This window comes from Lissotriton vulgaris, chromosome 8, assembly GCF_964263255.1.
Source record: "Lissotriton vulgaris chromosome 8, aLisVul1.2, whole genome shotgun sequence".
Lineage (NCBI taxonomy): Eukaryota > Metazoa > Chordata > Amphibia > Caudata > Salamandridae > Lissotriton > Lissotriton vulgaris.
Genome location: NC_141696.1, coordinates 1,412,336,343 through 1,412,592,227, shown reverse-complemented (window position 1 = coordinate 1,412,592,227; position 255,885 = coordinate 1,412,336,343). Strand labels below are relative to the sequence as shown.

Sequence of the window (255,885 nt, the reverse complement as noted above, 5' to 3'; positions counted from 1 at the left end):
AGGCACAAAACTTTAAAGTGGATCCGCTGCCTAACGGGTAACCAATGCAAGGCTCGCAAAGATGGACCGGCCGAGCAAAACCTAGGAAGACCTACGATCGCTCTGGCCGCAGCGTTCTGCACTCTTTGAAGTCGGGTTAACTCAGCCTGGTTTAATCCTATAAAAAGGGAGCTGGCATAGTCCAACCGCGCCAAAACCGTTGCTTGCACCACCAATTGACGAGTTGCGGCATCGAAGTATTTAAGGGCAGGGCGCAGATTGCGCAGGATGCCAAAGCAGCAAGCCGCCGTCCTTTTGGTGTGGCCAACGAAGTTGAGGGAAGGGTCCAGCCAAACACCAAGGTTTTTGATCTCCGCAACCGGAGTGGGGGTCGGCCCCAGCTCAGAGGGCCACCAAGTATCTCCCCATAGGTCCATCCGCTTCCCAAAGATCATCACCTCCGTTTTTTTGGCGTTTAGTTGGAGACAGTTGGACGTCATCCAACCAGCCACCGCCCTGAGTCCTTCTCTGAATCTTGGGGCATCCACCCCAGAGTCCCCGCTGATCGTGACCGCTAGCTGGGTGTCATCTGCGTACGACACCATGGTCATACCACAGAGCTTCACAACCTCAGCCAGCGGCCTCACGTAGATGTTAAACAACGTGGGGCTCAGTGAGGAACCCTGTGGGACCCCAAGAGACAGAGGATGACATTTGGACTGGTAGGGCGGGGATGCCACACAGAAGGAACGATCCCTGAGAAACGAACGGAACCACTGGTGTGCAGTGCCGATCACCCCTATCTCCTCAAGACGTTGCAGGAGAATGTCATGGGAGACCGTGTCAAAGGCGGCGCTTAGGTCTAACAAAACAAGCGCCGCCGTTTGACCTGCATCCAGAACTACCCGAAGGTGCTCGACCATAGATAACAGTGCTGTCTCCGTACTGTGGCCAGCCCGAAAACCATTCTGGGTGTCGTCCAGAATGTTGGCACGCGACAGATGACCAGTGAGGGCGGTGTTGACATGCGCCTCCGCGAGTTTGGCTGGCCACGGGAGAAGCGAAATCGGGCGGTAGTTCTCCGATTTTGTAGGGTCGAGAGATGGTTTTTTCAAAATGGGCATTACTACCGCATGCTTCCATTTCAGCATGGCTTCAGAAACTTACAGTACGAGCCTGTCCTCACACATACCATCTCTCTATTCTTAACATTTTGGGTCTCCAGTGATTCAGTGTAGGTATTAGCTTTGTTTTCCAGTTCTGCAGGATTTTAGATCTCGCCTTACGCTGAGATCTAAAAAGTGGGGCACTCCGCAGCTGGTCTCTGCCGGTTCCGAGCAGTATTGAAGAACTCTGACCAGTTGTGCTCTGTCTGTGAGGAAGGATAAGACCCAGGTGAGGGCCTTGTCGCGGTGCCGGCATCATGGAGTCTAGTGGTTAGAGTGCGGTGGGTGATGCGGTTGAATGCTGCAGAGAGGTCCAGGAGGATGAGGGCTGCAGTTTCACCCTGGTCGAGAGGGGGCAAATGTCATCGGTGGCAGCGAGGAGGGCAGTCTCGATGCTGTGATTGCTTCGGAAACCGGATTGAGAGATGTCCAGGATGTCGTTAGTTTCTATAAAGTCAGCTAGTTGGTGGTTGATGGCTTTTTCGGTGACTTTGGCTGGGAAGGGGAGCAGGCAGATGGGCCTGAAGTTCTTAAGGTCTGTCAGGTTCGCGGAGGGTTTCTTCAGGAGTGGGTTGATTTTGGCGGGTTTCCAGTCATCAGGCATGGAGGCGGTCTTGAGGGAGCAGTTGATGGTTCAGTGTAGCTCGGGTGCGATAGACTTTGTGGAAGATGCAGTGTGGTAGTCCGATGCTGCACCAGAGTGGATACTTTTCATGGTCTTGAGGGTGTCTTCCGTGGTGAGTGGGGTCCTACTGAGCAGGATCTGTCTGGGGGCGTCAGTTGAGGAGGTTGCTGATGCGGTGGAGAGGTCCTGGTTGTCGAAGTTGTCGTAGATCGTCTTGATATTGTGGTGAAAGAAGGTGCTGAGTCTGTTGCAAAGGTCTTGGGAGGGTAGGACGTCTGTGGTTTCGCTTTTGGGTTTGGCGAATTCCTTGATGATGATGAAGAGTTCTTTACTGTTGTGTGCATTGGTGTTGATTCTGCATTGGAGGGCCTTCTTCTTTTTTAGTTTCTCTTCATGTTTTTGGCTCCACTGGAGCATAACCCAAGAACGACTTCCAATTCAAGTGCAGTGTCTTTCCACTGCTCGTGCTTTATCAGAGGTACTTTTTCTTTTTTATGTGCAGCACTCCATAAGATTGCATGCGTTTGCTTGTCATCCATTCCCATATGCTCAGGGCCCACACAGTTCGCAATAACCGGTCCTGTCTGGCCATCCTCAGAATGAAAAGGACAAGAAGTGGAGGGTGGTCATTTGCATATTTGGTATCCAAGCTCTGGAACTGCCTCTCCAGACACCTAAGAGCAAACTGCAATCTCATGAGTTTTCGAAAGCAATTGAAGACTCATCAGTTCATCTAGTCACAACATCCCTCTTTGTTACTATGTCTGCTAGCACTGGGAAGCCCGTGTTTGGGTAGCCACGGGCTTTACAAAACAAGTTAACATAACATAGCGAAACATGCTGCTACCAGTCGTTGCTTGCCCCGTCCTCCTCCCACCTCCCTCATTGTTACTCAACCTGTCCCTCCCTCTTATGCTGTTGCTTGACCTGTCCCTCCCTATTGTGCTGTTGCTTGGCCTGACCCCCCCCTATTCCACCCCCATATTGTTGCTTGCCCAGTGCCCATGACCCCTTGTCCATGTTGTTGCTTCCTTCTTCTTGGCTCCACCCCCTGCCGCAAAAAAAAGTGTTATGTTGTTGCTAGCAGTGGCAGTGTTCTAACCATTAGCCATGCTGAACAGCAGTCACCCTGTTGTACAATGGGGCTGAAACACGCTGACAAAGCCGATGGCTGTTGCATAGGCAAGACCTATTGGCTTTGCCAATGTTTGTTTTTAACATTGTACGTATGGGGTGAAAAAACCACAGCTAAAAAAAAACGTCCTTGTTACAGGTATCACTCGACACCTGAGGGTGCTTTTCATCTATGAGTAAAAAGTAAATTACTATGAGTAAAAAGTACAGTTAGTAACTTGCGAGGGGCGATAGAAAAATGGAACAAAAATAGTAACCAATGATTAATGATGGAAAAAAATAATTGAAAGAAATGGAATGGTGAGCTTGTAAAAATATGAACTCCTATAGTGATAGTAATGCTAGAAATAGGAGCCACAAGGTAATAGCCTCGATTTAAAGGAAGTTTCCGAGTTGCCCAGTAGAAGACATTTTCTTCTCTAAATACCCCCTGGATCTTTATCAGGATTTCATCTTTCAAAAGTACTTTTGGGCACATTGATTCAATGGATATCTAAGAACAGGTCGGCCTTTAGAACTCTGGTGAAGAGAAACTGCCCTTCTTATACAGCAGGACCGAAGGGCTACTACTCTAAACATGGGCGCAACTAAGGGATTCACATGGCTTACCAGCGCCTCAAAAACAGCTGTTAGGTGGCACCGGTACCCAACACTGCTGCAAGGCCTTGAATATTTTTGTTGTCATCACGCTGTAAATTGCTGCTTTCTGTTCTTTCAGCCTTTGACAGATGGTTCTTAACCGGTCTATAGGTCTCATTATTCTATAGTATCGTACAGGAATAATTGGTCAGCGTGACTGTCCCCCACACACACACCCAACCTTCAACCAACTTCATGCAAACATTCTGAATATTAAAAGAAATTGCCATGGACCTACATCCTTTTTTTTTTTTACTGCAATTGTTGTATAGAGCAAACTTGGCCCAAAGAGCTATACATGAGCATCAGCTTAAATCACCGAAGGCCATATTATTTTGTTTAAGGACAGGGAGTAAGTGATTTCTCCAGAAGCACACGATGTTGGGCTGACAACAAGACCCAGATCTGGTTCCCCACTTCCAAAGTTGGCAGCTTTGGCTATTAGGCCACATCTACTCCCACATATTTTTTGTACCGAGTACAGCAGAACTTCTAGGAAGTGTTAGTGCGGTGCCAGCAAGTAGGTAGTTCCATTATGAGTATTTGTACTGTATCAATAAGTACTGTGCGCTTGCAAGAACGCAGGTACTATCCAAGTACATTTTGCAAACCGGCTAAGAGCTGCCGATTGTAGAAAAGTGCTCCTTTTTCACATGTTCATTCCCACTTTTTGCTCACTGGTACTAATGTTTTTGATTGGTAGATACTGGCTCCCTGCTAACCAGGCCCCTGAGTCAGTGCTCTTTACCCAAAAAACAAGACAAATGTTCAATTGTAACCCAATTGGCAAGGATTTTAGCACCCCTGCAAGTCCCAAGGAGATGGTATCACTGGTTCCCAAGGCTCAGTACTAAAGATGGCCCCCAAGGGCTGCAGCATGTATTATGCCACTATAAGGGGACCCACAGACACACTTCATGAAGAGTGCCGTTGCAGGAAGCGTGAAATGGTGCAAACCATTATGAAAACTCGACATGGCACACTCACTGTGTGCCATGCCCCTGTACACTGCATGTATTATATGTAGGTCACCCCTACAGCATACCTTAGAGCCCTAATGCAGGCTGCATTATATTACATGTGAGGGCACATCTGTGTTAGCATATGTTATCCTGTAATGCCTAGTTCCATTGGTAAGCACTGCAAGAGATCAGGAAGCCATCTTAAGGTATGTTCTGGGCACTTGTCATTACGAGTTACCCAGCTACACAATGGCTTCACTGAAAGTACTGATGTTTGATATCAAACATCATGTCTTAATAAATCTGTACTGATGCCAGTACTGAATTTATTATGACCTACACCTAAAGGGCAGCTTTGAGGTGCCCCGGGGCGCCGTACTAGTGACATAGTGTGCTGGCTGACTGATATCTTCCAGCCTGCCACCACACACACGTTTGTGACCCCCTTAGAGCCAACGGTTTCTGACGTCAGGAACAATACCTGTACGCCGGAAGTTGATCACATCTCCTCCAGCAGGATGGCTAGCAGATTAGCATCTCAAGGCCAGAGGCTTCAAAGTCTCTGCCGCCCCTGAAATGTAACAACAGCTTCCTCCCGACCTGGGGAACATCACCCCCTACACTGAGGCCCATTCTCAACTAGAGCTGAGGGGACATTAGGAAGTCAGAGGCCTGTCACACCTACAGGCGAGCCACACCTCCAAGGTAGGCCACCTGAAATGGAGAGTTGAAGAAGGGTTTCATCACCTTGGTTTTGGTGAAACTAGGAACTCTGGGTGAAGGTTATGCCCACTCCTCGCAGGAAGTGGTCAAACAGGAGATATAGACACCCCAGTGATAGGTAGCTCATTGCCCTACACTCCCCTAAAAGCCACTAAATTCAGTATTTAGGGCCCCCCCAACTTCAAAGCTTCAGATTCACCTACCTGGGAACAGAAGAAGGACAAGGAAGAAATGAAACCACAAGAACAGAGGACCTGCTCCGAAATTGAGGCCAAACCCTGCCTGGCTGCTGGTAACCTCGACAAACGATGAACATCCTCCCCATACCCATGGAGGTTTGTCCAGTGCTTCAACAATTACTTAGTATCCCCCTCGCGGTGGAGGAGCCATCCCCATAGACACTAACTGCACTTGTCTGGTACTTTGTTTTTCTGGCCATCGAGTCCACCAAAGGAACATCTCGCCAGGAGGAAGTCACTGTAGTTCCAAGAGGTCAACCCCATTTCTTCTGCAAGTTTTGAGACGCTAGACACTCCAGGAACCCTCCTGCACCACTACCCTGGTTATAGGAGGATTTGCCAAAACCAAGGCTTGTTGAGTGTCCAGTCCAAAAACCACTGCTGCCAAAACCGACCTGCCCACAAAGGACGTCAGGACCAATGATGCTCACAACGAGAGTGGGCCTGGGTCCAAAGTAACTTAAGGCCTAAAAGGCACACTCTACAACCACTTGCAAGTATATGTATGCAGTATATGTATTTCCTAACTCCAAAACTGTTATTTGAGCATTTTTCTATTTCTTTGTAAAATTCCTAACTCCAAAAGTACTTACCTGATTCCGATGATCTTGGTTTCTAAAATTATATAAAAATCTGTGTTACTTTTCTAAATTGTTCTCTGAGTTCTATTGGACTGTGTATGCACCATTTATTGACTCTGTGTGTGCAACAAATGCTTAACAGTCCCCTCTGATAAGCCTAAGCTGCTCGACCACTCTACCACAAATAGAGCACTTTGGATGATTAAAGTAGGTCATGTAAACCATTATGGTCATGTAGACGTTTTGCTGATGTTTCAGCAAGTACTTCAGATCTGCTAAATAGTACTGAGCGTTTAGAATGGATCTTCCTGCAGTGCCTGTCATGGGTCTATCAATTAGCATCAATGGACAGAAAAATGATCTAGGTCACACTACTGTTTACTGCAAGATGTAAATAAAATAAAAAAACAATCACAGCTAAAACAAATCTAGGACATATGCTTGGTTTGGTTGTTGAACAAGAACAATGACAGATAAAGAATGGTGGGGATGTGTAAATGCAAACTGATAGTTCTGTTGAAGGGGACTCATTTGCACTATTTATGTATAGATAACCACGGCAAGGACAATGGGCAGGACAGTTTGATAAAAGTTTGAGATTACTTCATATATACCATCCCAGAATGGCTTCCAACTAGAACATTCTAAGACCACATGATGCAATAAGCCTTCCTCCTCATTACAATGCCAATAAGGGATTTGTGTGTAAGTTTTTAATGAACTTTTGCAAGTCCAAAGTACTCATTCAGGAGAAATACATATACCTGGGCACCAATGTAGAACCCGAGAATTAAGTAACTGACAGCAAAATGTTTCTAGCACGATCTGAGACTGTAGACAATGAGCGTTTAACGACCTACTATTTCTATTCGGATAGGCCATATCTTCGAATTTGTGATAGCTTAAACATTTTTAGGCTAGGTGCCCACCTTTTGAGTAATTACCAATGTAATTTTAGGACAGTAGGCGATGGCTCTGGTAATGGAAATATTATATGTAAAGGAGATATAAACTGATGGATAGGAGAAAAACCTGAGGCGCATCCTAACTTCTGAGAAGTGGAGAGTGATTTGTTCTTTTGCCTATCTACAACTGTATGAACGCCTTTAGAAGCCAAGCTTATTCAGGATAACCGACATTTGTGAACACAAATGTAAGATCTATGCCACATCTGGGCAGTTTGAGATGAACTGCTTTGAAAAGATGGCGTCTTCCACAAGAAGAGGAGAAGTGTGGCTCACTGGTTAGAGGAGGCAGACCTGGAAGCAGAGGTCAGCCCGGGACCAGGGTTCAATTCCCGGCTCGTCTGGGTCTTGAGTCCTAAAATGTCCATGGACTCGACAATTCTCGCTCCGGTGCCTACTCGATTCACGGGTTCCGACTCTGGGCAATAGCTTGCTTAATCTCCACAACGGCCCCTCGCGGCGGGATGCCTGGCTTTCACCTTGTGGATACCCTGTGAGGGTTATCCCACAGGGGAATACCAGGACGGGTTCCCTAAGCAAGCGCTTAGAGACCGGTTGGTGATTTGCGCTATATAAATTCCTGTACATTTACAAGAAATAGAGGCCTTCTTGAAGCCAATGTGAAGGGACTGAATTTATCTGTGCATAGTGAGTAAAGCTGTACAATGTCCTGTCTAGTTGGCAGCCATTTTCGATGCATTGTGTGTTGGTTTCATTTTGCAGCCATTAAAATGCTTGTCAATTAAAGAAGGCATCATAATACAATTTGAATTCAGAAATTCTAAGATCATTTAGTCTTGGAGGCCTTAAACCACTCGGTGGTGGCACTTTCCATACTTTCCACCAAAAGCAAGCTTTCTTTGGTAAATGTAAGAAATTTGGTTATTGGCTGACGTGGGTATGAGTCCTGGTCAAGCAGCAACCACAATCCTCATAAGGGTGAGGTACAAGCCTACCCTAAATGATGTAATCCTTTAAAACATTCATAGAGGGCACGGTCACCATACTAATATCCTGGCGCAAAAACCTCTGGAGGGACTAAAAAGGAGAACCGCTGGCGCTTTAAAGGTACTAAAATGTGAGGGAGAGGCTTATTTAGGGAAGAGCCAAGTTTTCAGGGCTTTACTAAAGTGGGACCTCAGGAACGCAGATAGCTGATTTCAAAGCTGGGCTACTCTTTTTTTGTTTCAATTTGTTTATTGAGGTTTTACAGTTCAAATATTTCAACACATTCGTAACATATAGATTGACCTGTGTATTTGGGTGCGGAACAGTTATATGCCAACACACATTCGTTATCGCTAGTTCACATCGTTATAAACTCCTGACAATGGGGCCTACCTAGTGAAGGGTGGGCCCTCACACTATCATGTGTCTTCAGCGACAGCGTTATGAATTATCGGTGTGTTTGTTGACAATGGATCTATGTAGACCCATTGTCGCTGTCTGCTTGTTCCAGTATTTAATGTGTCCTTTCTTGACTGAGTGCGTTCCCAACAAACTCGCATCAGAGCCCTACCTGCTGATGCAGAACTTCGAACCTGTAACTTTTGGGATAAACTGTGGGTGGGGTGATAGAAAGACACCAGACTTTTGTACTGGTATGGTCAACGGCGAGGGTGATGGTACTGTTCCCTCGAAATGTCATTTTGTAATTATATATTTACCTTCATGGAAGGGGGGGTCGGGGTGTGAAGCTGTATTAGCTGGGTGTTTTACAGGGACTAGGGCGTTTGCAGGTGGGATATTATCGTTGGGGTGAACCTGAGCGTATCGCTCCAGTCGCGAAGAGTTTGCACTAGGATCCCGTGGGGAGTGTGGGTGAGGCCTGGGGTTGGAAGTTTGCCGGGGGTTTCCTCGGGGTGGTTTTATGTGTGAAGGCGTGCAATAATTGTGCCCACACTAAGGAGATGGGATGCTTGCGGTACCGTTTACTTCCTCGTCTCGTAATACCTTCTCCTCTGTCTTAGACTGTTTTTTCAAGGCTCCTATCCAGGCTGCTATTGGGGGGCCTGCCGGGGCCTGCCAGTGCATCAGTATTCCTCTTTTCGCCAAGAGGAAGGCGAGGGACATAAAGCGGCACTGTACTTTCTCAGTCTTCCGTTTATGGAATATCCCGAGAGCGCACGCTTCCCAAGTGGAAATGGTCGTGATATTGGTTACTGCCCTAAGTGTTCGGTGGATTTAGTCCCAATAATCTTGAATACAGGGGCAATCCCAGAACATGTGCTTGAAGTTCGCCTCAGGGGCTTTGCATCAGGGGCAGGCAAAACTCGCGTCAGGGTAGTATCTATAGAGCCTGTGGGGCGTGAGGTAGGCCCTATGAATAATGTTGAACTGTATGTTTCAAAAGCGAGCATTCCTGGAGACCTTTCCCATTCTTTGTTGTTAAGCACCCTTCCTATTTCCGTTTCCCATTTCTGACGCAACGGCATCAGTGAGGGTAGAATCCACCCTCGGATGGCTTTATAGAGCCATGTGACTAGGTGACGTCCTATCCCCATGTGTGAAATGGTGTGTATCACTGGGTGTGTCGGAGGCTCCCCTACAGTCGGGTCTCAGTATCGACGGCTACTATCAATTATTTTCCAATGCGTTAAGAATTGCCCTGGTGGGAGACCGTATTGTTCGATCAACTGAGAGTATGTTTTAAGTTGGCCGTCCTCGAACAGGGATTCCATATCCGTGACTGCGAGGTCTGTCCATACTTGGAGGGTGCCGGTGGTGTAATACGTGTCCTCCCTGGGAATCCCACCAGTGGGAGCCGGGGTGAGTATGGGGGCCTTCCTCTAGACATGCGATGAATTCGCATCATGCAGGAGCGGGCTATGGGAAACTGCAAGGGTTGGGTAGGCATAGGTTTGGTGCCCGGTAACATCATCCTATGGATTGCTGGCAGTGGCAGTCGGCCTTCTACGGTGGTGGTTTCCCCTGTGTGACGTTCCGCCGTCCAGTATGACAGCCACTGTAGCTGGGCTGCGAGGAAGTATGCCTCAAAGGAAGGGGCTCCCAGTCCCCCCCTGTCGGGGTTATGTATAGTGTACTGAGCGCTACCCTGTGTCGACCACCTCCCCAAATCAGTTCAGTCAGTAGGGTGTCCAGTTTCTTAAAGAATGTACGCGGCGGTATAACTGGGAGGTTGCCAAAGTTATACAGCATTCGGGGGACCATGATCATTTTGGCAACCGCCACTAGTCCTATGGGGGCTAAAGGCAGTGATTTCCAGAACCCCACGGCCGACCGTGATCCTGCCAATGTCCTACGGTGATTCCCTTCATACAGGTCATTAGGGGAGTTATATATTCTCACTCCCAGATATCTAAGCGCCTCTGCATTCCATGCAAGTGTTTGGGTTCCTACCTGTACTTCGAACGGGGCGATGTGAGAGCTCAGTGGATAAATAGTGGACTTTCCCCAATTAACTTTGAGACCGGAGGCCTCCGCAAAATCTTTTAGTGTCTGCCAGATGGGTGTCAGATCTCGAGTGGCGTCGCGGACATAAATTAACAGGTCGTCGGCATAAAGGGACACACAGTGCTTTGTGCCTGCCAATGGAATACCCCATGCCTCCCCCTCCCGCCTCAACCATATTGCCAGGGGCTCCACCGCCAAGGCAAACAGGAGAGGAGACAGAGGGCATCCCTGCCTTGTTCCCCTCTCGACTGCAAGCGCAGAAGACATATACTTGCCTATTCGAACTCTGGAGGTGAGGTTGGTGTAGAGAAGTTTGGAATATGCCATTAAAGTGGGACCTACGTTTACCTTGCCAAGGACCTCGAATAAATAGGGCCACAGAAACGTGTCGAAGGCCTTTTCTAGGTCTAGTATAAGACACGCTGAACTAGGGAACTGCATGCCTGCCCTATCCTGTAGATGGAATAACCTACGTAAGTTTTGTGAAAAGCTGGGCTACTCTAACCTTAAACGCTCGCCCACCTTGTCTTGTCTTCCTGAATTTAGAAATACAGACAAAATTAACTGTTGTGGAACGGAGGAATCTCCCTGGGGAGCATCTTTTTATTCTATTTTGCAGGGGCACTGGGAAATGACCCTGCAGAGCTTTAAAAACTATACATAATGATTTAAAAACTATTCTCTGGTGGAAGAAGGTCTGGGCGGGATGGTGCTCTTATAGGGGCTTAGATACGGAACCCACCTCACCACATGAAGCTCGGGAGCATGATACACTTGCAGCCTAGAGACTCTGATATGACAGGTTAATCTCTACCGCAACTTAGACAAACATTCTATTCCGCCTGTTTTCCTTTTCAAAGTGGCATGTATAATTGTATAATGACTTCTTTTTGCTGCTTAATGCTATGTTTACCTCATGTTTCTTTCCTTTTTTGTTTAAAAACAAAAAAAAAATTTTTTTAAATACAAACTATTCTCCTTTGCAGCGGTAGCCAATGAAGATCCTTCAGTGCATTGGAAGCCGACAATCTCCTGGGTCTTTTCAATGCCAATTTGGAAGTCGAGACTTGGACTCGGTTTCGTCTATTTAGAAAGAATTCTGGCGCTCCTAGCAGGAGGGCATTGCAATGATGGACGGAATGCTGAACAAATGGGTCCCTTGCTAGCTATGCCCCTGGATTCAAGCTAGTCTGTCTGAAGAGGGGTGATACACCGAAACCGGTCCCAGGATGCTTGTTTCTGGTCTAGGGAGGACCTGACCTTGGACAACACTGTTTCCATGGGGAGCAGGGTCAAGACTGATTTGCATATCACTGGGTCCAAACTGGGGTGGCATGGTGAGCAAATGAACAATGGATTTATTCCGGGAAACTACCTTTACAACGCAACTTTTACAACGCACTACCATTACAACAAAACTTTTACAACGCAACATCCATTACAACTCATGCATTTACAACGCAACCATTACAACGCATGACACTACAACGCACTCCACTACAATGCATGACATTACAACGCAGTCATTACAACGCATACCATTACAACGCAGTCATTACAACGCATACCATTACAACACATAGTACCCTTACACTATCCAACACTTACCCTACTGTTGCACCCCCTGGAGTTAGAATAGTAATTTTTACCCCTACACTATCCAACACTTACCCTACTGTTGCACCCCCTGGAGTTAGAATAGTAATTTTAACCCCTACACTATCCAACACTTACCCTACTGTTGCACCCCCTGGAGTTAGAATAGTAATTTTTACCCCTACACTATCCAATACTTACCATACATGCAATGTAATGTTATGCGTTGTAATGGTATGCGTTGTAAATGTAGTATGCATTGTAGTGGAATGCGTTGTAAAGGTAGTTTCAAAGAATTTATTGTCGTGGCATGCGTTGTAATGGTATGCGTTGTAATGGATGTTGGGGTGTAAAAAATGCGTTGTAAAGGTAGGCGTTGTAAAAGTATGCGTTGTAACGTCATACATCCATTTATTCCTGATCTCTTGACTGGGGGTGAGTCGTTGAAAAGTTTAATCACTTTGTCCATCATCTTGTTGTGTTTTAAACTTTCTAAAAGTAGCATTTTCAAAATTCTAATTTAAAATCTGACTTTCTTCATAAGTTAGGAATTTTTCATTACAATTCCAAAGTCACCAAATATGATCTGGTTACCTGTTCCTATTTGGAAATGACAGTGCCTTAAATTTAGTAGGTAACTCCAATACTATATTAATAGGGAGGTAGGCCGTGCAGTAATAAAAGACGAATTTAAACGTTTTTCCCTACCAGGACATGTAAAACTTAAAGGTACATGTCCAAAATTCTAAATACACTGCACCCTACTCTATGGGCTGTCCGGAGCCTACCCTATATGTATTGAAAAGAGAAGGATTGGGCCTGGCAAAACGTTTATTATACCAGGTCAAAATGGCAGTTTAAATCTGCACAAACAGGCTACAATTGCAAGCCTGAGACTTTTTTAAAGTGCTACTTAAGTGGGTGGCACAATCAGTGCTGAAGGCTCACTACTAGCATTTAATTTACAGGCCCCGGGCACAGGTAGTGTCACTGTACTAGAGACTTGCAAATAAATTAAATATGGCAATTGAGCATGAGACAGTTAAGAAGAAAACCACACCAAGGATGCCGGTAAAGTACTGCAAAGGCAGGGGGTCTGGAAGCAAGGTTGGCGATTGACATTTAGTAACAACTGCTGCAGCACGGCCTTGCTAGAAGAAAAATCCATCCTGATAGAGAGAACCCTCGCTGCAGATAGGATGTTTTTGCATGTATACTCCTTTAGAACCTTTGGCAACTGCTTCACAAAAATACTTGATTTTTATAGAACCCTACTGGGTACCTGAATCTTTTAGCATATGGGGCATGCAGAGATGACTCAATGGAAACAATCCGACTTCATCCACTGGCGAGGTTGCCAGAAACCATAGGAGAAGCTGTGAGTGATGGTTTGGGGCAGCAGGAAAATGGTGCAGCCGGGCCCAAGGGAGGGGCTATTTTCTCTGAAAATCCAGTGGCACTGATGTGGCAGCCAACCCAAGGCTGAATGACGTTGATGCCTGGAGGTATATATTTCTGGGGCACATCAGGTCAATACAGACATAGGCGGGTCCAGAGGACGGTTACTCGTGGCATGAAATTGCATCCTGCCCATTTGAGAAGGTTAGCGGGCAAGTTAACAATGGCTTGATGCAGTGCTAAGATCCTTTGTTAAACACAAATTTGAACACTCGCTTGGTAAAGAGTTGGGTAGGATAAAATCTATGTCAGGCCAGGAAGGGTTCCTCTACTGGGGAACTTATTTGGCAGAGAGCTCATAAAGGCTTCCATACATTTCACCTACAATTCATGAATCCGCTGGTAGCTGCCTAATTTCAATCATCATTTGATACAAATGATAATTTTTAGAATATCCTTTGTAACAGTAACATTCTCAAAGGTCTTTAGCAATGAACATCTGTTAATTATATTTTCTGTTTCTTTTATTTATTTAGTTGTTTTCTTGGAATGCCTAGCAGAAACTTTAAGGCACTTTACTTTGGACATTATTCGTCAAAAAGTATTTTGGTTATTACTACTACTTGTTATGCATATTTACTTTGAGTTCCATACGAATGAGTTTTAGTAAGAAAGTCATACAGTTTTCTTTGGTCTATGTTAAGTGTATTTTAATAGGGTTATCAATTCTGAATCCATTTAGTGGAGATTATTAAATGGAGTAGAACATTGTGCACACCCCAGCACACAAGATTCCAGAATCTTCACTAGGAGTGAACAAACAAAGGTTGCACCATCAAGGCAAGACTTTGAAAAGAAGCAAGTGTTTTGTGAGAACCAGTAATATTTTCCTACAGGCCTCTGTATTTACACTGAATATACCAGGAATTCATTTTGGCGAGGTCACTGGCTACAGAAAACGCTCACTATGACATTCCACAGCAAATTCAACCATCTTTACTTCAGATAAAACTCCAAAACTCTTTTTCAGTGTCCTCAATGGAACCGCTCCTCGTAACCAAAAAATGCATTGAGGTGATATTTTGGAGAGTTGTACGGTATAAGTATTTAATTTACTCATGCATTCATTCTTTGAATGATTTCTAATTGCTTTGAGGGAAATCTACCTCTCTGAACTATTCAGTTTAGATACCGACCATTTCATTGATGAGAGGGACAGGCAACTTTCAGCGATGTAAAGAAGAGGTCTCTAGGAATATCAGCTGCGGCTGGAGAAGCAATTCTGAAAACAGTTTGACCTTTCTACGACCTCTGACACTTCACAGTATTTGCTCCTCCTAGACAGCCTGGAGTCTGCTGCTGGGCCAGACAGGAATATGATATTCTCACTCCTCTAACGAGGGTTCGGAATTCTACATAGGGGTTTTAATGGGACTGATAGCTACTTAAATTGTGTGAGTCTTATCTAATTGACTACCAGACTTTCCTTCATATGCAGATGACACTCCGTGGAATCTTGGCATATCAATTAACCTCACCCTTTTAAAGTTGGTTGGACCAGTTTGATTAATCATAGCATGCTAACCGGGTCCCTGCAACTTAAATTTCCAAAACAGAAAAACTTCAGACATAAACCTTGTGGCTTTCTTACCATCTGTCAGGTGAAGGATTGGAACGAGTAGATAAAGCTTTTTTATTATTTCTTTTGATTTACATAATTGAAAAAGGGTGCAAAGCCGCTATATGAATGTTAGGCCATAAACACAATTCTGTAGGAGACCCCCGAAGAAGAGAGTTGGGTTATATACTACCATGACCTGCAAAGGGGACATAGGGTGAGTGCTCGCACAAGTTAATGAGGATAGTGCATCTGGTAGGGTGCCCTATGCTCTTCCCTGCGAAGGCTCCATCTTTAACAAGTCAATGATCGAAATCAGAGACAGGTGAAACATTTCATTAAATAAAATATCAAATTAAATGTAAATATAACAACTTCAGTGAACTAGTCATATTCACGTATATAACAATACAATGGTTATACATTTGTAAAACCTTGGGGAGAGAATGTGGCCAAACTGCTAGGGTGGTAGATCTCGAAGCTGAGAAACCGGTTTTGAGTTTCGGCAGGAATCCTCAACATTCTGTGATTCTGGGCAAATCACATAGGGCCAGATGCAGGCGGCCAAATACCGATCGCTAACGCTGAAATTCGCAGAATTTCAGCATTTGCAATCGGTATTTGGCTGAGAGCAATGTAGGTGAGTTTAAACCAACTAGCAAAATAATGAATCGCAAAATTTGCGATTCCTTATTTTGCTCTTGCATTTAAGGAATCGCAAATTGCGATCCCTTAAATGCAATGTAGGTAGCACAAAAGAAAGTGCACTTTAGGCTTAAGGAATCGCTAATTACCACCAACTTCAAGTTGGTGGTTAATAGACTGTGAAGTAGGCTGTACCATGTCCTTTAAGTGAGTGGCGCACCAGGCAGCCAATCCATTCAGCTCAACCTGGAAGTTAACAGCATCAAAACAAGCAGCGTGTGCGTCACAGCTTGTTCCCGCAGCAATACTCCATTAGCCATTTGCAGGCTATGATTTTGGAATGCTACAGACACAAGCCAATCCAAACTGGTGGGATGGGTCAGATCCCACAAAGTACATATAACAGATCACCTGACAGCTGCGCTGTCTAGACTCAACCTAAAAAGAATCAAAGCTATTGGAAAATATACCTCAGCTCAGACATGGTGTAGGCACAGAACCACATATATTTGTCCACTGGTAATGCAATACCCTCCCATAGAAAATAATGGCGGGAAGGACTTAAAATAGAATCTCATCGCAATTAATGTTAAAATACCTACATTTATTTAGATTTTATACCGTATATATGCATACATTTAATTTAATGTTGATCAAAATTATATATAAATAAAAAATAATTATATTACAATAAAATATTTTCATGTTTTTAATTTAAATAAATGCATCTTTTAGTTACAAAAATGTAATTAAGTCTATTTATACGTTTTTATAATTTTCAATACATAATAAATAAATGCAAATATTTTACTTTAGGTGGGACTTGTTAAGTGCATCTTTAAAAATTATTTTAAATGTAATATATTTACATTCATAAATATTAATTTAAAAATTAAGTTGATAATGTTACTACTAGTGACTTTTCACATGTATGGGGAGTTCTTTAACACCGGGGCATACATCTCCCTATGGTAAAGTATTAAAAAAATGTAAAAGGTTTATTAAACAAAAAACAAATGCTACAGCACTATTTGCTTACTTTTCAAATAAATATTTAATTAATTTAAAATAGTAAATTAAATTAAAATACAATGGATTGTTTTCGGAATATAATGCATATAGGATATACTTAATTTAATGTGAGAAACAGCATGGTTTTAAGTATACTTTTCTACTGAAAACCGACGTGCGCAGCACTACCAAGGTACTGCTTGTGAGGACCGTTGGCCGATGGCAGCAGCCAATGGGTTAAAGGTCTAGTAACAATGGCCCCGATTACTATGTTTGGCGGACACACCATATCGGTCTGTAACCGCCCGGCCATATTTGGCGGTCGGAAACATCCATTTCATTATGGAAACTTTTGCGACGGGTGGTAAAGGCCTACAACACAAGTTGCCATAGTGAAATGGATGTTTGTAAACATCCCTGCACTGTGTGCCACTCAGGCCCCATAGCAGAGGGCTAGGATGGAAGAGGGCCCTGCTCTGGGACCCCCAAAACCCTCTTCTGACAGCATTTTCATGTCGGAAAGGCCGACATGGAAATGCTGTCTGAAAATTGCATCATAATCCCGACGGCAGAGCAACGGTCATTAGGAGATTATGGTGTCTTTCCAACGCACCAACAGGCTCATTGAGCCCGCTGGAAGTGCTGGGGCGGTCCCTCCTCCCAATGCCTTTGCCCGCATCATAATGCAGTGCCAGATGTCGGTGGGTTCGACATCGTAATCAGCCCCAATATGTCTTGACAACTGCACTGTCAAGCTAGCCTTAACGAAGAAGTGAATGGGCACTTTGGAAAAAGACCACAATAGGGGCGGGCTAAGGTTCCACAATGTAAAAACCTGGTATAATATCAGCAAGCTGCTCACACAGCCACACCAGCTTCTGCATATCTGTAAAGCAAATTATTTCCCGATTCAGAAAGAAATGTATCATTAATAAAAGAAGTTAAAAAGCAAAGATTCAGAAAAGCAATAGATGCACCTTAAAGAACAGTGAGACACAATGGTCTAAGATGTAATAAATGCTTGCACAATGGGCTTGAAAAAATGGCACAGGGAATCTCCAAATGTACTGAAATGCAAAGAAAATTGTACAGTTTAATTGGTAAAATGGAAGGGAGTTCTAACTGACAGGGCTGAGACGTAAAAGCACAGGAACTTCGGTCACCACAAGCTGGCATAGGTATTACTGCAAGGCTGTGGTTAGTTGATCTTAGATTCTGAGTTAGTGTGCATCAAGATAGGAGACAAACCCTTTACTGCTGCAAATGGCTTTGGTTTTGTGCGACAGATAGCCAATTTGGAGATTATATGCTGATGTGGGAGTATGACTAGGTATACTGTGCAGAGTTTTGGCAGGGACATCGAGTAGTGCGAAGGAGTACTGGAGACCACTCACACGTAAACTATTAGAGCAGTCCAGTCTGCTGAGTACTAGTACCACTCCAGCCAGTGCTTTAATTTGAAAAGGAAAAGGTCTTTAGTTGACACACAGATAAATGGTACACATGAAAATATAGAAGAATAAGGAGAAACAACAAGCAAGGTAAAACATGCTTTTCAGAAGAAACAGGCGTTTACTCATTGACTTTGACAAATGTTGTCCTAAACAATTAGCCACTGTCTACAGACTTTGACATCAGGTTGTCATGAATCAATAAAGCACAGTTTATGTGCTTTGACAAAAGGTTTTCAAAATAAGACACCCCTACAGTCTCTGATAGGGTTTTTCACAAGGGATAATCCACTACCTACTGACTTTATCAAAGGCTTCCTCACAATCAGTCACCTACTGCCTTCTACAGGAGGTTTTATACGGCAAGCTAAACAAGTAAACTGTTTTCTTTCCAGAAAAGCTGCTCACGAGCAGGCAGAAAAAGGCTCTCATGAAGCAGAACTTAAAATCCACTATCTCTGCAACTGCTGGAAGAATAGACCTTTGTCTTGAATAATTAGCAGAAAGGGGGAGTGGAGTTGGGTGTGTCTCACGTCAGATGAAAAACAAAGGCACAAATGAGGAAGAGGCATTATCACAAGCCACTACACAAAACTGCAGACGCCCCTTTGAGAACAAAGAGAAGAAGTGAGCATGGACCATTCCTCCACTTCAAAAGAGTCCCCCCAACCTCCAGTCACCCGAGCTTGGCTCATTTCAAAGAGACCTAGGAATGTCTTAAAGTTTTCCTCCAAATTACATTTCTGTCTGGCCAGGCTCTCAACTTGTCTGCCATGCACATACCGAAGTCTCAAGATGGATTCAGGTATAAGTGCAGTAAAACACAACACACATACTTAATGCTCATCCTTCTCATAACAGCATAGTAAACGTGCTCTCCATAACCAGATAAAGAGAAGGAGCTGGCTGAGGAGACTAGGCTGTCCTTCACTAGGAGATGCCAGCAAGAATCTTTCCTGTGAAGGAGATGGGCAAACATATTTTGCTTCTATCCCTGCCTGTCTCTCTGTGCAGTGAGAGGACAGTAACAATCCTCAAGAGAGAGTGCACTTTGTGGACCTCATCTGAACTCATGCATGACTGTAATGTTCACTGAGATAAAATTTAAAAACCTGCAGAGACATATCATGACTTTCATAGCAGTCTAACACTGAGCAGGGGCACAGGCTCTCCAAGGCCACGAAGGAAGACGATTTTCGTCCAACACTAACTGAGAGGACTTGGTGGCTTTGTTTCATCTTCCTATCTCCAGTGTGTTGAAGAGATAATGTTGCTATGAACAAGGGTGGGCTACACACAGCCCACCCCAAGGCAACACACACAATCAGAGCCCAGAAGCAGGCATTTAAAAACAGTACGCCAAATAATTATGTATTACTTCTCTGTTTTCTTGCACTTCTACTGGAAGTTCACCATTTTGGAGTTCTGACTTCTCATCTGATGCCACCTAAAGAAAGAAAATCAAAATTACTTGAAATTTGCATGACTGTATTTTGGCATTGTTCGTAGTATAACCTGAAGAGTTTCTATTTTATTACATTACGCTCGCGAGAACACCAATGGACACTAGTGATTTGAAAAATACTGCAGTAATAAATAAAAACATCTTCTTCAAACGATGAGTGGTTGTACATCACATGCTTAGCTCTAATCCCTCATTTTAGTAACAAAGAAATGTGGATGTGCAAAGCTGACTACTGTTTCACCCCTCTCTATCACACAGTTCTCAATTTATAAGGGGAGCCCACAACTGAGAAAGCAACTCGGTACACTCTCTAGAAAATCTTTTTTTTTTTTTAAATTCATCAATGGATTGGGGCCACTTCCTTCATGTTGACTTGCTGGTTTATCAGTCTTCATATAGGTGGCACTTTAACAGCAGCAGTTAGAGGTCAGAGTGAAGTTTTTTTTTTATTAGACCTATTTCTTTGGTTATCGATTAACAGGGCTATTATATTTATTTAGAACGTTTTATATAGCGCGAACATGACCACCGAGGGTATCAGAGCGCTTTACAGATTGTGCAGTAGCACGAGTACATGGAAACACAAATAATCAGCATATCGACAGGTACATAGACTTAGAATGTCCAACATTCTCAAGAGCCTAGCTTCTAAGGCACAAAACAGCATTGAATGGTCCTGAGTCAAGTGGGGAAGGAAGACCTGGTTCTTCTCCCAGATCTGAACTCTCACTCCTTCCCCCTTCCCCCCTCTGAGATAAGGTCTTCAGCGCCGGGACACCTCCGTCGGAGGTAGCTGTGCGCTCTAAAAAACACTAAATAAAAAAAAAATAAAGACTGAGGCAGATATTTCTTCATCAAGAGCTCTTTAACTTCTGATTTGAAGAGGGCAGAGGAAGGGATCATTCTGACTTCGGGGGGAAGAGAGTTCCAGATCCTTGGCGTCATACCTGAAAATGTTTGATTATAGGTCTTTTTCTTTTCTTGAATTTTTGTGGTTTGAGTAATAGGGTGCTGGCACTTCTAGAGGCTCTTGAACCACATGAGAGCTCCAGCTTCTGGGCGAGGTACATCAGCGTCTTGAGGTGGATGGCTTTGTGTGTCATGCATGCAATTTTCAGCGGTATCCGAGCTTCATAGGGGAGCCATTTCAGAGCAGCAGGTCCGGGAGATGTGGTTGAATTTTTTTGTGCCCATAACGAGCCTGGCCGCAGCATTGAAGGTCATCCTAAGGGGAGCAGTTTTAACTCTGGTCAGGCCACACAAAGTAGCACTGCCATAGTCCAGCTTTGCGATCACCAATGGTTGCACTGCAACCGTTAGGTCATGAGCAGGGAGATGAGGTTTGAGCTTCCTAAGATGCTGAGTTGAAAGTTCGCTCCTTTGGTGAGGGAACTGATGTGTTTTTGCATGTTCAGACTCTTGTCTAGTATGATACCAAGCGAGGATGCCGAGTCCACGAGGTGAAGTCTGCAGTTAAGAGCCATAAGCTGATTCAACTATTGTTCAATGTTCTGTGATTGCTTATGGGGTGAGATAAGGAGGAATTCTGTTTTTAGAGCTTAAAGTTTCAGGTGGTTACGTGTCAAAAAGCGTTGTGTTTCCAGTAGGACAGAGTGGAGGGACTGAATGTCCTCAGGGGAGGCGATCTTCAGGTATAGTTGAGTATCATCCGCATATATGTGATAGTGAATGCTGGATGATTTCAGCATTTCTGTTAGAGGCTCCATGAACAGGTTAAAGAGTGTGGGAGAGAGTGCTGAACCTTGGGGAACCCCCCGCAAAACTGGTGCAGGATGGGACAGGGATTGCTGCACTTTGAAGCGTTGGGATCTATTCAGGAGGAATGAAGAGAACCAATTAAGCACAGACCCAGACAACCCCATCCTGTGTTCCAGGAAGTCAATTAGAGTATCATGTTTGACAGTGTCAAATGCTGACGAAATGTCAAGAAGGATCAGTAGACACGACTCATTGCGGTCCAACATTCTTAACGTGTCATCGACAATGTGCGTTAGGGCCGACTCTGTGCTATGGCCTGAGCGGAAACCCGATTGGCATTGGTCCAGGAGTTGGAAATGGTCAATATGCTTGCAGAGTTGGGCAAGCACACATTTCTCCGGGAGCTTTGCTATCGTTGGGGTGTTGGAGATTGGGCGGACGTTATGAAGGTCCGAGGGATCCTCAGTAGGTTTCTTTAAAATCAGAGTGACTTGACCCATTTTTAGGCAACCTGAAATAACACCTTGCCGCAGTGATGCATTGACTATTGTAGTCCACATTGTTAGGAGAGAGGATCTAAATTCCAGGAAAAGGTTCGATGGCAACGGGTCATTGTAGTAGAGTCGACAGCGTTTTGCGGATAGTGCATTCATCCAAGGTTTGGAAGAGATTTCAGGAAGAGTTGTTTTTGGGGAGGTGTGGTAGCGCCTGGACCATGCACTTCCTACCAGGTGGGCATAGGGGGGTTGGTGGGCTGATCGACAGGTGGTTACAGGCCAAACATAGTTCAGTTTCAATCTTACTGGTCTTAACTATGAAGAAATTTGCAAATTCTTCGCAATTGGGCAATGTCCCTTGTGCCAGTGATGCAGAGTTCAGATGACTATTGGCTTGGGATTGATGAGTTCGAACAGTACATTTAATTCTCCCATCTGTAGCCAGGTTTTGGGACACCTCTGTTCAAGAATGAGAATCATATATCGCCTCTCCACTGAGGTGTGTAAGCTCTCTTGCAGAATTAGGTCATCATGCCAGCTCCTCTAAGCAAATGGGGTTTGAGGTGATACTGGAGGAAGTTCCGTCCAGTCCTAGATTTGAAGACAGTTGGCAAGTTTGTGAAGCTCATGCCATTTAAGATGGAGAATCTTCAATGTAATCTCATTCCACATTCCAATGCTGACCGCTCATGAGCAGTTTATAACTTTTTGATCGGCAGACTATCATTACCAATTCAAACTACTTTCAGTTGGACTCTATTCTGCTCCAGTACCATGTTTAGTTTGGCAATTTCATGATACTGGATTTTTTCTAGAGGCTCATATTAATCTGCCTTTATTCATTACTGTATTGAGAACATTGCCTTCTCTTCATTGTCAGAAGAAGTTTCAAAATCACTCCATCAGTGTCTTCAAGTCAATGAAGATATAGTGATCTGAGTATTCTCTTAACAAAGTATGCTCCTCCACCTGAAGCACTGGTCTGTGAAGCCCTCTCAAATGGTCCTCAGACTTTTGAGACTTTCACTAAATGATTCAATAAGCTTCTCCAAAGGTGTCAGGCTACACTTCGGCAGTCTGGTTTTCATCAGCAAGGACCGCAGAAATGCAGTTACTTTTCAAGTCATTGGTCTGTAAATGAGTCAACCCAATCACTGAAATGGTCTTTTCAGTTTTTAGCAGGAACAGTCGGTCCTCACCAAGAACCAAACCTAAGCTGCAGGTCAAGAACAATGTACATCTTCAGGGGAAAATAACAACAAGTCTGTATAAAGAAGCACCTCTATAGGAGTTTGTCTTATATGTTTTGCATGCAAAATGCCCAAGTGGAAAGTTTTTGCTGGTTATATCCCAGCTCCACATGAGTTTTCTCGTGGGGAAATTGTTTATGTAAACCTTTCAGCAGTTTTGGATGCTACAGGTGGACGTGTTTGCCTGTCACACAAATGCTCTATTTCCATCCTATCGTTCACTCTAGTTATCCGTTTCTAAACCAAGATTTGGTGGTTGCCTTTTTTCATCAACTGTCCGTCGCCTTCAAGAATTGGTGTTTTCTATTTTCCTTAATTGGCCGAAGTTTTACACACAGATAAAACGTTTTTTCTTGTTCCATCCTCCAGTATTACCTACGTACCTGGAAATTGATCAAAGCTCTCTGGTGCTTGCAGACTTAGCACTCTGATACTTGTGTGTGATCACTTCGAAGATGCTGGAAGATTATGTGTCCAATCCCCACACAAAAGGCTGCATACCCCCCTGTAGAGTGTCTGGAGCCACAGTTGGGAGGGAGGATCTCTGTGCACTTTAAACCCCTCTTTGAAGTCACCTCCACTTTGGGAGCACAACTGGGTATAAGTACTGGGTCTTTGACCCCACTAAAACAGACACTACTGGATCTGTGAAGAACTCTGACAGGAGGAAGAACTGCTGTGGTGCTACAAGAAAAGCCATTCTGCTGGACTGTTGCTCTGGAAGAGCTACTTTTCTGATGTGCTGCCCTGCCCCTGCTGAGGAAGAACTGGTCCTTTGCTTGAACCAAGAGCATACTGGCTTGCCTACTGTTTTAAGACTCAGGGATATCAAAGTCTGACCCGCTGCTCCTGTGCCTGGTCCATTGGAAGTGGTTCCAGGTGCTTGCTCCAGTGAAACCGAAGCATCCTCTGCTGCATGAGCAGAACCGGCACATAACCATTGTTGAGGGAATAGAACCGGCGCATCGCACTCGGAACCATCGCATCGCCATCGGAACTGACGCTTTGGAATCACCACATCGCCACTCCATAGAGATGATCAACACATCCCCTCGACTGCGTGTAGAAACCGGGCAGATTGGTTTCAAAACCAACTCACCTCAGAACCGGCGCATCACCATTGCTGTGTGGAGAAAATCGACACAAAACCTCTACTGCGGGATTGACACCGATGCAGTGCTCGGCTGCACCCCACATCTCGTTGTTGAGACCAGGATCAAGGTATTTTTGTTCAGCGGGCGTTGCGAGGCTCCTGTATCCGGCTTGCGCTCCATCGCCGTCGCCCTGAACTCTTGACTTTGCCCCAGTCCAGGGCGACCAAATACCTCCATAGGCACTTACTGCTTATAAGCGCTATTTTTCACTTTTAATCTTTAACCTCTTCAATGCTGATGACGGAACCGCTCCGTCATCAGCCGCGGTGGCGCTGTGCTGATGACGGAGCGGTTCCGTCATGGCCCACCCGAAGCGCCTGCGCGGCGCGGATTCCGCGCCTGCGCTGGGCGTTCTATTGAGCGGGCGGGGCCATGACGGAACCGCTCCGTTATCAGCACAGCTCACCTGAGGCTGGTGACGGAGCGGTTCCGTCACCAGCGTGTGAGCGCCGTGCGGCCCCCCGCCCCCTTAGCGCTGCGGCGGTATAGCCGCCGCAGCGAAGGTGTTAAAACTTCATATCTTGACTTCTATTTATTGAATTGTTGTCATTTTGGACTTGCTTTATTTATAAAATCATAATCTCTTTTTATAAACGGGTGTGGAGTCTTTTTGTGGTGTTTTCACTGTGTTACTGTTTAAAGTGTTGCACACTTTTCACATTGCCTCTCAAGTTAAGCCTGCCAGCTCTGTGTCAAACTACTAGAGGGTGAACACAGGTTAATTTATGGTGTATATTTGACTAACCCTGACTAGGATTGTGTTTTCTGCTTGGATATGGTGCATATCTCTGCCAACCAGCAACCGAATTTCTAACATGTGATATATTAAATATCTAGTGCCACACTGCTGCACCTTAAATCTTTACTTCATGGAAGTGTGTTAACGAGCTCTGGTGGTGCCTTTGACTTTAGGCAAGCGTGTCTAAGAATTTGCATGCCACTGTGTAGGGAGGGATTGCATTGAATCTTAATTTAGCTTTCCCTGCTGCCTGAGTGCCCGCCTATACCCCACCCTAGCCACCCCTTATTCAGCCATGAAGCGTCACAGGCATGTGTGTGCAGTATAACTTACCTACTGCTACACTGTTCCACCACCATATTGACTTCAGGGACACACATTGAGGAACCGTAAAACTCTAACAAGTAATGTATAATGGTCTTAATTAAGACTTTCCGGCCACCTGATTACCTGGGAGACAATCAACCCACACTGACATCACCCACATCAACCCACACTCTCGCCCTTGTCCCGCCATAACAATTTACAAGCTAGAAGAAACTATAGTGTTGTTTGTAAACTGTACCCAATTCAACCTTTATTACCCTATGCACTAAAACACTCATGGACACTAGTGTTTTGAAAAATACTGCAACAGCAATACCAACCACATCCGTTCAAATGATGAGTGGTTGAGCTCTAATCATCCATTTAGTAATAAAGAAACGAGGATGTCCATCAACGGGGAGGGGCTACATCCGTACCCCTTCCTTCATGCTGACTTTGTTTGGCCTGTCTTCACATAGGTGGCGCTGTAACAGCAATAGTTAGTTTTATGCCAATCCTAGAATGGACTTGAAAGTCATAGGTCAGAGGAAAGTTATTTTGGAATAAGAGACATTTCCCTGGTTATTGATTAACAGGGCTATTCAACTGAATTCTCCCATCTGTCGTCAAGTTTTGGAACAGTTTACTGCTGAGCTGTAAATTCTGACTTCAGGGAAGCACATTGGGGAACTTTGCTGGTGGCTGTCATGGAAAGAAATGCTGACTGAAACATGCCCTCTTTGCCATCTGATGACCTCTTCAACAATAATTGCTCCATTGACCATCCTTTACGCCACCATATTGCTTTGCTGGCTAACGTAGATCATTAGCAACACGTCAGCGTCTTTTTGGCAGACACAAGAGATGAGTCAAAGGTTGCACATCTGAGCCTCTCGTATCTTGAGAGTACCTCAACATCACAACTGTTACCTAGGCACTAAAAGATGTCACAGGTCACAGGTGAGGCTCCTGACACTGAACGCCCTGATGACAAACTTCTCAGTGTTAAATGGGAACAATGTTGATGATGCTGCTTCTCTGGTGGACCTCTAGGAGTATAAGAGTGGGTCCTAACAATTTCCCTGGCACAATACTCACCTTCTTTGACTCTTCCGCTGGCTTGGACCCTGTGGCATAAGATGCTTTTCTTTTCCAAGAAGGCTAAGCCTAGATTAATGCATCTTTATTTGTGACCTCCCTACCCCCTCCATGGTTTGACTGGAGAACTGGCATCTGACCAACATCTTACTGCATGGGTGTTAACCTCTAAAGCATGGTGACTGGTTGGCAAACAGTGATTGACATATTGGGCTTGTCCCAAAGAGGTGCCAAATAAAAATCAAATGCACGGCAGATGCAGCTTGGTATTATGTCACTCACGTGTTAAATCATATAAAATGGGCCGACTGGCAGATCTGACATCATGAAGACAAAACAACAGTGTTCACATGTTAAAATCAACTGTTTTTAGGACGATCCTTGACTTTCAATAAGCCAACTGTGAAGTGCGCCTTGAAGCCTGCAAGGGCCAGTTGGATGATAAGTGAAAAATGGAAGTTATCTCAATTTACATGTTCAGATAGAAACAGGAATACCAAAGTGCTATTTTTACTTAGCATGTGGTGGGTGTTCATTTGCATAGCCTGTCGTATGTTTTAAAACTTCATTTTGTATCTCATGCTAGGAATAATGTCATTTCTGTGAGTCATTGCTTTGTTGAGAAAATCTACTTGAGTGGTGTGCTTAGATGTTTAGCACAAGTTTTTACAGAACTGATTGTTGTTAAATTCTGCCACCAGTAACTAGAGTTAACAACTTGGTTTTGCCCACGAAGACAATCCTGCAGTGGTTTTAATTAGGGTCCTGTCTAACCCATAACCTTGGGGAAAGATTTTAAGTTCTTTGAGAGAGGAAAATTGAGTTTTTGGTCTACGGTATGGGCTCACCCTCAGCAAGATGAGGATACATAAATACACGAGTTCACACTGCCAGGAACCAATCAATACTGTAGCTAGCAAATACATGTGAAAGTAAGAGATAGACAGATGGACCACACACAACGGCATTCCTCTGGAAAGCTAACCATGGAAAAGACATAGCTCACTCCTACCATACTAACCTTGGAGCTCGTGCGAGGCGCAAGACCCAAGAAAAAATTAATTTCATTTCCTTCCTTGGCATCAAAGAAAGAATCGAAGTCCTAAAGGAAAGAAGCAAAGATACATTCAATAAAGTGCTTATCGATTTTACTTATAGTGCACAGTTAATAGACATTTTTTCTTTTTACAGCTATGCATGGACATACTTACTGTATTAGTTCTGAAAATATGAGTTTGTTCTACATAACGAAAATAATTTTTCTATCTTCTATGTTTAGTAAAAGACTGGTGTGTTTCCAAAACAGATACTAGTCTGGAAATCGGAAAGCTAGTACAAAACATCTCTAGCCAAATATAGTTTATGCCAATAAAATTCCCAAAATGTTTTGTTGAGTTTGTACAGTGCTATACGATGACCCATTAGCTGCTAGCCATTCTGGGGCATGCATACAATCTTTAAAAGCTATTCATCCAAAACCACAAACGTTCAGTCCTGTGTGCACATTTTGCAGCATGTGAATCGATACTTCTAATAAACAATACAGGACACCGAAGGGTATTCCAACCACCATAGACCCTATCAGTCCCAAAGTCACAGCATGCCTTCCTAGTTTCGAAGGGGCTGCCCACAACTTTCGAATGTCTCACTTCCCCTTGAACCGAAACTCCTTTGGCTAAAATGTCAGCTTATTTATGATCAGCGAGACTCATCCCCTTTTCCCAGATTGCATTGATGCCAAAAATACCGCAGCCTCAGGAGCGGTTCATACCTTCCTTCAATTCGGCTGTCCATGGATTTAGTACTTCCATGGTGATGTTAGCAAATCTGAAATGATGTACAGTTGAATTGTTCCGAACCTTCTGAGCACCACATGCAAGTACTTTGCTGTGCAAACCATGATATTCATTAGGTCAATTGTAAGGCTATTTTAAAAAAGTGCTTCAGACATTTAAGAGTTGGCACGAGTTCTTATAGGTTGCTCAAAATAAGAATATGAAGCTGCATCAGAAGATTCCCCATCTTCGCAGCAACCTCTTCATCAATGTCTATTGCGTTTTTTCAAGGTAAGGTCACATATTAAATGTGCCTTCCTACAAAGCCCTATATTCCCGCTCTCTGAAAACCGACACTTATTCTTTCACTAAACATTTGGATGTGTCTTTGGCTAATCCATTGATCCACCAAGTAAATGAACTTTTCATAAATCGTTGCCCTACCCAACTGGAGTTAAAGAAGGCACACATAAGAAAACAAAAATGTATAGAGGGCGAATGACGGAAGGTAAGAAGGCCTGTAGGGTGGTAGTGCCAGTAGGTTGATGTGGAGGTCGCCTTCCCCTGGAGACAAGAGCCCCCTGATCTCCACCTCACCCAGGCGAACCCTCACCACCCAACCCCCTGAAAAAAGCAATGATGCGTCTGTCAACAGTCTGGGTGGGGAAAGGAGAGTGGTCAGCCACGAGACAAAGTGCAATTGGTCAACCAACACTGCAAATCTTGAACAGCCTCCGAAACATGAATGGTGTAAGAAACGTGCGCCCACTGGAATATCAGGTTCAATTGCGGGGCTCACAGTTGCCACTGGTGGTTGACAAGGAGTAAACACAAAATGAAGGGATCAAGAAGCCTCAAAGCTACTCACATCTTTTATCTACTATCAATCCTAAAGCGTAGCCTGAATGTCCAGGACTTGTTGCTGAGGGCAAAAAGTCACGAGCTTCACTGTGTCCAGATCACCTCAATGAATGGAAGCCTCTGTGAAGGAATCAGGTGGGACTTGAACTCATTTAAGATTAAACCCAACAATGTTGAAGTTCTACCATTGTCTTGAGGTGGCCCACGACTGACTGCAGCAAGCCTGCATTCAGTAGACAGTCCTCGACAACAGTAACTCCCGACCTCTGAAGATAGGCAGCAACTACCACCATCTATTTTGTGATAACCAAAAAGGTGCTGATGAGGCCACGGGGAGCAGGGGAAATATGCATCCTACAAGTCGAAGGATACAGTCTAGTTCCCTGGGTCCAAAGCAGGTAGGATCTGAGCCAATGTGAACATTTTGAATTTGTCCTTTGGGAAGAAAGCTTCCGGGGTCAAAGGTCCAAGACAGAACTGAGAACCCAGACGTTTTCGGAATGAAGAAATAGTGAGAATAACAACTCCGCCTTTCTCTTAGTCCGTACATTCTTTATAGTATCCCTAGCAGGATCAACATATGTTCTGCTGATATTTTTTCTGGTGTGAAAGGAATATTAGAGAGGAAAGAAAAGTTAGGGCTTAACCTACTTATACAATTTGTAAGACCCATCTGTCAGGCGTGATGGATTACCAATCCAGGAGGAAGCACTAGATCCTCCTCTCAACTGGTGGGTGTGGGTTGCTATGGGCTTTGTGGATGCTGTAATCACGAGAATGAGTACGGCACTGCACAGAACAAAACAAGAAATCTAGAAGACAGACTGTTTCTTAATCTTACAAAAACAATCCGAAGTCCCGATTTAGGGCGTCACAGGACTTCTGCCAAGCCAATGAGGATAGTCATCCTTTATGGAAGAGGAAACTTCACACACATAATAGTGTCATGTTTCATCATCAACATCGTCTCCCCACCCTGAAAGGTCAGTGCCACCAAGGCAGACTCAACCTCCTGGAAAAACTCTAAGGAAGGAGGGAGTTCTTAGATAAAAACTACTGGACAAGGCAGGATCCAGACAGACTAAAAATATATACCTCTGTATAACACATTGATTGGTGAGGGCCCCAGGTATATCTAAAACCAAAGACGAGCGGGTACACAGAGGACAATGACTCAGATCCATCTCTTATCTGTCAACATGTTTCTGCCTACCAGTTATAGCCTAACAGATCTGCTCAATCTTAACTTCTTATGGATGCTTTAACTATTCTCATTGGCTCTATTAGCCAAAAAGACACTTGTTGCTACGTGTGTACACCACCAATATACCAGGTGAATCCTACCTGAAACTGAAACCTATGCACCAGCCCCTGAACTAGTGCAGAAATTATTTAGCAGGGGTGAACATCCCAAACAGTTCCAAAGTAGAGTCTGCTTTCTTCCCAAAAAGGCGAGTTGCATTAAAGAACATGTCAATTAGTGAAGGCTGTACACCGCCGTAAAAACCGTGGATAATATACTTGCCTATGTGCTGTCCTGCATGCATTGCCTGAGCCAGAGAAACTCTAAGATACTTCAGGACAAGATTTTGCTAGCCATGTCTCAAATGGCGTGTGCATATCAGCCCAAACACACAGATGGCATTTACAGATCTTGGTGCTAAGCTGGCAGAAAAAAACTGGTTTGCCAAAGGTGTCTATCCTTTTGAATTCTCTCTCCAGTGAATTGGACAAGAGTTGATGATAACTGTGGTATCATCTAAGCATCATTGTGATGAATTGGCAGCTTTTTTTGTCAATAAAGTGCGTACCATCTATCTTTCCTTTCCTGATCCTAGTACCTTTCTGGCTGAGGCGAGGCCTAGTGGGAGACCCAGGGCCGCTCTGACTTTCATTCCGTCCCTCTCCGAGGCAGAATTTACTCGGCTAAGTGGCAAAATTAGGTCAGGCTCTCCCCTTGACCCCCTGCAGCCTTCACAATTTAAGGAATCCATCTCCATCTTCAGGGAACCCCTCCGCAAAATAATTAACTTCTCTTTATCATCTGGGACCGTTCCTGCCCCTTGGAAGCAAGCTTGGGTTTCTCCCATCCTAAAAATAACCAATCTGGACCCCAATAAACCATAGAGCTTCCGGCCCATATCCCTCCTCCCGTGGGTTGCTAAAATCACAGAAGCACATGTTAACAACGTGCTAACTCAGTTTGTGAATTCCCATAACATCCTGGATCCTTCTCAGAATGGGTTTCGTCCTGGCCATAGCACGGGCAGTGCCCTTCTGGCCACTACTGAACATCTTAGATCTCTTTTGGACAGGGGTCAAAGTCCGGCGCTGCTCTTGTTAGATCTCAGCGCCGCCTTCGATACGGTGTCCCATGAGATTCTACTCCATAGACTTGAGGAGATAGGGCTAGAAGGCTCAGTACTGGATTGGCTTCGTTCCTTCTTGGCCAACAGATCTTTCCGAGTCTCGGTTCCACCTTTCTCCTCTCAGACCCATACTGTTGACCAGGGGGTGCCTCAGGGCTCTGCCCTGAGTCCACTGCTCTTCAACCTATACGTCCAGCCACTGGCTGCAGTCGCCAAGCTGTGGGACCTCACCTTGGTCTCATATGCCGACGATACGCAGCTGGTGATCACCTTGGCGGACGCTTCCTTCCCCGCCGCCTCCAGATTTAAAGATGGTATGGCTGCTGTAGCAAGTTGGATGGCAACTAACTGTCTGCAGCTAAATACCGGAAAACGAAGGTTCTGCTAGTGGGCAAGGATGTTACTCTATGGAACGAGCAGTGGTGGCCGACAGCCCTAGGGTCGATACCATCCCCCAAGAACGTGGTAAAGAACCTTGGTGTCCTGATGGACTCCTCGCTTTCTTTTCAGGCCCACACCAAGCAGCTGGCCACCACGTTCTTTGGCACCTTGCGTGGCCTTAGACCCATCCTGAAATACTTTGATCCCCCGATAGGCCAACTCATTGTGCAGGCTACCATCCTCTCTCGCCTTGACTTTGCGAGCTCACTTCTTTTGGGGGCGAACAAGGCGGAACTGCATCGAATGCAGCGCATTCAAAATGCTGCCGCTAGAGCACTAGTCGGCCTGCCGCGCTTCTGTTCTGCGACCAGTATCATACGGAGGCTGCACTGGCTTCCGGTTGAAAGACGCATTCATTTTAAGACACTCTGTCTTTCTTTTAAAATCCTCAAACTCTCGAGTCCTGCCCTGCTGAGCAATTTGATCACCCACTATGTTCCTTCTCGTCCTCTCCGCTCGTCAGAGCAACACCTGGCGGTGGTGCCCAAAATTAGGCTGTCCAGGGCAGGCGGGCGTGCTTTTAGATAGCTCGCACCCAAGTTGTGGAATTCTCTTCCAGTACACATTCGCGCCATCGATTGTTTGGCTGCTTTTAGAAAAGCCATCAAGACCTTCCTGTTCCCTTCATCTTAATCTTCTCATGCCCCTTCTTCTTTTCAGTTGGTACTTATCTGTGTGCCTCGCGTGGTTAGCGCCGGGTCGCCTCTTCGCTGGGGCAGCTGCGCGCTCTACAAAACGGTTAATATAACATAACATAACAACTTTAGTGGTCAAAGCCTAAACAATAAGGCGGTCTGGAGTGGGGTGCATGGTGAGAAAATCTGGTTCATCAGGCATCAGTCTATGACATCTCGCCACCTGTCTGTTTATAAGAAACCACCAGTCTATCTATGACAACATCATTTAATGGGAGTAATTCCTCTGATGTTGCTGGCTTGGGCTTTAAGTTTTCTGTCAAAACATTTCTTATCCTAGGCAGCTGTAATTCTATTCCTGCAGCTGCCCTTTGAACCACCACTGCGAACCAAGCACTTTCTTCCATTAGTAGCCAAAGTGGCAAGTCAAGCTCTGTCTCAGGGGAGGTGTCAAACCCACTGGTGTTTTTTTTACATCAAGGTACATGGCATCATCAGTGTAATGGAGGAGGGGCAAGCCATATCTGCTCCATCATCAACATCCTGGGATGTACCCCGCTCTGGCACAGGGACAGAATCAGAGTCAAAAATAGAATGGAGCCTCTGCTAATAGCTGTGACACGGCAGAGGCACATGATTAGAGACTGAGTGTATGACAACAAGTTGTGCTTTTATATTCTCATAGTGCAACATCAGTGGAACACAAGCAGACCTCTCTTCGAAATCTAAAATGTGAGTCAGCACAAAGTCATCCATAGGTGCCAGTGGCCCCATCATTTACGATGGGGTGGCAGAAACCAATAATGGATCCTTAGCTGGAGCGGAATTCTATACAAGAGTCAGTACGGGCTTAGTAATTGGTACAGAGGGAGCAGACAAAACTAGGAGGGGCCCGCTGGTGATCCCATGGGGCCTGAAAACATGCTAGAGCGAGCCAGGAGCATATAAAAAATTTGCAGCATGCACTATCTGAAGGCCTCAATCTACTGCAGGGTTGATGGTCCTCCAGGAAACTTGGGGCACATCAGGATCAACTGAGTGATTGGCTCCTTGGCCAGTGACTTCAAGGGGTGCTTCTGACATCTTGACACCCTTGCTCTTTCTTGTTGTAGTCAAACTCACAGGATGGTGTTGGATCCCGCTGCACTTTTTTATGCTTGTTTTTGAACTTGGACTTTGACTTACCAAAAGGACTTCAAGCTGGAATTGGAGCAGTGGCAGGAACACCCGAGTGACATTTACTGAGACCTGGCCTACGACTTGGGGCGGGGTCTAGGTGAAGGCCACAATTTCATCTTGAGTTTGGAGTCTTCCATAGTGGAACTATGGATCTACATGAGAAGGAGAAACAGGAAGGAACTGATATCAGCGCCAGGGTTGCGGGGCGCTTATATGTTGCTCCTCAACATCACATCTGGGATTGCATTGAATCAGTGGAGTGCCACACAATACTACCGAGCAGCGAACAGGAGCACTGCTACGAAATATGTTCCAAAACAATCTGACTCCTGGGGATATTAGAAATCTGCAGAAAGAATTATTATTTATTTTATTTTTTACCAAAGGGGAGCAAAGAGTGCTTGTTCTACAACTACAGGGTTTTATATACAGAATTAATTATTTTTCATGGCTTTTTTTCCACAGACAACCAGACAGTGCAGTATTTCACTCACAGTTTTCAAAAATGTTTCCTTGTTTGAAAAATTCACCTTTTTCGAGCCAACAGTCTCAAAATAAGAATAAAATACAAAATAATGGTTTAAGGACAGGGCCACTGGAATTATGCAGCAAGGAAGAAACAAAATATGCGACTGGAATAACTAAATTATGCCGCAAAAAAGGCAAACTAATTAGCATAATGTGGCACATTTTGTAATATCATTAGTTCATTATTTTGTCAATTTTACACGTGTTAACACTGTGTAGATACAGGTTTCACCCAATAAGTACTAGTTGTACATCCAAATACAGCAATAAACAACTGAAAGATGACAAGTCAACCTTTGTAAAGGTTCCTCACTGCACAGCAAAATGTGTTGCCACATTTTTAGTAACTTCTGATAAGGTTTATCTAGGAACAATTTTTTTTTGTTACAATCTGAAAATTATGCAGATAAAGGATGGTGTGGCAAATGCGGTTAATCCACAATTATGTGAAAAATGCTGCTGCTGCAGAATCACATAAATCCAGAGGGCCTGACTGACGGCAACAAATAACATGGTACTATAGTACTATCTGAGTATTCTGGAAACATTTACAAAAAACTCACACTATAGCCTTGTGGTTTATGACATCACCAGATCCAGTGATATCACCATAGGACCCTTTTATGTGATTGTTACTGTTATGTATTTTCACTCACTCAATGTGCAGTGTGTATACGTATACAAATATATTATATTTATGTGTGTGTATGTATATATATATATATATATATATATATATATATATATATATATATATATATATATATATATATATATATATATATATATATATATATATGTATATATGTGCGTACCGCTGAAACGCGTCTGTACCATCTTTCTTTTGTGCCAGTAAATCCGATCGGGATTTAAACCCCCGCGAGTGCTGGTTAGTATTCTTTGGAGCTATATATATATATATATATATATCTATATATATATATATAGATATATATATATATATATATATATATTGAACGAAGACTCCTGACCGCCAAATGTAGCGGTTTCAACAGGCGTAGACCTCTACTCCAATGATGGGTGTTCTTACTCGATCTTAGCAAACACCAAAAAGCCACATCACAAGTTCCTGTGCCAGTAATCCATCTTTATTCCAGCAAAGTGAAAAGAGCGAGTGCCCTCCCTGACGCGTTTCGCTCCGCAGGCGGAGCTTGATCACATGACGCGTCAGGAGTAGGCAGTGCATTAAATTGAAATTAAAAGCCCTAGCGCCTAAAGAAACAGGACGCAAGGGTTGCAACAAAGCAAATGGGCCACCAATTCACAGTGAAAGCAATAGTGCAAAACAATGATGTTTTTGATAAGTGAACATAAAGACACAGTTAGAGCATAGTGCTCAAATGACATATAAGGATGGCGTCACATAATCAGGCTGACAAACACATTCAGGGAGTGAATTAACTGAAATAAATTGATTCTGTTGGTCTCATCTAGGTTTATATACATAAACCAAAATGTGGAACAAATCTTAAGTTTCAACATAGCTAAATGTAAATACAGCAAGTGCCCTGGAAATCTAATGCTAATGTATAGAAACATTCTAAAAACGATAAAACCAACAAGTTATGCTCCCTGGGCTGGTTGTCAACATCCCTATCACTAATGCATAATATGTCTGAGCGACCACTGTGCCCTCGGCCTGGTTGCCCCCACGCTCCCCGCCTGCTGCCTGCCTCGTACCTGCCTGCCTGCTGCCTGCTGCCGCCGATCCAGTCCGGAGCCCCAGCCGCCGCAGGGCCGCCCGCCTGGTTTTCCCGCCGGTTTTGCCGCGACCCCGCCCCCACGCCTGCCGATTGGACCACGCGCTCCCCGCCTCCCTGCTGACCCGCCCTCCCGGCTCCCTTCTTAAGGGGACCCCGACCCAGGATCAGTAGCAACCACTGTGCCCTCGGCCTGGTTGCCCCCACGCTCCCCGCCTGCTGCCTGCCTCGTACCTGCCTGCCTGCTGCCTGCTGACGCCGATCCAGTCCGGAGCCCCAGCCGCCGCAGGGCCGCCCGCCTGGTTTTTCGCGCCGGTTTTGCCGCGACCCCGCCCCCACGCCTGCCGATTGGACCACGCGCTCCCCGCCTCCCTGCTGACCCGCCCTCCCGGCTCCCTTCTTATGACGCCCCCTCAGCGACCGCGCAGCGGACGCGCGCAGCGGAAGCGCCGACTGAGGCCGAAGGTGCGCCAAAGGTAAGCCCGTCTGCGCCCGTCCGCGCCTGGACCGCGCCCAGTGCCAGGACCCCTGGCCCTGGCAGATCTCAGCCCACCCGCCGGACGTACGACGCCGCCACCCTCAACGCACTCAACGACGGACGAGTCCCGGGATGCTACCGTGCCACCCCGAGACGCTCCCACGGACCCTTCTGCTGCACCGCCTGCAAGTTCACCTGCATCCGGACCTGCCTCGCACCTGCACCCGCCAAGCCGACCAACAGCAGCAACAACCTCAAGTGCATCCTGCTCAACACCCGCTCCGACCACAGACACGCCATCGAACTCTGGAACCTCCTCGACACCACATCTCCAGACGTCGCCTTCCTCACGGAAACCTGGATGAACGCCTCCTCAGCGCCCGACATCGCCATCGCCATCCCAGAGGGCTACAAGATCACCCGGAGGGACCGCACCGCCAACCAGATAGGAGGAGGCATCGCCATCATCCACAGGGACACCATCCGCATCACGACCAGCACAGACGACAGCCTGACCACCGCCGAACACCTACACTTCCAGATCCACATCGACCCGAAGACCACCCTCAGAGGCACCCTGATCTACCGACCCCCGGGACCACGCACACGATTCAGCGAGGACATAGCCGACTTCGTCAGCCCACATGCCCTTGCCTCCGCTGACTACATCCTCCTGGGGGACATCAACTTCCACCTGGAGAACAACAACGACCGCAACACCACCACCCTGCTCGACAACCTCGCCAACCTCGGACTCAAACAGCTGGTGACCACCCCCACCCACCTCGCCGGACACACACTCGACGCTGTCTTCTCATCCAGCAAAGACATCGCCTTCAGCCACGCCACTGGACTCCACTGGACGGACCACAGCTGCGTCCACTTCACCTTCAGAAGAACGACGATCCACCACCACCAGCAGCAGGTTGCCCGCAGAAGCTGGAGCAAGATCACAGCCGACCAGCTCGCCGCTTCCCTGAGCCAGCACCCTCCCGCCAGCTTAGCGAACCCCAGCCAGGCCGCCGACAACCTCACGAAGTGGATCAGCAACTGCGCGGACGAACTCGCCCCACTGAGGACCCCGCCCAGCAGACCCGGCAGCAAGAAGGCCCCATGGTTCACCGACGAACTCAAGAGCTCCAAGAAGAACTGCTGAGCCCTCGAGAAAGCCTGGAGAAGGGAGCCAACACCGGACAACATAACCACCCTCAAGCTTGCCACCCGGAAGCACCACCAACTCTGATCCGTGCCACCAAGAAAACTGCATTCAAGGACCGGCTGGACAACAACGCACACAACAGCAAGGAACTCTTCAACATCGTGAAAGAGCTCTTCAACCCCAACGCCGGACACAACGACATCACCCCATCGCAAGAACTCTGCAACTCCCTCGCCTCCTACTTCCACAACAAGATCGCGGACATACACAACAGCTTCAACACCCAACCGACGAATGCCACGTCCGACACGACCGAACCAACGCCCCCCACCACCACCCTCCGCGCCTGGACCCCGATCAGCACCGAAGACACCGTCCGCATGATGAACTCCATCCACTCCGGATCCCCGACCGACCCCTGCCCTCACCACGTCTTCAACAAGGCCGACGCTGTCATCGCACCCCACCTGCGGGACATCATCAACACCTCCTTCACCACCGCCACCTTCCCTGAGAGCTGGAAGCACACCGAACTCAGCGCTCTACTCAAGAAACCAACAGCGGACCCCACCGAACTCAAGAATTACCGCCCCATCTCGCTGCTCCCGTTTCCGGCCAAAGTCATCGAGAAGACCGTCAACAGACAGCTTGCAGCCTTCCTCGAGACAAACGGATCCCTCGACCCCTCACAGTCTGGCTTCCGAGCCAACCACAGCACCGAGACCGCCTCATCGCTGCCACCGATGACATCCGAACCCAGATGGACAACGGAGACACAGCGGCCCTCATCCTCCTAGACCTCTCCGCGGCCTTCGACACCGTCTGCCACCGCACCCTAGTGCAGCGCCTCCACAACGTCGGAATCCAGGAGAAGGCACTGGAATGGATCGTCTCCTTCCTCGACGGAAGGACACAGAGAGTCCGCCTACCACTGTACAAGTCAGAGGCCACCGAAGTCATCTGCGGAGTACCCCAAGGATCCTCGCTGAGCCCAACCCTCTTCAACGTCTACATGAGCCCCCTCGCGGTCATCGCACGCCAACACAACCTGAACATCATCTCCTACGCAGACGATACCCAGCTGATCCTCTCCCTGACCAACGACCCCGCCGCCGCCAGAGCCAACCTTCACGAAGGAATGAAAGAGGTAGCCGAGTGGATGTCGACCAGCCGCCTGAAGCTGAACTCGGACAAGACGGAAATCCTCATCCTGGGATCCTCGCCCTCCGCTTGGGACGACTCCTAGTGGCCCCCCGCCCTGGGAACCGCACCCAAACCGACAGACCACGCACGCAACCTGGGCTTCATCCTGGACTCCTCCCTCTCCATGACCAGGCAAGTCAACGCCGTCTCCGCGTCGTGCTTCAACATCCTGCGCATGCTACGGAAGATCTTCCAGTGGATCCCCACCGAGACCAGGAAGACTGTCACCCAGGCACTCGTCACCAGCCGACTGGACTACGGCAACGCCCTCTACGCCGGAACCACCGCCAAGCTCCAGAAGAGACTCCAACGGATCCAGAACGCTTCAGCCAGACTCATCCTCGACGTCCCACGACACAGCAACATCTCCGGACACCTAAGAGACCTGCACTGGCTCCCGGTCAACAAGAGAATCACCTTCCGTCTCCTCACCCACGCACACAAAGCCCTTCACGATCAAGGCCCGAGCTACCTCAACAACCGCATCAACTTCTACGCTCCCAAACGACACCTCCGATCAGCCAGTCACGCCCTCGCCGCCGTCCCCCGCATCCGAAGAGCGACAACAGGAGGAAGGTCCTTCTCCTACCTGGCCGCCAAGACCTGGAACTCCCTCCCGACCGACCTGCGCCTGAGCCAAGACCACCTCGCATTCAGGAAGAAGCTCAAGACCTGGCTGTTCGGGTAGTAGCAGCACCCCCCCCCCTAGCGCCTTGAGACCCTCCGGGTAAGTAGAGCGCTCTATAAATGTTTATGATTGATTGAGTGTCAACAAAGTGCCACAGTGCTAAAGTGCAAATGCTTAAAAACTATTTCATGATCAAATGAAAAAATTATCAGGCTACAGAAAACTCAATTTGGAAACCTACAAGAGAGAACAAAACAGAAGCAATTTCACATTTTGATATTTCAAATTTGAGAGTAATAGTCAGCAACAGCAAATCACCAAGGAAACAAATCAAATAAGAAAGAAAACTACGTTCATACAGGCTAAGGCAAAATACACACAATTTATAGAAAGTGATGTAATTCATCAAACGCATTTAATCCTGCAGGGGACCGGGTATCAAGCAGCAATATGAAATATGCTTCCCTTTGGCGTAACAATTTTTCGCGGTCACCACCTCTGCCCGGATTGGCTACAGAACACAATAGGGTGTATGTGAGATCTTTTAATTTCTTATCATGCACCGCTTTAAAGTGGCGAGCCACTGGATAGTTCATATCAGAGTTGACTATGGCCCTGATGTGCTGCAAAATGCGCTGATTCGCTGGTAATTTGGTGCTTCCAATATAAGATAATGAACATGTGCAGGTTAGCTGGTACACTACAAAGTCACTGCGACATGTCAGATGTTCACGTATTGGAATCAACCTGTCATTGAAAGCCGAAGCATAATGTGTACCGTTGGCTGCAAAAGTGCAGGCACGACAGGAGGTGCACCTGAAAAAACCTGGTCTGTTAAGCCAATTGGTTTTGGGTGAAAGTTCAGGTTGGGTTCGATCCAGTGAATCTTTCATAGACGGAGCCCTCCTGAAAGTAATAGCTGGTGATTTAGGTAAAAATGGAGCCAGAATCACATCAGTTAATACAATTGGCCACTCCGACCTGATGATATTGCTGATCTTGGCTGTTTGGGAACAAAAGGTGGTGATAAAACGAACAGAGCCCTGTTCGTTGGATTCGGGGATCTCCTTGTTTCTAGAGATTAAGAGTTCCTCACGAGGGCGAGCAAGTACCTTGGCAAGAGCCTGGTCCAAAATGACTTTGCTATAGCCACGTTTTAGGAACCTTATCCTGGATTCCGTTAAGCATTTGTCTAAGACATCAGGACTACTGCAAATACGTTTGATCCGGATGAATTCACCCAGAGGGATGCTGTTGATAGTGTGTGGAGGATGAGCACTGCGGGCATGCAAGATCGAATTACCCGCAGTGCTCTTCCTGTGGAGTTTGGTGTGTATGGTGTCATGATCAATATAGACTTGGACATCCAAAAATTCTGCGGAATCAGATGTTATATTTGCAGTAAATTTTAAATTCCTGTCATTGACATTAATGTCATCAACAAATGAAGCAGCCTGTTCCTTGGTGCCCCGCCAGACGATAAAAATATCATCAATAAAGCGCCAATAATGCGCTAGATGGGGAAGCCAATGTGCATGGGTGACCCCCAGGACATGCCTCTCCCACCAGCCAACATGGAGACATGAGTAGCTGGGGGAGAAGCATGAACCCATGGCCACCCCGCGTTCCTGATGGTAAAAATCCTTTCCAAATTGGAAATAATTATTGGAGAGGCATAAACGTATCATTTCCAACAGCATGAGGTTGTGATCTCTCAATGCTGCCTCTCGTCCATCCAGGAAATATTTAACTGCTTCTAGGCCCTGGTGATGGTTGATGCTGGTGTAAAGTGCCTCAATATCCATCACCAGGAAACAAAAATCAGGACCCCAAGTGATTTCACTGACCTTAACCAAAAAATCTGTAGTGTCTTTCAAAAAGGAAGGAAGAGAAAACATATGTGATTGAAGAAAAAAATCCACATACTTAGAAATGTTTTCATTCATGCTGCCCTGAGCGGAGATGATGGGACGACCCGGGACAGGGGAAGTGCATTTGTGGATTTTGGGTAACAAATAAAAAAGTGGAGTGATGGGATGTGATACATTTAAGAACTTAAATTCATCCTTTGTTAATAAGCCAGTTCTATACCAGAGATTAATAGCTTTTCTAGTTGTTTCATGGCTTTTGAGCATCACAAATTTAGTGGATCTAGTGTAGCAGAGAGGATCACTAAGTTGTCGGGACGCCTCCGCGATATAGTCAGACTGGGCCCACAACACTGTATTTCCCCCTTTGTCCGCACTCTTCACTACAACCTGATTGTTACCCTGGATTTTTTTCACAAGTTTGTTGTATTGAACATTGTTAAAATCGACTTGTTGCCTCTTCTTCAGCACCGATCTATTGAGTGCCTTCAGTTCTGTGATAATCCTGTCACTGAAGACATCCAATGCATCTTTGGGTATCAAGGGCAGGAATGTGGATTTGCCTCGAAAGGTGGTCGGGGGAGAACAATTAACCTTAATGGTTTGACTCACTGTCAAATCAGTTTGCGAGTTGCCTTCATTAGCTAAAGACAACAGCGTTTGCAAACCCTGCAAATGTTTTACCTGCAGAGCTTCCTCATTTGATGTTTCTGCCTCACCTTCAACATGCGCAATTGGAATTTCTGGATGAATCAAGAAATATTTCTGCAATTTGATTTTTCTTATAAATTTAAAAACATCAATTCGCGCTTGAACATATGAGAAATCATTAGGTGGACAGTACGAAAGTCCTAAAGAGAGGAGTTGTTCTTCCGCCCTGGACAAAGTCGAATCTGTTAAATTGATCACAGTGTTGTCTTGTTCACTGGTTAATTGTTCCAATTCTTGCGAGTTCTGCCTCGCCTTCCACCTCTTTTTGGCACTCCGTTTCCTGCAGCGGCATTTTTGGCTACCACTTTGTCTGCTTGGGGAGGAATGTTCCGTGAGCGCAGAGAGTATCTCCGGTCCTCGCTGACAAAATTTAACTCGTCAGCTATAGAGAAATTAGTCAGATCAATGGGAGTTGCATCAGCGTTTGGCAAACTTTCCTCGGAACCACTGAAGGATGCCACTGATAGATTATCTTCATTCCTCACCACTGGACAGCTAGCGGCCCCTTGATCAATAGTTGTGGTTGTTTTTTGTTGGGCGGACATGGCTTTGCGTTTGTATGAGTCGTATTTACGTGAGAAAGTAAAAATACGACCTGTCGCATAATCCTCTTTGTCCCTTGCAAACTTGCTGATTTTCCTTTCTTGAATAGTTTGCTCCAACTTAGCAAGTCTTTGATCAATTTCTTTGCGGGTGTTCGCTATTAAATCAGTGTCATCAGTTGCTTCCAAAAGTTCATTGACCTTTGCTATTTCAACTAATAACGTTTCTCTATCAGAGTGGGCAAATTCAGTCAAAATTATTAGCATGTTTCTGGATGATTGAAGGCTATTCTCTGCCCATCTCTGCAGCATTTTGGGGTCCGGGTTTTCATAAGTGGGAACAATCATTACTCTCAAACCCCGGGGCACTCGATTAACCTCCAGATATATATATATATATATATATACACTGAAAAAACAAAAGTTACAAAGATTTCATTTGTACAAAACTAGCGAAATTCAGCAGCAATAGTTAGCCGCGATAACTATAACTTATGCCCCTGCAATGCACTGCTTATGACCTCACATATTACATCACTCATGACATGGTCAGTGGCATCACTCATGACATTACTGATGACATCTTCCTGTGAGTATTTTCTAAAGGTTTATGAGTATTAAACATATATACAAAGGTATTACAAAAGTTAAAATAGTATACTTTGTGTACTACTAATGAGTGATAATATTTGCAACATATAATATGTGAGTGGCAGTGTGATTGTGTGTGTGTGAGTAGCTGCGTGGGTGAGTGAGTGGTTGTGTGAGTGACTGTATTGGCGTTGACTGGGTGTGAATGGTTGCATGAGTGAGTGACTGGCTGTGTAAGTGGCTTTATGGGTGGGTGAGTGGCTGTTTGAGTGGGTGTTTAGTTAAGTGAGCTGGTGTATTGCAGAGAAACTGTGTAAATGGATGTATGGGTGAGTGGGCAGATGTGTGAGTGCTTGTATGGATGTGTGAATGGGTATATTAAGTGTTTGTGTGGGTGTGTGAGTGAGTGTGTGAGTGCTTGTATGGGCAAGTCAATGTCTATGTTGAGAGGCTGTATGGGTGAGTTAGTGGGTGTGTGAGTGACTGTGTAGTTAAATAAGTGGGTGTTTGAGTAGCTGTATGGTGAGTGTGTGACTATGACTGACTGTACAGGTAAGGGACTGGTTGTTTGAGTGGTCTTATGGGTGAATAAGAAATAGTTGTCCACTCACTTCAGGTGCGGTCTTGAAAGTTTCAGGTTGATACATCAGTGCGGGGTCCCAAAACTTGGTTGCCCATGAAATTTCCTAAAGGGACTTTAGACACAACTACAGCTCTAACCGCTGAAGGGAATTAAACTAAATTTGGAAGAAAACTAGATCTTGGTTTATTGATTGTGCTTATTGTGATTTTGCGTAAATCCATTCAGTAGTTTTGGAGTTATTAAAGAAAAAAGATTTATACATATCTAGGGACACGAATCCTCTGCGGATCTGATAGGTCTCATGGTGAGATTTGATTGGCGGCTAACACTTGAACCAGAAAGTGTTGGCAGCGATCTTGGGCCTTGGACTTGTTAGAGTCCCAAGAAAAAAGGCATAAAAAAAAATAAAGGGGCAGAGTAGAAATACCATGACCCCATAGGCCTTGTGGTTGGGTTCTACAGGAATCCTGCCGGGGGCCAAAAAGGTTTTTTTGTTCAATTTTGCTGCAAAATCACACAGGATCCGCAAATTCTCAGCAAAATTGATTTGTTAAAAAAAAAAAAGAAGCACTGTAAACTAGTACACACACTCATCATGCATGTGCTACACACCACTACTCTATCCCTGTACTGTACATTCACAAGCACATATATATCCAGCGCAAAGTCAACACTCCTGCGCTGCGCAGCACTTTACATCTAACTGATGCAAGGCAAGGGTGAGTTAAGCACTCACCACTTCTACCACTATGAGGTAGTAAGAAAACGACTTTAGGAGTTTTTCAATACTGGCACATGTTAAACTTAAACACACATCTTACTTTTAAACATAAACAATGCACTCTGCCCATGCCTTTTGGGGCCAACATTAACGGTAACTTATAAGTATTACAAAGGAACCTTTAGGCCTCTCACAGGGTTTATTTTGCTGGGTCTATATAGCAGTTTAAAACTGCACTACAGGTTGCAGTGCCAGGCCTTTGAATCGTTTTAAAATAGCTGCTTTAGTGGGTGGCATAATACGTGTTCCAGGACCACTAATTTCATTTATTTTACAGGTCATGACTACAGGTAGTACCATTTACTAGAGACTTACAAGTAAAGTAAATGTGCCAAATCGGTGTAAGCCAATTGTACCATTTTTAAGGGAGAACACACAAGCACTTTGTCACTGGTTTGCATAGGAAAAGTGCACAGAGTCCTAATGCCAGCAAAACAGCTTTAGCAACAGAAGGAAAAAGTCTAGGGCAAACCCTGCAAAAAGGGCCGGTTCAACAATACTTTTTTTTTAAAATATTTCTTTTTATTAGAAACAACAAACAAGGCAGCAACAAAGTACATGAAGTGCATAGACTGCGCAAAGGTGGAACATCATTATATCGACAATGGAATGATCAACACATTGACGGGGGAGGGGGGGAGGAGAAGAGGGAGCATCAAAGACCTTAAAACAATCCAGAAGTAATGCGTGATCTGGGGGAAAGCCGGAGGCCAAGGACAGGCATCACTGGCGGTACACATATGTCACCTCTATACCGGTTCCAAGGACCCCATACTTTGTGCCACTTCCGGGGACGACCCGAGCTAGGTATACAGTTTTTTCCCTGAACATGCACCAATCCATGTTTTCCATCCACACCTCAAGGGTAGGGGGCCTCTGGGATCCCCATAGCTGTGCAATATTACGTTTGGTGATCATAGCCCCTAGGGTCACCCATTGAGTTTGAGCCACGTTAGGGTCGGTAGGCTCCCAAACATTTAGCAAGCAGTGCCTGGCTTCTGGCAAGAGAGCCACACCCGTGACCTCCTGAATAACCTCGTGGACCTTCCTCCAATTAACGGCAACTTCCCTACACTCCCAGATGATGTGGAGAAACGTACCCAACTGTCCGCAACCCCGTTGGCACAGACCCTCTTCAGAAAAGCCCATGCGAACCAGACGGGGACCCGTGACATATATTCTGTGTAATATTTTGAGTTGAACTAATCTGAGTCGTGCCGGAATCGCGACCTCCTTGGTGGAGGAGATCGCTGACTGCCAGTCCTCATCATCAAGTTCAAGGCCGTCACGGGTCCACTGATCTCGCAATTTCGACAGTAGGTCTGCCCTATGTTTGATCAAATTTTTATACACCAGGGAGATGGTACTGTCCAGTATATGACCATCCAACACTCGGTCCTCCAGTGGGGTAGATTCCGGTATCTCCTCCCCAACCGCGAAGACCGAAGTCAGTGCATGATGAACCTGAGCATAACGGAAATACTCAAACCCACCCAATTCGAACTCAACCTGCAGGGCCGCAAATGACTTTACCTGTCCCTTGGCCCAGAGGTCTCCCACCTTGTTAATGCCGATAAGATCCCACTTGTCGAACCCCTTAGTGTTCCACAATTTACCAAACTTATCAGATCCGAAAAGCGGGGTCGCCAAGGTCAAGCGATCTTTCCAGCCTAACGCAGTAGTGGCATCCTGCCAGACCCATACGGCTGCCCTCGTCGGACCCGACAAAGACCTCACCACCGACTTAGAATATAGAGCCTATAATAGTTGCCCCCGGGAAGTACCCACCGATCCATGGCGAAACCAGGGTTTAACTCGGGGCCATACATACATTGGTTGATGGCCCCTAACTGCAATGCCCAATAGTACCTTTTGATGTCGGGAAGGGCAATAACCCCGTCGTACCACAGGAGTGTCAATTTGGCAATCGCAATACGAGGCCTGCCATCCCACAACAGTTTCCTCTGTAGACCCTCAACTTTCCGAAAGTAACTAGTAGGAACTATGTCAAGCGTGTTCTGAAGGGCATACAAAAAACAATGTAGAGACATCATCTTAAAAAGGGCCGCTCGCCCAAGCAACGAAAGCAGAAGCTTCCGCCAGCCCGCAACATCTCGCTTCAACCGATTCAAGGGAGGGAGAAGGTTTTGCTCATACCGAACCCGGGGGTCCATCGAAACATAAATACCAAGATATTTAAACCCCTCTTGCTCTATCTGAATGGGACAGTTACGCGGCAAAACAGGAGTATCACCACAGAGGACGTAAAGATAGGATTTAGCCCAGTTGATAATCAGGTCCGAGATTTTACCGAAGGAAGTCAAAACGTCCCACAAAACTATCAGAGACTTCCTAGGGGAAGTCAAGTAAAGCAGGATGTCGTCTGCATATAGGGAGATGCGATCTTCGTACTCCGGAGACCAGTAAATACCCCTCATGGAGGGCTCCCAACGGATCCACGCAGCGAGGGGCTCCAGGGCCAGTGCGAACAAAAGGGGGGAGAGCGGGCAACCCTGACTGGTACCCCGTCCGAGACAAAACGGAGCCGAAACACGACCGTTAACCACAATCTGAGCGAGGGGGTCCGCATAAAGAAGTCGAACCCAACCGATAAAATCCGATCCAAAACCGAATTTAGCCAGCACCGCCCATAAATACGGCCATTCCACAGTATCGAACGCCATAGTGGCGTCCAAAGATGCCAAAATGGCCGGCTCACGCAACGTCGGGGCCCTCGTGAGAACTCCATGCAGACGCCGAAGGTTCAATGCTGTGTTTCTATGCAGGATAAAACCAGACTGATCCGGATGGATTAGAGCACTAATGGTTTTGATCAATCTATTAGCCAGTAGCTTGGCAAGAATTTTAGGTTCTGCATTTAACAGAGAAATCAGTCTGTATGAGGCACACCTAATTCCTCGGTTTCCCTTCCTTGTGTATTACAACTATCGTCGCTAACCTTTGGTCGCGGGGGAGAAAACCACGGTCCCGGGACTCTAGAAACATGTCCCTTAAATATGGAGCAACCTTGTCAGGCCGGAGCTTGTACAATTCTATCGGCAGACCATTGGGACCCATCGCTTTACCGGAACGTAGGGAACGCATAGCTAACGCTACCTCATCGGCAGTAATTGTACCATCCATAAGTTCCCTGTCTTCCACAGAGAGACACGGAAGGGCAATATCTCGTAACAATAGGCACGAGTCCTCCTCCGGCCTATCAGACACGGAAGAGTATACAGTATGAAAATGATCCGCAAAACACGCCACTATCTCTTGTGGGTCTGTCACAATAGCTCCACTCACTGTCACAATCTCCGGTACCACGCGACTCGCTCTAACTTTTATATCCAACCATGCTATCCATTTGCCTGCTTTGTCTCCAACATCATAAAGACGCCCCTGTTGTTCCCGACTAAGAGCCTTCGCCGCCTCCGTCACCAACGTCTTATATTCCAGCTGCTTCAATTGCAGAACATGCAATCTAGAACGGGTCACCTCCCGTTCCATCGCTAGTTCCAAGTCAGCAATCTCAGTCTCTATCTTTACCACTTCTTCCTCTTTCTGCTTCTTGACTCCAGCAATCAATGATAGAGCTTGACCCCTAATAACGGCCTTAAACGCTTCCCATAAGGGATTGCGAAGATACCAAGGGTTAATCGGGGCTACCCGTCCCTCGGCACCCGATGTTAATTCCAACCGAAGCCACAGCGGGAGTGATCGGAAATACCCCGGGCCATATGCCTGATCTCTTTAATACAAAACGCCTGTGCAGCCGGCACCAACACATAATCAATCCTAGAGAGGCTACCATGGGCGCCCGAGTGAAACGTGTACTGGCGCTGATCAGAGTGAAGCAATCTCCAGCAGTCCACCAGGCCCAGAGTGTCCATGAAGTCAGGTAGCCAACCAAGCGCCCCCCTTAGGTCCCTAGGGGGGTGTCTATCGAGCAAACCGGAAACCACAGCGTTGAAATCCCCACCCAGTATCAGGGACCCCCCGGGGAGATCGAGCAAAACCCGTCCCAAATCAGCAAAGGTAGTAGATTGTAGGCCAGGAGGAACATAAACAGAGACCAGGGAAAGCGTGTGGCCCTCCCACCGTCCCGAAATAGACGGATAGCGTCCCCTATCGTCAAGGACCATGGAGTCCACCTCAAGTGGGAAAGCGTTCTTAATAAGGATTCCAACACCCCTGGACCCAGAGGAGAACCCAGCATGGGCAACTAACGATACCCCTTCCTGTTCATGGCATGACATGTATTTCCTACCAAGTGGGTCTCCTGCAGTAGAACAACATCAGGGGAGTGACGTTTCAGGAGCGGCAGTACTACCCCACGCTTAATCTTATCCCCCAGTCCGTTAACATTCCAACTCATCAACCTCAACCCCCCTACCCCCCATCATGAAAGAGAAAGAGGATCCAGCCCCAAGCAGAGTCCAGCACATCAATAATAAAGTCCAGCAATAGAGCGCCTTGCAAAAACAGTAACCAGAAAACCAACATCCCCCCCACCAAAACAACCCATTACAACACCCCCCACCCTGCACCCCTGCATACGACCAAAGAGCCACCCCAACTCACAGTGTGCCTGTCGCCCCCACATCTAAACTAAATTACAAGAAGTAAAGCTGAGGAGGAGAAAGACCCGCCGATAGTCCCGCAACCCCCCGTTCAAACAACAATCAGATGCACATCATAATTGGATCCATCACAGTAGCAATCCCCCAAATGTCCCCAGTAACCGGACAGATGGCACTCATTCCTGCATCCCAAGTCCTCCCTCTGCTCCACCAGGCTGACTCTCTGGTTCCTGTCGGGCCGGCAGAGTGTCCAACCAGTCGGCCACCACCTTGGGCTTATCAAAGAAGTGAACCCGTTTGTTGTATTCGATCCTCAGCTTGGCCGGGAAAAGCATGGCATATTTGAGTCCCATATCTCGTAGTCTTCTTTTTACCCCCAGAAAACTGAGCCTCTGTTTCTGGACCGCCTGCGTGAAGTCCGGGTAGAAACTGATAGAAGAGTTCTCAAACTTCAAGGGTCCACCTGCCCTCGAAGCCTGTAAGATAGCATCTCTGTCCCGAAAGTTGAAATTCCCTGCTATCATGGGCCTCGGCGGGGCTCCCACCTTCGGTCTGCCACCCGGGATCCTGTGGGCCCGTTCCACTGTAGAAAACTTGCTCAGTCCCTTGGGGGCTAGATGTTTGACGATAAGGTCCTCAACAAAAAGGTCAGCCGCTTGTTCCTCCGCCTGTTCCGGAACACCAATTATGCGAACATTGTTCCGCCAAGCCCTCCCTTCAAATTCCTCCAGGCGACAGATAGCAATGTCATTGGAGGATTCCAGGTTACGGACCTCGGTCTGCAGGTCAACGACATCAGCGGTTAAGCTCGACGTTTTTATGTCCAAAGATTTGACCTTTTCATTGGTTTTTGTAAGGTCCGTACGGATCAAATTTACGTTGATCGCCACTGTATCCAACTTATGAGCAAGGTTCTCCATTTGCTTTCCGAGGGAAGACTTGATACCATCGATGGCGGCCATCACATCCTGCAAAGTCGGGTCCGTTGCCGGAGTCGATGAACCCCCCCGCTTCCTCCAGCGGTCGGCTAGGTCCACTGGGCGACCCCTTAACCTGAGCGTAGCGATCCATCACGTTGATTTGGGTATAGCCACCTCGTCTGGTGGTTTTCAACCTCTGTTTGTCCCCCTCCGATTTGTTCGCCATTTCGGTATAATCCCAGGTATTATCCAAATCAAGAGCAGGGGGGAGGGGGGGACACAAGCAGGCCAACCAGAAAGCTGTAGACAGCACCCAACTGTAAGGAATGTCGACCAAGATGCTAGAGCAGCATGGAGTCGAGAAAGCGAGAGTCCAAAATGGCCCTCAGGCGAAGGGACAAAAATGGACAAGAAGACAATTTATGGTGCTGTCCAAGGCCAAAACTCCAAATATTGTTCGGCACGCCCAGGTACCGCACAGGATACAAGCTTTCGAAGCGGTTGAGGCGTCCTAAGTCCCTGGATCCAACCCAGATGACAAAAAACGAAAGCGAAAGTGGAACCAGACCGACTGCCTCAGCTGCCTTAGGCCGTTATTGTTCAACTGCCACCTGGGCACCGTGCCAACTCGGGCGCCAAGGATCCAAGATGCGAAGGCCGCAAACTTCCCAGCGCCACAACTCCGGTCTCCGTGGTCCGATCGGGAAATACATTTCAGTTTTCGCTTCTCCTGTGGTTCATCCACACGAAGACGTCAACAGCGAACAGGATTAGTGACAGGATATATTCGGGAGGGTCTCGGGAGCCCTGTGCTCACGCGACCATCTTGGTTGCGCGCGAAGCTCCTCCCGGTTCAATTACAATTAGATTGCTAACATTCAATAATCATGCGAAATGTGAAGCACACCTGAAAGTCATTTTTTTTGTAAACAAACTTTATTAAGTTTTCAAGTTCAGTGCAAAGTTACAATGTGCCAAAAGAGGTTCCCATAAACCCATCCCAGTAACTATTACTAGTATATATTGGCATGTCTTATAAATTGCAATCTACAGTACATAGTGATATTCCGCTGTCATGCAGACTGAGGGATAACAGAAACAGAAAAAACAAAAAGCAAGAAAAACCTGTCCACTCCACGTATCATCATCTCCAAATGTAGTTGCATTAGAGCTTTACAAAATTACAATACAAATTAAACCCCCTAATAACTCCCCACACAATCCTCCCTCCTAGGTATGTCACTTCCATCTCAACACAATTCCTTCAGCAATCATTAGCAATATATGGCCACCTCCATCCCTTCTAGTCCAGTAATGAGTACGGTTGCACGCATCCCAGTGCATTCCTTATATGATGTCGTTGTAAGGGTTACAGCCCCAGTGGTCGTGAAAATCAGCTCCTCAGTGTCCCGCTGCTGGTTCGTCAACCTCACTATCATCCTCACTATTCACTCCTGGGTATTTTAATAATCCCACCAAGCTCTCCCAGGCCCTGGCCGCTTCCAGGGCCTTATCACTATTCGTTCAATTTGCCATTTGCAATCGTACTATTCCATCACACTCTGCCCACTTAACGAATTCCTTTCTCCACCTAACAACACTGGGCCCCCTTTGTGCTTTCGAATGCATCGTAATTTCCCTTTTCGCCAGCAGCTAACCCTTATCAAGAAATTTACTGGTGATCTTGTTCTTTGCCATATGTGGGAACCAATACAGCAAACACGGACCCCTTGCCACCTCCAACTCGCTGTCCGTCATAGCGTTTAACAAATCCACCACCTCAGTCCAATAGGTAGTTTAGGAAGCACACCTAAATGTCATGTTGCTGGTACAACTATAATCATTTTCTGTGGAGGAGACAACAACAAATTAACAAAAAGAGGGGTTTAACTACACATAGGGGAAATTATGGTTGGCGCTCATCCATGCAAGAATAATGTTTTCCATGCCAAGTAAAGCATGAACTTCTCAAGCAGCAACCTGTCAGTGAATTTCCCAGTGTTCTACTCTAGGTACCCTAGATGTTTAAAGAACAACTAGAAAGCTAACATTCTATATTCAAGACAATAAGGGCCCCATTACAATGGAGTAAGCCCGCCACCGTAACGGAAAACGGGACCCGCCGCCAGAGGTGCGGCGGTCCCACGGGGCCAATTAGGATGCGATTGCCACCCTTTACATTGTGGCGGGCGGTGCTATAAGCAGCACCCGCCGCAATGTAAAATTTGCAAGTTGTGCATTGGCATGCACAACGTGACAGGCACAGCGCGGTGCCTGCCACCTTGTGCATGCCATGGGTACCCCCCAAGTGCAGCCACCCACCCCCCCCCAAACACCCCGGGGGCCCGAATAGCCATTTACCGTATGCCTTTCCATGGCGGAGTCTTCGCCATGGAAAGGCATAAGCACTGCACGCATCATATTATGGATGGCGGTGCCTGCAATGCATCGCCACTATATTGTGTACCTTTTCCGCCTAGCCCGGCAATCCGGCCAGAGGAAAAGGAGCAGACGGACTTTCCGTCCACTGCAGTACCCTCCGCCGAGCTAATGTGGCAGTGGATAAACGGGTTGTTGATGGCAGGTGCATCGTCACCGCTGCGGGCGGATTGCAACCGCCCGGCCGGCGGTGGCTATTCGCCCGCGATCGTAATGGGGCCCTAAGTGAGGCACTTCAGAGTGCCATGTTGCTGATGTGGGAGCTCTTAAATTGAAAGCCTTTCCTACGGAGCAGGTTGAAGTAGAGAAGCATTGACAGGTTAATGCAGACATGAAGCCCGCTGTTCAAGAATGTGAGGGGAAGTATGAGTTTTTGCTCATACTTCCCCTCACGCCCTATCTGTGAGCGCCCTATCTGTGAACGAGATAGGGCGCTACAGAAGTCCTCATTCCCTTGTAATGAATGCTTCTTTAGATTATCAAATCTCTGTCGATTCATACTGCCATAATTTTAAAATAGTAACTCTGATAGATATAAAAGATTTTTGTTTTTTAATCTTCCACTGAAATGCACGGGAATAGATGTTTGTTAAAGAGCAGGATGACCTTTGCAGACAGATCTCATATTTAAAAAGAACAACTTTGCATTCCTATGGATGGTGAGACCCTCTGAATGAGTTGCTGGTAGGCAATTTACTTTTTCTTTTCAATACCTCAACTTCATTTTGACAGTTGGTGCATCTCCCTGCATAAATATGTACTGGCTTCAAAATCACTTTTAGTGTGAGTTAAATATAAGTATATGATAACACATAGCTAAAAATATATATTTTTTGTTTATAAATATGTCCCTCTCTGTATCTTATGACTACATCCAAAGATAATGAGAACTTATTTTAAAACAAGTTCCCTAATTTAGATAGAACAACGAGGTAACTATTTTAAAACACAGTTTAAATGTCAAGGACTACACAATATTCACAAAGAGGGAACACTTTCAATATATGATACTAACTTATAGAGAGAATGTTTTGTGGGACTCATTTAGCTCAAGAGTATGGAAAAGCAAAGAGGAGAACCATTTTAATGTACATATGAAGATTTCTGCACAGGAAAAAAAATATTCTAAAGCTTTCTTCACCGCCAGCATCACTCTGTGATCGTCCCAGGCAGCTGCTCGAGGAAGAAGGCAGTGGTAAGGGGGATTGCCCTAAATAACAGTTCTGAATCTCGTGTGTAAATAGTAACCAGCCAGCAGCCAATCAAAATGCAGCACTTTGATACTGTACAGCTAATTTACAATGTCAAATACTAAACTGTAAACAAAATATCCACCTGGAATGGTGAATGTGCAGGAAAGCCAATACAACGTAGTACATTAATGCAGACTGAATTGTGTCCATGTGAACAACAGATTTCGTTTATATGTTATGATTACTGTATGATATGTTAGTGTGAAAGCTCTCAACAACATTTGTAACATCCTCAACATGTTTGCCACTAAGCCCTACTGCAGTCTCTCGCCCTGAGCCTTCCTGCACAACCTGTGCATGCACCCCAGCTGCACACTGCTTTCTGCTCTATGCACCTTCTGTGTGCATAACATTCAGTCATGCACAGCAGGCTCAGCAGAGGTTATTATTACTTATTCTTCCCTCAGCCTAGCGTTGTTTTTAACCCTATTCACTTCATAACCTTAAACACTGGAATTCTCCCCATTTTTCTATCCACATTCCATGCAATCCTTTCGCCCTCTCCCAAAAGAATGAATCATATATCTCACTGCTTCCCACATTTTTTAAAACCACAACCCACTTTTTAGAAGGACAGACTTTTGAGACCCAGATGCTCAATGATCAATTGTCACTTGGGTAGTCATAACAAAGTAATAGTAACATGCATTGCTTAAACTAAAAAGAACAAGAGTTACTTACCTGTAACTTCAGTTATCCAGTATTGGTATCTTTCATAGATTCGTATGCTTGAATCCTCCCCGCCGTCGAGGTGAGAATCTCATGGTACAAATAAAATATATACATAATAGTAATAAAATATCATATAATAGGGCTCCCGGTTTTATGATATTTATTTTTGGGCCATTTCCGTCTGTATTTATCCATATTTATTTTTGGGATATTTTATCTGTATTTATCCAAATTTATTTTGTGTTCGTGTATAAATTAAGTTGTAAAACTGTACATTTCTATATTTATGTAACTGACAGACGCGCACTCATACTTTCGTGTTTTAGCTATTTAAGCTGCCAAATATTACACAATACATACACTGGTAGATATTAGCACTATACCATAAATATATGTTAACATAGTTTGTTATTTAAAGACATTTAATCCTGTTTTTTTAATTTCCCATGCTCTCCATCTGCTCAGATGCTGGCCTATAATTCATGAAAGAAAGCACGGAGAGTCACTTAAAAGAAGCACAATTTTCTGTATTTATCCACTTTTAAAGATAAATGCAGACAGAAAGACAGAAAACACATTGTTTTCTGTCTGTATTTATCTGTAAAAAACGTAAAAACTGAAAACCTGGAGCCTTAGCTATAATGGACCATAAAGTCACTACACTAGCCTATCCTTTTGTAAAAAAGAACCAAATTTGGAACCCAGCCAATCAGGCTCCAGCACCCTCTAGAACAGTCTACAGAGAGGCAAGTCCCTCAGATTTTCGTAGCACAAGTGACAGTAAGTATAACATAGTAATAAGGGAAGCCTCTCCGGGGAGGAGGGTGGGTCGCATATGAATCTATGAAAGATACTGGATAACTGAAGTTACAGGTAAGTAACTTGTTTTCTTATCCAGTATTGGGCATCTTTCATAGATTAACATGCTTGAATCAGAATAGGGTATTATATAGACCACATTAGACACTTTGTGCAATATAATTGTATGCATACATATTTAACATATGCCACATCATATGAGAGAGACATTAGAAACATTAACAATTAAAAGAGACAGCATTCAAAAGCATAAACACAATAGTTACCTCTCGAAAGACACTTACCTTATATGAAAAGAGTGCGTAACACTGCTTGACCAACTGCTGACTTAGCTTCTATAGCCAGCTATAGACAGTAATGCCGCGTGAATGTGTGTACATTCTTCCAGGTTGCAGCACAGCAAATCTTCTCCACCGGCACACCGGCAAAAAGCGCTGCTGATGATGACACAGCCCTTGTGGAATGAGATGTAGGCTACATGGACAGAGGACTTTCAGCTTTAGAGTGGCAAAATTGAATTGCTGATGCAAGCCATCTTGCAAATGAGGACTTTGTCACTGCAGTACCTGGTTTTTGACCACCATAAGATACAAACAATTGATCCGACTTCCGGATAGATACATTCGTAATAAGTAGAATTTAAAGGCACCTTTTAATGTCCAAAGTGTGTAGGGCCTTCTCAGCCGGGTAGACGGGCTGGGAAAGAAAGTACGTAGAATAATGGGCTCATTAAGATGGACCCTTTGGCATGAATGTAGGATTTGTTCTTAAGAGAACATAGTCATTGGTGAACCTTTAGTATGGCTGTTTGATAGTAAATGCTTGAATTTCGCTGACTCTCCTAGCATAGGTAAGCGTCAACAAAAGAGCAGTTTTCCAGGCGATATATTTAAGTTCAGCTTTGTGCACAGATGCAAATGGGTGCTTCATGAGCTGAGACAGAACCAGATTAAGCCTCCATTCAGAGGGAGGAGCTCTAATGGGCGGAAAAGCTCTGAAAAGACCTTTCAAAAATTGCTTGACCAAACGGTTAGAGCAGAGAGATTAGCAACCATTAGAACGTCTGTAAATTGAGATTGTGGCCAGATGCAGCTTAACAGATGCGAACATGAGTCCAGACTTGGCTAATGAGAGAAGATAGGGGAGAACCTTCTCCGGAGAACATTCCAGGGGATGTATATCATTATCATGGCACCGAGCACAGAAAGATTTCCATTTCAGAGAATATGTTTTTATAGTAGAAAGAGCTCTTGCTTTTGCAAGTATATCCCTACAGTCTTGCAGTAAATCTAGCTCCTTGACTTCAGTGAGCTCAGAAGCCAGGCATGAAGCTGCAGAGGGGTTGGATGCGGGTAAAGAATCAGGCCCGTGCTCATTGTCAATAGAGTTGGAGACACTGGGAGACAAAATGGACTGCATTCTGAGGCAATAAAATCTGAGGCCTCTGTACTGTTTGATAAGGCTCATAATACTCTTCTTCCTCATCATCCTCTTTGTATTGAACATGAAGCTGGGGAAGGGCTGTGTGCAGGATTGAACAGTCCATCATCTTCTGACTCTTCCAAAAAATGGCTCGGAGGCAATGGAGAAATTTATGAAGGGTTGTGGTAGTAGCCCCTCGCAGACAGGAGCATAGACGCTAATTTTGATGATAAAATTTAAAATAGGAGTCACTTGCAGTGAAGGCCTTTTCAGTGTGATTGTCGACGAGATAACCATGGATGGAGACATAGGGACAGCTGAAGCTGCCATCACCGATGTTAATGTCGACGTTGTCGTCGACAGGAGACCCGTCGTTGACGATGATGTCGTCGAAGTGGAGGTCGTCGTCGACGGTGGAAGGGTCGACGAGAATATAAGCGTCGACGAGAGAGGAACCGTCGTCGACGGTGGGAGCGTCGACAAGAATGGTGCCGTCGCCGGAGGCGAGACTGTGATCGTTGGCGGTATTGTCAATGGTGTCATTGAAGGAGGTGATTTAGTCTTTTTTAAAGGTGTAGATCTTGCCGGTTCTTCCGTCGAAGGAGATAGCGTCGACGAGGTCTGAAGTGGCTTAGTCGTTGATGGGGTCTTTTTTGACGACGACGGCGATCTGATGGACTCTGACGGAGTCTTGGACTGTTTCAATGCCGTTTTCAGTGGCATTTTTGATGTTTCCACAGTTTTTCCTTCTGAAGAGAAAGAAAGCTTCTCTTTTTTAGAGGAAGAATGGCCAGCCTCCTGATGAGACTTGTTAGATGATTTTCCAGCTCTTTCAGGTGGTTCTTCAGATCTATCCCTCATCTTAGATGCTGGAAGGCTCTCACTATCATCCTGTTCAGACACCACTTCAGATCTCACGTTCAATTTCTCCAGCCAGATCAAGAACCTGCCCTCTCTATCCTTTAGGGTCTCTGAAGAAAAAGTTCTACAAATCCCGCAATCCTGTACCTGATGAGAAGGATATAAACAGTATATACATTCCTTGTGGGGATTCTCAAAATGCAATCTCTTTTTCCCACAAGAACAAAAAGGCAAGAAAATCCTTTCTTTGAAGATTCACACATCCTGTACTCACACTATTCAGCAAACTTTGTGAAAAAACTGAACACGGCTCAAGGAGACTCCCTGTCACACGACGTGCGGTAGAAAATCTGAGGGACTTGCCTCTCTGTGGAGTGTTCTAGAGGGTGCTGGAGCCTGATTGGCTGGGTTCCAAATTTGTTTTTGTTTTTACAAAAGGACAAGGATAGGCTAATGTAGTGACTTTATGGTCCATTATAGCCTATTGTATGATATTTTAATACTATTATGTATATATTTTATTTGTACAGTGAGACTCCTACCTCGGCGGCGGGGATGATTCAAGCATGTGAATCTATGAAAGATACCCCAATACTGAGATGATATCACCAAGCAGCCCTTTACTATATCTTTAGTAGAAAGTGGACACGTGGGACCATAGCTGCAGTGAGATGTGATAACACTTCTCTATCATTTCGTTTAAGCAATGCATGATACTGTTAAGCAGGGTTATGTGCAGTATGTACTTAACCCGTTGCCAGTTAATCGGCTGATTGTGGACACTCTGCACCACACCTGTAGGAAGATGGGATGGCGCTCTTTCAGCACTTTAAATATCTATGCATTGTACTAATAAGCGGGGTAGTATTTAGTTGATACTTAACCATCACAGCTATATTAGAAGTCCGGAACACATAACAGATTACGTAACCTTACTTTTGGTAGCAGATCGATTGTCAGTTACCAGAAACTGGATTTCTGTTTGATGATTACACTACAGATCTCATTGAGATCAGAATGCCACGTGAGTCGGTGGGCTTGGATCGCATAGGTGGAAGTGACTTAGTAGCAGCTGGGCATTGCCTTACAGAAGTGCGTTTCATACACACTATATTTAGGCAACTGACGTACAAACCACATGAGTGACTGCATGTGTTGCATGCGCTCAAACTGAACTATACCTGATTGGACGGCATGTGAGCACCTTGTTTGACACTGTGTGGCAGGATGTGCAAGTCAAACATTGTGTGGGACGAGGACGGTAGTCACAGGTTCTCGCATGGATAGATAGATACATGGAAATTATAGTCGCTATATATCCTCATGGAAATCACTTAGCAAATGTTGTGTATAATGGTGAGAAATTATAAGAAGGGGTATTCACACAAACTCTTACTCCTCCTGGTGTTAATGCATTGTAATTTTCACTTCATAGGATGTTGTGATTCAGACTGACTTCCCTTTAATGGTGTTAACAGGAATTGGTTCAGACGAGACACAATGCTTGGTACTCATTATTGGTGAGATATGAAATTTGGCATACATGTTATGCTAGAACTGCGAGCTACATTTAGGTGTGGTTGACTAAGAGTGATACATGGCCTGGATTTCTGTCTCCCGATAAATGCAGGTACAGAGCCAGTCGACTTGGTCCTGAGGAGACCCCATCACTTACAAGGGGTTGAAACATCTACATATATCTCTCTTGGGTCCCCACTGGCGTAACAAAACTTGATAGGGCACGTGGAGGGCCCCCTCTGGACACATTCATGAGCTCTCCGGCCTGAGTAATGTGCTGAGGGAGCCCCCTGAAGCCTGGGGTCCCCCGCAATGCGTTGGCGGCGAGGCCTGTGTTACGCCACTCAGAGTCCCAGATTATTTGTAATCCACATTATACGGTATACACATGAGCATTAAGAAAACAATGTAATCAACCAGAGAGTATTTATGGGGTCTTTTGTATATTTTATGGATTTATGCGCTCACTTGAGCACTGCGTCGTCTGCACTTTGTTGATACTTGTTGTACTATCATTTGTATGTATATTTATATGTATATATACATACAAATGATAGTATGTATGTATATATATATATGTGTGTATATATATATATATATATATATATATATATATATATATATATATATATATGTGTGTGTATATATATATATATATATATATATATATATATATATATATATATATATATATATATATATATATGAATTGATCATATATAATAGCAACAGAAAGCCGCTTCGTCTAATTACTTTGTTGTATATACTACCCAAGTGAGAATTATTCACTGAGCATCCAAAGTAATACATTGGGTGGGGATCTCCCCATACAAGTGAAAGAGGGTGGCCTACGTGAGAAAAAGAGACCCGCTGTGGACTCTATTTACATAGTTAACAGCGACCCTGGTCCCCGTGGGCATAAAGGGTTGTCCTTGTGAGTATATACCTGTCATTTACAGACAGCACATTAGCCATTTAAATGGCCACTAAATTTGCACAGACACACAGTTTTACTGATAAGAGTATATTTATATTGCAGACAACTGATAATGTGTGGAAATTGTGTTTTAGAATATTTACCATTTGTGCATCACCAAGTGAAGTGTCTAGATTTGCTTTGATTCTATTAAAATATTTGTTACCATCATACGTCAGAATTCAAAAGAAATGTACTTCATTTTTGCTTTCCTAACTGCCGAATGTGTACAGTTCATTTACAGGTATTCCCATTTTGCTGTGTGTTACACATAATGATAACCTACAGCCTTACCTTTCACACCCCCTCTACCCCAGCCAGACTATCACATATTGACTTTACTTTTCTTTCTCTGACTGCAGAGCGAAGGATGTTTGTAAACACCAATCCGCATGTTAAAATTATAAGCAGCGAAAGGGGAGTCACCCCGCTCCTTTGAGTACCTCCAAAGGGAATACAACCTACATCACTCGCAAATATATTATCATAAACGACTCCTCCACACCGTGCGCTCCTACATACAAACTGGCACGTCAATCCCAGAATACTCCCCAATGGAGGACAGACTGTTACCGGACCCCATCCTCGAGAAACCCACGTCTACCATCTATCGCAAACTGATAAACAATATGCCTGACTCTCTGATCTCTCTAAGGGCAGCCTGAGCCACGGACCAGGGCAGTCTTGATGATGATGACCAGCAAGATGCCATACAGAGCCCTCGAGACACAGCAATCAGATCAAGGTTCAGATTGGTACAGTTAAAAATCCTTCACCGCACATACTATCCCCGCTCCCATCTGTACACATGGGGCAGGAGTAAATCGGCTTTATGTGAAAGGGGCTGTCAGCAGGAGGGCAACTTCTTTCATATATTATGGGAGTGTCCGGAGATCATTCCCTTCTGGACTAGGGTCACGGACACCATGTCTGAGGTGGTAGGTGAGACGGTCTCTCTCGATGGAGACTAAGTGGCTCTTATTGATGATTAAAGGGGACTCCGTCTGGTCCAGGTACGTGGAGTTATGGCTTGCTCGGCAGCGGGAGTGGCGAAACGAAACATTGTCAGGGGCTGGGGAGCGCAGATGCCCCACAATGGGAAGAATGGAAGCGGGATCTCGACTGGTGCCAAAGGGCGGAAGAAACTGTGTACAAGAGCAGGGGGTGTACTAAAAAATGGAAGAAAGTGTGGGGGCCATGGCTGAAATTCAAAGAATTGAGGGGGGGGGGGGGGGGGGGAGGTGGAGGGGTGAAGGAGGGGGTAATTCGTTGAATGTACATGCTGTTCCCCAATAAGTATTACTTTGGCATTTCCTGGTCTATTTCCCACAATACTATTTAGACATTGTTTTGTACTGAGTGGTCTCACTAACATTGTTAATAAAAATGATATACAAAAAAAAAAAGAATGTTTCTAAGTCCGAATGTAAACCGAGACTGGGCCCAACCCATCCCTTGTATCCCACTCACGCTCCATCGCTGTCAGTCTGAAGTTTTTTTTACTTTAACTAGGTCTCATGTGACCACACTTGGTGCTTTGATCATTTAGGCACTAGGTTTTACAAAAATCTTTAAACATTTATAACTCTGGTTCTACTGATAAGATTTTTGTTGCATTGGTCCCCTCTTTTTATTAAAATCTTCTATATTTTTCATAATTGAAAAAAAAAACATATATATATATATATATATATATATATATGCAGCAATTTGTCAGAAGACATAGCCTGACAGTTGACCTCTGTATTTGAAGTGAAGCAAATGTGGCAAGAAAAACACAGAATGTAAAGTCATGTTTATGTATTGTTTGGATTTTCACGATTCCACCAGTGGATCGCGACTCACACCGGGACCTAGCTGGGCTCTGAACCTCTTCCACCACTCTGGGCTGGAAGACACCTCAGCCACTCCTTTTGGAATCACTTCCCACTACGAGCTCCTTATTTCAGAGAACTCACACCCAATTAACCAGCAAGCTCCTTATTTCAGAGAACTCACACCAAAGTATTCAGCAAGCTCCTTATTTCAGAGAACTCACACTCACTCGTCCAGTGCAACACACCATTCATCCAGCCACCCCCCCCCCCCCACGACCGGTGAGACAGTATCTACTGTCCCTGAATCTCAACCTGCACCCCTCTTACTGAGTACCAGGTACCACACTCTGAGAATGGGACGGGAAACACATGCACTGGACACACTTATGCTGCCACCACTGGATCCCGCCCTTACTGGTGAATCCAGAAAACTCATACTGCACTTAGGGGGTGATCTACCCTCCCGAGCTAGTGACACCATACCAATTAAGTCCCCTCTGTAGGCCAACCCAAGAACCAGGACAATGGCTCAAGGGCAGTCTCTCCTCCAGATTCTCTGGTTTCTGTCCTTGGCAGGACACCCAACCCACAGTGCACAAGAAAACACATTTTCAAAGAAATGACTTAGAACAAACTTAAAAACAATAATCCCTTTCCATGTGACTATCTAAAATGCAGAGTTTTGTAGTGGAGCCAGTTGTCGCTGTGGTAGTGCGCAAACACAAATCCAAATCCCTTCCGCTGCTCACCACTGTTAGAAATGGGATTTCTGGTTGACTGAGGCTTGCACCAAAGCCAGGCAGAAACCACCACTCTAGTCAGGGCAAGGGAGTTAAACGCCAAAAATAACCCCTGCTCACCTCCCGGTAGCATGGCACGAGCAGTAAGGCTTATCCCGGAGGCAATGTGTAAAGCATTTGCGCACGCACCCACCAGCAAAAACATCCCAGGCCCCCCACAAAAGGAACTCCACACAAGGTTATATCAAAAATAGCCTTTGTATTCTCAAAACACATCAGATAGTAATCACACCCTATAATATTTACAAGGGATTATGTACACCTGACAGGGCCACATGGACCACTGTCAGCATCAGCACTTAGTAAAAAGAGATAACTTGGTCAAGGTGAACTAAATCATAAACATACAAGTAAAAATAAGTCATAGAACGTACAGCCAGTAAACACTGATAATCCCTGCACTTGCAACAGTCTGTGCCATGAAATCCATCATGCACAGTATCCCACCGGTCTAACTACATTAGACCCTCACCACCTAAGTAAACCTTACACTAGGGGCATAAATCACACAGGGAACTATAATCTCCCTAACATAAACCTAAACAGGTAAAACAACCTCCTATGCATAAATCATATCTAGAGGCATCCAATAGGGGGGTGCAAAACATACTATACACAGTACATTTCCTAACACCCAAAGTATTAGCACATAAATCACATCTAGCACATAAATCACAGTCGGCCTGCGCCCTAAAAATGTAACAACCCCCCTGGTCAACTAGCCATCTAGGAAGGGGCTCAAATGCCCTATGTCCACAGAGTCAGGGCTGCTGCCTAAGCAGCAAGAGTGCAGGTTGCGCCACTGCGCCAAGACCTAAACGTGGCAGCTGCCCACTACTTGCTGGGCAGCTGAGACAATAACTGGCGCCTAAACGCTGCAGCTGGCACTAAGTGCTGAGCAGCTGTGGAAGGCCAAGGTAGGGGCGAAGGAGTGCGTCCCACTCCTGAGTCCAAAAAGAACAAGTCCCCTGAAAGGAAAACCTAAACGTTGCAGCTGCCCACTACTTGCTGGGCAGCTGGGAAACACAGTGCGGCATGGGCTCTCACTGGCCATTTGGACAAAACTGCGCCACACACTACAGCCATCTGGCTCTAAAAACAAATAGGGTGCACATGGGAGCCCTCTAGGCTCTAGAACAAATGTGCCCCAAAAGGTTGGAGCCCTCTTGTCTCTGAAGCAATACTGCGGCACAGGTTGGAGCCACGCGGTGCTCTAAGAATGATTGGGGCCCTCAGAGCCACGGGACTATGTAATGGAAACTTGGCCCACTGGCTCCTTAACTAAATCAATGCCCCCCCAAGCCCTATGAACCACTAGGCACGGGTAAGACTTGGAGCCATCTGGCTCTTCAAACTCAAGAGGCCCCATCGTTGGAGCAGCCCTCTGCCAAGTGGGGCTGCTCAGCGGGAGGGACCGGCGCAGTGCCTTCACTTCGCTCCCCCCCAGCCGGCTGCACTTACCGGCTCATCCGAGCGGGAGCTCCTTCTGCCGAGAATACGGCAGCACTTCTCCTGCGGCGCGGGGCTTCCCTTTCACACATGGGACCCCGCGCTGCCATCGGCGGCAGTCCTGCTTCTTTACCGGCACTTGAAGAGGTGGGGTGGGCTCCTGACCTCCTCCCTCGAAGACTTCCTCTGCTGCCGGGGCGTGCGCGGGACTTCCTCTGTGAAACCCGAAGTCCCGCCCGCCGCCAGGCAAATGGCGGCCTGACTTCCTGTTGTTGCCGCACGGGCCGCGGCGGTGACTTCAGCTTCAACGAGGGGTAGGCCCCCTCGAAATAAGAAATAAAAGTAGAAGCGGAGTGAGCACCCGCTTGGGCATCAATACACAGGGTGGGCACCCGTAATTAAATATTTAAAAATCGGAACGACGCAGGGTGGGCACCTGCTTGCAGATATAAAAATAAGTGGGGTGGGCACCCGCAGTGGAGCCATTTCGAGGGGGAGAGGGATCCCCACACCGGGGATTCCCCCAAGACAGCAGGGCAGCACAGCGCTGCCAAGCCCACGCACTCAGCTGGGTAAGTGAAAGGTATCGCTTCCAGGCGCTAGAGGCAGCCACAGCGCTGGGGCCAAGGCAAAGGAGGAATCAAAAAGGTCCAACAAGGTCCTGGACATCAGGAGGGGCAATGTAGGGTCCAGGGGCCAGCACACAGGGCACTCCAGCAAGGAGACAGCCCCCATGGCGGTCCCTCCTGGGCCCCACTAGCAGCAAGCCCCCTCCTGTCAGGATGCAAGAGCTCCAGGTATCCAGACATCTAGGGCATCCAGGGGCTGGGCAGGTCCCAGGGAGGCAAGCCTTCCCCTGGGCCCCAGCAGCAGCACGGCCCTGGTAGATTGAAGTAGAAAACAAGAACATTTTACATGAAGTCACAGCCTCTTTTTATACACCATTTCCTTTGTTTCCAAAGGTGCAGGCAAGGGGCAAACCAGACGCAACTGGTTCTTGAGCACTTTGTTTTGCTCAGCCCCTCTGCCTATTCACAGGGTGGGTCAGGGACATCAGACACACCACAGGGGGTGGAGCCAGCATTGTGGAGGGAAGGCCCAGCCCTATTCAGGTCCCAGGTGCACTCACTCCTCCCTCCCATCAACATGCAGATCTCTCCATTCACCACCGGGCCTGACCCATCCCGACTCCTGGAGCCAGGCACACCAGCCAGCTCCAGCCAATCACAAGCCAGGCAGTCAATTCACATTAACTGCACAGACATGCCAACTTCTAGAAGTGGCACTTCCACAGTAGACACAATAAATCCGCGCACATCATCGCGCAGCATTCAATCTCATGAGTCCGCACATAAAACTCGCCCCTGCACTCCCCACACATCAGGAACTACCATGGACACACATATTCTGCATGCATTCCTATGGAAGGGCAGGCCAATCTCACCACACGCACTCAGAGAGCGCACGCACTTTCCACTGGGACACAGTGTCAAAGTGCGCCAAGACCAGAAATCACTATAATTATGTAATAATAAAAGGCAAAAAAGTTCAGGGGTGAACCTGCCAGAAGGGCCAAGTCCAACAGTCCCCATAAGAAAAAAAAGAAAAAGATTAACCAGTGCATTGGCACTTGCTCCTTATTTATTTGCATTCGACAATAGACAAATGTATATTTTCATATGCAAAAATGTAATTCAATAAACGTTGAGATATATACTCAAAAATCTGCTACTGGCACCTAGAAACTTGTGTTGCAAATTTCAATAAATCATAATCTGCCCCCATTTGAGACAGTAAACCTAGAGGTGGACATTTGCAACATTTTTTAAGAGTAATGTCATAGTGTTTGACTTGAATCAGGGGAGGTCCCTTAGGACCCGAAACATAGTCAAAGCGTATATTTTCTGTATTGTTTAACAAAATATAAATTAATTTCATTTATAACTAGTGGGTCAGTATTACACTTTTTAAGACAAATTATCTGAAAAACTAGAGTACGTTCAATAAAGATGACCATGGGGAAAAACAGAAAACTTCCATAGTAAAAAGTGTAGCAGAAGCATAAGAGAGTGGGACTGGGACGGTCAACCAGTATGGGAAATTGAGATACATTATAGAAAGAAAAAAACATACTCTCCCGCCTTACAAAGAAAGCCTACAAACAGTTTTCTCTCCACACAACCCCTTGGGGTTTACTATGTGGATATATAATCTCTCTTCACCCACATGGTAGCAAATTATTCTATATTGGGTCCAAAGGTGATTTATTTGTGAAATAGAGACGATCACATCAGCTGGCTCAAGTGTCAGATAGTAATGTGAAAAGGATTAGTGGTAAACTGGTGTGGACCGAAGCAATTATTGATCACAAATCAGAGCCCTAACAATTATCGATTTTAACATGTTTCTTACCCCACAATACTGTTCTTCATTGAAGATCTGAGGAGGGAGGGGGATCCCGTTCTGTGGTTTTTTCTCTCCGGGTACATTACTTCGCATCCATTTACGATTGTCTTCATTGCAGGCTATATCTTTCTCTTCATAGTCAATTCTGTTGGCCTTCAAAAAGCCCACCACCTCTTGCTGTTTCTTCTTAATCTGGTAAATAGACAACGATTACTCTGAGTCAAGTGGAAATCTAATTCAATCCAGTATTCAATGTAATAACACAGAGAATGGGATGTTAAACCGCTCTCTTATAATCTTACATGCCTAATGACCTCGGAAACCAATACTCTGATTCTGCGATTCTCAAATTGCGATTTTTTGCGGATCACAATTTGAGAATCGCAAAACGAGATGCATGTAGGACTTGCGAAAAGATTTGCGAATTCTACATATTCCTTAATTGCGAATCGCAAAGTGCGATTTGGAATTAATGAAACCCTTCCCATTCATTCCTATAGGCCTAGAGGCCCATAGGAATGAATGGGGAAGACATTCCCAATTTGCGATTGGCAATTAGAGAATCGTAAATTGAGAATCCAATTTTATGGTTGCAAGGGTGTCAAAAGGACACCCTATTGCACCCCTGAAATAAGAATGGGTGCCCATGTGGCACACATACGTGCGCCACATTGCACTTTGAAAAATGCAATAAAATGCATTTTTCTAAGAAATCGCAAATTACCACCAACTTGAAGATGGTGGTAATTTGCGATTCCTTAAGGCCAAATTGCACTTTTTCTGTGCTTCTTACATTGCAATTAAGGAATTGCAATTTGCAATTCCTTAAAAGCAATCGCAAAAAAAAAAGGGAATCGCACATTTTGCGATTCCATATTTTGCGAGGCAGTTTTTCATTCATACATACTATAAGCCCAATTGCGATCGCAAACGCGGAAATTCTGCAAATTTCAGCATTTGCGATCGCAATTTGGAATGATACATGTGGCCCTTAGACTCCATCTATTGCAATGCCCTATGCAGTGATTGTTTTTTTTCTTATCACTTACCCAATATGACTACTTTAAAGCTACTTCGTTGCTACTACAATTTGTCTTTATAGCCTCCATATTAACTGAATGAATGTATTCAGCAATAAAATAAATGCCAGTCTTTGCGCACTACCCCAACAAACCTTTCCCAGAGTAGCCTGTTTCATAGGCATTTAAGTACAAAAAAACTACCAAGAAAGCTGGGGCTGACCCATTTTTTTATTGTTTTTGGTTTATTTACCAATTTATTTTCGAATGAAGGGACTATGCGGATTAACCTGCAAAACGTATTCATTCCATGATTATTTCAAAATATAAATTGGACTGTATATATTGATATGAAGTTTTGTGTGGTGCGTTTGAATCACATTTAATGTCAATACAATTGCCAAACACTGATTGCTTTAAACAAATGATTAAGCTACATTTCGGTTTGATCAATTCCTGTTTATACTAAGTAATTGTATTACCCAACAGAACACATTGTAGATTATATTGCATATACTTGCCTTAACCCCCAAGCCCCTGTGCCCTGAAACCACATGTACCCAACTGCAATCTGCACCTTGTTTGATGTCACCCGTCTCCTTTGGTTAACATTGGGCACAGCGACCTCTGCACCCGGCAGCCCCAGTGCCGCAGTACCTACCCAAAACTGAACCTTGCCCAGTGATGGTCTAAACTCCCGAAGACTGAAAGAATAAGACGTGTACTTACCTGTTAATGCATATATTTGTGTTCCTTCCATAGGATTGCAGTGCATTTCTCCCATTGCATTTAAACTGTTTATCTTTTACAACTACTAAATCTACTGTTTCTGATTGACAAAACAAAAGTATTTCTATCACTGAAAAGCTTTTCTACTGCCTTGCAAAATAATTCCTACTGCATTGTGAAAAGTATTACTACTCTTGAAACTGTTAATTACCTGCAATCTAAGGAACAAAAGCTTCAACGGCGGCCTGTTGGTTTCGCACCTCGTGCCTGTTTTATCAAATTAGGAGTCCTGTCCACTGGAGCCTGGCACCAGCCGTTACGTGGTACCTCTGTGTCCCAGACTCTGAAAGTGTGATTACGAGTGGGCGTGCACAAGATAAAAGAAGTCCAAGGCAATCTTGAAGTATGTAAGGTCTTTTTTTAAATTAATATTTTCAAATAATGACAACTTCAGCTCAACCAATGCGTTACGTTCTCTTCAGAGATTTATTATCTGAAAATATTAATTCAAAATAAAGACCTTACATACTACAAGATTGCTTTGGACTTCTTTTACCTGGTGCACGCCCACTTGCAAACACGTTACTTACCTGCAACTGAGTTGCGCTTGGTTCTTAAATAAAATAAGAAAGAAAGAAATAACTTTGTATACAAAACATTTGGTCTTGGATTCTGTCTTTGAGTACGTACGTAAAGTCTTATTAACCGTTCAATTAATTAAAATCATTACAGTAAAACAACCATAAAATATCACCACCCCACCCCATCCCCCCAAGTCCCAAGGCAACTTGGTGCCACAGTTCATGTATCTTCTCGTTTCACAGTTAAATTGCGCAGGCAGGAAAAAGAGCGTGTGGGTGTTTTATATTATGTGTCATTTCATTAAAAGTCCTGTTTATTTATTATTATTATTTTTTTAAACCTTAATTTGATAAAATAAGAAAGACTGAAAATAAATTCATTTATGGTTCCAATTAGCAATGCTGTCCCCTGCCCGAGTTAGGGGCCTGCTTCTCAGCCGCTTAATATGCTAAAGTGCAAGGAGCAGTTTTAAAGTGCAATGTGCTATCTCCTCAGGACAGTTGTAATACGTTAGCAACCGGACAATTCTCATCAGTAAGATTATTGATTCGAGGTCCGATTTGTTGTTCTTGTGATACTGGTGGGTGGCCCTTACTGCACACTTTTTCCGCTACTGAAGGAAGGATATGCTACCGCCACCTAGGAATAATGAAGTGTCTCGTGCTGATTGGACTTGCGTATCTTTATCTCTCGATGGCATGAGTCCAGCACCTCACTGTTAAGTTCAGGTAAAGAAGCTCCGCCATCCCGGTTTTGCTGTCGAGGGATTATAAAATCTGTGAAGAATCTTCGAATGCTAATCTGATTAAATGTGCAAACTTTGTTTTGGTAAACCACTCGTCAGAGGCCTCTTATCAAGTCCTTGCTCTCTTGGCCCTGAAGATGGGGAAAAGCAAACAGTGGCAATCTTCGGCCAATTTGGGACAGCAACACAACAAGTGCAACCAAGATTCCTTATGGCATGAGCATAACCTGCAAGATGCTACTTCCCCCTTGCATCCTCAAGCTGGATTGATATCAGTGATTCCTAATGCAATGAGCCTCATGAGAGTATTTTCGTGTGGGTCTGAGCTGACAATGCTTTGCGTAGGAATTGCTGAGCTTTCTCCAAGTTGTTCGACATATCCAGTGCCGTGGTGATGGAGTTTTGGTGGAATGCTGCCAGGACCTTTTCAAAGAAGATGACCAATACCTGCCTCTTCGCTGCATTTTTCCAGGTGGATATTTTGATCTCGGGTGAGAGCAGGCTCTCTGCTTCAATCTTCAAATTGCCAATTGCTTGCCCCAGCTTGGAATGCCAGGGGGAATCCTCTTCCTTGAAGATAGTTCCCAAATGATGTTTAAGTGTGTTATCTGGGGTTCCTGAGACACTGATGTAGAACTTAGTTAGGTCCCCCGTACGTGTCAGCTCTGGTCTGCCAAGACCAACCACCAGTCTTAGTCTAGTTTTCTCCTAGCTTGTCTCAAAGGTAGCAGCACTGATTTGTATGCTTTGGCCTGTCCTGCTAATATAAATGTATCCAGGGTGCCTGGGAAGGCCAGATGTCCGCAATTGATAGCCGGTATTAATTTTGCTTTCAGAACTGTCAACATTGGCTCTACAGATTGTTTCAGGGCGCCTCCAGGTCAGCAGGATAAAGATTGTCTTTGATTGTGTGTAATCATTTCTTGCCTGAGTGTGTACAACAAATGCTTAACCAAGCCTTCTGATAAGCTTAACTGCTCAACCACACTACCAGAAATAGAGCTTTTAATATTATCTACTTGAGCCTCTGGGAATCCACTGGACCATACTTTGGTATAGTACATACAGAGCCAGCTTCCTACACACGGTACCTGCAACTTACAGTAAAGCTTTTTCTGATTGGTTGCTATCATTGTCTTTAATCATCTGATAGTATTTCTTCTTAAAACCACCTTTTTTGGTTAAAAGTTAGAAGAACAATTATGTTATTTGTCTTGTATGTCTCTTAATGTTAATGTAATCGTACAACCTTCTCAGGCCTCGAACAATCGTACAAATATTAAAGACCCAGTTGCGGCTCCTGCCAATATCCCGAGGGGGGTGTTGGCAGGGCAGCAGCATAAAAATAAAATAAAAACTGATCTTGCAGCCGCCTTGTGCTTCGGTGCTCCTTCTCGCCTGTTACTCTCGTCAGTCCCTGGGACAGACTCCCCAACCAATCCAGGCGCTGCTCTCAGCGTTGGCCTGAGCAAGCTGCTTAGATGCACCGCTCAAGCACAGGGAGTCTGGCACGTTTCTCTACGCGGCTATACAATACAGCTGGGTTGAAGATTCCTAACTGCGCATGTCTGTCTGCGAGGGCCAGCCAAACAGACAGGCGCACTTAGAAGTGCACAATCACTCCTCCCTGTGACCCAGCCCCTCCATGCTTACACCCGCTGGCTCGGCCAGCAACTGAAAAATTAAACTATAATAACATTTTATTTTTCAGCAGCTGGCTTTGAGCCAGTGGGGCGACGCTGACTAGGCCTCCGGATCTAGCGTCTAGTCACTTGTCTACTCAACCTTACTGTAAAGCACTCAACCCTTGAACTGGCCACTTTTCATTATCACATAGTAGAGCACCTTCAAATATGCAAATTCAGAATGTGCGCTGTACAAACCCCTCTTGTGATTGATTTAAGCTATAATGTTGCTTTACATATGAAAATCTATGCCACATGCTAACCATGTCAAGTAACTTACCTCTCAGTTCACCAGCGGCCATGTCTTGCTGATTAACTAACCCCCTGCTCCATTTCTACCATTCTACCCCAACCCTCCCACTGTCCAGTCACCACCCACGTTTCTGCTGCTGCCCGCCTGCCAACATTATAGCTGCCTGTGTACTCTCATGCTGTCATAACTCTTGATATGGGGGCTCTCTGCTTCTTATCTTCGGGAAAGCAGCTCTGGCATGGGTTAAATTACACAAACCTGTCCCCATCTTCCCTGATCTGCAGTGAAGCTACAATACATGAACCAAATATAGCCCCAGGCCAACCAACCCAAGTCAACCATCCAAATGGAGGCTTAATTAAGGCATTATTACAACCTGATAACATATTTATATTAGCAGTGTAACCCTTGACAAAATAGTACTCGATCCAAAAGCTTCAACCCGCTTGTTAACGATATTTAAAGCAGCTGAGGCATGAATGACACTTTCAGTTTATTTCGGTGGCTGCAGCAGGGCACAGGGGAAGGCGTCTGCTTCCTGCAGCAGCCAACAAAATAAACTGGAAGTGTCATGCCTCGGCTACTTTAAAGATCTGAGGCAGGAGAGAGAAAGGGATACCCATCTAGAGCTGAAATGCAAAATGTGAAACCAGAAAACATGGATCATTTCCAGGTTGGCAAATTGTGTGATCCTCGGCACTGAAAAAATGTGTTAAGTAATAGTAGAAAACCCTGCTTCTTACTTTTTTTTCTTACAAGAGGTTCAGTATGTGAAAATAAAAATATGTTTTGTGCCTCCTGCACTGTATATCCATTTGCGCGTCCTCTGTAAACACACAACTATATGGAAAACAATTCGAAGAACAGCCGTATAAGTCCTGCAATGTCCACATAAGTCTGATTTGTGGCCGGTTTATCTCAGGACAAGAAAGACTGCCACGGTCGGTTTGAACATCTAAACATTTCCCTTATTCACACAAAAAAATGAGCTCTGGGTTAGAACGGAGCTTACCAAGCTGCCTCCTCGCTGTCGGTAAGAACCCACCACTGTGGCTCAATCCCTTACTGAGGCTAAATTTTGTTCATTATCACATTTGAGAGAAACCTTCAATAGTGTGAGTTCAGGATGTGTGCTATACCAAAAAGAAATTCCTGTTTGATTGAAAACACTAGAATTTTGCTCCACATATAATACGTATCTAGCCTACACATATAGGGTATATATGACTCTTATTCTGCGAATTTTAAATTGCGAAAAATGCCTAATCGCAATTTAGAATTCGCAGAATGGGATGCATCAACAAAAGCGATTTTAAAAAGCGAATCGCAATCGGCCGCAATTGCCGATAGCGATTTCCGCTAAATCTCCGAAAAATCGCAGAATCGCCCGTTGACCATGTTGAAATTGCGAACTCGCAATTACCGAAATCGCAATTTGCGATCTCGCTAACTCCGTGATCGCAAAAACGGGAATTCGCATTTCGGGCCCAATGATGACATCACAACCAGGAAGTAGGCTGTTCCCTCCCTCATTCTGATCACTGAGCCTGAAAGTGGAAGCAGTACTGGCCAGAGCTCCACTACAGACTACTTGCAGCACCAAGAGGATGATAACATTCTCTGAGCAGGAACTGGAGTTCCTCATTGAGGGAGTCTGTAAGGACCATGGTCGCCTTTTTGGAAAGGGCTCCTGGAGGGTGCCTGAGGCGGACAAGCGCAGCATCTGGCTGTGCATCCGCGCAAAGGTCAATTCAGTCGGGGCGAACCAGCTCTTGATTGACGAATTAAAAAAGAGATGGTACGACCTCAGAGGGCGTGCCAAAGAGCGTATCGCTGAGAGGCTGGGGGAGTGACTTGCCACCGGTGGAGGAGAGCCCACTGTTGCACCCAACACTCCGCTGAAAGACCTTGTGGAGGACACCCTAAATCCTGAAGCCTGCGTGGGGGTTACCCAGCTGGACTCCTCCCGACCCACCCAACAATCCCAAGGTAAGTGGCATGCGACTGCGACCCCGTCCCCTAATAATGCTCATGACTCCAGAGCTAGCTATTGGATAATCCTAGTAATGCAGGCCATGCACACCTGAAATGCCCTATTGCATTGTGGGACTTTCTAGTGTGATCAAAATTCCCGAATAGCCCCACACATCCAGACCTGTCAATTTAAAGTAATTCCTAAAGCCAGTCAGGGAATGCAAGCCTGCATGCATGTAGCAACATCTCATGTGCAAGATACATATCATTAATCATGCACCCATTTACATCACAGGTGCGTCTGAACAACCCAGCACCGACAGTGAGGCCCTTCACATAGAGGAGAACCCGGAGGACACCGAGGGTGAGGGCCATCCTGCACCACGACCAGGACCATCTCAGCCACCAGCAGCAGTACCATCACCTCCCCATGTGGACAGGGCCACCCCTGCAGCCACAGGTGCCCAGCAACCACCCCAAGTGACACCCATGGCAGTGTTACAGGCCACACCACCAGCAGCCAGGAGGCAGACAAGGCGCACAGCCACAGTAAGATCCCAGTGTAGCGGACTGACCCGCCAGCAGCGTGACGCCTCAACACGCGCGGGCAGGGGGGTACATGTACGGGATCCTGGCCTGGCCATTGAACGCCGCATGCTCGCAGTGTATCAGAAGCAGGAGCGTCACTTGGCAGCCATCTACCTGCAGCTACATAAGACGGCGCAAAATGTGGGCCAGCTCACAGAATGCAAGCAGGGCATGACCGCAGCTGTTCGTGAGAACAGCCAGATCCTGGTATCCCAGCAGGATATCACCGCTGCCGCCACCGCCAGCTGCTGACCCGCCTGTCAGCCTACACCAGTCCCAATCACATCATTGGAAATGCCACCTCACAACTTTCCCGCCGCTCCCTTGCAATGCAGGTGCAGATGGTCCAATGTTGCCAGGACATCGCCAGGGCCCTTGAACAGGTGACAGCAGCTGTGCAGAGTCTGCAGCCGACTGGCCATGGTGAAGCAGGTGGGGGGGATGATGCCAGCGAGGGCACTTCCAGTCACAGCAGCATGTTCTTGCCGCTGGTAACAGAACGCCGCTGCAGCAGCAGTTCCACTGCAGCATCACGGGCCAACAGTGTTGTGGAGGACACGGAGAGGCGACTGGGTGCGTCTGGCCGGACGCGCCAGTGACACATTTAACTCTGCCTGCAGGGCATGCTGATTCCACAAGCAAGCCCTCTACCCCTTCATGGGGCTGTATGACGGAATACAGTTCGCATGTTATATCAAGCAAAATAAAGGCCACATTATTGTGAATAAACAATAAGAATTTATGGTCTCACGTAAATACGACTCATGTCATTATTACATTTGTCATGCATGAGTGCAGTGTTGTGTGAGGGGAATGGGTGCACTAGAAACAGTTCATTGTGATTTGGTTGCGGCGCCTGTGTCCTTCAGCAGCATTCTCCCCGCGTGCATGATGCACGTTTGCAGGTTGGCGGTTGTCCCCTTCCGACTCACTACCAGAGATATCCACAGGTATCCTCCGCTTGGTAGTAATGTTGTGGAGTATTGCACACACGCCCACGATGCGGCAGCAGACCTCAGGCTGGTAATTCAGGGCCCCACCAGTCTTGTGTAGGATGCGGAATCGGCTCTTTAAAAGCCCAAATGTCCGCTCAATGCAATTCCGAGTGCGAATGTAACACCGTTGCTGTGGTGTGGCAGGGTTGAGGTATGGGGAGAGGAGGTACTCACGGAGTCCATAGGCACTGTCACCTGTATGAAAGGAGCAGAGGGTGAGTGCCTGTCATGCGCAGCTACATGGTCGCGATGTACTGTTTGTTTGCACGTGTACTTACCTAGAAGGTGTCCTTCGCCATAGTCTCCCCTGGCCAGCGGTGTGTGCATGCCGCTGTGCCGGAATATGAAGGAGTCATGCGTGCTCCCCGGGTATTGTGCCACTATGTCAGTGATGATTGTCTTAGCGTTGCACACCATCTGGATGTTCAGTGAGTGGTAGGACTTGCGGTTCCGGTACATGTATTCTGTCTCTGCGGGTGGGCAGTTGTGGATGTGGGTACAGTCAATGCATCCAATTACATGGGGGAATTGTGCTAAGTTGTAAAATTCTAGCTTTGTTTGATTCAAGTCCTGTTGGGTGGTTGGGAATTTAATGAAATGGTGTAGGTGGGTCAACACGGCATCCAGGAAACTCCTCAGGCAGCGGGACATGGTGCTCTGGGAGATCCCCCCTGCAACAGAAACTATCCCCTGGAAGCTTCCGGAAGCCAGGAGGTGCAGGCTGCACAGGACCTGGACATGGGTGGGCACGGCATTGGTCCTCCTTGTTGGGTGCTGCATCAGGGGGTCATGGTCCCGGATGAGCTTTGTAATCATTGCCCCATTCAGCCGGTACTTTGAGTAGATTTCCTCCTCAGTTTGGCCCAGTGGAGTGACCGCTGGCGGAAAATTCGCTCCTGGATCCTGCGTCTGTTCCTTGCTGCAGCCTGGAGCCTTCGTCGCCTAACCACCATGTAGAGTCCTGGCATTGTGTGAGTCCTCATGTTCCTACTGTGTCTGCTTAAGTGTGTTTGGTCAGCCTGTGGCACCTGTGGCTCATTGGGATTTTTTTTTGATTTTTTTTTTTACTTCATGGTTACCACCTGGTTTGGGTTCTCCTTAATTTGCGCCTCGCAAATAGCGATTTTGGGGATTTTCTCTATTTGCGATATTTCATGCATTTGGTTTGCGATTATTTTTCGAATTCGCAATTGGAATCGCAGAATCATTGGGAACTCGCAATTTCAGATTCGCATAGGGGGTTCCACCTTGATTCTGCGATTATCTTTGCGAAGTCGCAAATTATGTTTTTCGATTTCGCATTTGGGTCAGGTTTTGTTTCATGAATTGCGATTCTTGGTATTGCGATCGCAATAGCTATTTCGCAGCTATTGCGATCGCAATTTGTGTTGATGAATCTGGCTGCTTGTTCACTAATACCATTATCATCAGGGCTGGGACGGAAATGTTTCTCAGTTCATGTTTAAAAACTCTCCCTTTTTAATAAATACTTCTCAGTGTAGAAATATAACCTGATGTACTAAGATAAAGCGCTTCCATATGGTAAAGAAATACACTATTTTGAATTTTGAAGACAACTTATACTCTAACTCGACCTTTGTTGTATGAGTTAGATGACAAATGTTTTTGAGGCTCGCCTCTTGCACGGGCCCTTAGAGCCAGGGCTGACACGTTGCTCTCCCTGATCATTTATTTCTCACCCTCCTCTACAGAGCAGAATGTGGTCCCTTAGCTGTGTCCCTCCGAGGTAACGGAGGGCAACAAACTGATATTGGGAGCAAACTGCAACTCACCTTTTATTACAATTATAGGCCCATGAGCAAAACCTAAACGCGATCTTAAATGAGGTGAAGGCCTAACATTTGAAAGTTGCTTCGAACTCTATGCTCCTATGGTCAGTTAGAACATCGGTCTTTTAAGACAGGTCCTGTAGACCCTGGCTGTAGCCTGCCCCTTGCCTCTTGAGTCAGGAATGTTTCTAAAGTGCACGATTAAAAACTCAATGAATACACTTTTATTTGATTTTCAGAGAATATCATGCAATCACAGAATAAGAAGATATACATCATAAACAAGCAAGAATGAGTAGATGGGTTAAAAACTCACTTTTAATAAATACCTCTCAATGAAGAAATATAATACGATGTAGGTTACATTCTTCCGCACGTTACATAAATACACCTTTGAACCTAGATTCAGCAAAGAGCATCGCACAAATGGCCTGCAGGCGTTGAAAGTCATGCCTGTCAGAGTCTTTGGAGTAGGGGGGTCATGACTCAGCCAGGTGCTCAGGCAGCTGAAGTGGCGCAATTCTTTTCCACAGCTTAAAACTGTGGAGGACAGATTGTGGTTGGCTCTGTTGGGGCGTAGGAGCAAGGAACTCCTCGGGAGTTTATTCGGGGAGGGGGATATCTTAGAACATAGGAGTGAAATGGACCCTTAAAGCTGGGAAATGGACGAGATGAGTGAATCAAGTTTAGTTTCCAAAGAGAGGTGTGCTGAGCACGGAGTGAAGGGTGGCTCAGTGGTTAAGGGAGAGAGTGGCCCAGGCGAAGGAGGACAGGAGGAAGTGGGGGACCGGGGAGAGTGTTGGGGTGCGAGGGTCGAAGGTGGCGGAGGAAGTGAAGTAGGCGAAGGAGGGCAGTGGGCTCTGGGGGACTGGGACGATTGAGCGAATAGAATTTTGAGTCCTTTTGCTGTAGCAGTCTGTACTCACCATTAATAATCCACTCTAGGGTTAAAGGCCCAAGCTAAAGGCAGAGGTCTATAACAAGGTAATGGGACTTTAATGGGCAGTACAGCGCGCCACAGCACACTATATGGGTATTAGAAGATTCTGCCCCATGAGGATGGGATATTGTATTTGAAAAAAAGCACAACTCTGAAGCTTGAGTGCCTTTCATAGCTTTTGCTAGGTATGCAGTCACTAATATGCGCACAAACAGAAAGAGTTCTAGAACTGGGCCCCAATCAGTCCATTTCTCCTTGGTCCCTGCCAAACTTTTTTCCATCATATGGTAGACCTAAGGGAGATGGGAGCACTGAAGAATTCCCCACTACAATTCCCCCTCTACAGCGGTGCACAGCAGCTGGTTAGATGCTGGGTCTGCCAAACCACCCCCCACAGGCAGCCAACCAACCTGTAGTGAATCCAAATACCACAAAGGATATAAATGGGCCCGCCATTATGGCGGTCGCCCTAGTCCCCGCTGTTGGGATTGTACATATGCTCACACGAGCCACGTCACGAGCATTCAGCTGTGTCTGGGGGCTCGTGACGAGGCCGTGCTTGTGGGGATGTTGTGTTATGTTTCAAACATGTAGAATCCCTACAGTTAGGCCATGTCTCGTTATTGTCATTACTGACTTGAACTCCATGACTGAATGACCGGAATAAACTTGGTCTGCTTTCAACTACTTTCCGTGTTGTTCCTGACTTTCCTACACTGGCGACGAGCGGGAGCTTTGTTACCTGCGTAAGAGCAACCTTTGTGAACAGGAATTTTTCTTTTTTTTTCTTCAGTCTTACTCGGATTTCAATCTGAACTTTTCCAGCGCTATCAAGATCGCACAAACAGTACTGGAATACTACTAATTTAAGGGAAGCGGAACGGAAGGAAGCGGAAATTTAAAATTATTTCTTTTATAAGGAAATTGCTTTGGATTACTTACTTTTCTCTCACTGGCATCTTTTGAAATTTGTCTTCAACCCTCGAGCGTTCTACACGCGCAAAGGTTCGCGCATGGCTGTTTCTATCACCGCTGATCAACGCGACGTGTGAAGTCATCGCGCAACGTCTGGAGCAGTAGAGAAACTGTCTCTATCACCATTTATCAACGCGACGTGTAAAGTCATCGCGCAACGTCTGGAGCAGTAGAGACGCTTCTTAGACGCTTTACCAACCACGCCGATTTAATAACAACAACATTGATCACAGCAAGACCTTTGTTTTGTCATCGCTGAAGGAAAATCATACTTTGGAAGGTTTTCAATGACACGCTCACTGCGTGTTATGCCATTTAAATTCATCATTGTAATTTTATAATATGAACTTATAATTTATTCCGTTTATTTCAATTATTTTTTTTTTAATGTTACTCTTCAGTTAAGTTGAATATATAGTGTGTTAATCATTTGAATTAACATGTCTGGTATTGTTCCTCCTCCTTCATTTCTGTCATCACCGGGTGAACCACCTATGGCTTGGGAGATTTGGGAACCTGTCTTCTTAGCTTATGTAGAGGTGTTAGAAGAAGGAGAGTGTGAACCAGATAGGAAACTGTCACTGCTTAAACATTGTTTGGGTGGTATAGCCTTAAAAGAGTTCAAGACATTACCAGCTCTTGTAAATCCGGGTGAAATTGATGTTTATGAATATGCTTATTGCAGTTAAGCTTAAGATATGGTAAGAAAAATAATATTGTTATGGAGAGGTTTATTTTTTATTCTCGGAAACAACGTTCTGATGAACCTGTAGAGGATTTTGTCTCAGCATTAAGATCTTTGGCTGTTACATGTGATTTCGAACACATATCTTATGAGCAAGTATTAAGGGACCAGATTTTGATGAGAACTAATAACAAAAAAGTGCAAGAACGTCTTTGGACAACTTCTGACATGTCTCTCAATAATGCTATAGATATTGCAAAATCTATAGAACACTCAGAAAAATTTGTTAAAGAGATTAGAGGCAATGATAAAAGTGATGTCTTTAGTGTACCCAAGGATTTTGATAAATCTAAGAAGACCTTTTCACAGAGAAGTGAGTTTTCTCACAGAAATGATAATAAGTTCAGAAATCAGAGATATGAGAAGAAAACCTCAAAACTATTATGTTTTAGGTGTGGGAGTGATGGACATTTAGCAGACTGTAAAAATTGTCCTGCTTTAGGTAAAACATGTTCAAAATGTTACAAGAAAGGCCATTTTACAAGATGTTGCAAATCATTAGCAGGGAAGATGAATTGCATAAGTGAATGTTGTGATAACTGTCAATGGGATGATGAAGAAACATTTCAGGTTAATACTGTTATTAATGTTTGTGAGGATGGGGATTGCACTAAGTTTCCATCTTGCTTTATAACTATTGATGAAGTGAGTTTGGAAATTTATGTAGATTCATGTGCATGTACACTATCATTTCTTTGAATGTATTTCAAGGAAAATTCCCCAATAAGAAACTATGTGAATCTGATGTATCTCCTGGTGGGTATACAGGCCAAAAAATTGATCTGATTGGTTATTTTGTTGTTAACATACAATTTTCAGATCGACATATCTCTGGGAAAATTTACGTGTCAAGATCTGGGTTATCGCTTTTAAGTTGGCCACACCAATACCAATTGGGAATGAAAATTGATCCCAGAGCTGATCCTCCTGTTTATGTTGTTCAACCATTTAATACTTCAAGTGTTGCTGGGGATAGTTCATTGTTGGTAGAGGAATTACGCAAATCTTTTCCTACTGTTTTCAGTGGGACCTTGGGTCGATACAAAGGATTCGAACATGTCATCAAGTTAAATGAGAATGCCATTCCTGTAAGGCATAGGGTAAGGAATGTTCCTTTATCTTACAGAGTTAAGCTTAAAGAAATGTTAAAAGATCTTTGTGAAAAAAACATAATTGAACCTATAGAATCGTCACCCTGGGTTTCCCCCATTGTGATTTCGATTAAGTCCACTGGGGAACTTAGATTATGCATTGACCTCCGCAGTGTCAATGGTGCCATTTGGGTGGACTCACATCCGTTACCTAATCTTCATGAGATGGTTTCGACCCTGGCTGGTGCACAAGTTTTTTCGTGTGTTGATCTTGCCAGTGCATATCATCAAGTTGTATTAGCTGATGAGTCTAAGAACATAACCGCATTCATCACGCCTGAGGGCTTATATAGGTTTTGTCGTATACCTTTTGGGTTGGCGAGTGCAGCCTCAGTATTCCAGAGGTTAATGAGGGATACCTTGGAGGGCTTGAATGGTGCTATAGCATTTCAAGATGATATTTTGGTGCATGGAAAAGATGATATGGAACATGACAATAATTTAAGGTGTGTGATTGCTGCTTTAGCGGAGAAAGGTCTTACATTACGTCTTGACAAGTGTAAGTTTAGGCAAAAAGAGGTGGAATATCTAGGTCATACTATTAGTGGAATGGGAATCAAACCAAAAAAAAATCATGTGAAGAGCATCATTAATGCCCCTGTACCCACATCAAAAGAACAACTTGTGGCCTTCTTAGGTCTTATTGAATTTTATGCTAAGTTCATTCCTAATTTTTCGGTAAAGGTTGATCCATTTAGATGTTTGTTGAAAAAAAATGCTAAATTTATTTGGACTGATGAAATGACATGTGCTTTTCAGTCTTTGAAAACATTTATTGTGAATGCTCCATGCCTTAAACCTTTTGTAGTTGGTGTGAAGTGTATCATTATGGTGGATGCCAGTTCATCTGGTTTGGGTGGAGTACTTCTGCAGAAGGATAGTGAGAAAGAATGGGTTGTTGCATATGCGTCGAGGGCTTTGAGGGATGCTGAAAAGAATTATTCTGTTATAGAAAGAGAGTTACTGGCTTGTGTTTGGGGAGCTGAGCACTTTAGACCTTTCCTTTGGGGTACAAGATTCTTAATTAAAACGGACCATAAGCCTTTGGTGTATCTCATGGCTCCAGGTGGTGGTAGGACAATGTCAGCACGTCTTGGAAGGTTAGCTTCGAGATTTCAATCTTTTCAATATACTATTGAATATGTTCAGGGTAAAGCGAATGTACACGCTGATTGCATGTCCAGACTGATTTCTGACACGAATGTTTCTGAAGTGATTAGTGAAGAGGAGTGTGAAGTTGCTTTCACTTTTCGTGATGTTAATTTAGTGTGCGGCGAACGGGTCTCGTTGCAAGAGGACATTTGGATGGAAGAGATGAGCAAGGGTTTGGAATTAGGCTGTGTCAAGAAGTATCTTGTACATGGTTGGCCTGAACAGAGGAAGTTATCTGGAAGTATGATGGGTTTTTGTAAGGTCCAAGAAGAACTTGCCTTGGAAAATGGTTTAATTCTTCGTGGTGATAAGATTGTACCACCATTTTCTATTAGAAACACTCTACTTGAAATTGCCCATGAGGGACATTTGGGGATATCCTTCACCAGAAGACGTTTAAAGGAGTCTTTCTGGTGGCCAGGTATTGATTCATGTGTAGATCAGTTTGTGCGTACATGTGTGTTTTGCTCTAACAGTGACAAGACAGCTGTTGCCTTACGTCCTGAACCATGCCCCATCGATTTACCCTCAGGTCCCTGGCATAAACTGGGGATAGACATCATTGGTCCTTTTAGTTGCTTACCTAAACAGGAAGCTTTTGGTATTGTACTTATAGACTATTATTCCAAGTGGCCAGAAGTTAAAATGGTTAAGGAGGTTACTTCTCGTCACGTGATAGAGTTTTTAGATGAGATTTTTTGCAGGGAAGGCATCCCTCAGGAAGTTGTGACCGACAATGGTCCGCAGTTTGTGAGCAAGGAAATTGAAGATTTTTTTGTAAAATGCGATATCATTCATAGGAAGATTGCAGTTTTCCATCCTGAAGCAAATGGCCAGGTTGAGCGTTTCAACTGTGTTGTCAAGGAAGCTATACAACTTTCTATCAAAGGTAATTTAAATTGGAGGAATGCTTTGCAATCTATGTTGTTAGCTTACAGGACTTCTCCTAACTCAGTGACCCTGGTCACTCCTTTCGAACTTTTACGAGGACGGAAGCCTAGTACCAAGTTAGTTCCTTGGTGGCTTAAAAAGAATTTAGTTGGTTCTGAAAATTGTTTAAAGGTAGATTTTGAAGCTGTTCAACACAGGGTTCAGTTGTAGAAGGACAAGATGAAACATGATTTAGCCAAAAGAATTGGTTCTACCTCCTCCCGTTCTATTAAGGTGGGAGATTCTGTCCGCATTAAAAAGAAAGAGGGTGTCAGTAAGGGTTTACCTGTTTGGTCGAGTCCAAAGAAGGTTATTGAAGTATTTAGAAATGCGGTCAGGGTTGATGGTGGCTCTGTGTGGAATTTGAGCAGAGTTTCTTTGTTTAAGGCACCTAATCAATCAGTGGATGATTTGGACAGCAATGTTTTTCTGGATCTGGGGGAACAGGGTGACCATGGGGAATCTCTTCATGCAGAACGTGATCCTAACAATATTAGGGCCACATGCTCTTATCGTTTACCAGAATGTAATTCTAACAATACTAGAGACACTAGAGCCTCTCGCTCTCATCGTTTACCTGTTCGGTTTGATGATTTCGTAATGAACTGATTTTTTTTTTTATTGTTTTTTTTTGTTGTTTTTTTTAAGGGGGGAAGGTGTGTTGGGATTGTACATATGCTCACACGAGCCACGTCACGAGCATTCAGCTGTGTCTGGGGGCTCGTGACGAGGCCGTGCTTGTGGGGATGTTGTGTTATGTTTCAAACATGTAGAATGCCTACAGTTAGGCCATGTCTCGTTATTGTCATTACTGACTTGAACTCCATGACAGAATGACCGGAATAAACTTGGTCTGCTTTCAACTACTTTCCGTGTTGTTCCTGACTTTCCTACACCCGCGTCTCACCCAATTAGGCGTAGGTTCTCCCCGCGTGAACCGGAAGCGCTTCAGTGCTTCCAGGGCAACACGGATCGTACATCCATGGAGTTCAGTCTGGACCGGTTTCCCCGGGCACTCCCTTTAAAAGTGGAAGCCGGGGAGCGGAACAGTCACTTGTTCCTGCTCCCCGCGCTGAGCACGTCATCGGGCCGGCTGCGGGCCCATTTAACTTCTTTTTGTCTCCTCTCCAGGTCTGCGTGGAGTCATCGAGGCGAAGAGGCGGAGCAGCGGGAGCAATGTTTTTTGTCTTTTCTCCCCCTACAGGTGCGGCGGAGCAAGGAGTGCGCTGCTAGACACCCGGGACCCGGCGGAGCGCGGCCGAGAGCGGCGAGCGCCACGTGGAGCCCAGCGGGAAGCGCAGGCAGCAAGTAGGTACCGGCGGGTGTACCAGTGTTCAGGGAACAGTGCATCTACGCGAGCGGGGGGCAGGTAGCGGCAGGCAGTAGCAGCGATCGCGCTTTATGAATAGATACGGTAACTGCTGCTGAATCTACGAGCTCTCCTGTGTTTTGGCCCTGTGTGGGGGGACTTTGCAGTTGGGGCAACATTTGTGGGGGCATTATTAGTATCAAACCCTCCTAGTTGGGCATTTCTTTCTTGGACAACATTGTGGGGGCATAGTAATCGGGCATTCAATCTTGAACAGCATTGTGGGGGCATTATTTGTATCGAGCCCTTCTAGTCGGTCCTGCAGAAGGGACATTGCCTGCAACCAAGTACAGCAGGTTGCGGGAATTATTTGTAGCGCATTATTCCCGGCTGGTGCGGCATTAGTGGGTAGTTACTCTGGGCAATAGCTCGCTTACCTTCCGTGGTTACATATATTGGGTGCGCTTTTTTTAATAAGCAGGCACCCTGTTCCAATTACAGGCATTCCCACTACCTGCATGTGCAACAGCGGGGGCAGTCAGGCACTATAGTATGTTCCGCGCTCGCTAGCTCACTCAAAGAGGGTTTTTTTTCCCTTGAGGGTGAAGCAAGTCGTGCAGGGGTTAGATATTGCCGACAGTAGGGCACCGCGCAGCGTAACTTGTATTGTGTTTTCTCCCGCAATCCCATCGCACATCCTATGGGTTGGACGTCACTCTTCCTTGCCCGAACAGGTGGTTGGCGATCATTTGGACTTCCTCGGCAGCCCCGGCCAGCCAGCAGTTCATCGCTTCAAGGAGCCATATAGGGTTTGAGCGGGCTGCTCACCAGAGCCTACTGGGCTAGCCAGTAGGTCTTGGCTCTGGTTGCGTGACTGCAGTGGTTGACCGGAGGCGGCTACTGCTTGGAGGTAAGAGGTCGCATAGTCACCAGTTGCTGGTACACGTGTGTTGTAGGTCGCACACGGTCAGGCACACAAACAGGACGTGTATTAGCCATGGACCCTAAGACACGGCGGAACGTAAAGCGCTCTCACACGGAGGTGAGGCTTGAGACTTTAATGCAGCAGATGCAGGTCATGGGGCAGACTTTAAACAGGCTGCAGGATAAGGTTGAGGGTCCTGAGGCGCCAGAAGGGAGGTACGGCGGCTTATTGTGCCACCAAGAAAATATTCACCGCCGCCGCCAAAGCGGAACAGGCGTAGACCGAATGGTAAAGGGAGCAACGTGGTGCGCGCAGCACCATTAGAGGGCCAGGTTGTCCCACCCATGCCCCACCAGGGGGAAAGGCCCATTGAGCTTCCTGAAGGCCAAGCCATAGTACTGGTGCCCCCACAAGGGGAGAGAGACATAGCTGCCAACTTGGCGGCGGTACTGCCATGGCTGGAGACAGTGGGGAATCGGTCCCATGCTGCGGGGGCATCCTCTGGGGACGCGATTGAGAGGGCAAATAAATTGTTGGCTGAACTGGTCACAGGGCAACCAAAGGAGGCGCCGGCAGTACCGGCAGGGAACGCAACGCCCGCGCCCGCAACCCCGGTTCCCAGTGGCATAGTCGTCCCGTTGGGGGCAACACCCCCGGACACAAGACCAGCCCACAGTGGCGAAGGCAATCTGGTATCAGGCAGCAACGCAAAGGACCCGGAGGCGAACAATAAGGCTGATGAGGAAGCACCAGCAGGTACAAATCTGACTTTAGCGCCGCTGGGTGTTGGCGAGATGCGCTCGGGGAGGGAACATTTGGGGTGGCATCTGTCTACAGGGACTAAGGAAAAAATCTGGAAGGGGAAATATGTCAACATGTTTTCCCTCCTGATTGATGAGGAAGAGAGGGAGGATGCCAGGAAAAACAAGGAATGGACACATCACAGGGAATGGGCTAACATTCTACTGAAATATAGGGTGGAGGAGAGCCTAGCGAATTGGATTCAGGGTTTTTCCACCTACATGCCTGTCATGCTGGAACGTTTTCCAGAAATGGGGCCCGAAAATGGCAACCTATCAAAATAGGATCACCCTCACTCACGCAACGAAGGGTGGCGAGGGGTGGAAGGATTATGACAAAGATTTTAGGCGAGCGAAAGCTCAGGACCCAACGTTGAGATGGGACCAAACTGACATGTTTATTCATTTGAAGCATCTGGTGCAGGGCCCAGCGGATAATGTGCGGGGACCAGTATCTGACAGCGGGCGGTTTCAGCCCTTTTAGCCAAGCCCCATCTGTAATGCGGGGGGGGGAGTACAGCCAAAACAGGGAACAGCGTGGAAAAAAGAGTCTGTTTTGACTTTCTCAAGCGATCTTGCAGTAGAGCACCAGGCACGTGTAAGTTCAAGCACTACTGTGGGTACTGCGGAAATGCATCTCACCCCGAGTCCAAGTGTAACAAAATACCCAGGGACAAAGGTGGCAAGAAACAAGAATAACGAGGTACTGTTAGGACAGGCTAGATCTACAGTTAACGTTGGCGCCATGATCCCTTGGTTAGAACGGTACAATTGCACCGAGACAGCCAGGAAGATCAGGGAAGATTTTGTTGAGGGCTTCAGGATACCAGCACAGGGACACAGCGGGGTGAAACATTGTAAGAATTAGCTGTCTGTTAGTTCCAATATGGACATAGCAATGACAAAAATACAAAAGGAATTAAGCCTGGGGAGGACGTCCCAATGGAGGATTTTGAATGTTCACCCCTAGGGGTGGTGCCAAAAAAGACGCAAGGCGAATTCAGATTGATCCACAACCTATCCGCACTGAGGGGCAGTTCAGTGAACGATGCCATCGCAGACACACTGTGTAGTGTGAAATACGCATCTTTCGACCAGCCTGTGGACATGCTCAGAACATTAGGTCAGGGGGCTCTCCTAGCAAAATCCGACATTGAGTCCGCTTTTCGGCTGCTGTCAGTCCATCCCGCCGTTTTCCACCTGCTGGGCTTTCAGTTTCAGGGCAAGTACTACGTAGACAAGTGTATGCCAATGGGTTGCTCAGTGTCTTGCGCGTATTTTGAAAAGTTCAGCTCTTTCCTGGAGTGGGCATTCAGGAGGGACTCGGGACATCAGTGGGTGCTCCATTACTTAGATGACTTTCTGTTTCTGGGGGCTCCAGGTTCTGGGGAATGCGGGGTGGCTCTGGAAATAATCTGCACCCTCATGCAAGAGTTTGGAGTGCCCTTGCCCCCCCCCCCGTAAGACAGTGGGACCAAGCACCACAATTGAATTCCTGGGTATTGAGCTGGATTCTGTGCAGGGGGTGTCTAGATTACCGAATTACATGGTCAGGGACTTTGGGGCTGCTTTGGATCATTGCTTAACAAAGAAAAGGTTACACTACACCAGTTGCAGCAAGTGGTAGGGCAGTTGAACTTTGCACTACGCATTATCCCAATGGTGCGCCCTTTCTCTCGCTCTATCGCACACGCCATGTCAGGCCTTAAAGAAAAACATCACCACACCAGACTGTCCAGCAAAGTCAGGCAGGATATGCGGATTTGGAAGGCATTCCTGCGTGATTTTAATGGCAGAGTGGTTTGGCCCTGCCCACCCGTGTCCAGCCCGGAATTGGGCCTGATGACCGATGCTGCAGGCAGTGAAGGCTTCGGGGCTATTTTGGGGTGTGACTGGGTGGCGCAGCGCTGGCTCGACTGGTGGAGAAGTTCCGGGCTCACCAGTAACATAAGTTTGCGGGAACTTTTTCCAATCTTAGTAGCACTGTCCGTCTGGGCGGATACACTGAAGAACCAGCCAGTGATATTCTGGTATGACAATATGGCGGTGGTGGACTGCATAAACAATCAAACTGCCAAGTGCGGTATGTTGCTGCGCCTGCTAAAAGAGATTGTGTTACGTTGCATGAAGTTGAATGTCCTTTTTAGAGCCAAACATGTCCCGGGGGTTCTGAACCATGCAGCTGATGCACTGTCTCGTTTTAAAATGCAGGCATTCAGGGCACACATCCCAGAGGCGGAAGTCCACCCTACACCTTTCCCAGAATAGCTTTGGCAACTTGGTGCCCCAGAGTATCGCACCTCGTGGCAGCGAGTCCAGAACCAAAAACCAGGAGTGCTTACGAATGGGCGTTTGGTTATTTTTGCCTCTTCTTAGGGGAACAATGGGAGCGCAAGTGGCATGACCATGAGTCCGTGGTGGCATACCTTGCTTTCATGTGGGAGCAGGGGCGCACAGTGGCAGGGGCGAGGAGACATATGGTAGCCATATCATGTTTTGCCAGAATTAGTGGAAAAGGAGATCCCAAAAAGAATTTTGTGGTACGTCAGGCGCTAAAGGGATGGCAGTGTTTACAGGGAGGGCAACCAGATGTCAGGAGACCCATAGGTTTAGAAACATTAGGGAAGCTGGTGGGGGCACTACCAATGGTTTGTGCTTTACCCAGCGAGACGGTCCTTTTTCAAGCTGCATTTTGCCTGGCATTTTACGGGGCTTTCAGAGTAAGCGAACTGGTTGCGAAGAATAAGAGGGATTGGCTAGGTGGCCATCAGGCAGGACAGGTGAAAGTAGGGAAAGATTCTGTGCCGATCTTCCTCTTTAAGTCAAAAATGGACCAGGAAGGTAGGGGGGACAGCGTAGTTTTATACAGTGCAGGGACACGACATGCTGTCCAGTATACAGGTTGGAGGCCTTCATGGCCCAGAGGGCTTAGGTCTCGGGAGGGCCTCTCTTGATACATGGAGACGGGTTACCACTCACAGTGTTCCAGTTCAAGAGAGTCATGCTCCTGGCATTAAAAAACGCTGGGTTAGACAGCGCGGATTTCGGGTCTCATTCATTCAGGATAGGGGCAGCCACCGAAGCAGCTGCAAGGGGACTGGGTGGTGAACGTGTAAAGAGGATCGGTAGGTGGTCCTCCAACTGTTACAAGAGATATGTGCGGCTGCACATGCTCTAGCCCAGGCGTAATTATCAGTTTCCTGAGCGCGGTTTGCTGTGCCCCTGTCTTCCTGTGACTTAGAAACGGAGGTGGTCTTGCACTAAAAGATGGTAATGTTGTGCTGTTGTATTAGTCATGTGTGGCAGGCCGGCGTGGCAATGCATTTACCTTGGCTCTCTTTTTCCACGTTACTTCCAGTTTCTTCATCCTGTGACTCAGGGGAGAGGCCTGCATCCACTACCCACAATCTTAAGAAGCTACCAGTAGAACATGGAGCAGCAGACACCAGACTAACAACAGAGTTGGTGGCTCAAGTTCACTCTTCACAACAAGAAAATCAAGAGATTTGGGTGGTAGGACATTCATATGTTCGCCGTTTCTTTACAGGATCTGTCAGGGATAGGGCAATTCAAATGGGGGCTAAGGTGTCATTTTTTGGACAGGGCGGTTTGTACGTTGGGCAATTCAGGGAACTGGTGAACCACGCTTTGAAAACAAGCACGGGACCACCAGCGATCTGGACCCTGCACCTAGGGGGCAATGACTTGGCGCGACTGGGTAGACGGGAGCTAGTGGAAGGCTTGCTCGCAGAGGTGGGGTGGTTAGCAAGACAGTGTCCTCATTCAGGAATAGCTTGGTCTCACAAGATCCCTAGGTTTCAGTGGAGGGGGGGGCGATTCGGTCAGGGCGTTGAGTCACGCGGTATAGCGGCTCAACAATAAATTTGATAAGTTGTTCAGGACCCGAGTTTAAGGACCATAGGAACCAGGTACATCAGAGGGGAACAGTTTTTCCTACAGGACGGGGTGTACCTTTCGCATAAGGGGAATCATGTATTTATGGAAGACATCTTAGCTTGGGTGGAGAGCTTGAGGCGCAGTACGGGACCTTTCTAGTAAGTGAGGGGGAGGCCAGATAGACGGTCAACTATACTGGTCGGTGGCGGTAAGGTCAACATTGGTAAGCCTAGTCTGCGGTCCTAGCAGTCAGCTCCATGTAACTCCAGGGGTAGTGACAGCTGATAAGTAGACTGTCAGGGTGCGGGGGCCAGGAGAGTCATCCTTCCCAGTGGGCCAGGGGCCACCCCCGCATGCGCATGTGCATCAAGGCGCAGATATGCAGAAGTCTGCAGCCCCCCTAAGGGAGTACAAGGCACAGGCGTATGGGGGATCCGGGGGAAAGAATCCATCCGATAAGCTGTACCCCCTGCGCAACCTTGCTCCGGGAGTAGTATTGGTAGTACCCTGGGACTGTGAGGAAGCTGCCAGACGTTGATTTTGCCGTAGGTTCTAGAAGGGACACGCAGAAAGTAAAGTCATGCATTGTTAGATTTAAGGTAGAATTGCCTTCTGTATTAGACTGTGTTAAGGTTAGCCCTTGGAACATCATGTGTTTACCAATGAACTGTACTTTCTGCGTAATTTTTCTGTAATGAAGAGTTTTTAAAATGGTTTTGTTAATTGTTAATAAATACCGCCGGGGGGGGGGGGGGGGGGGGGGGGGGTTTGTTACACCCCCCTAATCCAAAAACTTTATATAACAATCTTTGTGTGGTTTCTAATCCTGTGTGACTGGGGGGGAGGAAGAGATATCCAGAAACCCCCAGAGTTGGTAGTTTGCAGTGGTAATAGGGGACCTTGGTAAGTACCAGACCATATAGGATTTATTGTAGAATAAAACCCCCTGCAACAGGAGCAACAGAATCCTTCCGCTAGTAAAGTCACCAGCTGGTAACTTATCGACTGTCACCTACATTCCATATTACATAAACCAATTCCAGTTCTACACAAGTAAGCTAAGGAAGCTCTGACAGATCAAACTAAGCACACATAGTAGATAAGACTATAGTTAATGGCACTACTATACAACACAACACATCTTCCCCCCCAAACTAGTGAAACAAAAGATTCCTTTAATATATTATAAGAATAAAGATTCAATTGCATACAAAATATTACTTTAATATACTATAAAAATAAATAATTAATTGCATACATAGTCATGACATTTCATGGGTTGTGTGATTCAGTGCCCCAACCTCCCCCACCTTACATTACTACACTCAGAAGAAATAGAGGGAAGTTGCATCATCTCCTGTTGGTTACTATTTCATCTCTCTATGCAAAGTTCACGTTCTATCCTGCCTTTGCTGCTCTCCCTCATTCCACCACTGTTCTCAACCATTCCATTCCCAACTATCCCAGATCTACGCTCATCCAATAACCAACCAGAATCAATCGCATTTGCTACACAAGCAACTTCTGGAATCTTTTTCTCACCTTTGTAAAAAGAAATGCGACTCAAATGTCACACCTTACCGTCGCTCAACTTGGCAGAGTTGCACAAAACCTTTACCACTTGCAAGGGTTGGAAAAATCTCCCCTTGTTTATTTTATAAACGCCATGCTTTTTAACTCTCACCCAATCTCCAGCCCGGACCTCCACACGTTTGCAATTATTTTTCGTCTTGATTTTTTTTACACTTATTGTGTGCATTGGACACACATTCCTTAACCACAACAAGGGACCATTAGCTTTTCTTGGCGCTGGGCATCTATCTAATATTGCCTTTCATATACGGAGACTTGCCTCTCATAATCTCAATAGGGCTAAACCCTGTGGAACTACATAGTGTAACTCTATATGCCCACACGGTGCGTCACACTTCCTTAAACCAAGACAAATTGGCTTCCTTGGCCAATTGAATAGTATTCTTGAGCACCCTGTTGAAGCGCTCAATGGCTCTATTGCCAGAAAGGTGGTAAATGGAAGTGGTCTTGTGTACAATACTATTCCTTTTCAGGGATGCTTTGAATACCTCAGAACACAATTTAGGTCAATTAACTGGCAAAACCACCTTGGGAAATCCCTCTCCCAGAAATAACTTGTCCAAAAAAACATAATACAGATAGGGAGCATACCTTAGAAACCACCTCAATGTCAGGCCACGTTGCAAAATGATCAAATATGACAATGACATACTTAGACTCACAACCATCCTGAACAGGACCTAAAATGATCAAACCTATCCTTTCCCACTCTTTGTTTATGTAATGCCTAAATGGCCTTCATGGTATATCTCCAGCACCCTGTCCTTCAGGCAATCTGGGGAATGACCCTCCCTGCTCGGAAAATCATTCCTTCCTCAACCAACAATTCATGTCTCAATTCTCAAAAAAACTTGTAACTTTTCCTCAACCTCAAATTTGGTAGGACAATCTTTCCAAATCCAAATGCTGATTTTCTGCAAATCACCATCCTTAACAGTGGACTCTACCCATTCACTCTCAAGTATACCATTATTGACTCTCACCACACAGCTATTTTCAAATTTGTTTTCAGGTTTGACCTTCGATAGCAAAGGCATTCTGCAAAATAAAATCAGCAATTTTGTTCTTGACTCCAGGTACAACGCATACATTGTAATTGTATTCCAATAGCCTGATGGACATGCGGGCTAACCTAGGAGGGGAGACATTGTTTACCAAGCATCATCCATTTCAAGGTGGTTCTATTAAATTGTGGTTTTCACTACGCAAGTCGTTACCCCGACTTGCACTGGAGGGTGCTGTTGACTAAGGAATAGTGTAAATTACTGTTTCAAACACCTTTCCTACTGTATGTAGACTGGAGTTGCAATAGTAATTCACACTATTCCTGAGTCCAGCACCCCTCCAGCGCAAGTCGATGTAACGACTTGCGTTGTGAAAACCGCGATCTAACAGACCGCGCTGAAATGGCCCTCGTTGTATCGTCATACATCCGCCTTGGAGACGCAATCAACAAACCCTTCATAGTCAGCCCTTTAGTTAACCGTTTGTGATCATTTCTGAGAGTAAAGTGAGAACCCCAGATATATGCTCTAAAGTGCTCAAAACCGCACACAAATTCAACAGCCTCCTTCTTAATTACAGAACACTTCTCTTCCGTTGGAGTGATCGAATGTGACGCAAAAGCAATAATACATGAGTTCCACCCTTAATCCATTTGTCTGAGCACCGTCCGAAACCTTTGCAACTGGCAGAAGTGGTGACAATACTTCTCAAGATTGGGTCAAAGGCTGGCAAACTGGTGCACCCCATAAGTTCCTTTTGACAATTTGAAAAGCCTCCTGACATTTCTTAGAGCAAAAGAACTCACATTTACCCTTCAACCGTTTTCTAATGGGGAAGGCTTCCTAGAAAAGTTCATGACATATTTGACATACAATTCCACCATGCCCAAAAAAGTTCTAACTTCCTCTTTGTGGGAAGGATCAGGGGCATCCTTAATAGCTTCAACCAAAGATGCTTTGTGATTCACTCGCTTTTCGCTCATCTTAATTTCCTATAGCCCAACAACGGAATAGGCTCTCCAGTGAAACTCTTGTGAGAAATGTCAGGCAAATCTAGGCTTACAGCTAACATAGATTTGAACTTCTGGTTCAAAACTGATTCACTCACTATAGTGTAGGGTGAACCTGAGTCCGCAGTATCCGTAATTGTTACACCACCAATGCTAATACTACATTTAGTTTTTTTCCCATCACCCAGTACAACTAGCACATTGGAGTCAGAATTTATACTCAAAACACACATGTTGCTGTCATCAGCATCAGTGTCCTGCATGTCAGACTCAGATTCCTCTTCTAGGAGCTCAATTGCTATGTTCTTGTTACCTTATTTCTTGTTAACTTTAAGGTAGTGACTCAATATCCCACAACATGACCACCTTTGATTTCGATCTGCATTTTTTATTGTTTGCTAAATGACCCAAAAATCCACATCTATATCATTTTACATCATTGCTATATTCAGACTGTCTCTTTTTGTAAGTTGGTTTAGAGTTCTTATCCAGTGTGGATACAGATTTTTTGCCCAATTTGATTTTGTTTACCATGTCTTTACTATATTGTTTGTTGTCGGAATCTAATGTTTGTTGTTGTCTGCTAGAACAGCTTTTGCACACCTCCCAGTAAGTTCTGCATGTTTTACAATCTCCACCACTTCCTGGAGAGGAGATTCCACCTTGGCCCAAAGACTATCCTGTATAGAGGAATTTGTTCCGTGCATGACAATTTGGTCTCTGATGAGCTCATTGTGTAACATGCCGAAACAACAAGTTAATGCTAACTTGTTTAGGGCAGAAACATATTCTTCCAGTTTCCTCCTTCATTTGTTTTCTGTGGTAGAACTTATACCTGTCTATACCCACGCAAACAGTACGAGCATAATTAACATCAAGATTTTCCATTGCATGCATGAAAACATCGCCTCCCGTACATAGCTTTTTTGCAATGCGATTGTACATTCTCAATCCAATAGGGCCCAAAGAGAGTAACAAAATCGTCTTCTTTTTTCAGGAGTGAAATCATCATTTTCATCAAGTGTAGGGATATAATGAAACAAATATTCCTTCCATTTCTGCCACTTAAGTGCATTCTCTCCAGAGGATGGCACAAAAGGTTGAGGTGGAGTTAAATTGAGGGCACCACTTGTAGCCATAACCCCGATGAATAGTGAAAAACAGAAATACCAATAACAAAAAAAACCTCAATATCTTAGTAACAAATCTTATCTATGTAGTTTACGCAGTAAATAATTGGTGCTACAACTGTGATAATAAAGAAACGAAAAAACTCACTGATCTGCGTATCACCGTCATAAACGCATTGATAACTCATAAATTTCTCATTGCGTATCACCGCCTCAAAACTGGATAAGAAATGATGTATTGAACGCACTAACGAAGACATACATATCGCTGTGTAATAGCCTGATGAGAAAATGCTGTATTGTACGCACGAACAAAGTGTGCGTATTACTGTGTAACAGCTTGGTGGGGAAACGCTGTACTATAAGCACTGGAATTGCTTTCTGAAGGCGTGCGTATCGCTATGTAACAAGGAAGTCTTGCACCCAGCTTCCTAACCAATCAAAGATGGCTGCCGACGTCGTTCCCACATAAAGGTTGTACATGCTGTGGATAAAGCATCAAAATGCAATGCAGGTGTAACAGTGAACTCCAAGTTACAAAACACATAGCTACTGTTCATGATCATAAACTGATCGCCAATGCTATGCTTTTCATAATTCTAAGAGAAAACAGAGGATCGCCTTCCTTCTAGCAAAAACAGCAACAAAACACGGTTTAGAGACACTACCTAATTCCAACCCCAACAAAAGGTTAATGGCAATACTGAAGACAAATGAGGAAACCTAGGAATAGAGGGTGGGATAAGACACTAAAACAGCAGAATCGTAATCCCACAGAACATCTTCATTGTTGACAACATAGGCATGGCGGTCATGGTACCTTCAATTCATGGAGATACCTGCAGAAATAAAAGAAGTTGCTAAAGTTGGATGGGATAGTCGGAAGTGGATGTGCTGCATTACCCTTTACAAACACTGATTGATGAACTTATGAACATGGATCCACAGATCATTGAATTTGGTAATGTTAATATTGATCTTTGGTTCATGAACATAGATATGGAAGCAAAGACACCCACCACCTTCTGAAATTCAGTGGAAATGATTCATAGTATTGTTTAGAGAAAATGAAAGTGATGCTCTCCACATTGGATTAAACAAGTATTAGCAAAAAAAAATATCAAGTCTCTCAGTGGTAAATCTCCTCATCTCTCAAATTAGGGTTAGGGTTTTACAGTACCTTAGAAAAAGGATATTTCGAAGCTTTGGGCCCCAGAGACTCTAGGTCAATGTTTCATCATTCGGATGAAGGGGGGCAAATTTCAGTACAGACGACAGCTTGTTTGATCCACAAGGACAATCAGAATAGGATGCCTCTGGAACAGGAGGCAACACGTCCAAGGGTACTTACTAATATCATGTAGGACCATGTACGATTATCTGCTTTCAGCTAGTGTGCAGCTCAACAGAGTCCCGACAGTCTACACGGAAGAGCAGGGTTAATGTACCCCGACTATGGCTCGGGACACTTCTGGCACCTTGACCACTAAGGATGGAGATGGTCTTGTGCTCACACCACTTGGATGGAGACCAATTGTAAGCTGAATAAGAGAAATAACATAAGAAAACTCAAGGAGGGAATATGCTTCCTAGACACGAGTTACCACTCTGCATACCTAGATTCCTCGACAAGTCCATCCCAAACTTTAATGATGAGCAGAGATTGCTTCTAGGCACTCAGTGTCCACGTCTCTGAACTCCTTGGGCTGACTGGGGTCTTGCATGAGATAAATTCATCAGCAGAGAAGGCAAACAGAGCTTCAAAGGGCACCAAACATGGTCTACACCTGAGGACTCAGGCTGCTCCGCTCTCAGGAAATGCAGTACCAGGAATCATTCAGAGCTGTGTTGATACAGCTGGACTGGGCGACAGCTTATACTCGACCCTTGAAAGTTGAGCAGCACCTCAATTTGAGTTGGTGACAGTGCATCCTGAAAGCTCAAATCCTAAACAACTTTGGGCATGGGAGAGATCAGGGCGGTTGGCAGTTTTTACATCACCATGCAGGTGTATGGGTAAGGCAGGCCATGCTTTGCAATGACACAAAATAGAAGCTTCGGTCACTAGTCAATCCACTGGCCATATGAATAAGTGGTTATGTGTATGCATGAAGTTGCTCTGTCTAAACCTGTTTCAGCCTGCCGGGGAATCCAATTAATCTGCAACTGTGGCACCAACAAGGATTCCATCTTAAGTGTTGAAACAGGAAAGAATGCCTCAGCAAGAGTAATGCTGCTAGATTACATAAAGGTTATGTTTATTCGCCTTAACACAATTGAAAATAACGTGTTCTATTTACTGATTGGAGGTTACAGCTGCCCCGGGGTTTTCAGTGTTCATTTCTTCATACCAGCGTATATAAGTGAGCCGTTGTACACAATGCTGCAGAGTAAAACGATCTTTTTAAAATCCTAATTGTAATGTTGGAGCTGGTTCTGAGGGAAAAGAGAATGTTGGTTAGTAAGAGGCGAAAAGTTTCAAAAGGTCTGGGGCCCATGGGTGGTGCATAAGGGCCTTCAAAGATAACGAGCCATGAAAGTGAAGAGGACACTAAGGATCTGATTACGAATTTGGCGGTCCTGCATCGGGTCCGCCCCGTCGCTGCACCGCCAAACCTGTGGTCAAGCTGCTCGCCAGAAAACGAGTGATTCTCGCAATGGAAACGCCAAAAACAGTTCCTGCACAGCATGGGCTGAAAAGTCCATGCTGTGCATGAATAGAGGGTGCATGCAAACAGGGGGACACATGTTGTGTCCCCTGACATGCACCCCATGGCACAGAGACACAAGAGGGCCCTGTAGAGCCCCTTTTGTTTTCTCTCTGCTACGGTTTTCATAGAGGAGGAATCGCCATGAAAACCATGGTGGAGAGGAAACTGGTAATATGCTTGGCGGGACCGCAGCGGTCCCACCGAGCATATTGCAGTCTCCTGACCGCCGCAACACTGCCAGGGAACGGAGGTTTCCTGCCTGCTGCATCAGGGCAATGCAGGTCCGACCGCCCTAATTATAACAGGGAAGACCGCCACTGCTTCACCCCCACGAGTCTGGCGTTCCATTCGTAATTAGCCTCTAAGTAGGCCATATGTATAATCAAACTATTTTGCATTTCCTAAATAGCGAATTTTAAGGAATCGCTATTTAGGAAATGCAAAATGGTATGTATGAGCAAAATTGCTTTTTATTTGCGATTCCTTAAGCTTCCTTATTTGCGAATTCGCATTTTGTGAATTCGCAATTAAGAAATAATTTCCAATGCATTCCTATGGGCCATGAGGCCCATGGGAATGAATGCAAAATAATTCTCAAATTGCGAATTCGCAATTTGCTAATCGCAATTTGAGAATTATTGCAAGGGTGCAGGGGTGTCTCAAAGACACCCTGCTGCACCCCTGAAAAGAACATGTGTGTGCATATGGCGCACATACATGCCCTATGGGCATGTGTGTGCATCATATGCCACCTTTTAAAATGCCAATTTGTGCATTTCTGGAAGAATTCACAAGTTACCATCAACTGAAAGTTCTTGGTAATTTGCGAATTCTTAAACAAAATTCGCAAGCTAAAATTGCTACATACATAGCATTTAAGGAATCGCAAATTTGCGATTCCCTAAATGCTACGGAAAAATAAGGAATCGCACAAGTTTGCAATTCCTTATTTTGGGAATGTTTCATACATTCCAAAACGTGCAGAACGGCCTTTGCGATTCAAAAACGTCTTGATACATATGGCCCAGTATGTCTTCCAGCAACCACACAGGAACACCACCTGGAGATGAACCCACACGGAATAGCATTACTATGCCACCTCAATGCGTCTGACCTGAACCTGGAAAGCAGGCGGAGATCGGAAATAATGCTTGAATGATGGCGATTGTTATATACTGCCAAATATAATGTTATAAATTGTTTTCTTTTCAAAAGTAAATGAAATAAAAAATGTAAAAAAACATACCTGTTCTTTTTTCCAAAACAAGATATTAATCGGACACGCATGTGAAGTATTCAATGCAGTCTCATGGAAAATATGTCTTGAGGTTAAAAAGGGCTACTCATCGTGAGCTTTTAAGGAACAGTTTTAAGATCAATTATCTATACTTAAAACAAGTTTCCATGTCAGATCAATAGGAGCTAACTTAGACAGAGTATAGTATATGCCTGCACGGAGTCAGAGGGAGAATAATGAATATATACAATTCTGGGGCAAAGAGAGTCTTTGACTTGTGCAGTTCAGCTGCATGTTAAAAGTTGAAGTGAACAAAATAATGTTTTAAACAGAAAACAGAAGGCGTTGGCAGTTATAAGTGAGAGTTCAGCGCACTGGATGAATGGGCAATAATTTTTTGCATCAAACAATTATAAATTCAAATGTGATTATTCAAATGACAAAGTGGAGGCACTCTTTATTTGAAATAATTCCACTATCTAAAAGTGAAAGCTATGACAAATCATATCTTATGTAACCTTGCTGCGATGCTGACTCCCGCTGTGTGTGCTCGAGTCTACTATGGTGTGGCTATTCAATGGCTGTGGTGGTGGAAGGAGGGTAATCAATGTCAGCGGGGGCTGATGCCCTTCACTGTCTGAGTGACCCTGTCGTCATCATGAAGGACATGCAGAACAAAAGTGGCTGGTGATAGCCATGAATACGTCAGTTAAAGGTGCCTCCATACACAGATCCACTCTCACAGACCTTGGACGCCAAGCTCAGGTATATAAGACACTACTTCTGTTGGAAGGACACATGTACATTGTTTGTCATAGGCTGAGAGGTTCATGCCCCCCTTTGACATTGCTGCTAGGGCCATACACACCTTTGCACACTGCACGCTGGGTATGCAACTTGTTTGTGAATCTGCATGTCCATCCATGTACCACAACCCACATGTACCACTACACAGGAGTGCCTCATAACATTTGCAACACATCTTTCTAAATTCCATTGCAAAGCCGGACAACCACCTACTGCAGTCTGGGCCAGGCTTTAAAAAAAGGAAAAGTCTATATAGACTGCAGTATGTAAACCACTACCAGAGAAACAGCACTCGTCGTGTGAGGTGACAAGAATGATGGTTTTGACATGCTGGTGTTCAGTGTTCTTTGAAGTAAGACCGCTGTGAAAAGGCAAATCTAAAAAGCTACTTTCACAACGTATCCTTAGTTCTCGTGACAGCGGTGTCTAAAAACAGGCTCAAGCAAGAAAAAATAACAGCGACCATCCCAGCAGCCCTAAATGGGAATGGTATGCGCCCTTCCCACATACACTTAGATAAGAAGTCTCTCTCTACACACTTATCAGACACTGAGGGTCGAAGCACACAGATTGCACAGGCGCTTGTGACATTTTTCATACATATTTGGACCGGCGACTGGCTGCGACAAAATGTTGTTTTTTTATGCTAGTCATTGTAAATGGTGGAAAAGTTTGCCGTGCCAAAGATAAAAGGGAGTTAGACCGCGCAAATATGTATAGGTAAGACAGACACAAGAGCTTAAAAAATATTTAAAACTGCATTTAGCAGTCACACATATACGAATATAGAATATAATTTGAAACACTGGCATGTGTAGTAAGTAAGCTGTGTAAATTCTGGATGGGCGGCCATTGTGGAAACTTGCCTCGGCAGAAAACCCCAGTTTCGGCTTTGTTCACCCTGTAATTTGCGCGTCAAGTTTAGACATTCTTTTTTGTAATATCGAATGACAAGTATCAAATGGATTTTTCAATGCAAATGAGGAAATACAGCAAAACACAGCTCTTATGTACAGTTCCTATTATTTTACTACATCTCCACGCTGAAGTCATCCTCCTTGGACTCTTAACTTAACCCAAGTAAAGTGTTGCCCTTATTTCTACCTCCTCTCCTTCTCACGTGTCCTCCTGTCCAATCATCTCCCACCTCGTTCACCATACTTCTTTACGGTCTTTATATTTTGTTATATCCCTTATTTCAGACTCCTAGCTTATTCTTTTATATACTGCATCTGATTAATTTGTTGCAAATTTGTATTATAATTACTTAGATTTTTTCGCTCGTCTCCTTCCTTTTAATTAACTCATTACTCTCAGGGTCGGCTCAATTTCTCTTGTAACTTGCTATTTCTAATGTAACGTACTCCAATTACTTTAAGCAATGTTTCCACTAACTAAACAACATAAATACATTTTGAATGCCTCTTCCCTCCTGGGGACACGATGTATTTGGAAATACGTGCTGCCCTCACTAACAATCACTCACAGATGCAAAACCCCTTGGGAAAGGGCACAATTGACCAGTGCTCCCTGACCTGGATCGAGGCACAACTTATGCACGGCTAGTGCACCTGGATCGGGAGTACAGAAGGGGGGTCCACCTGGTAGTCGTAGGGACCTGGGTAATCATGTACTATACAGAAAGTGGTCCCTGACCAATTGTGAGTTAATTCAAAATAATAAGAAAATATTCATTAACAGTTCACTTGGTAGAACACTATTGTTTATTCAAATAGTGTTGATACGTTTAACACTGTATTTTTTCATTTTTAGTTATAAATACAAACATATAGTATACATTTTAACAGTGCCCACTGTACAAGGAAGGGGGGAGGGAGTGTAGTGCTCAGGAGTGCACGTGGATCAGCATCAACACACCCCAGCCACGAACCTATGGCTTGATGGTCTCTTCAGGGGGTATCTGGGGGAAAGGCCTACGGTGCAGACCGGGCAACAGTCACCAACAGACAGGCAGCGACTTACTGTTTTTGTATACCTTTTACTTGGAAGAGGGATTTGTGGGCCAGCTGATCAGAGGGCGGTCTGCTCTTCAGGTATTGTGGGGAAGTGGAGCAGTTGGATGACTACTCGGGGTTGGCCTTTTCTTTGGGCTACATTTGTAGCCCAATGGTATAAAACTGGGCATTTTGTGTTTTTACAACCATATTCTCAGGAGATACCAGTGGCTGACAATAGTAGCTTTTTCACAACCCTCCTGTTCCTATTTCAGTGTTTTTTCCAGTGGGGCAAAATTTCTCCTTTCAAATTCGGGCAGGTCTTATTGCTACAGGTGTGCATAGGTGGTTTCCGCTATTAAACTAGGTTGTTGCTTGAGGCAGGTGCACTGGTGGTTGGCAGAGTACTTGCCATGGTTTACTGAAGTATATAGTTGTTGGGGAGGCGCTAGGGGGCGCACAGCGGAATGGCTGTGTGATTCGTAGCTCCGCCGGGCGATCATTAACGATGTGATCTATCCCCGCCACAACCCCGCCAACTCGCCTTCTAAACGGCCCCACGTGCGTGGGAAGGTGAGGTGCATCCACGGATATGGAGCGAGCCGCGCTTCCTTCGCGAAAGAAGAGTTAATTAGCGGCGATTGTGGAGAACCGCGGCTCGCCTGACAAAATGGCGGACTGCCGACTTGCCGACTGGATGGAGAACGCGGCGGCGGCCTGATCTTCATCGGCGTGCGGTGGCTGGAAAGTCTCAACACGGGTAAGATCCGGCCCTCCGGACCTCGATTCACATTAGGGGGCACATCTGATCCCGAACCCCGCCACCCGTTATAGACATTGCTCCGGCCCGCGCGCCTGACAACATGGCGGCGCCCATGGAGCCAGCAATGCTGCCCGCACCCTCGCGCTCCTGACAGCGGACTCGGACAGGCTGTGGCGGCAGGCCGGCCCCGCATACCGAGCGAAAGGTCACCGCATCACAGACACTTCAACCGCAGCTGCACACCACCCAGTAGGACTGCGCGACGACACGCTACCACACGGGGGTTATGGCGGAACGGCCTGCACCAGTGGAAACGCGCTTGCACGGACCAACCTTTGCCACAGAGTAAAGAGAGTGGGGATTTGGGCTCTGACTCCACCAAGGCCGGTAAGGGAATCTGCCCAACTGCGACGAGCACTCTCTCCCAATCCCGGCAGCCTTGCAGGGTATAACATCGTCTGGTGACGTCCCGCACCGCCCCAGAAAACACGAAGCGACACAGAGGTAACGGACGGTGTCCATAGAAGCGCCCAAACCGCCCACCCAGAAACATTTACTGTCCACACGTGCAACTAGCCGCTATCCCCCCAAGTGCACCACGGCGACTGCGGCAAGAGTCACGAGGGCATCAGGCCCAGCTTCCAGGACAACAGCACCGCAGACTGTAGCGATGGGGAAGCCAGATAAGCAGCAGCCAAAGCTCTCATTTGACAACAGAAAATCTAGCAAAACCGCAGAGGAAATGGCGGACACTGGCGGCGCTGCCGAACCAACGCCAAACAGCAACATGGAGAAGATATTACTCGCCATCCAGTCGAATTTACAAGACATTAACGGCAAGCTAGACAATCTGACATGTGGAATGGATGGAATGGCCGCAAGACAAGAGAAGCACGGTGAGCGTCTAGACGAGGCTGAAACGCGCATATCAGCCGTAGAAGACGAAGCGCGAACCTCCACCACCAAATGCACGGGAATGGAACGCATCCTTGAGGTGATTAAAGCAAAGGAGGAGGACTTGGAAGCGCGCTCGAGGCGCAATAATGTGCGCATTACAGGCTTGCCGGAGTCGACCAACACTGGGCGCATGGAACTGTACGTTGAAAACCTGTGCAAAGATGTCTTTGGTGTGGAGGCATTGTCGCCGGTCTTTATTGTGGAGCGGGCCCACAGGTCGTTGGCACCTCGACCACCGCCTGGGGCGACACCGAGGCCAATAGTGGCGAGGATACTCAACTACCGAGACAGAGACACCATCCTCAGGCTGGCGAGGGAAAAAGGCAAAATCACTCATCAAGGCAATTCCCTGGAATTTTATCCAGATCACACGGTTGCGGTTCAACAAGCAAGAAAATAATACACATCCGTCAAGGCGAAACCGAGGGACCTAAACATCAGCTATTCCATGCTGTATCCTGCCAGACTTCGAGTGACGTGGAAAGAGAAAGCGATTGTGCTACCAACACCCAAAGCAGCCCAAGACTTCGTCAAAAAGGTGCAACGGGAGAATAGGTCAAATGTTCAGGATGACCAGCATCAAGACTCAGACTGAAGTCACTGGCAGGTCTCGTCGTCGCCTGGCGGTGAGTCTCTCAGCGGTTGTGGGGTGTAAATGCACAATTCTGTAGACCACTTCTAGCAGCAGACTGCAAAAGTAATGTAGCTGAGAATGGGCAGACTGGGTGACAAAACCAGTTGTGGGACACATGTAGAAGCGAGCCGGCTAGTTCCCATTGACATTTCAGACAATTGAGGATGTAATGACTGAAAACGCTGAGCGGACTGCAGAATACTCCAATCTGACACACACACTCCTGCCAAAGGCCGGAACCTCTATAACCGCACGCACCCTTTGACTAAACATTGATGTTCCCCTTCCTGTGAGGTGCAACAGTACAGTGGTCTGGGTGGCTCTTCCTCACTCGGCACACAGTCGTGCCCAGCTGGCAGCCTCCTAGAGGGTTATGGACAGAGTAGGTGCATACCTGCAACATAATCCAGAACTGTGCTGCAACATTGCACAAACTTTATCACCACACATATGATCCCGCGTAACCACATTGCAGTGAGAACGAGGTGTGCCAGGCTATTTGTGTGGGAGGTGGCTCTATACTGTACGGTGTGTAACTTCTTGCCTGCATACATAGACAGCAACAGATGGGTCAAACTGGCAAAAGACTGCTATTGTGATGTACTTCATGTGGTGTTCCTGCAACTATTGGAGGGTAAGGGGAGAGCGGGTTCATAGACACACACCTTACATGTATATCAGCATTTATAGTATCGCCCACACCCGTAACATCGGGTGTAGAGTTGTGCTCCTTGCGGTCCTCCACAAGGGTAATACCCAACACAAGTTCCACGGTATGGGTATTGGATTGTTTGTTACATGTTTGTGGGATTTGTCTTCAAAGGGACCATGGCTTCGGCATGTTGGGGCTGCTGGAGTGGGTGGGATGGGGAGTTTGGACAGTTCTGAATGTTTAGAGAGAGCACAGACATTGAAATTGGACAAGTTTCTGATTTCTCCCTGCCAGAGGACTGCTATTGCTAGACAAGGTATTCCTAATGCAACGATACAGGCATCACCTTTGGTTATGGTTTACACAGGGATGGATCACTGCGGGCGATCAGATGACCCAAGGTTCTAGGCACGCAGGCAGAACACACTTGAACGTCCTTACTTGGAACGTCAGGGGATTCGCCCAACCACAGAAAATCAGGCAGATTTTTGAGAGCCTCACCAGATGGGAGATAGATATTGCATTTTTACAGGAATCTCACCTAGCTCCCGACACACACACATATCTGGGAACAAGGTGGGCAGAATCGACATACAGGGCTTCTTATTCCTCTTATTCCCGAGGGGTGCTCATATTGATTCGGAAAGGGGTAAATTTCAAGTCGCAGCATGTTAAACAGGATCCTAATGGCAGATACGTGTTGGTTTCCGGCACATTACGAGGCCAACACGTGACACTCCTTAACGTCTATGGTCCCAATACTGACACTCCGGAGTTTTTCAGGGAGGTATGGGGCCATTTGCAACAGCATGCGAACACACATATAATTTGTGGAGGGGACTGGAACGTAACATTGCTGGACGGGTTGGATCGATCCTCGAATTCGCTAGAGCAACACAAGCAAGCGAGGTTAATGGTGGGACACATGATGAAAGATCTGGCGTTAACGGATCTTTGGAGACTAAGCCATGCTGACGAACCAGGGGCCACCCACATCACAGCGTCTCACAGCAGCTGGTCTCGATTAGACTACTGGCTAGGCACGAATGATATCGCCCTGTGGGTTAAGAATATACAGATACTACCTCGCACGCTGTCGGATCACAACCCCGTCATGTTTCAGATCAATATACCACAATACACACCCCCTCCATTTCAGTGGAGGTTCAACTCACAAGCTCTATCCGATTCTGTCTACACAGACACCTTAACGAAGGAAATAAAGGAATATTTCTGCATAAATTCACAAACTGTAGAGGATCCGGGTATATTGTGGGAAGCTTTCAAGGCCACGATACGAGGCGTCTGTATTAGCACCACTATAGGGGTCTTGAAAGACATCAGACGTCAGATACAACGCTGCGAGACTCTGATAAGGAGTATAGAACTGGCTTTTGAGAACACACAAGAGGTTTCGCTGCTAACTGAACTGCGCGACCTGCACACTGAACATGCCGACTTTATGGCAGCTGAAATCAAATACTTAGATCGCAAACACATAGCCAGGACCTTTGGGGAGGGAGGTAGGCCAGGGGGGACGTTGGCGAGGAGGATTTGTGAGGGGAGGGGGCACTCGGCCATACTTCGAGTCAAATCAAAGGAGGGTCAGATGCACACGCAATCGGCAGACATCCTAAAAAACTTTGTGGAGTCCTTTAGCTCACTATATAAATCACAGCCCACAACACCAGCTGACGAGATTTATGATTATTTGCAGGATATAGCGATTGGCTGGCTGTCAGATGAACAAAGGGAACACTTAGCGATGCCCATTACAGTAGAAGAGGTGACAGCAGTGATTAAATCACTACCTAATGGTAAGGCACCGGGCCCCGATGGGTACACCAATGAGTTTTACAAACACATTCTTGCACCTTACTTGGTGGACATGTTTGGCACTTCCTTCGAGAAAATCCATACTTCCCCCTACTCTCCGCGAAGCACTAGTCATTGCCCTCCTAAAACCGACCAAAGATCCTGAGGACTGTGACTCCTACAGGCCCTTATCGCTCATTTACGTGGACTCGAAAATACTCGCGAAACTGCTGGCGGTACGTTTATCCCCTCTAATGACCCATCTGGTCCTTCCGGATCAGTCGGGATTTATCCCCACGAGATCGACCTCCCACAACACCAGATCCCTCTTTGCGCTTTCTCACTATCTCAAGCCCTCGGTTAAAGCTGTGGCAGTAATGCTCGATGCCGCTAAGGCATTCGACTCAATTGAATGGAGCTATATGATAGCTATTTTACACAGGATGGGTTTTCCCAAACGGTTTGTCCAATGGGTCTCACTACTATATACCCAACCATGCGCCAGAGTCCGGATTAATGGTTATGTCTCTACCCATTTTAATGTGGAGCGTGGAACGAGACAGGGTTGCCCCCTTTCTCCCTTACTCTTCGTGCTGGCGTTAGAACCCCTCGCATGCATAGTGAGGCAAAATTACAAGTCTTCAGCTTTACAGTTTGTTGCCAGACCACTGCAAATATCTATGTACGCAGACGACATGCTGCTGTATGTACGCGACCCCAACATCCATCTAAATCCTTTGCTTAGAGAATACATTCGATTCGGAGGTCATTCGGGGTTGACGATTAACTGGTCCAAATCTTCCATAATACCCCTAACAGACACTACCGCTCCCTTTGAAATCGACTACCCGCTGGAGTGGCAGCATGATCCAAGTCGCTATCTGGGGGTAATGTTCCACAGAGACCCGGAGGAAGTCATGCGCGCCAACTATGGGGTGGTGATATCCAAACTGGAGGATAAAGTCCAGCGCTGGATTCATTTGCCTTTATCCCTAGCTGATAGGATTGTGATAGTCAACATGAATATTTTACCTAAATTACTATATCTTTTTAACAACATTCCCATCACACCTTCAGGAGCAGTTTTTCGCCGCATCAAGACACTGGTACTGACACTGATATGGGCCGGCAAACAAGCCCGCATAGATCTCCAGACATTAACGCTCCCATATGCGCAAGACGGTCTTGGAGTACCGGACTTTCTTCTATATTACCTTTGTGCCCAAGCGCAATATGCAGCTTATTGGTATCATGAGATACCGTACCTCACTCACACAGCCATAGAGCAGGGCGATGCAGACCCTATCCCCCTGTCAGCGATAATCACACACACCAGATCACCACTGCATGCGAAAGACATCAACACCATAGATACCACAGTCAAAGCTTGGCACAAACTTGGACAGCTAGCCCACAAAACCCCGTTATATGCACCAGCTATGCCATTGCATCATCATCAGGCACTGTCAGTCACTAGTGAACAGGTAGGCATGTCTTTGCTAAGAAGAACTGGCATTGACAAGATAGGAGATGTGTTTAAAGAAGGCACATTCCTGGGCATTGACCATTTAACATATATACAACACAAGACCCCCATGTTCCGCTTCACGTATTATAGATTAACGAGGGCATTAAAGGAACACTATCCAACATTCCCTGTAGAACCAGATTGCTTGCCACCACTTCAGCTAATAATTACCACGCAGGACTTAACACACTTAGTGTCTAGATTATATACGGCAGCGCAATCGGAGATGGTGCGGCCTACTACAAAGGCTAAGGCGCGGTGGGATGCGGAGCTGGAGACTCCGTTAACAGACAAGGACTGGCAGAGTGCCTGTGCCCTGACACAGATTCTTACACCAATCGGAAATCTGAGAATTATACACTACAAATTCATTCATCAGGCGTACTATACCCCTACAAAACTAATTAAATTTGGGCTACAAGATGAGGATAGGTGCAAGAGATGCAACAGGGAAGGTGCGAACTTTACACATCTAGCATGGTCTTGCGCCAAGATAGCGGAATACTGGGTAGATGTTACGTCTACACTCACGGTCATGCTAGAGGAAGAGGTACAATGCACAATACAGATCTGTCTCCTTGGTATTGTCCCACAATTTCGTGCATTAAAGCGCAAGTTCTGTGCTATATCCTTATTACTAGCGAAAAGACAGGTGGCACAATGCTGGCATAGTCGAAAGGTGCCCAAAAAATCCACATGGCTCCATGACATGTCCATATGTAGGGATAAGTTGCTGACGTACGAGGAGAGCCTACCGGCGAAATCTAGACCAAAGGATTATTGGTGCTTCCTAACAGACTATATTAACTCATTGAAGGAGGCAGTGGTCGAAGTGGGAGCAAAAAAGTAGGGGAACTGTGGGCGGAGACTCAGGGGGCGGGAATAAGCAGAGGATTGGATTAGTGGGCGGAGTCGGAGGTGTGGCTAAAAATAGCAAAACATACCCAGATCGAGCCTCCCCTTCCCACCGTCATTCTGGCATCGATCAATACCCTGCTTTATACATACCCATGTTTTGTCCTCTCTTTGCCACCATTACTTCCTGCCATCGCACATTACTCCGCTTCTAACATACCCAGATCCAGCTTTGCTTTCGCCCACTCTCACTTTCTGGCATTGAACAAAATTCTGCTTCTGGTATAGCCAGGTTCAGCCCTACCCTTGCACCCTTAGCCCCTGGCATAGTCGTTAGTATGCTTCTACCATACTTAGATCCAACCCTCATCTTGTCACCCTTAGGTTCTGGCTTCGCTAACTACCCAACTCCTTGCATACAGGGTATATCCTTCCTGTCACCTTACTTCCTGGCATTGTCCTTTACCCTACTTCTAGCACCCCAGGATCAAACCATCCTGTTGCCACCCCTATTTAAGGCAACACTAATTACTTTACTTTTATGATGTCAGGAGCCAGCACCCCCCTCACCATCCTCACTTTCTAGCACTGCTCATTACCATGCATCTAACATACCCAAATACAGCCCTCCCATCACCACCCTTACTTCCTGGCACTCATTTCCTTGCTTCTAGCATACCCAGCTTCAGCTCTTCCCTTACCGCCTTTACTTCATGTTATAGTTCATTGCCATGCTTCTACCAAACGTAGATCTAGCCTTCATCTCGTCCTGCTTAGTTTCTGAAATCACTAACTACAAAACTTGGAGGATACCCAGGTACAGCCTTCCTCTGACCACCCTTACTTCCTGGCATTGCTCTTTACCTTAGTTCTAGGAGTGTTTCAGCCCTTCCGGTGCCATTGCTACTTCCTGGCATTGCTAGTTACCTTGCTTATAGCATTACTAGAGTTAAACCCTATTTGCTAACCTTACTTCAAGGTATCCCAAATTACCTTACTTCTAGCATACTCAGATCCAACCATCCACTCACTACCCTTACTTTTTAGACCTCATTACCCTGCTTCTAACATAGACAGGTTCAGCCCTTACCTCGTCCTCCACCTCCTTGCACTGCTTATTATTGCCCTACTTTAGAACACCCAGGTCCCACCCTCCTCTCGCCACCCTTACTACCCGGGATCGTTCATTTCCCTAGGTCTAGCCATAGTTGGATCTCGCCCTCCCTTCGGAACCTCCACTTCCTAGAATTATTCATTCCCCCAGCTTCTAGCTTACATGGTTCATTTCTCCTCTTTCCACCCTTACTTCCTAGTACCACTCATTACCATGCTTCTTCATACGTAGATTCAGCCTCTTCTTCACCCCTCTGTATCCTGGCATCCCTCATTACCCAACTTCTAGCATACCCAGATCCTGCAATCCCCCTCAACCTTGCCTCCCAGCATCACTCATTACCCTATATTTAGCGTACCCAACTCCAGGCCACCCTCCCCACCCAAACTTCCTGGTATCATCCATTACCTTGCTTCTAGCATACCCAATTGTTCACCCTCACATCGCTCATTACCCTGCTTCTAGCGTCCCCACATCGAACCCTTCCTCGCCACCCATGCTCTCTGGAATTACCCTGCTTCTAGCATACCCAGACCCAGCCCTCCCTCGCCACCCTCACTTCCTGGCAATGCTCATTACCCTGTTTCTAGCATACCCACATCCTGGCCTCCCCTCGCTTCCCCTCACTCCCTGGCAACACTCATTAAACTTGTTCTAACATACCCACATCCTGGCATTCCCTCGCTCCCCCTCACTTCCTGGCATCACTCACTACCCTACTTCTAGTATACCTGGATCCAGCCCTCCCTCACCACCCAAACTTCCTGGTATCACCCATTACCTTGCTTCTAGGATACCCACTTGTTCACCCTCACTTCCTCGCATCACTTATTACCCTGCTTCTAGTGTCCCCACATTGAACCCTCCCTCGCCACCCATGCTCTCCGGAATTATCCTCTTCTACCATGCCTACATCCAGCACTCCCCTCGCTCCCCCTCACTTCCTGGCATATCATTACTCTGCTTCTAGCATACCCAGACCCAGCCCTCCCTCGCCACCCTCACTTCCTGGCAATGCTCATTACCCTGTTTCTCGCATACCCATATCCTGGCCTCCCCTCGCTTCCCCTCATTTCCTGGCATCACTCATTACCCTGCTTCTAGAATACCCACATCCCGGTCTCCCCTCGCTCCCCCTCACTTCCTGGTATTTCTCATTACCCTGCTTCTAGTATACCCGGATCCAGCCCTCCCTCAAGACCCTCACTTCCTAGCATATCATCCATAGACTGCAAACTGCCCAGGGGGCACATAGGGCGAGCGGGCATAAAAAAGACTTGAAGGGCATCAGCAGAGCCTCAGTACTGTAATTGCAGGTTAAGCTTTGTTTTTACCTACTAAATGTCTCGTGCTACGCTCTCCAATGCTAGGCGCGAGACCTAAAAAGCACACTTTCAGGGTAAGGGTCTAGCTTCTTACCAAACTTGGTGTAATTCTGTTTATCAGTTTTTGCAGTAGTGGTGTTCAAAATTCCTATTTGGAATTGCATGAGGGAAACGGGTTTTGGGACCCTTTTTCTCAGACCCCGCTTGACGAATCACCCCAAAACATTCCAGGTGGAGCTGAGGTGGATGAACTTTGTTTTGTAAAGATTCATCGCTTTTTGTACAAAAACAACTGCCTCTGGACAGGTAATGCCGACCTTCGGGTGCCTGTCGCTGGCTTAAAGTGAAGGAGTGGATTCTCCTGTGCTGTAAAGGAGAGGGACAGAGACCTGCGGAAGAAACAAGTCTCCTCTGAAGGGTACCTGCGACCTGGAAGAAATGTAAATGTCTGCAATTTGTTAAACATCAAATACGAAGGCTGCTTGGGAGCAATTATGGGTTTTAATTAATCAGATCAATGGAAGTTTTATGGTTACGAAGTTTTATTCTCTGAGAGGTAATGTTAGGGTGTTACCAGCGGAGTTCAGGACTGGATCTTTGGAATAATGGCTGGATAGGGATACCAAACCAACCGTGGCAATTTTCTTACACCAGCCCCTGGCGAAGCACTGTCTGGCCCCGGGAGGCTGGAAACGCTTGCTGCTTTTGTTACTGGGTGCGGATATCGCAGCACCGCTGCAACACCAGGCCTCACCCTTCCAGCCTCCAGGGAAACGCCGAATGCCAGGTACAGCCAGTCCAGCACTGCTTTGAACAGAAAAATATTTGCTCTAGGTATAGTCTGATTGCGTATTACTGAAATCTATATTTTCAAAGCATTTATCTTTAACACTAAATGTTTGCACATTTTGTGGCAGCATATCTTCTACTGTATGTAATACAATTTTAAAATGTTCGCTTGCATATTCACAGTGATCTCTCTCACAGGCATGACCTCGTGCTCGATTAATATACAAGTCCAACCAGGATTCAATTCTGTGACTTTGGTTATACAAAAAAGACATTTGTAGTGGTCGCATTAACCAGTTGAGGTTTCATAACACTAAAGAGTATATTTCCCATTGATTAGTTTAACTTGCTGTTATTTTTTTCTTTAAAGTATGTGCGCTAATTTATATGCAGTTACCTAAAGATGAAATACCAAAAAAAGTTACAGAATGTTTTATTCGTTGTAACCACATTTTTGATTCAGCCCCGATTGCACTTAGGCTCACATTTCACATAATTTATTTATGGACTTCAACCATTCCTTGGAATAATCCTGGTTGATTAGGTATGCACAGATGTCTTTAGGTGTGTATTATTATTTCGGCATACGATGCATTAGAACGGAGTGTGCAAGCTATCTATAAACAATGCTTTTTTAGAAGTTCTTAGATTAATCTTTACGTCTATTCACGTTAACTCATAACTAAAGTGCTTAAACGTTGAGACATGGTAAAGACAACCTTTGGGGGATCAACACTTTCTGAACCCTCAGTATGAAACTTTACAGCTGGAAGACATGCGGAGGACTTGTCCAGCACTAATTTAGCACAACGAGCACGAGAGAAAGAAAATACCTGAGCATGTCTCCTGAGAGCTGCTCTGCCAGCAACCCTTTTAATCATTGCCACTCAGCAGTCTCTTTCTCATGGAAGTGTCCTCACAAATGAGGTGTGAATCACGGGCTCACGGCAGTCAGCCGCAGGGCCATCAGAGGTAGCAGCTTTCGCTTTCGCGCTATGCTACACTGATGGCCCTTTCAGTCTCACTTTGCAGGCCCCTAGAGTCTAGGGGCCTGCTGAGTCTAGGGCCTAGACTCAGCAGGGAAGGGGAGGCGATCGGGCGCACTGCAGAGGCCTTTGTCAATATTCACGCTGCACCACTCATGGGGAAAAAAATGTGTCATTTTAAAATATGGCTCTTCCTACAGTCCCGGTACGGTCTTTCAAAACCAAGAAGTAGGGGAACGGACTAGCATAATTTTTAGAAGTAGGGGCACGCCGTGCCCTTCCGTTCCTGCCCACTTCTAACACTGGAAGGAGGACATGGAAGAGTAAACCATATACTATAACATCAGAAGGTGGTTAGGTATTTTGTACAGACTACATGCGGGTATTAACTAGTCCGGAGGGGAGAACCAGGTTTGCTAATGTGAAAATTTAGTCTAATATGTGTGATTTCAATGTAAGGTCTCAAAGTTGAGTTCTTTTACTGTTCCTATCTATAAAATAACAAAATGTAAGACTCATGTTGAAATGCTAGCTGTGAGATCTGCAGAGGATGCCAGGGGCGGTTCCGACTAGTGTATACGATTGATTTTCATCATGACTGCCTTTTTTTTTCTTTAGATGTCTACTACTTCATTGCAAGCCGGCCCCCGGGTTGTAGGCTCATGGCTGTGTAAACTACTTGGTTTTAATAAAGGTCTTACACAAAAAAAAAAAGTATATAGTTGTTGTCAGTGGCAGTTCAGGCTGAAAGGGAATTGGTAGGCAAGTTCACGCCTAGTCGAGACAGGAAGTGTACGTTTAGATAGGAAATTTAGTGAGCTAACAGGTTAATAGATGTAGGAAAAGAGGGAAGGGATTTTAAAGGTCTCAGTTACATTCAAACAGCCATTGATCAGATACAATATTGATGTATTAAGTTGTTAAGAAGGGGGGAGGAATGCCTTAACTGTGGGGGGTAGAGTAAAATAAGCTTTTAACTTCGTATATTGAGGTTTTAGATTTGTACGGTGGAGGCCTAGGTTATTTGTGATGTGCACCTGTTTCAATACCTGTTTCAAAACCTTTTTCACAGAAACATGGTGTCAGTGGTCTGTGCTGCTCTGCTCTTCCCCAAGCACAGGTGCACAGTACAGTGGGGCATGCCATTTTTCTAAGAGATGGTGCCCTATTTGCACCAGAGAATAAAAACATAACCAGCTTTTCCCCCAACATGGTTAAAAAACATAAAGGATCAATGAACCACTTCGATGAGTGTGACACATGCAAACTTCCATATAACAAACAGTACAATCACTTTACCAGGCTGCTACATGAACAGAGGGATTCCTAATGTGCATGACAAAATAGTTTGCTAAATCAATTTTCCCATTGGCATAGTTTGTCAGTAGATTTAATTTAGAACACAATAATGCTCTTTCAAACGTGCCAAACTTTACATACTGTTTTAGGGGTGTAGTGCCTGGCTGTATGATTTGGTCAGTGACCACCCAGACGGAACAGCCAAGATGACAGTCGTCCTGGAGTTGAAATTCTAACACTGACTACAACGACTGCGCCCCACAACATAAAGGGTATGTTATGTTATGTTAATAATATCTTATATAGCGCACGTTCACCGGGTGGTTTCTTGGCACTAGCTATAGCCTGTACTGGAACCTGGGGCGGCTTACACAGGGGCCTGTGAGAACAGCCAAGTTTTTAACATTTTCCTAAAACTCAGGAGGTCGTCACAGGATCGAATTTCTAAGGGAAGGGAATTCCAGAGTCTAGGAGCTAACGTTGCAAACCTGCACCCGCCCTGGCGTTGTAGCTTAAATAACGGAGAAACCAAAAGTTGAAGACTGGCAGAACGGAGGGTGCGGGAGGGGGTGTACCTGGGTAAAAGACATTTAATGAATTTGGGGCTGCAAACATGTAGAGACTTGAAGATAATGCAGGCCGTCTTAACCCCTTCGAGGCTGATGACGAGCTGGGCTCGTCATGGTGTAGCCTCCTCAAACACTGATGACGAGCCCAGCTCGTCATGAACAATGGGATTTTCAATTCTGCAGCACAGCAGCAGAATACCATGAGCATCGATGGTGTTAAATACTGTGCGTTGAGAGATGGGAAGCCAATGAAGTTTTCTCAGCAGAGGTCTGGCAGATTGCCATCTTGGCTGCTCATGGATTAATCTAGCCGCCTGGTTCTGAACTAGCTGGAGGCGCTTGCTAAGAAAAAGCGGTAGGCCCAAGTAGATAGAATTGGCGTAGTCCAGGTGAGATAGCACCAAGGCTATCACCACCTCAATCAGAGCCGAGTGGGCGAGCATGCGACTGATCTTCCTAATCCTGCACAGTTGAAAAAAGCAGGTGGATACCACTGTGCCTATATGGGTTTTCAAGGATAGGTCACTATTAAAGTCACCCCTAGGCTTTTTACTGAAGAAGGGTAGGGGGGGAACCGAGTTCTGTGGGCCAATAGTGTGGGCCCCAGAAGGTTTGACTGCTCCCATTCAGGATAATCTCTGTCTTACCAGGGGTTCAGCTTCGGGTGGTTTTGATCCATCCACTGGCGGATGTGGAGCATGGTGCCCTGGAATAGCTGGATACACTCAGGGGAATTATCGATCGTAAAAATGACCTGAAGATCGTCAGCATAATTGAAGGTGATCGTTTTATTAGTCTTTAGAGACTTAATCAGGGATAGCAGATGCAAATTAAATAGCAAAGGGGAAAGTGAGGATCCCTGAAGGACTCCACAAGTCGTGAGTAGTTTAGAGGCAGAGAAGGGGACCAAGCGAACCGCTTGGGTGCGGCCGCTGAGGAAGGACGCAATCCAGCTACGGGCTGGGCCACTAATGCCAGCCTGTTCGACATGGTCCATTAAGATGTCATGATCGACCGTGTCGAACGCGGCATAGAGGTCCAAGAGTACCAGGGCCTGGGGGATTCCCCGATCAGCATTTCCTCACATGGTGTCCAGTACCGATAAGATTACAGTCTCAGTGGAGTGGGCGGGGCGGAACCCTGCTTGATGAGGGTCCAGGTGATCTGTTTGCTCAATGACAAGTGGCTACATGAGCTTCGAGGACTTTGGCCAGATATGGAAGCAGAGAGATGGGCCTATAGTTGGTAAGATTATGGGTGTCCATTCCAGGTTTTTTTAAGAGGGGGACCACAACTGCATCCTTGAAAGCTTTAGGGACCCTACCCTGCGACAAGGACTCATTCAGAAAGGTCAAGATGGGAACAGAAAAGACCGAAAAGACGTTCTTTAGAATATATGGGGGACAGCAGTCCCTAGGCGAGCTAGATTTTACCCTAGCTAGAAGAGCCTGTAGGGACTGAGCATCTATGATTGAGAAGTGGTGTAAGGTGTGCGAGTTGGATGTCAAGGCCAGGGAGTCCTCCTTGGGACAGGAGCTGGAAATACTGGCCTGGATACTGGCGATTTTGTCCAAGAAATAGTCATTCAAGGAGTTACATAGGTCTTGAGTCACAACGGGCTTAGGTAGAGTTCTTTCTGCATTGGATAACAAATTCACTATTGTGAAGATATCCTTCGATTTATTATTAGAGTTTGTGAATCGGGCTGAAAAATGGGAGGATTTGGCTGAAATAATGGCTTTTTGTAGTCTTTGCGGGCAGCTAGATAGATGAGTTTCCCTTCAGGAGAGTTTGTAAGTCTCCATTTCCTCTCTTTTTGAAAAGTAAAAGAAAGGCCACGTGCAGTAATGGTCGATCACAACTGGTGGTAATTTGCTGTTTGTCACCGGATACTTCATTACCAACAAGTACTGGAGGTAATAGGCCCAGTCGAAATAAACTGAACCTATATTTTATGTTTTTAAAGCTCAACTGAAAAATCCCTACATGAGACTCCTTAAAATTATGCCAGTAAATTTCCACCTATCAATAGTTCAATGACACATAGCACAGTGGTATCAGAGGCATTCAGCAGACAGGAAAAAAAACACAAATCCGTTTAGCCAGCCGTGAATCTCTAACAATCACCAATAGGCATTCCAGAATGTTGCTTCGATTGTTTTTGGCTGCTTGGGTTTTATGTTCTGTTGTAGCAATATTCACCAGATGTACCCAAAAAATCTTTTAATGGCTAAAACCACCAAGCTACGCGAAGGCTTTTAGAAATGACCCTTGAAAAATTCAACTCATCAATGACACCTTGTGCCTGGTTCTTTGACTTCAACTTCAGCTCACGTTCAAAACAACTACAGATCAGCAAAATAATACCATTCAGCTTCAATGACGCTTCCTACCTTTTCTGCCTCCCCTCCCAAACCACTTTGAGGCAAATCTAGATGAATACCCAAACTAAATTAACTTTAATAGCGGTAATCAGTACAGAGTGTCAAATTGCTCCAGATTCATGCTGAAGATACTCACAGGCATTCAAGTGCCAATTCCGCTTCCATAGTGGTCAATGGTAACTTCAGTCCTCGCCTCAGCACCCCAATCAGCTGTGAAGGGAGGTCAGGAGGACAGCATCTACTGTAAGCAATCTCTGCTAGGGGTATGAGCCTGGAGAGGAGACTCCAAATGTTGAGAGTTTCGAAGGCAGCCATGAGATGTAATAACCGTGACTATTTTGTTCCTGAGATGGTTAAAATGTCATTCCATTTCCAGCTTGCTTCACACTTAGATCAGCTTGTATAATTCTTAAAGGACTGAAACTTAAACCCAATACCCAGGGAGAAAATGTACAATATCAGGAGGGCGCAGATATTGTTATAGCACTAATCATTTTCTCCTCAGGACTAAATTCTGCAACAAGTCTTCATCAAACATATCTTGTTCGGCGCCCAAAATAAGGAACAACATCCCAATTGAAACAATCCAGAACCCTTTGTTTACCTACTGCAATCACAAAACTGCTCAAATGAAAAAATCACTTACTCCTGATGACACTTGCACACCTTGATCCTCTACCTAATGTTCTGTGATTTATTATATCCTCAAAATGAATGTATAATCCTCCAATATAGTTATGCAGCTAATTTTCACTTTTAGATTTATTCAGTGATGTGACTATGTTCTGAAACACTTCAGTATCCCAGGTAATGTAAGACTGCTCACCTTCTTCACTCTTGTAAAGCGCTTTAACATCTGCTGGGATAATGTTGATGGCACACAAAAAATGATTTAAATACTATCAAATAATACAAAGGTGAAAGTAAATGTTGAGCTCATTTAAGAATCTCCTCCATACTGCGTGATGTCAGGCACAGTTGTGAATTTAAGGTTCTGCAGCAACTGTCGCCAGATCCAAACATCCTATATCTTAATGCAGTCTCACTCCTTTGAAGTGATGGCACAGGAGTGCCAACCTTTGCCCTTCTGAGAAGGAAAGTAACGTTGAATTCCACAGAAGTAGTAAAAATGAACAAATTGTTCTTTTTAGGTTCGCCTGCACAGCACTTGCGCTGTGCTTATGAAATCTATTGTATTTCATATAAATCTTAAAAGGGGCTTACATCCCACCTCATTGGTTCATTGCTTTTCATTGGTTCCTGTGTTGCCACTTTCTCTTTCTCTATTACTATTGGCTTTTGCACCCTGACGCCGAAGTGCTGTGTCCATCCACTTTTCTTGAACTTTATTTTTTCAGATTTTTAACTGCACAGCTGTTCTCACCACTTTAAGGCAGGCAAATGTCCCTGTGGTGGTGCTCGGAGAGCAGTACAAAACTTGAAAAAGTTGCCCGTGCACCTGACTTCTCTGTCCTCAGCGCGTTGCTATACTTCAGCGGTGCACAGCATGGAGAGCCAGCCAGTATGCAGCTGGGCCACAACTTCCGGTGCCACAGCCGCAAACATACAGTACTGGCCCATGTGCAGCTGGGGTGCCACTTTTGGGTCGACAACGAGTTTGTAAACCCTGGACATTGGCACACAACGAGTCGTGCTAGCCAATGTGTAACGGGGCCGCAGCTTCTGGAGCCACACCCTTAAACATACAAACATGCGATAGCAGACCACATGTGGATGGCGCATCACTCCCAGCCTGCTCTGCAATTGTTCCAGGAGAGCAGGCGGGCGCTATTTTGCTGGGCAATCATGTTTTAACATTCATTGACAGGAGGTGTGAGGTAAGGCGCTATTTCACAGATGCTTGATTTCAGAAGGTTACTTAATGTCATGGTTTCAGTTTGATTTTTCACCATTTCTACAGTCCCTCCTAACTGATGCATCATCTCGTAGTTCCTATGCTTGCACCCTCTGGCAGCATTTACTGGTTGAGGAGCGAGGGTTGTGTTATTTTTCCTGCTGCTTCTATGCCACAATCCAGTCACTAGAAGAGGGTCTAAGCAGGCTAAAGGATTCATCATCTAACAAAACAGCAACATTAACTAACTGATAGTGTATTCTACTAGTAACATTGATGCACTGTTCTGCAGGCAATGCGTGGCAACATGTCGGAAAAGCTAAAGCCTGGACATACTATACATAGCAGTCTGGCATGTAGGTAGGAAAAGCGCACGGGCACCTAAAGGAGACCTCAATAGTGCTATACAGCTACATAGCCCCTGAGTGTGTAAACACAACTTACAAACCAATAAATCTAATACTGACATCTAACTGTATGCTCCCCCCACAAACACACCCTGACACCATTCGGTTAGTAAAGTGTGTTTATGTTCTACCACGCAGGCAGCTATGTTAGGTACATCCTTATCGCAGATAGCCGTAACAAACACAATCCTGAAACAGTCTGATACTATATCAGCAAAATCTCACACATTAGAGATGACCGAAATCCATGACCAGTTAGACAAGTAATGTATGCTTACTACCTTCAGGCAGAGAGATGATAACAATAACTTATTTTAATATACTGCTTAAGACAGCAGTTTTTACCAATTCTAAGGAATGAAAATAGCAAATATTTCTATCATTCAATTTAAAGATACTCAATTTACATGTTACTATTCCAAACGCTTACAGGAGCATCCTATTCGCAGGGCCAATGCATTCAACGGGGAAATGTGTAGTTTATTTTAAGAATCAAACTGCAGGGGCGTGGCTGGACGAGCCATCATGGCGGATGCTTTCTAGAGAACTCTGGCCCACTGTGACAAACATCTGCCATTATCCTCCTTGATCCCCCGCATCAGCAGACAGGACACTTCCAAAACGCTGGCAAATAACATACGGGAGGATATTTCTCGACAACTCAGCTGTAGCCACTAGAAAACGAGCCTTCCTGACTTGGCGGCCTGGGCCGGAAAGAGTCGCGCTTGGCGTCCTAAGACGAGCTCACTGCCGGATGGGCAGCGGAGGCCCTGGCGAGTCTGTGTACCGGGGACACCAACAGGGTGCACCGCTTCGGAGCTAGTGGGTGAAACGGACGGCACGGGTCGCCACTGAGGTACGGACACCGCCGCCGTGGCCTACGGACGAGGTGATCCTCCGCTCCGCCTGACCATGGCGAATGGGTGCGGGGCCGCTCCCTGAAAGGAGGGCGACCATAAACAGCCAGTCGATTAGCATCAAGTGAGCGCCGACAACTGGGCCTAAGGGGAAGACCCGGAATTTGCCTAGCCTTGTCACCTAGAGTGTGGAGGTGCTTCTCAGCCGCCTGCATCCAGGCATTGGACGCGCGAGTGCAGTGATCAAAGGCCGCCCCGCAATCCCAGCGTTTAACTGGTAGCGGCCCGGACCCACAGCCATCATCCGGCGGGCGTTACAGGTAGGGGTGCGGTGCCGGAGATCCTAAACTGAGCACTGAGGTGCCTGTGCCCCTCCACAAGAGCTTTCTACCGTGGCTCCCTCCTCCATCCTGCCTACCCACCTTGCCTGAATCAACCGCCTATTTCATGCTGTGACACGTGCAGGGCCCGGGTGGAAGAAACATGCATAACAGCTTTGCTGGCAGTCCCGTCACTGGCGAAGATGCACCCTGTTGAAGACGCGGAGGAGACAAGTAGATTGAATACCTGAGAAGAGTGGGGGAGATGCTGGGAGTTGGTGGTCAGGCTAGTGAGATCCTCTTATAGGCTCCGCTTGCGGTCAGTCCTTGGGTTGCAGAAGCGGCTGTGGTAGTCCTGGTGCGGCTTGCTGCCCAAACAGGTGAAGTCCGTGAGGTCTGGCTCACAGCGCCCTCTCACCCCAAACCAAAGAAATCCCACCCAGTGACCAATACCCAGTGAGGCTAAGCATTAGCCCCAGGGGCCTACCCCCCATCGCCAATATGACGAAAGACAAGGTGTCAGCCTCCTCTACGAAACAGAGCAGCCTTGATTAGTACGCCACTGCCATTACGGGATCAACTGGTGCATCAGAGGGGGAAGGCCCAATCCTGGATAACGCTACCTTACTAGCAGCAATCACACAGTCCCTGGATATGTTGAATGCCAAAACGGGTGCAGTGGGAACAGAAGTTTTATTTCCACGTCAAGACTTCTGCAAGGCGGTAGATCGTACCATTGCTGCCGAGACCCGAGTGTGGGTCATGGAAGATACAGTAGCACCACTACAACTGAAAGTTAATCGCCTCACTGTCATTACCCAAGAACTCGCCACACGAGTGGGAGGGCCACGCGAGACAAAACAACCTGCACCTTGTGGGATTCCCTGAGGGTTGCGAGGGAACCTCAATGGCGGAATTCATAACACAATGATTGCGCTCACTCATGCAAGAGGGGTCTCTTGCCTCATGTTTTGTCATGGAGCGTGCCCATAGAGCCCTGGCAAAGAAGCCACCCTGGGGCGCGGCCCCGTTCAGTCATCGCCAAACTGCTTAAATTACATGCGCAGGGATGCTGTCCTTCAATTTGCCCAGGGCCACAAAGATAACCTTTATTGATCTTTCCTGATTACATGCACCTTGTCCAACAGTAGCGTCAATCCTTTGTGGCGGCCAAGCGCACACTGATAGATCTCAACATTCAGTACATGTTCCTGTACCCTGCACGGATATGGGTAATATATAAATCCAAAACCCAGTTCTTAGATACCCCAAGGGAGATATTCTACTTAACCGACAAGACTACCCAGCTGAAGCCAAATACTCCACCACCACTAGAATCAGACTCTTTCCAAAGTAGTAGGCCGAATCGTCCAAAGAAACAGACATCATCGCGGAGACATTGATAGAGGTCCAACTGGAGCTCTCAGGCACAAGAAGACGACTCATAATCAAAATGCCTTGGCTTTTCTCTTTCCTCCTCCTTGTTCTGCTCTTCTCTTCCAATTTTATTCCGTAGACTGATATAATGAATGAGGCCTGATAGTCCCAGGACCCGGTGCACATGCGGGGGAATAAACGTCATGGTTGGCCCTCATAAACCCCACCCGCAGGATCAAAGGAACGACTGATGAGAGGATTGGGATTTCTGGGCTCCTATGGTGTGCAGCCTACCGGACCCTATTGGGGTCCCGAGAGGGCCCACACCGCAAGGAATACTTCAAGTTCTTTGAGGTATTGGGGTGGGAGGAGGGAGAGAGGGATGTTCAGCTTACTTAGGCAATGTTTTATACTGTTAAGGCAGAGACACAAGAGCCCACCTGATCCCACGCACCTTACACACATATGAAAGCATCTGAATAAATAGCCAATGACAGACACGCAGATTGCTCAGGGGTGTTGGATAAAATCAACCAGGGAGCAGTCTTCAAACAAGCCAAGAGACTAGACATAGATGTGTTGCTGTTGCAGGAGACTCACATGATGGGAAATAGAGCCCCTTGCCTGGCAAGCTACAGATTCGACCAAGTATATCAGTCTGAATTCACCCAGGTGTCAAGGGGTACAGCAATCCTCATTCATCGCAGGATAACGTTAAAATCACCCAAATGTGGTCAGTCCTAGGGGGGCGGTATATTATAGTAGCAGGCACACTGTATGGACAGTACCTGATTTTAGGCAGTTTCTATGCACCCCTGTTAGGAAACACCTTTGTGTAGAAAGGTATGAGCCATAGGGGGACCTACCAGACGGCCTATCAGTAATGGGAGGAGACTGAAACGATATCATGAAACCCATAGACAGGTGGTGTACTGGCGGTCATAACTGCATCACAAGCGAATCAAGCATGCACTTTTAGCATCCTCATTGGGCTGGTCCAATGTGTGGCCGGCGTATCATCCAACGGACACCGAATACACCTTTTTCTCGGCAACACATGGGTCTCTATCCCGTCTAGATTTTATGTTCCTCCCACTCTCATACACTCACAGGGTCACGACGGCGGATCTCTATCCCGTCTAGATTTTATGTTCCTCCCACTCTCATACATTCACCGGGTCACGGCGGCTTCCATCTTCCCACGGGGACTCTCATAGGACTCCAAAGACCCTCATTTCGATGCAGAATGTCACCCTGGCACTTAGGAGACCCAAGGTATAAGGAAACCCTTCATCATGCCGTCACAGATTATTTTGCCCTTAATGCAGATTCTATCCCCTCTACGGGAGGCCTTTAAGCCCACCATACGCGGGGTCGACATTAGCTTCTGTGCCGGGGCGAAACATCGCCGCCTTGCACAGATTGTAGATTTGGAGTCTCGTCAGCGGGTTTTCAAGGACGAGATACGGGCAAGAGGTGGAGGCCAGGGCCGTCGCCGTTTCCTCTTCTCCCATCAACAAATAAATCAGTTACTCACAAACGAAGCCCAACAGGCGTGGCAGGTGACCCAGCATAGGATATATCAATGGGGCAATACATCGAGCAAGACACCACACCTCTTATGTCAGGTAGCACAGTCGCAGACCCCAATACCGATACTTCTGGGAGGAGACAGCACTCTATGCACATACTCACAGGCGGTCGCCCAAGCGTTTGCAGCCTACTACACCAACTTATACAGGAAAAAGAAACTCTTATCCCCCGATCTAATTAGAAAATTCCTGAAGGACAAACCGCCAAAACCGGTTCCGAATAGTGTACGTGATCAAGTAGACGCCCGAATCACGATAGAAGAGCTCACCACCGCTCTTCATAGCATGAGTCTCCCAGTCCCAAAAGGGTTCCCAAGTGAATTCCTTAGAGGACATATCTCCCAGAAGAGCCCTCACCTGCTTAGGGCACTTCACGAAACCCTCGAACAGGAGATTCTCCTGCCTGACTGGCGCCATGCCGAAACAGTGGTGTAAATAGTGATGTTCCTCACACCAGGGTGTCCCCCAGAAGATCCATCTTAATATCGCCCCATCTCATTATTAAATATAGAAGCCAAGCTCCTGGGCAAAATCCTTGCAAATCGCCACCTTCCGTGCATATAGGAACTTGTCCACCCAGATCAGTCTGGCTTTATGCCACAACGGTCCACACGCTACAACATCAGGCGAGTTCACAATGCCCTGGCCATGGTGCCAAAGCTCAGGCGACCCGCGGCAATCCTACTTGTGGACATCGATAAAGCATTCGACTTGTTAGATCGGGAGTACTTATTCCTCCTATTACAAGCCCTTAACTTTGGCCTGAACTTGTCCTACGTTCACCTACTAAACACCAACCTCTCTGCCTCTGTGCGTGTGGCCGGAGCAGTGTTGAATTAATTTCCCATTAGCAGGGACACGAAACAAGGCCCCTCCTATTTTTCTCCTATCCCCGCTCCTCTTCGCACTTGCGATAGAACCATTGGCAACATGAGTGTGGCGGGATCCCCTGGTCTGTGGATTCGACTGATCCACGGAAGTGTCGGACAGGATTGCTTTGTATGCAGACAACGTTCTATTCTTCCTCACGGATCCAGGGTTTACGGGCCTACGGATATTGCAAATCCTTATAGTGGTTGGGGAAACATCAGGACTTTGCACAAACCCGACCAAATTCATATTATTTCCAGTCTGTGGAGATCAGAAGAGAGGCATGTGGGCGTCACAACTGACACATGCATTCAGTGGCTTGAAATACATGGGCATCTTTATATCACCCAATCAGAAATTGTCTTGGACACACAACATACATACCTTTATTTATTTATTTATAGAGCGCAACATTTATCCCAGAGGGTGTCACGGCACTAAGGATTACGGTAAAAGTAGGTGGATGAAGTTGAGGGGCCTAATCAGTCTTTTGGGAATAGATGTTTTTTAAGTTTTTTCCTAAAGGCGTTGTACTCTTTGGTCAGCCTAAGTTCGACTGGAAGCTCATTCCAGTGCCGTGCCGCCAGTTATGAGAAAGAACGGCCTCCTGTTCTAGATTTGTTTATTTTTTTTGTCTCAACAAGAGCAAGGTGTTGCGACCTTAGTGGTCTGGCGGGGGTATAGAAGTGTATTTTGTTTTTAAGGATCATGGGACCTGTGTTGTGGAGTGTCCTGTGAGCATGACCAAGGAGCTTGAACCAGGCTCTTTGACGCATGGGCAGCCAGTGAAGTTGTTTTAGGCAGTCTTTTGCAGAGCTGTGTTTGCCTTTATTACACACTAACTTTGCTGCAGCATTTTGCACTACCTGTAGGCGTTTGAATAAGTTATCTGGCATGCCCATGAAGAGGGCATTGCCATAGTCCAGCCTGCTGACTAGCAGGGCTTGTGTGACAGTCTTCCTGCTTTCCAGGGGGATCAACAGGAATAGCCTTTCTAGGAGTTCAAGGTAGCAAAGCTTTTCCCACATAGAGTTTGTAAGTGGGCCTGCATGGATAATGTGTTGTCGATAGTTACACCCAGGTTTTTGGCACAGTGCTCGGGTGTCGGGCGTCTCCTAAAGAGGAGGGCCAGCAGGAAGAGTCCCAAATAAGTTTGGCTTCTCCGAGGAGCAGGATCTCGGTTTTGTCCGCATTTAGTTTTAGGCAGTGATCTGCCATTCAGTCAGCCATTTCAGTTGGGCAGCTGGTAAGTTTATTTTTGGTGTCTTCATGCCCCTTCCCAATGGTGATGGTGAGTTGTGTGTTGTCCGCGTATGAGCAAACCCAAAAGCCCCATTTTGTCCCAATATGTGCCAAAGATGAAACATAGGCATTTATCAGCGTGGGACAGAGGGATGCTCCCTGCGGGACACCGCATTTCAGTTGTTTTGGTTTGGATGAGAAGGCTTCTAGTTGGACCGTTTGGGTTCTGTTGCACAGAAAGGAGCTGATCCATTCAAGGGCTTTTCCATTTATCCTTTTTTCCCGTAGGTTTTCTAGCAGAAGGTGATGAGAGACCGTGTCGAACGCTGCCGACAGGTCCAACAGGATCAGGGCCACAGCTTTGCCTTGATCTAGGGTGTTTCTAATGTTGTCCGTGACGGCCAGCAGAGTGGCCTCTGTGCTGTTGGTAGCCCTGAAGCCTGTTTGGGAGTGGTCTAGTAGGTTGTTGTCTTCTAAGTATTTGGATAGCTGTCTATTGACCAGCTTCTCCAAGACTTTGGAGAGATACAGGAGTTGAGATATTGGTCTATAATTGACCGATTTGTCACATCTGTGCCTGCTTTTTTTAACAGTGGGGTCACTATGGCTTGTTTCCATTTTTCAGGGAAAATTGCTGCTTCTAGGGATTTTTTGAAAAGCTGCGTGACAGCTGGGGTAAGGGAGGGCATGATCTGCCTAAAAATGAAGTGTTGGCAGGGGTCGAGGGGTGATCCAGATTTGATTTCCTTCATGGTTCTGGCCACTTCTGCTTCTGAAATTGGGGCGAAGCTGTTCAGTTGGGTGTTATTATTCAAGGGGGGGTCTGATTTTCCACTGCTATTGGTGGCCACTTGGGTGTTTGGGTTGAATGTTGAGTAGATTTTTTCTACTTTTCCTTTAAAGAAATTGCTGATCATTCTGCAGTTTTCTGTTGAAGGGTGTAATGTTTGGGACATTACCAGGATCCGAGATGAGGTGCAGGCTTGGTCCCCCTTCCCTTATCCGTATACGGTAGGTCCGCTATCTTCAAGATGGTCAGACTACTGCGGATTCCATATTGTCTTCAGAATTATCCCTATAATATCCATCAGTCTTGGTTTACCCAAGTCAACGCTATCCTCACCAGCTTTTTATAGGGTGGCCAGCTGGACGGGTCACATTGTGGACATGCAAACTCTCCAAGTACTGTGGCTGGATAGCAGCAGCTGACATATTTTCTTACTATTCGGCCTCCCACCTCCTCAACATTAATGATTGGCGGGACAATTCCCAAACGGACCCTCCATTCGCGGTGGAAAGAAGCATGATGGAAGGCCAATCGTTGCTTGGGTTGCTATATAGTCGAAGTAATTTGAGCCATTTAACCCCAGCTACAAAGGTGGTAATTCAATTGTGGCAATGTGTGGTCCGGCAAAAGGGCTGGGAGGGACGATTAACAGACGACCCCATTATGGCAGAGAACATACACCCGACAGGTTGTGACATTGTCTGGGGTTTGCACCTTATTGGTATATCCACACTAATGAAAGGCACAGTACTTAAATCCTTTTAGCAATTACAGGAGGAGTTCCATCTCCATCGCAACCAATTCTATAAATACTTACAATTGAGACACGCCTTGCCCCCCCCACATCACAACACAGACCTCCTAGAGTTTCACCCATTAGAAGGACGATTATTAATGGGAGACCTTGGTGCACACAAGATCAGACAAACCACAGTCACACATAACAACACCACACTAGGGACACTTCGACAGACTTGGGAGGACGACATAACTGATCTCTCAGATGACGAGTTGGCGGAGGGGTCGGCCGGCCCCCATGGTGTGGCCATACCGTCTCACTGCCTTCTGATTCAGTTAAAATTTATTCACTGAGTCTATTATACCAGGTATAATCTCTGGCCCATGGGAACAATATCGTCACCGGTGTGCCTCATATGTAACAGAGAAATGGGCCCTTTTATCCATGCGGTCTGAAGTTGCAGCGCTCCCCAGCCCTTCTGGCACAAGATAATAACATGCCTTGGAAAGGTGACATCATGGCATCTCCCATTTGGTCCCAAACTGGTTCTACTTCATTGCACAGACGAGATCGGTGGCAATAGGTACAAACAACATCTTTTATTTCTCGGTCTTACACTTGCTAAACTGGACATAGTCCAGCATTGGAAGGGTGTCACTCCGCCACCTCTGGGAAAGTGGAAAAAAGCTATGGATTGGTGTATGGGAATGGGGCTAGCAGTGTTCCAGGCACGGAGTTCCCAGCAAAAGCATGGGGAAATATGAAAACGGTGGACTGAATACAGGGGTATAGATTTACCAGTGGTAGAGTACCCAAAATCCCTCATAGCACAGCAAATGCAATCTAATAGACTTAGTCTCCTCAAATCCGAAATGGTTAATTAGTTAGCTACAATGCGTCAATGATCGGGTGGAGCGGGGAGAAGTCGGGGTGTCTAATTTGTGCTCAGTTAAATACTGGTTTACAGTTTGTTTTTCTTTTCTGTTTCATTCCTAACTAGTACATGGTGAAATTTGAATTGAATCCTACTGATGTATGGGCCCTCGGGCCAATCCTGCACCATGTATAAAACCTGAATAAAATGTGTTTAAAAAAAAAAGAATCTCGGCACACCTGTTGGTGCTTAATGAATGGTGGTACGGGGATAGGGGGGATCCGGCCTATGCGGTGGAGCGACATTTGATGGGCCCTAGGTCACTACACACGCTGCTCTACTCCGCGCCATTGCGACGGGACCTCCCTTCGGCCACACAGGTGGTATTTCATTTCTGGAGGCGGACTCTGCACAGGATGGGGTGGTGGAATGTTTTGACTCGGGAGACGCCTCTGTGGGGTAATGGGCGGCTGCCTCAGCTGGGGGCGCTGCGAGGTTTCCAGGGATAGGACTCTATAGGGATATCGTCCCTAGGCGACATGATGACAGATTTGACACTTAAATCCTTTCAGGAACTCCGTAATGAATATGGAATGCCATGGTCCCAATTCTTCCAGTATATACAGTTCAGACACGCACTGTCACCTCACCTAGTGGGGCTGGAGTACCTTCCTGAATTTAGCCCCTTGGAGGCTAAGGTGTTCATGGGTGAATTGCCAGACCGTAAAATCTCACACATATACCAGACGTTAGTTCACCACTGCTCTACTGATTTACAGAGCCTCAAGACATCGTGGGTGGGTGATGTGGGCGACCTTGAAGAAGAAGACTGGGCGGAAGCTCTGTCGAGTCCGTGTGGAGCCGCCATATCCACACGCCTGCGGTTAGTACAATTTAAATACCTACACCGTGTGTATTGCACCAGAGTGCGACTGTGGAGGGTGGGAATGATAGGCTCCCCTGAGTGTCTCCGAAGTGGGACGCATGAGGGCACACTTCTACACACAGTCTGGGGTTGTCTTGCGCTGCATACATTTTGGAGGGGGGTGTTCTCCTGTCTGTCGGAGGTGTTGGCTTGGGAGCTTCCGTACACGCAGAGACTGGCATTGTTGCATGTGCTGGAGGGTATTGGGGGCAATACATATAAGCGCCACTTGTTATCGCTGGGCCTCACGCTGGCGAAGAGGGATATAGCCAGGGTTTGGAAGGCGACTCGGGCTCCGCCGCTGGCTGCATGGCGATCTGGGATGGACTTCTGCATGGGGCTTGAGCTGCCAATCTTTCTTGCCAGGGGATGCCCCCGTAAGCATTTTAAAATTTGGATAAGGTGGGCGGACTATAGGGGATTGGAGTTTGACCCGACGCCGGAAGAGGCATCCATTGTAGCTATTTGAATTGGGATGAGGATAGCGATCTGTGGGGTGCTGGACGGACTTGGCGTGCTATATTGGTCATGTAATCCTATAGTTGGGATGGCGTATACGCAATCGGGGGGGTGGTGGTGGGGGTTGTTTGTTGGTATAAAAGTGTACGGCATGATTGTAACTTCATTGATGTGTGCTACAGTCTCCGGGTTGCGGAGCTATGCGATATATGTTACCTGTAACAAATAAAATCTGTTTAAAAAAAAAAAAGGATCTACCTGCACTGCCATGCTGAGGCCTCCCTCCACCCCCATCCCGGCAAGAGGAGCTTCACCAAATGTTATACATTTAAAATATTACAAGCAGTGCAGTCACAGTTTATATTATGATGTATTGCCATGTCGACAAAAGTCTGTTTTTTATGGTCTAGATTTAAAGATGCTTACTGTAACAACCAGTGGACTAACTCAGATGACTTAGAATGTTTTTTAATTTGATTACCCAGAAGAATGATGACCTTACCCACTACCTCATACATTAGTAGAACATACATTGCTGGAACAGTCTTCGTCATACACTGCTCAACTGAGCAGTGATTCTTAGCCAGGCTTTGCACAATTATACACTTAGAACAGGGACTAACACAGGGAAGAAAAATATGCTTGCAGTAAGTATAGTTGGTGTCATTGCGAAATTCGGTTTGCAGGGCCAAAGCTCTTGTTCCAAATACAAAAGGGTGATGGATGGCAGGCCAGTAGTTTCACAGTTTGCCTAGGTCAAGTTGAGGATTATTCAAGTGTGAGGGAGATGTGGCCAGTTTTCGATGAACAAGAAAATCTGCCTCTCACAAGGGAGGAGCCAATGATTTGTTTACTGGCTTGAAGTATGGAAAAAATGATAATAGATAAGGTCATTTTTGTACGGGGTTTCTGAGTGAATTGATGATTTTATTGACATTACCAAGAAACATGGGCAATGTAGTAAAGCCATTTGGGAATGTCTTGTACGGGCACCCTAGGAATGTCAACTGGGTTGATGCTAAGGTCAATAATGTCTCTAATGCTGTCTTCAGTGAAGGCCACCAGGTAGCAGTCTGTTTTTCTTATGCACAATTTCTATCCAATTTACAGATCCCTCGTTGGCTGAACTTCAGTTTCAGGCTGACGGTCTGGCCTTCATATTCTAGGTTGTGGAAGGTAAGCGACTCTACAGGTGACATGATTGCTGGAGTGGAAAAGTATTATGTTCCTGAGTTAAGTTTATATATTTATTTTAATTGAGATATGAGCAGACAAGATCCCGTTTTTCTTTTGGCTTGCTTCTGAGTGGGAATTTTTCTCATACTTTCGAAGAAAGGACTGCCTTCACACCTTACAGTGAGATTGTGTCTTGAAATCTCCAAATTCTCCAAGATGGTCTCTCACGGAGCCCCCAAGATGACCATCCCCGAATTTGCATTTTTTTTATTACATTGTAAGTAATCATCGGACATCTCTCTCTACCCTATCATGTGTATGTTATTGTCTCATGTTTCCCAAAATGTAGTCCTATTGCTTTTCCCTCTGGATTTGTCCAGCTTTCTGAATTTCTCCACTGAAGATTGTCAGGATACTGAGAATGCTCAGGAAATTCCTTCCTTTTCTATCCATCGCCCACAGGAAAAGTATAGTGCAGGCTTTGGTAGGATCTAGGCTTGACTACGCCAACGTACTCTACCTCGGCCTCCCTGATTATCTTCTCTCACGCCTGCAGGTGGTGCAGAACTCTGCCGCCCGTGCCATCTTTGGCCTTGGTAGGAGGTCTCACGCTGCGGGCCTGCTGAAATCCCTCCATTGGCTTCCGATACGGAAACTCATCGAGTTTAAGACGTTGACCTTGGCATTTAAGGCACTCCATGGCTCTGGTGCAGGTTACCTAAGGAAGCGGCTGGGATTTCACATACCATCCACAGCACTTCGCTCTGCGTCGCTTTCACTGGCCTCTGTCCCAGCAGTCAGGCGCGCTCGCATCTGGGGCCGCTCTTTTGGCTATTTTGGTCCTCGAGCCTGGAATGCACTGCCACTGTCACTTAGGAAATGCGGGACCCTTTTGTCTTTTAGGAAGGAGCTGAAGACGTGGTTGTTCTGCAATTAACTCCCCTGGCCGTGATGGTTGTGTTGTGTTGGGTCTGACAGCGCCCGGACACTCGGTCCGAGTAGCTGAGCGCTTAATAAAACTTGTTATAACATAACATAACATAACAAGAAGAATCCTGGAAAGCTTGGGCTGGCAATACCGCCTTGATTTTTCCTCCTCGTAGTTTTTTCCATGCCACCCTCACCCTCTTTGAGGCCCATAGGAATCCATTGAATTCACCTTGAATTTTCTTGGTCCACTGAGTCCCAAACTCCAGAGGGATCGCATTAAAGATGTAGGGGAACTTTGGCAAAATAGAAATTGTTATGATATTAGATCTTCCAATAAACGAAAGGGGTAGACTGATCCATGATCTTAGCAATTTTCTTGTTTCCTTCGCTCTTATATCTAAATTTACTCGAGCAATCTAATCAATCTTGTTTAGAACTTCGATCACTAAGTACCTTATTCTGTTTTTTGTTTTTACTGTTGGTAATTGGGAATTCCACACCATTATTTCTGTTTTCTGATGATTAACCTGATACCCGGAAATCTCCCCTAAATCATTTAACAGATTTGTGATTGTGGGAAGGGATGTACTCGGGTCGCTTGTGAGCACCATCAGATCGTCGGCGTTTCAGGCCACTTTTTTAACCCAACATTTAAAATTATAAGGAATAACACCTTGCGATCTGCTTATCTGGCTAGCTAGAGGCTCTATGTATAAGTTAAATAAGTGAGGAGAGAGGGGGCAGCCTTGACACGTGCCTCTTTTAATTTGGATTTCTTTCGTGAGGTTGCCGTCTATGAGAATTTTTGTCACCGGGGCAGTGTATATTTTCGCTACTGCATTTGAAAAATTGTCGCCTAATCCATAATGAAGTATTACTCTGTGCAGGAACATCCAATTTACTCGGTTGAATGCCTTTGCAGCATCAAATTTGAGAATAGCCAGTGGGATGTTTTTTTGGGTGGCAATATCGATAGCTCCGATTAGTTGATGGGTAAGGTTGTGCATTTGTCTCCCCTTCATGAAGCCTTTCTGATCTCCATGGATTAAATTGCTGGTGATACGGCCTAGTCTTGTTGCTAAAATCTGCATATAAATTTTGTAATCATTATTTAGGAGAGAATGGTCTATATGACTCACATTTTCCTGGTTTTAAAATTAGACTGATAGTAGCATCATTCCAGGTTTTTGGGAAGGCTGAGCTTTTAAAGAAAACCAAATTAAATCAATCTATTAATCTGGGAGCCAGTGTTTCATTTAGGACCTTATATAGCTCGCTTCGTAATGCATCCGGTCCTGCTGCCTTTCCTCTCTTCAGTCTCTTTAATGCATCCATCACTTCCTCCATAATGATTTCTGCATTAAGGGGCCTGCCTGAAAAAGTGGAGGGGTCGAACATGGTGCAATATCTAGAGAGCTGGTTGCAATCGGTGGTGGCTCCTGATGGATTGTCTCCCTTTTACACCCGGGAACGAGCACACAGAGTACCCGCGAAGCCGCAACAGCAGGGGCGTCCCCCCTGACCGGTGGTGGCGCGATTACTGCATTTTAAGGACAGAGACTTGTTACTCCAAAAGGCACGCACCGATGGCCCATTTCAAGTGGGAAATAGTAAAGTTAATCTCTTTACGGACGATACATTTGAGATCCAGCGGCGCCGTGCGTCCTTCCTGTCAGTCAAAAAAGAATTAAGGTTGGAGGGTCGCCAGTACTCCTTGTTGTTTCCGGCCAAATTGAGAATAATTTTAGATGGTTGGACTAGTTTCCATGAAACGCCAGAGGAGGCATGGACGTGGCTGGAATCTTACAGAGCTGGAAAGGATGGAACGGAAAGGCAGGCCCAGGAACTTTCGGAAGAGTTTCAGCTACGCAAATCGCAACTTCTTCGACACCAGAGGCGAGGCCTATGGAAGCCATCGACATCGCAAACTGAGGTGGAGCGACGGGGAGTGCTGGAGGCAGTGTCTGCTTTGTCGGGTTAACAAATGGTGCAATCGCCGGAGTGTACGGACTCGGAGAAAGACAAAGTCCACTTGGACACTGAGACCTCGTAGACAGACAGCATACGTCTACCACCGGTCACACCGGCGACAGCGAACGGACTGATGGCCGAGTAAGGGTTGCACCCTGGGAGGCTGTTGTGTGACTGCTGGGAGTGAGGAGGGGGCTTGTAGATGTTGTTGAGGAAATAGGAGATAACATTTGGTGCTGCGCGGGTGGGGGTCTTTATGAACCCGTTATGCAAGGGCAAGCTCGAAAAGGTAATGGATGATCAATGGAACCAGAAATGGTGCGTGAGGGGGAAGAGAATGTTATGTTTATCCGGGGTTTCGAAGCGGGGATAGTCCTGGAAAGTAAGTGGACACCGGTTGGCACTGAGCACCCCCCCCCCATTGCCCATAAGGTGACCCCGCAGTGACTACTGGTGGGCTTAGGTGTATGTTGGTTTTTGAAATGGTTTGGATGGGGACTAGCAGTTTTGTTCTAGGTCCTGTTCCTGGGGGTTAGGGGGGGCAGGGGAGTTGGGGGAAGTGTTGGGGAGGGGGGATCACCGGTGTGGTTACTAAAGTACGGAGTGAACTGTGGACATTATTCTACTGTGATGGGGGCGGTACCTGATCTACGTTGTGTCACTTGGAATGTGAGGGGGCTTCATACAATGACGAGGCACCACAAGATTCACGCATATTTGGTCAGGAGAGGAGTACATATAGCACTGCTCCAAGAAACCCACCTCACTAAGGCAGAAGGTCTGGCGCTGCAGCGTAGGTGGAGAGGGCAGGTTTTTAGCACCACATACTCTGCGTTTACATGGGGGGCATTGATCTGGATAAGAGCGGGGTTTCTATTTCAACTTACAAGACAAACTATCGACCCTGAAGGCTGATTTGTAGCGGTGGAGGGGCGATTGCATGGTAGAGACATAGCTCTGTGTAGTATATATGCACCAAACGCTGACCAGGCACGCTTCTTAGACCACTTGTCAGGCCCTTTAGCACATTACTTTACAGGCCCGGTAGTGATAGGAGGGGATTTTAATTCCATAGTGGATGTGTTACAGGACAGATCACACCCCCCTCTGGTGGATTCTCCTATCCGCAGATTGGCCAAAAACAGATGGAACTTAGTGGACATATGGCGGGTCCACCACCCGCAAGACCGGGATTATTCCTACTTCTCTGCAATGCACGAACTACATGTTCGACTAGATGCAGTCTTATGCTCCACATCGAAAGCGCCCTCCATAGTGCACTCAGAATATCTTGCTAGGACATTGTCTGATCACAACCCGTTATTGTTTACTATGCACTGGATGGCGACAAAATCTGACATCCCCACTTGGAGGCTGCACCCCAAAACATTAGAAGATCGGGCTTTTCAGAGGGAGGTTGGAGATGGGATAACACATCATTTTAATGAGAATGCAGGTACGGCTTCCACTAGGACGATGGAGTGGGATGCCTTTAAGGTGGTGATACGGGGGCTCTGTATTAGTAAGCACGTAGGAGTACGGAAGATGTTGCTACAGGACGTGGACCAGGCTGAGAGTAGATTGCGGTCAGCAGACCTGGACATCCCGAAGTGCAAGTAGAAGTACTGGCAGCAAAGGAAGCCGTAGCAGGGGAGATTGAGAGACTGCGATGCTTCGATTATAAAACCTATGTTACGAAGGCTCATGCTGAGGGGGACAAGGCGGGGACGCTCTTAGCGTGGTTGGCCAACCCAACGACATGGGGCTCTCCAATTATGGCATTGAAGGCCCAAGATGGTAACGCTATATACACCCAGCGTGAGATCTTGGCCCGGTTCTTGGAGTACTATGAGGCATTGTATGAAAGCTCACTGGTAGCGGGGGAACCGGAAATTGAAGCCTTCTTGGAAAGTGTGCTCCTCCCACAGTTAGAAGAGGAACAAGCTAAATGTTTGGGCCAAGATATAACGCTGGAGGAAATTAGGAGCGCCATTAAGCATATGGCCCGCAACAAGATGCCGGGAGTAGATGGATTGCCCGTAGAATTCTACTCGCAGTATGTGGACCTATTGGCTCCGCGGTTGCTGGAGGTTTATAGAGAGGCAAAAGAATTAGGTCAACTTCCTATGTCCATGAGAAAGGCGCTCGTCATCCCACTGTTAAAACCTGCGCGAGAGTACTCTGACACGGATGCCTACCGACCATTATCAATGTTGACTACGGATTATAAGATCTTGAGTAGGATATTGGCGTCTCGTCTCCTGCAGCATATGACTGGCCTGATCCATGGCGATCAGGCTGGGTTTATCCCCACAAGGAATACAGCTACTAACATGCGGAGATTAGTGAGGATTTTAGGGTAGGATCAACCTGGCGCGCCTATGCCCATGGTGCTTTCAGTGGATATAGAGAAAGCTTTGATAGTTTGGAGTGGTTGTATTTATATAAGACACTAGGGCATTTTGGACTGGGAGATGAATTTGTAAACTGGACCCGGGTGCTGTATACCTCCGCGGTGGCCAGAGTGAAGGTGGGAGCGTTGATATCGCCCCAATACCGAGTGGCCTGCGGGACGAGACAGGGCTGCTAGCTCTCTCCGCTATTGTTTGCCCTGGCAACAGAGCCTTTGGCAGCAAGAGCCAGATTAGGAAAGAGCTATGAGGGCCTGAGGTTCAGAGGCGATTGACAATACATTTCGTTGTATGCGGATGATCTATTGATGTTTCTAGCGGATGCGGAGGGTGCACTGGATGGCGCAGCGGGCTTGTTGTCGGAGTTTGGCGACATTTCAGGATTACGGGTGAACTGGAATAAGACGTGTTTATTCCCAGTGAAGATTGGCGAGTTACCACCCTCCATATCTCGGGCAGTGCGCTGGGAACCGACGTGTTTGGCATACCCAGGTGTCCATGTCTATCATGAGGCCAACAACATGCTGGAAGGGAACATAGGGAGATGCGTGAGAGCTCTGAAAGGTAGCATGGCCTTCTGGTCTACGCTTCCGCTATCCATGATGGGAAGTCATCAAGAAGACCGTCAACCAACAGCTGACCGCCTTCCTCGAGGACAACAACTCGCTCGACCCTTCACAGTCCGGATTTCGAGCAAAACACAGCACCAAGACCGCCCTCATCGCAGCCACAGACGACATCAGAACCTTGATGGACAACGGAGAAACAGCCGCCCTCACCCTCCTGGATCTCTCAGCAGCCTTTGACACCGTATGCCACCGCACCCTAGTACATTGCCTCAACAACATGGGCATCCAAGGGAAAGCCCTGGAATGGATCACCTCGTTCCTCACTGGCAGAACCCAGAAAGTCCGCCTCCCCCCTTTCCGCTCCTCGGCAACCGAAATCATCTGCGGCGTACCCCAAGGATCCTCACTCAGCCCCACACTCTTCAATATCCACATGAGCCCCCTCGCCACCATCGCACGAAAACACAACATCAACATCATCTCCTACGCCGACCACACTCAGCTGATACTCTCCCTCACCAAGGACCCAGCCACCGCCAAATCAAACTTCCAGGAAGGAATGAAAGTAGCAGACTGGATGAAGCACAGCCGGCTCAAACTCAACTCGGAGAAGACGGAAGTCCTCATCCTCGGACAATCCCCCTCTGCATGGGACAACTCCTGGTGGCCCTCGGCGCTGGGCACCGCACCGACACTCACTGACCACGCACGCAACCTGGGCTTCATCCTGGACTCCTTTCTCACAATGATCAAACAAGTCAACGCTGTCGCATCCTCATGCTTCAACACCCTGCGCATGCTCCGGAAGATCTTCCGACGGATCCCCGCCGACACCAGAAGAACAGTCACCCAGGCCCTGGTCACCAGCCGACTGGACTATGGGAACCCCCTCTACGCTCGAACAACCACCAAACTCCAGAACCGTCTCCAGCGCATACAAAACGCCTCCGCACGACTCATCCTCGACATTCCCCGCCGCAGCCACATCTCAACCCACCTGAGAAACCTCCACTGGCTCCCCGTCAGCAAAAGAATCACGTTCAGACTGCTCACCCAGGCACACAAAGCACTCCACAACATGGGCCCGGAATACCTCAGCAGCCGACTCACTTTCTACACCCCCACCCGCAATCTAAACTCCACCAACCTCGCCCTCGCCATCATCCCACGGATCCGCAGAGCCACCACCGGAGGAAGATCATTCTCCTACCTGGCAGCAAAGACCTGGAACTCCCTCCCCACTCACCTACGACTGACGTTGGACCACCTCAGCTTCAGGAATCACCTCAAGACCTGGCTCTTCGAGCAGTAGCAGCCCCCTGCCCCCCCAGCGCCTTGAGACCCTAACGGGTGAGTAGCGCGCTCTATAAATACTCTGATTGATTGATTGAAGGATAGCTTTGCTAAAAATGGTGGCGCTACCAAGGCTGCTATATTTTTTGAGAACATTGCCTATCTGGGTGCCGGGCTCTATCTTTAAACTATTGAAATTCATGATTGTAGGGTTCCTATGGGGATCGGGCAGACGGAGAGTGGCCCAAGCAACACTGGTGAGGCCAAAGGCAGAGGGCGGGCTAGCGGTTCCCGACTTGGAGCTGTATTATTTAGCGGCTCAACTCCAGGTCTTGACACAGGCAGTTGCAATGGAATTTAGAGGCCCTGAGAACTTGAGAGGTGGGGTGATTCTGAGGCACGTTTTATCCTTTATAACCTTACAACAAAAGCTTGATCTTAAAGATCTCTCTCTAGAGGAGAAGACGTTGTGATTGTGCTGGAATCGCAGTCAGCGTAGGGCTGGAGTGCTACATCCCTATGCGCCCGAAATCCCGTTGTGGATGGTTACAGCATTACCCCACGGCGGCGATTGGACGCCCCTGATGGAATGGGAACAAGCAGGGATCCAGGTACTTGGGGATTTATATGAGGATGGGGAATTGTTGTCCTCTCAGGCACTACAGGAGAGGTATGATCTTCCTGGGGGAGGATTCTTGATACACGCCGCGTTGGTTTATGCACTACGGAAACATTGGAGGGAGGGGCCCGTAGAACCCAAAACAACAATGGCATGTCAGTATGTAGTGATGGCGGCAGGGACTTTTAAAGCAGTCACGTGCCTCTACTTCAGGATGTTAAACGAGGGATTGGCACCACTGGATGCCTTGCGATAAAATGGGAGGCAGGCATCGGGAAGACCATACCGGAGACTGCGTGGGGACATATACAACGTAGGGCTTGGAAAAGTACGAGGAACGCAAGATTTCAACTGGTGCATTTCTTCATACTACACAGGGCATATTTGACACCGGGTAGGATCAGGAAGTATTTTAAAGTTGAGGACGCAGCATGCCCTCGGTGCACAAGTAAAGGGGTGGAGCTGGAACACATGCTGTGGGAGTGCCCTAAACTGGGGGATTTTTGGGAAGAAGTGGGAAACATATTAAATGAGGTCACTGAACGGCGCTTAACTTTTGACATGGCAGTATGTATACTGCATTGGTTCCCTCATACCCCCAAGACGAAGGTGACAAGTAAATTTGTGGATATGGGTTTACTCCTGGCAAAAAGGGAAATAACAAGGCACTGGAAGTCACAGGAGGGTCCCAACGGCAAGAGGTGGAAGGCTGAGATGCATAAGTGGGCTAGTAGCGAGAGTGTTCTTAGATTTCAGCAGGCACGACGGTTGAAAGATGATAAAGCACTGGATTCGGCAAATGCATGGGAGACGTTGGTACAATCTTTGTCTGATCACCAATCAGAAGAGGAGTAGGGGGGAGGATGCTATGCATGGGGAAGACCCCTTCTATGTACATTATGGGAAACCTTGGATTGCAGTTGAATCACGAAATGCGCTTTGATTTGGTGCTTAATGTAATACACACCGGTGGGGAGGGAGGGGGATGGACCAGTGTTGGGGTTAGGGGTAGTATTAGTAAGATGATTGAGATTTGCAGCACTAGGAAGTAGTGTATGGTGATATGCAGACTTTACTGTATTGAACTCGGATGTATTATGTGATTGTTTGTGTACGATGTGCTGGGGAAGAATAGGATTTGACTTGGTGGGCGAAGACTGTGGGTGATACAGTATTTTGTACTTTGCTGATATGAAACTAATAAAATATGTTTTTAAAATAAAATGATTTCTGCATTAAGCATCTCACAAAGTTCTACCTCTAATCTTGGAGCTGCGGCTTCTCTCAAGTAAGAATCAACTAGGTTACTGGAAGCCACTAGATCATCTTCATAGAAAGCTTGAAAGACGTCTGTGAAGGCATTCTCGAGCCTCAGATCCTCCACTACCTGTCCTCCCATAGTCTCCCCTTGTATCACAGTGATTTATTCCTATTGGAGTCTGTTTTAATGTTCCATGCGAGAATTTTCCTGCTACCTTCCCCATATTCGTAGTTTGCCAGATAACTGGCTTCCCACTATTTCCTTACCCTCTCCTCCAATACGTTTCACAGGTCACCCTTCTTTCTACAGATTTCTTCCTTTGCCTTTTCTTGTTCTAGACTAGAGTTTGCGGCCTCTAGGATCCTCTGTTGATCCAGGATCTATGTCTCTAACTGGAGTATTTTATGTCTAGTCTCTTTATTTCTTGTGGCTGCCAGGCCAATAAGGGTTTCCCTTCTTACTGTGTAATCACTGATTGGTAACTGTTCCTAAACAAAGAGCCATAACCAACTTGGTTACGTGGAAGAGAAAGAAAAGGAAGAAGGTCTCTATATGTGGTTCCCAAATAATAAAGGGCGGGAATTTCTCCTTTAGAAATTAGTGCCCTCACACACTCTTGCGAGTTTCATGCTTCATCATCGGGCGTTGCTCCTCATGGGGTGGCACTGCTGTTCTCCACAGGCCCCGCAAGAGGGCTCTTTGTCGGAGATCTTTTAGGAGACGCCACAGTTGTTCATGTGGGTGTGTGGGCCTATAAAGGGTAAGAGCAAGTGTGTTAAAATTACCTTAACGGTACCCTGAGGTCAATTTTTATTTGTAGGTCTGGGAGGTTAGAGTAAAAGAATTATACAGGGGTAGATGAAGCACCTCTACTAACAGATATCGTAGAGGTCAGGGTATTACTCTACTGCTCTCAGTGATCGTGTGATTTTGTGAATGTAAAAAGTGGTCAACATGTTTCGCACTTGGAAATAGGTCCCTAATGGATCTATGATATTTGTTAGTAGAGGTGCTCCATCTCCCCTGAATAATTCTTTTACTTATCTCCTGGACCTACAAATAAAAATCATCTAAATGAAAAGAAAGTGCACATACTTAACAAAAAACTTCCCCCCACCCTCCCCAGGAGAATCCTCCCTGCTGTCATTGGACAAAGCTGGTTTGTCCTACTCGAGCGACGTCTTTACGAGGTTCTTGTTTTACACAAGGGCTGACCTCCTATTCTTGGGTCCCTGATGTTAGAAGTCTGGTTCTTTCACATGATCGTTAGTGAGACTGGGAATTTCATTTGAACTGTCACCCCCAATGATCTGAGCTCTTGCATATGGTTTCCCAGCTCCCACTGCCTATCGTGTGTGGCTCTTGATAGGTCGGAACAGATTTTAAAGTTATAGTCTCCTTTAGTGAAAGTGCCTGCTTTTAGAGCGTCTCTCAAGATCTTTTCTTTCAAGGTGTAGGTTATAAAATTCACTAGGTTGGTTGGTTGAAAGCTTTATTTCGGCATGCAAAGATATCTTAAAAGCATTACATACATTTAAAACTGCAGATCAAAATAGTACAAATGTGTCAGTTATTAAAAAAGGGAAAAAATACCTTTTATACAATAATAAATTAGTTAAAAAATAGATTAAATTGAGATAGACAATCTATTGCAGCGAATCAACCATGTCCACTTTAAAAATTTGGAGATACCACAAACTATAAGAGGGGAAGTGTCAGTTAACAGGATGCGTAGTGCCACCAAATGCTGGTGCGTCCCCAAACGTCTGAATAAGGGTTTAAGCCAATGTCTCCTTGGACGAATATAGTCTGGGCACTCAAAAAGGATATGAGCCACCGTCTCACGCCTTGTGGAGCAAAGGGCACAAAAAAGCGATAGCTGAAATGGCGATTTCCATCTGGAAAGGAGGTCCCCAATCGGGAGAGTGCCTATTCTGAACTTAAAGTAAAGAGCCCTATCCACTGGCATGGTGATCAAATCCAGGTAGGGTTCGTAGGCTACCATGTCTTTAATTCTTAAAAATACAGCGGTCGAATTGCAGTGGCGTGGATTGCCGATGAGTTGGCAGGAGACCCAGTCCCAGTACAGTTTTTTTAGGACAGCTTTCGGTGGAGCGGATTTTGTAGCCCAACAGTCCCCCAAACCCAGCTCCCCCAGGAGGTTTTTAGTGTCCCTCAGCCACTTGATTTTATGCCAGCCCCCCATTCCCATCACCTCGGACAGCCCATCAGCATAGGATTTTAACTCTGGGACCCTCAACAGGCGAGCCCATAAAAGCAAAGGCCGGAGACGGGCCTGGTCCTTAATCGACTTGCAGCCCACATCCAAGAGCACAGGAACTGTAGGGGTGCTCAAGGGGAGAGCTAATAAGTCTTTCAAAAATTTGCTCTCAGACTTGGATAGGGAGTCCAAATTGCAGTGGCCCCACAGCTCTGCCCCGTAGAGTGCTGACGTGACTCCTCTTGCTTTAGAAATGTCAATTGCAGGTGCCACAAAGTGTTTGGGTGAGGCTCGATATTCCCTTAATAATGCACCCCCAATCCTTTTGTGATTGAGAACCATCTTGTTGATGTGTGGCGTCCAAGTCATAGTGTTACTCAGGCGTATTCCCAGATAGTCAAATTCAGAGACTTTCTCCAGAGCAACTGAATTTAAAACAGGAGGTCGGCCTATTTTCCGTGGTGGATGCATTATCAAATATTTGGTTTTGTCCACATTGATAACCAGACCCTTTGTCAAACAGAAATCCTGAAAACGGGTCAAAAGCTTCTGGAGACCCTGGGGGGTCTTGGAAATAAGGAGGGTGTCGTCTGCAAACAACAGTGTGGGGATCCAAACACCCCCCAGGGAGGGTGCATCCGCTGGTTCTTGAAGCAAGTGCTCTACCACGCCGTTTACATACAGGGAAAATAGGGTGGGAGCTAACACACAACCCTGTCTGACACCCCTGCAGACCGGGATCCTATCAGTCGTTTCCCCATTCTGGCCCCAGCGCACCTGAGCATAATTGTCTGTGTGTAATTTGATCAGGAGCGACAGAATGTAGGGGGGGGAGTCCAAGATCCTGCAGAACCCTCCAGAGTTCCTCCCTAGGAACCAGGTCAAAGGCAGTCTTCAGGTCAATGAAGGCCAAATAAAGACTGCCTTTGCCCAGCTCCACCACCTTCCAGTGCAGAAGCATTAATCTAAAAACCTGCTCAATGGTGCCCGTTCCTTAGCGGAATCCTGCCTGGAAGTCAGATAGGACCTGGTTCTCATCCACCCATTGGAGGATCCTCCCTAGAATAGCCTTCCCGGCCACCTTTTGCGTCGAGTCAATCAGGCTTATCGGCCTGTAATTCCCTGGATTGTCCCGACACCCCTTTTTAAAAATGGGGACCACTTCTGCCCCCTTCCAAGATTCTGGGACAGGCCCCCCCTCTAGGATGGCATTCAGGAGGGCGGAAACCAAATTAGCCCATTCAGTCGGATATTTATTTTATTTATTATTAGTCTTGTAGAGCGCGAACAGCTACCCGGATAGGCTCGGAGTAGGTCCCCTGGAAGTCCATCAGGGCCGGCTGTTTTCAGGGGTGCCACAGACTTTATTACATTCTCAACCTCCCGCACAGTGAAGGAATCGAGGGTACTATCCCTTACCAAGGTGGGAAGTGAGACTGGCTCATTCAGAGGCCCTTCTACTAAAGAGTATAGGGCCCCAAAATGATTGAACCAAGTCTGGGACGGAATAGTACAGGTCCTCAATGTGTCGTCAGGTCTGGTCCTGGATCCCACCAGGTTCCAGAATCCCCTGGCATCCTTCCCTTGACTGGCAACCAAAAGGTCCGCCCAAAACATTTCCTCCCATTCTTTTTTGGCTATTTGTAGACTCTGGGAATAGAGCTTCCTAGTCTCCCTGATCCTGGCTTGGGATTTTGACTTGACTGCCTCCACCAATATTTTCTTTCTTACCCTGCATGTATGTGTGTACCACCCCTGTCTTCTCAATGTCCTATTCTTGAGCCCCTTTTGCCCAGTTGGAACAGTAAACAGTTTGGTTAAGGCCATAGACAGGTCGCAGAACTTCCCGACTACCTCCACAGGCCCGTCCTCAGAAATGGCCAAATTGGTTTGGGCTGAAGCCAAAAGTTGCGTTATAGCTGCAACCTTTTCTGCAGAGAGGGTAAGCTTTGCCCACTTCAGCCTCCTGCCACAATGCGAAATAGATGTTGCCCCATGGCTGGCGGCGGTACGGGGCAAAGAACCTGTGCTCTCAACCCACCAAAGAAGCAGAGTAAGAGAGAGCAAGTTGTGATCGCTCTCAACGGACGGAGTAATCACCATGTCCCTCAATGAGCTCCACAGGCCCACTTCTAACAAGATGTAATCAATTCTTGACGTGTGGCTGGGCCTGTTGTATGTATGGGCACCCACCTTGTCTGAGCATGACCTCCCATTAAGGGCCCTCAGGTCAAATTCCATGTTAAGGGAGTTAATCTGAAGTATAACTTCACTCCACCTCTTAATAGGGGTTAGTTCTAGGGCAGGGATCCCCCTCCTATTGTCCTCCTCCTGATCCAAAGTGTCATCCGAGCCCAAGGGCTCGAACGTATAGTTCAAATCACCAGCGACCAGGGTGCAAGATTTATATGGGGATAACCGTAACAAGCCCTCCAAGAGGGCAATTGTGGGCGACTGACTACCACCCTTGGTGCCACGAGCATAGATGTTATAGATATTCAGGATGGGACGGCCCCGGACATCTTTTAGTGTGATATTGAGCAGATCAGGAGAATTGGTCTGCTGCTCCTCTACCCTGCAATTCAAAGAAATAGCCACCCAGATGAGGAGACCACCCGACGGGCGACCCCTCCCTGATTCTGGATAGACAGCCGGAATAGAGTAGGAAGAATACCCCACCTTGTGGGTGGGCTCCCTACTCCATGTCTCCTGGAAGATGCAGATAGAGTACTCTTCCACTAGAGCGTTCCAGTCGGGCAGGGCCAGCTTTTTGCCGATTCCAGCCACGTTCCAGCTGAAAACCCTAAGAACTGGATCAGTCACAGCTGGGATGTGACCGGAAACGGCATCATGATCGACAACAACCCCGACCTGGACGGCTGGTCTGCTGCCTTCTCCAGTGTAGGCCTGCCCCCCGTTGGGTTCCCGACTGGCCATTGGTGCTGTATAGTTTTCTATTGGGGATGGCAAACTAGCCAACATTTCGATAGGGTGGGGAGGCCCTCCACTATTATGTTCCCCCGACACCAACCCACAGACATCATTGAGTCAATATCCCATAGAGCCCCTGCTCGAACCTGGCCAAACTGCCTGAGGGTAGAACTGAGGCACCACCAGATATGGTGGGCATCCACTAGTGCTATGGCGTGTTTCCCCAAATACTGGCCCAGCATGGTTCGTAACGGGACGCGGGTAGAAATAGGTCAGGTCCACCACACTAATCCCGGGCCCACCCACCACCTGATGTTGGTTACAGATTGCGTGGGCTACTCTGTTGTCTTTAAAATTGACAACCACACAATCACCTTCCAATCGTTTCTTGCTATATCCAACAAAGCCTACCCTGCGGACTCTGAGAATCAACCCGTCCAAGCCCCTAGGTAACGGTTTGTTGGTTTTTAACCAGTACAAGGTTTTGTTTTTTAGGGTCTGGTGGGTTTCGAACTGATTATCCTTCAATTGAGGGACATTCAGAAGAACGGCAACATATGGGTGACACTCAGGGGGGAGATTTACGGGGGGCTCCTGGGAGTTACTTTCGAGGATGTAGCTCCCGAGAGTCCATCTCCCGGATGGTTCATTATGGGCTTAGCCAGGGGGTCCGGCCCAACTCCTTCGCCACTGGCTATTCCCGGGACAGTTTTTTTTTACTTAGCCAGGTCACCGCCAACTGGTAACTTGGCTTTGTCTGGTTTCTTTTTCTGAGCTTTAGAAGCCTTGGGGGAACTAGCATGGACCTGAACTGCATGGGTGATAGATCCCAGTTTAGCCGTGGCAGAAGCTGGAGCAGTAGGGCTTAAATCCTTACAAGCCACGGCATTAGGTGCATGCGTTGGCAAGGGTGGGGCCTGGACTAAATCTCCCTGTATTCGTTTTCCCATATTCCCACCCAAATTGTCCTCACTAGCTCTAGACTGGAGTTTAATGAGAGTTTTAAATGAGAAAAAATTATCAAGGGTAGACTGTTCAAATTTATCTAACCGGTCCCCCAGGACCCTAACTTGATCAATAAGTGGGACTAGTAGGGTTTTAAACAAGTCCTGAAGTTGTTTAAGAGAGGCGGGGTCCAGCTGAGCTGGTGGCTTGTCGGGGGAATTGGAGTGTACCTGCACAGCCTCAGATGCCATACTCAAAGAAGAATTCCCTCCTACCTTGTCGGGATTCACTGGCGCCAAACCATTGTCTAGTTTAGAGCCCATGCCCCTTAACACTTGCTTCCTAGGGCGCTTATGCAATCTGGAGTAAATGCCTTTCCGCATACTCACAGCCGTTTTCCTCTTGAGATGATATGAAGAGACTTGAACCAAGCACAGCAAAGGCAAAACCTGAGGAGAGTCTTTGTGTGGTAGATGCAAGTCCTGGCCACTATCAGGGCAGGAGGGATCAGAGGTACAAGAGCCCAAAACCACAGGACTGGCACCAGAGGATGGCAATTGAACTGCCAAGCTCTCCAGTCTGTCGATGCTTGCTCCTATGGCAGACAGCCGTGGCTGCTCGGCCTTGTCAAGACAGGGGGGGGGAGGAATCCGGCACAGTAGGAGGTGACAAAGCCTGTGCCATAGAGCAAGAGACGAGCGCCTAGGCGGTAAATAGTCCTGAGAAAGGCGACGTTCCGTCATCACGATCTCCTTTTCTATCACCGCGGCTACTCTGGTTATAAACTTGTCCATTGTTCCTATGATGGCGCTCCCAGCGGCTCCATCACCCCCACCCCTGAGGATTTTCCCGAACGGGTAGACATGATGAAAACTACTCACTCGCCCAAAGTTCAGAAAACCCTCAGGGCCCAAGGTTGTAGATGACAGAGGGGTGGTCCAGCCCAGCCACTGACAGCCCCTGACTGCCACAGACTGCCCGCCCTTAGCTCGGGCTTCGCTCGGCGTCCCGCTCGCGTCCCGCTACACGGCTGCGAGGCCTTGATATGGGCGTTGTGGGCGGGGGGCGTGGTGTCCAGGGGGCGCGGCGGCAATTGGTGGTGATGCGCTCTGCCTCCTGGTCGCTGTAGTCGCAGGCGCTGCTCCTCCTCCCGTGAGCTCCTCGGTGGTAGTAGTAGGCAGCCCCTCCTCGGCACACTGGATTTCCGAGTTGCCCCTCGCTGACCGCACGAAGCAGCACCCGCGAAGCGGGTGCGGCGAGAGGTGACGGCAACAGCGGTCAGCGGTAGCCCCTAGAGGGGGGAGAGCAAACCTCGGCCTCGGAGCCTCGAGACCCGCACATTTCCTGCCACAGGTACACTGTCCCACTTGGATCCTGTAAGCACCGGCCTGTTGCACCTGGCCGGGCGGGGGGCGTGGTGTCCAGGGGGCGCGGCGGCAATTGGTGGTGATGCGCTCTGCCTCCTGGTGGCTGTAGTCGCAGGTGCTGCTCCGCCTCCCGTGAGCTCCTCGGTGGTAGTAGTAGGCAGCCCCTCCTCGGCACACTGGATTTCCGAGTTGCCCCTCGCTGACCGCACGAAGCGGCACCCGCGAAGCGGCACCCGCGAAGCGGGTGAAGCGAGCGGTGACGGCAACAGCGGTCAGCGGTAGCCCCTAGAGGGGGGAGAGCAAACCTCGGCCTCGGAGCCTCGAGACCCGCATGTTTCCTGCCACAGGTACACTGTCCTCCTATTCTTGGGTCCCTGATGTTATAAGTCTGGTTCTTTCACATGATCGTTAGTGAGACATGGGAATTTCATTTGAACTGTCACCCCCAATTATCTGAGCTCTTGCATATGGTTTCCCAGCTCCCACTGCCTATCTTGTGTGGCTCTTGATAGGTCGGAACAGATTTTAAAGTTATAGTCTCCTTTAGTGAAAGTGCCTGCTTTTAGAGCGTCACTCAAGATCTTTTCTTTCAAGGTGTAGGTTATAAAATTCACTAGGATTTTCCTAGCATTTTTCCTCAACTTACCTAGCCTGAAAGGGTCTCTGTGCACTCTCTGGATGTCTTCCTCCCGTGTTTCTCATCCATCCCAGGTATATAGTCTTTCAGTAAAATTACCACAAACTTTCTTATGTTCTGTCCTTCAAACCCCTCCGGAACATTTAATAGTCGCTGATTGTTTCTTCTTGCATTATTTTCCAATATTTCAATCTTCTCTCTGAGCTCCTTTTTGTTTGATTTTAACATGCCAATATTCCCCTGGCAGGCTCTTATTTCCTTTCCGGTTTGTTCCACTATATTTTCCATAACAAGCACTCGATTCATTAAGGAGTTTACTTTAGATACAAGCGCTTCACAGGTTGCCTGAATCTTTTCTTGATTTTTCTCCGATTTAGCTAAATTTGCCCTCATCTCTCCAATTAACGTCCCCAACAGATTATCCATCGCGGCTTGAGGGGGTTGCTCTGGACTTTTCCCTTGCCCGCTTTGAGGTATACTTTGGCACCAAATGTTACCTGTCTCTAGGTCTTCCTGAGAGGCTATTTGTGAATTCGCCCCTGCCTCTTTGGGGTCTCTCAGCGCAAGGGCCTGAAACCGGTTTTGTGTCACTACTCCTTCAACCCTGGAGAGTGGCACTGCAGTTTGCGTTTCTTTAGCCTTACCAGGCTGGCTTTTCCTTCAAGGGTTGAGATTTTAGATGGCAGTTTTTCTTGTAGCGTAAAAAAGTATCGGAGGGAGTGCGTAACCTTGATTTTCTATCCTTATCTGGCTTGGTCGGCTTTAGCAGCTTTAGTTGATAGTACGTTGATGTTTCCACCCCCCATGTTTTTTAAGCCTTCTGCTTGTCCACCAACTTTCTACTGTTTTTTATTACAATGTTAGTGGGGGGGGTTTCTCGATCTTCCCCTGAGGAGCTTTGATTTGCCCCCTCTGTAACCTCAGACATGAGATGTCTGCTCCTAAAGAGTAACGCAAATCGTAATTTGAATTTTTCGTTTTTTTTGTGGGGGAGGCTCTTTTGATCTTTAGTATTAGTTAGGGCTATTGTTTCGGGGTACGTGGGTTGTTCTTCCAGGAGTCTGACTGGGGTGTTCAAAGCCACAGAGTCCCCTTTTTTACCCCTCACCCTTACCGGTTTTGTACACGCCAGTTCTCCCAATCCTCTTCTCTCTTCTTCGCCTTCTCTGCTGCGGGTGCCGGTCCCTGAGTTCACCGTGGGGCATGCAAGCCAGTCGCTTGTATGGCCGCAATAGATCACTCTGGCCGTGGTCCCGCAACAGCCCTCGACCACACACCTCCCCTGTGTGTGCGCACTCCCGGGAGACTCAGACGTAATTCTCCGGCGGTTCCTGCTTCGAGACCACGCTGGCGAGAGAACCGCTGCTCCGGCCCTGGCGCGTCTGTCATGGGCTACACCGATGTGAAATTACGCCCTTTTAACCAGTAAGTTCCTTCTTCTTTTAAATCAGGAAGATTCCTTGCTTTGTTAAGTTTCGGAACTCATTTTTTGATCAACTTGCATGCCTGCTTGGACAGAGCTCGCTACCAGACCTCCTTGCCAGCCGCCATGTTCTCCACCCTGCTGAACCTCTTTTTCGAGGTAATTGTATTGGGTTTGGGTTTGAGTTAGTAGACGAGTTTGGGATGTTTGATATGGTATGATGGTTAGATGTTTGTGTTACGGTGTATGTATATAGGTATTTCTATGGTATTGACGTTCGTGTGAGTTGTTAAATGTGATATGAGATCATATACGGTTAGGAGTTCAAGGTTCATAAAATACTCTGAAGTGTGATATATTTATACACTTCATTCACTAGAATTTTGTTTATAATTTAACTCTACTCGCATGGAGTGTCAAAGAATATTACATTGGAGCCTACCATTACTGACCGGACTCTTTACTGCCCTTTCCAGTGCATGTACTGTCCTCTCAATTTCGAGGTCACAAACTAAAACACAGTGCTTTACCAAACTTCTGGATAAACCATACAATACATTCATAAACCGTGCAGCTACCTCCGAGGAACAAATAATCTTCTTATTTAAAATTCATTGTGATGTTCCAACTGGAAGACCTAGGTGAAATGTAATAGAACAAATTAAACTTTGACCAAAACTTTGCAGAAACATTATTGGTACCAGTATGTTTTTGCGCTAGTTATAAACTGCCTTACTTGGAATGAAGCAATTAGCTTTAATAGGACTCTTTCGTTTAAAGTGGAGTAAGGTAAAGGACAGGGATGCCCAATGCAAAATATGTCATATCCATAAATTCCTAAGGCAAATGTAATTTATCATGTGTAGTACAACAAGAGGATAAAACAACAAGATGATGTTGTTGAATTAATTTGTAAATCTGCATTCTCCTGTCTCAGCAGCAATCCACTGCTTCAAAGGATCAGCATTTTTTTTCTGGGCAATTGAGACCTTGAAACTATGTTCCCACTGGGCAGCAGGCTTTCTGAGTGCCTGTGTCTGCAAACATAGACCATATGTACAAACATTTTCCCCTAGACACAGAATGGGATAGATCTGGCCTCACAGTTCCCCTCAAGTGCGAGTGCATACAATTTGTATGTGGAATGATCTGAGTCAAAGTAATGGCACTATAATTAATAATGTCCTACGTACTTTCTAGAATAAATGTTACAACATTTTCAAAGATATGGCTAGCATAACGAATAGCAAGTCAGGCAACAACACACTTATTCCTGTTAATCCCCTTTGTTGTGGAGATTTAATATAAATCCCTTAACTAGGGTTCCACTATACAAATCACACCTACAGATACGTACACACCGGCCATGTGTTCATCCACTCTAAATCCGGTGGACACATGGCCGAACCTCCGACAGCCCTTACTCTGCGGAGCCTTCGGAGGAGTGAGCAGACGGGGGAGACCAGTAGTCTATGCTGTCTACACACTGAAGGTCTGCCAACTCTACGTGGAACTGTGACTGAGTACCCTCTCGGACACCATTACGTCATTTTCGCAAAAATAATCACGCACAATCAGTGCAGTAACAGACCAGTTCCTGTGCCCAAACAGTCCTTTAAAGATTGGAAAAATTTGAACCATGACCAATTAAAACTAACACTTGAACTTACCCGTCCTACATTGTCCCCGGAGCCTAATTCAGCTCTTCAGCAGTTTTACACCTGGGTAGGCCAGGCTACGAATCAATCAGCCCCCACTAAAGAACGGTCCAGTAATAGATCTAAACCAACTGCCCCTTGGTATAATGACAAATTAAGGGCACAAAAACAAATAAATCGCAATAAGGAACGACAATGGAGAAAGAATTATGATACCGACAGTAAAAACACTTACAAAGAAGCATTGGCGCTTTATAAAGCCATGATAACAAAAGCAAAGAAGGACTACTATAGCGACCAAATCGAGAACACTAAAAACTCCAGTAGGCAACTGTTTCAAATTACCAAGGTACTGTCAGGTAACTCCCCTGATCTTACTCCCCCTCCTTCGCAATCATTGTGTGATGCCCTTGCCTCGTTTTTCTACACCAAAGTAGATGATATTTACCAGGCTTTTGCTTCTAATCCACCCTCGCGCACAGGCAGTCTCCCTATCCCGCCCCCAGCAAACACATTCTCTAGCTTTCAACCAGTTACCCCAGATCACATAAAAGCCATACTGTCCTCCATCAAATCAGGATCACCCCTGGATCCTTGCCCAATTTCAGTACTCCGGCCGGTAATGGAGGATATCATTCCAGTGGTCACCCAGGTCTGCAACACCATTCTTCTATCAGGCAACTATCCAGACCCCCTCAAAAATACCTTACTAAAACCCTTGTTGAAAAAACCATCCCTTGATAAAAGTGAGTTAAAAAATTACCGTCCCATTGCAAGCCTCCCTTTCATGGCGAAAGTGCTTGAAAAAACAATGAATTCCCAGATTTCCGAGTTTATAGAAAAACATCAGCTCTTAGATAACACCCAGTTCGGATTTAGGAAATTCCATGGGACAGAGACAGCCCTGATTAAAGCGGCCGACGATATCAGGGTAATCAGGGACCAGGGGGGTACAGCCATTCTGGTCTTGTTAGACCTATCCGCAGCCTTCGACACGGTCGACCACACCATCTTGGTCGACCGGGTCGAGGGTTTTGGAATCTGTCACACTGCCAAAAATCTAATCACGTCCTTTCTTGCCAAAAGAACGCAGGCAGTCATCCTAGGACCCTTTCAATCGGCCCAACTCTCAGCCCCATGCGGCGTCCCTCAAGGCTCATCCCTGAGTCCGACACTGTTTAATATCTACGTGTCGGACCTTGCTAAAACCATCAAAGCACATGGGATGAGCCTAACCTCCTATGCCGACGATACCCAACTAGTGTTGGCAATCAAAGGGGACGGAGATCAAGTGGCCGAACAATTTAAGAAAGGACTCCTAGATATAGGAGATTGGATGTCAACCAACTGTTTAAAGTTGAACTCTGACAAAACAGAGGTACTCATTTTTGGAACCCTTCTGCCAGCATGGCCGTCAAGTTGGTGGCCTGACACCTTTGGTATGCCTCCTATCCCTGTTACCAAAGTCAGGAACCTTGGCATCATCTTCGATGATGCCCTAAATTTTATGGACCATGCCAATAAAACGGTGTCTTCGGCACATCTAAAGCTTAAGATGATCAGGAAAATACACCCTTTTCTACCTGAATCAGCCATTAAGACACTGGTCACATCTCTTGTTTTGTCCTCCCTGGACTACTGTAATGGTCTCTTTCTAAATGCTCAAGCCAGAGTCATTACCAAATTGCAGACCATTCAAAACGCCGCAGCACGCTTGCTTGCTGGCAAAACCAAATTCGAATCCATCTCCAATAGCATTAAAGACCTTCACTGGCTCACTGTGCAGAAAAGAATCCAATTCAAAGCTTTATGCATTGTGTTCAAGGCACTTAACAACCAAGGCCCCCAGTTTCTAAGAGACCAACTTCAATTGCACAAACCTTCCAGAGCCTTAAGGTCAGCCACCCTAAACCAATTAGTTACCCCCGTACCAAAACTGTCACCTGGGGCGATCGCCGCTTTCTGGTGGCCGCCCCCAAGCTTTGGAACACTCTGCCTCTCAACATCAAGCGAAGTCCGACCCTCCTTCAATTCCGTAAGCTTTTGAAAACCTGGTTGTTCACTCAATAGTCAATCAGCTCAGAGGCATTTACAAATAATTGGTTTACAGCGCCAAGACGCCTACGGGTATAAGCAGCGCTTTAGAAATGTTAAAAAATAAATAAAATAAATAAATCAGGCCCTTAATTTCTAGGTTGCCACTGCCTTGTAAAGGAGGCCGCCACCTGCATCTGATCTGGCCATGAGTGTAACCCAACTGAATGAATCGCTTCTGAGAACTTAAACTCGCTAACATATATGCCTTAATGATCTATATATATATAAAAACGAAAGTATGTCTGTCTGTTTGTCCTTTATGCATTACTACACCATTCATCCGATCGCCATGAAACTTTGGGAAGTTGTTGAGTACACTCCCGCGAAGGTTTCTGGCAAAAAAAGAAAATGTTGTTAAAAGTTGTTGAGTACACTCCCGCAAAGGTTTCTGGCAACAAAAAAAAAGAAAAATTTGTTAAATATCGCCCCCCTGGGGCTCTCATAATCTTTCCAATACTAAACGTTTACAGTTTCTGGTGCGACTCGCTTTTGCAATGACCATCAACAAAGCACAAGGACAATCGCTGCAAGTGTGTGGACTAGATTTGGAGAATCCATGCTTCTCACATGGAAACCTTCTGATTTATTCGTGTACGCACCAGACGGAAAAACAAAAAATACTGTGTATCCACAAGCACTTGAATAAATAAACAGAATTAAAACAACAGTTTAAAATGTTTTCCATATTAAAATGAATAAGTTTCAATAAAAATGACACAATGTAAATTAAATGTTATCATAACAAGTTTCCTTAAATTTCCTTTCTTCTGAGATCGCAGCAACGCGTGACGGGTAAGCTAGTTGCTTATAAAACTACAAAATGCAGATCCACATAAGTGCCTTAACAAGTGCAGCTATATTTTATTAATCAGTTGCTATTTGATTTCTGTACCTGCTTGAAGACCTCCAAAGCCTTAGCATTACTGCACGTTTACACACATTCTAAATGAGTTTCCATTTTGCCATCCTGTGTGTACACTGAACATTTTAGCTAAACCATACTGATAAGCATAGTATAGTTCTTAAATTGGCACACCAAAGTGTGCATTTTGGAAAGTAGTAGAGTCAGCTTTAGCTAGTGATACTAGTATCTTCTTTCCAAGGTCTTCTCACATTCTTCCCACGAGAAGAGCCTGGCACCTGCTCATTAAAGCTAATCTTTATCCTTATCACATTCTCTAGCTTCCAATCAATTGTATTAGGAAAAAGTATGTAAATGTAGCACCAAAATGTATAGACTTAGGATTACATGCTCCAACTAATCTGAGGCAAAGGTCTGGTCCATTGAGCAGGTAATTCTTACTTTTGCATGCTTGTTGTTTGTTTTTGCATTAAAAGCATACTAGACTTCTATGAGCAATCCCAAGTGTCTGAGGGCCAGATGTACGACGGTTTTTTGCATGCGCAAATGGGTTTTAGACCAGTTTGCGCACGCAAAAAACCTGTTGCCCATGTACAAACCCAATTTAGCGACTCGCTAATGAAATAGCGACTCGCAAAATAGGGTTAGCGACTTGCTATTACAAGGGCGTCCTTTCCTAATAGCGAGTCCAACACCTATGTTAGAATGTTTTGCGACCTTTGTGAATGTTTGCACAAACCTTTTTTCAGAGCAGGCGGTGGTCCCAGGGACAACTACCTGCCCTTGACACAAAACAAAAACGTTTCTTTTTTTTTTTTTTTAAATACATCCCGTTTTGCTTTAAAGAAAACGGGCTACATTAAAAAAACAGGTTAATTAAAAGCAGTCCAAGACATGGAGGTCTGCTGACCCCAGCAGGCCACCATCCCTGGGAGTGCCAGGCATTCCCAATGGGGTTGCAAATTGCGACAGCCTCATTATTATGCATGAGGTATGTAATTTGAGACCCCATTGAGTCTCAGACACTGTTGTACATCGGAAACTGAGACTCACAGATTGCGATTCGCAATTTGGCGCAATTTGCTAGTTGCAATTTCGAATGGTCGTACATCTGGCCATGAGTTTCCTTTTACAAATCTATATGCACTCAATACCGTTCTGCAGCTTAAAAACGCTAAATTCAAGGGAACCTATTGTTGAGCACCCTCATTGTCTCTAGAACTACCCATGTTATAACTGCCTGCAAAAGACTGATAATAATTTAGCCCAAAGCAGAATATTATTCACAATTAGCTATTTCCATAACGTCTATTCTCTCAGCACGATGCACTTGTTAGAGGGGAAAGGTCAGTTGGACTTTTAACCCATCTAAAACTATCTTTGAGGTTACAATGGAATTTAGCATTCCCATCCGTACACAAAATTATATTTTTCCTTTCCTGTTTTTAGTCCTGCCAAGTACCATGCATCTGGCGTTAGACTGACGCATTTCAGGGTGGTGATCGGTATCAACGCACTCCTCACGAGAAAGTGTCACTCATATTTGTTGAATGTCACTCATAATTTCACAGAAATTTTCAAAAGGTCACACATAGGCACTTTGAAACCTTGGCAGCTATGTATTTATTAAAGAAACTTTCCAACTTTCTCCATGTCAAAGCTGCCAAGGTTTCAAATTGCTTATGTGTGACATTTTGAAAATTTCAGTGAAATTATGACTGACATTCAAAGACTATGAGTTACACTTTCTCGCAAACAAAATCAAGCAATGAAGAGGAGGAAAACGTATAAATATCAGAAATTACAACCATCTGAGCAAACAGAAACTCTAAGAAGATCCTAAAATTGCTGCAAATAGCAGGGCAGGGGGGCGTGTATACGGCGCGAGGCGGAACGGCTGCCTTTTGAGGGAGATCCGTCAGCCAGACAATCGGCAAATATCACCGTTTCAGCACACCTAAAGTGCCGAAAATTCCATGAAAGGACTGTGACTCACATCTGCGGCGGTCGATGAGCTTTTGAAGTGTTTCCGCCCGGCAAACCCCCTAATGCTGTGCACAACTCGCCGATCGACTGCTGGCAAGATGGCGGACGCCCGCAGCTAAGAGGGGAGAGGAGACCGCTGTGCAACTATGGTTGCGCGGCGCGTGGTGCTGGAGCGCAGGTACCTGCTGTGACTGAATTGCCGGCCCTGTCGGGTCGTTTACTGCCATCGACGTTGGGCCCCGTGTCTCCGCTGTGAATATAGTGGCTGGAGGGGCTGCTGCCAAGAAGAATGCACCGGAGGTCTGATCCCGCCATCTGTGCACTGGAGAAGCATTGCTGCGGGCTAACTACGGGCCTGACCAGAGACGGAGCCTAGGATGCCAGAGGCGCGGTAGGTTGGGCGGGCGTTCTGCGCGGTGCTGGGGGCGAGTTGAGCTGCGTAGCCTCGCCTGACCGCCTATTGTGCTCTTTAACGCAGGCGTCTTTGAGGTGGGCCAGAGCGGGCTGACCGGCCTGGGCGCTTTGTGGAGGGTCAGTTGCTACTTAACCAGCGGGGTGGGGCAGCTCAAGAACCTCAAGCATGCATAGGGGTGCTGGCGTGAACTTGGAACTCCGGAGAGACTGAAGTTGCATCACTGAACTAAGGTCCGCACGGTGCAGGACAGGTGGCGCGGTAAAGAGGGGCCCCAGGCAGATGGAGTGAGAATACGGTGCTGGCGTCAACTGAATCTGGCCGTGAACCTGCAGAACCTATTGTGGTGACCTCAGGGGTCTAGGGGTGGCCTAGAGAGATCTGTATGGACACATCTACTAGCGGCGACCTGAGACTCTACTAGCATACTGACCCCTTGAATCATCTTTGGGGACACACACCCACTATCCGTTGTATCAGCTTGACTGCTGTGTGTACTGACTCCTGGCTGATCTGTTGGGATGCTGGGCTGCGCAAACAGCAGTTCCGAATACCTATGGTCTGAGTGCTAGGTGTGGTGCATACTCTTTTATTAAGGGGAAATCTGACCCTAAACAGTCACAGCTTCAGTTTGAAAATACACGCAATACGCGCGCCAACAAGGCCGTGGGAGACCAGCCATTGAGACAGGGGGCGTCAGAGGCAGTGGAAGGCAGAGGATGACACCAGGACTATCCTGCTCAAATTGCGTTCCGTGATGAAATCAATAGACAGTAAAATTGACGCCCTTGCGTCCAGCCTAGATGCTGTGAAGAAGAAGGTGAACACTCATAAGCACAGGCTGGATGTTTTGGAGAACAGACTATCGGATACTCAGGACTCGCAGGTGGAATCCCGGATCCAGATTATACAAATGGAAAAGGTATTGGAGGTCATCAAAGCGAAGAACGAGGATTTGGAGGAGCAATCCAGGCGCAATAACCTTCGTATAATTGGCCTGCTGGAGTCCACCGCCATTTCCAAAATGGAAACTTTTGTAGATAGTTTGCTGCGTGAACTGTTTGGTCCTGTGCTGTCCTCTGTAATGATTGTGTAGAGAGCGCATCGAACTCTAGGTCCCAGACCTAAGTTGGGCGCTCCACCTAGACCAATACTGGCACTCCTACTGAACTATGTTGACAGAGATGCCATTTTACGTGAGGCCAGGGCTAAGAGTCCCATAAGCTACAAGGGTGTTAACCCGTTCTTTTTTCCAGACTACACTCCTCCAGTGCAGGCGGCGCGCAGGGAGTTTGTGCCAGTGAATAAGTTACTTCAGACTGCCTCTGTTCCATATGCTATGTTGTACCCGGCTAAATTGAACATTTCTCATGAGGGGCAGGCGCATTTCTTCACGGACTCGAAGTCTGCCTTGAAGTTTTCGAAGCATATCTGCAAGGCTAAACCATGGCAGGATGAGCTAAGGAGCCCATCAACTTCACCGAATCTTGAGGACACAGATTGATGATGTAGCCATTGAACTTTTGATAGTCGGGGTCGCTTGTGTAGGGGCTGTGGGTGGTGATAGATTGGGATTTTTGCTAAAGGCTAATGATGGGTGTGTATTCCCCCTTTTCTTCTTTAAGAGTTTGCCTGTAATTTTCGGTAGATACTTGCTCAGCGTCTTGAACACTGTTGACCTTATTTATGGTTGGTGGCACACGGGTGTGCTGCACGGCTTAAATCTGGCTACCTCACCACAGAGTGAGCGATTGCTGCTGTTCCTCATTTGATAAGTTGTATGGATGTTGGGTTAAATGTGCGGGAGGTGGGTAGGAGATGGTCTCAACCTAATTGGGAGGTTGGAGTGGGAGTGGGTGTGGGTTGGGGGGAGGGACCATTGGAAAAGGTTTTATTTTGTATTTGTGTGTTTGGTGTTTTTTTGTCATTTGGAATGAGAGCTGAGTTGCATATTATGTTGAATGCTGGTGTCGCTAAATAGGCCCTCCTGTCTTGTATCACACCGACCGCTTGGTTATCATGGAGTGCTCAGCTACCTTATGGGTGAGACATACAGGCTCTTCACGTGGAACGTGAGGGGTCTAAATTCCCCTAAGAAAATACGCCAGGTGCTGGCCTATCTGACTCGACATAACGTTCATATTGCTCTGAGGCAAGAAACACATTTGGGTAGACATGTGGAGCGCGGCGTTGCTGGCAGGTGGGCGGGGTATGAGCATGTGTCTTCCTATTCATCTTATGCCAGGGGTTGCTGATCTTGATTAAACGAGGTATAACATTCACGCCGGCCAGGGCGTATGTGGATGGAGAAGGGAGATGTGCAATGGTACAAGGGAAGTTAGGTGGATCCTTGGTGTCCATAGTTAATATGTATGGGCCTATTGCAGATGACACAGAGTGTTTCATGCAAATGTATGCAAAATTGAGAGAATAGCCGGAAGCAAATGTTTTATGGGGAGGTGATCTGAATTACATACCTGAACCCTGATTTAGATAAATCTAATCCACTAACACACAGAACTCCCAGAGTGGCCCAGTTTGTATGGAGTGCGATGTTGGAATTTGGATTGAGTGACATGTGGAGGGTGCGTAATGAACTAGTAAAAGAGGGTACGCTTGCAACACCGTTACACAACAGTTAGTCGCGACTAGACTACTGGCTGCTAGGTGGGGAGGCACCTAACTGGGTACTGGAGATCAAGAATCTACCACGCACACTGTTAGATCAAAATCTGGTTCAATTAGATATCAGAGTCCCAACGGCCGTCCATCGCCCCTTTACGAGGCGCTGCGGTCGGAAGCGCTGCTTGATCCGTTGTATGAGGCTGCGGTACGAGACGCTATAGAACAATATTTCCTACTTAATAAGGGATCTGTGGATAGTGCCTCCACTTTGTGGGAAGCTTTTAAAAAGTAACAATTCGGGGGGGGCGTGCATTGGTACTGCAGCGGGCATATTGAGAGACATCAGAGAGCAGCTTTTTAAGGTTGAGGCTAAGCTTCAGACACTGGAATGTAATTACGCAACGGCCCCTTCAGCTGACGCATTGGCCCGGATACACAAATTGGTCTTGGAATATGACACCTTGGCTGAATCAGAAATACGCTACATTTCGCGTAGACACACGGCGTGGAGGTATGGAGAGGGGGGAGACCGGGCCGTATGTTGGCAAACAAGATTAAGGCCCGTATGGAGCAAATCCCATATCAATAAGATCACAGACGCCCATGGGGAGGAACATTATCAACCGCTTGCTATTACCGAGCAATTTTGCACCTTTTACGCAGATTTATACACATCTAGAGGTGAGGCGACAGCGGCTGTGATGGACGGTTACTTGGAGGACGCGGTGTGCGCCTGGCTGTCAGATGTCCACAGGACATATCTGAGCTTGCCGATATATGCGGAAGATATCAAAGCTGCTATTATGGCTCTATCCAATGGTAAGGCGCCAGGGCCAGATGGCCTTACGGTCGAATTTTATAAGACATATGCAGATCTGGTCGTCCCGTATTTTTTGGAAGTGTATGCGGAGGCTCATGATGTGGTAACACTACCGCCGTCGCTTCGGCAGGCGCTGATTATAACACTTCTTAAGAAGACAAGCCCCCAGATAAATGCGATTCTTATAGACCCCTCTCACTGATAAATATCGACGCCAAAATATTGGCAAAGATACTGGCAGTTAAGTTACAACCCCTGATGTCTTGCCTGGTTCTACCGGACCAGTCGGGTCGCACAATCTGCGATCTATCTTCTACATGTTTCATGTATTGTAGCCGTGCATGTCTGCCGCGGTGGTCCTGCTAGATGTGGCCAAGGCTTTTGATTCAGTGGAGTGGAAATATATGTTTTTTATTCTTCAGCGTATGGGCTTTCCGCCTATTTTTATACAATGGATCAGGGTGCTGTATGCGGATCCATCCGCCAGAGGGCGTGTTGGCTGTTTGACATCGGACCCATTTGATATTACGCGGGGCATGCAACAAGGCTGCCCTCTGTTGCCGTTACTCTTTGCGATTGTTCTGGAACCACTGGCGTGTGTTATTAGGCAGAGACATAGGGAAACAGCGCTAAACTTTAATTATCGCCCAGTTGCCATTTTGCTATATGCGGACGACATGGTGCTCTTTGTTCGTGAGCCCTCACAGTATCTAGGTCAGCTTTTGGGAGAATACGTAAGATTTGGCTTACTGTCGGGACTTGTAGCGAACTGGGAAAAATCTGTGGTTATACCTTTAACGGAATCCACGATTCAACTTAATATGGAATACCCGTTGATGAGGTCCTTAGACCCAGTTAAATATCTTGGCGTCTAGATCCACAGAGACCTGGAAAGAGTTATACAAGAGAAATATGGGCAGGCATACCCTAAACTGGACCAACAGGTGGATTTATGGGTAGCGCTTCCGCTCTCTTTGGCGGATCGTGTCGTCTTACTCAAGATGATAGTCTTGCCGCGTTTTTTGTATTTATTCACGAACATCCCGATTGTGTTGTCGAAAAAGTTTTTTACCACCCTCCGTGGGACCCTACTTCGATTGGTCTAGGGAGGCAAACATGCCCAGGTGAGTTGATCTGTCCTCACTAGTGATTATGATAAGGGCGGGTTCGGGCACCTGACTTCTATGTCTATTATCTTAGTGCAGGCCCAGTATGTGTATTATTGGGTGAGACCGCATGCGTTCACTCCACATGTTGCGGTGGAGGAGGGGGACGCCAGCCAGTCCCATTACGCAGCATGATCACGCACCGGACACGTGACATTTCGAGATCAGAAATCAATGCGGTTGACACGACGTTAGCTGTTTGGCAGGAGATTGGAAGTCTGGCACGTAAAATACATATATATGCACCAGCCATGCACATAGAACACCACTGGGCACTGTTGGTCACCCAGGAGGCGCCGTCGATGTGAATACTTAATGAGGCGGGTTTCCAGCTGATGAGGGATCTATATCTGAAGGGGACATTTATCACACGGACACTTTACAAAACATAAGTAATCCCACGTTGTTGTTTCGATTTGCGCTGCACAGACTCAGACACGTCGTTAGGGCTCAATACGACATCTACCCTCTGGAGCCTCCTACTCTATTCCCCTTACAGTACATACTCACTACCCCCACTAATAAAAAATTGGTCTGCAGATTATACAGACTAATAAAGGAAGAGTGTATGGGTAAGCCTGACAGAAGCTGGGAGAGATAGAATGCCTGTTTGTCTGCCCCGATCCTGGAGAAAGATTGGAAGTATACATGTGAATTAACAGGCACAGTTATCATGAATGGGAATTTGTGGATTATACATTTTAAATATATTCATCAGGTGTACTTGACGCCGGCACGCCTTCACAGAATTAGGTCGCGTGAATCTAGTTGATGTGCGCGTTGTGGCCAGGCTGATGCTGACTTTTTGCACCTTGCTTGGGGATGTCGAAGGGTGACCCTTTTTTGGACTCGTGTTGTGAGAGACATAAAGGTCATGGCGGGTGTGGAGCTACAGTGTACCCCGCTGTTCTGCCTGTTGTCCTGCGTTCCGCAGGTATAGGGAGTATTCAGTAGATTCGTGCGCCTGGCGTTACTCATGGTGAAGCGAAGAGTGGCCATCACGTGGGGTGGGAGGCGCAGCCCAAAAGTAGATCACTGGATTAAAGACCTGGTCTACTGCAAAGGTAATATGGAGACTTATGCAGAAGAGTTGCCCTCAGTGTCTAGACCAAAGGACATATGGGAGCCCCTGAGACAATTCCTTCAGAATAGGGCAGCGGAAGCAGAGCAGGATGATACCATATAGGTGCCGTGAGGCGATTTCGTGGGCGGCGGAGGAAGGATGCTCTAGCATCTTAATGTGACTTTGAAGATTTTGCTTAGATATGATGGTAGGATAGTTTTGTGGTAGTCTTATAATTTGATGTCGTTTGTATTTTTGTTGGATTGGGGGGGGGGGTTGGAGTTCTTTTGTATTTTGTTTCTCACTTTATACGCACAATGATGATATGATCCATACTTGCATTGTTGATGGGTATGTCTTTTTTGTTTATGCAAATAAAAATGAAAAAAAAAAAACAGAAGGGCACTGTGAGACCTTACTGTACCAAATAGGATGTGTGAGGCCCCAGCAAGGATGATCTCAGCTTCCTGCTAATAAAGTATCACAATTCCTGTCTCACTACAATCAACCGACTCACCAATTCAGAGTGCTGCCCAGCGTGCCGCAGCACTGGGCAAGCTTCAGGGTAGCCACCTTCACGACTTAGCTTCCCTTCATTTAGTCCAACATTGTCCAACAGCGACCATGGAATCACCCACTGCACCTGCTCCAACACTGCCCTTTGCTTTTCTTCATATCCTGTCAGTCTTCTACCATCAAGCCTCCAGCCTCCTGTAATACTAGCTGTGCAGCCAGGTAGTCTATTGTTCATCTCTTTAAACTTGCACTACTAGTCTCTTCCATTCCAGGCTGAAGGAATGCTAGTACTGAAAAGAGGATACAAAATCACCCCTTGATTTCCCCCGTGATTGAAACTCTCCCATTTGACACACAGCGTGTGACTTGAACTGCTCACCACGCAATGTAAAATTAATTCAGATTATACAATACAATGGAAAAAAGGGTGGTGTTGATTAAACTGTGCCGGGTGAATAGGATTTTCACGCTATTCACTACCAGCCTCCATGTAACACTGAATGGAGGACTTAAGCGGTAGTAGTGGCACTTACTGTAGGAGCAGTGGTGTTCAAGTGCGGGTCAGTCCTCCGCCGCGTTTAATCCCCCCTGCACGATGGACTTGGCTGCGGCAGCGGTCCAAGAGTCAAGTCAAAATTATAGTTGCTTCACAGCCTCACGGTGCTGCGAGACTGCACTGTGAGGCACTACCACTGTGGCGGTCCAGGTCTGGCTGGCTCAGACAGAGAGTCAAAATCGCCCGGTCGGCAGTGCTACCAGTGGAGGTATCATGAGAGTGTCTGTTGGCTCCTGGCTGTACCATAAGTAGCAATTTGCTATTTTACATATGGCACACTCGTCATGTGACATGAACAGTCACAGAGAATCAGAGCGCAGGCACTGGTGGGTCAATAAACTAATTTTGTTACACTGTAGCTTCAGTTTGCTTGCCTGCTTGCAGAGCGTGCTCCCAATACTGCTGCAAGCAGCGGGGATTGCCCACTGCTGCCAGCTTCCTGACAGTGGTGCTAACAGCCTCCTGCATGACAGATGAGGAGGCGCGATAAATGCGTGACTTTATATTTCCGTGCTGTGATACGGATCACCACACTGAAATGTGTCAGTCTAATGCCAGATGCGTGGTACTTGGCAGGACAGTAAACAGTAACGTTCTGCCTATTACGCCCTCAGTTTCTATCTTGCAATAAGTCCCATTCTCAAACATTTTACTCTCTAGCACAGGAAAACTATCTTGCCACAATCAGGTTCGGCTTTCCCGAATACTTGTGCACACAAGCTCAGTTGAAAATGGTACCTTCTAGTGTCATAACCTTACTCTTTCTTTGGCAACTCCACGAGTCCCATCCTGATTTAAGCAAACCATGGTTACCCATCTATACTACTATTATAAAGAGAGAACTTGCACCTTTGAGCCAGGTAAACTCGAAAACTACACCACCAATCTGAACACCCAAGACATCTTAGAAAACCTCAGGGCAAGCAAAAGGACATAGGCTACATAAAAATAAAAAATAAACGTTGTTTAAAATATTTAGAAATAAAAATAAAGTAGACCCTTGCAAGTAGCGCCGGCCGCGACGTATGCGTGAGGGGAGTAGCGTCGTTCACGAGCAACAGGAAGAGCAAGGACATGAGCGCCGGGAGGAGCGTCTGCGTGAGGGGAGGAGTGGAGTTCACCAGCAACAGGAAGAGGGGAGAACATGAGCGCCGGGAGGAGCTGCGGAGCGGCGAGAAGCGGAGGAGCAGTGGCAGCGCGGGGAGGAGCAGCGGATGAGGTAGCTGACAAGCGGTCAAGCAGTGGAGAGGTAAACACTCCAGCGTAGGGAGGAGCGGCGGATGAGGTAAGTCGGGACCTGGGGGGGTTACAAAGCCGTGGCGGGAGGCGGGAGGCGGGCGGGAGGCTCAAGGCGCAAGGCGGGAGGCGGGAGGCGGTAGGCGCTATGCCCAATGTCGGGGCGGGGGGCGGCGGGCGGGAGGCTCAAGGCACAAGGCTCAAGGCGGGAGGCAGGAGGCGGTATGGCCAATGTCGGGGCGGGAGGGCAATGTGGGGGGGGGGGTGCACAGAGGCTTAAAATGCTGCCCCCCGCCCCCTTCTGCCCCGGGCAAAGCCGGGGCGGGCTGCTAGTTTGTTATAAAAAAAAAGTTCACTGAAGACCCTACTGATTTTGAAAAATTACACCATTCTCTGCTGTGGCACTCCAGGCTGATATTTTAAGCTGTGAAAGATCTTTAAATACTCACCTACGGTGTGGTCTTGGAAGAAAGTCTAGTCTTCGACCCAGCTAGGTTTAGGCCTACCGAAAGCATGGAGTCAGTCTTGGTTACAGCCCTGGATGATATTAGATTGACCTTTTGTGGTGGCACAGTTACTGCACACATGCTTTCAGAACAGTATGCTGGATTAAACACTGTTAATAATCCAATCCTTCTCCAGAATGTGCAATAAATGGGGATCATCAGCAATTCCCTTAACTAACTAGAGTAGGACACAGGTGATTTTCCTGCCCCATTTCTGTTTAGAACTAAAGCCGTTCTTGTTGCTCCTCAGGGGTCAGCCATAAGGCCCATACAGTTCAATGACTATTTCACCCTCCTAGCTACACTGATCTGTGTTTCCCATTTGACGTTGTCCCCAAGTGTTGTTGTAGCTGGATGATCAGAAAGTTGGGCTTGCCTTTTGGATGTTTCGGATTGGGTGTCTGCTTGTCCCTGAGTTAAGCTTCTGAGAGTTGGAAAAGTGCTTATACTAGGCAGCCCTCCCTCTGTGTGGACAATGATGTGGTTGTCAGGAACTCTAAAGAGAGCCCGACAAAACTAACAAGTAAGGACAGTCTGACCTGAACAAGGATTGGGTAATTCTGGAGAAGAGTTTTAGTATACACATGACAGATTCTTGAATTTTGGGAAAGTAAAGGGAAAGACATAATCAGTGGACTGCAACAAGTTGGGATCAGATCCGTGGAACTAAATAGTGCAATGCCTGCAAACACAATATTATACAGAGAACATACGTATCGTGACCGATACACAATGAGAAAGAAAGATGGCAGTACAATCAGAAAACTATCTTAAATGATAGTTTGTATGCTCCTTGGGAAGTGATCGCTCTGTGAGAGGAAAAAATCGTACAAAAGTCAAGGTGCAACTAATGGTACTCTACTCATAAATAACAGCATCAAGATTCACCAATAAGACAATGATATACAACTCGACTTCAGTCTCCTCTGCATCAGACATTCAATACCTCAAACATTGCATGCATCGCTTCTAGAGCTGAATGTCCAGTGCTTACTTTAATCTCAACCCAACTAAGACTGAATTCCTGTTATTTGACAAGAACAAAAAACGAGACAGAGTACAGTCATGGCTCAATGACATGAACCATGACAGCTTCGAACAACAACTTTCACTGTATTCCAAGTCACTTGGATTCACCCTAGACACCAACTTCACCCTCAAGGAACACATTACAAAAAACAAAGATGGCCTAGTGCAAGCTCTCTCTCCCCATAAAGAAAGTCACAATGTTTTTTCCAAAAGGCGACATATGAACTGCTGTTCAAGCATTTGTACCCTTGCACCTGGATGGTGGTAATGCCCTACTCCATGGCATCCCAAAATCCACACTAGGACCCCCTAGGCAGGGGCGGCATTAGGCATGTGCAAGCTGTGCACCTGCACAGGGCCGCCAAACCCCAGGGGCCCCCACGCCAATATATATCTTAAATATAGTAATCCTCTGAGGATGGATATATATATTTGCGTGGCGGCCCCTGGCAGGGATTTGGTGGCCTCCGGCTCTGTTCCACTTCCAAACACTCTGACCCCCCCCTCTTCACTGGCCTCCGCACCTGCATTCCTCCGGGGGCCCCCTACCTACGCTCCCTGCCCAGGGCCGCCATGAGCCTAGAGCGGCCCCTGCCCTAGGTGTGTTCTACACGCTGCAGCACGTATCATCTAGGGACTGAAAATTATGATCACATCACCCCCATCCAGATGGAACTCCATTGACTCCCCTAGCCATCCTGCATCTTCTTCAAACCCCTCGGCATAATCTACAAAGCTATTAAAAACAGCTCCCTTCCTTATATTGCAGACAAGCTTGCCATCTCTGGTGGTTCTTGGCACACCCGCATCCAAGAAACCATCAGAATGCAGACTAATAAGTGTAAAAAAGCAAAAAAACAAGAAGCATGTTTTTTTCTTTCTATACACCCAAGATCTGGAACAATATTCCCGTATCCATCAGGACTGCCACAACACTACTTCAATTTAGGAAAGAGTTGAAAGATTCACCTCTTTAAAAACACTACATGACAGTGCATTAACCATCCACTAACCAGCTATATCTCCTTTCACTCGTTGACTATATGCTTGTCTTTGACCATGTACAGCGCTTTGCTGCCTTTTGGCAGGTTCGCGCTATAGCAATACCATATACACCAATATATACCTATGATCCTGAAACCTTGGCCCTAAGATTTACATTTCCTAGTCCCAACTCTAGTCTCACCCCATCAGTACTGGCAGTCAACTGTATATTGAGTGTTTCACAGATATTATTCTTCATCTTTGTAAAAATATTGGAACGCGATACCACATATCAACACCGAGGCTATTTGTTTATTTGTAAACCTGTAAACCCTAAGTAGTGGGTCCACTAAATGGCCCCTATAGACACAGTTAACTCTTTTAATTCAGTTCACAAGATCGATTCTAAAGTCTAAGCTCTCTAGAAGTTTTAATGAAATGTTTTTTACCTTTACTAGAAACAACAATCAATTCAGGTCCATTTTGAGATAGGGCATGGACAAACTCTTTAATGCAATTCGTTTTAAAACGATGATAAATTAGTGCATTACTTCACTTCAGTTACAACTTTGCCATTTCCACAGATCACAAAATCAGTCCTCTATCCTATACAAGGTCTAGTTTGCTACTGCCACAAGTGGTGATAGAGTCAAACCATAAAACAGAAAAAACATTAATATTAAATCTAATGTGAACATGTGAAATTTGAGATAAAATCTTAAGTGTTCCCAATACAGAATGATAAGTGTAGATATCACTGGTGACTATATGAAACCCTATGTCAATTTTAAAAAGATGTCAAGCATTTTGCATTCGCTACAAATTTACCTGAAGGGAGTGGTCAAATGTGGGCCAGAACAGATTCAACAATTAGAGGTTGCTTGAAAGGTCGCAACAATATACAATAACACCCCTCTTGAGAAAGAATCTGAACCACTTCATCAAGTATTCAAAAGCTCCTCTCAACAAACAATCTGCCCACTCCAATTCACCCCACTCCAGTCCAATCCACATTACCCCAATCCATCCACTCCATCCCAATTCAGTCCACTCCAATCCACCTCAATCTACCCCATTCCAATTCAATCCACCTCACACAAATCCAATCCACCACCAATCCAGCCTACCCCACTCTAATCCAATCCAATCCATCCCACTCCCTCCCCAGTCCACCCCACTCCAATCCAATCCACCCCACTCCAAAATAGTCTGCCCCACTCCAATCCAATCCATCCCACCTCACCTCAATCCAATCCACCCCACCCCCTCCCCAGTCCACCCACTCCAAACCAATCCACCCCACTCCAAAACAGTTTTCCAAACTCCAATCCACCCCACTACAATACAGTTGTCCCAACTCCAAAATAGTCTGCCCCACTCCAATCCAAAACAATCTGACCCACTCCAATCCAAACCAATCAGGCCCACTCCAATCCAAACCAATCTGGCCTACTCCAATCCAAAACATTCTGCCCCACTCCAATTTTAAACATTCTGCTTCACTCCAATCCAAAAAATGCTGCCCCACTCCAATCCAAAACAAGCTGCCCCACTCCAATCCAAACCAAGCTGCCCCACTCCAATCTGCCCCACACCAATTCAAAACATCTGCCTCACTTCAATCAGCCTCACTCCAATACAAAACAATCTGCCCCCCTCCACTCAGCTTCACTGCAATCAAAAACAATCTGCCCGACTCCACTCAGCTCCACTCCAATCCAAAACAATCTGCCCCACTCCACTCAGCTCCATTCAAATCCAAAACAATCTGCTCCACTCCAATGCAAAACAATCTGTCTCACTCCAATCCAAAACAATCCGCCCCACTCCAATCCAAAACAAACAATCTGCCCCACTCCATTCCAAAACAATCTGCCCCACTCCGATGCAAAACAATCAGACCCACTCCAATAAAAAACAATCCGCCCCATTCCAATCTGCGCCACTCCAATCCACCTCACCTCAATCCAATACATCTCACCCCACTCCAATCCACCTCACCCCACCCCAATCCAATCCACCTCACCCCAATCCAATCCACCTCACCCCAATGCAACCCACCCCACCCCAATCTAGCCAACTCCCCTCCACCGAATCCACCATACCCAATACAACTCAATCCAATCCACCCCACTCCAGTTCACCCCAATCCATTACACCCCATTCAATCCAATCCACCCCACTGCTATCCATTCTACTCCACACCAATACTCCCTCCCGCCCCACGCGCCAATCCAATTCACCCCACTCAAGCCCAACCCACTCCATTCCAGTCCAATCCACTCCATTCCAATCCACCTCACCCCAATCCAATCCACCCCACTCCATTGCAATCCACCCCACTCTAATTTATTCCATCCCATCCAATCCACCCCACTCAATCCGCCACCCCAATCCAATCTACCCGACTTTGCTTCAATCCACAACACTCTACCCCAGTTCAATCCACCCCACTCAATCAAATTGATCAGCCCACCAAACTCCAGTCCACTTTATTCCAATCCACCATGCTCCAGTCCAATCCACCCATTCACTCCAATCCAATCCACCTACTCCAATCCAATCTAATACATTACTGCAATCCAATCCACCCCCTACAGTCCAGTACAATCCACCCCTTCCACTCCACTCTAATTCATCCCACTCCAAACCACCCAACTCTAATCCAAATTCCCCCTCCCCGATCCAATCCACCCACCATTGTAATCCACCCTACCCCAACCCACCCCACCCCAATCCAATCCATCTCACCCCATTTCAGTCCACCCTACTACAATCCAATCCACCCCATCCGGTCCACCCACTCCACTCAATCCAACCCACTCCACCCACTCCAAACAAATCTACTACAATCCAATCCATCCCACTACCTCAATCCCCTCCAACATAACTCACCCTATCCCACCCCACTCCACTCCACTCTGACACTGCACTGTATGCCACTCCACTCTACAACACTGCACTCTATAACACTGCACTCTATGACACTCTCTGCCACAGAACCACTGAGTTCTACTCCCTCCTACACAACTGTACAACACGTTATTCCCCGTACTCCACTCTACAACACTTTACTCCCCCTTTCCTCTCGAGGACACTCCAGGCCACTAACTTTTAGCCATGCCGAACAGCAGCCACACTGGTTTACAAAATGTAAAAAACACATTGACAAAACCAATAGCTCTTGTATAGGCAAGACCATTTGGCTTTGCCAATGTTTGTTTAGTATTGGTCTTGTGCTGTAATCATTTGACGCCCACCATGCGATGGACACCCAAATATTGCAAACACTTCATGCTATTTGATAGACCTTTCTAATGGTCCCATGTACAAGCTTAACATCAACAATATTTACAAAAGAAATAAAAACCAACAATTTATAGATACACATTGTCCACAACTATACAGAGAAAAATAAAATAAGAATTAAAAAAAAGTTATAGCACACAGAGTCACTTGGAGGAGACTTTGCCAGTGATATCAATCCATCAAATTTAAAAATGTAACATTTAAAATACAGGGGTGCTAAAAAACGGCTCTGGCTTCCACCACTGTAGGAAACTGGATCTTTATATAGTGGACCTAAACGAGGTACACTGCATAAACAGTCCAGGCAAATTCCCCATTGGTTTACAGAGGCAAAAATGATAACACTACACTACATGCTCTCTTTTGTGGTAGTGTGGGTGAGCAATTTAGGCTTCTCAGAGGGTACTGCAAAGCATTTGTCGTACTCACAGAGGCAATAAATGAGACACACACTCAAGAATAAATTCAGGACCAATTTAGAAAAATAAATTGCATTTTTATATAAATCTTGATACCAAGAACTTTATTATCAAGTAAGTACTTTTTTAAATATCAATTTTTACAGGTAAGTAAAATGTTCCCTTAAATGCATTTTAACGGAGCAATGCTTTCCTATGGGAGAAAAGTCATTTATTGCATACAGTTATTTACGGTCGGTTTCACTGGGTCTCCTTCGGGACTAAGGGTCGTAGGGGGCCAAGGACTTGCAGTTACTTGTTACCAGCCCTGGGGCATTCGGGTGTAGAGATGCTGGTCGGGTTGGTAGCTGTGCACGCTACGCTGGTAGAAAGAAGGGGGGGAGGGGCAACCTAGAAATAGGTGCCAACAGAAGGCTCGGGTCACATAGGTCCTGGGAACAAGAGGGGAGAGCCGGTTTATCGGTAACCCAGCGGGGTGCTTGGATGCAGAGTGGAAAGGTCGGATTGGCTCTGTGAGTCTAAGGGCCTTGAGGTTGTCGTCCCACGAGTTGAGGGTATCAAATCAGGAGAGATGGGCCATTCTGGAAGTGGGTCTCTGCGGTGCAGACGTCCCTCAATGGCTGCTTTGTCTAGGTGTCGTTGGAGTCTGCACTGGACTTTTACGATCTTTGTTGCAAGGGGCCCGGTACCCCAGGCATGGTCCTGTGCGGTTTCGGTTGGCCCTGGTGTCCTCTCACTTGGTTCAGATCTAACCTTCAGGAGCACAGGTGCCTCTTCCTGGGGGCTGCTGCGTTGGTCTGGCCAGGGAGCGGCAGCATGGTGAACTGTACTCTGCTTTTCTGTGCCTGTGGACTGCAGGGGAGTAGCTCCTCCACTCAAAGGGAAATTGCTTGCAATTTGCAAAGGGCTGGCAGTTTACAAGGGTTCTTGGTAAAGACTCAGCTGCAGGACGAGTCACTGGGATGCGATTGTCAAGACAGTGCAAGCAGGCAGGCATGGGTTTGGCACCAAAAGTTCACAGAAGTCTTCAGTTCTAGCTTTTCTTGCGGCTCTCGCTGTCCTCTTCTTCTGGATCTGTCGAATCTAAGTTATTGGATTCGGGGGTGCCACCTAAATAATCAATTTAGAGGTGTTAAGGGGAGTGGCAGGTAGTAGCCAATGCGCTACTTACCTTTAGAGTGTCTATACCCTCTATTTGACCATTTTCTGTAGGTGGTAGACATAACACTGACCCAGTGAACCGAATTTTACCAAAAACAATATGGTGGAATTCTACGTTTTGAGTTCACATCAGACAGCCCAATGTAGGCGTGGAACTAGCCTGATGGGTAACACACCTCCTGACCAGCTAATTTTCCTGAGTGTCTTGGTACCAAATGGGAAAGCCTTTAAGCCTCATGCCTTGATATGCTGATCACTTAGCCATCCTGCTTGCAGGAAGTGACAACACCTTTGGCCAGATCAGGCATTGTTTCTGCCCTAAGAGAGCAGGGGCTCTCACCTGCAAGGGGATAAGAAATCTGTCTGTGGTCTACACCAGTCAGCCAGAACACTAGTAGCCAGTGGATTTTCAGGGGGTACTTCTAAGGTGCCCTCTTCGTTCATGTATTAATAAATCCATTACTGGAATCAGTGTGGGTTTATTAATACGAGATGTTTGATACCAAACTGAAAAGAGGAGGAAGCCATCCTGTAGCTAGGGAACTCGTAATCATTAGTGTCCAGCACATGTACTCAAAATGGCTTCCCTGTTAATTTGTAATATCTAAGAATTGACTTAGACATCACAGGAGCATATCTGCTCATGAAGCTATGTTCACACAATCGAGTATAGTGCACCCTGGTTTAGAGCTGTAAGGCCTGCTGAAGGGTTGACTTACCTATACTGCATGCAGTGTCTGCAGGCATGGCACGCAGGAGGTGTGCATTGTCGTGTCTTCACTTTTTTTCTGCACCATGTCACGCAGCTTGCAATGACTGATGCATGAGTGTGCTGGGGGGTCCCTTAGGGTGGCACAATATATGCTGCAACACCTAGGGACCCTCTTTAGTACGCCATGGCCTAGGTAGCCGAGGTACCATTTACTTGGGACTTACAGCGGGTGCTAAATGTATTGCGAATTGGGGAACAATTGTACAGTTTGGGGAAAGAGATCTGTCATTGAGGACCTGACTGAAGGAATCCAATGCACTTTCTGTCAAAATTGCATCAAATACTAGGTAAAAAGTGGGGGGGAAAGGATTTTAAAATACAGACCCAAACATTCGTGAAAACAATGGATCGCAACAATACACTACTATATCAGAGCTTTCATTCACCACGACTGATAGAAAATGTACCTTTCTCGCAAATGTTGAGAAGCAAAAGGATCTGCTCCATGATGGAGGCACATGAGGAAGATCTATGTAGATTAAAGAAAAGATTCATAGACAGAGGATACCCAGCCAATTGCATTGAAAAAGCAGAAGCACGAGTCAAAACCATCAATCGTGAAACACTTCTGAAAAGTAAAATGAAACCAACAACCACCACACGCAATGTGTTTGTATCTAAGTTCTTCACTAAAGCCATCAACATAAGGAAAATCACTTCAAAAAGATGGGAATTACTCCAAAATGATGAAGATTTCAACAATATTTTTCAAACTAAACCGATTTTCGCCTACACTAGAAGTCGCAACCTACAGGAACAACTCCAACAAAAAACATTGAATGACAGCGTCCATCATAAAGGAATGAGGAAGTGCAATAACTGCATTCACTGTAGTAATGTAATGCAACAAAATGTTGTGACTCACCCTAGAACTGGAGACAAATTAATTTTGAAATTTACAGCTGCTTGCAATTCGAACTTTGTGATTTACTGCATAAAATGTCCATGCAGACTCATGTATCAGCATCAAGAGTACCCATCCAAAACAAGGAAACATCAGCTATATCTAGTGATCAAACAACAGCATTAACAAACCAACGAGCAGTGACACCAGCAGAATCTTTTTTGGCACAAGGTCAACAACCCACACGACCACCGGACCAAACAGCAAAACCAAGCGGAAACGTGGAAAAACCAGGAGAGGAAAGGCAAAAAGAAAAAAGCAAACCCAACCTCCGGAGTGCAAGAACATAGTCATTAACATTTCATCTACACAACTTACTACTCAACAAATGAAAGTACTTAACAAAGGAACTTCGTTTGTCCCTACACATCATTCAAATTTGGCAGAAACAGAACAGGCTTGATATGAATGAGAGTCAACAATGGATGATGTGCACCATAGACGTCACTGCCTTATATACGTCAATCCCATTAAAAGAAGGCATTGAAGCAACAGAATGGGCCTTACTACAACTTGAAGACCTGCGAGCTGACAAAGTCCTGATACTTGAACTACTAACATTCTGCCTTCAACACAGCTATTTCAGATTTGAAGAAGAGTTTTACTTGCAAATCAGTGGGACAAGCATGGGATTTGGGGGAGTCCCCACATATGCGAATATTTTTATGGCGCAGTTCGAGGAACAACACATTTTATCTAACATCAAAAGGTACGAGGATCTGATTATGTATCGACGATTTATAGATGACATTTTCCTTGTCTGGGAAGGCGCTCGTAACACATTGGAACAAAATATCAAGGAGTTAAACGAAAAGAATCCCAGAATAAAATTCATGCATCAAATAAACAGTGAGGAGATATTGTTTCTTGATGTAACGATCACAAAAAAGGATTATGAAATACAGACCCAAACATTCGTCAAAACAACGGATCGCAACAATACCCTACTATATCAGGGCTTTCATTCACCACGACTGATAGAAAATTTACCTTTCTCGTAAATGTTGAGAAGCAAAAGGATCTGCTCCACGATGGAGGCACATGAGGAAGATCTATGTAGATTAAAGAAAAGATTCAAAGACAGAGGATACCCAGCCAATTGCCTTGAAAAAGCAGAAGCACGAGTCAAAACCATCAATCGTGAAAGACTTCTGAAAAGTAAAATGAAACCTACAACCACCACACGCAATGTGTTTGTATCTAAGTTCTCCACTAAAGCCATCAACATAAGGAAAATCATTTAAAAAAGATGGGAATTACTTCAAAATGATGAAGATTTCAACAATATTTTTCAAACTAAACCGATTTTCGCCTACACTAGAAGTCGCAACCTACAGGAACAACTCAAGCAAAAAACTTTGAATGACAGCGTCCATCATAAAGGAATGAGGAAGTGCAATAACTGCATTCACTGCAATAATGTAATGCAACAAAATTTTGTGACTCACCCTAGAACTGGAGACAAATTCATTTTGAAATTTACAGCTGATTGCAATTCGAACTTTGTGATTTACTGCATAAAATGTCCATGCGGACTCATGTATATAGGGAAGACAGATAGAAAACTCAAAGTAAGAATAGGGGAACATAAGAACATGATTCGTAACCAAAATACCAAATCCAATCTGGCGGCACATTGGATTACACATAAACACAATATATCCCAAGTGCGGTTTATGGTCATTGAAAAAGTAGAAATAAGAGAAGGGACAGACAGTCGCAAGATCTTATCCCAATGGGAAGTCATGTTAATCAAAAACTTTCAAACAATGTAACCATTATTTTTAAACGACAAATTAGATTTAGGATGTTTTCTGTAAATTTAAAGATGAGGGGATGACTCACACTGTAATGTCTAATCCTGAGAGTAAAACTTCATTGATGATGTTAACATTGGTATTTATTCCATTAATATGATTGTAACAAGAATGAAATAAACTTCCATATATGCCATTTTTGTATAATGTAATTCCACCATTACTGGTATGCATTTGAAGATATCCATGAACCACGATTGACACAGGCATCAGTACACACTCACTCTTTCATAAACCTTTATCATCATCTAAGCCATTTAATAGGGGCGTCGTATATCGCATTCATCGCTTTGTTCATTCGGGTTATTTTTGATGTTCATGGTGCATCGAAACACATGTATAGAATGTTTATCATTTGTTGCAAAATATTTTTTACTTCCTTCAATATAGAAGGGAAGTGACTTCAAGTTCAGATAATTTCGCAATTACTCAGCGCTCCTGTTTAGTATAGATCTTCAAGGATTTGTCCAAGTCTCCCTTTTCCGATATTAGCAAACTTGACATCTTAAAATGGCCGACGCATTGTTTGGCTGATCGCGATCGTTTACTCAAAGGCGTTTCAGTTCCTGTTAGGCTTTTAAACTCGCGAGAACTCGGGTTTCATTTTGTAGAAACCCGGAAACTGAATGCTGGCGATACGCATTGTACAAACTGATTCATCGACTCCTCAAAGGTGAGCGTTTCCATCGATAAACATATGCGACATTGAGTTTATTACAAAAGCGGGTTCCCCCGAAGTAATTCACGTTCATTTATATTTCAGATCACGATCGACTCGCTCGTTTTAAGGTATTTCACGGAGGTTCAAAATCATGGCGTTTTACCGTCAGTTTGGCTCCAACAGTCCATTTAGTTCTTTTTGTTTACAGACACTAATAAGCCTGTAGTCATTGCGATTTTACACAAGAGGAATTACGAGATTCAAATATGTGAGTGCTTTACTTGAATAAATTAGGTTCATATCGTTTTGAAATTTGAATATCAGGAAATACAGATGTAACTATTTCCTTTGGTCTATGCAGTATAACCTTGCATGATTATGCATCCCTGATGATTCTAGTTTAAACCGGTAGCATTACATTGATGAAGTCCTCGAGAAGGCATAGGTTTAACACACATTAATTTATGGTATACAAACTGAAAACTGCAATGTGTATTTTACAACTATGCTAAAAATGAGCGCACAAAATTGTTATGCATGTAGAGACTTAATAGAATTGAACGTATGTAGTTACGTACTTTAATAATGAAGCAACAGAGGTGGTTGTACTCAAATCCTCAAAGTGGCTATTGCACTTATAAGTTGATGCATTGAATTAAGCGTGATATGTTGTTTTAACATATGAATGTTCACCATTTTTTACAGAGGCCACTGAAGAAGGGACAACGGTCCCGAAATGCATCGGGCCAACCATCACAACAATCGCCGACAAATGTCAATGATACTTGCATGAATCGAAATTTGCCTAGCATTGTAACGGTAAGTTTCAATTCTATTAAGGACACGGAGGCGAGGATTATGCTTTTTCCTTCTTCGCTGTTTTATTTACCCAACACACAGCAGCCAAAAAGCAATAACACAAGCCCTAAACCTCCAAACAAAGGTAAAAGGGCTAGAACATTAACAAAATTTTTTATCAGAAACTACAAGTCCCATGACAGCAAGCCAGGCAGTCCACAGCTTAGTCCTTCTTCCATGTCCATACAGGTTAGAAAGGACGTCCTCTCTGTGACTACTTCCTCTTTCTTCGCGCGAGTCACGCCATAGTATCACTGGTCTTGTTTCGCCCCATCATTGCCTGGCAAGAAAAGACAAAGCGTCAGTGGTGCAAGGACAAGAATCCCTATGAACACCATCAAGAAAAAATCATGGTTGTTAGAACAATGAAGATTATAGCTGTACAGTAGCGGAAAACTGACTACTTACTGTAGTACGGGGGGGAACTGCCGCCACCGAAGGCCCGGGAGGGATAATCCTCGCCTCCGTGTCCTTAATAGAATTGAAACTTACCGTTACAATGCTAGGCAAATTTCGATTCTATGTCAGGACCGGAGGCTTCAGATTATGCTAGTTCAAAGCTTACTTACCACCAATTGTGCGATATCCACCACCGGTTTAAAGTAGAACCTCTTAAAGGTGGAATCCGAGGACCAGTCCGCAGCGCGCATGAGGTCCTCCAAGCGGGCTCCCAACGAAAAGGCTTTTGAAGCCATGGCCCCTCTGGCCGAATGAGCACCAAACTGCTTTGTATCAATACCTGCTTCTTGCATTATCCACCGTACCCATCTGGCAATGGTGGGTGACGAGACGGCCTTGTGCGGTTTTCGCAACGCAATCAGGAGCTGTCGTAAGTTCTAGGGTCGCTTCCTCATACGCCTTCAAGCACTGCACCACACAGAGTTTGGGGACGTCCACGAAATATGGGTAGGAAATCGTCCTTGATCCACATTTCGTACGGCGCCCCAAAGTGAAGACGACCCCATCGGGGGAAAAAATCCTCGCGGAAACATCCAGAGCCCGCACGTCCGACACTCGCCTGCATGAAACCAGGCACAAAAGCATCGCTAATTTAGCCGAGAGCTCTTTCAAGGACAGATACCTATTCTGCTGCCAAGACAAAAATAGATTCAACACAAGGTTAACGTCCCAGAGAACCGAATATCGCGGTTCCGGAGGCAAGGCAAGGCGAATGCCTCTCAAAAGTCTACAGACAAAAGGATGTGCCCCAATCGGTGCACCTTCTACTGGGCCGTGGCCTGCTGAGATCGCCGAACGCATTGCATTGAGAGTGCGATATGCCAGGCCGGCCGAAGCCGAGTCGGCCAAATAATTTAGAAGTGGCACGACGCCTGCGACCATGGGATCCAGGCCCTGTCGAAGACACCAACGAGACCACTTATTCCAGGCCGAGCGGTATCGCTTTGCCGTGCTACCGGCCCAGGCCTTGGAGAGGAAAGCCTCAGCCGTTCTCGAAAGGCCTGGGAGCGACCAGCGTCGCCCGAAAGCCTCCACGCCATGAGGTGGAGAGAGCTCTGCATCACCAGAGGATGGGGGTCCCCGTCCGCGTTGAGAAGAAGACGCGGAAACCGGGGGAGTAGGATTGGAGAATCCCAAGAAAGTTCCAGAAGAACTGGAAACCACACTTGAGATCTCCACCAGGGGGTCACCAAGATCACCTCCGCTCGCTGGCGGCGAAGCTGGGCCGCCGCCCTCAGAATCATCGAAAACGGAGGGAAAGCGTACGACCTCTCTTGACTCCAGTCCTGAAGAAAAGCATCCGTGGCCTCCGCGAGAGGGTCCGGCCTCCAGCTGAAGAACCGCGGCAGCTGGTGGTCCAGGCGGGATGCAAAGAGGTCCACCGAGAACTGGCCCCAAACACTGTCCAGCCACCAGAAGACCCGTGGGTCCAGCTTCCACTGACTGGAGTCCTTCAAGTGCCGGGAGTGCCAATCTGCCACCTGATTGTCCCTGCCCGGCAAGTATTCCGCCGTCACCGAGACGTGGTGTGCCAGGCAATAATCCCAGAAATCCTTCGCTAGATCCGCGAGGGCTTTGGAGCGAGGTCCACCCAGGTGGTTGACGTAGCGGACAGCAGATAAGTTGTCCATCCGAAGCAGGACACAGGAACGAGCTGATTCTTTGGTCCAACAGCGCACTACGAAGGACCCCGCCAACAGCTCTAAGCAGTTGATGTGCAGTTCCTGCTCCCCGGATGACCAGGCACCGCCTGTAGAGAACTCTCCGCAACGGGCGCCCCAACCCGCTCTGCTGGCGTCGGACTCTATCACCAAATCCGGAACCGGGCCGAAAATCGCCCGACCGTTCCAGGCCTCCATGTGAGCAAGCCACCATGCCATCTCCTCCTTCACTTCGGCCGAGAGAGGGACCACCTGATCGTAGGACAACCCCCGACGTAGGTGGTAAGCCTTGAGGCGTTGAAGGGCCCGATAGTGTAAGGGACCCGGGAAGATTGCCTGGATGGATGAAGAAAGCAGCCCCACCACCCGGGCAATCTGCCGGAGGGAAGTATGAGACCTCAAGATCGTCTGGCGCAAAATGTGACGGATCTTGCCTATCTTCCTGGGAGGTAGACTCAGGGTGCATTGTACTGAGTCCACCGTAAAACCCAGAAAAACCACAGACTGAGAAGGAGAGAGAACCGACTTTTCCTCGTTGACGACAAACCCCAGCCTTTGGAGAAGGGACACTGTTTGCTGAAGTTGAAGCAAAAGCTTCTTGGGACATTGCGCCATCAACAGGATGTCGTCCAAATAGACAATAACCCGCACCCCTTGGCTCCGCAAGTGTTCCACCACCGGGTGGAGTAGCTTGGTGAAGCACCAAGGCGCCGAGGAAAGCCTGAATGGAAGGGCGGTAAACTCGAAAACCCGGTCTCTCCACAGGAATTGAAGAAAACGACGGTGCGGAGGGTGGATGGGCACCACCAGATACGCGTCCTTGAGGTCCAGCCGGACCATCCAATCGCCTGGAAGGAGCACATCCCGCAACAGATGGATACCCTCCATCTTGAAATGCCGGTAGACCAACCATCCATTGAACTCTTTGAGGTTGATTACCGGGCGTTTGCCCCCATCCGTCTTTTCCACAAGGAACAGATTGCTCATAAAACCGGCAGGGTGTCGCGCCGAAAGACAAATGGCCCCCTTGTCCAGTAAGTCGGAGACCTCTTTGTCGACCAACTGCGCATCTGCGTGAGAAAAAACGATAGGATGTGGAGGCCTTCGCTGGTAGGGCCGATCGTAAAACTCTATGCGAAAACCTCGGACGGTCTGCAAGACCCATGAGTCCGATGTGATCGCGGCCCAGGCCTCCGGAAACAAAGCCAACCGCCCCCCAATGCAGACCTGAGCCGCCGGGATGACACTCACCGTTTGAACTGTTTCCAGCGGAGTTCTTGAAACCACCTCTGCCTCGGAAGCGCTGGCCTCTGGTGGGGTAGAAGGTGTTGAAGTTGGAGGAGGCGTTAAATTGTCCTCGCCCGGAGCCTTGATTCCTGTTGCCAGCCTGCTGCTGACCGCCACGGCCGGTCGCGCGGCCCCCACCGCGACCAGCCCCCCGGGAGAAACGCTGTTGAAAAACTCTTTTAATGCTTGACTGGGCCCTGTCTAGGGACGTAAAGGTGGAAACGAATTTCCCCAACTCTTTAATGAAAGGGTCCCCAAAGAGTCCCCCTTGGGCTACCGCCCCCGCCTCAGAAGAGGCCAAGTCGCCCAGCTTCGGGTCCAACTTAATTAGGAGGGACCTACGACGTTCGGTGGAGAGGGCGCAATTTGCATTGCCTAGGAAAACTACCACCCTCTGAGCCCAATTAGACAGTACGTCTGGAGAGATGGCCGTCCCTGACACTTTGGCCTCCTCCGCCATGTCTAGTATCTTTGTGATCGGGCCTATGGCATCCAAAAGTTTATCCTGGCATGACCGCCAGGAGCGATCAATGCCCTTGCGAGGATCTTTAACGAATTTCGCAAGGAAGGTGGCCATCTTTGGGTCTAACTCTGGGGTAAGGGCCACCTTGCCCTCCAATGTCGGCCTAGGACACTCTCCCCGTAGGCAGCTCCTCGCCTCATTCGCCAGAGGTTTGCGGAGGCGCCCTGCGACAAACTTCGCCACCTTCTCCCCCGGGGTCCAGGCAGCCGACCGCGGATGCATTATTTCATCCGGGTCTAGCATGCCCGAGCTGTCCTGGGGCAGGTCGGCAGCGGGGCCCGAAGGGCGCCAAGAGCGCACAGAGTCCTCCTCATCATCTGTGTCCCTCGGTGACAAACCACCCGGGGACGAGGGAGCCGTGGTTACGGACCCCAAAGGGCCCGAGGCTGGTGGAGGCGCAGGGGTAGACGCGGTCGCCTTGGCCAAAAAAGCGTCACGCAAGCGCTCAAAGGCGTCCCGGTCCACACCCTGCGCCTCCCCAGAAACCCCGTCCTTACACAACTTCTTAGGGGCAGGCGGGGCACTGCTAGCCGGAACCACTGACGGGTCCGCGACCCTTAGGATGGCCTGAGTGACCCTTTCACACTCCTGACTAATGCGGGCAGACAGGCGGTCCTCCATAGGGCCCACTATCTCCTGCACACAGCGGTAAATAGAGCTGTCAACCGCAGTGTAGAATTCCTCATCACTTAAGTATTGATGGGATTCCCCATCCTCATAATAGCCCTCCTGATCCATGGCCCAAATAGCAGGGGAACTGCGAGGCAAAACTAGGGCAGCAGGCAGCACCTGCGCAAAGTGTATAGCAGACAGAGTCTGCCGCTTTTGGCCCCGGTGAAACCGGAGGGGGGGGGGACACAGACCCCAAGCGCGCTGACCCTTGCTGGAACCGGGTTTAACCACCTCCCTGCGCGCTTTTAATCAAAGTATGTAAGCAGAATTTAAAACGTGTCCCCAGTCAGCAAAAACGCCCGTAGGCGGCACCGCGGTAAAACCGCTATACAGACCCCAGCGGGGCGTCACAGAAACTCGGGGAAATTGACTGTATACAGACCCAGGCGGACCCGGGCGTAGCGGTGAGGCGGTGACAGGCTCCGGCGGCTCGCTCTCCTCAGCGCGGTCTCTCTGAGGAGAAAGACCACGCTGGGACCAGCGAGACGCTCCGGCGCCCCCTAGCGGCCGGAGGCGGCCGCGAACTGGGAGAAGTCGCGTAAGGGACCGCGAATGTCCCCGCGACGAACTAGGGGCTCTGAAAAGGAAACAGAGCCAACCAAAACACAATTGCATAAGAAAAAACCCCAAAGTAACGAGATACCAAACTCCCACTACCCCAAAAAATGAGGAGATAAGGAGAACACTTAACTGGCTGCGAAGCAGCGAAGAAAGAGGGAGTAGTCACAGAGAGGACGTCCTTTCTAACCTGTATGGACATGGAAGAAGGACTAAGCTGTGGACTGCCTGGCTTGCTGTCATGGGACTTGTAGTTTCTGATAAAATTTTTTGTTAATGTTCTAGCCCTTTTACCTTTGTTTGGAGGTTTAGGGCTTGTGTTATTGCTTTTTGGCTGCTGTGTGTTGGGTAAATAAAACAGCGAAGAAGGAAAAAGCATAATCTGAAGCCTCCGGTCCTGACATAGAATTATAATACAATGTACGATTAAGTGTAACCTTGGAAATCAATAATTGATTGTAATGATCGATAATTTAAATCGAAGATTAATCAGAGGATTAAATGAAACAACTCAAATAAATAAGAAAATGATGTGAAAACAGATTTCAAAGCTGCAGAAAGTGGTTCTTCAAAACAAGAATAGTAGTTAAACCAATAGCATTGCTGTGCGCTCGGTAGGGTTATGATATCTTATCACTAACCATATGCTCATAAAAAAGTGAGGGACCATGTCAAAAAGGGGCCCTTTCCTACAACCACAGACAAAGCGAAGGCCTCCCAAATCCCCCAACCCCCCCGACTCTCCTCCAAATTGCAGACATCACAATTACACAGAAGTTCTAAGCCATACCAATGTTTCGTAAAATCCTTTAGAGGTAAAATATACCCAATCTAAACATTATTATTCAACATTGCATGTTATGTTCCAAGGAAAACAATAAATATTGTTGGGTTTGCTTTAGAGACATGTTATCACAGTAGGGCTGTATGTTTTTAATGCAAGACAGTGGGTGATATCGCTTGAGTAACTTAGTCTAATGACAGCATGTTTTAAAAACAGCTTAAGTTGGGATGGGGATCACTTCTGGAGATGATCAATTGTACATTGCAACTGCGGGATGGCCATGGTAAGATTGTTATTAATAGTGTAATTAAGCATATTATCATTAAAAGCTTCCTGCTTTAATAAATCTTTTAGGGTGGCTGGTGCAACATTTATTAACTTGTAGGCCCATCTAATGGTATTCACCAACGCTGTAAAAAAAAAAAAAAGGTACTTGTAAGGGCAAATTATAGCCACATCCCCTTGACAGGAACTGCCTGACTACAAGAAGATACATTCTGAATTAACTTGCATTCATAGTGGTTCACATGTGACCAGTGATGGAGGGGCATGTACTCAAGAGAGTAGAAAAAGTTAGATGGAATCTTTGCACTGTAGAACTCTAGACATGCTTTAAAAGGGTGCTCGTACATGGCATTATAACATTTTCTTAATGTGCCAAAGTGGCTCAATGCCTTAGAGCCATGATATGATTTATGGGACCTATTTTCTAGAGATTGAGAGAAGACCCTTCCAAGATAGACATTTGTTGTTAAATGACTTCCACCCAAGTTCCATTTAAAAGGGCAATACTGACTCTTAGCTCTAAACAGCATCACCTTGTTCTTAGATATATTTACAGTCAGGTATTTATCTCTTGCGTATTTAAAAATAGCATATAAGTTAAGCTGGAGACCAATCAGCGTGAGATCAAAAAACACAACATCGGGGGCGTGGCTTAGCGGGCGAGCATGGCGGACGTGGCTGCCTAAGAGCTCCCGCCGGCCCGCCGATTATCCTGCGTTTATCCTGGCCCTGAACCCTGCAAAGTGCACCACACTTACGGGAGTGTTGGCGGAGGACACCGGGAGCCGTCCGGTGCTGGAGCTGCCGCGCCGAGACCATCGGAGGCTGTGAGACGAGTTGGTGCAGCGAGCGGCCTGGTGCCCGCCGGCCGAGCAGGGGCCTCGATTTTGACGTCCCCGACCGGGGACCTGACCCGGAGCCGGCGCTGCCGCTCCCTGGCCGTGCTCTGGGGCTCCCTGCTGTCGGCGACTCACAGCGGGGTGCCCTGTCTGTCCTTGCGTTGCCGGCGGTGGGGGCCTGGGCCGGTAGGGAGGCCCTTGGGGGGCTGCGGCCTACCTGGACTTGCCGGAGCCGGGGCCTCGAGTTTGGCGGCCCCCGCCCGAGGGCATTCGCTCTGCTGTGGCTGTCTGCGCCGCCCTCCGCCTTCCGGGGGCGCGGCGCCCCTCGCCGCCGGCGGACGCGGTGCCCTCTGCTGGGACTGGCGGCGGCTCCATTGCTGGTGAGGGCTGCATCCTCCGCTCTTGTTGACCGGCGCTGTGGAGTGATGTGCTGGAGGGGGTCGCTGCGGACATTGGACATCTGAATACCGATTGTCCCCCCCAGGGCCTGGCTGGACCTGCAGGTGGTGTGGAGGCGGCGAAGGGGCCGGAGCGGCCGGGGCGGCCTGGTGTGTCCGAGCGCAGCCGGGACATTGATCCTTACGGCCGGGGCTGGCCACGGTCCGGGGCTGCCTGCTCCTGACACTCTGCGGTGGGATTCCCTGCCTTCCTCACCGTGTGAGCGGCGGGGCCCGCGACTGAAAGGGATATTGGAAGATCTACGGCCTACCGGGCCCTGGTGCAGTCGGACCTCTGAGTTGGCGATCCCGGCCCAGATCCATTGCCCCGGTGAGTGGACACGGCAGGGGGCCCCCCGGGTACTGAGGGGTCAGGCGGGCGCCTGACCCGGAGAATTGCCCTATCCTGCTCCTGTGGTGCCTGGGGCGGCGGCTGGAGAACTTGTGGTTTGCGCTGGGTTGGCCCATAACCGCGCCGTGCCAGGAGTACCGGTGGGCACGTCGACGTATCCTACACATTTGCGGAGCGGCTTTGCCTGGGGTGTACCTGATCTGTGGACCGGTGGCGAGGGACTCTCACGCGACCTGGTGTGTTCGGGACGCCTCGATCGGGGCCTAGCTGGGGGACTATTGCAAGAAGCGGCCCAACTGCAGGTGCGTGTCATTGTTCTACCCTCTGGGCGGCCGCCATGACGAGGGGCTCGGCCGCCGCTAAGACAGGACCCATTGACAAGTACACGGGCCACGGTGGAGGAGCCGGTGGGGCTGGGGGTAGTCATCCTGCTGGCCCTGACAATGCGGCTTTGATGGCGGCCATTACACAGTCCCGCGACATGCTGGATGCGAAAATTGGCGCGGTGGGGGCCGATGTGATGCTGCTGCGTCAAGATCTTCGCAATGCAGTCGCCCGCATTGCTGAGACTGAGACCAGGGTCACGACGGTGGAGGGAGATGTTGGCACCCTCAAGAAGAAGATTGCCGATATGGAGCAGGTACAACGGGGCCTGGCGCTACGTGTGGAGGATGCCGAGGGGCGGGCGAGGCGGAACAACCTGCGCTTCGTTGGCTTTCCGGAGGACTGCGAGAAGGGGCCTATGGAGGCCTTTCTGTCCCAGTGGCTGGAGAGCTGGCTACCACCGGACTCCCTGTCGCGATGCTTCATAGTGGAGCGTGCCCATCGCGCCCTAACTCAGAAGCCGCCAGTCGGGGAGCGGCCCCGTCCGATCATCGCCAGGCTCCTTCATTTCCACGACAGGGACGTCATTCTCCGAGAGGCGCGGATGAAGGACACTCTGTTGTATGACAATCATAAAATAATGATCTTCCCGGACTATACCAAGCTGGTCCACCAACAGAGACACTCCTTCCTGGATGCCAAGGCCAAGCTACGTGGTCTGAAAATTCAGTACTCGCTGCTCTATCCGGCCCGCCTCCGAGTGATCTTCAACTCCAAGACCCTCTTCTTTGATACACCGGAGGCCGTCTTCGCCTGGACCGATGAAACAGTCAGAATCCGACCTCACGTCCAACCGGGGCTGCACTCTGAATCATCGCGCAGCTCGTCCCAGGACAGGAGCAGCTCGTCTGGCAAGGGGAAACGTCATCGCAAATCCCGCTCCCGGAGGAGGTCCCTGTCCCGGGACCCCCTCTTGGGGGACACACAGCCTGAGGCGGATGGATCTGATGGAGGCTCCTGATCGCCTATCGTGGGAGCTGCCTGCTGGTTGCCTTCTATATGGGACTACACCTGGCAGAAGCTGAACCGTGGTTGGTGGGATGTACTTTGGCTGGTGCAGTATTGACTCCTTCCTTTTTGGCAACTGCCGTGGCCTTTATGGGCTATAACCTTCTTGTGGTACTCTGCCTATAACTCTACTGTATGTTTGTTGGGGTTCAGGACACGTACTTTGGGCTGCCTCCTTCTGTTGGGACCGGGGGGTGGTTCTGGTAGTGTGTCTGATTAGTTCGGGGGGGGACTAGTTGGGATCCATTGGTATGGCTGGCTTTAGGCGCTGTGTTTTGGGCCTGAAGTACCGTAGGCCGCGACAGATACTTCATTGTTCCTTGAGGTATAGGGGTGGGGGAGGGGGGGACCTGGGTGTTTGGTTGCTTGAGGGTTGGGTAGGGGTCGGAGGGGTAGTAGGGGTTGGGGTCATTGGGTTTGTGGGGTCTGGGGTTCTGGTTTTGGGGGTGCACGTGGTCTGGGGGTTTTTTGCAACTGTGGGGTCTGAGACATGGGCCGGGGGCCGGGGTGAGTGGGACTGGGAGAATTATGATCATGGTTGATGTTCCTCACTTGGCGCCTAATGGCGCTTCCATACGTGTCCTTAGCTGGAATGTACGAGGACTATTGGACAAGATTAAACGGGGGGCAGTGCTTCGCTGGGCTAAGAGGGACTTGGCAGATGTGCTCCTCCTTCAAGAGACACACATGCTAGGTACGAAAGCCCTGAGTTTGCAGCGCTTTGGCTTCCATCAAGTGTTCCATGCCGGTTTTACCAGGGGTTCCAGGGGTGTGGCCATTCTTATTCATAGACGGCTGGCATATGTACATGAGCGTCAGTGGCTTGACCCCCAGGGACGTTTTGTTTTTGTGCAAGGGAAGGTCGGGGTGGAGCCGGTTGTGTTTGGCTGTGTGTATGCCCCCCCCCCCTTGCAGTGGGCCTTAGCTGAACGTTTGTTTGCCCTATGGGCTGAGTTCCCCCGCTCCATGGCTGTGATTGGCGGAGACTGGAATGATGTGATGGATGTGGCTTTGGACCGGCAGAGGAGGCCGGGAGTGGCACTTGTATCCTCCCCTACACGGTTGGGGGCTATGGCTGATGGGCTGGACTGGGTGGATGTGTGGAGACATATGCATGCGGAACGGCGAGAGTACACCTTTGTCTCAGCGGTCCATGGCTCCCTGTCCCGTTTGGATTATGTGTTTGTCCCGAGGGCCTTCCTGGCCAGGGTGACGGGGGCCGCGATTCGGCCTCGCGGGCTTTCTGATCATTCCCCAGTGGCGGTACAAATAGACCTGTGCAGGGCACGATCCCCCTTCCGATGGCGAATGTCAGCGTGGCATCTGCAGCGCCCTGACTATTCCCAGCATCTGCGTAGTGCGATCGCCCATTATTGGCAGGACAACCTTACCGGGGGGATGGATGTAGTGACAGTCTGGGAGGCTATGAAACCCACTCTGCGGGGCATAGATATTGCTTGGTGTGCGTCTGCTCGCCGGACTAGGCTGGGAGGCATTGCTGCGGCCGCGGAGCGGGTGGAGGAGCTCGAGGCTCGGCACAGCGAGGCACCCGATGATGTGGCACTGCGCCTACTCCTGCAGGCGCAACAATCTTATTCCTCGGTCCTGCTGGATGAGGCTCGTCAGGCGTGGCTGGCCACTCGTAGTCGGGTCTACCAGTGGGGCGATAAGTCCTGCGCCATGCTCCATAGGCTGTGTCAACAGAACCTACAGCCTCTTACTCTGCCGGGCCTTGTTGATGGTGCCGGAGTGGCGATTACAGACCCGGCAACTCTCGCAACGAGTTTTGCGCGCTATTATGAGCGCCAGTATGCCTCACGGGAGACTCTCTCCCCTGCCACTATCACAGATTATATTGCATCGGTTCCCCCATCGGCTGTGTCCGATGAGGTGCGCGAGGCCCTGGACCTCCCCATGTCGGTTGAGGAGTTAGGGGATGCACTGGGTCAGTTGAATGTAGGCAAGGCGCCGGGGCCAAGTGGTTTCCCCAACGAATTTTATAAGAAGTACTTTCTACAGCTCGGACCGCATTACTTGCGGGCTCTGGAACAGGCACGAGAGTGTGGTCACCTTCCACCGGACTGGCGTCATGCCGAAATAGTAGTGTTTTCGAAGCCGGGTAGGCCCCCCGATCGCCATGACTCTTATCGCCCCATATCCCTCATCAACTTCGAGGCCAAGCTCCTGGCAAAGGCGCTAGCGAACCGCTTACTTCCGCACATTTCGGCCCTTGTCCACCCGGATCAGGCCGGTTTTATGCCGCGCAGGGCAACGAGACACAATATACGACGGGCGCAGGCTGCGATACAAGCGATCGAGTCTTCGGAGGACCCGGCGGCGCTCCTGCTGGCTGATATTGATAGTGCCTTCGATTCGGTCAGCTGGACCTTTCTTTTTGCTCTGTTGCCGCTGCTGAATCTTGGCCCGGTATTCCTATCCTATGTCAGGCTGCTCTACACTGAGATCACGGCCTCGGTACGTATTTCGGGAACGGCATCTGCTCGCTTTCCGGTGTCCAGGGGCACGCGTCAGGGGTGTCCACTTTCCCCCTACCTTTTTGCGCTGGCCATGGAGCCGCTGGCCGCCAGGGTGCGCCGCGATGAGCTCTACCGTGGCTTCGTCTGGGGTGCGGATCACTCCGACCGCATAGCATTATACGCGGATGATGTGCTGTTTTTCATGACTGACCTGCAGCGTACGGGTCCTCGTGTCCTGGAGTTGATGCACGAGTTTGGCCGGGCATCGGGACTCTTCCTCAACCCGCGCAAATCGACCCTGTGGGTGCTGGGGAGTGCCACGGTGGACTGCCCTTGGGCTGCATCCCTTCGGATGGCTGTAGAGGGTGTGAGGTACCTGGGTGTCTACCTCTCCACCTCGTCTGTAGTGGCTTGGGACCGGAACATCCTGCCGGTGTGGGACCGGGTCCAGCTGGACGTTAAGACTTGGACACGCATGCCACTTAATATCTACGGCCGATCGGCCATCTTCAAGATGGTGGCTTTGCCCCGTCTGCTATATCAACTGCAGAACCATCCCTTCCAGATTGACCCGCAGTGGTTCCGTACGGTTAATTCTGTGCTGGGCCGGTTTCTGTGGGCTGGCGGTGCCGCCAGGGTAGCGCTGCGCACGTGCTTCCTCTCAACCTACTGCGGCGGTTTGGCGGCCGCGGATATTTTATCCTACTATCAGGCCTCTCATCTCCTTGTGCTCAACGAGTGGTGGTATGGAGACCGTAGTGATCCGGCTTATGCTCTTGAGCATTCACTGATGGGTGGCGCCTCCCTTCACACCCTGCTGTATTCGGCTAGGCGGAGACGACTGCTTCCGCAGGTCACCCAGGTGGTTTTCGCTGTCTGGCGGCGGGCTCTGCATCGGGTGGGCTGGTGGGGTCGGCTTACAGCTGAGACCCCGCTGTGGCGCAATGGCTTGTTACCGGCGCTGGCATCTCTATCCGGATTTGACGGTTGGGATGCGATTGGGATCTCGTCCCTAGGCCATGTCCTCTCTGGTGTTACCCTAAAGTCCTTTCAGGAACTTAGCTCCGAATTTAGCATGCCCAAGACACAATTTTTCCGCTATCTTCAGCTTCGCCACGCCCTTACCCCTAGTCTGGTGGGCCTGGAACAGCTCCCTGAATTTAGTCCTATCGAGGCTAAACTGTTTATGGGAGACCTGGGTGACAAGAAGGTCTCGCAGATATATCGCACTCTGGTCACACACTGTTCCCCTTCACTCGCAGCGCTGAGGGCCTCCTGGGAGGGTGATATTGGTCCATTGGATGATGATGACTGGCGTGAGGCGTTGGAATCTCCCCGAGGTGCTGCTATCGCTGTCCGCCTTCGCTTCATCCAGTTCAAATACCTCCACCGGGCGTATTATACTAGACGCCGCCTATGGCGGGCAGGCCTTATTGCGTCCCCGGAATGCCTGAGGTGTGGTTCTGAAGAGGGTACCCTGTTTCACACGATATGGTCCTGTGAGAGACTGACTCGATTCTGGGCTGGGGTTTGGGACTGCCTGTCAGAAGTGTTGGGCTGGGACCTGCCCCGCACCCCCAAGCTGGGCCTTCTCCATGTTCTCGAGAACGTTGGGGGCAATATTTACAAACGCCATTTGCTGTTGTTGGGGCTAGTGGTGGCGAAGAGGGACCTGGCACAGGCCTGGAAGAGCGAGCGCGCCCCCCCACTCGGGGCTTGGAGGGCGGGCCTGGATTTCCTCATGGGTCTAGAGCAACCTGTTTTTGAAGCCCGGGGATGTCCCCGCAAACACTACAAAATCTGGAAACGGTGGGCGGATTACCGGGGCCTGCTCCTTGACCCCCCTATAGACATTGATGATGCATTACGGCTGGATGGGGATCCCGCACCCTAGGCCAATGGCTGGCTCCACCTTGGTAGGCTTTTTCATGTTGCTAGACTGTGATCACGTGCACTGGGTTAGGGTGGGATAAGGGGTGGGTAGTTGTGGGGTTGGGGGGGGGGGGGGTAGTTTGATGTCATTTTCTATATAACGCTGAGTTCGATGCTATATTGATGATGTATCTCTTTCTATCCGTTGTTGGCAGTCTCCTCCTGACTGTGGAGGGCTGTGCTGAACTTTGCCTGAACTCATAATAAAATTGGTTATGAAAAAAAAAAAAACACAACATCGCCGGTGTAATAAAACATGTAAATCGTGCTGCGCTATCCAAGGATGAGAATAACAAAGTGAGAGTGGAAATCACATAAATAAATTGAAAACATAAGAGGGGTCAGAACACAGTCCTGTTTCAGGCCATTCTGAGTCAGAATTTTTAGAGACAGACCCTTGTTTCCCCTATTAGACCTTTACCACATGTAGATGAATATAATGCTATAACTAATTTTAATAGATTAGAAGGTATCCCCAGGCAAACCAATTTCCTCCAAAGGGTGAGTCTATCCACCCTGTCGAATGAAGTTGAAAAGTCGACAAATACAGAGTATACAATCTAAGACTTAGGGCCTTATTACAACTACGGCGGTCCATGGGACATCTGTAGTCATGGTGGCGATCTGACCACCGCCACACTGCAGGACCACTCACCGTATTATAAGTGTGGCGGTTGTATCGCCACTGAACCACTGCTTCTGCCGCAAATCAAGGATCCTGTGGCGGTCTGGCAGCAGTTTGAGGCCAAAAAAGCTGGTGGTGCTGCAGCAGCACCACGGAGCATACCACCATCCTTGTCATAGCGGGTGCACCACCATGAAAAGGGTGGTGGTGAGGCAAAAAAGGTAGGGCCCCTTTGTGCCTCTGCGCACAGGGGTGCATGTAGTAGGGCACATGTTGGGTCCCCCTGTAGTTTTGTACCCCCAGTTCCTGCACTGGGAGGAATGCACAAGATGGTGCATATCTTCCCGTGCAGGAAAGTGCACTGGCGGTCCCACAGCGGTGCTGTTTATGGCTCACAATGAGCCTTTAAACAGCACCACCGCTGGACAGTCACGCCGCCCACCTGACCACAAAATTACTTATAAACTGCAGGGTGGGCAGCGGTGAGTTTCGGTGGCCCTGGAGCGGTGGCATGCTGCCTGCTCCAAGACCGCCAAAACTCGTAATAAGGCCCTTAGACACCACATATCTATTAATCAGAGTCTGAATAATTTTTATGTTGTCTATCACTGAGCGATTGAGTCTAGAACGGGCCAGGACACTTGGAATCATCCCTGATGAGAATGCCCATTCTTCAAGATGCTCAAGGATCATGGGCGCAAAAGTCTTCCCCAATGCATCCAGAAAGGCAATTTGGAGATCGTTATTAGGCAAGGAACAAGTTCCCTTTTTGTGTATCGGGACAACAATACTCCATGTCCATGAGCTTGGAATCTGACCTGATTCATAGCACAATACAAAAAGATTCACTAGAAGTCTACTCAAAGTTTCCAGGTCATTTTTCACCACCTTTATTGGGACACCATCTGGACTTATCGCTGCCGATAATCTTGCTTGATTAATTAGAGACATTATTTGTTTTTCGTTTGGAGGATTTATTTGCCCATTGCCCAAAAGTAGTTTTTGCTGTAGGTAATAGACGTAGCTCGTGTTGTACTATAGCTGTGTTATTTACATATAAGTTTGCAAAGTAATCTATCCATTCAGAAGGCAAGATAGGAATTGCATAAGGAGCTTGATGTCTACTTGTGTGCTTAGGGACTCTTTGCCAAAAGTATTTGCAATTTTTGTACTTTATTGCTTGTTAGAAATCCAGCCAGTTTGAGTCGGCTGCTTTTCTATTGAGCTCAGAATTGATTTCCCTCCTTTAGTTACATAATGCTTGTATTTCTTTGCTTCTGGATTCTGATGGATCAAAAAACTGCTAAGGAATGAGTTTGTTTAATATACGAGAAGGTTCTGCCTCTTTGGGATCTTTAGAGGAGATGACTTTTTTTCTTTATTGGTTGTGATTTTCTTTGATTCTTATTTGGCACTTCTGACATGTCTTTGAATATCTTGACTGGATCTCCATTCACCATTTTATTTTGATACTCTGGAGAAGCTGTGATGAAAGAGCTCCAGTTAAGGAGCCCCTGCTTCAAGGCCACAGTTGCTCTACCATTTCCTTTGTTTAATGACAAGGGCAAGATCAACTGGTACAATTACTGCGAGGGATTTTGGATGAGCAGGTTAGTGGCGCTCAAGCAGGTAAGCGGTGAGGTATAATGAATAAGAATTAGTGTTTCACGGTGCAACTAGGTAAGGGGAAGACCCGAAACCCTTGTATAATATGTAGGCCAAGCACTCACATAACAAGTTCAAAATAAATCCTGAGCACAGGTATAAGGATAACGTTATTGAAAGGTAAAAGTACAGTTGTAGGGTTCAATTAATTCACAGAGGTCGACACCGGTAGTTTCATGTGGAAAAGGATGTTTATGCAAGCTTTAGAGTTCGTCAAAACAAAAACCCCAGCCGACACGTGTTTCGTCAACAGGGCAGTGACCTGTGACTCTTCAGGGCAATACGGAAGCGAGACGGACTAACGCTGGATCCTGCTACATAGAGGACACAACGAACACGGGCGTACCTGCCCGTTGTCTTACTTGTTACTCGACCATTTTATCCCGCACCATTGAAATGTTGCTTTTAAGAACACCCGCCCCGACCGGGTTGGAATTATCACTGGTCCACCGATATCGGAATAGTAGCACGACAATAAGCCCTGAAGAGTCATAGGTCACTGCCCTGTTGACAAAACAAGTGTCGGCTAGCGTTTTTGTTTTGACAAAACTCTAAAGCTTGCATAAACACCTGGGCACTAGTCATTACGAGTTACCCAGCTGCAGGATGGGTTCACTGAAAGTCATGGTGTTTGGTATCAAACACCTTGTCTTAGTATATCAATACTGAAGCCTGTATCAAATTTATGAAGACATTAACCCAGAGGGCACCTTAGGAGTGCCCCGTTACCCTACTGGTCTCCCAATGTGTTGAATGACTGGCATCATCCTGCCTGCCACCACAGACAAGTGTGTGACCCACTGCAAGGCAGAGCCCATGCCCTGAGGTCAGGAACAATGCCTGTTCATAGAAGGTGCTCCCACCTCCTCCAGCAGGATGACTAGGTATTTAGAATATAAAGGCCACAGTCTTCAAAGCCTGTGCCGCATTTTATATGCGACCCTGGCTTCCCCTAGACTTAGGGAACGCCACCTCCTGCACTGGTGCCCATTTGGCACCAGAGAAGGTGGTAAACTACATTTGGGGAGGCGTGTTTCACTCACAGGCTAGTCACACACCTATGGTGGGCTACCTGAAGTGAACAGTTAGAGGAGGGTTTCACTATCTTGTTTTTGGCAAAAATAGAGACGTCTGGGTCAGGGCCAGACGACAGGAAGTGGTCATATACAGGGTGTAGTCACACTAGTAATATGTAGCATATACTAACCTAAAATGCCCCAAAATTGAGTACTTAGGGGTCCCCCTGAAACCAGAACAACAGATTTGACTACCTGGGAACAGAAGAAGGACAAAGAAGATGCAACACCACGAGAAACAAGGACCTGTACAGAAATTGGTGCAAAAACCGTGCCTAACTGCTGGCTCCAAAAAAATATCAACATCCCGACTCGTCCTGTACCTGTGCATCCTCCCAAACACTTGGAGGGCTGCCAGCACTTTGACAACCAGCTGTCATCTCCCTTAGGGTGGAGGAGCCATTCCCCTGCATTTTCAAACACTGACCGAATCTGCCCTGTTCACCGTGTTTCTGGCAAGCAAACCCACTGAGGGAGCAACACTTCAGGGGAGGCTTTCATGACTCTAGGAGGTCAGCTCTATCTCCCTGCCTAGTTTCGAGGTGCTATCTCCTCCAGGGGCCCCCCTGCACCAATACATTGAGTGCCGGGGCACATGCATGAGCCAAGGCTTCTTCTTCTACCATCCCAGACACCACCACTTTGGTAGCCTTCCTGCACATTGAGGGACTTCCGGACAGACGAAACCCACAACCAGAGTGGCCCTGCTATCTTGTTTACCCCTCCACTGCAAGTTTACCGACAACCCTGGGAGTCTCAAATTAAAGTGGGCAGCCAGACAGGCACCTCTGCAACCAAGCCCTCCAGCTTGAGTTCACGACTCCGGACTGTGTCCTCTTGACCTAGGGGGCCCTACGACCTCAACCCTTCTTTGGGTTCAGACGGACTTGCCCCCAAGTCCCCCATTGCAGCCTTTGTACTGAGACCTATTGACTCCACCGGTGTAGCGCTCGAGGCTACCATCATAACCCGCACCTCTGCATCTAGACACTTCAGGGCAGGTTAAAGGAAACTGCTGTTGGTACTTTGGACCTTAGCCCCTAGCACCTTAATTCCCAAAGAGCACCCCTGAACTCCCACTTCACTCACTGTTTTGTATAGTTCGAGGCACATGCCTCAAAACTGTTATTTGAACTATTATCCTATTTGAAATGAAATGAAATGAAATGAAAATGAAATGAAAAATTGCACTTATATAGCGCATAGCTACCCGGAGGCCTCGCAGCGCTTGTGGCGAGCTTGTGGCGAGCTCCGTGTGAATCAACATGCTTTTGCGAACAAGTGCATTTTTAGGGCCTTTCTGAAGGACAAATGGTTATTGTTCTCTCGAAGGGAGAGGGGAAGAGAGTTCCAAAGCTTGGCCGCGGTATGGGAAAAGGAGCGACCGCCCCAGCGAGCTTTGTTGATTTTAGTAGTTGTTGCAAGCTGTAAGGAGCTAGAGCGCAAGGCTCTGGACGGTGCATAAGGCGTAGTTAGGGGGTGCAGAATTGCCGGGCCGGTGCGATGGAAAGATTTATGCACAATGCAAATGGCCTTGAACTGTACTCTGGCCGCTACTGGGAGCCAGTGAAGCTCTTTCAAAGCTTTCTTAGCTGACTGCCAGCGGGGAATGTTATACAGTAGTCGGGCGGCACAGTTTTGCGTGACTTGGAGCCTATGGGCCACTGCTGCCGGGGCTCCTATGTATAGGGCATTCCCATAATCCAGGCGGGAGAGTATTGGGGCTTGGACCATAATCCTCCTGGCCTGAAATGGGAGCAGGGGGGGCACTTTGCGAAGCATTTTCATCAGCCCAATACATGTAGAGGCAGTTTTGGTGGCTTGGACCGAAAAGTCAAGAGCTTTGTATAACCAGATTCCAAGGCTCTTTATCTGGGGTTTGGGAAGGGGAGGCGGGCCAAGACATGGGGGCCAGATGGATGCGAGGGCAGAAGGAGGAGGGTTGCCCAACAGCATAATGTCTGTCTTCTCCCCGTTGAGCTTAAGACAGGAAGATTGCATCCACCTGGCGACAGCCTCTAGACAGGGACCTAAGGTGGTGGACGATCCCTCAGAGTGGTCGAGAGAGACCACCAATTGGGTATCGTCGGCGTAGGTAACAATACGCACACCAAAGGGATGAACTATCCTTTCCAGGGGTTCCATATAGGCGTTAAAAAGAGTGGGGCTTAGGGAGGAGCCCTGGGGTACCCCACAGCTAAGTGGATGCTTGGGGGAGACTGTCTCACCCTCAAACCCCTGGAAGAATCGTTCATCCAGAAAGGAGGTTAGCCATTCCAGGGCCGCGCCCGACACGCCCAAGCCATTCAATCGCTTTAATAATGTGGCATGGTTGACCGTGTCGAACGCGGCACTGAGGTCAAGCAATATTATGGCAGCCTTTCCTCCCCGGTCCAGCACAGCTCTAACTTCTTCCGTCACCGCTAGGAGAGCGGTTTCAGTTCCGTGTTTAGGGCGGAACCTTGTCTGGGAGGCACGAAGCAGACTGTTGGACTCTAAATAGTCCACTAAGATGTTGTTAACGTGCCTCTCGAGCAGTTTACTCATCCATGGGAGTAAAGAGATACGGCGATAGTTGGCCAAGTTGTTCTGGTCCAATGAGGGCTTTTTCAATAAAGCTTTAACCATCGCACACTTCCATGGGGGTGGGACGGATTTAGAAGTGATGGAGGCGTTAAGGACATCAAGAATGACCGGACGAATGACGTCAATGACCTTAATGAGAGTCTGAGGAGGTGCTTGATCATTGCGAGATCCCGAGGTGATCTTAGGAATCAGCCTGTCTAATGTATTGGGGTCGAGGAGTGGAAGTTTGTCAAGGGGGCGGGGGGGGGTCAGAGGCTGAGGGGGTGGTAAGTTGTGTGTCATCGTTACCAATGGTGAATGAGGAGTAGGTGGCCTGAATTTTCTGGGAGAAAAAAGAGGCAAGGTCGTTACAGCGGGTTTGTGCGCCGTCTACTGACGGACGTTCAGAGGCGGGAGAGATTAAGGATTTAACTACCGTATTTTCCGGCGTATAAGACGACCTTTTAACCCCTTAAAATTTTCTGGAAAGTCGGGGGTCGTCTTATACGCCGGGTACAAAATTTTATGGTATTTTTTCATGCGCTTTTTCATAGCGAGGACTTCACTCGAAGGTGTCAGACCGCTTTACAATACGAAATAACAAGAAACAACACACCTTATGTTAAAAAATACAGCCACCGACCCTGGCAACGTCCAAAAATACAGCCACCGACCCTGGCAACGTCCACACCCAGGCCCCGCGCCATGAATTGTGCAAGTATCGAAAGCGAGCGTGTTTTTGTCATAGCGAGGACTTCACTCGAAGGTGTCAGACCGCTTCACAATAGGAAATAACAAGAAACAACACACCTTATGTCAAAAAATACAGCCACCGACCCTGGCAACGTCCACACCCAGGCCCCGCGCCATGAAGTATCGAAAGCGAGCGTTTTTTTCATAGCAAGGACTTCACTCGAAGGTGTCAGACCGCTTCACAATAGGAAATAACAAGAAACAACACACCTTATGTCAAAAAATACAGCCACCGACCCTGGCAACGTCCACACCCAGGCCCCGCGCCATGAAGTATCGAAAGCGAGCGTTTTTTTCATAGCAAGGACTTCACTCGAAGGTGTCAAACCGCTTCACAAGCGAGCAAATGGCGCCATGAGTCTTACCTCGACTGCCGCTGCCGCTGTACACGCGCCTCCAACCGCTTGCACATCCCCAGGCAGACGAGGCAGCAGGACGAGGCAGCAGGACGTCCGAAACACGGTACATGGTAATGGGCAGCCAGCGCCGAAGATGGCAGCGCCTAGTGTGTTGACACGTTTGGCACGTTTGGCACGTTTTGGCACGCTCACCTCTCCCCTTGGCATGGGCGTGGCATAGAAAGGGGACTGTACAATGTTCCCGAATGTTCCCGAAGGCAGTAGAGCACTTGCCGTGATTGGCTGGTTGTTGCTAAGAGGAAAAACAGTCTCGTGACCAGATAGCGTATTTGCCGTACCGTACGTGTGGTGTTGAAGACAGTCTCTGCACCTGTCCATTCTGTACAGCACCAGTACCGTACATCGAGTGCAAATGGCTGACAGTCAAGAACCCGGCAAGGCTCCAGCAGCACATTCCGTGCAAATGGCAGACAGCGAAGAACCCGGCAAGGCTCCAGCAGCGCATCCAGAGCAAATGGCTGGCAGTCTAGAACTCAGCAAGGCTCCAGCAGTGGCAAGGAGAAGAAAATATGAAGCCAGCTACAAACTCAAAGTTGTGGCTTTTGCCACGGAACATAATAACTGTGCTGCTGCTAGGCAATATGGAGTGACAGAGAAGATGGTTCGGGCCTGGAGAGCAAATGAGCAAGCATTGCGGAGTATGCCAAGGGGCAAGTGTGCACTAAGAAGAGGCACCCCACATTGGCCAGAACTGGAAAAGCATGTAGCAGACATGGTGGCCGAGCATCGGCAAAGCGGGTATGTCGTGACCCGAAATAAAATCCGCTTGGTTGCACTTCAGTGGGCCAAATCTAATCCCGATCTCAGCCACAGATTTAAGGCCACTGTGTCCTGGTGTACCAGATTCTTGGGAAGGCATAATCTGGTATTGCGGCAAAAGACAAAAATTGCCCAGAAATTACCAGCGGATCTTGATGCCAAAATGCATAGCTTCCATCGCTACGTCATTAGGCTGCGCAATGAACATGTGTATGCGCTAAGTAGCATCGGAAACATGGATGAAACTCCGATGAATTTTGATATGATCGCCAACAAAACTGTCCATCAAAAAGGCGAAAAGACAATTTTAATAAAAACAACAGGACATGAGAAGTCCAGTTTCACTGTGGTACTTGCATGCACAGCTGATGGTGGCAAACTGAGGCCAATGGTTATTTTTAAAAGGAAAACAATGCCGAAACTCAAGTTTCTGCTGGTTGTTTTGTGCATGTGAATGAGAAAGGATGGATGGATGAAGAAGGGGTAAAGCTATGGCTTGATAACGTATGGAGCAGGCGACCAGGTGGACTTCTACAAAGGCGTAGTCTACTGGTGTGGGATATGTTCAGGGCTCATTTAACTCCCAGCACCAAGCAAAGGCTGGCAAGACTGAAAACGGATGCTGCTGTTATACCTGGAGGACTGACATCGTTGGTGCAGCCACTGGATGTGTGCCTAAACAAGCCATTTAAAGATCGCATCCGAGAACAGTGGAATGAGTGGATGGTTAGCGGTGAAAAAACATTCACAAAAGGAGGAAACATGCGTGCGCCACAGTTGGATGTTTTGTGCAACTTTGTCATAAAGGCCTGGAACGACATCGATGCAGAAACAGTCATAAAGTCTTTCAAGAAGTGTGGCATATCGAACTCATTAGATGGTATGGAGGACGACTATCTGTGGGAAGGTGAAGAGGATGCCGAAGAAGAGACCACATCATCTGATACGGAATTGGTACAAGATCCATACGATGACTGCCTTACAGATGTACCACAAGATCTCATAGACTTACTTATGAGATCAGATGACGAAGAGGAGGATTTTGAAGGTTTTTAAAGGGAACGTTATAAATCCTGTAGAAATCGCTTGGTTTTATGGGAAGTTATGGAACGTTTAATGCACTTGCACTGTTTCATGCACTACGTTATTTATGTTTGCCGTTATTCAGAAGTGACAGTTTTTGATATGGTTTTAAATAAAATGTTTCCGAGTAAAGCAAGATTGTTTCTACAACCAATTTCTTTGCGTTCAGTCTTTCAGTTTGTAAAATAAACGCTTATAGGTACCCACTGCCCACTGATAAAGCCTTACTGCTCACCCACAGGGAGGAGGACTAGACTAATACGGTAAGTTCAAAATACCGGTACATACTCGGAATGGCTATGCTGCGCTGGAAGTGGGGGGTCGTCTTATACGGCGAGTATAGCACTAAACCTAAAATTTTTCTGCCAAAGTCGGGGGTCGTCTTATACGCCGGGTCGTCTTATACGCCGGAAAATACGGTATTTTAAACATGTCCTTGGGAGTGTTAGCGGCCAGATTGATTTTTAAATCATAAAAGTGGGATTGTGCAGGTTTTATTTCATTTTTGTAGACCTTTATTGCTGCTCTATATTTAGCCTTCCTATGTTGTGTTCTAAAATAGATAACTCTAATGTTATTCTAAAGCTCTAGGTATCTAATTTCCTATAAATATCTACTTTATGTTTTATAGATTAGTTTCAGATTTCTTCTTGAGTGTGTGAACTATTTATTGGCTGTGTGTGTAAAACAAATGCTTAACACTCCTCTCTGATAAGCCTAAACTGCTCGACCACACTACCACAAATAGAGCACTTGGGATTATTAAAGTCAGCCCTGTAAATCAAATTAGGGTAATCTGGACGTTTTGAATGGTGTGCCCTTGTATGGCATCACTGCATGGAGCATGAGCAAAACTAACCTTCAACCAGGAATCAGCAACGATACAACCTAGTTATTAATCGTAGCCGAGCCCTCACCACCAAAGAGTTGAAGCTACTCAACAAGGGACTCGGATTTGTCCCCACTTATCCAGGAGACTTTTTCCAATTGAATCAAGAAATCTCATAGTTCTTCAGAAAGATCCGTTTGAAACTTTTCTATTCAAAAAAAGAAACAATCACCCTTCGAGATCAAGTTTGTAATACGAATCTTTGTAGAAGATCGACTTTTACTCCTCCCACGCATTTATGCCCAATGAAGTGATAATTTTCGAGAATGCGTACTGAAAGATATCAACTCGAACTTCATTCCTATCCAACCAACGTTCCAGAATCTCATCAGAGCGGAACAATAGGTTCTTCAGGATCTGAGCAGAGATGACATGATAACGTCAATCAGCAGAAAAAGGTGAGGAGATCGTCATTATGGACACCACATGCTACAGAAATGAGTGCCGGAGACAACTGGATGTACAGAACACATATAGCCAATTAGAGATGGATCCAACTAAGATACAAAGCATGATCACAATCCTAGTGAGAGAAGCAAAGGACAACGGTGGGTAACGTCTAAGGAAGAGGAGTTCCTGATCAATCCTGATCCCATAATCCCTTACTAATATGTCATTCCGAAAATTCATAAGCCATTGAGACCAGTGCCTGGAAGATCGACCAGTTCAGGAATCAGGTCTCTGCTAGAACCCATTTCCCAATATGTTTATTTCTTTCTGAGGACCACGGTCAAAGAAATGCCAACCTATTTATATGTCACAAAAGACATAATATGTGTCATAACAGATATAGAATTTAACACTGACAAAGCTTGTTGGTCTCCTTTGATGTGGAGTCGCTCTTTACCTGTATTCCGCAGGACCAGGCGCTATCTACAATAGAAGCTCTCCTACAGTCTAAGGAACTAGACACGATGAAACCAGTGCCGTTTATCATGAAATGTGCCACCACTGTAATGAAAGAGAACTTTTTTCAATCTGAGGAAAGATTATACCTACAAGTCACTGGAAATTCGATGGGCAGCACCTTTGATCCAAGCTTAGCTAACCTGTTATTGCATTCAGTTGAGACAGAATTGATTTTTAACACCACTGAACCCTTTTTGGCATAACATCGTGCTTTGGAAGTGTTACATAAACGATATCTTTGTTATAACGTGCGGAACTGTGGATACCATTGGTCATTTTCATGAATGGCTCAATACTTTTGCTGGGTTTCTTAAATTTACCTGTGGATACAGCAAGGAAAGCCTACAGTTCTTGGACCTCATGATTTATATAGGAGAGGGCAGTTTACAAACTGAACTGTACAGGAAACCAATGGCACATAATGCACTCCTTGCCTATTCAAGTTTCCATCCCAAATCCCATAGGGATAACCTGCCAATCGGTCACTTTCTGAGGTTAAGATGAAACTGCTGAGAGACCAAGAAATATATAGACATTGAGGCCAATTTACAGTTGCAACTCCTTTATTGCCAATATCCACATTTCTTGGTGCGGACGTCGGCCAAAAGAGCCAGCAACAGTAATCGGGAAGCCCTTTTAGAAACACGGCCCCCTAAAGAACCTGACGGAAGACTGGTATGTGTCAACAACTTTAGCAGTACATCAAGTCTCCTACAGAAATCCATTATTAAAAACTAGGCAATAGTTCATAAACAGGGAAACAACACTTACAATGCAACTTTTACAACGCACTACCTTTACAACAAAACTTTTACAACGCAACATCCATTACAACACATACCATTACAACGCAACCATTACAACGCATGTCACTACAACGCATACCACTACAACGCATGTCATTACAACGCAGTCATACAACGCATACCATTACAACGCATACCTACACTATCCAACACTTACCCTACTGTTGCACCCCTGCAGTTAGAATAGTAATTTTTACCCCTAAACTATCCAATACTTACCCTACTGTTGCACCCCCTGGAGTTAGAATAGTAATTTTTACCCCTACACTATCCAACACTTACCCTACTGCTGCACCCCCTGGAGTTAGAATAGTCATTTTTACCCCTACACCATCCAATACTTACCATACATGCAATCTAATGGTATGCGTTGTAATGGTATGCGTTGTAAATGTAGTATGCGTTGTAGTGGAATGCATTGTAAAGGTAGTTTCAAAGAATTCGTTGTAATGGCATGCTTTGTAATGGAATGCGTTGTAATGAATGTTGCGTTGTAAAGGTATGCGTTGTAAAAGTATGCGTTGTAACAACATACATCCACATAAACATGACATTACCACGCTCTATGTTATATAATTTAAGAGAAGCGAAAACCTCAAGGACAATTTGATACATACACGTCCACAGTCTTCCACCACAAACACTCAGACCACACTTTGGGGCCTGCCTCTTGTGAACGGACACTTTTCTTGTGGTTTGTGTGAGGTCTGTGCTCAAACTATCATACAACTCATATAGAAATAGACACTAATAGTCCACACTAATTGTAATTCTGATCGTCTGATCTATTTGATCACATGTCCCGATGGCTTGAGATACGTAGGCATGACGACAAGAAAAATAAAATAAAAGCACTCCTCACAGAACACAAAAGTACAATATGTTGCATGAAAACAAATCACCAAACTGACTACACATTTCTTAGAAAAGAAATACGGGCCTGATGATCTGACTTGGACTGTTTTAGACAAACCAACATGACACCTACCACTACCAATGTAATCCAATGCCTTTTTATAAGAGAACAACGTTGGGTGTTTAAAAAGTGATAAAGAAGGCCTAAATGATGACATACCGTGGTTCTCTTTAATGCATACACAACACCTTCCCATAGACTGAACAATTGAGAGCGCAGTAACGTTTGAGACAATCCATGCTAGCAATAGCTTGGCTACTTTGGGAGCATTTAAGTGCACATACAGTGAGTCATAAAACATAATACTAGCAGGTGATTTGTCCATCTGAATGATTCGGAACGTCCTGTGCAAGATGATTAATAAACCAACGGGTATATGACTGAATACTAGGTCTTGCTGCTTTGATTTTACAAGGTCTTACATTACCTATCTGGTAACAACCTTGTTTGCCTGTCAGTACTTCTTTATTCCTTTTTGAAGAAATGTCGTAGTCGTTAGCCAGTTTCTGATGACAGAGCCAAGGTCGATTTGCTTGTTAGTATTCGTTCCGACATGTCTTATGCTAAACATGTCTAAATCATTAGTATTGCAATCCAGCCCCAGGAGAATGTCCTGGCGAACGGTCCCCCATGGTTCTCTCTCATGTTACGGTTATGGGTTTCTGTACAATTTGAGGCCTCAATTGAATATAGCCTTTTAACCTCTAACCACACTCTTGTAGTACTCGGTACTACAAATCCCAGCACCTTTGTTGTCTTACCGCGCCCGCCATAGGCGAGTACGGGATACACACTAAGCCGCTTTGTCTTTTTAAATTCCTTACCTCCCCTTGTAGAATAGGTCGCAATTATTCGCCAGCTTTCTGACAACAGAGCCAAGCCTTTTGTTTGATAATGCTCGTGCAACTATATCTCATGCGACATGGCTGAATTCCAGAGTACTGAAACTCTGGACCATCAGAACACCCCTCCTCCAAGCCACAAAATAACAACATCTTCCATGTTTTGGTAATGTATTGCCATGGCATTTTCTAGGCTTACTATTGAATAAGGCTTTATAACCATGAACCACTTTTCCTAGGTTTATCACAGTACACAAGCAGCGTCCTCTGTACTAATCCCAGCGCCTTTGTAGTCCTACCTCGCCCAGAACGGGAGGGTCCGGAATACGCGCTTAACCGCTTGGTTTCTAAACTCCTTTCTTCCTTTTGAAAATATGACTTCATAACTGTTAGCAATAGGATCTCTGGTTGGCTAAGGCCTGCGCCAAAGCCAGGCAGAGATCACCACTCTAGTCAGGGCAAGGGAGTTACACGCCAAAGCTAACCCCTGCTCACCTCCTTGGTAGCTTGGCACGAGCAGTCAGGCTTATCCTGGAGGCCATGTGTAAAGCATTTGCGCACGCACACAGAACCAACATCCCAGGCACACTAAAAAAGGGACTCCACACAAGGTTATAACAAAAATAGCCTTTGTATTCTCATAACACATTAGAATAAAAAACACATAATATATGGGTCATATCTACAAGGGATTATATCCACCTGACATGGCCCACTTGACCACTGTAAGAACCATCACAAAGCGAACTTAGTAAAAGTAAAACAATCATATAAAGAAGCATATAAAGAAATAAGTGGGGTGGGCACCCGCAGGAAATAAGCCAACGCAGGGGAATCCTCATGCTGGGGGAATCCCTCCCCAAAACCATCGCAGTCCAGTGCTACAAGGGGAGGACAGAAGCACTCCTCTTTAGGACAATTAAAGCGCTTTGCTGCAATGGAAATAAAGCACTCCCAGGGTACTCCCAGGGCGCTCCCGGGGCGCTAGGACAACTAAAGGTCCTGTAGGAAAAAGAAATCAGTCCCAGCCAAAAATGTCCTCAAAGGTGATTCAGGGCAAGGCAGGGCCCAGGGAGGCAAGTCCTCATGGTAGCCCCCTGGGCCCCAGCAGCAGCACGCCCTGGCAGGAACAGAACTGCAGAACTGAACATTTTCATGGGAACACAGCCCCTATATTTATATTAGCAACTCCCTTTGTGTAAAGGTGCAGGGCATGGGGGAACCAGATGCAACTGGTTCAGGGGAACTTTGGAGCACTTTGTTTTGCTCAGCTCCGCTCTCCTTTGTCAGGTGGGGGCTCAGGGGATCAGACGCACCACAGGGGGCAGAGCCAGCATTGTGGAGGGAAGGCAAAACCCTATTCAGGTCCCAGGTGCAACTCGTCTCTCCCATCTGCATGCAGATCTCTCTATTCACCACAGGGCGGACTCCCCCTGTCTCCTGGAGCCACCCACACCTCTCAGCTCCTGTCAATCACAAGCCAGGCATGCAATTCACATCAGGCAGACAGACACACAGTACACAGACATGACAACTTCTAAAAGTGGCATTTCTCCACCAGTCACCATATTTTTGTGCACACCATTGCGCAGCATTTATCTTCAGGAGTTCATACATACTAAACTTGCCCCTGCACTCTCTCATATCAGGAATTACCATGGACACACATATCCCCCAGGCACTCCTATGGGAGGGCAGGTCACTCTCAACACACACACTCAGAAAGAGCACACACTTTACACTGGGCCACAGTGCTAAATTGTGCAGAGACCAAAAATCATCACTACCACTATGTCAGAGCTTAAGGCAAAAAGTTCAGGGGTGACCCTGCCAAAAGGGCCAAGTCTAACATAACCTGAAACAACATTTCCAAGGTTTTTTGTAGTACGCGAGCAGTGACCTCTTCACTACTAATCCCAGCACCTTTGTAGTCCTACCACGCATGGAAGGGGCGGGTTCAGGATATGTGTATAGCCACTTGATTTTAAAAATCCTTTCTTCTGCTTTAAAATTTATATCCGAGGCGCAATCGGACATCCACCACTAGTCGAGGTAGGTTTTTCACTTCTCATTTTGTAATTTCACTTTGGAGGTCTCTACATTTACATACCACCTGGAATTGTACATGGTGCATTTTACAGCATGCTTTAATTTAATTTGACCTATACTGTCTCTATATTGTTACCAATCTGTAGGCGCTCTGCAGTACAAACATTTACGGGCACTAGATTTTCCTATCACTTAGGGACATCTCTTACGTTTATCATGGGCGTGAGATCTCACTCGTTGTGTGGGTGTTTGTTCTGAACCCACTGCAGTTTGGTTACATGTTGGTGTTGTGAGGCCGACCCAGACTTTTGAGTGGCCTGAGCTTGGGTGTTCGGGGACATCAACTGCATATTACCTGAATGCAACCCCTGATTTGAGAAACATTAGGAAACCACATAATGGGACATAATCTCTCCAAGTACTTGAGAGATTATAAATTAGCATCCTGCTAAACATACACATCTGATTTATGAAGTGTTTAACAGATAGTATTTACTCACCTTTGGAAATCCAGGTTCTGACAACAGTATTACCGGATTCATGATTTATACTGAATACGTTTAACAATAAACAACACGCTTTAAAAAAATGTCTTGAGTCAACTGTCATCTACCTACAATTGGTTTATTTCCCTCAATACTTTCCCCATAGGATATAGATGCCCCCCTCAAGTATCGTGCCAAGGTGCAGGGGTCTGCAGGTACCTGACATATCAAGTAATCTCACCAATCAATTAATAGACCAATAGTGTCATTGCTCATGAAATATATAATTGCTGAAATTCTATGGTTTTAAAAGATATAGAGTATACATCACCTTTTCCTCACAACGAATGGATCTTTGGAGTGAGTGCATTGTAAATATGAAAAGATTTGTTTTGCATGAGTATTTAGTCAGGTTATTTCTTTCAGGTAACACATACTGGTGGGACCTTATCTAAGTGATGATTTACTCCAACCACTGGTTCAGTATACCTTCTTATGGTTGTGTATGCATCTGTTTAGTATTGTGAGGCATACTTCACATCTTTGGTCCTGATGAAAGGCACTACACCTCTAAGGAGGGTTTGAGGCTGAAACATGTCGACCACCACTACACTATGACAGGTTTAATCCACTCCAGCTATAGGTTTCGTTCTTAATCCTAACCCTAGGATGCCCCAATACAGATTTTGGTATCCTTTGGAGTTAGTTTTAACTCACATTCACCTTCACAAACTTTTGCACTACCTTCACCACAGCTCGTTCATCTATAGGTTTTAGTATACCTCTCATCTCATACTTAAAACATCCTTGAGCGGGGGAGGAGCTACGACACCAACCAAGATGGCCGCATAGTCTCCCGGCTCCGCTGACCTCCGTCCTTCGCTCTATTATCCTGTTGCTTATCCTGATTACCTGCACCGGATCCGTGGGTGTGATCCGACCCGCATTCCAGGGGTGCAATCCCGGAGTTTCTCCGCCGTTGTGGAGCGGAGTTACGTCGAGTGTCGCACTGAGGCCTAACCCAGCAGGGAAGCCGGGGTCTCGAGTGCTGGCTCTGCCGGGTCCGAGTTGAATAACAACGGACTGCTGAATGTGGTTGGGTCCGGTCTCTGGAGCACTCGGACTTTTTTTGATTGTTCTGCCACCAACAGCTGCCTGGTGCCCTACAGTAGGTGAGGTGACGAGTGACGCACGGTGATGTGTCGCGGGGGTCCATGACCGAGGGTTCGGCATTCACATCGCCGATTCCCCCGGGTTGGTGCCTCGCTGCGTACTACTGCTCGCTAACCGTCAGTCCCTCATGGCTTACTCCTGCTCCGCCTAATTTTGCCCCGGAGAAGGCGCCTCTCCGTGGGGACCACCATGTTGGAGGACGAAAGGCATCTAGCGGAGCAGGCTCGAACTGGCCCGTCATTGCAAACGGTGCTGGAGGCACTCATGGCACTTAAGGGGACTATTGCAGTCCAGACTTGCAGTTTGTTGTCTGCGACGGATGGACTCACAGGCCTGAGACCGGATCCTGACTCAACACCCGCTACCCGGCAACCAGCCCGCTTTTCGATAGATGTTTCGGACACGTATTTTGACCAGGCGCTGGAAGCAGGGTTTGCTCCTATTTTAATGGATCTACCTGATTGTACTGTACCTGGTCACCCAATGGAACCGTTGGAACCCCTGATTGTGTATCCCTCGGAACATTTACATGTCGCCCCATTTTGGAACTTTCTACTTTCTATCTTTTGCTGTTTCGGACCATGTCGACTCCCCTCCCCTGTCGGTCCTTCAAGATGGCGGATGGGGTAAAGCTTGGCTTCGAAAGCAGGGAGGGGCAACATTGGTACCTGCCATCTACATTGGGACCTGCCGTTCTTTTCTCATCTGTGTACTCCTGTTCTGTAGACTTTTGCAGTATTTTGTGGAATGGGCTTTCCTTAATCGACGACTTCAGTGAATTTGATCGACGGGGCCAGGGTTGAGATTTTATCTGGGTCTTTCATTGTGGCACTATGTTTAACGGGATTGTTTTATTGACCTAACGGAGTCCGGGGCGGGGCTGGCTACGACGGGGGAAGGAGACCGGGAGTCTGTAGAAATATGCCCTCCTCCCTCATCAAGTGGCAGGGCTCCACAAATCCACTCGCCCGCTCGCAAATGCGAGTGAATTTTCTGCAGGTCGAGTCAGTTTCAAGGCCTACTTGACCGGCCTGGCGAGTGCCTCTGAGGTAGGTGCAGTAGCAAGTGGAAGGCTCTAGGTGGCAGCATTGCGGTGCAGGGTGCGGTGCGCGATGAAAGGCTTAGGGGGCAGCATAGCATGTATCATGCACGCGGGTGCGGTGCGCTGTGAAAGGCGTAGGGGGCATCATGCACGCATTGCCTATTGTTTGGGTGCCAGGGCCGTCAATCTTGTAGCGCGCGAAAGCGCTACCAATGACGGCCCTGGCCTGCCCCCGCGCTATGCTGCTTAAAGTGCAGCAGTGACGTAGCACGCCACCACGCGCTCGCCTCGGTGGAGTCGGGACTCGGAGACGTGCAGGGCGATTTTGGCAGAGCCTGAGGTGAGTCCGTTTTCACATTAAATTTCATTTTGGCCCGCCGACCGCAAAACTTATCTAATCGTGTCACTTTGATGAGCACAGCACATGCACATGATTGAGGCTTTCAACCCCTGTGTCATACGTTAGTCTACGGTTCCACATAACTTACTCTCCTAAACATTCGGGTTGATGTGAAATAGATCTTCCTCCTCTGGCTTGATGTTGAAATGACCGTTATCTGAACGCATGTTCTTGTTCTGAAGCTCAAACAAAGCTGGCTCGACCAGCTCCCTGAATAAACTTAGCCTGCACCACCTTGGGCACATACTACTTGCCAGACCCGTTCTTTCCACTTTGGAAATGCGCTGTATCAGGAAACAATTAAGTATGGTTCTGCACTTCAGTGTGGTGGGTGTGATTTGTTAAAGTTTTGTTAATCGGCAAAGGACGGTTGTACCTACTTTAAATCATGAACGCGTGCATGCCCTTAGGAGCTTCAGGTCCGACTTTGCAAGCTGCTTGTTCGTTGTAACCACGTGCACTGGGATAAAGTGTTTCAGAGGTTTGAGCTAGTCTACATGAGAATGCTTGCGACTCTGCTTTTTTCAGATTCAGAAGTTATTGGTCTTTACTTGTAACTGTGTTGTACCTCCTGGTGCATGACGAGCTGTTTCCAACCCACTAATAGCTAAAGTAGGGTGAAATCATCAGCCTAACTGGTTTAATAACCAAAGGTTAATACTAGTTTATGCTCAACAGTGATTGCTTTAGAAACGCGTTTGAGGTGTACTGGAGCGAATGGCTGTGCTGCACATTCATTGGGCAAAGCAGGCCACACATTGAAATTGGACTACACATAGCTGGGTGACTCTCATGGAAAAGAATGTGGAAGGCTGGCACTGGGTACTTTTTTTTTTATGTCCAAAATTCAATAAAAGAAATTTGCAGACTGCTTTTTTAAAAATAGTTTTATTGCATAGTATTACAAATGCAGAAAAAAGGTTTAAAAAAACTATTTTATACGTTAACGACTGCAGTTTCCATAAATAAGGACGACATTACATGACTGTAATTGTGGGCAGAGCACAGTTTAAGAACCCAGTGCTATCAAACCTGACCGAACATCGGAGTGTTTTATTAATTCATTCATAAGGAGTTTTGCACAGCGCTGACTACATTTACCCTGCAAGTGGCTTTCATTACCCCCACAACAGATGTATTTACTGTTATGTTTAGCACGTATTTGCGCTTGATTTATTTATTTAAATGAACGAAAGGAAAGTTGGTAGTTCTGGCAACCCTGCTAATGCTTATGGTGAAGTCAAAGCTTTTTATTTGAAGGGGGTGGGGGGTAAAGTGTCTAATAGAAGATGTTTTCATGTGTGTTGCATTTTGGCGATTGCTGGTCTTAGGGAGCTGTGGGGTACGCAAAATAAATTAAACATTGTTGACAATTCAGCATTTGGTGAGCAGTTCAAGATTCATTTTCATAGACCATAAATATCCAAGTCATGAGCCCTGCCTCAGTATGCATCCCAGTGCAATTACGGGGAGGGTAGAAAACAATGAATTATGGGTGGGATAAGAAAGGGATTACACAGAAGATGGGGAAGAGGATATGCAAAACGACAGAAGCAACAAATTAGAATGACAATGCTGTACTAAGTAGAACAGTAGTTGCACTGTCAAGCGTCCTATCACTGTGTAGAGCAAAAAAAACACTTTTTGGTGGATGCACATCATGTTCTGAAAACATGTAATTCGCTCCCAACATGTGGGCGGACTAGAGCCAAGTAATGCTCACTACTCTAATTGCCTGGTGACAGAGCTACGTTGTCAAGCCAGAGACCATGTGCAAATATTTGTTTACAGGTGGCGGACTGTCTGTGCTGTGCCCTCTCACTGTTTAAAAAAGGTTTGCTTGCCTTGTCCGGGTGAAGCGCAATGATGGAGAGTTTGATTTGGCTGTGTTGCACCGTAGGGTTACTTGCACTTTTATAAACGTCCGAACTTCTGTCAGTTTTATTATCTGAAGGTAATGGAAATTAAATGTCTTCCCAGAGTTTATACTGCTGCAAGTTGCATTACTAGAACATCATGTTTTACTATGCTGGTATGTTTCCTCACCTTCATTGCTTGATTTTGCTCGTAAGACAGTGTCACCATCACCTAAGGTGCGGATTGTGCAGATTGTGTGACCATTACCACCCTGTTTCCCCCCAAAAAGTAAGTTTAGGCCCAGAGTTAGGCTTTGGGAGGGGGAAGCGTCAGGCAGACCTTTAGTTTTACTGAACAGGACAGGTATAACCCTCCTTAGAACCCGCAATACTCAAGAGCAGACTAGTGAGTCTCAGTTATTTCAGAAGCTGCACTGGACTGGTGTTGCACATCGTTGATTAGAGCGCATTCCAAATTGGGGTGCTTTTGTGCGAACCTGAGAGTGCCACACAGTGAGTTACAGATCTGATGCAGTTAAAAATGTATATTGGAACCTTACCATCATTGTTTAATTATTGAAAGCAAATTATACCGTATTGTAGTTTGTACAAACTTCAAGTTAATTATTTTTAAATTACAGTGAGTTATTGTTTTTGATTCTAGCTCAAAGCGACAGAAGCAGGGAGTCAGTGCTGGCTAATAGTGAAGACAAGGCAGACAACAGGCAGAGAGTGCAATGGCAGACATCAGGTTGTGGTTGGCCGGAAAAACCACTGGAGCTAAAATTAATGCAGGAGAGTCTAGTACAGCAGTTGGGAAAAGGAAGTCATTAGAAGAAATCCACCAAAAGCAAAGGGAGTATGATCAAAAAAAAAGACAGAGAGTTGTACAACAGAAATGGCTTGAAGATTTCAAGTGGGCAGTGATTGAAGAACAGGAAAGTAACGGAGCTGCTGCTGACCTAGTTGAGCCCAGTTTTAAAAAATCTCAAGTTTTGTATTGTGGAGTTTGCAGGAAATTTCCTCATCTCGCAGATACTAAGTCTTCCCTATATGTTGGTGTGACAGATAAATTCAAAAGGGAGACGTTGGAATGGCACCACAAGAGCAAATTGCATGAAAAATGCATATTACATGAAGCTGCAATTCAAAAGCCACAGGAAACCTGCATAGCTAAATCAATCACAAAAATGCATGAAAAAAATATCCGGCACTTAAACATTTTATTTAATACAGCCTATTATATTGCAAAACAAGGTGAGGCTTTTATTAAGTTTCCAAAACTCTGCTCACTGCAGAAAAAGAACAATCCTGAGTGGAATTTCGAAAATTATATGACTGATAATGCATGCCGTAACTTTGTAATAGCAATTTCCGAGACCCTAAAAATGACAATTCGATCCCAAATAGAAAATACTAGGTTCATCAGTGTTCTGTCAGATGGGTCAACTGACAAAGGAATTCAGGAACAGGAACTTATTTATATACGATTCGTTTGTGAAGGCACCCTTGTTACCAATCTGTGTGACATTGTCAGCATGAAAAACTCCACTGCGTCCGGAGTGAAAAATGCTATTATGGTTGGTCTGGAAAGCATGGGCATATCTCTGGATATTCTGAGCCAGAAATGCATTGGTCTGAATACAGATGGAGCTGCTGTGAACCTCGGTACTAAATCTGGTGCTGTGAAGCAGCTACTGGACGAAGTCTCCAAGCATCAAGGATGGGACAATTGCAATCACATTGCAGTTGTGCACTGTGTAGCTCACAATCTAGAGCTTGCTGTGTGTGATGTTAAAAAAAAGAGTTCATACATATCCAAATTTGAAGAGGTGCTCAAAGGATGTTTCAAACTATATTATTATTCACCTAAGCGGAGAAGGTAACTTAAAGAGATAGCTGATAATCTGGAAGAGCAGTTACAACATTTTGGTGGCTTGCAGCAAATCAGATGGGTAGCAAGTCAGCACAGGGCAGTAACAGCGCTTAAGACAAACTGGGAAGCTACAGTACTTCATCTTGAGCACCTTGCTACTGGTACTGATGAATATTCAAACAAAGCCAAAGGATTGCTTCATGACATGAAATCGGAAAAGTTTCTTTATTTCTTGCACTTCATGATAGACTTCACAGAGCTGCTTCAGCAAGTGTCTAAGGCATTTCAACAAGAAGACAGTCTTATTTCTGAAGTTGCAAGAAGAATCGAGGTGCTTCAACAGAAGCTAATACTGCTGAAAACAAAGCCAGGAAAAGCACTAACACAATTTCAATTGGTTTGTAAAGATGGAAATTTCGCAGGGGTCCCGTTACTAACACAGGCAAAGCCTGCTAGAAAAGGCAGCTCTAATGAAACTAGTGTCAAGGAAGACACTATTGAGTTAATAGAGAATGCTCTTTCTTTTATGAGTGACCGCTTTCTGAAGCACATCTCAGGCAAGCCGCATTCTTTGTTTAACATTTTTGATTTTAGTTTGTGGCCAGACTCTGTTGAAAAGATTAGAGTTTTTGGGGATCAAGAATTTGAGGAACTTGTTGTGTACTACAAAAAGGTACTTACTGATGAAGAAATTCAGTGTGCCCCTGGAGAGTGGCTAGATTTTAAACTGTACGTCTTTCATCGGAGGATGTCGCATAAGCCTGTATCCCTCTTCACTCAGCTATTGAAAAAACGCCCAGAAGAAGTTAAAAATGTCCTTCCAATTTTAGAAATCATGCTTTCCATCAGTCCAACAACAGCAATATGTGAACGGGGGTTTAGCAGCATGAACCGAATAAAAAATGAGCTCCGTACGTCCCTTAAAAGTGACACCATGTCTGCTTTAATGCGAATCCAAGTAGATGGTCCGGAGTTAGACACTTTTGATCCAAACCCAGCCGTTTTGCATTGGCTTTCAGCAAATCCAGGAACAAGACATATTATGGGCCACAAACATCCTTGTCAAAACAACGCTGTTGTTACTGACTCAGAAGATAGCGACTCAGTTTAATGCTACTCTCTTGTTCAAATCAGCACCTTAACAAGTGTGCATTTTTGTGTTTTACCATTCACTGTGGTGTCTATCAATTACTTCTGACAATTTGCATGGTGGCAGCTGTTTTTCTCCTTTCGAGACACTGACTCCCAGTCACTGCCCTGGGTTGAATCCATCATCGTTCTTTAGTTCACTGTTCGCCACCCCAGTTCAGGACTGGCTATGCAAATCAGTCTTGACCAATTTATTAAATAGTTCTGATAATTGACAGCTGTTTGTCTCCTTTCGAGTCACTCCCAGTCACAGACCTGGGTTGAATCCATCATCGTTCTTTAGCTCACTGTTCCCCAGGCACCCCAGTTCAGGACTGGCTATATGGAAATTGGTCTTGAATGACCCCTGTGCCTCATGAGAACAGTCCAGCCCGAACTGCCAAGCCATGGATTCCTGACACGGCCCTTGGCACTTTTTTCCATACAAATTGAGCACTGCCACAGCTACAGCAAGGTAAATGAAAGTTTGAGGACTTGGCAGCATAAACGGATTACAAAATGAGCTACATTCATCTGCCTCAAAGCTGACGGAGCGCTAATGCAATACAAGACTTGACAGCAGCTCGAAAGTTGACACTTTCATCCAACCCCAACAGTAGTGCTTTCGCTCAGAGGAAACACTGGACAATGACAATTTTGACACAGCCTTCCCGGTCCATGAATATGCAACTGTCTCCCTATTTTGAAAGAACAAGCACTTGACTCTGGCCATAAAAGTTATTTCAAAGGGAAGGACAGAAGGCAGCGATCTGAAGAACCGCAAACCTTAGCTCATCTGAGCATCAGCTTCCTCACTACAAGTAAGTGCCAGCCTGATATGTTGTATTGTATTTAAAGTTTATAAGTAAGGTATTTTTTTCCCATGTATGTTTGCAGAAACCTTCCCCACAGCACTTTGATACACATACATAGGGAGGTAAATGGGTGAAATTTGCCGTTTATTTGGGTGGCCAACGTTTTCCTAGGTTGTTGGCGCTGCAAATGTTTTGAAAAAAGTCCATTATGCGATCAATTGTGGGTCGAGTGCATTGCTGTTAGGTCGAGTAGAAAAGTCTACTCACTCGACCTGCAGGTCAAGTGAGATTTTTTAGATTTGTAGAGCCCTGAGTGGGGTTCTTTGCCTTTTCCTTTCTTTCCCTTTCTTCTATATTTTGGGTTCTGGTTACTGGGCGACAGGCGAGGGGGGTGGCCGTAGTCATCAGCAGGGGTGCAGGGTGGGGGGGTGTGGGGATGGGTGTTCGTTTTTATTTTTGTTCTATGGCCTCTTTTCTTTCTTCTCTTCCCTTGTCTTTTCTTCTTTTTCCTTTTCCGGGTTAGTGTAGTGGGTTCGGCCTTGTTTCTACATCTGTACCTTGACTTTTCTGAGGTTTTGGTGCTATGGGGCGGACAATAATGATGGCGTAGACTAATAATAATGTGCTAGTTTATCCTGTTGCTGTATGTCTTAACGCCGTAGACTTACATTATAGCGAGCTTATTTTGGACACGTTGTTCTTTTGCTCGCCCCCCCCTTTGTGATCCGAGACACTGTACGACACCTGATCCTTTCTACTTATTATTGTGAAATGAAAACCTCCCATCCTGTTTCCGAATTGAACTGCCTTTGCAACCAATGCGCTTTGTGGATGGAGTTCCCATGCTCCCAAGGGAGGCGGTTTGAAATTGGACTGCAATACCGCACTGAAACGCTTAGCGGCCAGCCCTGGGGGTTGTAGGCCCTTGTCTGTATTCGATTGCAAATGTTAAATAAAGGTTTTAAAAAAAAAAACATCCTTGAGCTCTTCCCTCTCAGCGTGGGAGTTGTAACCCACTCTGTGACAAGGTTGGCATTACGAGGAGTTTACCCTATGATGAAGCATGCCACCCTTGGGTTGTTATAGGACTTTGTTGATCGGGAGTCGTCCCCTGTTGGTCTTTAAATCTCCTCAAGCCCTCTTTGTGTGATGCCCACTACATAAAAAGCCAGCTTCCTACATCACTGGTGACATCTCACATGACATTATTGATTACATTAATGATGACATCATCCAATGTTTGTTTTATAGTTTACATAGTGGTGGGTAGCTACAATATTACCTTTCTACCTAATTTTGTACAGTCTGGGTCCAGCTTAAGGTGTAAGTGTTTACAAAATGCATGTGCAGCTCGAGCATCAAAGGTGGGTAGAGGTATTGTACACGTTATAAATATTTGCAATGAAGACTACCCTGTGTGCAGGTGACAGTTGAAAACTAGTCTCCATTATATTCCACACACGTTTTTAGACTCTGCAGAAAAAGTCTGCAATAGGGCAAAGATTCTACAAACAACATACCAAGTATTGTAAGCAGCCTTGATTTATTAGACAGAATCGTCTCAGCAAGACAATTTCTACGTAACAGAAGACTGTGTGTACTAGGTATTAAGCTATGTACATGTGCTTGCTTTGCTTCAGAAGATGGGCTATCGGTTACGTTTTCACCACAGAATGAAGGCTGCAGGAAGTATAATCTTTAGCACCTTCAGACGTTGCTGATTTTAAGTGAATAGTGTATTTTTTGACGACTGTTGCAAAGAGTGTGCACTGTTCTTAGTAGACACTTTTTAATATTCTGGAGTGTATTTCGTATGAGGGTTTCACTCTCTGCAAACAGTGTGGTATAGGGTAAACTCTCTCCATAGAATAAACACTGTTCACAGTACCCACTTTCCTACTCGTATCAACTGAATTTCTCAGTGTAGGTTCGATGACTTTCAGGGGTTTGATACAGATAAAAGCTAAGCGTAGTAGGGCATTTGTTTTGGAACAGACGTTCAGAGAGGGCCCTAACCGGGCCAACCTGAACAGCCAGGTTTTTAGATTTCTACAGAAGAACAATTGTTACTTACCTTCTCCAGTATTGGTGTCTTTCATAGATTCACATGCTTGAATATTCCCCGTCATCGAAGTGGGAGTCCCACGGTAAATAAAATAGCAATAATGCTAAATATATATATATATATATATATATATATATATATATATATATATATATATATATATAAACATAGTACATGATAAAGAAGAGGAAAACAAACTGAAATCCTCTAAAAACGATTCCTACATAGGAAAGCATGATAAAGAGAAAAACTACTTGTAACACATTAGTGTCATTATGTTAGTCCAAATTACAGCCAATCAGGCGCCAGCACCCTCTAAAAACTTCTCCTCAGAAGCTCAAGCCCTCAGATTTTCGTAGCACAAGTAACCAAGAGTGTATGAGGAGAAGAGAGCCTCTGAGGGGAGGAGGGTGGGTCGCATGTGAATCTATGAAAGACACCAATACTGGAGAACCACCTGTTTACAGGTAAGTAACAATTGTTCTTCTCCAGTATTAGGGGTGTCTTTCATAGATTCACATGCTTGAATAGAATAGAAAGCAGTAACCTCCGAGAACTGAGATTGCTAGGCACATATATGGAAAACACCAAGACAGTACTAGAAATAATACAGTCATGTAACACATCATAGCAATCACAGTAAAACATCAAGGAGGGGGAAACAGAGGCTCACCTTATTGAAAAAGATGGCAAAGCACTGCCTGTCCCACTGCGGTATCCGCTTCATTGATGGCATCCAAACAGTAATGCTTGGTGAAAGTGTGCCTGCTGGACCATGTCGCTGCACGGCAAATCTGATGAAGAGGCACACCAGCAAACAAGGCGGTGGATGAAGACATCGCCCTCGTAGAATGAGCCCTCCCTGGAGACTGCAATGGTTTACCAGCTTGTTGGTGGCAGAAGGCAATGGCTGAGGAAAGCCACCGAGCAATTGTTGGCTTGGAAACTGGATGTCCCTTACGCAGTCGTCCGTAGGCAATGAACAGCTGGTCGGACTTGCGGAAGGAGGCAGTTCTGGCAATGCAAAATTTAAGGCATCGTTTGATGTCCAAAGAATGCAAGCGCTGCTCCGCCGGAGACTTTGGGTCCGGAAAGAAAGTTCTCAGGAACACAGGCTCATTCAAATGAAAGTCCGTAGGTACTTTAGGTAGGAAAGAGGGGTTGGTGCGGAGCGCCACTCCGTTAGGCCTGAACTGAAGATAAGGCGGCTTGATAGTGAAAGCGTGAAGGTCGCTCACACGACGAGATGAGGTCAAAGCCAAAAGTAGCGCAACCTTTCAGGTGAGGAATTTGATATCCGTTTTATGGATATGTTCAAATGGTGACTTCATAAGTTGGGATAGTACAACATTGAGGTGCCAAGATGGAGGAGGGCGCCGAACAGGTGGGAACTTGCGGAAAAGCCCTTTGAAGAATTGACGTATGATTCTGAACGAACAGAGGGAAGAAGATCCATAGTGTCGGAAACGAGATATTGCAGCTAAGAAAACTCTCAGGGTAGAATGAGAGAGTCCTGACTGAGCGAGGCTTAAGAAGAATGGAAGAAGTTGCTCTGGAGTGGAATGGATGGGATGGACATTGGCTGCAACACACCAATGGCAGAATCTCTTCCACTTGAGTTTATAAGTTTTGATGGTAGACGGAGCCCTAGCCTGAGCCAAGATGTCTCTGCATTCCTGAGATAAGTTCAAATCTGCGAATTCAAGGTGCTCAGGTTCCATGCCCACAGTTGCAGCGTGGAGGGGTCCGGATGGCACACTAGGCCCCTGTCCATTGATAGGAGGTCTGGACGAGGACGCAGAGGAATGGGCTCGCACTGGGACAACAGAAGCAGTTCCGAAAACCATGCCTGTCTGGGCCAACGAGGTGCGATCAACAGGATGTGGCAGGGCTGTCTCCGCATCTTCCACAGCACCCGCGGTACTAATGGAATCGGCTGAAAAGCGTAAGCGAATAGATCGCACCAGTCTATCAAAAGGGCATTCCCACACGACCCGGGGTGGGGATGCCAACTTGCATAAAACGGGCATTTCCGATTCTCCGGTGTCGCAAAGAGGTCTAGATCTGGGTGACCCGACTGGCGAAAAACAAGATCTAGAGTCGGCTGGTGCAGTTCCTATTCGTGTGTTGAGGAAGTGGACCTGCTCAGAGAGTCCGCCAAGATGTTGGACACGCCCGGAAGGTGGACGGCTGTCAAGGTGATCTGGTGGCAGAGAGCCCAATCCCAGATCGACTGGGCCAAGTGAGACAGATGAGGAGACTTGGTTCCTCCCTGTTTGTTCACGTAGTGCATACTGGTGGTATTGTCCGTTTGGATCAGCACTGACTCCCTGTAACTACAGGTAGGAATGACTTGAGCGCTAGGAAGATCGCCATCAACTCCAGCCTGTTGATATGCCACTTGCGTTGGGGCGGAGTCCACTTGCCCTTGATGGATAGGCCCTGGAGATGAGCGCCCCACCCCTCCAGGGAGGCATCCGTCGTCAGCGTAAGATCTGGTGCATGAACGATAAAGGACGTTCCCATTTCCAGGTTTGTAGGTTGTGCCCACCAAAACAAGCTCTTTCTCATGCGGTTGTGACTGCAACAAGGTCGTTGAAGGACCCGGAGACCTGGCGCCACTGTAAGTCCAGTTCTTCCTGAATGGGACGGGCGCGCAACCTGCAATTTGGGATCAGTGCGATACAAGATGAAGCCATTCCCAAGAATGAATTTAACGTTCGAACAGAAACTGACTTTTTTCTTCGAATGAGGGAGACCAGACGAAGGATTTTCTGGCGTCGCTCGTTCGAGACGAACGCTTTGAGAGCTTCGTGTCTAGGATCGCTCCCAAGAAGGATCTGGTTTGCAGAGGCGCAAACTGTGACTTTTCGACGTTGATGGTCAACCCCAGGGACTGAAACACCTGCTGGCAAAGGCGAGTGTCCTGACATAGCTGATGGTGAGATTGAGACTTGAGAAGGCAATCGTCCAAATATGGAAAGATTTGAACGCCTTGTAGACGCAGGTGAGCCACCACAGGGGCCAGTACCTTTGTGAACACACGAGGAGCTGATCGCAGCCCGAAGGGCAGAACTTTGAACTGAAAATGCATTGGCCCCACCTTGAAACGCAGATACTGACGATGTTGGTGAATAATTGGGACATGAAAGTATGCGTCTTGAAGGTCTATGGTGGTCATGAAATCCTCGCTGGATAGAAGACGCAGGATTTCCAGTAACGTCAGCATGCGGAACGATTGGGACGTTAGGAACTGGTTGAGAGCCCTTAAATCCAGAATGGGTCGCCAATCTCCGGTCTTCTTGAGTATGAGGAAGAATCAAGAGTAAAACCCCTCTCCTCTTTGATGTTTCGGGACCACTTTGACTGCACCTTTTAACACAAGAAGACGGACCTGATGGTAAAGCTCCTCGAGATGTGGAGGAGGCGGGCCACGGGGTGAAGTACAAGGAGGAATCTCTACAAACTCTAGGGCATGACCCCGTCGTACAATGCCCAAAACCCAGCGGTCCGAGGTGATCGAGGACCACTGAGAATAAAACAGAGAGATTCGACCTCCAACACTTTGAGGGTGAGAAAAGTCATTGGCGCTTAGAGTTGGATCCACAGTAAGAGGACTTTCCTCTGTAGGGCCTGGAGGGCTGCTGACGAGATTGCTGATTGGGCGTGTAACGTTGGCCGCTCTGATTGTATGAGCGGTATTGCTGCCCACCTCGAACGTTGGAAGAAGTGCCGCGTCCGCGCGCACCTCGAAAGGACTGCTTCCGAAATTGTAACGTGCCCAAAGACTTGCCGTATCGGTGTCTTTCTTAATGGACTCCAGGGCGTCATCGATATGGGATCCGAATAGCGATTCCCCATCGTAGGGCATATCCAGTATTTTGGATTGGACTTCCTGCCGGAAGGATGTGGATTTTAACCAACCCTGTCGTCAGAGTGCAGCCGACGGCAACCTGTGTTAGCAATATCGACTGCGCAGTCGATCATTTCTTCTGACGTTCTCTGACCATCGCGAAGAATCTGTCGAGCGTAAGCCTTGGAAGCATCAGGTATGAGTTCCATCAAATCTGAAATGTCTGACCACATCTGTCTGTCATAACGTCCCAAGATGGCTAAGGCATTGGCTGCCCGGACAGATGTGAAAGCCATCGTTGAAAACTTGCAGCCAATAGCATCCAGGCGTCGACCCTCTCTATCTGGAGGGGCTGTGATTGGAGCCGCTGGGTTCCGGGCTCGACGCTGTGCGGCCTGAGTCACTACCGAGTCCGGCTTGGGGTGAGAAAGCAGGCAAGCCGGAGAGCCAGTTGGGGCCTTGTATTTTTTCTCAAGGCGTGGTATCTGAGCCGGTAAGGAGTTTGGAGCAGTCATGATTTTAATTCGTTCTTTCCAAACAAAATCGATGATAGGAATTGTGTGGGTCTGCTTACAAGGTTTGTCTTTAAAATCATTAAGGAAACAGTCCTCCTCACGTTGTGATCTTGCTAATTTGAAACGCAGAGCTGCTTTATCCATTAAAAGATGGAAACCGGCGATATCTACAGGAGGTGAATCTCCAGAGTTCCTTGGCTGAGGCGAGGGCGTCTGTGCCCGATAATCGTCCCATTCCGCCATATCCTGGTCCCCTGTGTCATTATCCGAATTGTCTGGGACCTCTCCGTCCTCATGCTCTGGGACCGCCTCATCATCCGCATCCGGCGGATAAACCGTTGTATGGATTCTAATAGACGTCTGAACCTGAGACGAAGTTGCAGGTGGTAACACAGGCGGCAGAGAAGGTGGAGGCAGTGGAGATGGTGCCGGTGTACTCTGTGGCGTTGCTGGGAAACGGCGGTTGTGATCATCCGGCATATGCAGGAGATTTGAGATTAGAGTTAAAGGAATGGTAGCCATAGGGACTTGGACCAGCTGTTCCTCGGATTGAGTCTGTTGATCACCGTCACTTTCGTCAGAATCAGAGTCCTGACATTTAATTATTAAGTCAGAGGGACTTTGTGCCGCTCCAAACGTATCCCCTTCTTGTTCTGAGTCAGTATCATGCTCAGAGGTAGTGGCAAACATTGGAGAAGGTGGTTGCAGCTCTGGATCAGAGATCTGGTGGCATGGAGCCTTATTGCGACGATGAGAAGATTCTGAAGTCTTCAAAGGCACTAACGGCAGCGAGGCAAAGGAAAGTGGTGCCACCGTCGACAGTACCGTCGTCGTTAACGTCGACGATACTGACTTGGTCGTCGATGAAGATAGTTTTGGAGAAGTCATCATCGATAGTACGGCCGTCGACGGAGTCGTCGTCAGGGTCACTGTTGACGGGCGATCAGCTGGAGACGAGGTCGTCGACGAAGCAATCGTCGATGGAACGGTCGTCGACACCGGTAGAACCTCTGTAGACGGAGTCTTCATTGACGAGGCTTTGGTCGACGATGTCTTGCCGTGTTCTGAACGTGCTGAAGCCTCATCAGCCGAGACTGTGAGACTTCCAGATACAGGACATTGCAGTAGTCCAGCCTGGATGTGACCAGCGCCTGGAGTTGAACTCAGGTTGAACATGGTATGCATTGAGGGTTTCCCATATATCTGTGGTTGATTGTTAATGTGAATTACCCTACCCATGAAGTGTATGGTGTAGGGTCAATGTGGCACATAACACATGAATTCTACACCTAAGGGAGCTGTTTCAGTGATGGCATTAATGATGCTTCATATTCTTCTGAGCTATTGTGTTCTTATTATCAGAACTCTAATGCTATAACCATTTATAGTTTATCTAAAAGAGGGGTTGTACCCAATGAAATCCACATGGGACCTGGGTGCTATATGGTGTATGAAAAGAGGGGTCCCTGTGGAATTTTTAAGTTTGCTGATTTTATTATAGAAAGAACAAATTAGTATATACACAAACACTGTCAATTATTCACAATGAATGAACCATAGGATTTGGTAAATCAAAGTGCCCCAAGAAAGGAAATGGGAGTGGGATAGCGTGATGCTGTGAAGGAAAAGGACAGTGAGGGAATAAAGTTGGTGACAACTTATATATTTCGAAATCAATTCCAAATAACGTACAGTTTCAAGGCTTCAGGTCCCTGAGCCGAAACAAAGGATCATAACATATCCCAGATATTTTAAACAATTTCTGCTGACACAGAAGTATTCAACTTAATGGGGGCGTGTCAACTGAACAAGAAATGAAGTAGCCGTCGACGTTTCGACCCCACGCTACATTGGTAGGCGTGTTGGTTGCCTTACATCGGGGTCTTCATCAGGACAGGGTAAACAAACAGGGGTGCACTACAGTATCTAAAAATGTAAAAACAATAAAGTATGAATTAAGGGGCAAACAATCAATGTCAAGTTACCGTAGTGAGCGGTAACCACATTACTATTACTGTTACCATGGCTGCTTAAAGGCAAAAATGCAAATCATGTGCCTATTATAAGTGTTACACCTTCAAACCAGAGAAATAAATCAAAACATTGATACAAATTGAACAAGTACTAATAGTTTACATGCTACCTATAATTGGTATCTCACTTTGTCGTATCTAAGCTGACAAACACAAACACAAGATTCCTGACACGGCCAGGGGAAACCAAGTGGTCCAATAAATAATTAGTAAAAGGCCAATGGGAAGTTGACCTTTGAGGGGATGCTTTTTTTGAAATAACATATTGAAATGATTGGCAAAAATCTAAAGGAGATTTACAAAAGAGAAACCTGTATGGTATATAGATTGAAATAGATTAAATGTAGACCAAGAAGGAAGGCCCTACTCTTCTAAAAGGATGAATCTCTAACTAAATTGTAACGGACAACCTGTGCCTGCTCAGAAAGAGCAAAGGGCATGACTGTATCCCAGAACAGTCCAGTGTGTACAGAAGGCTGTATTCATGGGTATAAATTGAATAAACCTGATTTTAAATCAATAATTCAGACATCGAATGGGGGTTCGGGCTTACCTAAACAACCCGTGTGGGTTGGCTGTATCCAATTTCTTTGGTTATAAATGCCTCGTTTTTACACACTTTGGTCGAGGTTGTGAGACCAAATTACTTGAAACAACCTTGTATCGCAAACCGACTGAGCGCAATTCTTTACTGGAATATAATAGTCATCACCCCAGGGGATTACGCGATAATCTCCCAGTGGGTCAATTCCTCAGAATTCGACGCAATTGCTCCTCCAAAGAGAACTACATGGTCGAATCGCAGAACCTAACAGACCGACTAACAGCACGAGGCTATCCAACACGTTTAGTAAAACGTGCACGTAAAAGAGCATGGTACAGCCCTCGGGAGGCCCTACTGAACTGCGAAACAAAAGAGGATCGAGCTGGGGAGCGAGTCATCTGTGTTACCACATTTTCCACCCGCAGCAATGACATCAAGAAAATTATCAATAAACATTGGCGGCTAGTAGCAGATAATATTGGACAACAAGTACCACCATTACATTCCTTCAAAAGAGCGCACAGTATCAGGGATTTTTGCCAATCATTTCAATATGTTATTTCAAAAAAAGCATCCCCTCAAAGGTCAACTTCCCATTGGCCTTTTACTAATTATTTATTGGACCACTTGGTTTCCCCTGGCCATGTCAGGAATCTTGTGTTTGTGAGCTTAGATACGACAAAGTGAGATACCAATTATAGGTAGCATGTAAACTATTAGTAATTGTTCAATTTGTATCAATGTTTTGATTTATTTCTCTGGTTTGAAGGTGTAACACTTATAATAGGCACATGATTTGCATTTTTGCCTTTAAGCAGCCATGGTAACAGTAATAGTAATGTGGTTACCGCTCACTACGGTAACTTGACATTGATTGTTTGCCCCTTAATTCATACTTTATTGTTTTTACATTTTTAGATACTGTAGTGCACCCCTGTTTGTTTACCCTGTCCTGATGAAGACCCCGATGTAAGGCAACCAACACGCCTACCAATGTAGCGTGGGGTCGAAACGTCGACGGCTACTTCATTTCTTGTTCAGTCGACACGCCCCCATTAAGTTGAATACTTCTGTGTCAGCAGAAATTGTTTAAAATATTTGGGATATGTTATGATCCTTTGTTTCGGCTCTTGGACCTGAAGCCTTGAAACTGTACGTTATTTGGAATTGATTTCGAAATATATAAGTTGTCACCAACTTTATTCCCTCACTGTCCTTTTCCTTCACAGCATCACGCTATCCCACTCCCATTTCCTTTCTTGGGGCACTTTGATTTACCAAATCCTATGGTTCATTCATTGTGATTAATTGACAGTGTTTGTGTATATACTAATTTGTTCTTTCTATAATAAAATCAGCAAACTTAAAAATTCCACATAACCATTTATAGAGCAATGTGTTCAAAAGAAGTTTGCATGAAGTAATCCGTGGTGTCATCAATGATGTCGTTTGAGATATCATCAGAGATGTCATAAATGATGTAATAAAACATGTCATGAATGATGTAATATATGAGGTCATATGCAGTGCATGGTGGTGGCGCAAGTTACAGTTAGCTCGATTAATGTTGTCACTGACATATTCACCTAACTATAACGTTACTTTAACCTTTGTTTATTTCCGGGAATGTATGCAATTTTTTCAAACAGATCTTTTTATCACACCTACCTATTACGTTCCCTTGACCATTTTTTTCAGCGAATTTCTTGGTTCTTTTAACATAAAGTAATATTTAATTATCATACATCAATACAACCCCCCACAAGCAGCCAACCCCACACTGCGCTCTGCCTTTGGCAGTGAGCAGTTGGGCGTTGGCCTCTAAGCGTGCCCCGCGGCCAAGCTTAGGGGCCAACCCATGTGAAGGCAGCCAACCCCACATTGCGCAGGGCTGTTGGTCGTGACACGTCGGGCTGGCCATAGGGCCTGGCCCTGGAGATCCTATTCCCCAGGGCCTTTTTTTTATTAAAGGGGACGGGGCCATGTGGCCTCCCTCCTTGTGCCTCTTTAGGCCCTGGAGACCATATCCTCTAGAGCTGTACATATACGTTAAGAGGGATGGGGGTGCACAGCCCCGCTCGCTGAGCCTCTTTAGGCCCTTGGGACTCCTTCCCCCAGAGCTGTACATATATATTAAAATGGAAGCAAGGCTGCGCAGCTGCCCCCGAGCCTTGTAAGGCCCTGGTGACCCCATTGCCTAGGGCAGTTTGTTTTTTAATTAAGGAGAGGGAGCTACGCTGCCCCCCTCCCAGGGAATTGTAAGGTCCTTGGGATCCCGTCCCGGAGGGCCATTTCTAAAAATAAAGGGGAAGGGTTCAGCACGGACCCCCTTCCTAAGCCGTTATCAGCCCATCCACCGGAGCTACTTATTTAAATAAAGGGAGAGGACCTGCACGCCCCCCGAGCCTCTTTAGGCCCTGGAGACGCCATCCCCCCAGATTGTATATATATTTAAAAAAGGAGAAGGGTGCACTGACACCCTCCCCAGCCTCTTTAGGCCTTGGGGACCCACCCCCATGGCCGTGCATTTTATTAATGGGAGAGGGCCACACAGCCCCCTCCATGAGACGTTATGGGCCCCTGGGACCACATCACCCAGATCCACCTATTTGAATAAAGGGGGATTGGATGCCACGTGGGCCCCTCCCCCAAATTTGTTAGGGCCTGTAGACTCCATCTCCCAGGACCACTCTTTTAAATGAAGGATAGAGGGGCATGCATGGCCCCTCTCACCAGGCTGATTTTGGCCTCGGGCACCCCTTACTCGGGGCTCGGCGTGATTTTTAGGAGGGGGCACGCAGCGTAGTTCCATGGGCAATTTCGGCCCCACGGACCCCATTCTCCGGGAATCTGCACTTTTAAAGGTGGGTGCCAACTCATGGCACCCACCATACTATTGTTGGCGCTGGGACGCCCTGTCGCTGGGGCTACCACGCGCAATACAAATCTGACTATAATAATATATAATAATAAGTTGGGGGCTGTGGGGGCAGCTTCGAGGCCCCCACGGCCCCACCTTGCTCCCTACATACTGCAGGAGTCAGGATGGCTCCCAACACGCAGGGAGCATCTCCTAATGCTCCTCCCTCTGGGCCGGAGCAATATTTTGATCTATTTCCCTGGAAATAGATCAAAGGTCTGCTCCTGCTTGGCATGAAATAAAACCTACCTACCTGCACCAATGAGGCAGGGAAACTGCTTTGTTCCGGATGTGGGGTCTGTGGGACATAATTTGCAAGCTGGCCCCTAGGGCCATTAATGGCTATATACATTTCTTTTTTTAATTTCAGCCACAGGTGTGAGCTCACCAGGGTCTTTTGAGGCTCGGGAGGGGGGCTGTTCGGCCCTCCTCCCTATATAAAGTACTTTCAGCCAGAGGTGGTTTCCCCCGGGCCTCTGGAGGCCCTGCAGGGGACCACACAGCCCCTGACCCCATATATATACAAATGTTGGCTAAGGGGTGAACACCCTGGGCCTCTGGAGACTTGTGGAGACAGGCCATGGAGCCCCCCTCTGCCCCCTCCCATCATAAATACAGTGCGGGGAGAACTTCCCGGGACATAAACATATTAAACGCGGTTGGGCTGCCACTTTTTTTTAATCAATCCAGCGAGAGTCCTGTGAGATTGCAACATTTTTTGCCGATAGTTTTTTTTTTTTTGGACCCCAGGGTGTCCCTTTCTAACTTCAGGAAAGGGGACTGAGTCGCTGAGTCCTGTAAGGCTCACAGCAACATTTTCCTTATGTTGCTGGCAGCCAATCAGAGAGGTCGCTCCCGCATGAGTCTAACTCTCGCTAGAGCGCGATGGCCCAATGGAAATAAAGGTCCCGGGGCCAATCCGAATGCTCTATTTTTAAATTGCAGCTCAACCATCCAGATATAGAACTATTTTTCAACCTTTGTTTCTCAAAAACTACTGAACAGATTTACATCAAATCAAAAAAAGCACATTCTGCAGACCAAGATTGAGCTGCTTTCCGAATCTTGTGTAATTCCTTTCAGCAGTTTTTGCAGTATCCTTGTCTAAAGAAGTCTATGGGAAATGCATGGTGATTTTGGCACACCCATCCCATAGGGCCAGCTCCAATAACAAGCATTTGCAAAGCAAATTGGTCTCGAATTTGTGAGAGGTAAAGGTGTTGGCGCTGTAAATGAGAATGTATTTTACTCTTGTGTTTTGGATTAGAGTGTATTTATGTGATGTGGAGTGGAATTATTTGGTTTGGAATTGTTGTGGAATTCTGTGTGGTGGATTTGTGTAGTGGAATTATGTGGCATGGTGTGTAATTAAAATATGTAGATAGTAAGTATGTGGCATTGAGTGTATTGGAATTAGGTGGAGTGGGATTGCGTGTCAGAGTGTAATTATGTGAAATGGCATTCTATGTGGTGGAGTGGTATGTTGTTGCGTTTAAGTATGATGTATGCTGCTGAATTGTGTGGCAGGATATGGAATTCTGTGGTGTGGATTGGATGCATGTAGTGTGTTGTGTAACTGTGTTATAAGCAGCAGATGGACAAGTATGGCAGAGCCGTGCCATGCCAGTCATCACATGCATTGTGCATGAAAGCAACTCACACTCCATATACCAGCCAGAGCGCCCACTTACAATATATGTCCACGCGTATATGTATATAAACGTGTAAGCACTAAATTGCAATGAGTGGAAATGGTCGTTGGCTAGCTGGTGATAAAGAGGTTATCTGCTGGCCCCGAGGTCGCTATTATAACGCTATGTCAGCCTAGTCAAGGTTGCCATATTTGCACTTGTGTGAACATGGGCTCCCACGGAAGAAGAAACTGGGTTTACGCCGCCGCTAAAGCTGTACCTAAAAATGGCTCTGATTCAGCACTCACTATGTACGTGAAATCCCATACACACAAACACAGTGATAACGGATGCACTCACTCCTGCACAGGGATCCTTCTCTTTACTGTCTGCAGCAACACCCTGGGGTCAGGCAGCCAGCTGTGCGGGGAGCGGGACGAGTCACACCGCGCATGCGCGGACCTGCTGCACCCCCCTGAACTCCAGTCTTGAGCACAACTAGGAACTGAGGGTCAAGGCGGTCTTACCTTCCAACCCGATTCACAGCTAGTAACCCTGGTTTAGAGCATGGGCAGTGACTAAAAACCGGTCTTACTCATACATCTTGTTTAAACTTGTACACTGCAAACTAGTAAACGCAGCTCAGCGCAGATCTACACTCACTACATCGGATATGCGTTCCCAGTTTCTGCTAATTTGTGTGGGATACAACACTCCTGTCGGGTGCACAAATGTGGCCTTTATTGGCACATTTGGCACCGCCTCCAAAAAAAATGTGCTGTCAATCACAACTGAGACATCAGCCAGGTGACTGATCAGGACACGGCTGAAAAGGAGGGGGGGGGGTATTGATTCTCACAGGTGTTTACAATGGCGCTAGATCAAATAGAATGATAAATATTCATTCAACACAAAATAAATGCAGTGCTACAGGTGAGGGAAAAAAGCCCCATAAACCGCCAAAACAGGACCAGGCGGTCCGTAACAATGTGTAACAGATCCTATGCCCACGCAATAGAGTATAAAAAGTGATAAGACACTGTTCTTGAAGTTCACAAATGAAGACACAATCCTTAACCTTTCTGGTTCGATTTTAATGCAGTATTCTTGCGCACAACTAGCCAGCCAACATGTGTTTCGTCAGTGGGTAGTGACACTGTTGACTTCTTCAGGGCTTTCAGCGTTTATGATGAGTATTAAAACCTCTCAACCGGTGATATTTCTGACCCGGTTGGTCATGCATCACACATTGTAAAGTCAATTCCAAGTCTCAGATCCAGAATGTGTCTGGTCCGAGCTTATAACACAAGCGATTAACACCAAGTACGGCACTCCTAATACAAGTGCCAACTAGCCAATACTGGAAGGCCGAATACACCGCCTTGTTACATCAAATTCTGAACCATGGCAAGTACGCCAAAATCATCCCTAGTAACCTCGGGATCTCTGTCTACCGGATACCTGCGCAGTAACTAAAAACCGGTCTTACTCACACATCTCGTTTTAACTTGTACACTGCAAACTAGTAAACACAGCTCAGCGCAAATCTACACTCACTACATCTGATATGTGTTCCCAGTTTCCGCTCATTTGTGTGGGATACAACTCTCCTGTCAGGTGTATGAATGGGGCCTTTATTCGCGCATTTGGCACCGCCACCAAAAAAAATGTGCTGTCAATCACAACTGAGACATAAGCCAGGTAACTGATCACGTCATGGCTGAAAAGGAAGAGGGGTTATTAATTCTCACAGGTGTTTACAATGCCGCTAGACCAAATATCGTGATCAATATTCCTTCAACACAAAATAAATGTGGTGCTACAGGTGGGGTAAAATAGCCCCTTTAACCCCCAAAACAGGACCATGCGGTCCGTAACAATTTATAACAACAGATTTTATGCACACACAATAGAGTATAAAAAATGATAAGACACTGTTCTCGAAGTTGACAAATGAAGATGCAATCCTTAACCAGTGTGGTGCGATTTTAATACAGTATTCTTACGCACAACCAGTCAGCCAACACGTGTTTCGTCAGTGGGTAATGACACCCTTGACTACTTCAGGGCTTTCAGCGTTTTTGATGAGTATTAAAACCTCTCAACCGGTGATATTTCCGACCCGGTTGGTCATGCATCACACATTGTAAAGTTAATTCCAAGTCTCAGATCCAGAAATTGTCTGGTCCGAGGTTATAACACAAGTGATTAACACCAAGTACGGCGCTCCCAATAAGAGTGCCAAAAAGCCAATACTGGACGGCTGAATACGCCGCCTGGTTAAATCAAATTCCGAACCGTGGCGAGTACGCCAAAAATGTCCCTAGTAACCTCGGGATCTCTATCAACCGGATACCTGCGCAGTGACTAAAAACCGGCCTTACTCACACATCTCGGTTTAACTTGTACACCACAAACTAGTAAATGCAGCTCAAGGCAGATCTACACTCACTACATCTGATATGTGTTCCCAGTTTCCGCTAATTTGTGCGGTATACAACTCTCCTGTCGGGTGCACGAATGTGGTCTTTATTCGCACATTTGGCACGTGTTAGACCTGACATCATTGGACTGAGTCTCTCCTCCATTTTTTCTGTTTTGCGCCTCTGTTAAAGATGTTTTTGCTGGTATATTGCTTTGGGCACTGTGCCACTGCTGATCAGTGCAAGTTCTCCCTATGTTAAATTAATATTGATTGGATTCCATGTTTGGCTTATTTGGTTTACTGTCAGTCCCTAGTATAGAGCACCAAGAGTGCCAGGGCTTGTAAATACAAATGCTGCTAGTGGGCTTGCAGCACGTATTGTGCCACCCACAGAAGCAGCCTGGTAAAATGTGTCTAAAGGTCTGCCATTGCTAGACCTACGTGCAGTCTGGTACTGTCACGCGGACTGCGTAAGTACACCTACTTGCCAGTTCCCAAACCTTCCCTTAATTTCATGTTAGTCACCCCTATGGTAGGCCCAAGGGCAGATTGCATTGTAAGCATAAGGTAGGACAAGCCCTGATGTGTGTGGCATGTCCTAATAGTGAACTACAGCCATATTCGTTTTTCACTATTGTAAGGTTACCTGCTCTCCATAAGTTAGAATGGGCTGCCAGGGTTATTAAGCGCTATAATCCTAGCGGGCTCAGGGAGCATGGTACAATGTCGAGTTTGGTATCCCTGAACTCAGGGTTTAATAACGCATCCGTTAGGGTGGATGCTTTTTGGACTCTGGGTTTGAAAATAGCACTTTTAGAAAGTGGCTATTTTCTTGTCTGACTATTACTGGTCTCTGCTGGTTTGGTGTGTGTGTGACAGAAGCTGGGTGGCTCCAGAGGTCTGAATGAGTCAGTGTGGGGTGAGTGAGGCATTTGCATTGAGAGTAGGGGAAGAGTAGCTCCTGATAGCCTGCCCTGCCTGACACAATGACTGATGGCTCTGTGCCTGCCAGGGACAATACTGGCTCCACCTCCTGCTGGGCGGCTGAGGACCTTGCCCTGCACAGTGAATAGGCCAGGTGCCTTGGCCTGGCTACACCCACAACAAACCCAGGATGAGGGGAATTCCCCTGCATGGACAAAGGGATCAAAGCCGAAAAGGGGTATAAGAGAAGGACCCCTGAACCAAAGAATTTAGATCAATTCTGACAAGGAACCCTGAACCAAGGACAAGAAGCCTGCTGATCCAAGGACTTGCCTACCCCTTCTGCCAGAGTGCTGTTTTCTGGGGGGAATCCTGCAGTCACTTCTTTATTTTTGCCAAGGAACCAGGAGAGAGGAACTGAGTGTGTACTCTCAAACTTTGCCAAGGAAATCTCCAAGGGCTGGAAGAGTGCCAGCCTCCTGTTGAAGTCACAGGGCTAAAGGACTTCACTATTTGCTGAAAGTGCTTGTTGCTGGAACCTGAAAGTCCAGCACCTCTGAAGAAATCCAGCAATCCCGACGCCGACGGACACCGCCGAATCCAGCTCGACATCGTGAGTGCAGCTCCCGTGTCCCGCATCTTCGACGCCGGCCGCCGGGCCCGATCGATGCTAGTTGCGAAGCCGCTACCGACGCCTCGACACCGAGCCCTCTCGACGCCGTGAGCGCTGCTCCCTCTTGCAACATCGACATCGACGCCGTATCCTGCTTCGCCTCGTGAGCGCTGCTCCTGCCTGACATCTGTCGACGCCGCTGCAGATCGCCCCGACTCCGAGGCATGATCGACGCCGAAGACTCCATGCCGGGACACCTCGACGCCGTAGATCATCTTCTCTTCGTTTTCCAAGGTACTGTGTTGTGGGGGTCTGTTTCGACTCCGGGCTCAACGTAGCGCTCCTCGCGGTCGACGCCGAACCTTTGGATTAACTTTGCCTCGACGTCGTCTGACTCCTGTGGGGGTTACTTTGTTGCCAAGAACTGTGATTTAAAGAAGAATAGTTGCTTTTGTTACTAAAGACTTTGTGCTAAGAAGAAACTACACTTGAACTATTATCTTTCCTTCCAAGAGTATTTATTAAGATTGTGGTAAATTTTTGTCGTTATTTGGTCTTGTGCTAAGCCTTATATAAACATCCTTATTTTTATAATACTACTGTGTCGTGTCCATTTGTGGTGTATTCACTTTATTACAGTATATGGTCATGAATGCTTAACGCACTGCCTCTGAGATAAGCCTGTCTGCTTTGCCAAGCTACCAAGGGAGTGAGCAGGGGGTTATCTAAGTGTGTGATCCCCTTGCCCTGACTGGAGGAGGCGAGTCCCTATTTGTCAGAAGTGTATACCTCTGCCAACTAGAGACAGCCAAGTCTAACAGCACCGCCACCAAAACAAAATGTGCTGTCAATAATTACCGAGACATCAGCCAGGTGACTGATCAGGAAATAAGCTCTGTGGCACAGACTTTAACAGGGAGCCCTAGGGCATTCGGCTGCCCCCCTGCATTATGAGCAGGTGGCTTCAGAGCTGCAGTGGCAACGAGCAGTGCTCACCCTGTGGGAAATTATTCCCAAAAATGTGATGCCTGCTACCGGTGCTGACCCCACGGCCCACGGTGGCTGCCGGAGCCCAGAGCGTACCACTGTACAGTTCTGCGGCTGAGTCTGAATCATGCCCAGGTGAGAGTCAGTGCCTGAAATGTGGTATCTCTCACTTTACTTCTAATAAAAATTTGCTCTTTTAAAAAAATTATAATAGTACTTACTAGGGCTTAGCGGGCAGTCATCTTCAGCTGCCTGCAGTGAGTCGGTCGGGGTGAGCCACTGTCAGACTGACTATGTGGTGACTGCTACCTGCAGAAGTGCACGGTTGTGGCCAGCGGCATGCCAAAGGTGAAGGAGTTTAAGCGGCCGCTGGTGCCTGACGTGGCCAGCGGCGTCCCCACCAGAGCCTGCAGGGCTGGCAGGCAGCTGGCGAAGGCATTGTTTTCCTTGAGCTACAGAGGGGCACTTTTGGGGAGTGTAGGAGGTGGTGGAGGTAATGGGCCGCAGAAAGAGGGGCGCCCTCGTCCTGCTGCAGGGGCCGCTTTTCCAGCGAGATATTGGTGAGGAAGGAGAGCATGGGTCCATGCTTCGCCTCCTCGGCGGTGGGGAGTCCAGGCTGTGGTGGTGCTGGACTGCTGCCCATATCAATTATATAACAAAACAAGCGCACCCAACAACCCCAGGGTCGACCCGGAAAGCAGCAGGTATCAACTAAGTAAAGGGGCCAGTAGCCATGAAGGATACCAATGACATCATGGAAGTACTAAGGCGGGACTAAAAAGCCTATTATGGAATACCATGCCAGCATTTACGAAGGACAAAAACAGAAGACAATGAAAATAATGGGTGGAGAGTGGGAGTAGCTTGTCTCCCATACTCTACTACCAAAGTCTCGCACAGCGAGCAGTGCATGCGCGCTGCTGCTAAAGCTCGACCGAATAATGGTTATCCTGTAGGGAGAAGAATGCTGGATTGGGCAGTTAAGCTAAGGCGGGAGCTGCCGTCTGCCTACTTGCCGGGCAAGAATCGCTCCGTTCACAGATATTCCTCTGAAAGTGCCCCATTGTTCTCTGAAGGCTGTTTTGCTCTGGGTACACCAAGAATGTTATTGTTGTTTCCACCTTAGAATGTGGAAGCTTTCCCTTTATCTCTTTTTACGTGGTTTTGCAGTCTGCATTCGCCATGGTAGAAAAACTGACTGCTCAATGGGGTGGAAAAATTACAATGTCGCCCACTCCTGCTCATGAGCTCTACGTCACTCTTCCAGACGTCTAACTCTTAAAACTACATGCTGGAAGAGAAGAGGTAACTCCGGGCCAACAGAAAACGGAGCGAAACAGCTTTTACAAAATGTACAAAAATCGGGATGAATAAACAGCCACATTTGAATGCACCAGCTGTGAAGTCCTATGTGTTCCCCAATGCAAAATAAAGTAAGGTGTTGCTTTTGCGACTTGTGTGCGTGTGCCAAAAACGTGCAGATTGCATTGCACTCTACAAGAAGCCCTACAACAAACGCAGTGACTGTCAATAAGGTGGGATTATTGCCTTTAAAAAGTCAGCAGCACCCCTTCACGATTTTTTCACGATTCATCTTCAAATCCGCACACTTAGCAGCATGCATGTATCACATACTTCGTCTCGAAAACATGAGATGGAGCGCACAAGTTGTTAATGTTATCGGTTATTTTTAATCTTTTATCTCCCACATCATTCACTCTCCTTTCCACTGGTTTAGTTTACTTTGGAGATGCTTTGAAATTATCTACACTGAAATGACCTGCAGGAGGCACGTGGACCCTAATATAGTGCAAGAAAATACATACATAGGCGCTTTTGAAATTAATCAGTGCAAAAGAACTATTTGATAGTTCAATCTTTTCTATCACAACGATCATCTGTCAGGTATACGGTGAATACATTCACAAAATACAAAAAGAAAAGAGCGCAGTTAAACTCATAAAGGTAGCCCATCCAGCTGGTGAGCGAGCATCGAGCAAACCAGTGTAGCCCGACCCTGACAGTGATGTGGCTCAGCACATCCAGAATCCTGTTCCTTCCAGGAAGTGTTCTGGAGGGTCTACTGGGAGTGTTGTGCAAGTTACAGCAAAAGACAGGCCCCCGTCATCCCAGCAATTATCTATTTTAAATGATAACAAAAATCCAAAAGGTTGTCCTGGAATGTTCTTGATTTTCATTGCTGCAGCAGTGCCTCTTGCCCGTGTCCTAGGTTCTTTCAGGATGCTGTTGTAGTGCATTGCACAGCGTTTTTATCTTTTCAGTTTTTGTCAGTCTTGATGATGCACACAAAAAGCACATATAAAAAATAAGTACACGCACCGTGTAATAACGAAGTAAAGGGGCCAGTAGCCATGAATGGATACCAATGATATCATGGCCTACTAAGGCGAGACTAACAAGCCTATTATGGAATCACAATCCAGCATTTACGAAGGACAAAGACAGAAGCCAATGAAAAATATGGGCCGAGAGTGGGGGCAGCTTGTCTCCCATAATCTACTACTGCAGTCTCGCAGAGCGAGCAGCGCATGCACGCTGCAGTTCAAGCTCGACCTAAAAAGGGAGGGGGACTATGAGGCCTCCTCTCCAAGCCTTAAAAGGCCCCAAGGACCCTATTGCCAGGGGCCAAATACAATTAAAGAGGGGAGGAGGGAATGCAGCCCCCTACCGTGCCTTAATAGGCCCCAGGGACCACATCCCCTTGGGGCCAAATACAATAAAAAGGGGAGGGGGACACGAGGCCCACCCTTTCCAAATCATCTTGGGCCTCGGGGACCCCATTCCGTGGCAAAATCAATGGGGAAGGACGTGCATACCCCCTCCACAAGCCTTATTAGGCCGCTAGGACCCCATCCTCAGGGGCCAAACCAATAGTAAAGGGTAGGGGCCATGCAACCACCCTTCACTAAGTCTTGATCGGGCCCAGAGACCCCATCCCCCAGTGCCATTTTTTGTTTCAGAGGGGGGCTGCACTGACTCTTCCTGAGCCTTATGAGTTCTCAGGGACCCCATCCCTGGGGCCAAAGTCAATTAAAAAGGGGAGGGGTGTTACACTTAGGCCCAGGGGACCCCATCCCACGGACCTAATTTAATAAAAATTGGGACGGTCGTGCAGCTCTCTCCCTGAGTCTTATTAGGCTCTCAGAAACCCATCCCCCTGGGCTGACTAATTAATAAAGGGAGAGTGGCGCGCTGCTCCCTCCCTAAGTCTAATTAGGCTATGCGACTCCCCCTCCCCTTATTAAATACATTGGGCCCCGGGGATGGGGTCAATAGGATATTACAAGGCTCGGAAGGTGGATCATGCACCCCCCTCCCTAAATATTTCAGTCCTCAGGACCATAAACGACTTGTGTGGGGGGTTGCGCGACCCTCTACCTTTAATAATTGGTCCCGGGGCTTAAAACGGCTCAGGGAGGGAGCAGCGCACTCCCTCTCCTCAAATATACCTAGCCCCATGGGATGGGTTCCCCGTGGCCTTAATCTGCTGGGGAGGGGGGCCCTACTAACACCCTCTCCCCAAATATTATTCCTTTTTTAAAGTTTAATACAGGTAACTTAGTCCCTGAGTCCTGTAGCGGCTCCCAACAATATTTTTTACGTGTTGCTGGCAGCTAATCAGAGCGCTCGCTTCCGCATGAGTCTGACTGCCGCAGGAGCAAGATGGCCCAAGGAAAATAAAGCTCCCTGGGCCAATCAGAACACTCTATTTTTAAATTGCAGCTCAACCATTTGGATATATAAATATTTTTTAACCTTAATTTCTCAAAAACGACTGAACGGATTTACCTCAAAGCAAAAAAAGCACAATATGCAGACCAAGATCTAGCTTCCTTCCTGGTGTAGTTCCTTTTAGCAGGTTTTGCTATAGCCTTGTCTAAAGAAGTCTATGGAAAATATTTGGTGATTTTGGGCCCCCCACCTTTTTGTTCTCAACTTCCATTTGAAGGATCACCCAGGAACTTTCTGTGCACAAACTAGTCAAAAAGTAGCACCTTTTGGAAAGTAGAACCTTTTTGGAAAGTTTAGTAGAGATTCGTCAAACAGGGCCATAGTTATTAGCATCACAAAAAACGCTTTTCCGATGGAACAGCAGGCCTAACTATAACATCCTAGTGGCGACCACCACTAGGTGATATATATCTATATATATATATGACACCTTCTCACACCGACCATCTTTCACAGTGCTTAATTTAAGCTGGCGGCTGTAGACAGACTCACCAGCACTCTTTTTTGGGGACCAGGACTTATGTGGAATCATCAGACTTAGAGCCAAAACAAGAGAGCGAAACACAAAAAGGGGAAGATAAAGGTTGAAAAACAGTGACAAAGAGAAAACACGAGGATTAAAAAGAACCTGAAAGAGTGAAATGAAGGAGCAGGGTGTGCTGGTAACAGATTAAAGGGGCTTGAGAAGGAATCAAGACTAAGCAGCCTTGGGATTCTGCAACCCAACCTTCAATAAAGCCTTCAGGCTTCTGAGCAAAACTTTGGGCTTCTGCACTTATTCTTTTACAAATTAAGCACTGCTCTGTAATCGCTTTTCGCCCTTTCTTATTCAGTTGCTTTCCACTCTTTCTCAGAAAGAAACGGAGGGCACCATGCTTGGCTGTGTTGATACTGAGCAACAAAGGAGCATGCCTGGAAACTACTTCCTGCACAGGACCTGTGAAGGCCCCCAGGAAGCAATGGACACAGCAGGTGATTCGACCAGATCACGCCCCTCAGTCCACCAGTTGCCTTGGGTCTGTTGAGGCCCGGGGGAGCGGAGGAGAACAGGGAAGACTAAGAATCAACATCAACCATTCCACTGCTTTCCTCTGATCTCTCAGGGGAAGTGGCAAATCGGAATCTGCCCTTCCAGTGATACCCTAGGATTCCTGAAGACCCAAAGGAGGCAGGGGCAGACCACAGTACGGTATCCAAAGGCTGTAATATCACAGCTGTAACAAGAAGTTGTTTATGACTTAAATATAACGTCACACCAATATATAACTGGGATCAAATTCCTTACTTCCCACCAACGGCTTTCGACAGAAGCTGTACACAATAAGATATGTTTGGATCACCTCAGACACAAAAGACGGTCCAGATGATAGACCATCCATGCTCACTGCCACACCCTATGCCATATTTCCAGTTCTGAATTTGGAAAAATCTGTTTTGAAAAACAGACACAGTTTTTCACTTGGTATGGATAGAAATCCAGAAAATCTAACTGAAAACTGCACAGCAGCATAAAGACTAAAGTGGATTTGCATAAATCGCCAGTCATTTTCAAAATGCGAGTCACTCCCTTTACCCAATATATATTAGGCTTGACTTCACTAACTGTGTGTGTGTTCTACTTTTAAGTAATATCCAGAATGATTTGAAACATGATTTTCAGACTCATTACCTAATACCAGAAGTCCTTTGGAGAGAGACATAAAAATGCCTAAAAATCATGCAAGCAAATTTGCCCGATCACATTAAAAACTCGGAACTGACAAATGTACTCATCTGAGAAATAACATGCACCCAAATGGACCCTGCCTATAATGTGCAGAAAAAAGTAGTAAAGTCTGTGAGAAGTTGGCCTGGCATATGATGTCCACTATTCTAGTGGGCACCTTGCACAAGTCCAAACGACCCTTTTTGATGGAAGGTTTAAAGTCAACCTTTATAGAAAGCTATCCTAGTGGTAGCTGTGGAGAGCAGCCTTCAGGCTAAGACTTAGAGGCGAGTTAAGCAAGTTATTTTAACAGTCTATAATCTCTTGAATGATCAAATTAAAGTACACCACACAAGGTATATATATATCAAATATATATATATATGTATTTATTCTAAACACAAACCCTCTGGTCTCTTTATGAGGTCAGAGGTAAAAGTACAATACAAGGAACTTAATTAGCATACGATAAGTTGCACAGTATACGTTATGCCCTAGGGGCTTCACAAACCATTTACTAAAATAGTGGCATAAGTACTATGTGAGAATTAGAAAGCAGGCCTAGGGCCTGTAGAACCGCTGGGGCAACCAGGAACCACCCAAAGTAGGGACGCAGGAGACCTACGGGGGACGCGTGCAGAGTCTAAACACAGCCGCAAATCACCATTGACTTTCTATGGAGAACGAACAAGTTACAATTTTAAAGAATAAGGGCACTTTCACTTTACGATGGAACCCTTTTAGACTAGGACACTTCGAGAGTCAAGACCCACAGGAGCACCGGAGTACTCGTGTTACCTCACCCAGGGAAGCCGGGTGCATAGGTGTCTTTTCGTGTCGGGTTTCGTCGTCGATTCCAATGGAGAGGGCTTAATTTGAGCCGGAGCTTGCCGGTGCTTAGCACCGGCACCTAATTATGAGGGCCGGGTCTACAGTCACGGAGGCACGCTGCATTAAGAAGTGCACATGTCCTAGTTGTGCGTGGCACTGGCACACACAGAGAGCTTGTACTGTGCTGCTACTGTGGTGCCGTAAGTGCGGTGCTGTTTCCTGAAGTTTAAGAAAGTTACCGATGACTCAAGTCATACAGCACTGGTTGTGGTTGACTCGAATCGATCATGCATGCTGTCAGTAAATTGTAAACAAAAACACTTACTGTCGGTCGGTGAAGTCACGTGACTGGCAGTGACACTGATTCCTCCGGAGTCCGATTCGATTCTCAATTTAAATAATTTCCTCCTCCTCACTACAAACTTCCGGCCGCGGATGAGGCCCATTGGGCGGGACACTGCATTAGTTGTTGTTGGGCAGGGCTTTGCTGCCTTGGGCTGGTCGTCTTCTGCGGGGGTTGGGGCTAGAGGCAGTGACGCCTGCGCAGAGTATGCAAATGAATGCGCGCGCATTTTCGCTGCCCGCACCAGCATACCCTCACCTCTCAGTCCTCACCAGCAGCCACCAAGTTTCCACAGTCAACGCAACATGCCAACGCACACCCAGTGCCTTTGACAATAACGGGAGTCGGGACTCGGGAGCGACGACAGGTGAGGTTGGCTACTGAGTGACGTGTGGATTAGCAACTTCTGCCCGTGCCCCCTCCCCACCTAGCCCCCAGCTCTGATTAACACGTGGCCTGTTACCGATTATATTAGTCGCTGCCGCACAGTACTGTCCTTGCTCGGGGCGGGAAGAAATATGGCAACTTCTGCTGAATAAATGGGGTCCCTTTTGTTTTTAGAGATCAGTCCCAGGCTGATTACTTCAGATAAATTACTGGCCTCTGAACGCCACCATACCCATAACTCTTCCAACTTCCACGTTACACTCACATTTGACTCTGTGGGGCTAAGTTGTTTGTTGGGGGTGGAGGAGGGTGGTGTGTGGTGGCATTGTGGCGAGGGTGGTGGGTAGTAAAATGGGAGGTTAAGGGAAGGGGCTGATAGATTGTTTAAAGCAGCACGTTTAGCAATGCTTTAACTGGATCATTGGTGCTTAGTGCGAAGGGCACAGCAGTTTCCATGACTTTAATGTAGAGTTGGGTTTTCCATTATGATTTCCCGTTGACAGCTCTCTGTATGCTGGCAGGCCACGCCCTTCTGTTTAGGGAAAAGCTGATGGTCGTTCTTTGAAGGACACCACATCATAACGAAGCATCGGTCCATCTCCACTCTCAACAACCAGCTTCCCTCACAATCAATCACTGACTGCAACTGTGCAGTGGGATACTGTTTTTGTGGGGGAGAGCCTTTTATTACTTGCAGTCAATAAGTGAAAATACTGACATAGAATATTGAGCTACTACATCTACCTGTCACCAAGAACTGAGAGCAGCATGTTGAAATGCATGTGAGAGCATGCATTAAGGGGAGATGTGGGTCGGGGACAATAGAGTAAGTGGGTGGAGCCAGAGGTGGAAGTGGGCGGAGCTGAGGAAGTGGGTGTGGCTTCCGTCCAAAAATGTGAGCACCTGCACTTAATATTTTACAAATTAAGCACTGGCTGCGAAGAAATGCTGCAGGCGACCAGAGGAAAAGTGTCCGGGTGGATCGGAGATGTGAAGAACCTGAAAGCAGAGGGGACAGAGTCTGGGTCACTAGCCAGTGACCAGGATGGTGACAGGAAGATGCCAGACGATGTTGGGTGTTTTCAGGTGAAAGAGATGAAGCTTGACTCTTCAGCCACGAGGACCAGGAGGCGTTGATGACAACCAGGAGCTGGATTCGAGCTGTCCTAAGTAGGATGTCGAGTGTGATGTAAATAATTAATTTACTCTCTTAATTTCTATGCAGGTAAGTACTTAATCAATAATAACTCAATCGAAATGAAGGAAAACAGAGTCCGTGGTGTAAGAGTTTCTAAGGGTTTTATTCCTCATAAAGGAATCAGGATATCATGTTCTGACCACCACACAGGGTGTCAGAAGGGATAGATGAGCGCGCCCTCGTTTATTGACAATACATAGCTTATATACTTGATTTACATCATAGTGTTCAATGTAAGAGGCGTAACAGCTGAGAGAAGACAAGATAACAGTATACACGTGGTGCTAGTACATCATCAAGAGGCGTAAACTAGGCGTGAACTAGGGTGTGTGCTAGAAACGTCACTGATAGGTGACGCAAGTGGGTGGCACCAAGGGGTGGTGCTAACAGAATGTCGCAATGTCAGCAGAAATCGGAAGCTTGGATGCGTGCGCAGCTGCATGACGTGTGATAGACGGGGTGCAGGGGACTTGACATTTACACTGACGGGAAGAGACAGAAGTCTGGCATGTCAGATCAACTTGTACTTCTATCATATCTGATATCTGATGTTTAGGAACTAAGCTATCTGGGCAGAAAGGTCTCTAGAGCAGAAGCTATTCTATACTTGCTGTGAGTGCGTGTATAAGCGCCTGAGTGTCTGTATGAGAAGCGTGGGGGCATGGGGCCTTCCATGGAAGCATGGCAACAGAGGCTATGAATTACTTGCATAAAGACAGGTCGGCCCTTTAGCCCTGTAGCTGGGGAGGGATGTTTACTGAAGCTAGCAGGCTGGAATGTATCTTCGGGGAGGAAAACAGATAACTCGAAGGTTATAGTCAATCTTGGCAGGCAGCAGGCTGAGCTGAGCACGGAGGGCCGCGCTAGAAGTAAGTCAGAGTTCACGGGTACGGGGGCTGCTTGGGCAGAGGCCCTCGCAGTCAGAAGCCAGAAAAGAGGCTCGATGGCAGAGATTCAGGGCCTACTTTCAGTCAGGCTGAAAAACGTAGGAGTACACTTCAAAAAGACGTTGGCATAGCATACTTAGGAACGGACCATCAAACCCATTCATGGTGGGTCTGAAAGAGGACAAGTTAACGTTGGACGCAAATGTATTTGCGTCTTCATAGCTGGTACAGGAGGGAAGTTACATGCACTTTTAACTCGTACATGGAGTCGGTGGGGTACTCGCTAGGGAACACAACATGACCATAAAATTTATATTACCTCATTCCCTCCTTGTTCCCTACGGACCCTTCATGATATATCGATCCTCATAAATCGATCGGTTTGTTCTTGTAACATTATATGTTCGTCTTTCTTTCTTTGACTGTTTGAGAGGCAACTGGAATGCTCAATGCAGGATGTGGCACACAGTCCACATATCGCTGGCCCACACTGCAGGCATAGGCAACAACTGAATACTATAACAAGGCCAATGCCTAGGAAGGATAAGATCTTCCATCCCCAAGCTGTTAACGTAGTCCAGAACCAACCGGACCAAGTCCAGATGCCTGGATTCTGATGTATCTGATTTGCAATTTTATGTAAACGGGTGATAGCTTGATAGACAGATGGTGCATTTTGTGGAATGAAAACACAGCAACTTGACCCGATGACCTTACAAGCTCCACCTCTATCTGCCAAGATGACGTCAATCACAAGACGGTTTTGAAGGACAACAGTCCGTATAGCAGACTGCTCCTCTGTTAAGTTACCTAGAGCGGAGGCAGTTTCGTTCACTACTGCTTCAAGAGTTCTCGTTAATCTGCGTATTAATTTACTGTTTTGGACAGGTCCTAGGAAGAAAAAGAATCCTTTATTGAAATCAGTGTACTGTTCCCATGCCGTTTCTGTGTAGTCGACAAGGGGAATATCTCTTTTGGGTCTATTCGGTGCTAGATTCGTGTTTCTATGGTAATCAGGAGGAGCTAGGAAAACAGGTGGCAGAAGGAATGCAATGTAACAGGTACCGTCCCAATCTGGAGGCAAACGTATGTATGCGGTATGACCACAAACAAAATAGGAATGACTGGTAGCTTTAAAAGACGATTTACCATGGTCACTGAACTCGACCACAGTAGTGCATTTACTATGACCTACGTGTACTGAACCTTTCTTGCTAACACATAATTCACCTGTGACTGGTAGTACTAACATATGGGGCAAAACTGGAGCAGTTTCAGATTCAACAGTGAGGATCATAAGGCTAATTGTGTAATTACCTAATCCATATACTTCATTTTCTAGATCAGTTCCCATTCGAGTGGGAAGTCCCTCTTTATCAGGATAACAGACGTTGAGCAGGACTAAGTTCAAGTTTCCCCAAACCCAGCCCCCATCGAAAACAGCAATATCAGGATCTAAAGAATTAATTATTTTAAACCATGCTCCACAGGAGCCATTGTGAGTGAATGGGTACGGAAAGAGAGGCAGAGCTCCCTTGTAATTCTGGTAGGGAGGGAGTCGGCCACATATCCAACAGTCTGTAGCATTACTTGTCTGATGGGAATGGTGTAACATACTAATGAATGTATTGTTGCGCAGCGCAAGTCTGTAAGAGAGTTCATGTGCAGGAAGTTCACTAAAAGAGTGTTCAGCAGAGACATTGTAAGCAGATTGTTCACGCCTGAAAATAGGCCAGTACATAGGGAGCAGAATGCTGGCAATAATAATTAGAATACTCAGAATAAACATGATTATTAGTGTCACTATGCAGTGACTACGAAGTGATTTGCAATATGTTCTTCTCTTTTCCTCTCTCTCTCTAACTCGATCTAGGGGATACATGTCAGAAACTATTTAACCGATTCACCTAGGGGAGGACTTAAACAATTAAACTGTCTGACTTGCTAGATCGAAGCTTCATTCGGTAAAGTTCTTGAGGAGTCTTTTCTCTTTTAGGCACAGTAACGTCTTGTGCTTCAACACAGTCTTTGGTGGGGGTGGACGAGTCAGAGTCCTGTTTCAGTCCGTTTTTTAGTTCATTGCATAGCTTGATGTGACTCGTGTGGACCCACCCCTTTCTCCCCTCGATTTTTACGGCGGTCCTGGTGGTAAGCAGAACGGTCTTTGGAGACTTCCAGCGGGGCTCCAGCGGACTTTTCCGGTCGAAATTCCGGACGACTACCAGGTCACCTGGGCGGACCTCATGCGCCTTTACATCGGTGTTGTCAGGGAAGGCTGCGGCAACCTGTGAACGACATGATTGGAGTGCAGACATCAAGGAGGCAAGGTAATCTGTCAACATGTTACAATCAATATCAGTGATCTTTTTCGGAACGGGCGTCCCCCACATATTCGGTGGTCTGCCAAAGACCACTTCGTACGGGGATAGCCCTGATCTCGAGTGGGCGACCATTCTCATGTAGAATAGTGCCACGGGCAGGGCGACTATCCAGTCGACCCCTTTTTCCTGACAGATCTTGGCAAGACGGATCTTTAGTGTCTGATTATGCCTTTCTACAAGGCCAGCTGCTTCGGGATGTCGGACACAGTGGAACCTCCACTGATATCCTAGCAAGAGGGAAACTTGTTTCATCAACTCGGACGAGAACGGCTGTCCGTTGTCTGAGTACACGACACGGGGCAAACCGTACCGTGGGAAGAATTCACGAACCAACTGTCTGGCAGTGGTCGGAGCAGTGTAGTCTGGGACTGGGTATGCTTCGGTCCAGCGGGACAGAGCACAAACAATTACAAGGACATACTTAAATCCTCTACAGCTATTCATCTGGATATAATCCATCTGGAGGACTTCAAAAGGGTGATCGGGAGGATGGAATCCACCTTGCTCAACAGGGACGCTTTTACCTGGATTGAACTGACAACAGATCATGCAAGTACGCACTTTCTGTTTTGCTGCTGCTCGTAAGTGTTTGTTGTACCAGAGATTCTGTAAACTGTCTAACATGGCTTTCTCTCCAAGATGGGCAGGACTATGTGCTGTATTTATCATGACTTGAACCATTGAGTCGGGGAGAAACCATGTAGATTTTCCCTTCGTCACCCAACCTTGGTCTGTCTGAATCCCTCCTAGTTCAGTCCATTTCTTTATTTCCTCTGGAGTAGCATGTGTCTGGATGTCAATTACGTCTAGGGCGGGATTTCTAACTGTCATACACTGTGTTTGTACTATTGTCTTTGTCACATCAGTAGTCTGGGTGTAAGTCAATGCTGTATGTTTTGCTGTCTGGTCTGCCAGGTCGTTACCCTGGGAAACAGAATCTGTGACTTTAGTATGTGCCTTACACTTCATGACTGATATGCCCGAGGGCAAATGTATTGCTTCTAACAGTGCTTGAATGAGGGGACCATGTTGTATCTTGGCCCCATGAGAAGTCAGAAAACCTCGTTCTTGCCAGAGGACTCCGAAGTCGTGTACAACTCCGAAGGCATAGCGGGAATCTGTGTATATGTTAACATTTCTGTTCTTGGCTAGAATACAAGCTCGGGTCAGAGCGATGAGCTCTGCTGCTTGAGCAGACAGGGTGTCAATACGATGTGTTTCTTTAATTTCAGTTTCAGTGGTCACGGCGTACGCGGCCACTAATTCTCCTGTACTTGTTCTCATGCATGAACCATCCACATAAAGTGTCAGGTCTGGATTTGTCAATGGGACATCTGTTAAGTCTCGTCTAGGCTTAGTTACTGCATTAATTATTTCTATACAATCATGCGGAGCTGGATCTGTCGTAACTGTAGGTAACAGTGTTGCTGGGTTCAGGATGCTGCAACGTCTGATTTCTATGTGTGGCTGGAATAGTGTTAATTCATAACCTGTCAGTCGTGCTATAGTTAAGTGTTGAGTCTGGGTTCTGTTTAACAAAACCTCTACAGAATGTGGTACTTGAACTGTTAACTGATGACCTAAAACAATTGAATCACTTTGTCTTATTGCTAACGCTGTTGCTGCTACTGACTTTAAGCACGCAGGGAGTGCTTGAGCTACTGAATCCAATGTACTAGAAAAATAAGCACAAGGCTTATGTGAACCTGCTTGGTCTTGAGTGAGGACAGACAACGCTGTACCATCACGTTCTGTAACAAAAAGTGTAAACGGTTTGCTGTAACATGGTGTCGCTAAAACTGGTGCTTGGCATAAAACTTTCTTTAATTCTTCAAAAGCTTGTGTGTGTTCCTGAGTCCAAGGGAGGACAGTCGAAGTCGCTGCCTCCTGTGTCGTTAACTGGATGAGTGGTTTAGCTAAAAATGCATACTGGGGAATCCATTGTCTGCAGTACGAGGTGAGGCCTATGAAGGCCCGCACTTCCTTTTGTGTCTTGGGTTGCGGCATGTTCACAATTAACTGAATGCGATCGGGAGTGAGCTGTCTCCCCACTTTGGACAGTAAGTGACCCAAGTACACAACTTGCTGAGCACAGAATTGTAGCTTCGAAGGAGACACCTTGTGTCCCTTGTCAGCCAGGAAATGTAAAACTGTCAGTGATGCTTTTTCACATTCGGGCTCACTTCGTGCGGTGATCAGCAGATCATCGACGTATTGTAGTAAAGCGGTGTTAACTGGCATTTGAATACAATCTAGTTGTCTTTTCAGTGCTTGACTATAGATGCTGGGGCTTTCTGTAAATCCTTGAGGTGCGCGCGAAAATTTGAAACTGCGTCCATTTAAACAGAATCCGAAGAGATATTGGCTCTCGGGATCAATAGGCACGCTGAAGAAGGCGTTCTTGAGATCAATTACAGTAAAGAACGTTGCTTCTGAATCAATAGCAGTCAATAGAGATGATATATCGGGGACCACAGGATACTGTGGGATAATGCATTTATTCAATTCTCGAAGATCAATCACCAGCCGATATACTGGCGGTGCATTGGGATCAGTACGTTTAAGAATCGGAATTATGGGTGAATTACAGATATTGGAGTCGGTTTCGACGACCACTCCTTGGGCAATGAGCTCTTCAATGATTTTCAGTAAAGCCGCTACAGCATCGGGTGGTAACTTGTATTGTCTGATTCTGGGTAATACAACACCTGCCTTGAGGGTAACGCGGTATGGTGTAATGTGCATACATCCTACATCAGTTGGGCCTTTTGCCCACAAGTAATCAGGTACATTTTTCAATCTGACGTCAAACTCACGAAGAACGTAATGACCCTTGAAATCCCGTAGAAAGAGTCTAACCCCCTCCGGGGAGCAACATATTATAGCTCCTAGAGCCTTCAGTGTTTTAATTCCTAACAGATTTTCCGGACATGATTTTGTTAGTAATAGGTCTGTAACGCGTGATAACGGACCCACAGCCAGTGGAACTGGTTCTGATACTTCATTTACAATAGGCTGTCCTGAAAACCCAAGGGAAACATTTTGTGAGCCTGAGAGGGGTGCCCCTGGAACTTCGTCATGACTTATTGTAGTGCGACTTGCCCCTGTGTCAATTAAAAACTTTCTATCTTTCCCCAATACTTGACTGTGTACATAAGGACCTTCTTGATCTACAGGAATCTCGATAAGAGGCAAGCCACCTTCCCTCTCTAGGCTGTTTCATGTATATCGGGAATATTCGGGGTAAGCAGACTGGGCATACTGGTACATCTGTTGTGAGACTTGCTGAGTTGCAGCAATGGGCTGTGGCTGTGGTACTGCTACGGTCTGTGCTGTCTGTGCGGATGCATGCATGGGCTGTGTATTTGGGGTAGACTGATGCTGGTTATGGTCTTGTCTAGGCGGATGCGGTCTCTCTTTAGTTTTACCTGTCGCTATGTTATGTTTCAGAACTGCACATTCGTGAACGTAGTGACCTGGCTGCTTGCAATAATTGCATGTCCCTTTAACAGGAGCTGCAGCGTGACTTGTCTGGGTCGTACCTTTCCTGTGACTGTCAGATGGGACCGTCTGGGCTACTAACATTTTCATTTTCGTGTCTTTCATGCGCTTCTGTTCCTGATCTTGTTCTTCCCTAATTCTATTCTGGTGATATTGTAACATTTGTAACATCTGGGATGGCGTATTTGCTTGCCATGTACTCTCGACTTTATACACTCTATTTTTAACTAACGGTAGGGAATTCTCGACTAACTTTGATACAAAAAGATGTGGGTACGACTCGCTACTTGGCTGGAGGCCACTATTGATAATAAAACATTTCTCGAATCTTGAATAAAAGTCGCTAGTATCTTCATCATGTTTCTGTTTACAGGACGAGATTGCATCCCAATCCTCCTTTCTAGTTGTCAATAATCTGGGCAGGACCTGTACTATTAAACCTGGTAATGCTTTAGTTTTGTCCCCAAGGCCTAACCCTGGAACCCGTTTCTTTTCTTCATCCTCTATTTCTGCCCAGGCAATCTTTGCGTCTCCCACCTCCCAGTCCTTTTCCTTTAATTTCTCGAATATACCCGTAGGCAATAATACTTTCAACATTTTCATGATATCATCATATGTGTAGTCCCCCATCAGTAACATGTCTTTGAGCTCTCTATGAAAACCTGCAGGGTCTTTATCATGGCACGGTACTAATTTCTTCATTTCTAACAGTTCTAATTTAGTTAGAGGCGTGTGTACATACACGCGTTTCAAAATTTTATCCTCACCCATAACAGGGTGCACTTCTCGCAAGGGGTTCTGACTTTCAATACCACCCCCGCACTGCATATGGTACATTTTCCTTTCTGGAGGTGGGGCGGGAACATATTCAGGACTTACAAAGGTGTCATATCTGCGTCGTTGTTCTAGAATTATTTGAACTAATTTAGTGCTTAAGCCTCTCCATCTATCCATCAGTAGTGCTTCTAGTGTCTCATGTAAGGGACCTGGATCGGAATAATGTTTTCTGTACTTAATGAGAAGGTGCTGAATCATATATACCCCTGCTAATCTCTGTTCGTCGGGGGAGAGGTTCAGAAATGTCTGTGCTACCGTGTCATCATTATATATGTTTGCATTTTCGGCCCATGATACCGCTGATCGGGCTAGTTCTTGTTCATCCATAGAATTGAGTACATGGTACCCAACTCGATCTCGAAGCCGTTTATCAGTTTCCTGGAACTGATGCTCAGCAGAATTCGGATTCGTTAAGGCAGAGAAGAAAACTCTCTTGCTTTCTGGACGGATACCCTTCCTAAGATAAGTTCCCTTACCTACATATGCTATAGTGCTTGTAGTTGGTTCTGGTTCTTCAGATTCTTCTTCCTCCTCGGAGGGAGCCTTTTCTTTCTCTTTCTCGTGTACTGCTATCACTGCTTTCTTAATCTTTTTATACATGGCCTCTATGCAATTTTGTCTGTCATGTTTTCCATCGGCTATATTTTGACCCCACTTGTTCAATGCATCTAATTCACTCTGCTCTGTTCCGGGCCTGTCTCGTTCTCTTATTAGACAATTTATGAAAAATCGTAGTATCAGTGCTTGCATGGTAACTTTCTGTTTCTCCAGGGCATCCTTAATACTGTCGGGGTCCTTTCCCGTTTGAACGAACTCATATATTCTATCTAGGTGCTCCTTCATTCCTGCATAACATAACAAACTATCAGTAGCAGATCTTAACCGTAAAGACGCTAATACCATTAAGTCGTCCTGTCCAGGTTCTGGATCATATCTACAAACTGACATATTTTCTTTTAGTGCATCAAGACGGGATGAATTAGAAGAACGGGGGGATCTGTGCGTAAGAGGACTCTGCAGACCTCTGAGATTTAATCTGTGAGTCGGTGGCGGGGTCTGTAGACCCGCGGTCGCACCTCCTGAAGCGGAAGCTTGGGCATTATCTCTGTGTGTAGTCAGTATCTGAATTTGTCTTTTAGTGGGATCTGATTGAAGTGGTTTCGGCAGATCAGTTTTAGGTGAGGGAAGTGGCGGAGCTGGCGGAACGGGACTAGTCTTTTTCGGTGTCGGCTGAGAGTGATCTTGGGGGGCAGTACCACCCCCGGCCCTGTCAGTAGGCAGGGCACGAACAGGCAGATTGGTGTAAGCTGGCGCTACATCTTCGAGATATGAATTTAGGAATATGTCTTTAGTAGTCTTATGTATTACTTTAGTTGGAACTAATGGTGACGGCAAATTTTTCGGTATTTCTGAAATGGCGTCAGGGGTACCATCGGCCAAAAGATACATGTTGTTCACTTTGCCATTTTGTATACGATCTATTTGTTCTACTTTTACTCGAATTCCCTCAGTAACTAATTCGTTTTCTTGGGCCTTTTCTGATTCTTTAAGCCTGTCTTCTCTACGGAGTGCTCTATCAGCACGCTTACGTGATTCCTTACGCCAAAATTCTATGGCGTCTTTCTGAGATTGTCTAGCTTTCTTTTTCCGTAATATTTCTTCTACCTTTATGATGCACTCGGCATCCCATGTTCCGTTAACTGGCCATCGGTATCTTTCCTCTAAGTGCTTGGTATAATCGGTCCATAACTCTAGATACAGGATGGCGTCTATGCCATGTTTATTATACATAAAATTACCTGGAGTGTCCCTAGGGGGGATTGGAATCTCTTCCTCTAACATCCCTTTCCTAGTTCCTATCTGCTTTAATTTGTTGAAAAACGGCATTGTGCCTACTCGATACTGGAATGCTTGATCCTTGATACTTAATGTCAACTGTAACTATTTATACAAAAACACAATAATGCACAAAAACAATCACATTCATACCACGACATTAATTACATGAAACATTTAAAGACATAGCTAATTTCCCCTTACTCTGAATGTACCGCTCAACGATACAGATACACTGCTGTAATCAGTGCAGAAATTCGGAATACTTTATATACTGCTAAACAGTACAGATACACTGCCTAAAAACAGTGCAGACCGGACTTGCGTACCCAAACCCGTCTAGATACGACCCAGCAATGGTACTCACCGGGAAGCACGGAAAACAGAAGGCCTCGGAAAACTCGACTGGACTCGACTCGGAACTTCGGAAAACTTCGGAAAGCTTCGGAAAACTTCGGAAAACTTCGGAAAACTGGTGGGCCTCTTCACACCTCGGACCTTGCTTCCTTCGGCTGGGCTCTGGTCGGGATCCTCCGCACTCCTCACCGCCTCGTCTGGGCACTGATCGCAGTCTTCGTCACCTCCGTGTGTCAGAGGGGAATGCAGGAAATCCTGCCAGTACACGTGTTGTCCGTCTAACTGATGGCAGGGGACACGGATTGCAACGCACCTTCCGGCGCGTGAGGTGGGGGAGGGGTCCCTATTCGGGCGCCAAAATGATGTAAATAATTAATTTACTCTCTTAATTTCTATGCAGGTAAGTACTTAATCAATAATAACTCAATCGAAATGAAGGAAAACAGAGTCCGTGGTGTAAGAGTTTCTAAGGGTTTTATTCCTCATAAAGGAATCAGGATATCATGTTCTGACCACCACACAGGGTGTCAGAAGGGATAGATGAGCGCGCCCTCGTTTATTGACAATACATAGCTTATATACTTGATTTACATCATAGTGTTCAATGTAAGAGGCGTAACAGCTGAGAGAAGACAAGATAACAGTATACACGTGGTGCTAGTACATCATCAAGAGGCGTAAACTAGGCGTGAACTAGGGTGTGTGCTAGAAACGTCACTGATAGGTGACGCAAGTGGGTGGCACCAAGGGGTGGTGCTAACAGAATGTCGCAATGTCAGCAGAAATCGGAAGCTTGGATGCGTGCGCAGCTGCATGACGTGTGATAGACGGGGTGCAGGGGACTTGACATTTACACTGACGGGAAGAGACAGAAGTCTGGCATGTCAGATCAACTTGTACTTCTATCATATCTGATATCTGATGTTTAGGAACTAAGCTATCTGGGCAGAAAGGTCTCTAGAGCAGAAGCTATTCTATACTTGCTGTGAGTGCGTGTATAAGCGCCTGAGTGTCTGTATGAGAAGCGTGGGGGCATGGGGCCTTCCATGGAAGCATGGCAACAGAGGCTATGAATTACTTGCATAAAGACAGGTCGGCCCTTTAGCCCTGTAGCTGGGGAGGGATGTTTACTGAAGCTAGCAGGCTGGAATGTATCTTCGGGGAGGAAAACAGATAACTCGAAGGTTATAGTCAATCTTGGCAGGCAGCAGGCTGAGCTGAGCACGGAGGGCCGCGCTAGAAGTAAGTCAGAGTTCACGGGTACGGGGGCTGCTTGGGCAGAGGCCCTCGCAGTCAGAAGCCAGAAAAGAGGCTCGATGGCAGAGATTCAGGGCCTACTTTCAGTCAGGCTGAAAAACGTAGGAGTACACTTCAAAAAGACGTTGGCATAGCATACTTAGGAACGGACCATCAAACCCATTCATGGTGGGTCTGAAAGAGGACAAGTTAACGTTGGACGCAAATGTATTTGCGTCTTCATAGCTGGTACAGGAGGGAAGTTACATGCACTTTTAACTCGTACATGGAGTCGGTGGGGTACTCGCTAGGGAACACAACATGACCATAAAATTTATATTACCTCAAGTGCTGCAGCGTTGGAATCCTAATTGGACCCAACAAGCCTTGGCAACAGCAACCCACGCAAGATGACAAGATTGACTTTGGTTCTGACCAGCAAGGTCTGAGGGACTCCTACTGTGGAAGGGAGTCAGAGCACGTCTGGAGCAACCAGGAAAGCTCAGGAAACAAAGGATTGACCTTTGTGGGGGCTCTCTAGCCAACGGACTAGGAACCGCGAAGGAGCCCCGAGCTGCGGTGAAGAAAGGGGACTCACGGGTCACTCGTGGAGTGCTGGCCTCTGTACTTCGGTGCAAAAGGTGCTCGGGCAGGGGCTTCAAATACCCCAATGCACAACTTCGGGATACCTCGGGAAGTAGGTGCAGTTGCAAAAATGCAGGATGTCCAGGAGTTCCGGTCCCACGTCTCTCGTGTCAGCTACGGGTCTCAGCTTTGCTGGGATCTCGGGTCAGCTTCAGAGATGTCTGGAAGTCTGTGTCCTGTGTCACATATTCTTCGAGATCAGGCGGGAGCCTCGGAAATGCAGACTGGCAAAGATGCTTTAGGTGCCTGTTTGGACAGAGTGGTCACTCCTTGACCACAAGAGAGATTTCTTCCGTCTTCCAGTCGATATGGAATGTCGAAGGTCCAAGATATATGTGGCAGAGTTTCATCCAGGGTAATCTAAAGTCCTAGGGACTGGGTTCCTATTCTTATAGTAAGTTTAGGGGTTGGACTAACTCTAAGGTCCCACCTATGGGAGGACCTGGGGAGGGGGTGGTTACACCTCTTCCCCATTGTCCAGTTTCGCTCCAGAGCTGGGGCAGAGTGCCCCAGCAACTAGTTTGAACTCGGAAATGCATGGAACACCTTGTGTGCCCCAGGCAATGTCTGAAAAGCAATCACTGAATGCAACCCACCCTGCCCCAATACACCAAAGCCTGTCTGGGGAGGCACCTCCCTGGGCAGGAAACCTATTGTCCAGGCCTCCCCTGCCGGAGTTTCGTCCCGCAGCAGGAGGTCAGACTTGTGTGTGTGGCAGCGGCATACATTTTGTGATGCTGGGGCTTTGTTTAACTTTAACCGGGTATACCAATGTGTACATGTCCTTTCCCTCTAGAAGGGTGGAACTGGCGGGGGTAGTATTCCAAAGTGTTTGACACCAAACACAACATGTTTTGATAAAGCCAAAGCAAAGTTAGCATTAACCGCAAGGATTATAATGCACTTAAGAGCATATGGTATGGCTATATCACAGAACAGCTATGAGGAGATATTTCCGAAAGCTGCATGGGGCTCAGCTCATGCTAGGGCACCCTCTCACACAAAACCCAGCACTCTGCCTTCAGGATTGTCAAGGCCTGCCATAGGAGTGACTTATAGGTTACTATGTGTCTATATGTAAAGGTAGATATAGGTATACTATATCTAAGTAAGAGGTGCTTACCCCACCTTACCCAGGCTGCAAGTGCAGACCTGTGGTGCCATTTTGGAAGGCTTCCCAGGGGTGGCAAAATACATTCTTCAGCCCCTGGTAGGCCTCTGGTGTACCTATGGCCTGGGTACCTAAGGTACCATATAAAGGGACTCACAAGGGTAACCCAGTAACCAATCTGGTATGTACCTAAAATGCATGGTATCAATTTAGAGAGAGAACAGCTAGGCTGTGGTCCTGATTAGCAGGGCCACAGCCAGACTAAAGTCGAAAAACAAGTGAAACACAGCAAAAAGTGGTGGTAACCATGGGAAGCAGACCCTACTCTCCTACAAGTCCAGTAATCAATACAGTATTTTTGAAGATTGCATAGAAAGTAGTTGCATGATAAGTGAATATTACATTTAATTAGGATAAAATAAAAGCTGAAATTGATGACATATGTGTAGGCGTTAGCCATCAATGTACATGATATCAATGTAATATATGAAAAGCACAGGTAATGCAAAAGTTGTAGGAACATGTACATAAAAGTTAAATCAGCAAAAAGCAACTAGGGTAAGCTTGCATTTAGCGCCCTTTTCTGGCCTTGTCAGTGCAGGAGCACATAACCGGCACAAGTAACCCAAAATATGACAAATTTACAAACGGAGGAAACGTGCACTCCAAAGTCAATACGCAAAACATATATAAAGCAGTAAAGCCTACGTGAAAAAGAAATAACTTATGGATATGCAGAATTCTAGTTTATGACTTGCCATTACTCTCTTTTGCCAAGACTTTCTCAATCAGACTCCAAGTGATGTGCCCTATTTATTCAATATGGTCGAGTGAGAAACTTGGAAACCTGTCTCCTTGGTTCACAGACAGAAACTATATTCTTACACCACATTATACGCAATTAATTATTTTATCTTCAACATGGGGAATTGTATTTCTTTATCAGAAGAACAATGAACTGACAGCTCTATCAATAAACTTAGATAAATGGTATGGAAGCCAAATAGCTCGCGCTCCGTAGCTTGACTTGTTAAGGTTGTGATATGGGAATTTTCACGTGAAGATGCTGGTCCTGTCTGAATTTCCCGTTAGACTGTTTTGAACACAAGGGAATGTGATGGATGCATAAAAGATAAAATAAACTAAAAGAACTTAGAGGATATGTTGAGATTTTAACTCTCCCTGCAAATGCTCAATTACCTTATTTAATTGAGAGATTTATATATCTTGTTTTTAGCATTATCAACTATTTATTCAACTCCCTTTTTGTTATGAAAAAGAATACGCTGTAAAATTTGCTCGCTGGTTCTCGAAGTTTCTTGAGGAGTCTGTCATCTACGTTTACAATATAACTTGCAGTAAATAAGGGCCGGGGTAATTGCTGAGGCAGGGCTGGAATCCGAGCTTCACTGTGCACAGTGGATATAAAAGGAAACAGCCCCCCTCCACGCCTGCACCGCCTCAGAGCGTGGCCTTCCTACGGCTAGAAATAAAATACTGCCCTGGAATGTACAACTGCAGCGTGCTCCAAGAGAAAAGCAAACCGTTGTTTAAGGCATGCTGCCGTTAAACATACTGTAAAACATTATATGCGCATGTATAACGCCTTTTCTATAACTTTCCAGAAAAGTAAACAGGGAGCATAATAAAGCTGCAAGACATTAAACCTACTCCCCCCACAAAGTCGGTGAAGTTTGCACAGTGACCACTACTTCCACGGCCTCTGTGGGATCGATTTCCCACTAGCCATCTGTCTACACTACATACCCAGCCCCTGCCACATGCTTTGAATGTCTCGGCAATGTTCTTTTAATGTAGAACTTTACAAAAAATAATTTCGTTTGCAGAATTTCCCAGGCACGAACTGAATAATGCGACAATTTGTTGCAAAGTACAAGGTAATAAATCACATCGAATCTGCATTCTCAAGAAATCATACAACTCCAATGAGGTTACCATAAACACTAATGTAATTAATTTCTCCTGCCTGCGTTAACATTAATGACTTAATATTATCGACTCACACGTTATCTTAAACAAAAAAAATAACAGGGAACAAACTTACTGCCGTAGAGCCTGCAACATTAGCCACAAATACTTTGATAACCATTCTGAGTGCAGGAAAGGAGATCTACTGCTGCAAAGACCACGGGCTCCCGAGATTGACAAACGCGCCCCCAACAACCAGATCTTCAGTGACCCACTTGTTAATATCAGTGTAGCCGGCTCTGTCAGTCTGCACGCTGTTGCTCCGCTCATTGGCCGGTGGGTATTTTGGGAAGCGACAGCTGGGTAAGAGATTGGTTCCCTGAGGCATCTGTTCGTGCCCAGAACTTCTTTTCAACTAATACAAACAGGAACCGCACTGCTATAAGGGTCGACGATCAACACACTCGCCATCTTAAAAGTCAGCATTTACAAAAAACGAACTGTTTTTTTC

At 46.6% G+C, this 255,885-nt stretch overlaps 1 protein-coding gene across 1 annotated transcript; it reads right to left on the bottom strand.

Moving 5' to 3' along the window:
• Positions 1-19,491: 19,491 nt before the first annotated feature.
• On the bottom strand, positions 19,492-255,683 carry SH3BGR (SH3 domain binding glutamate rich protein). Its single transcript, XM_086936278.1, has 4 exons — positions 255,511-255,683; positions 66,369-66,554; positions 27,396-27,476; positions 19,492-19,593 (listed from the first exon to the last, which is right to left on the bottom strand). Exons 1-4 carry the CDS (start codon positions 255,553-255,555, stop codon positions 19,492-19,494), a joined length of 414 nt encoding a protein of 137 aa, XP_086792404.1. The 5' UTR covers positions 255,556-255,683.
• Between the last annotated feature and the right edge of the window lie 202 nt (positions 255,684-255,885).

What these genes read in the sequence shown, in the direction of transcription:
- SH3BGR (XM_086936278.1), bottom strand. Translation starts at nt 255,555, where the DNA reads ATGGTTATCAAAGTATTTGTGGCTAATGTTGCAGGCTCTACGGCA. An exon ending in ATGAAGAACAGTATTGTGGG is followed by an intron (nt 27,477 to 66,368) that starts GTAAGAAACATG and finishes TCTTTCCTTTAG; the next exon opens with GACTTCGATTCTTTCTTTGA. An exon ending in CGCCTCGCACGAGCTCCAAG is followed by an intron (nt 19,594 to 27,395) that starts GTTAGTATGGTA and finishes TTCTTTCTTTAG; the next exon opens with GTGGCATCAGATGAGAAGTC.